At 39.4% G+C, this 288,358-nt stretch overlaps 10 protein-coding genes, 2 long non-coding RNA genes, 4 other non-coding genes and 1 pseudogene across 41 annotated transcripts; 10 read left to right on the top strand and 7 right to left on the bottom strand.

Moving 5' to 3' along the window:
• Positions 1 to 2,428: 2,428 nt before the first annotated feature.
• LOC146406921 (U6 spliceosomal RNA) lies at positions 2,429 to 2,533 on the top strand. The gene has a single exon (XR_014832354.1). It is a non-coding gene; the product is annotated as a U6 spliceosomal RNA (small nuclear RNA).
• A 3,323-nt stretch (positions 2,534 to 5,856) lies between these two features.
• On the bottom strand, positions 5,857 to 26,133 carry ARF6 (ADP ribosylation factor 6). Of its 6 annotated transcripts, none has more exons than XM_085012251.1 (3): positions 25,771 to 26,133; positions 9,987 to 11,104; positions 5,857 to 9,594 (listed from the first exon to the last, which is right to left on the bottom strand). In XM_085012251.1, the coding sequence occupies exon 3, from the start codon at positions 9,118 to 9,120 to the stop codon at positions 8,593 to 8,595; it is 528 nt and encodes a 175-aa protein (XP_084868377.1). In that variant the 5' UTR covers positions 9,121 to 9,594; positions 9,987 to 11,104; positions 25,771 to 26,133; the 3' UTR covers positions 5,857 to 8,592. The 6 variants fall into 6 exon arrangements, with proteins under 6 accessions (XP_084868377.1, XP_084868371.1, XP_084868368.1 ...); XM_085012245.1 differs by having other exon boundaries at positions 10,063 to 11,104; XM_085012242.1 differs by lacking the exon at positions 25,771 to 26,133 and adding an exon at positions 25,497 to 25,635.
• Positions 26,134 to 36,453: 10,320 nt separating this feature from the next.
• On the top strand, positions 36,454 to 36,753 carry LOC146406920 (signal recognition particle RNA). Its single transcript, XR_014832747.1, has one exon.
• Positions 36,754 to 51,045: 14,292 nt separating this feature from the next.
• On the top strand, positions 51,046 to 51,345 carry LOC146406919 (signal recognition particle RNA). Its single transcript, XR_014832741.1, has one exon.
• Positions 51,346 to 52,125: 780 nt separating this feature from the next.
• Positions 52,126 to 101,097, top strand: NEMF (nuclear export mediator factor). Of its 3 annotated transcripts, XM_084980669.1 has the most exons (34): positions 52,126 to 52,248; positions 53,109 to 53,177; positions 53,296 to 53,398; positions 54,270 to 54,367; positions 57,321 to 57,446; positions 61,813 to 61,961; positions 62,909 to 62,976; positions 64,663 to 64,749; positions 66,064 to 66,137; positions 66,919 to 66,989; positions 67,069 to 67,144; positions 67,528 to 67,590; positions 69,549 to 69,626; positions 69,714 to 69,922; positions 70,161 to 70,352; positions 70,629 to 70,692; positions 72,821 to 72,909; positions 76,785 to 76,888; positions 78,276 to 78,338; positions 82,697 to 82,809; positions 84,597 to 84,654; positions 85,103 to 85,161; positions 85,256 to 85,376; positions 86,775 to 87,051; positions 88,689 to 88,731; positions 88,885 to 88,934; positions 91,492 to 91,645; positions 94,739 to 94,816; positions 94,952 to 95,149; positions 96,607 to 96,639; positions 97,662 to 97,762; positions 97,860 to 97,903; positions 97,986 to 98,065; positions 98,457 to 101,097. In XM_084980669.1, the coding sequence occupies exons 9-34, from the start codon at positions 66,108 to 66,110 to the stop codon at positions 98,532 to 98,534; spliced, it is 2,526 nt and encodes an 841-aa protein (XP_084836795.1). In that variant the 5' UTR covers positions 52,126 to 52,248; positions 53,109 to 53,177; positions 53,296 to 53,398; positions 54,270 to 54,367; positions 57,321 to 57,446; positions 61,813 to 61,961; positions 62,909 to 62,976; positions 64,663 to 64,749; positions 66,064 to 66,107; the 3' UTR covers positions 98,535 to 101,097. The 3 variants fall into 3 exon arrangements, 2 of the variants coding, with proteins under 2 accessions (XP_084836795.1, XP_001924665.2); XR_014818199.1 differs by lacking the exon at positions 54,270 to 54,367 and having other exon boundaries at positions 96,544 to 96,639; XM_001924630.6 differs by lacking the exon at positions 54,270 to 54,367.
• On the bottom strand, positions 80,263 to 97,000 carry LOC146406918 (uncharacterized). The gene is made up of 3 exons (XR_014818221.1): positions 96,804 to 97,000; positions 91,116 to 91,235; positions 80,263 to 80,727 (listed from the first exon to the last, which is right to left on the bottom strand). It is a non-coding gene; the product is annotated as an uncharacterized LOC146406918 (long non-coding RNA).
• Positions 100,024 to 112,040, bottom strand: KLHDC2 (kelch domain containing 2). 2 transcript variants are annotated; one of them, XM_001925208.8, is made up of 13 exons: positions 111,549 to 112,040; positions 108,695 to 108,774; positions 107,137 to 107,254; positions 104,852 to 104,967; positions 104,211 to 104,292; positions 103,951 to 104,034; positions 103,173 to 103,253; positions 103,044 to 103,102; positions 102,540 to 102,649; positions 102,071 to 102,143; positions 100,721 to 100,808; positions 100,575 to 100,627; positions 100,024 to 100,331 (listed from the first exon to the last, which is right to left on the bottom strand). In XM_001925208.8, exons 1-13 carry the CDS (start codon positions 111,699 to 111,701, stop codon positions 100,208 to 100,210), a joined length of 1,221 nt encoding a protein of 406 aa, XP_001925243.4. In that variant the 5' UTR covers positions 111,702 to 112,040; the 3' UTR covers positions 100,024 to 100,207. The 2 variants fall into 2 exon arrangements, with proteins under 2 accessions (XP_001925243.4, XP_084836806.1); XM_084980680.1 differs by lacking the exons at positions 104,852 to 104,967; positions 107,137 to 107,254.
• Positions 112,041 to 117,599: 5,559 nt separating this feature from the next.
• KLHDC1 (kelch domain containing 1) lies at positions 117,600 to 182,578 on the bottom strand. Of its 10 annotated transcripts, none has more exons than XM_084980672.1 (15): positions 182,416 to 182,578; positions 181,697 to 181,803; positions 156,893 to 156,963; positions 156,321 to 156,438; positions 155,764 to 155,882; positions 146,100 to 146,178; positions 145,722 to 145,769; positions 144,009 to 144,092; positions 140,852 to 140,935; positions 140,355 to 140,413; positions 137,437 to 137,549; positions 135,385 to 135,457; positions 129,857 to 129,941; positions 127,236 to 127,288; positions 117,600 to 119,126 (listed from the first exon to the last, which is right to left on the bottom strand). In XM_084980672.1, the coding sequence occupies exons 2-15, from the start codon at positions 181,754 to 181,756 to the stop codon at positions 118,940 to 118,942; spliced, it is 1,233 nt and encodes a 410-aa protein (XP_084836798.1). In that variant the 5' UTR covers positions 181,757 to 181,803; positions 182,416 to 182,578; the 3' UTR covers positions 117,600 to 118,939. The 10 variants fall into 10 exon arrangements, 8 of the variants coding, with proteins under 8 accessions (XP_084836798.1, XP_084836801.1, XP_020957037.1 ...); XR_014818212.1 differs by lacking the exon at positions 181,697 to 181,803 and adding an exon at positions 127,441 to 127,511 and having other exon boundaries at positions 118,975 to 119,126; XR_014818214.1 differs by lacking the exons at positions 145,722 to 145,769; positions 181,697 to 181,803 and adding an exon at positions 127,441 to 127,511.
• Positions 173,236 to 177,303, top strand: LOC146406917 (uncharacterized). Of its 2 annotated transcripts, none has more exons than XR_014818224.1 (3): positions 173,236 to 173,304; positions 173,663 to 176,027; positions 176,886 to 177,303. It is a non-coding gene; the product is annotated as an uncharacterized LOC146406917 (long non-coding RNA). The 2 variants fall into 2 exon arrangements; XR_014818222.1 differs by lacking the exon at positions 176,886 to 177,303 and adding an exon at positions 176,488 to 176,876 and having other exon boundaries at positions 173,663 to 176,192.
• A 10,703-nt stretch (positions 182,579 to 193,281) lies between the features above and the next one.
• POLE2 (DNA polymerase epsilon 2, accessory subunit) lies at positions 193,282 to 227,554 on the top strand. Of its 3 annotated transcripts, none has more exons than XM_003480468.5 (19): positions 193,282 to 193,360; positions 197,035 to 197,135; positions 199,952 to 200,027; positions 202,993 to 203,070; positions 203,206 to 203,299; positions 207,750 to 207,824; positions 210,216 to 210,299; positions 211,414 to 211,470; positions 211,903 to 211,951; positions 212,561 to 212,633; positions 216,401 to 216,573; positions 218,740 to 218,829; positions 218,992 to 219,046; positions 219,627 to 219,686; positions 219,774 to 219,851; positions 222,311 to 222,419; positions 223,229 to 223,405; positions 225,973 to 226,040; positions 227,431 to 227,554. In XM_003480468.5, the coding sequence occupies exons 1-19, from the start codon at positions 193,293 to 193,295 to the stop codon at positions 227,447 to 227,449; spliced, it is 1,584 nt and encodes a 527-aa protein (XP_003480516.1). In that variant the 5' UTR covers positions 193,282 to 193,292; the 3' UTR covers positions 227,450 to 227,554. The 3 variants fall into 3 exon arrangements, with proteins under 3 accessions (XP_003480516.1, XP_020957032.1, XP_084836736.1); XM_021101373.2 differs by lacking the exon at positions 227,431 to 227,554 and adding an exon at positions 226,340 to 226,358; XM_084980610.1 differs by lacking the exon at positions 219,774 to 219,851.
• A 51-nt stretch (positions 227,555 to 227,605) lies between these two features.
• Positions 227,606 to 240,619, top strand: DNAAF2 (dynein axonemal assembly factor 2). Its single transcript, XM_003121803.6, has 3 exons — positions 227,606 to 233,653; positions 237,792 to 237,935; positions 239,552 to 240,619. The coding sequence occupies exons 1-3, from the start codon at positions 231,818 to 231,820 to the stop codon at positions 239,987 to 239,989; spliced, it is 2,418 nt and encodes an 805-aa protein (XP_003121851.1). The 5' UTR covers positions 227,606 to 231,817; the 3' UTR covers positions 239,990 to 240,619.
• A 2,400-nt stretch (positions 240,620 to 243,019) lies between these two features.
• On the bottom strand, positions 243,020 to 244,360 carry MGAT2 (alpha-1,6-mannosyl-glycoprotein 2-beta-N-acetylglucosaminyltransferase). The gene has a single exon (NM_001128482.1). It carries the CDS (start codon positions 244,358 to 244,360, stop codon positions 243,020 to 243,022), a length of 1,341 nt encoding a protein of 446 aa, NP_001121954.1.
• Positions 244,361 to 245,003: 643 nt separating this feature from the next.
• Positions 245,004 to 246,186, top strand: RPL36AL (ribosomal protein L36a like). Its single transcript, NM_213917.1, is given in 2 exon segments — positions 245,004 to 245,034; positions 245,738 to 246,186. A coding segment is annotated over 1 exon segment (321 nt). The 5' UTR covers positions 245,004 to 245,034; positions 245,738 to 245,768; the 3' UTR covers positions 246,090 to 246,186.
• Positions 246,187 to 247,488: 1,302 nt separating this feature from the next.
• LRR1 (leucine rich repeat protein 1) lies at positions 247,489 to 260,632 on the bottom strand. 6 transcript variants are annotated; one of them, XM_084980614.1, is made up of 5 exons: positions 260,364 to 260,632; positions 256,439 to 256,537; positions 253,095 to 253,816; positions 249,270 to 249,965; positions 247,489 to 248,242 (listed from the first exon to the last, which is right to left on the bottom strand). In XM_084980614.1, the coding sequence occupies exons 1-4, from the start codon at positions 260,574 to 260,576 to the stop codon at positions 249,725 to 249,727; spliced, it is 1,275 nt and encodes a 424-aa protein (XP_084836740.1). In that variant the 5' UTR covers positions 260,577 to 260,632; the 3' UTR covers positions 247,489 to 248,242; positions 249,270 to 249,724. The 6 variants fall into 6 exon arrangements, with proteins under 6 accessions (XP_084836740.1, XP_084836747.1, XP_084836756.1 ...); XM_084980621.1 differs by having other exon boundaries at positions 249,298 to 249,965; XM_084980630.1 differs by lacking the exon at positions 247,489 to 248,242 and having other exon boundaries at positions 249,522 to 251,933; positions 252,456 to 253,816.
• Positions 260,633 to 265,538: 4,906 nt separating this feature from the next.
• On the bottom strand, positions 265,539 to 265,820 carry LOC102723301 (RNA, 7SL, cytoplasmic 1). The gene has a single exon (NR_110378.1).
• A 192-nt stretch (positions 265,821 to 266,012) lies between these two features.
• RPS29 (ribosomal protein S29) lies at positions 266,013 to 267,897 on the top strand. Its single transcript, NM_001001633.2, is given in 3 exon segments — positions 266,013 to 266,133; positions 266,364 to 266,463; positions 267,800 to 267,897. Coding segments are annotated over 3 exon segments (171 nt in total). The 5' UTR covers positions 266,013 to 266,071; the 3' UTR covers positions 267,809 to 267,897.
• Positions 267,898 to 271,240: 3,343 nt separating this feature from the next.
• On the top strand, positions 271,241 to 271,867 carry LOC146406916 (small ribosomal subunit protein uS8 pseudogene; annotated as a pseudogene).
• Positions 271,868 to 288,358: the final 16,491 nt, after the last annotated feature.

Raw genomic sequence — 288,358 nt, 5'->3', positions numbered from 1 at the left:
ACAGTAATGTTATGTCCACTAGTTTATCTTACTTGTTCCTCTCTTTTTTTGTGTAATTTTTTTTCATTTTTTTATTTCTGTCTTTATGCTATACTTGGTCTTAGTTTAATCAATTAAATTATTAACAATCTCTTGACAGGACTTCTTTATTTCAGCCTCTACTCATGACCCTAATATATGATTCTATACAAAGCTAGTAGATTAATATTCCTAAACATTGCGACTCCCTCCTGCTATACAAATATTTTTAAGATTCAGTGGTTTCCATGACACAAAATTATATACAAGCCACTTGGTCTAGCTCTTAAGGCATTCTAAAATCCTCATTTTCAATTTCCATTTTGAATCTTATCTCCTCTTCTACCACCCCAGTCAGATACAGGATTGTAGATAAGTATGGGTCACCCAGTTAAACTGGAATTTTAAATAAACAATTTTTAGTATACAATTTTAGTATATCTGGGATATACTTGTACTGAAAATTAATGTTTTTGCGAAAGTGAAATTTAACTGGGTGCCCTGTATTTTTATTTGCTAAATCTGGCAACCCTAGTCAGACAAGTCTAGTCTCTCTTTCCCAAATACTATACATAGATTACCACCCTTGCTCACACATCTTAAATGAGATAATACATGCCCTTAGAAAAGTGCCTAGCACACAATGAGCATGCAATAAGTAATAATGCTATTATTCCTCTGATTTTGTTGGTCCATCCAACTCAATTCCCACTGGCCTTCTCTAGCCCACTCCAGTCCATAATATTACATCTCTCTCCTTAGTATTTGATAGACTACTTGATTACTTACTTTGAACATTTCATATGTATGTCTTACCTAGCCTTAAATTTCTACCTCACATAGAAATTACTGGGAAATAAAATAGGATTGTTATTTAAGGAATTTTGTATTTTATCAAAATTATCAAATTTTACTCTTAAGTCCTAGCTTAAATTCTTAAGCACATGATTAAATTAGAGTTCCCATTGTGGCTCAGTGGGTTAAGGACCCAATGTTGTCTCCATGAGAATATAGTTCCATCCCTGGCCTCACTCAGTCAATTAAGGATCCAGCGTTGCCACAAGCTACCATGTAGGTCTGCAGATGCAGCTCAGATCCAGTGTTGCCATGGGTATGGCGCAGGCTCCAGCTGCATCTTTGATTCAACCCCTGGCCCAGGAGCGCTCATATGCCACAGGTGCAGCCATAAAAAGAAAAAATTAAGAAATTTAAAAATAAAGTACAGGAGCTCCCTTTGTGGCACAGTAGAAACAAATCTGACTAGTATCCACAGGGACGCAGGTTTGATCCCTGACCTCACTTAGTGGGTTGGGACTCTGGCATTGCCGTGAGCTGTGATATAGGTTGCAGACGCAGCTCAGATCCTGTGTTGCTGTGGCTGTGGTATAGCTAGCAGCTGCAGCTTAAATTCAACCCTTAGCCCAGGAACTTTCATATGCCATGGGTTCAGCCCTAAAAGGCAAAAATAAAAATAAAGTACATGAATACAACACCTTAGCTGAGCCTTGACTCTAGGCTCTTGTTCTCAGGAGGACTTAGTATTCAGTAAACCTCACTTTCAAAAAGTGAGCTGTAACAAGATCTAAAGTGCAAAAAATTCACTCCAACAATAACTTAAATGTCTACAGTTATGAATTTATCAGGCAAAGACAATATAAATTGTGCTCTCTGAATTTAAAACTTTCTTAAATCAAAAGGAGCCTATATTTGAGTTCCCATTGTGGCTCAATGGAAATGAACCTGACTAGTTAGTATTCATGAGGATGTGGGTTTGATCCCTGGGCCCACTCAGTGGGCTAAGGATCCGGCGCTGCCCTGAGCTGTGGTGTAGGTCAAAGACACAGCTCAGATCTGGCATTGCTGTGGCTGTGGTGCAGGCTGGCAGCTGTAGGTCTGATTCAACCCCTAGTGTGGGACTTCCATATGCTGCACCTGAGGCCCTTAAAAAAAAGGAGGGGGGAGCCTATATATAAATAATCATGCAAATAATCAGTTCAATGAAAACTTTAACTTTCCCTATTCTTTACAATGATCTGTAAAATTCACAATCTATGAAGTAGTCACATGTGATTTTTACAGAAAAAAACTTCTCAAGCAGTCTAATACAATACCATGTTCTCTGTTATACAGAAGACTCAAATTATACAGGGACTCAAAAATCTGTTGATGATTAAATAAGAAAATTATGGGATACTACTCAGAGAAAGCTTTTTATAAACAGACACGCACGCAATTTTAAGTACATTGTTAACCAATGGTTCACCTTAGTCACATTTCCAGTATGGTAAAGACTACCTGAGTCCAAAGTCTGGCTCTGCTACTTATTAACATATAAGCCTCAGTTTTCTCAGCTATAAAATGAGAGCCCTTTCTCCCAACGTTGTTGGGAGGATTAAGAGAATATGCATGAGTGCCTGCTCCAGCAGCACATATACTAAAATTGGAACAATTCAGAGATTAGCATGGCCCCTGCACAAAAGATGACATGCAAATTTGTGAAGCATTCCATATTTTGAGAAAGAGAGAAAATGTGCATGAAATGCTTAGAACAATGCCTGGCACATGTCAAACATTCAAAAAATGTAATTCTTATTGCTCTTAGAGTGTTTCCCAATTTGATTTCCTCAGGCCTAGTTCCAACCTATGACTTATTCACAAAACTAACTTTTCAGAAAAAAAAGATATGGAGAGAAAGCACTTTGGTTTTCCATATTAAAATAAACTTCAAAGGTCCAGATTCCTGCTCCTATAACTCCTTAAACAAATTTGAGTTTTGCCTATTTTTTCATGCTGTGACCTTCTCAGGCTAGTCTATTTGGTTTATCCAAGGAAACAACTTTCAAAGTCATGAATAACTAGTTTCACATTGGTCTTTCTATGAACAAGTGTTTCTACTTTTTAAAGCCCACTTGTAAATGTCCTCCATAAAACTTATTTCCATAACTCCTAAATTTTTTTTTAGGTTCTTTAAGATAGTCATGGATTTCCACATCCTACTATGTAAGTAGTATAGAACAACTGTCTAGGCATGAAATAATTCATGTTTGAAGTAAATTATTTTTTCTAGTTTATATTAGAGGAATAATACAAGAAGAAACCAAAATCATGCATCATATTAATTTTCAAGTCAATAAAACACTTCCTCTTACAAAGTTTCATAGTAAAAAGTACTGGATTCAGGACTTGATTACAGTAATACCAACTGTATAAAAGCCACAGTTCAATGATGTTACCTGAAACTATTCCAAACTAATCTAGGTTGTGTGAGGGAAAGGGCACTTTGAACAGAAATGCATGTTTAACTTATATCCAAAGACCAGGAAAACTACCATAAAAATAAAGGAAATATTTTAATAAAATGATTCATAAAAACTTTAAGAATGTTAAAATTGTTACTGAAAAACTATTGACCGCACACATTTAAACTTATTTAGGAGAAAAAAAAAAAATCCAGATTAGACTGCTCAATAACAAGTCTCAAAGATCACTAAATGTTCAAATGTGGTAAATTATGTGTGCTACTGTTTCCTCGTTTTCATCAGACTTAGTTAACAATGATCTTTTGTTGGATTCTTATATATTTGGTAATGTTATAAAAATTGGGCTTTAGATCTGGGGTCAACAAACATTTTTCATCAAGATCCAGATAGTAAATGTTCCAGGCTTTTCAGGATAGTGTCTCTGTTACATATTCACATTTGTTTTTTCAAGTTCTTTTAAAATCTCTTAAAAATATAAAGAACTGTTCTTAACTCAGTCCCTTAAAAAACAGGTTTCACCAGACTTGCCCTTGTCCAGTTTCCCCACCCTTGCTTTATACTATACATATTGTCTTTTTCTTACTATGTCAATTCCACTGTTATTAATTTTTCCTCCTTCAAATATTTGCTCAAATGTCACCTTCTCTGAATACATGCCTGCCTCCCTATATATATCACCTAACATATTTTTATTTATCACCTCCACCCCAAACACCAATATAAGTTCCATGAAGAAAGATTTTCTTTTTCATATATCTCCTATCCCTAGAACAGCACCAGGCACATCAGTAGACTCTCAATAAACCCACCATCATCCTTATGAAACAAATACCATGAAGTAAATGTACAGTTGACCTTCAAACAACTTGGAGGTAAGGGGCGCTGACCTTCTGTGCAATGGAAAATCCAAATCCTTGCCTTTGTAGTTACACAGCATTCACTGATTGAACCAACCCCAGATTGTGTCATACTGCAGTATTTACTATTGAAAAAGATTCATGTATAAATGAGACCACTTATACCCACACAGTTCAAACCCGTGTTCTTCAAGGGTCAACTGAAGACAGCTGAAAAGCGATGCAAGAACCAGATTGATAACTTTTCAAAAACTGTTTCAAGTAGCCATAAAATATTTTAAATAAAGGGAAAAAAAGTTCAAAATTATTTCTTACTGTCCCACAAAGTAAGGTTATTTATAGGCTCATTCTCCAGTTTATCATTACCTTTGGCTTATTTAATAACAAATTTCAATTGTTATTTCTAAACCCCTCTACAGTCCTGTTCCACCTCTGACCTTGTCTTTATGTGTTTCCTGCCCATTCAACTCACTAATATAGTCCCCCAACTTTCAAGTTTAGCAAAGCAGGGAGAAAGTTACTTTGTCTCTTCTATCGCTCCATCTCCCAAATTCCTTTTTTTTGTTTGTTTGTTTGTTTGTCTTTTTTGCCATTTCTTGGGCTGCTTCTGTGGCATATGGAGGTTCCCAGGCTAGGGGTCTAATCGGAGCTGTAGCTGCCAGCCTAACCCACTGAGCAAGGCCAGGGATCGAACCCGCAACCTCATGGTTCCTAGGCGGATTCGTTAACCACTGCGCCATGACAGGAACTCCCCAAATTCCCTTTTTATAAAAACAAAAGGCTAGATTCTATTGAATATTATACTCCAAACACACTATGCTCAGTGATTATAAGTTATTTAACTGCTATTCATGGTTTTGTAATTTTTACCTATAAGGAAAGATCTGCCTTACCATAACCCATATATATACTTGGTAAGGTATCGAGGAAATAACTTGGAGAATTTAGTAAGCTATGCTACCATTCAGATTATGGCTACTGTATTTCTAAACATATCAAAACATAAAAACCCACTAAAGTATAAAATACCTTCTGTCTCTGATAAATCGATATTTGATAGCAATTAAAACAAAGAACTAAATATATTAATAACATTGACATGGGGGTTAATACATACTAGAGCTCATACTAAGACATTCCAAAATCAAACTACAAAAATTGCTAATACAAGGAGTGTCTATAAGAAAGGAAATTTATTTTAAAAGCCCCTTATCCAACAAGTTATTCTTCATCTATTTTCTATATGGCTACAATTCTGCCATTCTTATCAGCAACCTTGGTTTTCAAAAGACAAACTTTAAAATCCAAAAGTCAATTGTCAAGGGTTAAGACTACTCTGTAGGCCAATTCTTTATAGAGACCTAATTCTGTTCTAAAAACACTAAGATTGTGATTTTTGAGAAGACAGTTATATTGAAAAAAATGTTCACAGTAACATTAGAAAACTGCTATAAAACCTTAATTTTTTTCAAGTTTTCAACTGTTTCTGTGTCATGAGTTATCATAAAATCAAATTAAATTTGGTGGAACTAAGTCAGGGCAAAATCTTCTTATATAGCCAGGACTACAAGAACCAAAATGATTCTTTTTTGCTCTTATTAAAAACTAGCTGACTCCCAAATTAAGTCACTTTATACCATATATCCCTGGAGAGTAACATGGCCCAACACACCACACATCCCACTTAATCTAGTTCAAACGAGTAACATAAAGGGAGAAACTGCACTGTGTAATTCCTTTATTTTCTGCATATTAGTGCTTTACCAACACTACAACCATGAAGAACACAATTCCAAGTACTGTACTTTTTAGTTTGGGGAGATCACAGTCTACAGACTCATTTACTTATATTAGACAAGATCAACCTCATTCAAAACTTACTGCAGTTTATAAATTCACAGAAAATACAGAAATTGATGCAATTAAACAAAAACTTCAGGATCTTATTTCTTAAATTCTTAAGATTATAACTTTTTCTGCAGGCTATAATTACCTGCTCCATGATCACCAATGGTTATGGTTCAATTTATCAATTATCAACCTTTTATATCCTTAAAGAAAATATAAGTGAAAATTACAGTTTCTTACCCAAATGTTTAGGGTTTTCCAAATTTCAAATATTTGCTCCCCCCTCCCCCAACCTTCAGTTAGACATTTCAAATAAACTAAAAATAACATCTCACCTGCTACATTCCATAGCAATCACTTGATGTATAAAATTTTAACTATGCCCCCAGTTTTTTTTAAGACACAAAAAAATGGCTGCCTACCAATTTGTCTGTCACAAGTTAGAATACTACATTTAAGAATTACATGAGGGTTTCAAGTTTCCTCCAGTTTAGGCATTAATACCTTTGTGCTTGTCTTGTTTCAGGATGTTACTATAACATTGATATTTGTATAATCCATGTTTATGTACCTTAATAAGTAATCATTTAAAACACTAAATTTATGATGAAACTGGGAATTTTAAAAGCAGCTAAAATGTTTAGATATATCAGCTTCATTTCTAGAGATGCTTCTACTAAAGTGAAACTGAACTTTATACTTTAGTTGCATTTTGAATTCAAAAATCCCTCTGCACCATCAGGAGCCTACAACATAGCACCTTTTCTCCTCTACTTTAAGTAAAATGTTTGTCAAAAGTTTGAAGTTACTTTTTTATAGCCTTATGTTGCTCAAACATCTTTGGTAAAAGCTCCGTTATACAATATGGCCAAAACATGAAGGACCAATACTGTCCAATCATATACCATGACATCCCGCTCAATTTTAGTTTTCAGATACCCTCATAAACAAAACCCACTCGGCCTTTTCCTGTATGCTGCCATTGCAGTCTACATTTGTGAAATACCCTAATTCCTTGAGGATCTCTAAAATTAATCCTTAAGGCTATATAAGAACCAGATGCTGTTACACACAATTCTGTATCAAGCATTAACATTTGGTTCAAAGTATTACCATAGTGGTCTCAATAATCTTGTTACTGGTCCTAACCAGCTAAGCAAGTCATCTTGTTAAGATCTGGATATCACCAGTGAGCACACTGCTTACCCTTGAATAAGTTTACATTCATTGTCATCTGTAGGTTCTTTCTCTACATCCTACTTCCCCTTTGTCATTCTTCAAGTCTACACATCATTCATTCATCTCACATTTCCTTCCTTAAAGGAGATGGTGTATCATTGAACCAACAGGATATCTGACTATTTGCATGAGTTAATCCTACAATCAAAAAGAATACCTTTCTTATAAAACATCTTTTCCAGTGTTCTAATTAATGGAGATAAGAATCACTCGTCTATTAAAAAAAGATATCTTCAGCTTATTCAGTTGCTGTAATGTGGAAACAGGAATGTTTTTCTTTCCAACTAGGTAAAAGGTGCATATAACTTGAATTGTTAAATGCTTTATTAATGAACAAAGTAAACATTCTGGTAATTTTAATATGATTGGTCTTAGACATTTGAAACATAGTAAAAGATATATTCCAGTTTTGCCCAAAAGTCACTTAAAATATCTACAAATATTTCTTTTGTATATGGCATACAACATTATTGCTCCATTTTCTGGAAGAGTCTGTTTTTAAAGTTAAAAAAGAGGGAAAACACAGCAAAGTTGCTAACTTTGCAGTGAAAAAAAAAATCTGTGTCCTTGACTGGTTACATTTTCATATTTTTATGCACTGTAAGTTAGCTCTGTAAAGGGGAACTTGAGTTTTATCCTTACTCATGCATGATGTATGTTTCAGAACTTAAAAGCTGACATTTCAAAGAACTTACATTACCTGTTTTAACATACTGATGTGCAACTGGAACATATTACAATGATATTACTCATTATTTGCCCCTGTGGGCTAAGTTTACTATACTGGTCTTAGATATAAAAGGTCACATTTGAATTTACTAAGTTGGAATTCATAAGGGAGGGGGAAAAGGCCTTAAATATAAAAGACAAACGGCAGTTTGATTAAGCAATAATTTTCAGTTTACTAGATGAAACAGACTTGCAACATAGTCTGCATGAATGCAAAATAAGCCATCTACAGCAAGTGATAAGGAAACTGGGCAAAAAGGAAAAAAGCATACATTGGAAAAGAAGATTCTCTCGAAATAAAAAAATCAAACCATTATTATAAAGGAATTTATCAAGAACTGCTGTATTTCCCCCATCCCATTTGCTGGAAGTCAACGAGAGTATCTAAGTACTTTGTGTTCGTGTCAAAAGTCAGCTCAGAGCATCCTAACGCAAAGCCAAAAAAAAAAAAAAGAAAGAAAGAAAAAGAAAAGAAACAAAAAAGAAACCCCCTAACCCCCTCCCCCAAACCGTAGAACTGTAACTCCAAAGTTCAAATTCAAAAGAAGAGAAAGTGGCAATTCAAAGAGGTGATGGTGGCGATAATCCTATGAATGGGTTTTTGATTTCTCTCCTTCTGGGGGATGGGTGGAGAATGCTCATTAGGATTTGTAGTTAGAGGTTAACCATGTGAGCCCCTCATAGAGTCCGTCCCCCGAGGTGGCACAGGAGGGCTGCACATACCAGTTCCTGTCCCGAATCCGGGTCAGGCCCAGTTTCTCCTGGATCTCGTGGGGTTTCATGGCATCAGGCAGGTCCTGCTTGTTGGCGAAGATGAGGATTATGGCGTCCCTCATCTCCCGGTCATTGATAATGCGGTGTAGCTCCTGGCGGGCCTCGTCTATGCGGTCGCGGTCGGCGCAGTCCACTACGAAGATCAGACCCTGGGTCCCGGTGTAGTAATGCCGCCAGAGCGGCCGGATCTTGTCCTGGCCGCCCACATCCCATACGTTGAACTTGACGTTTTTGTAAGTCACCGTCTCCACGTTGAAACCCACGGTGGGGATGGTGGTCACCGACTGGCCCAGCTTCAACTTGTACAGGATGGTTGTCTTGCCGGCCGCGTCCAGGCCCAACATGAGGATTCGCATTTCCTTGTTCCCGAAGATCTTAGATAGCACCTTCCCCATCGCTTCGGAGGAACCGGGGCCGGGGGCATTCAGGTGTCCCGGGTCCCCTCCAACAACGCCGCCGCCGCCGCGAAACCGAAACGGAGCTTCCCAGTCGCGAGGGGGCCCGTGCGGCCTGCGTGGGAGTTGCCTCCTCAGGGCAGAGGCCCGGGCCCGTAGCTCACTCGGGCATCACCGACCACACAACTTGATTCCTCCCGTCGCCGCGGCCTGAGTCTGCGTTGGGAGAGCCGCCGCCCTGCTGAGGCGCGGCCCGGCCCGGAACTGCCCTTCCCCCCGCAGGCGCCGTACAAGCGCCGCCGCCGGCTCCTGCTCGGCCGCCTTCACCTCACTCCGCCGCGGGAGACTGCGGCCCTTCGGCCCGGCCTCCGGTCCGCGGAGCACCGCGCTCACCACTGACCCAGGCCACACGAGAGCAGAGCGGCTCCGGCGCCCCGTCGGGTCATTGATCCTCGCGGGAACTCGGTGCGCTGCCTGCAGAAACACAGAGAGGAAAAAGGGAGTTACTGCGGGAGCCCCAGAAGAGAGCGGAGGCCGAAGGAGCCCGCCTTTCCAGCTCAGCCCAGGAGGTTACCTCCAGCCGCCGCCCAGAGCGCGGGCTCCCTCCGGCCTCCACCGCCTCCTCCCAGTTCTACCGCCGCCGCCGCCGGAAAAGGCGCCGAGGAAACCGCCTCACTTCCCCTCCCGACGACGCAGGCGCAGCAGAGGCCGACCGTTCGGGACAAGAGCGACCTCTGTAAGGAGAGCGGCCTGCGCGCCAAGCGTCAGGGGCGCCACGCGCGGAGGGGCGGGGCTACGGCGGCTCGGAGGCTCCCAGGTGGGGCCAGCCCTGCTCCCGCGCAGCCCGGGCTCTGACCCGCGCCCACCTGTAGCTATTCTAGCGTCTTCTCCCCTCTCTGCTTTTCTCTTCCGCGCGCTCTCCTCCTCCGCCCCCATTGGAACCTGAGAAGCAGATCCACTGGGTGGGGCCCGTTGGCCGCCCGCTCTCCAGATGAAAGCCTCCCCCTGCTTTGCTTCCAGGCCTCTTCTCCGTCCTCGGCGCCTGCCAGATGCTCTGCGAGTTCTCTCTTGCCCACCCCAGGCTTCGTGTGCCCTCCATCTCCCTGTGAATCCCTATCTGCTGTTTTAAACCTTTCACCCAACTCCCTTTGGCTTTCTTTTTCCTTCGTTTTGTGCATTTCCTGAGAGACACGTGGGAGGCCAGTGGTTCCCGTGGGATTTGCCGTTCAGTGCGGCGCGTTTACCGGGTTTGGGTTTCCTCTAAAGCCCGTCTTTTGAGTGTTTGAGCCGTCAGGAGCAATCCACGTTTCTTAAAAATTACAGTATTTTCAAGACTTCCCATGCTTTTCCTTTTTAAATATCTTTTACTGTGATTAGTAGTAGTTTCTCATTCTTAATTTTCAGCAGCCTCGTCTATATAATCTTAGCGTTGGATTTAGAATAGGAAAAACTACTTCTGACGCCTGGATTCGGACATTTGACCTTATCGAGTTGATCTCATGCGTAAACTGAGTGTAATTCTGACCCCACTGTCTAGAAGCCCACTTGAGGGCTTTTATTATTATACGTATAATGTTTGTAGAAAGGGAACCCTCTTTGTATCAAATGATTAGTGATAAAGTTCAAATATGAAGAAAGCTTGAAATAAACCAAAAGGAGGAAAAACAGGAAAATAGCGTGTTTGTTTTTTTTTTTTTAAAGAATATGATGTGATAGCATAAAGTAACATACTTTTTGTTTCACAGTTTAAAAAAAATTTGATAATGGTAGATTGGTTAAGTGATAACCTTTAAGCTTCAGCCTGAAGTAAATTTACTGAAGTTACTAATATTTTGGCAATGATTTAATTTACTTTCTTCCTTAATATGTACTGTCTTAAAACTGAAAGGATGTGCAGTCAGAAGACTGGGGTTTCAAATGTCACCCTCCATTTTATAGCTGTGAATCCTTTTCTCTCAGCCTTTGCAAACTTCATTTTCTTTACCTGTTGAACCAAATGAAGAATGATACCATGAATGAAAATAGTCATTATTTATTGATTGTTATAAACACTGTACTAAATACTTCAAATATTTTAATATGCATTGCAACCATGTGAGTTAGCTTTGAGGTTCATTAATTAGTATTAATTAGGAGGAAACCGAGAGTTAGAGATGTTGAGTAATTTTTCAGAGGTCACAAAGCTGATATGGTGAATTTATTCATTCTCTCTTAACCCCAAAATTAGGCTTTTTCACCCCCTGTAAGTACTTCAGGAAATCTGATTACAGTATAGTTGACCCTTGAATAACACAGGTTTGAACTGCACAGATCCACTGTACTTGTCTTTTTTTAGATAAATATGTACTCTTGTCACTACACAATCTGGGTTGGTTGAATCCACGGATGCAGGACCTGGGATGTGAGGGCCATCTAAGAAGTTATCCTCAGAATTTAGACTGTGTTGGGGTCAGCCCTACTACCCTACCTTACCCCCATCCCCAGCCCTGTACCACTATTCAAGGGTCAGCTGTATTTCTTAAAATGCTTTATAACTATAAAGAAAGTGTCATAGTAATTACTACTACATTTGAGGAAGGAATTTTTTATATGTGGTAGTGAGTACTATATTTTGCCTCATTCCAACATAATAGTTTTCTCAGAGCAGATACCAATTTTTCCATCCAGATGGAAGATTGAGCTGCTGGGCTTAGATTTATTTTTCAGTGTACTGTGTGATATTATTAAAAATAGAAGCAACTTGGAGTTCCTGCTGTGGCACAACAGGATTAGCAGCATTTGGGAACACTGGGTCACAGGTCCAATCCAGGTTCAAACCCCAGCCAGCACAGTGGTTAAGGATCCTGCATTGCCACAGTTGTGGCATAGGTCGCAATTGCAGCTCAGTACTGATCCCTGGTCCGGGAACTCCATATGCCCAAGGTGTGGCCAAAAAAGATAGAAGCAGCTTGAAGCACTAGCATCTACCTGGCACTGGCACTGTGCTAGGCCTAAAAAAGTTTATTTTTGAAAGCCAATTTCCATTTATCTTCTACCAGAATAAATGGAGGCAGAGAGTTTGCCTTGTCAACCTGATATCCTTAGTGATGGAGTGTAGGGTATCAGGAGTTCAGTCATTGTTTGAATGAATGAATGCCTTTTATACCACAGATGAAATAAAAAGGAAAGGCACATACTATTTTTATCTGGGGTTTGAAATAATCAGTTAATAATCTTAATACAGTGGAGTATCTTATCTTATCTCATCATACAGTAAGTTATACAGTACATTTTAAGTAATAATCATAAAGCAGATAATGGCCAGAATATAATTACAGACAGTGAAAATTTTTAACTCTGTATATATACAAAAGTATTTTAAGTAAATGAATTTCTATAAAACCAAATTACTGCAAAAAGTAACAGTTCGGGTGACTACTAAATCATACCACTGATGAAATTTTGTTTTCCTGAAACAGTGAACAGTTTAAAAAGGGTAAATTTCAATTTTAAAAACATTGTTCAGTGAAGTATTTTACAAATAAAATTTACATTTTTGGAACAAAATGGTTAGATTTCTATTTGCATTCTGTTTCACTGCTTTAAGTTTTAGACACAAATGAAAGTTTCAAAGACTATTATAGAAAAATGGATCTCTGCCTTTTTTTTTTTTTCTTTTCATGGCCGAACTCATGGCATATGGAAGTTCTCAGGCTAGGTGTCAAATCGGAGCCACAGCTGCTGGCCTGTGCCACAGCCACGCTCCATCTGAGCTGAACTGCAACCTATGCCACAGCTCTCGGCAATGTCAGATTCTTAACCCACTGAGTGAGGCCAGGGATCAAACCTTCATCCTTATGGATACTAGTCAGGTTCTTAACCCTCTGAGCCACAACAGGAACTCCAGATCTCTGCTTTTTAACTCAAAGCCTGCAAATGAAGAGATTTCTCCAGTTTGCTTTCAAACCAGCCTTCCCTTTTAGAAAACACATAATTTCTAATCTCTTCAACAGCCTCATACAATACGTTTATCATATCCCTGACTAAAACACAATCTTATAAGAAAAAATACTTTCAGAAAATGACTTAGCTTTCCACTTTTAAAATGAAGTAAGTGTCTTCTTTAACAGGGGCACCCTGTGTTATTTAGCCCTGTATCTGAATTCCTATAGCTCTTGAAAATCACTCGAGTGTATGACTGTCATATATTTCTTTCTATCCTATGTAAGGCCAGGGAAATTCTGACCACTCAGTGAAGGTGATCTCACCTCATACCTATTCGCCTTGCTCATGGTTTCATTTTGAGCCCTTAGTCCAGGTTCACCTAGAATTGAGCTACTTTAAAGAAGCCATTGAGCCCCCAGGAAACCTATTCGCAGCAGAAATAAAGAGTGAATAAAAAGCAAAGTATATATTTAGAAAAATTTCTAATCCTTCCCAACTGAAACTAATTGAGACCAGATAATTAGCCACCCCCCCACATACCTTGGTATTATACCTATGTGTTTACAAGCTTTCTAAGATTTCATGTTCTTTTCATTTTTGAATCCTTAATACCCAGCAAGATTCCTGGTAAGTAGTGTAAAAAAAAAAAAGTTTCAAACATTTCTGATGGTAACACAGTAAAGATTGAGACTTTCAAAAATAAAACCGAAAAGCCCAGTGAAGGGAGTTCCCTGGTGACCTAGTTGGTTAAGGATCCAACATTGTCACTGCTGTAGCTCAAGTTCAGTCCTTGGTCTGGGAACTTCCATGTGCTGCAGGATTGGAAAACAAAACAAAACAAAAAAACATACAGTGAAAACAAATCATTTTCATTTATAAGTATTCTTGGTCACATTAATGGATGCAAATTTTTAAAATATCTAAAGGGACATTGTGGAACCAGAATGGTAGTTTACTCCCTCTTCTCCGTGTGTCAACTGAGGAAACACTTGCTAGTTCCTCCTCTTTAGCCATAAATAAATGGTATTCTCATTAAAACCTTGATAATTATTTTAGCTATGCCTGAGTATGAAGACTTCATCTCATTTTCAGCAATGCGAAAAGTGGGGGAGTTCCTGTTGTGGTTCAGTGGGTTGAGAATCCGACTAGTATCCATGAGGATGCAGGTTCGATCCCTGGCCTCACCCAGTGGGTTAAGGATCGAGCTTTACTGCAGGCTTTGGCATAAAGTGAAGATGTGGTTCGTACCTGGTGTTGCTGTGGCTATGGAGTAGGCTGGCAGCCGAAGCTCTGATTCAACCCCTAGCCTGGGAACTTCCATATACCCTGGGTGTGACCCTAAAAAGGAAAGGAAAAAAAAAATTGAAAAATGTGGGAAAGATAAAACTAAAAACAAAAGTTTGAATTACAGTTGATGTTATAGCAAATTGCTTAAGAGTTATGACTCCAGACCATAAATATAAACACTGGGGCAACATGGTCTGGTGGCAGAAGGGAATAGAAAAAGCTAAATTACATCTTTAACTTAATCCCAACACTTCTTAACAGGTTTAATTTAGATAATTTGTTCATCGTCACTGATCATCGGTTGCTCTGTTCCTGCAATAGAGAAATCTCTCTTAATGATTAGGGCAGTATGTTATTTCCCTTTTTGGTTGAAGGAGCCAAGTCACTGAGAGGGTAAGCAACTTTCTTAAGATCAATAAATAGTACAGAGGAGATTCAAATTAAGTTTTTGTTGTTCTTATCCAAGTCTGGTGTTCTTTTCTCTATTGTGTGAACTTAGGAAGCCCTCACTGCTCATGAAAATCAGCTGGGGCATTTTTAAACTGCATAAATGCTTGAACACCCACCCCAGATCAATGAAATCAAAATATCTGTGGCCAATGAAGTTCTAACCACCACAATTTTTTTAAAGGCCCCCTGAGTGATTCAAATGTGTAGCTAAATTTGAGAACCACTGAGCTAATTGCTAACTTCCCTCCATGTCAAAAATTCTATAAATTCTGCCCATTAGGTGATCATTTGAAAAAAGAATCAGACAAGCAAAAGTGTAGACTAATCATCATTTCTAACATTTAAATTATGTTCCTTCTCATGGAAGTTTATTGAATGTATTGTTTTCAGATCAACTACTTGAATCACTAAAATTATTGAGATACATTTCATATCCTGGAGTATCTATAATATCTCCTGTTAAGAAGAAGCATATAATCTCAGGAATGTAATTTTCAATATGAAAAGAGTATTTTTAAGGTAAAGCAAAATTATTACTTTGGCCTAAACTGACAGTTTGCAATATTGATTGCTCTGAAAAGGAGTTATGCTTGGAACAGAGAGGCTAAGGCATTCAGACTTCTTAATTGACTGAATACTCCAAACCTTATAATTAAGTAATAAAACAACAGTGTGAGGGGTGTTTGCAGTAACAGTTGTTGGGCCCTATGCTATCAGTTTCACGGATGTGTTATCATACAGTAACGTACTAGCAGAGCTTCCTTGCCTGCCTGCTTACTTCTCTCACAAACATCTTAATAAATCTATTTTTTGCCTATTAAAAATATTACAATAACGTACTATATAGTAGTGTGTTGGTGCATAGCATGCTCTTCAGGAAGACAGTCAAGGGACACCAAAGATCTGAGAGCTGAAGTACTTGTCCTATCTTTTGGTGGTTCCAGTTTTAAATTTCCTAACTTAACAAGTTTTGTCTTTTGCTTTGTCTTATTTTGTTTCTGTGTTCTTTTTCCCTTATTTTTAGAGATAGATGAAAAAAATGGCATATAAGCAAACCACTGACCTCTAATTGGTGAACAAATCTCAATGGTACTAAACAAGTAGATTTACTAATTAAGACATCATGCAATATCTATCTCTATATTACTTTTTACCTCTAGCATAGTATTTTGCATTTGATCTGCCTTACTTTCTGACCTGCTGGCTAGAGATTCAGCTTCTCTGGGCTATCCTTCTAATGGCTAGGCTGGTCATAAAAGTGAAGAACTTTCCATATTATAGAACCTAGAGAAAAGAATTAATCTTTCAAATCTCAAGAAACAGTTGGTAAGCCAGTAAATTTACAACTGTTTATAGATTGGAAACTAAATAAATATGATTTTAAATGCCACACAGGGCTGCTTTAAAGAGAGAGAATAAATGAATGAATTAAAAAGTCAGTAGGGGAGTTCCCATTGTGTCTCAGCAAGTTAAGAACCTGTCGTCATGTCTGTGAGGATGCAGGTTCCCTGGCATCACCCAATGGGTTAAGGATCTGGCATTGCTACAAGCTGCAGCATGCATCGTAGACTTGGCTTGGATCTGGTGTCACTGTGGCTGTAGGCCGGCAACTGCAGCTCTGATTCAACCCCTAGCCTGGGGACATCCATGTGCCACAGGTGCATCAGTAAAAAGAAAAAAGTGAGTAGAGAAGAAGAAAGGAAGGAAGAGAGGTAGGAAGGAAAAAAGAAAAGGCTTGTATTGAAAAGTAGAGCTTGACAGTGTGGTAAACCTGACCTAATCCAAAACCCAGCTTTGGGTTGAAAGGAAGAATTCCCTAGAAAAGCATAAACCAGTTAGATTTGTATGAGATTTCCTCCTCCACAGACTTTTTTAAAAATACTGCTTTATGGGTACCAAGAACAGTTCTTGCTGTTCAGTACCTTTGAACCATCAGTGTATAATTGTCTATAGTTGCTTCTACTCTAATGTAAAGTTCTGAGCACAGTGACCAAGATTTATAAGTGTGGAAATGGTCATAAAATCCTAGCTAAATGTTATATATAACCAATTTAACAAAGGCTTAGCTGGACAAAATTTATGAGTTTGTTTCCACTTCAAGTAAGAAAGATTTATATTCCAAAAGGCTTAGAAAGACACCTACTGGATTATATGCCCACAAATAATAGTCAGATAACATAAGCCTGCTGAGCTTACACTGGCTTCAGGGGTAACATTACAGTTTCATAAAACAGGGTCGATAGTGGTATGTTTCTCTGGTGAACCAGGGCAAGAGTCCTGAACCAGGCAACAGTCCCTTCATCATGGGAAGGCCTGATACCCTGTGCACTGACTTCCCAAGTTAACTAGATTAATGCTGGAAAAGGAAAGTTCTAGAACCTCTGAAACAGTTGCTAATGTACAACTTCATTTCTGAATGTTTCTGAAAAGGGTCTTTCTGCTGCTTATTATGTCTTTTTAACATTACGAGAAACATAAGTCATGAATTCAACTTGCTTACACAGTAATAACGGTTACCAACTGTAAGAAGGTTAACCTGGGACTTTATGACAACTTCAATATGGACACATCATTAATGGTATATCAAAGATTCTAGGAGTAGAACAAGATACTAGTATATTGGACCCTTTTAGGCTGTCTCTGGAAATGGCCACCCATCCCCCCATCCATAGGAATACAGGAGTAGGCTCCTGTCAGTCCTGGTTTTTCCATGAGACGCCTCCACACATACATGTCTGGCCATACCACCTGGGCCACAAGTAGACCACTAATCCTGATTTGCTAATCAGATTCTTATTTCCGAGAATTTAAAATCAGATCTGAAGGAAAACCATATCAGTCTGTCTCTTCCCAGTGAGTCCATATCCTGCTAACTAGGGACTATGTCACAGTCATGTTCCGCCTGTGTGGCAGACAGAGTCTTTGGGGAGAAAGGAAAAGAAAATGTACAGAGAAGAATGGGGATAAAACAGATGACTCCTCAGGCTCCATTGCACAGTTAGTTTCAGGATCTTCCTGGAGTCTATCTTCAAACCAACCCTTGAACTTCATGACACATCTGTAACTTTATATACAGTTACCTTTCCTTTTGCTAAAGCAAGCTCCACTAGGCCTTTGTTACTTACAAGGAAAAGTTATAGCTTTATGAAAAGTATCAATGTACTGTGCAAGCATAACAAAATTTTAATAACCAAATAAAATAAATATCAAAGTCTCAGGCATTAACGCTTCATGGATAATTATAATATGTATGATTTAAGAATACCTAATATAAAATAACTATACACTACCATTACTCTTACATAATAAAACCACCATTAGGTAGGAGGAGACTACTGAAAAATCTAATTCAACTTATAAAAAGCTCTAAACTTGTCCATGACCTGGTCTTTTGACCTATCCCTGAATTGCTTTTTAGAGCTCTTACAATAATTTAATGCACTCCCTTATGCTATAACAATAGTTCTCTTAACGTTAGAGGAAAGGAGACATCACAAAATTGCTGGAGGACTTTTTCAATCAATATCATTTTCCCTGAATAGAAGGTAATCATAAAAGTTAATACAGTTTGCTTCCAGGAAGATGGGGAAGACAAACTTTTTCCAGTTCTTCCCTCGGAGTACAACTAACAACCCCGGACATTACATAAAAGACAGGCATAAGAAGACTTTGAAAGATGGAAAGAAGAAGGCAGACTGACTAGAAACCCAAGGAATGACATGGCAGTGAGTTCCCTGGGTTTTCTTTTTGCCTTATCTGTCCCAGAATTGGAGCTTAAGAAGCTGGCAACTTGGAAATGCCCAAAAGCCTCAAGAAAAACACGCTCTCTTTAGTCAAAGGATAAGGAAAGGGGCAACCTGGCAAGTCAGAAAACTTTTAGAAAATAACCACTTTACTTCAGCCAAAACCCAAAGGAAAACCATACCCGCAACTTCACCCAGTTTAGCCAGGGCTAGGTGAGCAGCCTAGACTTCTACCCCTGCCAGACTCTTAATAACATGCCCCAATCTCTTCCCTCCCCACCAGGCATAGTAGGGAATGGGGACTTTTATCCCTATTAGGTGGTGATGAGCCCTACCCAAGCCTTTGGGCCCCTGGAGACCACAGAGAGCCAGGACTTCCACCTCCACTTGGTAGTAAGGAAGTATGCTTTCTGCTTTCTGCTGGGGTGATATCAGAGGAAACCTACTGCAGAGTCCAGACTTTCACCATATGGAGGCCAGCACCCCCTTCTCCCACCATTATCCTCCTCATCCTTACCAGTGCTCACCCCTCTTGGTGTGGTGTCAGTGAAAACATGTGGAGAGAGTAACTAGGCACTTCTACCTCTTGCAGATACTGAAGACTTAGTGGGGAGCCAGTACTCCTACTCCCACCCAGGAGGAACAAAGAGCCACCCACCTACTGAGGAACCTGGACTTCTGCTCCCGCACCCACCCCCCACCCCGCCCCAGCAGTAGTGAGGTGGTGCACCACTTTCCCTGCTAGAGAGGTATTAGAGAAAGCCAGCTAAAATAGAAGGTTAAATAAGATCAGAGTTTTATCATACCCACAATATTGAGATCTTAACCAAAAATCACACATTATTCTCAAAAAATCGAATTCTCAAACAAAGATCTCAGGCTGAATTTTAAAAGGCAGTCAAGGAGTTCTTATTGTGGCTCAGTGGTAACAAACCAACTAGTATCCCTGAGGACTCTGGTTCAATCCCTGGCCTTGCCCAGTGGGTTAAGGATCCAGCATTGCTGTGAGCTGTGGTGTAGGTAGCAGATGCGCTGGGATCCTGTATTGCTGTGGCTGTGGCATAGGCCAGCAGCTACAGCTCCAATTCAACTTCTGGCCTGGAAGCTTCCATATGCCACCTGTGCAGCTCTAAAAATAACAAACAAACAAACAAAAAAGGCAGTAAATAATGCCGATGTCATGAAGACAAAGAGGTTAGAATTATCTCACAAAGATTTTACAGCAGCCGTCATAAAAATGCTTCAAAGAACAATTGTGAACGCACTTAATTGACAAAAATAGAAAGTCTCAGCTAAGACATAGAAGATATAAGGAAGAACTAAGTGAAAATTTCAGAAGTAAAAAAATATAACTGAAATAAAAAGCTCAGTGGCTGGGCTCAAAACAGAATGAAAAAACAGAGGAAAGAATCAGTGAATTGGAAGATATAGTAATAGAAATTTCCTGACCTCAATAACAGAGAGCAAGTAGAAATTTTTTTTTTAATGAGAAGAGCCTCAGAGATCTGTGTGACTGTAACAAAACTTCTAATATTCTTATCATTGGACTCATAGAAGGAAAGAAGAAATCAGGTGGGCTGAGAAAGTTCCAGAAGAAATAATGGCTTAAAACTCTCCAAATTTGGCAAAAGACATAAACCTACAGATTCAAGAAGCTGAGCAAACCTCATAAAAGGATAAATATGAGGAGACCCACATCAAGATACATTATAGTCAGACTTCTGAAAACTAAAGACAAAGAAAATATATTGAACAAAAGCAAAGAACACAGTACCTTAACTACAAGAGAAAAAAACAGTTTAAATGACTATGGATTTCTTTTCTTTTTTTTTTTTTTTTTTTTTTTTGTCTTTTTGCTATTTCTTGGGCCGCTCCCACGGCATATGGAGGTTCCCAGGCGAGGGGTCGAATCGGAGCTGTAGCCACCGGCCTACGCCAGAGCCACAGCACCGCGGGATCCGAGCCACGTCTGCAGCCTACACCACAGCTCACAGCAACGCCGGATCGTTAACCCACTGAGCAAGGCCAGGGACCGAACCCGCAACCTCATGGTTCCTAGTCGGATTCGTTAACCACTGCGCCACGACGGGAACTCCCACTGTGGATTTCTTATCTGTAAAAACCATAGAGGCCAGGAGGAAGTGGCATAACATTTTTTTAAGTGCTAAAAGAAAAGAACTATTGACCCCAAATCCTATAACCAGTGAAAATATCTTTGGGGGATGAATGGAAAAATCAAGACACTCTCAGGTAAAGGAAACTAAGAGAATTTCACTGGCAGACCTATCCTAACTTACAGCCAAAAGAAGTTGATCAGAAATAAAAGACTATTTTTGAAAAGAATCTTGGAAAATCAAGAAAGAAAAAAGAACATGGTAAGCAAAAATACAGGTAAATACAATAGATTTACCTTCTCTTTTTGAGTTTTATAAATTATGTTTGATGATTCCAGCAGAAATTTATAATAGCAGGGTGGTTCTACATGTATGTAGAGGAAATAGTAAATGCAACTATAAACAATAGCAAAGGAACACAAACATGTGAATCAAAAACTGATAAAACTGAAAGAAGAAATAGATAAACCCACAGAGTTGGAGACTTCAATACCTCTCTTTTTTTTTTGTCTTTTTTTTTTTTTTTGTCTTTTTTTTGTCTTTTGTCTTTTGTTGTTGTTGTTGCTATTTCTTGGGCCGCTCCCGTGGCATATGGAGGTTCCCAGGCCAGGGGTTGAATCGGAGCTGTAGCCACCAGCCTACACCAGAGCCACAGCAACGCGGGATCCGAGCCACGTCTGCAACCTACACCACAGCTCACGGCAACGCCAGATCGTTAACCCACTGAGCAAGGGCAGGGACCGAACCCGCAACCTCATGGTTCCTAGTCGGATTCGTTAACCACTGCGCCACGACGGGAACTCCCAATACCTCTCTTTCAATAATTGATAGACCAAACTAGAGAGAATCAACAAGATTATAGAAAAACTCAACAATGGCATCAACCAACAGGATAATCAGCACTTACAGGGAGTTCCACTGTGGCTCAGTGGTAATGAACCCAACTAGCATCCATGGAATACGTGGGTTTGATCCCTGGCCTCACTCAGTGGGTTAAGGATTTGGCACTGCCATGAACTGTGGCTTAGTTCACAGACTTGGACCGGATCCCGTGTGGCTATGGCATAGGTGGGTGGCTACAGCTCTGACTGACCCCTAGCCTGGGAATTTCCATGTGCCATAGGTGTGACCCTAAAAAGACAAGATGACAACAACAACCAAAAAAAAAAACCACTTATAGCACATTTCACCTAACACCACAGAACACACATTCTTAACAAATGCCAGTGGAACATATATTAATATAGAACATATCCTGGGCTACAAAACAAATCTCAACAAATTTTAAAGAACTGTAAATCATACAGAGTTCTCCATCCACGATGAAATCAAACTAGAAAATAATAGCAGAAAACAGGAAAATATCAAAACACTTGGAGAGTAAACAATGCACTTCTGAAATACCCACCAGTCAAAGAGTAAGTCTTAAGGAAAAGAAAAATACATTGAAATGAATGAAAATGAAAATGCAACATGTAAAAATTTGAGGGACACAGCTAAAGCAGTGCTGAGAGGGAAATGTATACCACTATTTCCAAAAGTTTTTCATCATCCCAAACAGAAACCTTACTTCCATTAAGCAATAACCCCCCATTTTCTGTTCCCCTTAGCCTCTTTCAACTTTCTGTCCCTATGTATTTGCCTTTTCTACCTATTTCATATAAATGGGATCATACAATATTTGTCCTTTTGTGTCTGGCATAGTTAATTTAGTATAATGTTTTCAAGGTTCATTTATGTTATAGCAATGTATCTGAACTTCCTTCCTTTTATGGGTGAACAATATTCCATACTCCATTTAGTTCACCCAGTCTTCTATTGGGACACTTGAGTCATTTCCACCTTTTGGCTGTTGTGAATAATGCTGCAGCAAACATTTGTATTTAAGTAACTGACTCCTGATTTTCAATTCTTTTGGGTATATACTTAGGAGTGGAATCACTGGACCTTATAGCAATTGTATGTTTAACATAGCAGCTGCATCCTTTTTCATTCCCACCAAAAATGTACATTTGTTATACATTTGTTATACATATTTGTTATACATTTGTTATACATATTTGTTATACATTTGTTACATAATTGTTATACATATAACTTGTTATTATCCAGTTTTGTTTTTTAAATTATAGTGATCCTGGAGTTCCCACTGTGGCTCAGTGGAAACAAATCTGACTAGTATCCTTGAGGATGGGGCTCAATTCCTGGCCTTGATCAGTGGGTTAAGGATCCAGCATTGCCGTGAGCTATGGTGAGGACTGCAGACGCCTCTTGGGAACCTGCATGACTATGGTGTAGGTCAGCAGCTGTAGCTCTGATTGGACCCCTAGCCTGCAAACTTCCATATCTGTGGTATAGCCCTAAAAAGGCAAATATATATAGTGATCCTAGTAGGTGTAAGTGGTATCTCATTGTGGTTTTGTTTACATTTCCTTAATGACTGATGGTGTAAAATTAAGGGGTAGACTGAATGAATGAATGCATAAAGAAATTTACTATTTTAATAAATTTTTTTAATCACAGAGGATAAATCGCTCTTCCAGTTTATATTATTATTATATTACCATGAAAGAGCATTAACATTGGTTTTGATAATGATAAATCATAGTGGCATATGTATATATTTATTTTGATTATACAAACACATTTTTTGCAGTATATAATATTGGTTATCTATACCTCATGATGACTATAGATTGTCTACTTTTATAGAATATTGCAACTATTATGTGATGGTTTTGTCTTTGTTTCTTGCCACATGCCAAGCCATTGCATTTTGAGAAATGAGCTGGACCACAAAATGAATGAGATATCTGCCAATGTACAGTGAGAGGGCTCACTTGGACAGGCACAAGAAATCTGTGCCTTCACTACTCTCTGTATAAACAGTTCACATTAGCCTTAAAAGCAGGAAACTGCGAATCACTTTGATTATAAATCATGGTACACAGAACACATAGTGTAACATAATATATTTGAATTACTAACCATGTAAATTGTGGTAACATAATGTGTTTATAAAGCATCCCCTAGCAAACACCGTGGTTCTATATATTCAACCATCCCATCATACAGTCTCAACGAGTAATATTAAGGAGTTGTCTAAACCACACTGGAAAAGTTTTAAATTTCCCCCTCCAAAATAAAAGTGAAAGTAGGTTGCCATTTGAACCCCAGAAGGCCCCCTATGATCTCCCACCGATTCATAGTAAGAGAAAGAGTTCTACAGGAAGATATTACCCTCCTTCCCATCTCTACATAGGGAAAGCCCTAGGATTTTTATATTAGTCATGCCTGGGGGCCTGCAGTCATGTGAGATTAGAACTTTCCTAATCAATCCTCTTTTAGAAATTATGCCCAGGGGTTCCCATCCTGGCTCAGGAGTAACAAACCTCCACTAGTATCCATGAGGTCTCGTTGGATGGCTCAGAGGGTTAAGGATTCTGCGTTGCAGTGACGGGTGGTGTAGGTCACAGACTCCCCTCAGATCCCGTGTTGCTGTGGTTGTGGCTACAGCTCCAATTTGACCCATAGCCTGGGAACTTCCATATGCCACAGGTGTGGGTTTGACCCTAAAATAAAACAAAATGAAACAAAAAGACAAAAAAAAAAAAAAAAGAAAGAAAGAAAGAAAAAAGAAATTATGCCCTTTCCTCCCAGTCCAAGTTGAATAGACATAAACCTATTTTATAGACTATTTGTACCATGTGAAGCAAATTCCTTAACTGATTCTCTGATAACACTTTTATTCTCAAAACTAACCTTTATCCCCAATGTTAACTAACAGTCAACACTTCAGAGCACCTAACATATAGCAGGTGCTCAAGAGTTATTTGTTGTATGTGTGAATGAATGATTTAAACAAAGAATGTTATCTTGATCCTCTCTCACCTTAGTAAAAAAATCTGCATGCTGTTTAAAGTATTTATTTTTCTACCCAAAGCCAGGCTGTTCAAATATATTGACCTCGATTAAATAATTAACCTTGATAATAGAAATTTACAAAAAAAAAAATCAATCTGACAATTCTTCTAGCCGGGTATGACATTAGCCTAAGACTAGGGAGTCCCCAAACAAAGGAAGCACTCTTTAAAAAGTTATCTGATGAAAGTGAAACATTCTAATACATTCTAATACCTTCAAAACAAATAAATTAAATACAGCAGAAAGCTTTTGCCACACTGGTGTGAAGAGACAGAATCAATAGCTGCAATAAAGTTTGTTAAATATTGAGATTTTAATATATGAAGTTTTGGTTTGGGGACATAATTTATTCCCTGTCAGATCAGAATCAATGTAACAAATAGTCGTGCTATAATGGAGTTCTACTAAGTACTAAAACTTTCAAACATTTCGGCAAAACTGTCAGATGAAAGTCAAAATATATTCAAATTGAAGAAAATAGTCCTGCAAGTTTAGCTTATATTTACAGGCCTAGTAGCGTGACTGTATAAGTAACTGTGTCCACTCTTAGGATTTATTCTGATATTTGAAAACCTGCCACAAGAAATGAGTTTCTGGGTCGATGATGGATATTGTGAGATACTGTGTATTAACCACATTAAAGGCTTTTCCTCTGTGCAGTGCATTCAAGAAGTAAATGTTTATTATGTTAAAGTGTTAATTCTCATTCGTTTATTAAATGTAATAGAATCAGGATCAGCCCACAGGGGCATGTCTCTGAAATGCGAATAACTCATCGTAATGAAAATCCTGCCAGCTGTAACAAACGCCCCCACATCGGTGAGCGGCGGCAAGCAAATCTACCAAAATGTGGGGCCCAGGAACAGGAATGGACCCGGGCGGGGGGTGGGGGAGAGCGGGGCGGTGCCGAGGTGTCTGTGGGTACTTTACTCACCTCGCCCCCTGGCGGCTCCCTCCTCTTCCTTGCGGGTCCTGCCTTTCCGCCTCTAGAAGCCCCACCTCTCCTTCCCCTAGGTGGCCCCGCCTTTCGTCCCCTTCCTTCTCCACCTCTTCTTTCTCCCTCCTTCCCAATCCCCAACCCCCGCCCACCACCCCCTTGTCCCTACTCGCCCCAGGCCCCTCCTCCCCTTCCTGTCACTCCTCCCCAGGGGGCCCCGCCTCTCCGCCCCCTGGTGGCCCCACCTTCCCTTGAGGCCTCACGGACTCACCCGGCTTCGTCTGCTCTACCCCGTCCAAGATCCACTCTTATTTTTCCGCAGCGGGAAGGGCTGGCTGGCTGTCCTGGCAGGCGACAGTCACATTGGCTGTCCTTTCTCTCTTTGGTTTGTGATCTTTCCGCCTTCTTCAGCCGGCATCCTCCTCCGGCATTCTCTGCGGACCCAGCTGTTGACGTTTGTGCGACCCTGGGTGCAGCCTCAGCCTCAGCCTCAGCCTCCACCGCTGCTCCTGCCAGATTGTTACTGAGGCTGCAAGCCAGACCCCTCTTGCCCACAAGCCTTCTCCCCAACCAGGGCAGAAAGCCTCTGGGTCTGATCCCATGCTCTTCCTTGTTGAATATTCCCCCAAAGACTAATTTATAAATATCTTCAGCTGCATGAGTGGGGTTCTGTAGACGAAGACATCCCATTTGGGATGAGAGGAGTATCTAGTCTAATGCTTAGTGCCTAAAAATTAACTGTCATCCAGGTTGTGTTTTGAAGGATCAAAACCCCAGCCAGCCAGACCATGATCTTGTTTTTTGCAAAGTAAAAACAAAACAAAACAAAAAAACCTTAGATAAAAGCTGCCAAAGATGTGGAGAAAAGGGAAACCTTGTACACTATTGTGGGAATGTAAATTGGTTCAGCCACTATGGAAAACAGTATGAAGGTTCCTGAAGAAAGTCAAAATAGAAATACTGCATGATCCAGCAATCTGACTTCTGAGTGTATATCCAAAGGGAAAAAAATTTTATTATAGTTGATTTACAATACTGTGCCAATTTATGCTGCACAGCAAAATGACCCAGACATACATGTATATATATACACATATATGCTTGCATATATACATAGTCTTACAAATATATATATATGTATATGTATGTATATACATTCTTTTTTTAAAATGTTTTTTTCCAGCATGGTCTGTCCCGGTAGATTGGATATAGTTCGCCGTGCTGTACAGTAGGACCTCTTTTTCTAGCCATTCTAAATGTAGTAGTTTGCATCTACTAACCCCAAACTCCCAGTCCATCCCACTCCTTCCATCCCCATGGCAACCACAAGTCTGTTCTCTATGTCTGTAAGTCTGTTTCTGTTCCATAGATAGGTTCGTTTATGCCATATTTTAGATTCCACGTATAAGTTATATGGTATTTGTCTTTCTCTCTCTCTGACTTACTTCATTTAGTATGAGAATTTCTAGTTGCATCCATGTTGCTGCAAAAGGCATTATTTCATTCTTTTTATGGCTGAGTAGTATTCCAGTGTGTATATGTACCACATCTTCTTAATCCATTCATCTGTCAATAGACATTTAGGTTGTTTCCATGTTTTGGTTATTGTGAATAGTGCTGCAATGAACATTTGGTGCATGTAGCTTTTTGAGTTGTAGTTTTGTCCAGATATACACCCATGAGTGAGATTGCTGGATCATATGGTAGGTCTATATTCCTTTTTCTGAGGAAATTCCATATTGTTCTCCATAGTAGTTGTACCAATTTACATGCCCACCAACAGTATAGGAGACAAAGGAAATAAATCTTCATCTGGAAGAGACAGCTGTACTCCCATGTTCATTGCATCATTACTCACAATAGCCAAGGGATGGAAATAATTGAAGTGTCCACCAACAGATGAATGGATCAAGAATACACACACACACACACACACACACACATACTAGATTTTTTTTTTCTTTTTAGGGCCACACCTGTGCCATATGGAAGTTGCCAGGCTAGGGGCTGAACTGGAGCTACAGCTGCCAGCCTATGCCACAGCCACAGCATCGCAGGACCCAAGGTGAGTCTGTGACCTACACCACAGCTCACAGCAATGCCAGATCCTTAATCCACTGAGCGAGGCCAGGGATTGAACCCACATCCTGATGAATACTAGTCAGGTTTATAACCACTGAGCCACAATGGGAACTCACACACACTGGAGTATTATTCAGCCTATAAAAAGAAGGAAATTCTGTCATTTGTGACAAGGATGAACCTGAAGATCACTATGCTAAGTGAAATAAGCCAAAGAAATACAAATACTGCATGGTCTCATTAATACATGGAGTTAAAAAAAAAAGTTGAACTTGTAGAAACAAAGAACAGAGAAGTGGTTGCTAGGAGCAGGTGAGTGGCAGAAATAGGGAAAGGTTGGTAAAAGGGTACAGACATTTAGTTATACAATGAATAAGTTCTGAGGATCTAATGTATAAAATGTTGTTTATAGTTGATAATAGCACATATTATAATTGAAATTTTCTAAGAAAATATAAGTTAAATGTTCACACACACAGGTAAATATGTGAGGTGACAGATGTGTTACTTAACTTGACAGCAGGAATCCTTTTACAATGTATACAATTCATCACCTTGTAAAATACCTTACAATTTGAAGTTCCCTTGTGGCACAACAGGTTAAGGATCTGGCATTGTCACTGCAGTGACTGCCGTGGTACAGGTTTGATCCCTAGCCTGGGAACTTCCACAGGCCGTGGGCATGGCCCAAAAAAATCTTATGATTTTTTTGAAAATTATGCCTCTTCCAACAAACAAAAGTCCAGGACCAAAATGGCTTCACAGGCGAATTCTATCAAACATTTAGAGAAGAGCTAACACCTCTCCTTCTGAAACTATTTCAAAAAATTGTAGAAAGGATACTCCCAAACTCACTCTATGAGGCCACCGTCACCCTGGTACCAAAACCAGATGAAGATACCACAAAAAAAGAAAACTACAGGCCAATTTCACTGATGAACATAGATGCAAAAATCCTCAACAAAATACTAGCAAACCACATCCAACAATACATTACAAGGATTGTACATCATGATCAAGTGGGATTTATCCCAGGGATGCAGGGGTTCTTCAATATCCGCAAATCCATCAGTGTGATACACCACATTAACAAACTGAAGAATAAAAACCATATGATCCTCTCAATAGAAGTGGAAAAAACCTTTGACAAAATCCAACACCCATTTCTGATAAAAACCCTTCAGAAAGTGGGCACAGCAGGAACCTACCTCAACATGATAAAGGCCATATAGGACAAACCCACAGCGAACATCATTCTCAATGGTGAAAAGCTGAAAGAATTCCCGCTGAGATCAGGAACAAGACAAGGATGTCCGCTCTCACCACTACTCTTCAACATAGCTCTGGAAGTCCTAGCCACAGCAATCAGAGAAGTAAAAGAAATAAAAGGAATCCAAATTGGAAAGGAAGAAGTAAAACTATCGCTATTTGCAGATGACATGATACTATACCTAGAGAATCCTAAAGATGCTGCCAGAAAACTTTTAGAGCTCATCCACGAATTTGGCAAAGTTGCAGGATACAAAATCAATACACAGAAATTGATAGCGTTTCTATATACTAACAATGAAAAAGCAGAAAAGGAAATTAGGGAAGCAATCCCGTTCACCATCGCATCCAAAAGAATAAAATACCTAGGAGTAAACCTACCTAAAGAGACAAAAGACCTGTACTCTGAAAACTACAAGCCACTGATGAAAGAAATCAAAGATGACACAAATAGATGGAAAGATACACCATGCTCGTGGATTGGAAGAGTTAATATTATCAAAATGACTATACTACCTAAGGCAATATACAGATTCAATGCAATCCCTATCAAATTACCAAGGACATTTTTCACAGAACCCAAACAAAATATTTTAAAGTTTGTTTGGAAGCACAAAAGACCCAGAATGGCCAAAGACATCCTGAAAAAGAAAAATGGAGCTGGAGGAATCAGGCTCCCAGACTATACTACAAAGCAACAGTCGTCAAAACTGCATGGTACTGGCACAAAGACAGACATATGGATCAGCGGAACATGATAGAAAGCCCAGAATGAAACCCATGCACTTACAGCCAACTAATCTATGACAAAGGAGGCAAGACTATACAATGGAGAAAGGACAGTTTGTTCAATAAGTGGTGCTGGGAAAACTGGACAGCCACATGGAAAAGAATGAAATTAGAACACTCCCTAATACCATACACAAACATAAACTCCAAATGGATTAAAGACCTAGATATAAGACCAGACACTATCAAACTCCTAGAGGAAAACATAGGCCAAACACTCTCTGACATAAATGACAGCAACATCTTCTCAGATCCACCTCTCAGAGTATTGACAATAAAAAGAAAAATAAACAAATGGGACCTACTCAAACTTCAAAGTTTCTGCACAGCAAAGGAAACCCTAAACAACACAAAAAGACAACCCACAGAATGGGAGAAAATCTTTGCAAATGAATCGACTGACAAGGGATTAATCTCCAAAATTTATAAACAACTTCTGCAGCTCCATACCAAAAAAACAAACAACCCCATCCAAAAATGGGCAGAAAATCTAAACAGACAATTCTCCAAAGAAGACATACAGATGGCCGAGAAACACATGAAAAGATGTTCAGCATCACTCATTATTAGAGAAATGCAAATCAAAACCATGATGAGGTACCACTTTACACCAGCCAGAATGGCCATCATCCAAAAGTCTACAAACAATAAGTGCTGGAGAGGGTATGGAGAAAAAGGAACCCTAGTACACTGTTGGTGGGATTGTCAATTGGTGCAACCACTGTGGAAAACTAAAAATAGAACTACCATTTGGTCCAGCAATCCCACTCCTGGGCATCTATCCAGAGAAAACCACGACTCGCAAAGACACATGTACTCCAATGTTCATTGCAGCACTATTTACAATAGCCAAGACATGGAAACAACCTAAATGTCCATCAACAGAGGAGTGGATCCAGAAGATGTGGTACATATACACAATGGAATATTATTCAGCCATCAAAAAGAACAAAATACCAGCATTTTTTGCAACATGGATGGACCTAGAAACTATCATGCTAAGTGAAGTCAGCCATACAATGAGACACCAACATCCAATGCTTTCACTGACGTGTGGAATCTGAAAAAAGGACAGACAGAACTTCTTTGCAGAACAGATACTGACTCACAGACACTGAAAAACTTATGGTCTCCGGAGGAGACAGTTTGGGGGGTGGGGGGATGTGCTTGGGCTGTGGGATGGAAATCCTGTGAAATCAGATTATTATGATCATTATACAACTACAGATGTGATAAATTCATTTGAGCAATAAAAAAAAAAGAGAAAATTATGCCTCAATAAATTTGTGGGGAAAAGTGACAGAACCTAAAAAAAAATCAAACACTGGGAGTTCCCGTTGTGGCTCAGCAGGTTAAGAACTCAACTAGTACCTGTGAGGATGCAGTTTCAATCCCAGGCCTCGCTCAGTGGGTTAAGGATCTATTGCTGCTGTGAGCTGTGGTGTAAGTTGCAGATATGGCTCAGATCCCAAGTTGCTGTGGCTGTGGCTGTGGCAAAGGCTGGCAGCTGCAGCTCCAATTTGACCTCTAGCCTGGGAACTTCCATATGCTGCAGGTTTGGCCCTAAGAAGACAAAAGAAAAAAAGTATAGATTGATGAAGTGGTGGTTAGTGTAATTGACAGTAGTCCAATTTAAATCATAAATTATACATAAACTGAGAGACTTATACTGCCACTAGAAGTATAGTGACAAATTTGAAAAGCAGACTGTAAAAGTTTTATTTATAACATAATTATAATAAAAATGGATACGCATATAAAAGAAGATTGTATGAGGGTTTAGGACTCAAAAGATACCTGAACTCAAAAGATACATAGAGATACCTAGAGCTCTTTCAATTCCTGCCCTTTTCTGAGTTTTGATTAGCCAGAGTTTTCTCTGTGACCTTGCCTAAATTAGAGTACAGGGTATGCTGGGATAATAGCGACCCCAAATATAGTGATTTAAATGAAATAGCAATGTTATCAAACCAAACTTGGTCCAGTCCACTGAGTGAAGTAAAACCAATCTACTGACACTGGGTTGTGGTGAAGGAAAGTGCATCATGACTGCAGGCACCAAGCAAGAATTCCAGACAGCTAGTGCTCAAAAGGCCTGAACTCCCCAATGGCTTTCAGGGAGGGGTTTTTAAAGACAGGGTGAGCAAGAAGGTTGTATGGTGTGTGATCAGCCCATGGACATTCTGATTGGTTAGTGGTGAGGTAATCAGGAGTCAACATCATCAACTTTCTGGTTCCAGCCAGTCTGGGGTCTACCTGCTTGTGGGCAGCTTACAGTTAACTTCTTCCACCTAGTGGGGAGTTCAGTATTTGCAGAACAGTTCAAAGGATAATGGCTCAGACTATTATCTATAGCCCTTAAGGAAGAACTAAAGGCTAAACTATTAATTAATGGCTGAACTATTATTATTTTGTTTTGCTTGACTGTTTCCCTTTGTTTCTGCATTTGCTCACTTCTCTGATTAAATGTATTCCTTGGGATTCTGAGAAGGCCTAGGGAGCTAAAGTTTTTCTACAAACAAGAAGCAGACAGAAGACATGGGGTTGGGGTAAGGGTGGAGTCTCTCCCAGGAAGGCATTATAGGGCCGTATTTGGTTTCAGGATCTTATTTCTCATATAAATGACTGGAGGTAGACGTGGTCCAAGCTGGCAGGGTGGTTCAGCTCCATTAAGTTATCCATGGACCCTGGCTTCTTTCTCTTGATGCCCCACCAAATCTTAGGATAGTTTCTTCGTTTGCTTGATTAAAGCTGGAGTACTGACAGGGGTGCACATTGGCGCCATCTAGCGATGGGAAAGGGCAAAAGAGCAGAACTGGAGGACAACTGATTTATTTTTAAGCGAGTGAGGAAGAAGTGGCACCCATCACTTTCATTCATATTCTGTTGGTGAGTACTTTGCCACTCTTGGTTGTAAAAGGAACTGGGAAATATGGTCTCTACCTGAGGCGTCATGTGCCCAACTAAAAATGTTATTAGTTTAGTAAAAGGGAAGAACAAATTGGGGGGACAACTATCATTCTGACACATTTCTATTTCCTTCTAATTTATTCCTTTTTTTTTTTGCTTTTTAGGGTTGTACTCACGGCATATGGAGGTTCCCAGGCTAGAGGTCGAATCAGAACTGTAACTGCTGGCCTACACCACAGCCACATCAATGCAGGATCAAGCCACGTCTGCGAGCTAGACCACAGCTCATGGCAACACCAGATCCTTAACCCAATGAGCAAGGCCAGAGATCGAACCCGCCACCTCATGGTTACTAGTCGGATTCATTTCCACTCTGCCACAATGGGAACTTCCTAATTTATTCCTTCTTAAGAGAAGTTTTCTTACTTCAGTTTACAGACGGTCCTTACTGCTTGCAAATAAAATACCCTGACACTCCATTCCTCAGGCCCCAATTTAAATGACCCTTCCTCAAGGAGACTTACCTATTATCCAAAAATGGGTTTGCCATGTGAAGTAAAATGTGTATTTTATGGCAAGACAAGAAAAATTTAAACATAAAAATTCTTCTTTGCCCTTTGGCCTCCCCTTACTCCATATTATGCAGTGTGTATACACATTATGCATCAGCCAAACCTCCCATGTCAGCAGGAATACCCACTCAACCATAAATAGCAACATTCTCCCAGAGTCAATAAGACAACTCCTTAAAAGATAACATTCCTTTTTGATCTTATAAAGGGTTATATGACCCACACTACCATGATGCTTAGATCTGGATTATGTAACTGTCAATAATATATCATTTGATGTATAGCCCTCTGTCTCAAAAATTTTTATAACTGTGACTTGATTTCTAACCTGTGGAACAGGTCTCAGAGCTTTCTGAGATGCTTTTCCTGGGTTATAATTCTCAAATTTGGCTCGCATAAAATTTTCTAATTCTTTCTTAGATTGACAGATTACATTTTCATCCACAGCCTCTTGGTAGGTGTGTAAACAAAAGGCAAAACCAAGAATGGAAGAAGGAAAGATTTATTACTTGCAGCAAGTAAGAAGAACACCAGGGATCCTTCCCAAAGCAGTGCCCCCCACACCCCCAAAATTGGGGAAGTTTTAAGCTAAAGATAAATGCATAATATTGAAGGGGCTTGGGCAAAGAATTCAGCTTGGAATTGGGGCAAAGTTCGACAGAGTCCAAGCTTTAGTTGACTGAAATCACCACGGTAAAAAAAGATCAACATCTTTATCCCTCAGGTTCCAGTTGATCTGGTGGTTGAGTACTTGGGGCTAATCTTTACCACTGAAACAGAACTGGGAGTTTACAAGTGATATATTATCTCTGCTATTGTTACTCCTCTTGCATGATAACACTCATTTGTTCCTGCATTCTTTTGGTCACATAAGACCATTCATTACTGAGACGTATTTGAGGACAAGCATGCGGCCAGGCTTAGACCACAAAATGGCTTAGGCCTAAAATGCCTTCTCTTGTATCAAGAAAGCCATGACTTGTTCTCTTTCTCCAGGGACCTCCTACTCTATCTGTTTACATGACTACTTTCTCTAAAGTAGATCCCCTCCCCTTTTCCTGTCATTATTTTAATCTCAGCACTTTGTTTCATTTAAGGTACTTAACACAACTTGTAATGGCTTCTTTTTTCTGTGTTGTTATCTGTCTCCCCACTATGTCCCTTTTCTTCACCACTATACACCTAGAGACATCACCTAACATATTGCCTGGTCATTGGAGAGACAAGAAATAAATATCTGGTTTTAAATGAATCAAACAGTGGTCAAAAATGACTAAGAAAGTCTGAAGTGACCAACTAAGTGTATTGGTAGAAAGTGAGAATACAAGTTAGACACCTTTTTGGAGGAAGGGTGATCAGAAGGTAATTGGTTTTCTTTGCAGCTGTCAAATTTGACATTTTGAATGATTTCAGTGTGACACCTAGTTGGCAGCTTGAAATATAAATCTAGAGCTCTGGAAAGAGCATCACAGTGGAGATATTGATTTGAGAGTCCTGAGAATTGATGAGCTCACAAAGAGCACAGCAGGGCTAAAAGAGAAGGCTTGGGAGGGAACTACAAGGAACAACAGTTCCGTACAAGAGATCAGCAAAGCCTTGGCGGACCTAGCAGAGGCTGACAAGAACAAAGGAGAAGTAACCTTTTGGGAGGAGGCAGCGGTCGCTGGTGGGGAGTGTGTAGATTATGTCACAGAAGTCTGAAAGAGACCTTTAGGACTACCAATTAGAAGGCTTAGATATGGGAGCCTTAAAATAATGTCAGTGGGTTGCTGGGCTGTGGACTGAAAATGTTAGGAAGGGAATATAGCCATTGTAGAACATGCTTTCACGAAGTACAGCCATGAAAACAGCATACCTTTTTTTTTTCCCTTGATCACAAACGTTTAGCAGATTTCATTCAGATTTAGCAGATTTATTACTCCAAAAGCTGGAAATAACCAAGATGTCCTTTAGTGGATATTTACAAACCATCAACAAACTATGGTACAATCCTGTAATGAAATACTATTCAGCATGGAAGAGGGTACATGCAACAAACTGGATGAATCTTAAAGACACTGAGCTATGCAGAAGAAGACAGTCTCAAAAGGTTACCTATTATACTATGCCATCTAGGCTACACTCTTGAAAAGGCAAAACAATTGGAACAGAGTATAGGTTAATAGTTGTTTGGGAGTAGTGAGAGGGTTTGCCTCTAAAGAAGTAGCATATGGGAATTTGGGGGGATATCTTATTTGGAAAGAGAGGGAGAGTCGAAAGAAAGCTCCAAATCTCTTTATATAAGTGTGTATGGGGGAGAATATGGATGTGGAAATGATTGACGGGGGAATTTTGACCTACTGGGTTTGAGATAGGAAGAGACAAAAAGAATTGCCCTTCCTTGAAGATGTAAAGAAATTTTAGAGCGGGACGCAGTAAAAAGCAGTTTAGTTTTTTTCTGATGGAGTTTAATTTACCTGTGAAGGAGGGAGCAGAGTTATCTGCTACAAGGAAGGAAGTGGAGGGGGAAGTTTGGATTAATTTCTAAGAAAAAGGAGAAGGAAGATTGACAATAGGGGACAGCAAAGGGCAGCTGGCTGCAGATCTACTAAGACTGGAAATTCTTTTTTCCTTCTTCCCCTGTATGCCTTCCGAACCGATTCTTGTTCCAAAAAAACCTCAGGCTGCCAAATCCTAAATCTTGCACCAGGCTACCCACATTCTCAATTTTTTTTCCCCAACAATAACGGGCAATAATAACACACGCGGTCAAAAGCCGATTGTTAGCCCACGCTGCCTTCGCTCCAACAGTGAAAAGTGAGCTGACCGCCAGCACTTTTGTGGACACTCAACCTCCGCTACTAAGGGTTATACTCCTTCGCACAGCGAAGGCCCCTCCTAAATGCTTTCTGTGGACAGTGTAAGATTTAGGGACAGATGATTCAGTTCCCGCGTTAATAATGTCCCCCCAAACACGCAGCTGGTATTTAAGGCCTGCTGAAGAAAGGCAATGCTGAAGGAGTAGGGTATTGCGTTTCCTTTTGTGCTCGCTGCGTGCCCGGATAAAACACCGTACGAGCACTAAGCAGAAGCAGACCGTTTTTTCTTAATACAATGTTCCGAGCCAAATACCAGGATCTAAGGCCAGAAATGGGAAAGCAGCTTACTCCAAGCCAGCAAGACTGGCCCAACAAGGCGGGACGAAAGCCACGCCCCAATGACATCATATGGCCCCTGCCTCCGGGGCGCCTTCCGCCGGCGTGTCTTAGTCCCTGGACTGGCTCTGCCTCGTCCCACCCCCGGTGACGTCACTAAGCCTCAACTCTAGTATCTCTGCTGCAGTGATTTTCATCGCCGGGCGCGGTGGCGCGCGCCTGTAGTCCCAGCTACTCGGGAGGCTGAGGCTGGAGGATCGCTTGAGCCCAGGAGTTCTGGGCTGCAGTGCGCTATGCCGATCGGGTGTCCGCACTAAGTTCGGCATCAATATGGTGACCCTCCGGGAGCGGGGGACCACCAGGTTGCCTAAGGAGGGGTGAACCGGCCCAGGTCGGAAACGGAGCAGGTCAAAACTCCCGTGCTGATCAGTAGTGGGATCGCGCCTGTGAATAGCCACTGTACTCCAGCCTGGGCAACATAGCGAGACCCCGTCTCTTTTGGAAACTTTTGGATTTCTAAAGTCCTATATTCTCATAAACAATCTTTGTTTGCCTTTTTCCAAACATTTTACATTTTTATACGTTTTACCTATTCATCAGTTCACTAATGCGTTCAATAGACGAACTGTAACTGGTGTTCATTACTGGCTCTATCATCTCACTATTTTACGTTTCTCTCCTATTTTATGTCGCCTTTACAGTTAAAAATTCACCAGGTAACTTAGGATACTCGAGGAATTGTAGCCGCCTCATCGCTGACCCCTGCCGGAACATGGTCAAAATGCCTCTGCGGAAAGCTGTTATCACCCTCAGAGCCAGCAGGGGATGCTCGTTTTCGCACGACCTGTTGGAGAAAATGGCTGTCCGGTACCATCGCAAAAAAGGCACCTCCGAGTCCCGATTCCAAAGTTCTTCCCGCAGGGGTCCAGTTTGCGACTATTGCTACCGCAGCTTCGCTTGCCTGACTCGGCCTTCCCTGTCCACCTCCCGCCACGGGGATACCTTCATTCACCACTGTCCTGTTCTTTTTACTTTTAAATGTTGCAGGTGGAAAATCTGGCTTTCATCGTATACTTTACTCTGCCGGTTTACAGATAGGGCTGGCTCCCCTACCCCCATGCCGGGGAACCCGTATACTCCCCCCTTGTAAGGGAAAAAGCAACCTAAGAAAAGCCCGGACGTCCCTGTGATAGCTGAGGGGATCTGCAGTGTGGCCTAATCCTATCACCCTGTCTCTCCCCTTAATTCTCAGACTGCCAGAAGCTAACCTTAGAGAAGGAATTGAAAGGCCCTCGGTGGGGCTGCGTCCCAACATCTCAGTGCCATCCACTGAGCTTCGTAGAGCAAGTATTGCATCTTTGCTGTTTTTTAAAAGAAAGAAGGGAATAAGTATGAAAGAAGAGAATCTTTCCAGTTGTCAGAAGTTTTTGGTAGTCTGTGATCGTAATTTTATCTTATAAAAGAACTATCTTAGAGTGTTCCCTTTTAAATTGAGGCATTTTAGGGGCAGTGGAAATGAACTGATCAAGTTTTCACATCAGTCTTAATATAAATCCGATAATCTATAGGGAATTTAAAGACTAAACACAGATTTTTCACACCTTCTAAAATGAAGAGGAGAGGGGACAGTGTAGCAAGCTTTTCATAAAGCTAATTGTACTTAATTTTCTTTAAGTGATTCATTTCACTTGAACAAACATAACTATCAGGAAAAGCCCTTCTTGAGTTGAACAGAATTCTGCTGCCTTTTGCTTCTGGGTCTGCACTCTGCAGCTATGTGGAATAAGTCTTATTCCAATTATTCAGGACAACTTTTTAAGAATTTAAAAGTCACCTCCAAATGAATGCATTTTCATTAAATATTACTATACGGAGATGCTTTTTTGCTTTTTAAATCTTTATCCCATTTCATAAAAAAGAAATTGGAAGCAAAATACTTTTGACATGTCTCATTTGTTTTTCACTAAATAGATCCCTGAATTTGATGCAGAATGTAATTACAAGGATTCTTCTAAGAGGAAGGCAAGAGGGTCAGAGTCAGAGAAGATGTGGCCTGGAAGCAGAGATTGGCATCATTCAGAGTCACCAGCCAAGGAATGCAGACAGCCTCTGAAAGCTGGAAAAGGCAAGGAAACAGACTGGCCCCCAAAGCCTCCAGAACAAATGCAACCCTGCTGATCTACTAGGGACTTCTGACGTTCAGAGCTGCAAGGTAATACATCTGTCTGTGCTGCTTAAGGCAGTGAATTTGCAGTAATTTGTAACAGCAGCAATAGAAAACAAGTATTTAAAAAAGAAGAGTGTCAAGGTTAGTCTGTACCTGAAAAAAAATCCTGAAATCAGAAAGGAATCATGCCAGCAACTAGCTCCTTTAAAATGCTTGTACATTTTTTCCCCACTTTTCATATTAAACAAGTTTTCAGGGTCCATCTTTTTCTCGTGTGTGTGTCTTTCTTTAAAGTATAGCATTTTAGCAATTCATCCATCTATTCATCTATCCATCCATCCACTGATTTATCCATCTATCCTTTAAAAAATGTTTATGTGCCAAATATTTGCCAGATCTTATGCCAACACTAGATAATCAGAAATAATATAGACAAGGCATTGTCTTTGTAGAGCTTTGGGAGGTAAGGGGCAACAGTCATTTAAATATGGGCCATGTAAGGTAAGGGATGTCATGATCCCTGCCAAGTATATCTAATTTATTAGCCTGCCTGAATGCCTGAAATAGCCAATACCAAAAACTTTCTCCTGGGCAAAACATGGTTTTCAAAAGGCCATTGTTAGAAATGCACTTTGCTTGGCTTTTACTCGACACCACCATTACTGAATACCTGTTTTAACCATCCACTCAATATGCGGTTATACTTTACAATTCCCTACGACATCCATGAAACAACTTCAATATATCACAAAGTTGACCATACTTCTTTTTTTTTAAGAACTTTGTGTTAACAGTGAGATATTTTAGACATACAGCAACTTTAAAGTTGGGTGTTTTCAAACCTACTAAGCCTTATCCTTTACAGTGTCTCCTTTTAGTATTTTGCTTTGGAGGATCTTTCCCATCCCAGGAACATATAAATGATGACATTAATGTTTAGGACTCTTTTATCTTTAGAGTATACACATCCACCCCTGATTAAAAAATAATGCTCAGTCTTCCAACAAAAATGCATTTTTTCTTCTTAACTCTGCTTTATTATTATTATTATTATTTTGTCTTTTTGCCTTTTCTAGGGCCGCTCCTGCGGCATTTGGAGGTTCCCAGGTTAGGGGTCTATTTGGAGCTGTAGCCGCCTGTAGCTGCCGGTCTACACCAGAGCCACAACATCGCAGGATCTGAGCTACGTCTGCAAGCTACACCACAGCTCACAGCAACACTGGATCCTTAAACCACTGAGCAAGGGCAGGAATTGAACCTGCAACTTCATGGTTCCTAGTCAGATTCGTTAACCACTGTGCCACGACGGGAACTCCACTTTATTATTAATATTAGAACACTTACTTTCTTAAAACATTTTTTGCTTAAATTTGCTTATTGTTTATATTATCTATAGTGTATACTATAGGTGGAATGTTTATGCTCTCTCAAAATTCCATATGTTGAAACCAATCCCTAATGTGATAGTATTTGGAGGTTGTGTGTTTGAAGGTGATATGGTTATGGAGGTGAAGTCCTCATAAATGAGATTAAGTGCTCTTATAAAAGAAGCCCTAGAGCACTTTTTTGCCTCTTCTACCACATGAAGTCTCAGCAAGAAGACAGCTGTCTATGAACCAGGCTGCAGGCCTTCCTTCATCAGACATCAGATCTGTTAGCATCCTGATTTTGGACTTTTCAGTCTCCAGAACTGTGAAAAATAAATGTTCATTACTTAAGCCATCCAGACTATGGTATTTTTGTTATAGCAGCCTGAAGGGACTAAGAAAGTATACAACAAACTACTTCAAAACTTCATGGTTTGAAATAACTGTTTTATTATATTTCATTATTTTGAGAATCAGGAATTTTGGCAAGGCTCTGCTGGACAGTTCTTCTGCTCCAGGATATATTGATTGGGGTCACTTGGTGGTGTTCAGCTGATGGCTGGTCTAATCTGGAAGGTTCAAGATGCCTGGTGCCTTGACAGGCTTGGCTCTAAAGCTGCATTCAGTCAGGCCCATCTCCCTCTCCATGTAGTCTTAAGTCCTCTCTGCAGCATGTTGTGAGATTTCTTACATAGTGATTCAGGCTTCGAGGGACCAAGCTGGAAGCTACCAGGCCTTTTAAAGACTAGAGCCAGAAATAGCATAGCATCACTTCTGCCTACTATGCTTTGTTAGACCAGATGCAGGCCAGCCTAGATTTAAAGGTATGGAGAGAACAGAACCTACTCTTTGGGTGTTAAAGAGTCTGTGACCATTTTGAATCCTCATCACATGTATCTGCTACCTTTTAAACTTTTGTGAGATATGTCATACATATGAAAGACAAAAATGTAATGTAAAATTTAAAGTATTTATAAAGTGAACAAATATATAACTAGTCCTTAGCAATATAACTTAAAAGCATCCTAGAAGCCCATACCCAAATACCCTACCTGCTTAGACATAACCACTATTCTAACTTTGTAACCACATTATCTTATTGTTCCTTATGATGTTACCATCTATGTATGCATCCCTAAATAGCTATTCTTTCTTTGAACAATGTTGACTTCTAGGAAGTTCTTGATTGTATTAAGACTTTGTTTCCCTGAAATCTTCTCTCATTAGTATAACCATAGCCCTAACGTTTACAGATAACAAATCAAATATTTCAACCCATCAGCACCTCAGCCATTACTTGCATTGCATGGTTGCAGTCTCATTTCACCTTTCTGTTTGTCCACTTTGTGTATTTTTCTTAGAAAGTATGATCCCCAGTACAGAACATAATGTTCTATCCCTGGTTATCATCTAAGCATAGGATTGCTGGAATATGTTATCTCTCACTCTAGATCCCAAACTTCTATTGGTAAAGCCAAATAACACTGATGCCAAATAAAACTGATGCTGAGTTTATAAGTGACTAAAACACTAATATGAAATTATGACTGAGGCTCAATTTAATGGCTATTGAATAAAAAATAAATTAGTAAAAAAAAACTTGTAAAAATCTGGCACATGGTAGATTGGAATATGGTGGAGGAGGGAACTCTGAGGCTCTGTTCATCCCTCTCAGAAGTGATGAATAAGCTGGTGAAAACTGTCAGAATCAACTTTTTCAGAACTCTCAAATCTAATTATAAAAACTTTAAACAACAAGAGAAATGCTCAATAAAGAAAAAACTGAAGAACCAGAGCTCTAGGGAATTTTAATTTGCTCTGTTACAATTCCCTCAGGTTACTGCCAAGCTGAGACATCAGTTCACATTCCTGGTGCAAGGGGCTGGTAGCAGAAGGAGCAGCACAGACATAATTCCCAATGAATTGCAGTTGTCCGATGGCTCCCTAAGGAACTGACTTAAGTTTGTCCTTGTTATTTTTTTAATTGAAGTATAGTTGAGTTACAATGTTGTGTTAGTTTCTGATGTACAGCAAAGTGATTCAGTTACATATGTATGAAATATATGTGTATGTATGTGTACACACATATACATTCATGTACAGATATATATTCTTTTTCATATTCCTTTCCATTATGGTTTATTGAAAGATATTGACTATAATTCCCTGTGCTATACAGTAGGATTTTGTTGTTATCTGTCTTATATACAGTAGTTTGTATCTGCTAATCCCAAACTCCTAATTTATTCTTCTCCTACCCCTTTTCCCCTTTGGTAGCTATAAGTTTGTTTTCTTCATCTGTGAGTCTGTTTCTGTTTCATTAAGTTCATTTGTGTCATATTTTAGATTCTATATATAAGTAATATCATATGGTATGTGTCTTTCCCTTTCTGACTTAACTTCACTTGGTGTGAAAATCTCTAGGTCTGTCCATGTTGTTGCAAATGGCATTATTTCATTCTTTTTCATGGCTGAATAATATCTCATTATATGTATATGTACTACATCTTCTTTATCCATTCATCTGTCAGTGGACATTTAGGTCATTTCCATGTCTTGACTATTGTGAATAATGCTGCCATGAACATCGGGGTGAATATATCTTTTTGAATTATGGTTTCCTCTGGATATATGCCTAGGAGTGGGATTGCTGAATCATCTGAGTTTGCCTTTGTTTTGATGGCACAGGAGTTTCTCCATGGCTGGAAAGGCTTCATGTGGGTGGCATTTGTTGAAAGCATGTAAAGGCAAATCTATTAGCTGCTGCTGCCTGGGGCAAGAGCAGTTGGGGCAAGAAATAGATCAAAAAGAATGGGAAGAAAGAAGCTGGGGAAGGAGTTATTTGGGGGAATAAAGGCTATGAAAAGCTCTGTCATATTCCAGGTATTCTAGACACTCATGCACATGCCAGGGCAGGATACAAGCTCAGAAAAGACCTGAAAAGACCCAAAGTTCTCACCTCAGACTGACCTTCAGGATCCCAGCAAGAAGGAAGTGAAGGGTAAGACAGTTGTAAATTGTCATGCTACGTGTGGAAGTGTGCCCCAGTGTAGCCCAATATGCAAAGTCTGGGAGAATTGTTTTGTTTGGTTGGTTGGTGGATTCTAGCCTTTCAGGAAATCTCTCTCAAACCATTAGTGGGTCATGTTAATCCAATGAAACAGAGATTTCGGTGGCCACAAACAACAGTGAATAAAGACTTAAAATGAGTTCAAGAGGGAGAGGATTCTGGCACATTGGTAGAATAGAGAGCATCAGGAAACTGTCTCCCCATCTGGACAACAATTGCATTGGCAGGATCTATCTGCTGTAACTATTTTGGAACTCTGGAGTCCACTGAAGGCTTACAACTTCCACTGAGAGGACAGTAAAACGCAGTTAATTTCTGTCCATTTCAGCTCTTATCATAATAGTAGCTACCAATCTCCCATTCCTAGCTCCATGACAGGTAGATGGAGTCCCCCAAGCTCGGAATGGGGGATCAGTAGCTACTATTATGATAAGAGCTGAAACTGCATACAGCTTTTGGAAGCCAGAGTGGGCAAAAAGGACCCTTTTTTTTTTTTAACGAATCAAAATTTTTATTGTAGGAATATTTCTGCAGTGTTCAATGGCCATAGAAAATTGAAATAGACTGTAAATAATTATATTCATCAGGAAAAAAACTCCCTGAGACAAATAAACAAAAATCAAATTCTGGAAACATAAAAGAAAATGGACCCTGTTTCTGAAATATTGAGCATCTATGCTTTGATTGCTTATTTCTGCTTCTGGTCACAGAGGTACAAAGAAGCAGGTGGCAAGTTGTTACACCTCCTACCATTGTTGGAAGCCTCTGCCCTTTCCAGCAGAAGTAACTTTCAGGGTATTAAAAGGACTAACAGGAGTTCCCTTGTGGCACAGTGGGTTAAGGATCTGGCATTGTTACTTCAGTGGCGTGGAGTCACTGCTGTGGTGCAGGTTTGATCCCCGGCCCAGGAATTTTTGGATGCTGCTCGTGCAGGCAAAAAAAAATTAAAATTTTAAAAGGAAAAGCACCCTTTTTAAATCTCCCTTAATTTTTTTCTTTTTCTTCTTTTGGGAACCAGACATTAAGACTTGGACATTCTAAAGCAACACTATATACAGAAAATTAGAAATTTCTGCTTCAAATGATTTGAGTAGACATTTCTCCAAAGAGGAAATTCAAATGGCTAAGAAGCACATGAAAGTCTGCTCAACTTTGTTCATCATTAGGAAAATGGAAATCAAAACTACATGAGAAAACTTCACTACTATTAAAAAAAAAACAGAAAATAAGTGTTGGTGAGGATGTAGAGAAACTGGAACTCTTGTGTTCTACTTTTGGAAATGTGCAATGGTACAGCTGTTGTGAAAAACAGTATGGTAGTTCCTCAAAACATTAAAAATAGAATTACTATATGATCCAGCCATTTCACTTCTGGGTATATTCCCCAAAGAATTTAAAATATATAGTTTAAATATATTATATAAGAATTTATATACATATAGCTTTTTAAGGCCACACTTGTGGCATATGGAAGTTTCTGGGCTAGGGGTTGAATTGGAGCAGCAGCTTCCAGCCAACACCACAGCCACAGGAGCATGGGATCCGAGCTATGTCTGCAACCTACACCACAGCTCACTGCAACGCCAGATCCTTAACCCACCCAAGCCAGGGATCGAACTCACATCCTCATGGATAGTAGTAGGGTTCTTAACTGCTGAGCCACAATGAGAATTCCCTGAAGAGATATTTTTATATCCATGTTCATAGCATTTTCATGATAGCTAAAATGTGGAAGCAATTCAAGTGTCCATTGATGGATGAATGGATAAGCAAAATGTGGTATATACATACCATGGAGTATAATTTAGCCTTAAAAATGAAGGAAATTCTGGCATTTGCTACAGCATGAATGACCCTTAAGAATATTATGCTAAGTGATATAAGTCTAACACAAAAAGATAAATATATGATTCCACTTATATGAGATCCTCAGAAAAGTCATAATCTTAGAGACAGACAGTAGAATGGAGGTGGCTGGGGGCTGTGGGAAGGGAAAATTAGGAGTTTTTTTTTAATGATTATAGAGTTTCAGGTCTACCAGATGAAAGGAACTATGGAGATGGGTGATAGTGATGGTTGTACAATATTATAAATGAGTTTAATACCACTAAACAGTACACTTAATAATAAATAGGGTGGCAAATGTTTTATGATGTGTAAATTACACACCAAAAAAAGTTGGAAAAAAATTAGTTTGGAAAACAAAGTGTGTTTAGTTCATTATACAGACAACAACTACATTAAAATAATGTTCGGCCAAATATCTAGACACCATGACCTAGCCAAGATGACACATAAAATTCATAATTGACCTTGTCAACTACATACCCATATGCAGCTTTTCTTAAACCATACCAAATTTCCAAATAAAGACAATAACAAGGTCATATTTTTTAAAAAATTGCTTGAGGTACAGTTGATTTACAATACTGTGCTAGTTTCAGTTATACAGTACAGCGATTCAGTTTTATATATATATTATATTATTTTTCAGAATATTTCCCATTATAGGTTATTACAAAATGTTGAGTATATCCTGGTGCTGTACAGTAGCTCCTTGTTGGTTATCTACTTTATATATGGTGGTTTGTATATGTTAATCCCATATACATATCCCCTTTTCCCTTTGGTAAAATGATGTCGTACTTGTGCCTAACATGATGCAATCATCCTGTGTAGAACCACAAATGCACTAACCCTTTTCACAGAAAAGGATGAAAAATCCTTGGGGGATGTTGGCTCTTCTCTTTGATATCCTATAACCTAATCACCATGTTGTAAAAATAACAATACTTAAATACTATGATGTAAAATCATTATATCTTATATTACATGGTGAGGAATAAGAGGTGGAAGAAAATAATGATATTTACAGGATATATACATATCAAAATAACCACACCCATACACACACAAACATATAACACAATAAGAAAGAAATACTCATGACAATTACAGCCCTTATTTCTGTAACTGATCATGTGATTGTATCTGGTATTTATTACAACCTTCTTTTACTACCCAATGCATTTCCCCTTAGCCTTCAGTAATCACCTCATTCTTTAACTAGAAGAGGTACCCAAACCTTCATTCCTGAATGGTCTGAGCCATTAGTACTTCTACCTGAATTAGGTTGTTGTAGTTTTCCATTAACTTTAATCTCAGGGCAAGGAAATACTAAGAGACGCCCTAAGGGATCCACTATATTCCTGGCACACTCTTCCTTACCTCTACTGAGGAGTAGCAGTCAAATTTCTCCAGTCATCATAGTAACTCCCTTCTTTGCTTTGATTCAGAGGCATGAGGAGCCCAGAGTGACCAGGCATCAGTCTAAACTTTCAGTTCAGTGGAATCAATATTGTTTCTCCTGGAAGAAGCATTTTGCTCTTTAGAACTGGGATCTCTAGGCCAGCAGATCACAAGACCATGAGGGATAGAAGCAAAATTTTTGCTAGTGAGTTACTAGGAATAATAGTGAGTGGTGCTGCTCCCATTAGCTATGGGAGAAATAGACCATATGTTTGACACTGAGCCAGAGCATAAACAACCACCTGGAGAACCTTGCTTCAGCCCTGCAAAGTATTGACACCTAGCCATGTTGTAACTGAATCTTTGAAAGGGCATTTCATCAGTCTATCAAACCAGCTGCTTCAGGATGATGGAAGAAATGGTAAAACTAGTGAAATCCATGAGTACAAGCCAATTGCTGCACTTCGTTTGTTGTAATGTGAGTTCCTTGATCAGAAGAAATGCTGTGTGAAGTACCATGACAGTGGAAGAGCCATTCTGTAAGTCCATGGATGGTAGTTTTGGCAGAAGCATTGTGTTCAGGGTAGAAAATCTGCATCCAAAATTTCTGTCTATTACAGTAGCAACAAAACATGGCCCCTTCCATGATAGAAGTGGTCCAGTGTAATCAATGCTACCAGGTAGCTGGCTGATCATCGTGGGGAAGGGTGCCATATCTAGGACTCAGTGTTAGTCTCTGCTGGTGGCTGACTGGGCACTTAGCACTGGGTGTAGCTGGGTCTGCCTTGATGAGTGAAAGTCCATGTTGCTGAGCCCATACATATACTCCATCCCTGCCACCTTGGCCACTTTGTTCATGAGCCCTTTGGATGATGACAGAGGTGTCTGGGGAAGGGGGCTGGCTAGTACCCACAGGATAAGTTGGTCATACTAGCCTCTTGATTGTTAAATTCCTCTGCTTAGATCACTCTTTAGTGAGCATTCATGGGGGACAATTAATACCTTCAAATTCTTCACCCATTCTGAGAAGTCTGTCCACATACTTGTCCCTTAGATTTCATCATCATCAATTTTCAAGTTATGTTCCTTCTAGGTCTCTAGCCATTCAGGTAATCCATTGGACACAGCCCATGATTCAGTATATAATTACAAGGCTAGTAATTTACCCTTCCATGCAAAATGAACAGCCAGGTACATGGCTCAAAGATCTGCCCCCTGGGAGGTTTCACTTCACCACTGTCCTCAGGGATGTCCCAGAAAAGGGCAATAGAGCTGCAGCTGTCTACTTTAGGATGATGTCTGCTTATCCTACAGAACTATCTGCACACCAGGCCCAAAGTCTTCTCTTTCTCTGTCAGCTGATAGTAGTGAACTCCTCATGAGGCCATAGGTGCAACTGGGAGAGAGAAAGTGGTATAGCAGGAGTGGGGAACAGAGGCATTTGGACCACTTCTTCATGTTTCTGTTTGTGCCATCAGGACCTGTTTGGGTCTTATCTCATATATACTACTTCCATGTGATAATGGAGTGGTACTGTGCATCCCCAACTTCATGGTGTGGAGGGTCATGTAACACCAGTTTGGTGGCCTATGGTTAAGCATAGAGTCTCTCCTAAGGCCCAGTAGCAGGCCAAAAACTGTTTCTTAAAAGGAGAGTAGTTAGCCACAGAGGATGGCAGGGCTTTGGTCCAAAATTCTACAAGCCTATACTGATTCACCTACAGGGGGATGCCAAATGCTTAAAAACTGCATTCCTACTGCCACTTCCACTGCCACTGCAGGCACCATTGGATCTTCTGGATCCCGTGCTCCAAGCAGGAGAGCAGCTGGCATATGGCAGCCTGGATCTGCTTCAGAGCCTTCTCTTCATATGGACCCCACTCAAAATTAGCAGCTTTTTAGGCCCCTTGGTAAATGGACTGGAGTAACATACCAAAATGAGGAATATGTTGTTTCCCAATATCCAAAAAGGTCCACTATGTGTTGTACCTCTTTTTTTTTTGTAAGGGTGCCAGATGCAACAACTTAAACTTCACATTAAAAGAGAACTTGACATATCCCACACCACTGGATGCCTAGAAATTTCTCCCAGGTAGTTCTCTGAATTTTTGTCAGATTTATTTCCTCCCACAGACACACAAATGTCTTACCAATAAGAATAGAGGAGTTGCTATTCCTTTTTCCCTAGGTCCAGTCAGCAAAGTGTCATCCATGTAATGGACCAGTGTGATTATCTTGTGGAAGGGAAAAATGATCGAGGTCCCTGTGAACTAAATTATGATATAGAGCTAGAGAGTTGATACTCCTTATTGCAGGACAGTGAAGGTGTTTCGCTGGCCTTACCAGCTGAAAGTAAACTGCTCCTGGTGGTCTTTCTAACAGAGAAAAAGACATTGCCAGATCAACGGCTGCATCCCAGGTACCAGGAGATATGTTAATTGGCTGAGCAGTAAAACCACTACTGGAGTAGTGACTTCTTCTGGAGTCACCACCAGGTTAAACTTAAAGCAATGCGCTGTCATCCTCTAAGATCCATCTGTCTTCTGCACAGGCCAGATCCGTGAGTTGAATGGGGGTGTGATGGGAATCAGCTCCTTAATGGTAGCACTCACCTCTGCAGTTTCTCCAGGAATTCGTATTGCTCTTGGGTGACTAGTTCCCTAGGTAGAGACAGATTTAGTGCCTTCCACCTGGCCTTTCCCTGACAGCTGCTCTCATTCCATAAGTCAGGAAACCTGTGTGTCGCTTCTGCTAGTTGTGGAGTATACGTATTGTGCCTTCCAGCACTGGTGAAATGACCTACCGGGCCCACTGTGAGACAGACCTGAGCTAAAACCCCATTGATCACCTGACTTCCATAAAGGCCTTCTCTGACTGGGCCACAGTGATGTTTTGAGTCTCATGGAATTAGTGTCAGTTCAGAGCCAGGGTCTGGTGATTCCCCTGCCCCCCCCGACCCAATGTCTCATCGTTTCTTTTTCCCCAGTGCACAGTTACCCTCATAAAAGGCCATAGGTCTCTTTGGGGAAATCTGGAAGAAGGATTAACAGTATACATTTTTGGCAATGTCCTTCCTCAAGGGGATCTAGACTCCATTTCATACAAGAGGTTGTGGGTCTGTAAACTGGCTTAATTTGGGGAGTTGACTGAAAGACTATAAATGAGTTTTTATGATTTTTGTTCACTTGAGCTACAACTCTTTTGCTTATAGGGACCAAGTAAGAATTTAGTACGTTTCCCATACATTTCATTTCTAAGACCCTCCTGATCAAATAGCCAACACCATCAGTCCCTGTGAGTCAGACTCTTCTGTTACGCTGCTCACATCCTCACGTGAAATTTGTCTTTCTTGGTCTGACTTACTTCTCTTCATATGATAATCACTAATGTGTGTAATCTAATAAAAATGATACAACAAACTTATGGTTACCAAAGAAGAAATGTGGTGGGGGGAGGGATAAATTAGGGGGTTGAGATTGACATATACACACTACTATATATAAAATATAATAGATAGGGAGTTCCCGTCGTGGCACAGTGGTTAACAAATCCGACTAGGAACCATGAGGTTGCGGGTTCGGTCCCTGCCCTTGCTCAGCGGGTTAACGATCCGGCGTTGCCGTGAGCTGTGGTGTAGGTTGCAGACGCGGCTCGGATCCCGCGTTGCTGTGGCTCTGGTGTAGGCTGGTGGCTACAGATCCGATTCAACCCCTAGCCTGGGAACCTCCATATGCCGCGGGAGCGGCCGAAGAAATAGCAACAACAACAACAACAACAACAACAAAAAGAAAAAAGACAAAAGACAAAAAAATATATATATAATAGATAGGTAACCAGGAACTACTTATAGCACAGGGAAATTTACTCAATACTGTGTAACCTATATGGGAAAAGAATCTGGAAAGGAATGGCTATATGTATAATATGTAAAATTGATTTGCTTTGCAGTATGCCTGAAATTAACACACATTTGTAAATCAGCTAAATTCCAGTAAAACTGTTTTAAAAAGAAAAAAATTACCTTTAAATTATCAGTTATGACAAATTCTGTTGGTTTCAGATAATTCACTTTTATCTTCTCTTTGAAAATGGAAGATGATTTGCCCATCTCCTGTTGCCTCTATTTTTTCAAGTCCTTAAGTGTTCCTGGTTCAGAAATTTTTCAAAGTAGAGAGAAACTATTTCAAAATCCAGAAATGATGGAATTCAGTAGTAAATTATGCAGTTGCTTTGTAATTTTTATACTTATCTTCATCTACTTTTCGTTCTTATGTATATTCTTGCATTTTTCCTTCTGATGCCCATTTTCCTTGACAGACAAACCAGAAGCAATGTATGAGTTAGTCCAGGGGCTGACCCATATATAACTTAAATTAGTATCCTGCTCCTATCCTGGGAGTTTTGCTATGAAGTCTTTCAGTTTTTGTATATAGAGAAGTATCTGAGAGAGTTCCCTGATGGTGCAGTGGGTTAAGGATCTGGCATTTGTCACTGTGGTGTGGGTTCCATCCCTGGCCCCCTGGAACTTCTGCATCTAAGTTTTGTCCCTTTCAATGTGGAGTTTACACATGTATTGCATTTTATGCAAAATATTTAGGCATTCTTTGGGGAATGCCTTTACTGTCAATATAAGAACTTTAGTATTGTTTATGTACAGTTAGACCTGTCGCTTTTACGGTTTTGGCTACAGTCTATCCTAAACCCTCCAAATAGCTTATTTCATATCTTGAGCTATTCTGCATGATTTACTGTGCCATTTGATGCAGTAGTGCTGCGCTATATGTGTTACAGCAGCCTCTTGGAGTCTGCAATTCCTGGTTTCTTTTGAAATGCTGAACGCGCCCTTTTAACTTAAGAGTCGCCGTCTACTGGTGAGAATTTTGCTGCTCACGACACTCAGTCTGTAGGCTCTAGAATCCTCCTAGGTCCAGATTTCTTGCCGGGCGCGGTGGCGCGCGCCTGTAATCCCAGCTACTCGGGAGGCTGAGGCTGGAGGATCGCTTGAGCCCAGGAGTTCTGGGCTGCAGTGCGCTATGCCGATCGGGTGTCCGCACTAAGTTCGGCATCAATATGGTGACCTCCCGGGAGTGGGGGACCACCAGGTTGCCTAAGGAGGGGTGAACCGGCCCAGGTCGGAAACGGAGCAGGTCAAAACTCCCGTGCTGATCAGTAGTGGGATCGCGCCTGTGAATAGCCACTGTACTCCAGCCTGGGCAACATAGCGAGACCCTGTCTCTTTTGAGTTCTTATCTTAAAATTGCTTTCTTCCCAAGTATTTATTACAGTGCAAAAACAAAAAACCATTCTTGCACGACCCTTGAAACCCCTTTGGCGGGGCAACCTTGTCTTATTTTTATTTTTATCTTATTTCACCATTATCTAGCGAAATATTTGAATATTTTGATTGCCGATCATTTATGGAACCCCTATTGTATACCAGGTACTACGCTGAGACCCCCTGCTGAGTCCCAAAAGGGGATTCCCAACAGTTAGATTGGATGAGAATCCCACAATAATGGCAAAATGGTCTTTGGAGAGCAAGACTCATCAAAAAAGGAACTCCTTATTGAGAGTTGGTTTGCTTTGATCATTGAGGGCGCCTGTAGGGCAAATGAAATAATCCACTTCGGTTAAATTTCAAAACAGTAAGCTGCAGGAAAAGGGGTCCTCCTGGCTTTGATACACAGAGCCTCACTACCCGCCTGGGGAAATGCTTCCAGTACTCCTCTCATAAATTGTTACGACCAGCAGGGGTCACTATGGAGGCTGGTTTGAGTCCCGAAACACAAGGGGGCAAAGTCACTAAACTAGTCCGTAAGCTTTTCAGGAAAGAATGCAGTTTCAAGAGAACAGTTTGGATCTATTTCGAGTGGTTTTGGTGCGAAAACCAGCAACGAAAAACAAATTGATGACGGCCTGACACTCAAACACTTCACTAAAGCGATGCAAACACGTTCGCTTCAAGGAATATTGGCCCTTCTGCGCGGCCGTAGATCCGCCAAGTGCGCCTGCGCATAAGAGTAGCGGCGTCGAGTCAGGCCGGCAGTGGAGGAAGCTGCAGAATCTTCTCTCGTACCTCGCCATGAAGACTCGCTTTAGCACTATTGACCTCTGCGCGGTACTAGCCGAGCTGAATGCCAGGTACTGTACGATAGGTGACCAGGCTCGTGCGGGGAGTGCAGGAGGCAGAGTCGCAGCCCCACGGTGGAGACAAGACTGGCCTGGTGTTTCCCCTCGGTCCCCCCAGTGCAGCCCTTTATGGACCTGGTTAGGCCTGAGTGGGCGAGCGCGTGACATCTTTCCCGGGCCCTCAGGATACCCGGGCGGGGGGGACCCGGGGGACCCCAGCAGCTGAGTGCCTCATGTGCTGCTAGTCTTGCCAGGTCTTAAGTCAGCTTCTGGCGGGTTCACGTCTTACTGTCCTGAGTCGCCTGGGTCTGGCAGCTACGTTTAGTGAAAACCGACACGCCAGTTGGACGCCAGGACGCCAGAGTAGTCATTTGCTCCAGAGGTTTCCAGACCCGACCCTTAGTTTGTTAGACTCTCTTCCTCATCCCAAAGACAGACCAGTATCGCCGTTTTAGCTGGAGGTAGCAGATTCGCGTGAGATTTGGCGTCTAGTCTGGTCTCTATTATTCACCTGTCATATTTGAGCTTTGTCATATTTCCCAGGGTCTTGTTTGCGTTTTTTCTTTTAAAATAAATTAAGTGGAATCGATTTACTATATTTCCTTAGAAAATGTTGGATCATTTTAAAGACTCAATGCGTTGTATGGTATTCCTAGAGCTGATAAGCCATTTTTGTTCTAAAGTAGTTAAATTCAAGTTTTGAGCTGAGTGCCTGATGGCGTTCAGATTGTGCTCCCTGTTTGAGTCCCTGTCTTTAGAGTCGAAGATCTCCTTTTTCGAAGACTCTACTTCCGCCTACAGATTTAAATTGTGTGAGGTTTTATGTTTCAAGTGGTACTATGATTTGTTATATGTTTCCTTTCTTTTTGCAGCTTGCTAGGAATGAGAGTAAACAATGTTTACGATGTGGATAATAAGACATATCTTATTCGTCTTCAAAAGTAAGAGCATTTTGTAGGCTTATTAGATGTTTTGTAATTAAATATGAGATTTTTTTTTTAAACATGAGTTAGCGCTGGCAAATGCCCTAAAGAAAATTTTGACTTTTTCCTTCTACAGACCAGACTTTAAAGCTACACTTTTACTTGAATCTGGCATACGAATTCACACGACAGAATTTGAGTGGCCTAAGAATATGATGCCATCTAGCTTTGCCATGAAGGTAAATTTTAAGTTATACTAGAAGCAAAATCTTAAGGCCCTGAGATTGGTCACTGACCATTGAAGTTTTAAACTTTAGTTTTTATTCACTGTTATGAATAAAATAGAGATAAAGGTAGAGTAGTTGATAGATACTAGATGAATAAAGGATATGTTTATTAATGTGTCCCTTTTACTCTTTACATCCCATTGTGCTCCACATCTTTCTGTCCCCACAGTTGCTGTTCTAATGAAAGCTTTTTTAACACTGGACATAAGAGTCCCTTACCTCTACTACACTTCTCACTATCAAAACAATTCTGTTTTAGACCAGCATCAATTGTTCTAGAGCATCATTTTTATTGGTTATCCCACCTTTTATGATTCTCTATACTGTATCCTAGCATCCTTGGCTTTTTGTGATCTGCCCTCCCTCCTTCCCTAGCCTTATCTTCCATAGCTTACTTTTCAGCTACCGACCTGTTTCTGTTAGAATACTCAATGACATTAGTGTGTTACCAAGCATATCTTCTTACTTTTCACTTCTCTATTTTTTTTTTATACCGTTAAAACTGAGATCTTGCATTTGTGTATGTCTTACTTATTTTCTTACTGACATAAGAGATCTAGTGAAAGTTCATGGTACAGAGGACAGGTGCTAGAGTCACATATACCTAACTTTGAATTAATGGTGTATTTTATAACCTGGAAACTTTACTTGACCTCTTGGAGCTTGCTTCTTTAAATGTAAAATGTAGATAATGCCTCCCTCATGAGATTATTGGTGAGGATTAATTGAAATTACATGTAAAGCACCTAACACAATGCCTGACACATAGTAGGGCTCCATATGTATTAATTTCCTTCTTCCTCTCCTCCTCACTTTCCTTCAGAAATTTATTTGTTTTGGCATTGTGTTATTTCATTAGAGGCTTTACAGAGAAGATGCTTATCCCCAGCAACTTAGAATGTGTTTTGGATTACAAGTTAGGTAAGTGTTTCCCAAATCACAAGGCCTATCACAAAAATATCAAATTCTTAAAAGTTTAATTTACTTAATGGTAACCAAAAATGGTTCTTTTGGGGATTGTCCTTAATAATAATGACACGTTATATTTGTATAGCACTTTTCAAAGAATAAGTTCTTTAACAACTCAGTGAATATGAAGAACAAATGTCATTTCAGTTTTGCAGATGATAGATAATAATATATATGGTACTGAGATTGTGTAAATGTCCCCAAATCAGGTTACATCAGTAGGTCAAGACACTAAAAAAAAACCCAAAAAACAAAAAAAAACTTAGAATTTTATGAGTTAGGTATACAAGTCAATCTTTGTATATAAAAATTCCCTTTAATAGAGCAGATAGTATTAAGCACTTTATAAATAAAGAGTTGCTATTGTATGTCACAGGCAGGGTCATGTTAGGTATGTGAATCACAGCGATTGTTCTTAGTTCTCACATTTAGGGGTGCTAGCTGTAGCTCTGTGGCACAGATGGAAAGTGGTTTTTACCAAGCTGCTGGTAGGGAAATAAAGAAAAAATAAGTTTTACATATGTATTATATGTTCATCTATATTCATAATAATTTTCTCTTTTTTACCATTCTATGGTTTGGACTTCTTTTCCATTCAAGGATTTTTTTTTTTTGGTCTTTTTGCTATTTCTTGGGCCACTCCCGCGGCATATGGAGGTTCCCAGGCTAGGGGTCTAATCGGAGCTGTAGCCACCAGCCTACACCAGAGCCACAGCAACGCGGGATCCGAGCCGCGTCTGCAACCTACACCACAGCTCACGGCAACGCCGGATCATTAACCCACTGAGCAAGGGCAAGGACCGAACCCGCAACCTCATGGTTCCTAGTCGGATTCGTTAACCACTGTGCCACGACGGGAACTCCTCAAGGATGGTTTTTATCTTCATTTTAACTTTATTTTTCTTGAATAATATTATTACTGGGAGACTCTGAAAGAATTGATTACGATTTTTCATGTGGGGATTTAAAGATAGCCCTAAATGTAGGTCACTGTTTAAATCAAAATTAAATATAAGCCACTTTTAAATCAGAATTTTTGACTTTAGGAAGGGGAGATTGTTTATTCTATGATTGCCAAAAAGCCTTATATCTGCCCGAATATATGTGTATATAATTCTGCCTTAGTAAATAAAATAAGAATTCCAGTCAATTTGAACTGTAGATCTGGAGAAGAACTCTTAATTATGAAAGAAGTGGTATTCTAAGAATGACCTTATGTATTTCTTCTTTTTATGGCTGCACCTGCGCCGTATGGAAGTTCCTGGGCTAGGGGTCAAATTGAAGCTACGGGTGAGGCCTACACCACAGCCACAGCAACACCAGATCTTTAACCTGCTGAGTGAGGCCAGGGATCAAACCTATATCCTCATGGAGACATTGGGTCCTTAACCCACTGAGCGCCACAATGGGAACTCCTCTTCTTTTTCTTTTCTTTCTTTTGTCTTTTTAGGGCCACACCCATGGCCTATGGAAGTTCCCAGGCTAGGAGTTGAATCAGAGCCATAGCTACCAGCCTGTGCCGTGGCCACAGCAGCACCGGATCAGAGCCACATCTGTGATCTATGCTGCACCTTGCAACAGCGCTGGATCCTTAACCCATTAAGCAAGGCCAGAGATCAGATCTGCACCTTCATGGATACTAGTTGGGGTCTTAACCTGCTGAGCCACAAGGAGAACTCCTTTTTTTTTTTTTTTTTTTTTTTTTTTGGCTTTTTAGGGCCGAACTCGCAGCATATGGAGGTTCCCAGGCTAGGGGTCAAACTGGAGCTATAGCTGCCAGCCTACACCACAGCCACAGCAGCGTAGGGTCTGAGCTGCGTCTACCACCTACACCACAGCTCATGACAATGCCGGATCCTTAACCCACCAAGCAGGGCCAGGGAGTGAACCCGCAACCTCATGGTTCCTAGTCAGATTCGTTTCTGCTGTTCCACAACGGGAACTCCAGGAACTCCTTTTTTTTTTTTTTTCAAAAGACTGTTTTAGATTATCTTCTCTGTAAAATTTATCTTGAATTTGAATCTCGAAGAAAAGAAAGCATTCTTTCTTGCTGATTTAGTCCTGAGTAAGGGGTCTTTTAAATTCAAAAATTAGAAACAATTGTATTTCTTTGCTTTTTTAGGAGTTATATAGTGGTCTTGTTAGTGGTCCGTGTCATACTGAAATATTTGTATTAAAGGAAAATACATGATCTAAAACAATAATTTATCAAGTAAATTGTATTTGAGTTTAACATGCTAATTTATTTTAATTGCTAATAAGAACAAGAACCTTATGACTATAGATAGGAGGCATGGGATTTGATAAAGGATAGGAATTATTCCCTTGGGATTTGAGCTAAGTTGTTCAAAAGCTTGGAGATAGTACCAGAAAAATTCTGTTTAGGTTTTATTAATAAAGTTTGTAGTAATAGAGGGTAATGGTTGTAAGTTGGAGGATTAATTTGTAGAATTCCAATAAGCTTATGGTTCAGAATTGGTACTTAAAGTGAAAGATGAATGGAAAAAACTAGTTAATCTTGAATATAAATACACATAAAAAAATTTGGGATACTTAAAAAAATCGGAGTAGAAAAAGGCTTAAAAAAAGATTATGGCTTTGAATGAGGTCATCAGGATAAGAACAGGGATTTATTTAGCAGTGGTATAAGTCAAAGAAGTAAATTTTGCTATAGGTCTGTTATTGTCTATTTAAATGTTGAATATAAAATACTGTTTGAGTTCACAGAGTTGTCTGAGATAAAATTTTTCCTCTAATTATTTGTATTAATTTATGACTACTGTTTTATCTGCTACTTTTAAGATGTTATTGTTGATGGAAATCAAAAAAACTTAAAAACAAATACCAAATGATTATGGATTCACTTTTACTATATAAATGCCTTTTTTCTTCTCTTTCTTGCTAGTGCCGAAAACATTTGAAGGGTCGGAGATTAGTCAGTGCAAAACAACTTGGTGTGGATAGAATTGTAGATTTTCAGTTTGGAAGTGATGAAGCTGCTTATCACTTAATTATTGAGCTCTATGATAGGGTAAGTTAAATTTGGGGGATGAGGTGAGGAGAATTTATTATATTGTTAATTATTTTGGGGGGTTTATTTTTTAAATTTCATTTTTTAATGTATTTTTTTATTCAAGTATAGTCGATTTGTAGTGTTTTACCAATTTTTGCTGTACAGTTGAAGTGACCCAGTCATATATGAAGATATATTCTTTTTCTCATACTATATTCTATCATGTTTTATCCCAAGAGATTGGCTATAATTCCCTGTGCTCTGCAGTAGGACCTCATTGCTTATCCATTCTAAATGTAATTGTTTGCATTTACCACCCCATATTTCCAGTCCATTCCACTCCATCCCTCCTTCCCCTTGGCAATCACAGGTTTGTTCACCATGTCTGTGAGTCTTTTTCTGTTCTGTAGATAGGTTCTTTGTACCACATTTTAGATTACATACATAAGTGATATCATATGGTATTTGTCTTTCTGACCTACTTCACTTAATATGAGAATCTCTAATTCCATCCCATGTTGCTGCAAACGGCATTATTTTGTTCTTTTTTATGCCTGAGTAGTGTTCCTTTGTGTATATGTACCACATCTTCTTCATTCATTCATCTGCCAGTGGACATTTAGGTTGTTTCCATGTCTTGCCTCTTGTGCATAGTGCTGCATTGAACATAGAGGTTCATGTATCTTTTTGAATTGTAATTTTGTCCTGATATATGCCCAGGAGTAGGATTATTGAATCATATGGTAGTTCTATTGCTATTTACTCTTGATTAGGCTTTTGACAACTTGGTAAGGGTAGACTTTAACTTATAGAAAGCAGTGCAGTACAAGTAATTATTGCCTGAATACAATGAAAATTAGTGTCATCCTAAAGATATTCAGATTGTTTCTGTCCAGAGAAAAGACTTTTATTGCCCTGAATTGGCAGTCTTACACAATCATTCTTTTCTCACCCACTCTAAATACTTCACTTTATTTCTTAGAACTGGTTTTCTTAGTTGGTTCTCTCATTAATTAGTTAAATAATTTTTTGACAGTTGCAAAAATAGTGTATTTTCTGATGACCGTAGTTTCTATTTAAACCAGTGTCATACTCTTGCTCCTTTGAAGGTAGTCTGTCCTTTTTATCTGGATGCTTTAAAAAATTTTTTTAATTTGTCTCGGTTTTCAGTAGTTTTGCTATCCTGTGCCTAGTTTATTTTCTTTTGTAATTACCTTCTGGGATTCGTAGTTCTTCTAGAATCAGTGAGTTTGTGTTGTTTTACATCACTTTGGGAAAATTCAGCCGTATTTTCTTTCCTTTTTTTTTTTTTGGCTGAACTACTTCCTAGGCCAGGGATCAAATCTGAGCTGTGATAATGCTGGATCCTTAATCCACTGTGCTGGGGATCTAACCTGAGCCACTGCAGAGACAGCACTGGATCCTTAACCTTCTGTGCCACAGTTGGAACCCCCGGCCATATTTTCTTTTGACCTATCTTCTAATTTATAATTTTATTGCCATCAGACAAGAATCATTTGGAATCGTTTTTAATTGTTCTATTATCTGTGTCCTCCTAGTGTCTGTTTTTGCAGTCTGTTGTTCTTTTGATTTTAATTACCTTATCTTGTCTATATGCCTAGTTATTTTATTGTGTGTCAGGCATTGAGTAGGAAAAGTAATAGATATACCATGAGACCTGGAATGATGTTATTTTCCTTTAGGGAGGATATTTGCTTTTGACAGGTAGCTAGGGGCACAGGTAATCCCAGATTACCTTACTCCAGTCAGGAATTGAATTGATTAGGAGCTGGGCCTGGGAAAGCTGGCAAGTTTACAGTTCGTCTCTTCTCCTGGGATACAGCCTTTTGGAGTCACTATTTATAACTGGACTTATCAAGAACATCCCCTTCTCCCACACACACTCTTTACTTGGTCCCTGAACTCCAATTTTTATTGTTCTTAGTTGACCTTTGAGTCTATCAAAATATATGCTTAGCTTTTCAGCCAGAATTTATGTTCTGCTTCTTAAGTGTTAGATAAATGATCTTAGGGGGAAAGTAGCCCCAAATGTGGAGCTCATCTTCCTGAGTTTTCTTGTCCTAAATTTTGATCCTATAAATGTTTAGTGCCTTGTTTGCATTTTTTGTTTCTTAAAAGACATGCTTTGTGTATCTTGTCCAATTTTTCTTATTCTCAGTAGGGCAGTAGTTAGGATTATCTAGACTATGTTTAAATTTAAAATGTTTATGCGAGTGGTACACAAATACATCTTCAATATATAGAGATGTTCATAGAATTAAAATTGAAGTTCTTACCACTCATAGCCCAACTGGTTCCTCATCCCAAAGTAACCATTGTTGTGTTTGGTGTTCTATTTATGGCCTCCCTCTCCCCTACCCCCACCCCCAATTAACAAACCAGGGTTTTTTCATTTGCAGGGGCGGGGTGGAATAGTCTCTAGATTAACTAATTGCAAGCTGCCTTAGGTTTAGGTCAATATGCTTTCATTCTTTTTTTTTTTTTTTGTCTTTTTGTCTTTTTTGTTGTTGTTGTTGTTGTTGCTATTTCTTGGGCCGTTCCCGCGGCATATGGAGGTTCCCAGGCTAGGGGTTGAATCGGAGCTGTAGCCACCGGCCTACGCCAGAGCCACAGCAACGCTGGATCCGAGCCGCGTCTGCAACCTACACCACAGCTCACGGCAACGCCGGATCGTTAACCCACTGAGCAAGGGCAAGGACCGAACCCGCGACCTCATGGTTCCTAGTTGGATTCGTTAACCACTGCGCCACGACGGGAACTCCATCAATATGCTTGCATTCTTAATTTAAGCTTATGTATCAGGCATGAGCCTTTCCTTTTTCTTTTTTTTTTTTTTCCTTTTTAAATTTAAACTTAGCACTTGATGTAAAAATTCTTTCCACAGAATAAAAAAAAATCTTTATCTTAGAATCTCAGTCATTTTTAAGTTTTGTAATAATTTTACATTTGTAGAAAAGTTACAAAGATAGCACAGAAAATTCCCATTTAGTTTCTCTTAACATTAACTTTTTTTTTTTTTTTTTTAGGGTCACACTTGTGGCATATGGAAGTTCCCAGGCTAGGGGTCAAATTGGAGTTATAGCTGCCGTCCCACACTACAGCCACAGCAACATGAGATCTGAGCCACATCTGCGCCTACATCACAGTTCAAGGCAACACCTGGATCCTTAATCCACCGAGCGAGGTCAGGGATCGAACCTGTGTCCTCATGGATCCTAGTCAGGTTCGTTAACGCTGAGCAATGACGGGAACTCCAACATCTTTTTAATCCTCACTCTTTAATAAATACTTTAATTTTTCCCTGTATTTGCCTTCCACTTCCCAGGATACAGGAATTTTTTTTTTTTTTTTTTTGTCTTTTTGCCATTCCCCCCCCCCCCCCCCCCCCCCCGCCCCTCGGCATATGGAGGTTCCTAGGCTAGGGGTCGAATCGGAGCTGTAGCTGCAGCCTACTCCAGAGCCACAGCAACGCAGGATCGGAGCTGCGTCTGCGACCCACACCACAGCTCACGGCAACGCCGGATCTTTTAACCCACTGAGCAAGGCCAGGGATTGAACCCGAAACCGCATGGTTCCTAGTTGGATTCTCTAACCACTGAGCCATGAGCCACACGGGAACTCCTATCATTCTATTTTTTTACTTAGAAACCTTTTCCTTTTTAAACTGTTTTCTTGAAGTAACGCTTTTAAATATTTTGTTGTATTGATACGATTTAACAGTTTCCCCTATTTTTACATTTAGGCTGTTCTCAGTTTTTTTCCTGCTGTGAATACCTGCATGTAGCTTTTGGTTTTATTGAGTTATTGTGTTCGGCCACATTATCAAGTGTGGAATTACTTTGTCAAAAAGTATAACCACCTTGATTAATTTTGCCACATAACTAATTGCTATTGAAAGATAAATTGTAGGTGAAAGTATAAATAGCTCTTTGACTTCTGAAATATATCTGTTCTGTTTTTCTTAATAAGCCACAGGGTTTGTAGATTTGCCTCAACCAAGCACAACCAAGTGAAGATGTTAATTGATTATTCTTCTCTTGGTGATCTCTAGAACCACCAGACAATGAGTTTAAAGTTGCTCTAGATTTTCCATTATGTTTCAAACTTGAAGTGTTTAGATTTATTTATTTTACTTCATAATCTGTGCTGGGCAGGTGCAAGGAGCACTGTTCAGATGTAACTCAAATGATTTTTGTTTGTAACTTCATTTCTGTAGTCTTGATTGGGTTTTAGGACACTATATTTTCTTTCTCAATTTTTTCATTATCAAGGACCCACAATGGGAACTCCCTCTTTGTCAATTTTTAAGAAGTTTTAAGAATGATTTGGGAAAAACATCAAGTTATGTTTTATTTTATTACAGGGGAACATTGTTCTTACAGATTATGAATACCTGATTTTAAATATCCTAAGATTTCGAACTGATGAGTCAGATGATGTTAAATTTGCTGTTCGTGAACGCTATCCAGTTGATCATGCTAGAGCTGCTGAACCTTTGCTTACCTTGGAGAGGTAAAGTGTTTTATTAATTAATTTCATATGGTATTACGTAGTAAAATAGGTCATATGTCAGAATATGAAAAAAATGTCACATAAGAAAATAATTTGTTTACTTGCATAAAATAAATTTGAGCTGCTTGAACTACGTAAATGTGCCATTAATTGTAAGCAATTAAGGCTTATTTAGGAATAGTAAATGTATGTTTTTTTTAATCTAAGTTTGGTGTTGCTTCAAATGTTTACAATTTCTTGGTAATGTTAGGGGGCTTATTAGCTATTCTGTGGGAAGGCAAATGGATATCTTGGGCAGAGTGTAAAAAGGAGGTAGGAATTCTGAGTTAGCTAAAAAACAGGAGTATGGTGGGACGAGGGTGCTAATAGGCAACAGCAGTGTTTCTTTCAGTTTAATATACATCACAGTTACCTAAAGCACTTGGTAAAATAGAGATTCCTCCTCTCCCAATTTCTGATTCAGTGGATCTGGTGCAGGGCCCGGGAACTTATATTTTTAACAAGTTTCCAGGTGATGTTGATGATGATTTGAGGACCACAGTGGCCCACAGCATCCTTTAGTTCTTACTAAATATTTACCTAAGTAAATGCATTTCAGGTATTAAGATGTATCATTCTCCACAAACAATTTGCATGAAAGTGTCTTTCATGTCATATATAGTTATACTGATGGCAAGCAATGTGACTTATTTGAAAAGGTATTGATTCTTCTTGGAAAACTTGGTTTCAAAAAGTCCGAGTTTGCTGTTCAGGAACCTACCAGCCCTAGATATATTACTTTTATGACCCATTTTTCGTAACCTATAAAGTGAATTCATTCCTCTTATATTTTAGAGTATTTTGATGAGCAGGCAAATTAATGCATATCAGAGTATTATGAATGTGAATATTGCTGTAAGGTTTATTAAATGTAAGATAGTAAAAGGCTTGTCAATTTTGTTTCACAGATTGACTGAGATAATAGCCAGTGCACCTAAGGGTGAACTACTGAAGAGAGTTCTTAACCCATTACTTCGTAAGTAATCCTACATAGAGCATATAAAAAGGATTATAAACCAGGAATGCAATGAAATGTTTGCAAGATAATATGGTTTTCAGGAATATATTTAAAACATTTAAATCTAGTTCTAGTAGAAATTTAAATCTACTTTTAGTAGAAAATTAGAATGACTTGATAAATGTAGGAAGGAGTTTAAAATGATTTTTTGGGTGAATAAGTATTTTCAAGGGAAGAGAAATTTGTTGTATCACATGAACTTTGACCTTTTCCCATTAGATTTTATTTAAAAGCAGTAGTTGTATAAACTAATTGTATGTTATCTAGCACATGAGTGCTAGTTGTAGTTTTCTAAGAAATCAGCTTTTTTTTTTCCTTCCCCAGTGTCAATTGTTTTGGTTTAATAACCACTTAACGTTTGTTGGGTTTTCTTTGTTTTTGTGTGTGTGTGTATTTTGTTTGTTTGTTTTTTGCTTTTTGAGGCTGCACCCGAGGCATATGGAGGTTCCCAGGCTAGGGATCAAATTGGGAGCTGTAGCTGCCAGCCTACACCACAGCCACAGCAACACCAGATCCATACCACATCTGTGACCTATACCACAGGTCATGGCAATGCCGGATCCCTGACCCACACTGACTGAGGCCAGGGATTGAACCTGCGTCCTCATGGATACTAGTCAAGTTCATTACTGCTAAGCCACCTTGGGAACTCCTGCCAGGTACTTTTGATAACCAGGATAAAGATAATCCAATAAACTTTTATACCTGTGAAAATCATCTCTTATACTGAAGAATCTGGGGAGGACATATTGGAAGCTGTGTGGAAGTTACTCATCTCCTATGAAACTAAGAATGCATTAAAAAGTTATCTTTAAAATTTTCCATTTGTTGGAGTTCCTGTCATAGCTCACTGGTTAACGAACCCAACTAGTATCCATGAGGACACGGGTTTGATCCCTGGGCTTGCTCAGTGGGTTAAGGATCCGGCGTTGCTGTGGCTGTGGTATAGGCTGGCAGCTGCAGCTCTGATTTGACCCCCCCGCTTGGGAACCCCCATATGCTGCAGGTGCGGCCCTAAAAAAAAAAAAAAAAAAAAAAATTAGAAAACCTTTCCATTTGCTAGCATAGAATGTATAAAATTCTTAATTGGGGTTTTTATTTATTTATTTTTGCGTTTTTTTTGGTCTCTTTTTAGGGCCACACCCGCAGCATATGAAGGTTCCCAGGCTAGGGGTCTAATCGGAGCTATTGCCGCCGGCCTATGCCAGAGCCACAGCAACACCAGATCTGAGCCATGTCTGCGACCTGCAGCTCACAACAACACCTTAACCCACTTAGCAACCTAGTCAGATTCGTTTCCACTGTGCCATGACGGGAACTCCTGGAATTTTAATTTATTCTATTAATATGGTATATTAATTAATTTTTATTAAGCCTTGCCTTCCTGGTTTATAATCCTTTTTATATGTGGCTAAATTCTAGTAAATTCCTTTAACTTTTGTACTGACTTCTACAATTTTATTGTAGTCTCAAATTTCTATAAGTACTTGAGCTTTCATTTCTAATACCATCTCAAAATAAACTAATTGTTATTTTCGCTGGCTGTTGTTAAGTAAATCATTTATATTGATATCCACTTAAATTATGTTTTGAATATGAAATTTTATAGGAGAATACTAAAAATAATATCTTCTGTTTTTGTAGCCTATGGACCAGCTCTCATTGAACACTGTCTTATAGAAAATGGATTCTCTGGCAATGTCAAAGTGGATGAAAAATTTGAAAGTAAAGGTATGTCTGCATGCTACAAGTTTTGCCCATTTTCATTTATTTCCTTTTTTTAAGCTTAGGAAAATTATTTCTGGGAAAAGTAATAAGTGAGTGGGTAATTCTAGATTTTAATAATTTGACCTATTAGTGTTACACCCATATGGTATTCCTGGCTTTCTACCCTGTGATGCTTTATCCCTAGTAACATAGAGTTTAATCTCTTGACCTAGTTTACTACCTTTTGATTTTAGAGTATTCTTTCTCTCTCCCTCTAAACTTTGCAGCAATTACTAAACTGTGGTACAAAACTTGAAGGAGTTTAATTATTCACCTTCTGACTTAGACTCTGAGGTGCTTCTGGAAATAGCATTATTTATGCATTTTAATTCTGTAAGTGCTGTGGTTTAGCTCTACAATGTACAGACTTTTGTAATTACCTCAGGGAACCTAATTTAACTTCCAGATTAGGATAATAAAAAATTAGAGGAAATACAAGGAAAATGGAAGAGTCTTTTTTTTTTTTTTTTTTAAATCTGAGGGTTCTAATGTAAAATTTTTAAAATATTCTCCCCACACACACACCTATAGTATACGGAAGTTCTCAGGCCAGGGACTGAACCTGCACCACAGCTATAACCAGAGCCACAGAAGTGGCAATCCCCTGATCTCCAACTCACTGACCCATGAGGGAACGCCAAAAAAATTATGTCCTAATAATTATATTTTGGGATTATGTATCATTTCTTAAGGTTTAGGGATAAATTTTATGCTGTAAATTTTTTTGTGCATTTAAAAATACAAATTGAATGTTTGAAATGAGTGATTTAGTTTCTGAAATATGAATTCGGTGTATTTGTATTCAAAATGCCAGCAGGTAGTATTGTTATTTTTGCTATTGCATTTCTTTTTTTGCATGTGAATATAATATTCACATGCAAAAAAAGCAAAAATCTTCAGGAAAACTGGAAGACAGTAATGGTGGAGAATATTCTTTTCATAGGTTAAAATGTATTATGTAGTAATTAAAAGTTAAGTTTTGGGAGAAGAAATACACAGTGAAAAATTCACAAACAAGCCCAAATGTATATGAGGATTTAGTATATGAACAAAGTGCCCTTCAGATCACAAGGGGAAAAGTGGATTCAGTAAAAGCTATTGGGACAACAGCCTGGCCAAAATATATTCTTATTTAATGAACTATTATAAACATAAAATAACTATATTTAATTTTCTTGAACAACTTTTATTATTTCATAAGCACTTTGTGTTTTCTACATAGATATTTAATGATACATGATAGCCAATTGATTGACATTCTTTTTTATTCCCCATTAGATATTGAAAAAGTACTTGTTTGTCTACAGAAAGCTGAAGAGTGTATGCAGACAACATCCAGCTTCAATGGAAAGGTAGCACCACATATACTTACTGTCTATTCTGATTTTATTTATTTAGATTTTTAGAATTTAAATGTTCATCGAAGGATCGATTTTTTTTTTTTTTTTTTTTTTTTGTTTTTTGCTATTTCTTTGGGCCGCTCCCGCGGCATATGGAGGTTCCCAGGCTAGGGGTCAAATCGGAGCTGTAGCTGCCAGCCTACGCCAGAGCCACAGCAACGCGGGATCCGAGCCATGTCTGCAACCTACACCACAGCTCACGGCAACGCTGGATCGTTAACCCACTGAGCAAGGGCAGGGACCGAACCCGCAACCTCATGGTTCCTAGTCGGATTCGTTAACCACTGCGCCACGACGGGAACTCCTGAAGGATCGATATGTATAAATTTTTGGTCGTAACTTGGAAATTCGACACCTGGAATAAGAGCTACAGCTACCAGACTACACAGCTCATGGCAATGCTGTATTCTTAACCCACTGAATGAGGCCAGGGATCAAACCCACATCCTCATGGTTACTCGTCAGGTTTGTTTCACCTGCACCACAACAGGAACTCCTAGTTTTCATTTTTATTCACTGTTTTTTCTTATTCATATGAATAAATCAGTATTTTCTGTTAATACTTACCAAGCCTTAAGAACATCATTTTGGGAAGTGATATTATCAGTAGACAAATGCTGCTGATTATTTATAACTAGAGTAATTTTATAGGTTAATAAAACTAATATCAGTCAAGAAGAGTAAATCTTGTTAATCATGAATAGAAATGCGTTTTAATGTTGGATTTTTGTAGGGGTATATCATTCAGAAAAGAGAAGTAAAACCAAGCCTGGAAGTAGATAAACCAACTGTAGACATACTCACGTAAGTATTAGGCATGGGTCGCTTTGCTTTGGGTGTTTATTAATGTTCTGGAATGTGATACAATAAATATGTTTTACAGGTATGAGGAATTTCATCCTTTCTTGTTTTCTCAACATTCACAATGTCCATATATAGAATTTGAATCATTTGACAAGGTGGGTTTTCAGATTCTGTTTTTTGACCTTTTGGCATGATGTGAGTTGTTCAGTTAGTATCAACTTGCTTTGATTGAGAAATTGAAAATGTTTTTGCTTTACAACCGCTATGAATCTGGACATTAAAAATCAATGCAGTCACAAATAAAACTGTTAGAAACATTTTTTACCCCTTTGTTTCAGGATGAATGACAAAAGATTTGAAATTAATTTGATTCTTGACTGTTTAGCTGTATGGTACATTTATTGGTAATCTGCTCAAGTTCTTTGAGTGGTGTTATGAAACTGACTCGAAAATTCTGTGTATGCAAGTTGAAGTAGAGACTGTGTTCTTGTTTTGATTTTTTTCAGCTGGTTGATTGTCTTTTTCTTTTTTTAATAAGGCTGTAGATGAATTTTATTCCAAGATAGAAGGTCAGAAAATAGATTTAAAAGCTTTACAACAGGTATGATGTTATTAAAACATTTAAATTAAACCAACTAGCCTTTAGTGTGGTTTGCTGGGTGGGTGATGCTCTCATATAAGAATGGACGCAAGAAGTGTGAGAATACCTTGATCTCTTGGTATATTGATAAAGGTCCAGGGGAGCTATCACTGTTTAAAAAGTATACCTTCATTTGCCCTGTCAGAGTATCAGATATTCTCCAAACCAAATCAGTGGGAAAGTGAGGCCTGTTATTTATTCCCTACTATGATTTGCTTTATTACAACAACCCAAAGCTTCTCAAACTTTGTTATAAAGGGAATAGTATTTCAAGGAGATTTTTAAATAGGCCAGATGAGAGGGAAAATTTTTTCCTATACAGATAAGTATGTATTTGTTTACCATTAAACTGTGTTCTTTTTTAAAGTGGACTTTTAAACTAGGCGTTTAGGAGTTCCCTGGTGGCCTAGCGGTTAAGAATCCCATGTCATCACTGCTGTGGTGAGGGTTCCATCCCTGGCTTGGAAACTTCCTGCATGCCTCAAGTGCAGCCAAAAAATAAATAAACTAGGCCTTTAATATGCTTTATGTGTATCATAAGTCCACAAGGAGAGCTTAATATGTATGTTTTCCTAGCACATTTGACCATGAGTTGAGAGCTTTTGCTTAAGAAGGGTTTTAGAAAATGGCTGCAGTCACTGTTTTTCTTTTCTCCCCGTTTATAACAGCTGCTTTATATGTGTGTGTGTGTGTGTGTGTGTGTGTGTGTGTGTGTGTGTGTGTGTGTGTGTGTTTTTTGGCCCTACCCATGGCATGCCGGAGTTCCTGGGCCAGAGACTGAACCTTCGTCACAGCATGTTAAGGATCTTAGCAGGATCCTTAACTCCCTGAGCCACCAGGGAAGTCCTGGCAAGTCACTCTTGATTTGAAAAAGATTTGATTTTTCAAAAATATTCATAAAATTTTAAAATATATATGCAAAAACTTGAGATTTTGTCAATCTCTGTATCCTCCCCCTCAGTTTAAAAAATCAATTAACAATAGCAGAATTTCAAAGTAGGTAGGTCAGATGAGTTACATAGGGCGATAGCCACATGGTGGCAGCACTTCAGCAAGTAAACATGTTTAAGAGCAACATTGAATTCTTTTTTTATGTGCTTCAGAATACCTATTAATTATTTTCGTAATCATTTTTCTTTTAATGTTCACCATTCTTATAAGTATTTTTAATATTACATTCATCACTTAAATATTCATTAATTGATAATACTAGTGTTAAAAAAATTTGCCCCTAAATCAATAACTTTAAAATGTAAGTTTCATATGATAAAATGCTATATACAGTCATTCCTCGGTGTCCATAGTGGATTGTTCTAGAAGCCTCTGCCAGTACCAAAATCCTAGGATTCTCAAGTCCCTTATATAATGGTATAGTGAATACAGGTTTTGCACGTTTTGCATCTGAAGATACAGAGAGCTGACTATAAAATGTCACTTAACTACCATAAACCTTTGTGTTGTTAATTTAGGAAAAAGAGTACTCTATAAAATACTAGAAGTAATACTAAGGAAATTAAAAACATCAGTAAAGTGAAAACTATTTTAGGAATTAATGCTAAGAATGCATTCTTTACTTTTCTGTCATAGGGGAAAAATTTTAAATTCTGCCTGATTGAATAAAGCAAGGGCCTTAGGGGCATATCTTTACAAAATATGTTTTGACTATGACCTGTAGTCAAAATACCTTCCTTTATAGGGAATGGGAGGTAGACGGCCAGGAGAGGTAATTTTGGAGCATGAAACAATCTGGGGTAGGATAGACCTATGGAGATGGACTGTGGGGAACTTTAGCTAGCTAGGTAACAACATTGAGGGGGCAGAAGTAGCAGTGGGATGGTGAGTTTGAGAAGGTAAGAGAGAAAAGGTACAGGAGGTAGAAGAAATCTAATTTTTTTTAAAATCTGTTTTGTCAACAAAAGGAAAAGCAAGCATTGAAGAAATTAGATAATGTCCGAAAGGATCACGAAAACAGATTAGAAGCTCTTCAGCAGGCTCAGGTATTATATTTAGCTTTTTCAGATACTTTTTAAAAAGTGATAACTTTAACTGTCATTAGAATAAATGTTTTTGGCTTATTTCTTAAGGAAATAGACAAACTTAAAGGAGAGCTTATAGAAATGAACCTACAGATTGTTGACAGAGCCATTCAGGTTGTTCGAAGTGCTTTAGCCAACCAGATAGATTGGACAGAAATTGGATTAATTGTAAAGGAAGCTCAAGCTCAAGGAGACCCTGTTGCAAATGCAATCAAAGAATTAAAACTGCAAACAAATCATGTTACAATGCTGCTAAGGTAAATTTGACTCTTAGTTAAGCATTTAGTGCCTATCTTTATTTTGTTATTTAATTTTCACTATATTCATTTAAAATTTGTTTCTTTTATTTGAAAATTTATCTTTGGAAATACAGAAAAAATTAATTTACATTAGAACAATGCAATTACTGTAAACCATTTTTAATTTCACTGAGAAAAATTGAATATAAAGTGATGTCATTGACGTTAGTGAAATACTATTGAATATTTTTAATAGAAATCCATACTTGTTATCAGAGGAGGAAGATGACGATGTTGATGGTGACATTAATACTGAGAAAAATGAAAGTGAACCACCAAAAGGAAAAAAGAAAAAGCAAAAGAATAAACAATTGCAGAAGCCTCAGAAAAATAGGCCATTGCTTGTTGATGTTGATCTCAGTTTGTCAGCATATGCCAATGCCAAAAAGTAAGTCATAAATTTAAGTATAAATTTTAGGTAAATACTACCTGCAATAAATCTGTAAGGGTATTAAGTATAAGAAAAATCATTATTTTGACTGTATATACTTTGGGGGGAAATACTTATCTTTTGTGCATTATATGTTTTTCTACAGAACATACAAAACAAAGTTGCATGATACACAGAACTTGTTCTTGGTGATTTGAAGTCTGTAAAATTAGAAATAAATAGAAAACTAAAGAATAAAGATTTTATCTAAAATTAAGAGATATATTTTCCTAGGTATTATGATCACAAGAGATATGCTGCTAAGAAAACACAGAAGACTGTTGAAGCTGCTGAGAAGGTATTTACTGTTTCTTAGAGTGAATGTTAATTGTTTTTCTTTGCTTTAAGAATTTAATAGACTATTTTTTTCTGTTTAAATGAGATTTTCAAATTCAGAAATACCTTTCAAACTTAATTTTGCTTTAAGTGTGTATTTCCAGTATTTGTTTTCTTCACTAAGCCTCTCCTCCCCAGGTTTCTCTGTCTCATTACTTTTCCCTTGGCTCAGGTTTAAAATGTTGGAGTAATTCATCCTGGGGTCTTCCCATAAACCATATCCAGTCAATCAGCAAATCCTTTTGGCTCTTTCTTTAGAGCATAACTACAATCTGGCCACTTCTCATTAGGCCCCAACATCTCTCTTCACATGGACTGTAATGTGTAATAGTAGCTTCTTACCAAATCTCTCTTTGTCTACCCTTTTTGTGCTATAATTTGTTCTTCACATAGCTGCCATGGTGATCCTTTTAAATTAAAAAAAAAAAAATGAAGTCATTTCTGTTTGTTCAAAGTCTTGCAGTTTCTTCCCATCTTGTTTAAGACGTGAAAGCCCTGCTCCTGTCCTATATGGTCCTACACAATCTGCTTCTCTCTCATCTCATCACTTACAGTTCTCTTATTACATACTCTTGCTAGCTACACTGCGACCTTAGCTGTTCCTACAACAGTGGCCTATACTGCCTTCCTAGGGCCTTCGCACTTACTGTTCTTTCTGCCAAGAATGTTCTAACCTCAAATTTTTCATGGTTTAATCCTTCTCTTCATTCACATGTCTATGTACATGAGGCTCAGAGAGGCCTTTCTTGACCACTCTAAGTAAAAATAACATTACTCTTCAATCACTCCCTTTTTTCTCTGCTTTGTTTTTCTTCTTTAAAAACATCGGCCCTAAGTTCTGCTGTGGATCAGCAGTAGCATCCATGAGGACCTGGGTTCGATCTCTGGCTCTGCTCATTGGCTTAGATCTGGCATTGCTATGGCTGTGGTTTAGGCTGACAGATGTAGCTCCAATTCGACCCCTACCCTGGGAACTTCTAGGTTGTGGGTGTGGCCCTAAAAAAAAAAAAAAAAAAAAAAAGATCTGTCTCTATGTTTACTTGTCTTCCCCTCAAATGTAGATTACCTGAAAGTAGGATCTTTAACTCTCTCTCTTTTTTTTTTTTTTAGGGCCACACCCCCTGCATATGAAAGTTCCTAGGCTAGGAGTTGAATCAGAGCCTATCGCCACCGACCTACACCACAGCCACAGCAATGTGGGATCCAAGCCACATCTGCAACCTACACCACAGCTCACGGCAATGCTGGATACTTAACCAACTGATTGAGGCTAGGGATGGAATCCACGTCCTCATGGATTCTAGTCAGGTTCGTTAACCACTGAGCCACGACGGAAACTCCTGGATCTTCACCTCTTTTGTTCATCGCTATATACCAACCCTAGAGTATCACCTAGAACATAGTCACATTAATACTTGTTAAATGAGTAGCCTTCATGACTTAGTTTCCCTTCTACCTCTCCAACCTCATTTCCTGACGCTTTACCCTGTCATCATCCTTGCTGGTCAAGCTGGCCTTTTCTTTCTGCTTATGGTGCTCTTCTTCCTATTCTTTGCCTTGATAATTCCATTAATCCTTTGGGCATTAGCCTAAATGCCATGTCCTCAGAAATGTCTTTTTTAACTATAATCACTTATAAGTTAGGTTCCCTTGTTATACTCTCATAGCATCCTTTGAAGCATTTACCATGTCTATTTGAATAATTATGTGTTGTGTATGTGTCTCTTCTCCTATACCCTAGTGGGATGGGGTAGGAACTTTGTCTTATTCATTGTTACATCTCTGGCATCTAACCCAGAACCTGTTATATGGTTGCACTCAGTATCTGGTAAACAGATGATACTCTTTTTCATTCGTAGATGCTGAGCAATTATTTATATAGAGTAAACCTTTGATATTTAAGGCAAAAATTTTTTTTATTTCGTTACTTTCATGTGTATATGGTGTATGTTTATGGATAGTGCCGTTTTGTGACATTTAAAAAACTATTTCTTAACCTATCATTTACTTGGAGTTATTTAAATACATTTTTTAAAATTATTTAAAAACCAGACAAAAAAATTATTTAAAAACTCTTTTCTTATAAATAGGCATTCAAATCAGCAGAAAAGAAAACAAAGCAAACCTTAAAAGAAGTCCAAACAGTTACCTCTATTCAAAAGGCAAGAAAAGTATATTGGTAAGTTTCTACCTTTTTAAAATACTTTTGTGGTTTAGAAGATCTAGGGAAGTTGCTACTTCTTGATCAAATTTTCAGCCATTCCACCTGTTTTTAATCCCATCTTTAACCCTATTTCTAGCAATACCTTGTGCTTTTATACAGTGTAAACTGATTGGTTTCTTGGCTTTTTGCACCATTAGCTCACGATTCAGCCTTTTGGGTCTGCTCACTTGTCCATTTATTTTCCAGCTTTGACAGTTTTGTTGTATTTTTCTTTACTGTCTCTCTAACATCTCTATTGATGAATATGATTGATGTGTAATCTTTATTTCGTAGTGTTTTTATTAGCTGTTGGTACAAGGTTATATTATTTCATAAAACAAATTGAGAAGTATTCCTTTATCATTTGTCCTTAAATGTTGGTAGAAGTCACCTGTGAAGCTGAAAAGTTCTGGAATTTTCTTTATGGGGATGTTTTTCATTACAGATTTAAATTCTTTAGTAGATCAAAGGACTGCTCAGATTTTCTAGATTTGGTTAGCAGTGTCTTTTTAAGACTTTGTGTATTGTGTCGAAAGTTTGAAATTTATTGGCAAAAAGTTTATAATATTCTACTTAACTTTTTAACATCTGTAGAACTTTTAATGACTTCTTTTTTATTCAAGAGTTACTTGTACCTTCTCTCTTTCTTGATTAGTCTGACTAGAGGATTTTCAGTCATACTAATATCATTAAAGAACCAGTTTTTGACTGTTGATCTCTATTGTATATGTACTCTCTGTTTTAATGATTATTTTCATCCTTCCACTTTTCTTTGGGATTTATTGGCATTTCTCTTTCTGATTTCTTGAGATGAAAGCTTAGTTCATTGATTTTCCCCTCTCCCCCCGAACCTCTTCTCTAATATGTTTAAGGCGATAAATTTTCCTCAGCATAGCTTTAACTACATCTAAAAAGTTTTGTTATGCAGTATTTTCATTATCTTTGTCAAGATATAGTCTAATTTCCATTGTGGTTTCTTCACCCATGCACTATTTAGAAGTATATGTATTACTTTCCAGACATATAGGGGTTTTTTAAAATTATTTTTTGTTACTTATTTTTAGGTTAATGTACTTAATAGTCAGACATGAATTATCTCAATAATTTGGTATTTATTGTTGAAACTTGCTTTATGGCCCAGTCTATTTATGGACAGCTTTATTTACACATTTCATATATAGTTGAAAAGAGAGTCTTTTCTACAGTTACTGAGTGCTTTTCTCTAAATTTATTAATCAGGAGTTCCCGTCGTGGCGCAGTGGTTAACGAATCCGACTAGGAACCATGAGGTTGCGGGTTCGGTCCCTGCGCTTGCTCAGTGGGTTAACGATCCAGCGTTGCCGTGAGCTGTGGTGTAGGTTGCAGACATGGCTCGGATCCCGCGTTGCTGTGGCTCTGGCGTAGGCCAGTGGCTACAGCTCCGATTCGACCCCTAGCCTGGGAACCTCCATATGCCGCGGGAGCAGCCCAAAGAAATAGCAAAAAGACAAAAAAAAAAAAAATTAAAAAAAATAATAAATTTATTAATCATGTTGTTCAGATATTTGGAACCGTTACTATTTCTCTTTAAAAAAATGATTGTTGGAGTTCTCTTGTGGCACAGAAGGTTAAGGATCTTGCATTGTCACTTCAGTGGCTTAGGTTGCTGCTGTGGTGCAGTTTCAACCCCTGGCTTGGGAACTTCCACATGCCATGGATGTGACTAAAAAAAAAAATTGTTTTCCTAATTACTAGAGAGGTGTGTTAAATATCACACAATTATGGATTGTCATTTCTTCTTTTACCTTAAATCATTTTTGCTATATATAAATGAGGCTATGTAATTAGGAGATACAAATGGAGAACTGTTATATTTTCCTGATGAACTGAGCTTTTTATTAAGTTTAACGAAATGTCCTTTTAACTTACATCTTTTTTTTTCATCCATGTGAGATGTTTAAATTGTATAAACTGTCTTTTGGTTAGTATTTGCATGGTATGTCTTTTTGCATCAATACATTTTAACATTTTTATATCCTTATATTTTAAAGGAATATATATATGTCATTTTTTTTCTAGTCTGATAATTTTTGCATTTTACCTGGAGAATTGATTACATTCATGTTTAACATAATTTCTGATATATTTGGGTTTAAATCTAACATTTTACTATTTGCTTTCTGTGTGTCCTATCTGTTCTGTATTCTTTTTTGTCTTATTGCTTTCTTTTGATTGGTTGGTTTTGGGGTGGGGGTGCCTTTTTGACTTTTTAGGACTGTGCCTGTGGCATCTGGAAGTTTCCCGGGCTAGAGGTTGAATTAGAGCTGTAGCTGCCAGCCTATGTCACAGCCACAGCATGCCAGATCCCAACCACTGAGCGAGGCCATGGATTGAAAACGCATCCTCATGGATCCTAGTCAGGTTAACTGCTGAGCCACAAGGGAACACCTTTTGGCTTGTTAATTAGGCATTCCTTTGCTGAGGTGATTACAGAATACATCCTTGATTCATCTTTCTCATTCTCTTTGTCCATGTGGGTTTATGTCTTTTTTACAGATCTGTTTACCACCAATAGGGAAGTGGTTAAATAAGTATAGTACATTCATTCAGCAATGAGGAAGATATATTTTTAAGTGAAAAAATGAAAAAATAGGAGCTCCCATCATGGCACAGCAGAAACAAATCTGACTAGAAACCATGAGGATGCAGGTTCTATCCCTCGCCTTGCTCAGTGGGCTAAGGATCTGGCGCTGCCATGAGCTGTAGTGTAGGTCGCAGACTCAGCTCGGATCTGGCGTTGCTGCAGCTGTGATGTAGGCCGGCAGCTGTTGCTCCAATTAGACCCCTAGCCTGGGAACCTCCATAGGCCGAAGGTGTGGTCCTAAAGGGAAAAAAAAAAAAAAAAAATGCAAGAACAATGTGTGTTGTGTCTACAAAGGAGAAAAGGTTTAGAATAGCAAATTTTTTCCCCTTCCGTGTGTATAAAGAAACTCTAGAGAGGGATATACAGGAAGCTCACAGCCCCCTGTTCAGTAGTCGTGGAAACTGAAGAGAGCTCTTACCATACCCTTCTCTGTAATTTAAAAAGTTTTTGAACCACGTATATGTATTATTCACTAAAAAATGAGATTAGAAAATAGGAGTAAAATCTTTTTGCTATTATATTTTGGGGAATATGAGATAGTTTGTTTTAATCTCTGTGATCATTCTGTCATCTTTAACCAGAAGTTTTTAAATTGTAGATTAAATCATAAAAAGACTGTCTTGCTGGTCATATGTAACGTAGGTAATATTTATGTTCATCTCATTTTCTAAATGTCATGCAAATATACACTCTTTACGGTTTGTCACAGTGGCATGTATTATTCATGAAAACTCAAGTTAACAGCAATTTTTAGTTCTTAGTATTTTTTTTAAGTATAAAGAATATCATATATGTAAATATTCAATGGATTCATTGAGGACCAAATGGGAAAACTACTTTCTTAACAGTGGTCCCAAAGCCTATCCAGTGTCCCACTGAAAGAAAGCTAAACCTAGGGACCATGAGACATCTTATGCTTTTGCTTTTTGTAATTCATTGTTATAACTTATTTTTCAGTTTAAAAAGGCTATGTATGTGGGAGGGCAACAAAGAACATGTTTTTTTAAACATAAAATTTGATGACTTTCTACTAAGACTGTCTTAAGAATAAGGGCAATTTGTATTACAAGTTTTCAATAAAATAGAGCTTGATATCTTAAGAAATTAAGGCATCAACTTGTCATAACCTACACAGGTAGGACAGCTTTCTGTTTTGTTTGTTAAAAGGTATGAATTTAGGCAACTATGAAAGGAAAGAAATGTTAACTTTTTTCTTTAAATTTGGTAGGTTTGAGAAATTTCTCTGGTTCATTAGCTCAGAGAACTATCTAATTATTGGTGGAAGAGATCAGCAACAGAATGAAATAATTGTGAAAAGATACTTGACACCAGGTAGGTAAGATTAAAATTCTAAAGAATTTTCTCTTAGGTAATTGGATCAGTTATGTCAGTATTGGTGTAGATTTTCATCTCATATGTCTTTCTTTGACAGATTTAATTTAGGAAGAGTTTGATGGTTTATGGTTTGCGGACTATGTGCTTTGATACTTAATCCTCATTTTAAGTGAATATTCCTGAAGTAATAGTAATACTGAGCTAATCTGCAGTGTTATACTTTTGATTATCTGCTACATTAACAAAAGAGCTTTTAATCCTCCAGAGTCACTGTAGATCAAATTTTTAAAAGCTTAATTTTTCCGTGCTGAAGTTTGTAACCTTTTTTCCACATTTAGAAACAGGACTTAAGCCCTGTGTTGTAAGTCCTTTCATTTGTTTTTGTTTGTTGATAACCAACACTTAACTGTGGCTGAACCCTCATTGAAAGTATCAGAAATCAGTAATCAATAGCAGAGCTAATCTGAGGTCCCCTGAGGATCCAGAACCAAGAAAGAAAGCAACAGGGATGAGATGCATGGTACCCAGGACTTGGTCCCAGGGCTTGGTCTTCTCTAGCTCTCTTCATTGTGAGCTGAGCCTTTCATGGAACTGTATGGATTTTGGTCGTCTTTGAGTTTCAAGTCCTAGAAGAACTATCCATGGCAGGCAATGGCTGCTTATTTTTCCTGTTAGGAACCTTGCATTTTATTTTTCCTTGGCTGACCATTCATTCTTACATTCATCTCTTTGCTCACTTATTCATTTGTTGCTATCACATACTTCAGAATAAAACTGAAAATCCTAGCGGTAGCTTACAAGGCTCCTGGCTTCTTCTTTAGTCTCATTTCTCCCCCTTAGACTGTCCTTCTTATTGTGTCATATTTGTTAACCCATCTGTGGTCCTCAGGACCTTTGCACTTGCTAAGATAACTCAGCACTGTGTGTCTCTTACCCATGAACAGACTAGCCTGGGCTTGCATGCAAGGTAACTCAGCAAATTTCTGAGAGAAAAAGGGATGCATATAAGGCCTCCAAAGACTTAGGCTGGGAACTGATATTTGTTCAAACCTACCACATTCCGCTGGCCAAGGCAGGTCATGAAGCAGGCCCAGATTTGAGGTTCGGGGACGTGGACTCCCCCTCTTGATGGGAGAAGTTTCAAGGTCATAAAGTAAAGAGGTGTGAATAAGAGGGAGGAAGAAGAACCGTGACTATTTTTGTAATCTGCCATATTAGCATCATTTTCCTCTAAGGAGGCCTATAAGAAATCTCCTAGGGGTGGGAGATGGACTTTTCTTCATGTCTTCTTATGTCTTTTGAATTTGGAAGCCATTAAACAGTAAACAGATAAACAATTTCAACTTAAAAGAGGACTTAATGTAATAATTTTTATGTTTTAAAGGAGACATTTATGTACATGCTGACCTTCATGGAGCGACTAGTTGTGTAATTAAGAATCCAACAGGTAATACATTTCTTTCTATTATTCAGAACTTTTCTTTTCTTTAAAATATTTTTAGTATAAGAGAAAAATCATTAATGGAGATAGGGAAGGACATTTTATAATGATAAAAGTATCAGTCCATCAATAGGATATTAAAGTCATTAATGTATATGTACCCAGCAAGAAAGCCCTAGAGTATATGAAGCAAAATCTAACAGAACTGAAGGGAGAAATAGACAGTTTAATAATAACAGTTCAAGATATCAATGCCTAACTTTCAGTCATGGATAGAATAACTAGATATAAGAACAGTAAGCAAATAGGAGACTCAAACAACATAGATCTAACACATACCTCCACCTCACAACATTGGATTATTCATTCTTCTCAAGTGCACATGGAACGTTCTTTAGGATAGACCATATGATAGTCTATAAAGTCTCAATTAATTTAAAACTAATAAAATCATACAAATTAAGTTTTCTGGCCACAATGGAGTGAAATTAGACACCACTAATAGAAGAAAGTTCACAAATGTGTGGAACTAAACAATACACTCATAAATAACCAGTGGATCAAAGAGGAAATCATCGAGGGTGTTAGGAAATACTTTGAGATGAGTAAAATGAAAGCAAAATTTGTCAAAACTTAGGATTTGCAGCTAAAGCAGTACTCAAAAATTTATAGCTGGACTACCTGTAATAAGAGGAATGGTCTCAAATCAATAACAAATCTGTACACATTAAGATTTAGCAGAAGGGAGTGTCTGTCCTGGCTCAGCAATTAATGAACCCGACTAGTATCCATGAAGACGCAGGTTCGATCCCTGGCCTTGCTCAGTAGGTTAAGGATCTGGCGTTGCCATGAGCTGTGGTGTAGATCACAGATGCAGCTTGGATCTGGCGTGGCTGGTGTAGGCCAGCAGCTGCAGCTCCTGTTCAGCTCCTAGCCTGGGAACCTCCATGTGCCATGGATGGGACCAAAAAAGAAAAAAAGATTTAGAAAAAGAAAGAGTTCCCTGGTGGCCTAGTGGTTAAGGATTCATTGGTGTTGTCACTGCTGTGGCTTAGATTTGATCCCTGGCCTAGGAACTTCCACATGCCTTGGGCGTTGCCAAAAAGAATTTACATAAATAAAAGCAAGTAATCCACAATAAGGAAAGGAAGGAAATAATAAAGATTAGAGTGGAAATAAAACAGAGTATAGAAAGAGAAAATCAATAAAACCAAAGTTAGTTCTTTGAAAAGATCAGCAAAATTGATAAAACTTTAGCTAGAGTAACCAAAAAAACATGATTCAATTTCTAAAATCTGTGAAACTTTTAAAGAAGACCGAACATCGGTATCCTTAATAAACTCTTCCAAAATAAAAGAGATAGGAGCACTTTCTAACTCATTTTAAAAGGCCAGTATTACCCTAATAACAGAACCCTACAAAGATATCACAACAAAAGAAAACTACAGGTTGGTATCATTTATGAATGAGGACAGAAAAACCCTTAACAAAATGTTAGGAAACTGAATCCACATTATACATGTGACAAAGTGGAATTTATTCCCAGGAATGTAAGATTAGGTTAACAGCTGAAAATTAATCAATGTAATACAGTATATTAGGAGAATAAAGGACAAAAGCCACATAATGTTCCCAAGTGATGCAGAAAAAGCCTTTGGCAATAATCCAGTACCCGTTTGTGGAAAAAAAAAAAAATTAACGATCTAAAAATAGATGGAAGCTTCCTCAGCTTGGTAAAGAACATCTATGAAAAATCCATAGCTAAAAATCATGCTTAATGGTGAAAGACTGAAAGCTTTCCCCCTAAGATCAGGAATAAGATAAAACACCTCTGTCCTTGTCACTTCTATTCAACATTTTATGGAGATTCTAAGTAGGCCCTTAGGCAATAAAAATAAATATCCAAATTGGTAAGGAAGAAAGGAGACTGTTTTTGCAGATGACATGGTCTTGTATATTTAAAACCTTTCAGAATCCACCAGAAATTATTAGTTAATAAACAAGTTCATCAATATCCAGGATACAAGGTCAATATACAAAAGTCAGTTATATTTTTATACATTAGCAATGAACAATATTTAAAGGAGATTAATAAAGCATCCATTCACAATGACATTACAAAAGAATAAAATACTTAGTAATACATTTACCAAAAAGAAGTGCAAGACATAGACACCAAAAAGAAACTAAAGAAGACCTAAATAAATGGGAAGATGTCCAGTGTTCTTGAATTGGAAGTCTTAATATTGTTCTGATGGCAGTACTTCCCACATTAATCTATAGGTTTGATGCAATCCCTCTCAATATTCCAGCTGCCTTTTTTTTGCAGAGGTGGGCAAAGCTGATTCGAAAAGTTAATGTGGAAATGCAGAGGGCTCGGATTAGCCAAATCATTCTTGAAAATGGAGAACAAAGTTGAGAGACTTGCACTTTTTTATTTTAAAACCTCCTCCAAAGCAAACAGTAATATAGTGTGGTATTGGTATGAGTATGGAGTAATAAATCAGTGAAGAAAATTGAGATTCCTTGTTCGTGGTCATTTGATTTTCAACAAGGGTGCCAAGGCCATTCAGTGGGGATAGAATAATCTTTTCAACAAATAGGACTGGGGCAACTAATATCGATGTGCTGAAGAATAAAGTTAGATCCCTACTTCACACCATTCATAAAAATTAACTCAAATGCATCAAAGACCTAAACTTAAGAGCTAATAAAAGAGAAAAACTGTTAGAAGAAATAAGGCATAAATCTTCATAGTCTTTGATCAAGAAGTCATTTTTTAGCTATGACACCAAAAGTATATGTGACTGAAAAAAACCCACAAACTGGACTTAAAATCAAAACCTAATTCAAACAGCTCTATCAAGAAAGTGAAAAGACAGTCCACAGAATGGGAGAAAATATTTGCAAATCATTTATCTGTTAAAGGACCAATACCCAAAGAACTCTAGAACTCTTCAGACTCAACAATAGAGCAATTTTAAAATGTCAAATAGACCTCCAAAGATACACAAACACATGGCTAACAAGCACACGATTAGATGCTCAACATTGTTAGAGAAATGTAAATCAAAAGCACAATGAGATCATTTCACACCCACAAGAATATTCAATAACAGTGTTGGTGAGGTTATGTAGCAATTTTTTTTTTTTTGTCTTCTGTCTTTTTAGGGCTGCACTTGGCAGCACATGGAGGTTCCCAGGCTAGGGGTCTAATTGGAGTTGTTGCTGCCAGCCTGCACCAGAGCCACAGCAACGCCAGATCCAAGCTGCGTCTGTGACCTACACCACAGCTCACAGCAACGCCAGATCCTTAACCCACTGAGTGAGGCCAGGGATCGAACCCACAACCTCATGGTTCCTAGTCAGATTGTTTTCTCTGTGCCATGATGGGAACTCCACAATTAAAAATTATTATAATGGACAATGATATAGCTGCTATGGGAGATAGTTTGACAGTGTATGAAAAAGTTGAGCATAGAATTTACCATGTGACTCAGTAGTTCCACTCCTAAGTATGTACCTAAGATAATTGAAAACATGTGCAAACAAAACTTGTTTGCAGATATTCATAGCAGCATTATAATAACCAAGAAATGGGAACAACCTGTATGACCATCTACTGGTTAATAGGTAAAATGTAGTGTACCCATATAGTAGAATGTTATTCAGACTTAAAAAGAAATGAAGTACTGTTATATGCTCTAACATGGGTGGACCTTGAGAACATTATGCTTAGTGAAAGAAGCCAGGTACATGTGATTCCATTTACATGAAATTCCTAAATAGGGCAAATCCTTAGAGATAGAAAGTAGATAGTGAATGCCAGTGGCTGGGAAAATGAAGAGTGACTATAAATAGATACAGGATTTCATTTGAGGGTGATGAAAATGTTCTGGAATTAATAGTAATGATTGCTTAACTTTATGAATATGCTAATATCCATGAATTGTACATTTTAAAACGGTGAATTTTATGGTATGACATATCTCAATTTTAAAATATTTGAATTCTTATTCTAGTGACAATATGCTCTTCATTTTAACAGTTTAGGCAATATATAATAATTCTGAAATTCTTCAAACTTTTAAATTTTTCAGAATTATTCTTTGTGGAATAAAGTTAGAATTATTGATATAAGTGAAAGGCTATTTCTTCTCTGATTCATTTTATTAAAACCATTTATTAAAACATTTTAAACCATTTAAAATTCTGCTATGTAAGTATATTTTTAATAAAAATATAATTTTTGTAATATTGAAATTTAAACATGGTAGGATTGAAGCTGTCATGCTCTGGTTTTCATATCTTGCTTTAGAAAGTCTGTGCTTTGGTACTGAAGTGTTGAGGTATTGTTATTACAGGAGAACCGATTCCCCCTCGGACCTTGACTGAAGCTGGCACAATGGCACTTTGCTACAGTGCTGCTTGGGATGCACGAGTTATCACTAGTGCTTGGTGGGTGTACCATCATCAGGTAATAAGGGCTGTGGTCCTTTTTCTTAATTTAAGAGAGACTGTATTCCAGATTTTGAGGATATAGAATTGAACAAGGCAGACAAAGCACTTTGATGGAGTTGACAGTTTGGTGGTGAAGAAAAATACATACATAATGGCTGGTAACAAGTGCTATAAAGTTTTTTTTAAGCAGAGTAAGGGGATAGAGGAGTGAATAGGGGCTACCATTTGAATATAGTGTCAAGAAAGACCTTCCTGAGAAGGTAAGATTTGAGCAGAGACCTAAATGGAGAGAGTGATCCATGCAGTTATATGGGATAAACTGTTCCAGTTACAACTGTCATACTGACCTAAAAGGTCTTTCTCCTGTTCCTCTCTGTTAGAATTTTCTGAATTCTCGTTGGCCCTTCCTATAAAGTAGGTATATCCAGTGGGCTTTTCTATATACTTTGTTTTAGTAATTGTCCATTAATCTTTTTTTGATGATATTTCATTCCATATGTGACTTCACATTGCTATTCATTTCACATTTTCAAGAATTATAATTGATAATATACTTTTAAAAGGTCTTAAAAGCTATACAGCAAGATAAAAAGAATTCGATACCATTATCCTCTCTTAGATTGTTTTGTTTTATATGTGTTTATTATTTTCTGTTTTGCTGTGATATTTTGTTCTTAGGAAATAAATACCACTTCTGGGATTATATTTTCTGCCCCAGTACTATTATAAAAGTGGCTTTAATTCTTCTATGAATAAGTTTTTTTAGTGTACTTTTTTTTTTTGGTCTTTTTTAGAGCTGAACCTGTGGCATATGGAAGTACCCAGACTAGGGGTTGAACTGGAGCTGCAGTTGCTGGCCTACACCACAGCCACAGCAACACAGGATCTGAGCTGCATCTTCACCCTCCCCCACAGCTCAGAGCAATGCTGGATCTTTAACCCACTGAACAGGGTCAGCGATCGAACCCGAGTGAGTCCTCATGGATACCAGTCGGGTTCGTTACCACTGAGCCACAATGGAAACTCCTTTAGTGTACTTTTAATCCATCATATAACTATTACTGGTAAGGATATTCTCAGATTTGGGTGTTTCACAGATGTATAACATTTTTTTAATTTGTGGAACTACATTGCTCACTTCCTATATTGCCAAATTAAAAGGATTTTAATAAATATAGTAAATATAGGGGTTTTTTTGTTTTTTTTTTTTGGTTTTTTTTTTTTTGGTTTTATCTTTTTGCCATTTCTTGGGCCACTCCCGCAGCATATGGAGGTTCCCAGGCTAGGGATCAAATCGGAGCTGTAGCTGCCAGCCTACGCCAGAGCCACAGCAACGCAGGATCTGAGCTGCGTCTGCGACCTACACCACAGCTCATGGCAACGCCGGATCGATAACCCACTGAGCAAGGGCAGGGATTGAACCTGCAACCTCATGGTTCCTAGTCGGATTCGTTAACTACTGCGCCACGACGGGAACTCTGTAAATATAGTTTTATATCTTAATGTTAAACTTCCTAAACTATCCTTATTTTTCTTATTATGTCTTTCACTAAACGAAATGTGGATCAGTTGTGGCTGTAGTCCATGGCATTTGAAAATGATTGACTAGTGTATCCTTCTTTTCTTTGTTACTTCCAAAGATATCTGCCATTGAGGAGAGATCTATCCCTTCAGTGTCAATAATTTTTGCTAAATTATAAACCTTTCAGGACATAGTGCTCTTTACTTCAGTATGACTTTACTTTCTTAAATGAAAATTTAAAAACTGTATTTAAGAGTATAATGTATTATTGTGTTCCTCAGGTGTCTAAAACAGCACCTACTGGAGAATATTTGACAACAGGAAGCTTCATGATAAGAGGTAATGACTGGCCACTAGATTATGGAGACAGGTGTGAGGATCATCTCAGAAGAGAAACTGATTATTTTGATTTCATATGTGAAATGTGTTATTAAATATGGAACATTTTGTCTTGGTGTGGCAGATTTAGCATTTGACATGTCATCTCCCCATATATTTTTATTAATGACAGTGTGTTTTCACATAGTTTAAATTTATAGGTAAGAAAGTATAGCATGATCTTTTTTTCTAAAACAGGTTATTTAGGGTCTGACTAACCTAGAAGATGAGAGCAAGCATTCATATTTCTTCTTAATTCCTATTCTTATACATAATGCCAACTTCTGTATATGGGAAATGTTCTTTCATGACAGAGAAAAGAGAATAAATGTCACATTGTACCAGATATTTTACAAGCATAATGGAAAAAATAGATTTTTAAAACATTTATGTATGTTCTCTTTTGTAGGAAAAAAGAATTTCCTTCCTCCTTCATATCTAATGATGGGGTTTAGCTTCCTTTTTAAGGTACTCTTCCGTTTCTTTGTTTTTTGTTTTTTTTTTTTCTGATTTTCATTAGTCTTACCTAAAGTTCCACCAATGAAAATACCTATTTTCATAGGTAGATGAGTCTTGTGTTTGGAGACATCGGGGTGAACGAAAAGTCAGAGTGCAGGATGAAGACATGGACACCTTGCTGGGTTGCACAAGTGAACTCATATCTGAAGAAATGGAACAACTAGGTAGCTTACAGATTTTAATGAAGTAACTTATAGTGTTTTCTTTTGTCTAGTTTTGCTTCTAAATTTATCTCTTTTGGGGTAATTAAATTTTTAAAAAATCAACTTGCCATCAGCTTTATTGAATTTTTGATTTAGAAATGTTATCCTAGTGAATTATAAAGTGTCAATTGGATCTGTAACTAATACTTGAATACATGCTGATATTGTGAAACTTCAGTATTAAATGGATAATACATTAATGTGTTTAACAGAGATACCCAGAGACTTGGGAATGTGTGAATGAGCACATTTTGGTTTAGGATCCATAAGTGTTACAAAGATGAGTCTATAACAAGTACAATTTCTCACGAAAATTTAGCTTGATTCAATAGTATATTTGCTTCAAGTAGAGACCATCTATGGTTGCTAGAATAAATTAATCTACCTCCCTAAAGGAACTAGGGAATGCATGCCCTCTAAAAATTGTTTTTACATCTCCTAGGGTCATTCCTTTTTAGGGATAATATTTCATTTTTTTCACTTACAGCTACTATTGTACATGCTTTTTTTTTTCTAATTTTCACCATGTTCCTAACATATATACATGTGTATATACATGTATGTGTGTGTGTGTGTGTGTGTGTGTGTGTGTGTATTTATTTATTTATTTATTTTTGCCTTTTAGGGCCACACCTGTGGCACATGTAAGTTCCTAGTCTAAGGGTCGAATTGGAGCTGTAGCTGCCGGCTTATGCAACAGCAGTGTGGGACCTGAGCCATGTCTAACCTACACCGTAGCAGATGGCCACACTGGATCCTTAACCCCCTGAACAAGGCCAGGGATAGAACCTGCATCCTCATGCTTATGAGTTGGATTTGCTTCTGCTGTACCACAATGGGAACTCCCTATTTATGTTACTTTTTATTGAATTCTCACAACCATCCTTGTCAGATGGTTGGTGGCATCTTATTATATAGATGAGGTAACTAGACCGTATTATCACTCCTAGATAATGTTCCTTTTGTAAAAGTGTGAACCATTGCTTTACTTGCTTTATCTCATTTCAGTTCTCATGTGCAAATTATAATAAAAACTGCAGAAGTTATATAACTACTCTTATTTTCCTCCTTTTTGGAAATACCTAACAAAGACAAGCTATAGTTTTCATTGTAGAAGTGGTTGAAATGACTGAGAAATTTATTGTGATAAAGGATCTTGAAGATCATTCATTCCACCAATTTCTGATAGAGTATTCTTTTGTCTAAGTCAAAGTGACCTTTGGGGATGATGAGGCATATTTCTGATGATCTTTTGGAGAAACAGGGAGTGAAGAGAAAGTTTTTTATGAAATTTTCAAGGAAATCATCTAACTTTGTTGCAGTGGTAGCACTCTGACTTTGCCTATGCTAATCCTACAGATGGGGGTGAGAGTAGCAGTGAAGAAGATAAAGAGGAATTTCATGAAACTCCTGTGGAAGTGGAACTTGTGACTCAGGTTGACCAAGAGGATATTACTATTCAGACTGGTGGCCATGAGCTAAATGAATTAATTCAGGAAGAAAGCTCTGAAGATGAAGGAGAATCTGAGGAGGTGGTAAAAGATCAGGAACCTGTTGGTGAAATGAAGGATGAAGGGGAAGAGACATTAAATTATCCTGATACTACCATTGACTTGTCCCACCTTCAGTCCCAAAGGTAATTTAAGAAACCATAATTTTAACTTTTACTTTGTAAGGTGGGAATAATGAAGAGTTAATCTTTATTAAAATAATACCAAGATTGACCTAAGTGCTTTTACCCTGCATTGTCCTACAATGTTACTGTCTTTTCACTGTTTTTTTAGGATTTTTATTTTTTCCATTATAGTTGGTTTACAGTGTTCTATCAATTTTCTGCTGTACAGCAAAGTGACCCAGCCACACATCACATATATACATTTTTTCTCTCTTCACTGTTTGATAGGGGGGTAGATCTTGCTGAAGAAATTCCCAGGATCCAGGGTAGAAAAATTAGTAAATATATAAAAGTGGCCATACTAGGCCAAAGTAGAAATAAATGGTTATAAAGGCTGATAACAAAAGGCAAATTTTTTTTTTGGTCTTTTTTGTCTTTTTAGGGCCCCATCCGTGGCATATGGAGGTTCCCAGGCTAGGGGGTCCAATCAGAACTACAGCTGCTGGCCTACACCACAGCCACAGCAATGCTAAATCCAAGCCACAACTGCAACCTACATCACAGCTCACAGCAACATCGGATCTTTAACTCACCGAGCAAGGCCAGGGATGGAACCCGAAACCTTATGGTTCTTAGTCGGATTTGTTTCTGCTGCACCAAGGCAGGAACTCCTCCAGTGATTCCATTTTTAAAAGAAATGTTTTATTTTTTAATGCCTTACTGATCACCAGGTAAATAATACCATAGTTATAAAAGCTTTATTATTGGACTAGCGATGAGTGGCTTAGGAGTCAGACTTAGGGTGTATTGAGTCTTAGGGTGTGTCCTTAGGCAAATGACTATATGTCTGAGCTTCAGTTTTCTTCATGGTGAAAATAGAATGGTACCCACTTCATAGGGTTTTGGTGAAGAGTGTGTGTGTTTAAGTTATCTAGCAGTGCCTGGCGCATAGTAAGTGTTTGGTACATGTCAGCTATTTAAGAATATATTTAAGGGCGTTCCTATCATGGCTTAGTGGTTAATGAACCCAACTAGTATCCATTGAGGATTTGGGTTCAGTCCCTGGCCTCACTCAGTTTAAGGATCCAGCGTTGCCATGAGCTGTAGTATAGGTCTCGGATGTGGCTTGGATCCTGCCTGCATTCCTGTGGCTGTGGCGTAGGCTGGCAGCTGTAGCTCCAATTAGACCTCTAGCCTTGGAACTTCCGTATGCCATGAGTGGGACCCTAAAACAACAACAACAACAAAAAAAAAGAATATATTTAAAAGTGAGAAGGTGGGCAATTTGATTATATCTTTTCTAACTTTACCAAATTTGAGAACTTGTGGGATTGCCAGGAGTGTGTGTTGGGGGTAGGGCATAAATGAGGAGGTTGGGATTAACAAATATATACACTTGTGTATATATAAAATGGATTACTGACTAAAATGGATAACTGGCATTATAGCACAGGGAGCTATACTCATTATTTTGTAATAACCTATAAAGGAAAAGAATCCGAAAAATAAATAGATATGTATGTATAACTGAATCACTCTGCTGTATACCTGAAACTAATACAAAATTGTAAATGAACTATAATTCAGTTAGAAAAAAAAAGTATGGGAATGTTTGGGGACTTTTACAGGCTAGTAGACTCCTCTTTTTATTTTCATAGGTCCCTCCAGAAATTGGCTTCAAAAGAGGAACCTTCTAATATGGTAAATTTTTTTTTTTTTTTCAAAATTTTATGAAGAACATCATGTCCTTTTCAATTAATAGAATAATTTCCTACTTTTAATTTTACTTTTTAAAAAGTTAATAATAGTGATGTTTTTGTTTGTATTTGCTTGTTTTTGTTTTAATTTTAATAGAGTGACAGTAAATTGCAGAGCCGGAGACATCTGTCAGCCAAGGAAAGAAGGTAAATATATTTGCGTTATTTAGCTGAACTTTTTTTTTTTTTTTTTTAACAGTTTCTTTATTGGGAGACTGTGCCCATGGAATACGAAAATTCCCAGGCCAGGGATCAAACCCACAACACACCTGCAACCAGAGCCACAGCAGTAACAATGCCGACCCTTAACCTGTTTGGGGCACCAGAGAACTCCACTTTTTAACAATTTTTACAGTAACAACTCTGTTATGACAGACCACTTGGCTGTTCTAAAGATCCAAGTTTTAACATAAATTTTTGTTTATATGGTTTTTAATATTCAGCTCTAATAGGTTTTTCTCTTTTAGGGCCCTAGTCTATCGCTATAATCAGTAAGATAGGTCAGGTGTCATGAAACAGACCTTTTATTACATGAATACGTACAATAATAATTGTGGCGTGTTAGCTGATTCTAGAATAATATTGACAGAAATAAACAGGAATACAAGCATACTTCATTTTACTGTGTTGTGCATGTATATACATATATATGGTTTTTGTTTTTTGGGTTTTTTTTTACAAATTGAAGGTTTGTGGCAACCCTGCATTGAGCATGTCTATCAGCACCATTTTTCCAACAGCATTTGCTCACTTCATGTCACTGGGTCATATTTTGGTAATTCTTGAAATATTCCAGACTTTTTCATTAGTGTATTTGTTATGGTGATCTTTGATCAGTGATCTCTGATATTACTATTTTAAAAGATTATGACTTGCTAAAGTCTCAGATGATGTTTAGCATTTTTTAGCTAAAGTATTTTTAAATTAAGTCATACATTGCTTTTAGCTACATTGCTTTGCACACTTGATAGACTATAGTATAGTGTAAACATATGTATGCACTGCAAAACCAAAAAATTCATGAGTTGCTTTATTGTAATATTTACTTTATTGCAATGGTCTGGAATAGAACCTGCAATATCTGTGAGGCATACCTGTACTGAAATTAGGAAGTGTTCATACAAGAGGAAAACTTAGGTTTTTTTTTTTTTTTTTTTTCCTCTTTAATGTAGTAGGTCCCTGAAGGCAAATAGAAAAAGGTAGAGGTGGGAGCTCCTGTTGTGGCTCAGTGGTAATGAACCTGACTAGTATCCATGAGGATGTTAGTTTGATCCCTGGACCCACTCAGTGGGTTAAGGATCTGGCATTTCTGTGAGCTGCAGTCTAGGATCTCAAGTTGCTGTGGCTATGGCGTAGGCCAGTAGCTGCAGCTCTGATTCGACCCCTAGCCTGGGAATTTTCTGCATGCTGTGGGTGTGGTCTTAAAAAAGGGGAAACGGAAGAGGTAAAGGCAGAAGGAAAGGGATAGCTGAGACAACTACTGTTGCATAAAAAAGACTCTATCTAGCAAAGCATTCCAGAAAGAGGTCATAGATTGAAGTGGATCATAAATGAATAATAAACTCTTTTGTTTGAGAAAAATAATCATTAAACAATTAAAACTCTCTGAGTGCATGGTACTATGCTAGAAACTGAGTTTACAGAGAGCGGAAATAAAGTTTATGTCTTCAAGAAGCTTTTGAGTTCTGGATTCAGGAAATAGCCGTAAGTCTATAAATAGTGTTATATGAAAGCAATAGAGTAGTTCAGGGCTAAGAAATTACTGTGAATTCAGGTGTTTGGGGAAATACCATTAGAAGTTTATAACTTGAAGATACAGTAGGACTTTAGGTAAACGAAGTTAAGAAGGTCAGACATTCCAAGGACAATTAGTATAACCAAAAGGGAGAAGGTGGCCGGTATGTGAAAGTAATATTCATAGTGCTTTGGGGAAATGATAAATAGGCAGAGGTGAGAGGAAGACAAAGTTCATGTTTGTGAACTAGTAGATGGTAACGATTGACAAAGTGAAACGACCAAAAGTGGAGAACCTAGAATAAACTGAGTGTTTTGGACTTATACTGAAAATGATGTGAGGAGGACTTTTGGAAGATTTTGAATGGGAATGTGATAGGTAAGTGATCAAGATTAATGTAGAACAGATTATGGGGGAATATGGAGGAGGTCTGGGTGGTCAGCAACAAGGACCTGGACTAGGCAGTGGCATTGGGAATAGAGGAGATCACACATGAAAAATATCACAGTAATAGAATTCCCCTTCCCTCTTTAACTGCTTGTTTTTTAATCCTCTTATTTTGCTAAGCAGTCCACAAATGTTTTATTACCTACCTAATAGCTGCCAAGGCCATGTTGATAGAAAGACTGCAAATCCCAGGGCTTGGCTATCCAGGTGTTGAGAGGCTGAATGTGGCTACTCAATCAGGGTAGTCAAGGATGACTGTGTTGAGTCTGGATGACAGAAGGAATGAGAAATCCAAGAGAGAAAAATTTTCAGCTTTTTTCTTGTGTGGTGACTTGTGCTTCTTTGTGTACAAGCCTGGTGATACCAAGTTAAGCAGAAGCCATACAAGCCTGGTGATATTAAGTTAAGCAGAAGCCATGATCTTTTATATATTGTACATGTTCCCCTCCCCATGCAACTCTTTTAGGTTACTAAGAATTTGAAATTCTAAGAATTAGATGTTTTTCTGTCGTTTACATTTAGGGAAATGAAGAAAAAAAAGCTTCCAAGTGATTTGGGGGAGTTAGAAATGATAGAAGGAAAGGACAAAGAGAAAGAAAATGCTCTACACATTGAAGCTCATCCGAACACAAGCAAAAATGTTCCAGCTGTGCAGCCAATGAAACGAGGACAAAAGGTATTAACAACTTTCCTCCATCCATAGCAATTAGAAATTGTTTTTTTTTCTCCCCAGTGAACTTCAAATAAGTGAAAGGATATGTTATACATATGGAGGGGAAGAAATCAGTTCTACCTATATTAATATGTAAATTCAACATGAAATCATTCAAGAAAGAATTGAAATTTTAATTAAGTTGGTAAAGTAATTTTAAAATTTATTTGAATAAGTAAAATACTGGAGGATAGTTGAGGAAATCTTTTTTTTTTATTTTTTATTGGTCTTTTGAGGGCCACACCTGTGGCATATGAAGGTTCCCGGGTTAGGGGTCTAATTGGAGCTGTAGCTGCCGGCCTATGCCACAGCCACAGCAACGCCAGATCCGAGCCTTGTCTGCAACCTGTACCACAGCTCATGGCAATACAGGATCCTTAACCCACTGAGCAAGGCCAGGGATCTAATCCACAACCTCATGGTTCCTAGTTGGATTCATTTCCACTGTGCCATGACGGGAACTCCAGGAAATCTTGAAAAAGAAAGTCAAGGAAGGATTTCCCTATTGGTAGTAAAATATTTATTGTTAGAATTTTTTTTTAAGTATAGTGTTAACATAAGAATAGCCAGATAGAAAAGTGAAACAATAAAAGTCTACACACAGGACCATTAATTGTATATTTTAAAATTTTAGTATGTGATAAAATATTCTTACAAACTGGGAGGTTAAGAAACATTCAAAACTAATGGCTAGTCATGTTAAAAAAAAATACTGGAATTCCCATTCTGGCTCAGCAGTAACAAACCCAACTAGTATCCCTGAAGAAGCAGGTTTGATCCCTGGCCTTGCTCAATGGGTTAAAGGATTCAGCATTGCCATAAGCTGTGGTGTAGGTGGCAGATATGGCTCGGATCTGGCATTGCTGTGGCTGTGGTGTATGCTTGAGGCTACAGCTCCGATTTGACCCCAACCCAGGAACTTCCATATGCCGTGGATGTGGCCCTAAAAAGACAAAAAAAAAAAGAAATACTGACATAAATACCAGGTGGAAAAAAGAACCATCAATAAAATTGAAAGACAAATGGCAAATCTGAAGAAAAAGTGATCAGAGAAGTGCTTATGTAAACAAGGGGAATTTTTTCATCCATCAAATTGATAGTGTGTGTTCAGTTGTTCAGGAAGAGTTTGCATACCATAGGAATTCCCATCAGGAGTCCTAACAGTGCATTTACTCTCTTGACCTAACAATTCTACTTTTAGGAACTTAACCTGAATCATATGTATGCAATAAGGATATTCATCAAATTGATATTTATAATAGCAAAAAAATCCAAAAATAATCTTTGTTAAACATTAAAGGGACTATTTCTAAGATTTTTATCATTGTAGGATATCTCGTGGGATGTTGGTAGATATCCTTACAAAGGGCTAGTTTAATAATGAGTTAAATTTTATTAAATCCTTTCCCTGCATCTATTATTTTTCTCCCTTAATGAGTTAGGGTGGTAAATTACTTAAGAAAATTTATTAAACTGGCCCTTTTATAAGTCATTCGTGTGTATATATCAAAATTTTAATTCAGCTTTACTTGCATGACCCTGATGACTTAACGATATTGAGCACTTTTTTGTTTGTTAGGCCTTTGAATATCCTTTTTGAAGTATCCATTTAAAATGTTGGGTTGTCCAGCTTTCTCGTTGATTATAGGAATTCTCTGAAATCCTGACTATAGGTTTTTTCTTTTTTTTTTTTTTTTTTTCTTTTTTGGCTTTTTGCTATTTCTTGGGCCGCTCCCGCGGCATATGGAGGTTCCCAGGCTAGGGGCGAATCGGAGCTGCAGCCACTGGCCTACACCAGAGCCACAGCAACGCGGGATCCGAGCCGCGTCTGCAACCTACAACCACAGCTCACGGCAACGCCGGATCATTAACCCACTGAGCAAGGGCAGGGACCGAACCCGCAACCTCATGGTTCCTAGTCGGATTCGTTAACCACTGTGCCACGATGGGAACTCCTCTTTTCTTGATTATATGTATTACAAATACTTCTCATGTTTTGAGGCTTGGTTTTTCACTTTTGCAATAGTGTTTTTTGATGAGCTGCCTTTTGTTAATTTTAATGAAGTCTGTTAATCTTTTATAGTGGTTTTCTTATGTGTCTTAAATTTTAAAGATTTCTTTAAATTTGTTATCTGGGCCCTAGGTAAGTGTAGTGAAGACAAAAGTCTTTGGAGATGAAGCCTAGAAGTCCATAGTTTAAATCACTGCTAGGGTGATTTGGATGTGTATCCAGAGTATAGAAATCAATAGTTTGAACTTTTTTGTCAATTAAAATACTAAGAGCCTCTACAATGAAAGCCCAGCTAAGTTTTGCTGCCTTATTTCCTATTCTTCCTCATGCCAACCAAGATAGTGACTTGCTGTTACTACTCTGTTCTGTCTTTACCTTCAGCTTTTAATTTTGCTTTTTCTGTTATTCCCAGATACTAAAATCTGTTTTGCTTTATTTTTTCCCCACAGCCCTTGCTCAAGCTTTTGAAAGAAATGTCTCCTTTCTCTAAATTATCTGAGAAATACATTTGTTTGCATTTAGAATATTTTGCATTAGGAGTTCCCATTGTGGCTCAGCAGTTAGTGAACCCGACTAGCATCCATGAGGACGTGGGTTCAATCCCTGGTCTCGCTTAGTGGGTTAAGGATCTGGTGTTGCCGTGAGCTGTGGTGTAGGTCACAGACATGGCTTGGATCTGGCATTGCCGTGGCTCTGGCGTAGGCCGGTGGCTACATCTCCAATTAGACCCCTAGCCTGGGAACCTCCATATGCCATGGGTGCAGCCCTAAAAAGACAAAAATACAAAAAAAAAAAAAAAAAAAAAAGAGAGATACTATTTTGCATTAATTTATCCTTACTTTTATGTGTATCTTCTTTTTCCACCAGATGGTAAAGGCTGTAAGGCTGAGGACTATGGTTTATCCATCTTTATACCTCTGTATTGTTTGTTAAAATGGTGCCTTACTCAGAAATCATTTTGACAATTAAAGAAACACCTTTTCTTTACAAATGTGTTGAGATTCTTTTACTGCTGAATTTTTCCACCTAAAATTTTTATTTTATAGAGTAAAATGAAAAAAATGAAGGAAAAATACAAAGACCAAGATGAAGAAGAACGTGAACTCATCATGAAATTGCTGGGTGTAAGTAACATTTAAAAACATTTTCTTCTTTTGTTTTTCATGGAGCATCCAGACCACTCTCTGTCACATGTTGTGCACTTAATACTTTGACAAAACTTAAAATACTGACATTAACTTTCCCTATATGAATTAAAGTCTGCAGGTTCAAATAAAGAAGAAAAGGGGAAGAAGGGGAAGAAAGGTAAAATGAAGGATGAACCAGTGAAGAAACAGCCCCAGAAACCTAGAGGTGGACCAAGGGTTTCAGACAGCATAAAGAAAGAAACTCCATCCCTTGAAGTTACAACTCATGAGTTACAAGACTTGGCAGTAGATGATTCACATGATGACAAGGTAAGGCTACCAGACATGTAAGCTTCTGTTTCTTAATTAGGGTGACCAACCATCCCAGGGTTCCTAGGACATGGGACTTACGGTGCTAAAACCAGGATGAGTGGTAACTACTCTATTCTTAATGGAAAGTCACCTTAGAAATATGACCTAAAAGACTAAAATTGCAGTGTATAAGCATAAAAATAGTGTTCATGAAAGCTAATAAAAGTTTATCATAAGCCTTTAGAAAATAATTTTATGGAGAGGCTAAATTCTGATGGGAACTGGCTTGATTAAAAAAACATAATTAGGATTATCTTCATGATGAGTGGGAAATAAATCTGTACTTTTCCAGCTTTTCCTATAGGAATATATGATGTATTATCTTACATGATGTTGAAAGTGGCTACAGTGTGAGACGTGAACATTTTTCTAGTTAAGACAGTTGCCTAATTGTTCTATCAACTGAATGCAACAAGACCAGCCTTAAGTATATCTTCTTGCATGAATATATACATCTTTTTGAAATTCTAACCAAAGGATTTATTGTTTTGTAAATCTGTTTTAAAAAATGTGTTTCAGTTTGTGTTTTTATTTATGGCAATTAAAACTTTGGTTGTAATTGTGTTCTCTGTTCAGTGCAGGCAGTGCTTACAGGGATCCTAAATGTATTAGTGTTTTCTTCTCCTGAATAGTATTAGTAATATTAAAAATTCATTTGGTCCTCAAATTTTTATATTATTTATTCTGTAACTCCTAGATTCAGATACTCAGAGGTCTTAAGTATGAATTGACTGATAGGCTCTTTACTGATAGATTAGATAGACTTGAGATCTCCAGATAGATTTTTTAAATGTGAATAAGCAAATAAAATTAAGCTTAATATGTGAAAATTTTATACTAAAATTTTAAGACTAGCAAATGAAAGTTCTGTCCACCAGAATTTTCCGTTTTCTTTTCCCTGGCAAATGTTTCAAAGCTTATTTGTCACTTTAAATTTGTCCTAATTGGAGTTCCTGTGGTGGCACCTGGTAATGAACCTGACTAGTATCCATGAGGATTGGGCTTCAATCCCTGGCCTTGATCAGTGGGTTGAGGATCCAGTATTGCCATGAGCTGTGGTAGGTCACAAACACAGCTTGGATCTGATGTTACTGTGGCATAAGCCAGTGGCTACGGCTCCATTTCGACCCCTAACCTGGGAACTTCAATATAATATAGGTGCGGCCCTAAAGACAAAAAAAAAAAGAAATTTGTTCTAATAGCATCCACTGTTTTAGCGTAATTTCTGTGGAAGTCTTTTTTAACTTCAGGGAACAATCCTTTTTCTCTTTGCATGACATAGATATCATTTCTGATATATATATATTACATACACTAATTTACTGACAGTCTTATCACTTTTTTTCCCTTAGTTTTTAATGATGTGGGATTTCAGTTTAAGTTATAGCTGACTTTTAAAACTTTGTTTGGAACAGGAAGAGCAAGATCTGGACCAACAGGGAAATGAGGTATGATTTTGGGTTGGGGTCCCTACTATAACACTGACTGCAATCCAGTTCCCAAAATATTCAACACACAACTTCTAATTAACACTTAAAAGGCCAAGACAAGACGACAAGCTCTAGAGTCAAAACATTCTGAGAGTTCCTGTTGTGGCTCAGCAGTAACGAACCTGACAACTAGGATCCATGAGGATGTGTGTTCCATCGCTGGCCTCACTCAGTAGGTTAAGGATCTGGTGTTGCCATGAGCTGCAGTGTAGGTTGCAGATGAGGCTCTGATCTGGTGCTGCTGGGACTGTGGTCTATGCCTGCAGCTGTAGCTCTGAATCGACCCTAGCCTGGGAACTTCCATATGCTGTTATCTACCCTAAAAAGGAAAAAAAAAAAATTCTGGGTTTGAATCCCAACTTTACTACATGTAACTATAACCTTGGAAATATTATTCTTTGCACCTCAGTTTCCTCATCTAAAAAATGGGGATAGTAATTGCTCTTACCAACAAGAGTTGTTTTGAGAAAGAATATTCACAAAGCACTTAGAGAAGTTCATGGCATATACTAAGCATTAACTGTACTAAGTTTTGTCCTACATCTAAATTTGTTCATGTTAAATAAATATGGGCAATCTTGTAGGCAGCCTACAAAATGGGAACTATAAGAAGCCCAAGGATTTCTCTTTAAGAAGAGGTAGGAGAGAAGGCTATTCTAGCCCAGGGTTTCCCAACTGGGCATTATTGACATTTTGTGACAGTTCTTTGTAGATGTCGGGAGGACTCTGTATTTTCCCTCCAACCCTCCCTCGTTTGTGACAAAAATGTCTCCAACATGTTTTTTCCTGCCTTTCTCTTAAATATGTCTGTAGGTACCATTTTGAAAGTCATTGCTCTTACAACTCTGCTTTATAGCTCTAAAAGGTATAAGACTGTGTATCTATCAGAATATAAAATATATTAATTGGACATTGTTTTAGTAGAGTTTTCCTTTTAAAGAACTGGTATAGATTTATAATTGTTTTTGTTTCCTCTTTAGGAAAATCTGTTTGACTCTTTGACAGGGCAGCCACATCCTGAAGATGTACTACTATTTGCCATTCCAATCTGTGCCCCTTATACCACCATGACAAACTACAAGTAAGTCACCATTAGTTTACTCAAACAGCTGTCACAATACTGCTTACGAATTGTTTTGTAACCTCTATGTAGTAACACTTGCAATTCCTTTCTAAAGATACAAAGTGAAACTTACTCCTGGAGTTCAGAAAAAGGGAAAAGGTATTTAACATCTTTTTTTGAATTATGGTTTTAAACATTTCTTGACTGAGCAGAAGTAGATTCTTTTATTTTCTATTTACAGCTGCAAAAACAGCCTTGAATAGTTTCATGCATTCCAAAGAAGCAACAGCAAGAGAAAAAGACTTATTCCGAAGTGTAAAGGTAAAGTATTTCTTTATCATAAAGTGTCTGGATACTGGTGGTACAATTACAAATGTGAGCAGAGGAGTTCTCTTGTGGCTTAGTGGGTTAAGGATGCAGTGCAGTCGCTGCTGTGGTGTGCATTTGATCCCCAGCCAAAGGAACTTCCATAGGCTGTGGGTGCGGCCAAAAAGAATTACCAGTTATAATTTTGTATTTTGGTTCTTGTCCTGTTACCAAATGGAAGCTGCAGCTATTGTTTTGGTAGAAGATGCTGTCTTACTAGTAGCAATGTAAAATAAGTCATTTCAGGTGAAAATTTTAGAAATGCCATTCTTGACAGCAGAGGACATAAAATCTGTCATAAGAGAAAACATGATTGTGAAGATATTCAGCAATTCTCTTTTTTTAGGACACGGATTTATCAAGAAACATTCCTGGCAAAGTTAAAGTATCCGCACCCAACCTTCTGAATGTTAAAAGAAAATAGCTGAAGTTCTAAAATATTTGAGAAGAGTCAATTTTATAGCCTTTTGGAAGTTCAGAGATGAAAACATGATGTAACAAGACTTCCGCATTTAAAAATGAACTAAACATTGCCTTGCTATATTCGCCAAAAGGACTTATTGTTTTTCCCCCCAGTTTTATAGAGAGGAAACACTGTCTATGATAGGATTTCCTAAAATATTTGTGAACAGCTAAATGCTAATTGTATACATCTGTAGTTCTACATTTTCTTGAAATTTGGGTGGTTATGTATTCATTTCATGTTGTAAAGAAATCAAACTGTGAAGTGGCTCAACTGCTTAGACTATTGACTTGGTAGTCTACTGTATATAACATCTAATATATCTATTACTCACAGGCCAATCACAAGGTCCCCCCGCCCCAAACCCCTCCTGGTAGGGGTGGGGTTTGGGGGTGGTTAAACATTTAGGATTAAGTCATGAAAACCCGAAGTACTGGCTTCCTTCTGCCTTTACTTATATCAGACCAGATTTTAAATACAAATAATTCCCATGATTCGGCTAAAGAAATAACACCTAAAAGAAACTGGTGTTGATCAATTTATACTTTTCATCTTAATTCCTTCCTTATAATCTCATTCAGCTCTGTACCTTTTTATTCCACCTCTAGTAACTACTAGCAGCATGTTACAGAGTATCTTAACCTTTAATATCGTTAAGTGCACTTTTAGACTTACCACTGAAAACCCCTAACCCAGCTTTCCTCTGTCTCCTGATAGATGGAGAATAAAACCATACATTATTGCCCTTCTTTTATGAACTACAAAACCGTAACTTTTTAAATAATTAGACAACACCTGCCTGTAGTCAACACTAGCACTTGCCCCAGTCCTTTCACCAAAGCATTAAGGTCAAAGTACTAAAAAGCTGTTGACCCTTCCAAGGTTTCTTTCACCAGTTTACTCCTATTGAGAACATTTTTCCATTTGAAACTACTGTTTAAAAAAAACCTTTATGTAGCCCGGTATTGTAAATACAACATAATAGACTACTCTTGCCATTAAAAAAAAAAAAAGTAAAATATCAGTGTCTTAAAAAAATAACTTGATGGAGTTCCCGTCATGGCGCAGTGGTTAATGAATCCGACTAGGAACCATGAGGTTGCGGGTTCGATCCCTGCCCTTGCTCAGTGGGTTAACGATCCGGTATTGCCGTGAGCTGTGGTGTAGGTTGCAGATGCGGCTCGGATCCTGTGTTGCTGTGGCTCTGGCGTAGGCCAGCGTCTACAGCTCCAATTAGACCCCTAGTCTGGGAACCTCCATATGCTGTGAAAAATGGCAAAAAGACAAAAAAAAAATAAAATAACTTGACCATTTTGTTTAGTGGTAAAAAAATTAGTATGTTTCTACAGATATATATCCTGATATTACCAAATAGAAACTATAATAACCATTCCTCGGAGTAAAAAAACCCAAATATTAATTTTATTTTGCTTTAATAGAAGACAGTTACTGGTGTTAAATACATTTATTGTAAACTTTAGACACAAAAATAGGTTCTCTAGGCCATTCACATGCACGTTAAGACCAAAAAGCTGCAAACTACAACAATGCATATAATTATATAAACAATGTCACTCGGGATGTTTACAGAATTGCTGTCCATGCAAGTGATCAGAGACATTATCTACGAAGCCTTAAGATCCAGAAGTGTTGTTACTACCAAACCTCTGATTAACACTGTGAAGTAAGTGTTTTGGAAGGCAGTTCCATGAGTTGGCTAACATCTCTTTAAAGCAAATGACTGCTTCTAAACTCAGCCTGAAAGTGGACAAAGAAAGAGAAATATAATTTCACTTTACTCTTTAGAAGTACATTCATTTGAAGAACTACCAAAAAATAAAAAATTTAAAAAAAGCACTTTATAGGAACTGGATAGTTTTATTAATGAAGGCTTATTATTGCTCTTAAATTACCCATAAACCTGTTTTTTCAAGAGCACCAATTCAAAGTGTTTTAAGAAACACAATTTAAAATGAGTACCAAGTAAAATAAATTACTTACCTTACAAGAGATTTTGGTTGAACTGAAAATATAAGTATTTCATTACTGTGTGCCTGAAACAGATATGAAGAGCACATTAAAAGTACTTCACAAGAAAGTTTCAGCAATATTATGAAGTGTCCTTTAATAAAAGGTAGTGTACTTACAGCTCTGTGATGGACAAGAAGGTTATTGGCGCACCCACCAAAAACAATGACTTCCCCTTCATCACTGGCACAAGCTGTATGCCATAACCTACATTTAAAACAAGAGCTTGAGTCTGAAGTCACCCCAAACACCAAATTGATAATTTAATCATCTGTAATCTGTAGCATAAATTAAGTATAGACCAGAACATAATGGTGAGAAACAATTATCTCAAGGAAAAGCAGCAAAAGCTAGAAAAATGAATGTCTGTTGTATCTGGATGCTGTCATTTTCTCTCTTTGGTCCATTCCTAATTTATGTGATGAGGGGTTTGAACTGAATGATCTGTTCTCTAGGTCTTTGTTAGCAATAAAAGTCTTATGGGAGATGAGTAGTACATGCCTTCTCCTTCCTCTTTTCATAGACAGGGCCAAATGTCCATATACAGAACATCTGAGGGATGTTGACTCTGCCTGATAATTCTAGGCAGAGAGTATTTGTGCTAAATGAAGTCTGAGTGGCATGACTATATGTAGAGTTAGATGCTTGGAGAAAAATACAGGCTGACCTTACTCAAGTATGTTTTGAATCCTAGTTTGACTACATCATTTCTTTTAGTAGTCTTTGTAACAATTCTTTTTGAGATTAACAAGAAAAATTACTATCAGTGTTTTAATAGGTTTTTTTCAGATCATTTTTGACTTCTTAATCTCTGTTATGCAGTGTAACTTCAATCTGATTGAAAGTTCTTGTTTTTTTCCCCCCATAAACATTCTTTAGGGTTTTCAAATTCTCTCCTTTCCAATTCCTTTTTCTTTAACAGTAAACCTAGATGCAGTTCAGTTCACATTGGTGAAGAGCTTGAGTATAAATTGTAATGTCGTCAATAATTTTATGATGAAGCAAAAATCAAAATCCAGCCCTATTTTTCTTCTCTTTTTTGGCTTTTTTTAGGGCTGCACCTGCCTGCAGTGTGTGAAGTTCCAAAACTAGGGGTCCAATCAGAGCTGTAGCTGCTGGCCCACGCCACAGCCACACTGGATCTGAGCCTCGTCTGCGACCTACATCACAGCTCATGGCAACACCAGATCCTTAACCCACTGAGCGAGGCCCAGGATCGAACCTGAGTCCTCATGAATACTACTTGGGTTTGTTACTGTTGAGCCACTAAGGGAACTCCAGCCCATTTATCTTTCATGAAAGATAATGGAAAAGAAAGCAATGATACGAGGATAACACTGATTTTCTTTCCTTTCAAAAGCTACCTTAGTGACTGAATGCAGCCACAATTTCCTCAATCACTATCAGTCTTGTACATCTCTACAGACCTCATTCACTCAGTATAAGAATTACCTTTTAAATGTTCATACCTCGGTTTTTCAGTGTAGGGATGATTAAATTGTATCCATTCATTTTTACTGATGCAGTAAGTCCAGGCATCACCTGATTAAAGCAAAAAACAACAAAAAAGATCTATAAAGTATGTTATCAGTGTGACAATAACATTTAAAGGGGGCACAACTTGGCAAGAATAGTAACAAACCAGATTTTGAGCAGATACAGAAGTCTATTTCTTTTTTCTCTGCAATTAACCAGGTGAGCCCTTTGCATGCTACAGCCCTTTAGCAAGGCAAAGTGCTCCAGGACATTTCTTTACTGGAACCATGGATGTATGTCGTAAGGAAATAATTATAGGTACATTACAAGATCAAAATGAATAGCACACCTTCTAACCCTATGGCCCTCTGATACATCTAAAATACTGATTTTTTTCCAGCTATTTATATATTACATATGAATGATACACAATAATTTTGTTGTATTTTTAAAAGGACTTACTTAGTGGCTGTTTATCAGTGGTAAATCCTCCAAAGAGAAAGAGGTGATCTGAAGAAACTGGTGTTAGTGAGTGCCACGATCGACCAACTGGGCATATGCCTTGTGGAATTCTGAAAGCAGTTAATGTTTAAAAGCAGCTACTGTATTTAAAGCAGAGAAATACTGAAGTTTTAAGTTTAGATGGAATTTTGAAAAGTGATTTTTAAAAGGCTTCTTGGTATTAACTATGTGGTTTAGAATGAACTATTTTCTTTGAAGGTACACTCAACTTTAGACCTTTTCTTTTCAGCAAACACTGGGCACATGCTATGTGCCAGGCATACAGTTATGGGAACTGAAAAATAAAATTCCTTCTTTAAGGATTTAATCATGTTACTTAAATTCATAGTTATAGAAAATGTAATAAGCAAATACATATTATATACTAATAATAGAGAATAAGGGAAAAATCCATTGAAATTTTTTGAAAAATGTTTCTAAATAATTATCTAAACTGATACCTACAATTCATTCCACTCCCATGTATCCAGATTGAGATAGTGAAGATCATTCATTCTAGCATCCTAAAAAAGGATAAAGTAATTATTTTGAGTAACTGAAAAGCAAATAACCAGAACTGTTTTATATACTCACTCGATATCTGCCTCCAAACACAAAGCCCTTGTTCCCAACAGTTGCACAGGCATGGGCAGCACGAGGTGAAGGTGCTTTACCCTAGTAAAGTCAAAAAAGCAATTTAATAAATACCTGAACATTTCATGAATACCAGAGTCTCTTCTGGATGTGGGATAAGAATGTGCCAGACGTAAAAGCTTTTAAGCTGAAGTACAGACTTCTAGTAAACAGTAGTTCTGAAACATGATGACCAAAACTGGGAATTTTAATTTTCTGAGATGTATCAATGAATGGGCTAGTTAATATAATAGAATGCTTACATGCTTTAATCTTCTAAAATAAAAGCTAGCACATTAGGAGTTCCTACTGTGGCTCAGCAGGTTAAGAACCTGACACTGTCTCTGTGAGGATGCAAGTTCAATCCCTGGCCTCACTCACTGGAGGATCTGACTTTACCTCAAGCGTAGGCTTCACCTGAGCTCCGAGCTGACCCCCTGGCCTGGAAACTTTCATATGCTCCAGGTGCGGCCATAAAAAGGAAAAAAAAACTAGCACATCATATGACATCTGTGTCACAGGAAAAAATCTAATATTTGAGTGACTTAAATTCTAATCTAGCACTGTCATTTATTTCATTACAAACAATTCCATGTAACAGCTTTTAGATAATAGATGCTGGGCTAGTCTATACATTTATTAAACTATTTTTAGTTTGAGTTTTCTAGACTGTCAACTTTATACCTCAAATCCCCTTCTACAAGCAGCTTTAATAATTCATTATTCTTCAGTAACTCACAGTAGTTATAGGCTGGCTCCAAATAAATGTTTCAGTGTCTAAAATATGTACATGATCATTCCATCCTCTTGGATGACTTGAATTCTATAGAAAACAGTAAGAATTTGAGTTATTTGACAATGTTTGTAAAATCACATAGGCTTTTGTCTGGTTTACTATATAACAAGGCAAAAAGAACAAAGCTAATAGCAAACATAAAATGTTTTATTTCAATAGATTAAGTAGGGTAAAGCCATATGCAAATATGAAGCTTCACTTACCCAAAAAGATGTTTCATCAAATTCAAAAGTTCCCAATACTTTATCTTCAGGTAAATATCCATACCCTCCAAAAAATATTAACCTGTTTGATAAAAAAATCAAGACACTAAAAATCCAAACAGGATACATGAGATTTTTTTTATTGTCATATTCCATGAGTTGAGAAGACACACTTGAGTATATAAAAAAAAGTTGCTTAAATAGTAATGGCTGGGGGAGTTCCCGTATGATCCAACTAGCAACCATGAGGTTGCAGGTTTGATCCCTTGCCTTGATCAGTGGGTTAAGGATCCAGCATTGCCATGAGCTGTGGTGTAGGTCACAGATGTGGCTTGGAACCCACATTGCTGTGGCTGTGGTGCAGGCTGGTGGCTATAGCTCCACTTGAACACCTAGCCTGGGAACCTCCGTATACCACGGGTATGGCCCTAAAAAGCAAAAAAAAATAATAAAATAAAGACTCATATGGCTAACCGTTGTCTTAGTCAATTAATGCTTTGCCATTAATTCACTTAATCCTCATATGGGCCCTTGAAGGCACGTTCTTTGGTTACAATGGGTAGTGGCCAAGAATACTTAGCAAATACAATGGCAAACCACCTTCCACATAAAAACCCAAACATACTGTGCTGCTAACTCACTTGTTTTTATACACCCAGACACCAAGTTTGTCCTTTGATGATGGAGGAATTCCTTGGCAGTCAATTCTTTCCCAATGTAATACTCTGTCTGTAGACCTTGAATCCAGCATGTAGAACTGTCAGAGGCAATGATTTTAGTTAAGATTTAATTATGCGAAAAAAATTCAACCTTGGCATTTGACTTTATTGTGATTTATGATAAGAATGTCATCTAAATCATTGCTATTAAAAGTATAACTGCAAACTGGCTGCCAGTCTGCAAACTTAACTGGTCTAACTTCTGCCAGAATGTAAGTTACCTAAGGAACTTTGCACCCTGTTTAATTAGCTCAGCTCACTTTTTCCCCATGCCACACAGTTTTAATAAAGGAATACAAAGTGTACTAGTTTTACATTATTTGCCTTACATAAGCCCTGTGAGTTGTACTGATCTAATTCATGGCTATTAGGATGGAGAGATCAAAAAAAACGGACTTTGCAATTTCATATTCAAATTCAATTTATCAAACATGTCTTAAGTGCCTATTTAACTCAGGAGCTAGGATACATCTTAAAGTATTTGTCCATCTTTCAAAGGATTCATAGCCAGCTACGGAAGTAAATCTGACCTTTTTTTACTTAAGACTCCTAAAGCTTCCTTGAGGTCAGATTTTAAATACTCAACCCTAGTCATTTAACTAACTACCATCATTTCTCTGACCATCCCTCTTAAAGCCATAGCTTTCTTTTTCCCAAGCTTCCTCATGTTGTGTCCATGTTATTTTTTCTCCCCCTTGGCCTTGAAAAATACATGGCTCAATTACAGCCTATAGCAGTGCCACACAAAACCTTTTCTTTCTTCAAACAATATGCAATATGTATATATTTTGTGTTTTTACAGCTGAACCCGTGGCAAATGGAAGTACTCAGGCTAGAGGTTGAATCTGAGCTGTTGCTGTCGGCCTACACCACAGCTCATGGCAACGCCGGATCCTTAACCTGCTGAGCAAGGCCAGGGATTGAACCCGAGACCTCATGGATCATTACCTCAGCTTCATTAGTGCTGAGCCATGATGGGAACCCCTCGAACAATGTTTTAAGCAAAAGCCTAAATATAAAAATAAAAATGGAGGTCTCCTGTGGCACAGGGGGTTAAGGATCTGGTGGTGTCACTATAGCAGCCTAGGTCGCTGCTGTGGCACAGGTTCAATTCCCCAGTCTGGGAGTTTCCACATGCTGCGGGCACAGCCAAAATAAAAAGTAAAAGTAGAGCCATACTTGCTAAGATGGAGGAGGAAGGGGCAGTCTGAAGGCTGCCCAGCACCATTATGTCCCTTTCACAGGTGTCCCAAGGCATCTCAGAGAAATCACTAGAGTTCCTAGGAGCACAGTCTGAAGTCTGAAATCATTTCAGTGCTCCATCTATACCAAACCACTCGGCATTTCCATGAACAAGACATAATTGCTTTTATCTCTGCATCTGGGTACCTATTCCTTGGCTACCCTTTCCAAATGTATGACTCAATTCAAGCATCACCTCTTGGGTGAAGACTTGTTTTTCTGCAGATTCAACAGTTTCTACTGAGCTATTACTGTGAGCCAGACTCTGTGTTATCTTTTTAACATATACTCCTGAAATCATTTACTTAAGTGTCCCTTCTAGAATGTGAACTCTAAGAGGCGGGGACTGTATCATCATCTGTCTCCACTGTCTAACCAAGTGCTCAGCATTAAGGTGCTTATTACTCAATTGCCAAATAAATGAATTTTTATGCATCTACCTATGTCACATGCACCTTTCCAATGTCATCAGTCTCTTACTGGCCTGAGAGAAAAACTGATACCTTTTTCCTATTTGGGAAAAACAGACAAAGCCTAACAGCAGTATCCTGGTGCCATGTTATAGGAATGTTAGTATATAAAATTTTGTCAGTGTTAATTTATCCTTAAGACTTTTTGAGTGGCGACCTGTTAATTTTTACCCTGCCCTCCCCAATATGTGCACCTTGGTTTCATTTAGTTTACTAAACCTCATCCAGTACTCCAGGGTACTAAGAGAACAAACAGCTGCATAAAGAAAAACAACCTAGGAAGATACCGCACATACCTTACCAACCAAAGCTGATTTTACAGAAGGCCTAAGAAAATACAGATTGGTGGACAAAATACTAAAATGCACATTCATACCATAATTAAGTACATATTTTTTAACTGCAACAGGAATAAGTATAAACTAGCCTTAAAAATCTGGTATTGTATGAAAAAGACCAAAACTGCCTTGAACCATAATCCTCAGAAACACTAACCTTATTCGTGTTGCCTCTGGAATGGTGTCCTCCGAACAAGTACAGCACCCTGTCTACACACACAGCACAGCTTCCTGACATAGAGGGAGGAACATCACCTTCAGTGTTAATTTTCTTCCTGGGAGGGAAAAATTTATTTAAATTTCCCAAAAAGGAAGAAGTGCAAAAATCTTTTCTTCTGCTTCTGTTCCCACAATGAAGGGGAAAAATAAAATGAGTGGGCTGAGTAGGTATGTCAGGAGTCTCTTCTAGCTCTAAAATCCAAAGAACGAACTCGTCCTCTTCACCTATGCCCAGGCTGTGCCAGCAGGTCCGTCCGCCACACCGGCAGCACGGGAGGTTCTAAAAGCCTATGGGTCATATTTCATTATTCCAGGAGCAAACCATCTGATGTTTCTCAAACTAATTGTCTGCTTTTTAATTTACTTGACCATAAATGATGGTTTTGTTTTTGTTTCTGAGTGGGCCAAGAATCCCAAAGGAAGAAACTTCAATATCCCATTTCTGACAGATTAATAGGTGTTTTTAAAGAAATCTCACTTAAGTATACTTGATTTTCTGTGTTAATAATAGGTGTTTTTAATTCAGTCATTTTTTAGCTGTTGAGATGAATCTGATTTGGACCTTACATAGTACTACAGACATTTAGGTCATGTTTCCCTATAGGCCAGTCCCTCCTCTGAGGGCTCTTTACATGTCTTAGTCTGAATCAAAAAACTAAGAATTCTAAAATTTAGAATATTAATATGATACTCAAGGTTAATTTTGCTCACAGTATCACTTTATGCTAAGTTCTAAGTTTTGATAGGCTTCTTTTTTATAATTTCTTATAGGGCTGAATTGCTAAAAAAATGTAGAATTCTCCTATTAAAGGAATACTATTATACATTTCCAATTCTCTAGAAAAAGATCATCTGATAAATGTGTACAGGGTCCTTTTGCAATGAAGCTTGTTATGACTTGATGCAATTGTTTAACAATTGGGGCTTTTACGTCTCACCATATTGTGAGACGTAATGTGGGCTTTTTCTTTTTCTTTTTTTTTTTTTTTGTCTTTTTGTCTTTGTTGTTGTTGTTATTGTTGCTATTTCTTGGGCCGCTCCCGCGGCATATGGAGGTTCCCAGGCTAGGGGTTGAATCAGAGCTGTAGCCACCGGCCTACACCAGAGCCACAGCAACGCGGGATCCGAGCCGCGTCTGCAACCTACACCACAGCTCACGGCAACGCCGGATCGTTAACCCACTGAGCAAGGGCAGGGACCGAACCCGCAACCTCATGGTTCCTAGTCGGATTCGTTAACCACTGCGCCACGACGGGAACTCCGAATGTGGGCTTTTTCAAGTGTGAAAGTACAAGTCTTAACCATGGTGTAACTTACAGTTTTCTTAAAAAAATAAAAAAGTGAACCTAGAAAAAGATCAAGCAGCTAGATTAACACTGAATGGCTTAGCATCTTTAATTAAAATGTTTTCATTCATTAGAATGGGTTCTAGGGAGTATGTTTTTTTTTTGCAACCTTATTTGGATTTTTTAGTCCCCCTCATAATATCTAGTTACCATCTTCCAGTCTCCATGTTGTAGATCCATAGTTCTTCTCTAGGCAGATAAAAGTCATATAATCCTCTGACTTGATTACTCTAAGGAAAAAAAAAATACAAATATAAAAAATGGTATTCTAAAGAGGCACTATTGTATATTTTTTCATATCTGTTTGTTTTTAGGGCCACACCCCCCAGCATATGGAGGTTTCCAGGCTAGGGGTCCAATCGGAGCTACAGCCGCTGGCCTTACGCCATAGCCACAGCAGATCCGAGACGCATCTGCGACTACCCCCCGCCCCCCGCCAAGCTCATGACAACTCCAGATCCTTAATCCACTGAGCGAGGGCCAGGGATTGAACCCGGGTCCTCATGGAGGCTAGTCGGGTTTATTAAACACTGAGCCACAGCAAGAACTCCCTTTCTTCATATCTTATTTGAATTACTAAGAATTATGAATTAAATGGACAATCCTCCTTGCCACATACTCAAGGTAATGCTTAATACAGACAGCTCTCCGTTCAAATTTTTGATAGGGCTGTTGGTGCAGGAAGCTAAGAGAGCTCCAGGTAATCTCCAAAGCCACTCTATCCTGAACAATCCATGCACCACATTTCAGCTATGTGACTTTGAGGGTGATTACCTGTGCCATGGTAGGCAGACTAAAGGAAGGTCCACCTTGAGAGAATCTGACCCACACTAACATGTCATTTTCTAGCCATTCTTTCCTTTCAGCCATTCATTTTCTACCAAGAAGCAGAGAGGGCCGAACTGCAAATATTAAGTCCTTGTGCGAAATTTGAAGTTCCTTGTTCTGCTCTATTTGCCTTTTAATAACAGACTAAGCTGACCCTATGCCAGAACTTAGCCAAGTGCTGTCCATGGACTGCTTTATTTGATCCTCTCACAACAACCCTAAGAAATTAATTGGTATAGGTTTTTTAGAGAGAGAAATAATTTGCCTAGGGTTACTTAGCAAGTTTTGGTGGAACGAGGACTCGGCCTCCTTTCACTCTATTTGTGACTTCAACCCCTGCCTGGCCTTTCCAGCCTTTGAACTGCCCTTTCTGAACAATGTTGACATACAGTCAACAATTGCAGTTCACTGAGAATGGGTGCCAGGGTCTTATAAGCTTGAGTATCACACAAAATAGTAGAACAGCTGGGCATGTCAGCACTTCTTTCTCCACTCCACCACTTAGGAAAGGAAAGGCTGGAAGCAAGACAGCAGGCTGACCCTGAGCAGATCAGCCTGGCAGAAAGAAAACTGACTTCTGCCCAGGAAGCTAAGCTTTACTGCCATCAAAATAATCTCCAAGGGCTTCCAGATTGTGCCTGCTCTTAGGGTTCCTGCCAAAATGTGGAGGGCAGCCTGTTTGGAACCACCAACTTCACTGATGATGCTTCTTCACCCTGCCTCAGCCATAGGCATCCAGGCCCTCTGCAGCTTACCTCCAGAAATCTTCCACCCTGACAACCTTCCTTCTCCCCACCTTCCTTCTTTGTGAAAAGTCTCATTCCCTCAATATTGCTGACTTTTACACACAGAATTACAAATACAGTAGTCGAGGCTGAAGACTAACAGGTTTATTTTTCTCCAAGGGAATTATTTACATTTTAACAAAGGTCTACACACCAACCACATTCCTCTTAACACACACCCCATTCTGGACACCTATTCACTGGAGGCTGGGGAAAGCATTCCAGATTAATTGGGACTGGCAAAAAAAACCGCAAATGAAGTAATCAGGATAGTTTTATCGCATCTATTTTCTGAGAATCATCTCAAAAATGGCCAACTATGGTCACATCAACTAAACCAGAAGCTTAAAATCTATTACCAGAATCACCTAGCAAATCATGGAAGGCACAGGTGTAGTGGATTACATTTAATGTGAATGGGGGAGAAATCATTTTTAAAACCTAAAGTTACTAAAAAAATTTTTTTGGTAGGAATGCCTAAGAACTACCCCAGCAAATGAAAGAAGACGATTCTATACAGTGGAGTGTTATTAGGAAGCTCTAAAAGCCAAAGGGCAGGAGAATTAGCAAGTTTAAATAGGAGACACTTGGGTAGGATTTCCAGAGAGGAAAAGGGGAATGCAACCAAATGCTCTTTTTTTTGGCCACTGATCAAATTGCTCATGATTACAGAGCTGCTCTGGTGGTTAAAATTGTTGGGTTTTTTCGGTCAGTGGTGAAGCTTTTCAATTAATTTTCCTAGTAAGGGTTTCTTGTGAAAAACCTTAACCCTTTCTCAGCTGAAACCAAAAAGAAACTGGCCCTGAAACGTTCAACCACCACTAGGCGGGCAGGTGCACAGGTGTAGCTGGGACTCAAAAAGCGGGAAGGTTGCAGAAGGCTGTGCCTGCGGCCTTTAGGAGGTCCCAGCTATTTCCCCACACTTCCATCTCCCCACAAGCCGGCCACAGCATCGGTGGGCCACAGGACGCTGGCTCCAGAGGGCTAAGTGCTCCTAGATGAGCCTGATAAAGGGTTAAGAGTGACATCACACACCGTTACCTCTTACACACCCCGACCCTTTCAAATAAAACCCTAGTCCTGCATCGCCCTTCCCCCCACCCCATCAAGTAACTAACTCTCGGATGTCAGAGCGCGCGGGGCGGCCACGAGCTGTGCGAGGCGGGGGCGCGGGCTTTGTAAGCAGAAGGCTGGCGTGACAACAGTCCAGGAGCCTAGGTACGGATTGGGACATCCGTGGGAAGATTCCCACACTCACAAAAAAAAGGAACCAACGCGCGGAGTCGCAACGTTGGGAGTGCCGGAGGCGCCCGGGGCGGCCGCTCTGGCGCTCCCACCCCCGATCTGGTAACAGCCGGGCAACGCCCGCCGCGGCCGGGCCACCCACTGACCTTGTAGCCTCCCCAGACGAACATGTGACGACCGTCGCCGACGGCTACGTGTCCACTACGCTCCGCGGGGCAGGCGAGCTCCGCGGACTCGTAGCCCTCGTAGGCCGGCCCCGGGAGCTCGTCCTCCCGCAGGTCCTCGTAGCCATCGGCCATCTTGAGGCAGCGCTTCGCTTTTCCAGCAATCCCCGCACCCGCCGAGGGGGAAAAGACAAAGGAAAAGGAAGAAGACGCACGGCGGCGCGAGGAGAGGCGACGGCGGCCAAAGGCACGGTGTGAGGGCCGCTCCGTGGCCGCCTGCGCGCGCGTCCTCCAGACCACTCTCGGCGGAGATGGCCTCTCGCCGCCCGGGCGCGGGTCGCGGGCAGGAGGCGCGGAGGCACCCGGCCCGGAGCAGGGCGTGCAGAGGTCCGGCTGGGGCTGGGGCCGGTGCCAGCTTCCAGCCCGACGGCCCCGCCTCCAGCTCGCTTCTCGCCGCCGCTGGCCCTTGTTTACGCCGCAGCCGGAACCGCCCGTTCCGCTAGCACCGCCCACCGGGCTCCGGAAGCGCGGCCGGCGCTCAGCGCCCCCAGCGCCAGGTCCTCCTGCCACCACCAAACCGACGGCCAGACTTCGTGGCGTCTCGCCCTCAGCCGAAGTCCGGACAAAGAAGCCAGAGGAAGTTGTAAGGACATTCGGAGCCTCCTTTCAGCGCAGGGATATGCTGAATTACCCAGATTCTCCCCCCAGAAAGTTTCTTTCCGAGAAGATCTTGTTTGATTAAGGAATGTTCTCAGGTTCACCGCCTGGACTATAGCAAATTGCTCAAATAGTAAGTTTCAGTGTCTCAGGGTCGGGTCTTCCCGAGGATACAGGGGCGGGTGGTGCCTCTCGCCTCCCAGGCGGTCCCAGCTCCGATTGCTGGGCCGAGGCGCCCGGCCCTGCTCATTGCTGCTGCGCACTGCGTGCCACCCGGACTTGTGTCCACAGAGAGCGGGTCATGGCATCTCCTCTCGACAAGTTCTTCTTGCCCATCAGGAATCTTAAATGTAGTGCTGCATCCTCCACCCAGTTTGGAAAATTGTGCTCAAGAACTGTTTCAGAAACTGTCCCCATCCAGGCCATCTAGGAGGAAAGTGAATCTTACGCAGGACACTTTTCGCTTACATTACCTGAACCTTTTCAGTTAAGTCAAGAATTATTGTAATCTGAATTTGATTCCTCACCTGCAAAATGTAGTTAGGCTAGACTACATCTTAAATCTCTGATCTAATGGTGCATCTGTACGTGGATGTGTTTGGTGAGAGGAGTGTGCTTTATTTTCCTCTCCCTTGCTCATCATAACGCTGGGACTGCTATGTAGAAGGAACACTTGGTACAACAAATGGCCTTCCTCGCTAAAATTTTCTAAGCCTGAAATTTCTTCCTTAGCACTGCCTGTGTCTTTACAACTTATCAAAATTTGTAGGGTGGGTAAAAGCAGTACTTAGAAATTTATAGCATTGCGTGCCTATGTTAGAAAAAAAAGAAAGATCTAAAATCAACCATCTAAGTTTCCATCTTAGGAAATAAGAAAAAGAGGAGCGAATTAAATCCAAAATAAGCGGAAGGAAAAAAATAATGAGATGATGAAAAGAAAGAAACCAATGAAACTGAAAGCAGGAAATCAACAGAGAAAAACTGATAAAACCAAAAGCTGGTTCTTCAAATAGTGAAATCAATAAACCTCTAGCCAGGCTAAGAAGAAAAGACACAAATTACTGATATCAGAAATGAAACAGAACATCACTACATATATCATGGACATTAAAAGTATTATAAATATTATGAAGAACTCTGTGCCTGCATATTTGATAAACTAGATGCAATGGTCTGATTCCCTCAAAGACACAATCTGCCAAAATTCCTAAGAAAAAAATAGATAACCTGAATAAGCCCATATCTATTAAAGAAATTGAATCAATAATAACCTTCTAAAACAAAGCAGGAAGCCCAGATGAGTCCACTGGTAAAATTCTAACAAACATTTAAGGAAGAAACCATACCAGTTTTCTACAATCTCTTTTAGAAGACACAAGCAAAGAGAATACTTCTTACTCATTCTGAGGCCAATATTACTCTAATCCCCAAACCAGACAGATATATCACAAGAAAACAACAGACCAATATTTCTTATGAACATAGATGCAAAATCTTCAAAGTATTATCAAATCAAAAAAATTAAAAAAGAAACACTATAACCAAATGGGACTCATTCCAGGTATGCAAGGCTGATTTAGTGTTCAAAAATCAACCAGTGTAATCCATCATATCAACAAGCTAAAGAAGAAAAATCACATGATCATATTAACAGATGCAGAAAAAGCATCTATTAATGCTTTTAAGAGTTCCTGATGTGGCTCAGCAGTAATGAACCTGACTAGTATCCATGAAGACATGGGTTTCCTCCCTGGCCCTGCTCAGTGAGTTAAGGATCTGGCATTGCCATGAGCTACGGTATAGGTCACAGATGTGGCTCAGATCCTGCACTGCTGTGGTTGTGGCAGTAGACCAGCAGCTGCAGCTTTGATTCAACCCCTGGCCTGGGAACTTCCATATGCCACAGGTGCAGCCCTTAAAAAAAAAGACAAAGAAAGAAAAAGCATTTAATAACATCCAACACCTATTCATGATTAAAAAACAAACCTCTTGGCAAACTAGGAATATAGAGGAACTTCCTTAACTTCGTAAGGAACATCTACAAAAAATGTACAATTACTACTATTCTTAATGATGAGAAACTAGAGGAATAAGGAAAGGACATCCCCTCCCACCACTACCTTTCAACAGCCTACTGGATGTCTTCGCTTATGCAGTAAGACAAAAAGGGGGAAAAGGTTGGGAAGGAAGAAATCAAGTGCCTTTGTTCATAGATGGCATGATTATGTAGAAAATTATAAAAAATTACTGTAGTACATTCAGACAATAGAATATTATTCAGTGCTGAAAAGAAATAAGGCATCTTTTGAAGCCATGAAAAGACATGTAGGGAACTTAAATGCATATTACCAGTGAAATAAGCCAATCTGAAAAGGGCACATATGATATAATTCTAATTATATAACATGGAAAAGGCAAACTATGAAGACAGTAAAATATCCATGGTTGCCAAGGGTGAGGTCAGAGGGAGAAAGGACCAGGCAGAGCAAAGCAGGATTTTGAGGGCAGTGAAAATATTACGTATGATGCTATAAAGGTGGATACATATCACTATACAATTGTCTAAACCCATTAAATGTACACCACCAAGAGTGAGCCTTAATGTAAACTATGGACTTCAGGCGTGTCTAAGCTCAGGAAGCTATAATGAAATACCATGGACCTGGTGGCTTAAACAACAGACATTTCACAGTTCTGGAGGCTGGGAAGTCCGAGATCAAGGTGCTGACAGCTTTGGTTCTTAGTGAGGGCCCTCTTCTGGCTTTGCAGGTGGCTGCCTTCTCACTGCATCTCCATAGGGTGGGAAGAGAGAGCATGTGCAAGCTCTGGTCTCTTCCCTTCCTCGGAGGACACTAATCCCATCATGGGATCTTCACCCTCAAGACCTCATCTAAACCTAATTACCTTTTCAAATATCCCACCTCCAGAAAATTTCACATTGGGGGTCTTTTTGGGTTTCAACATATGAATTTTGTGGGGATACAAATATTCAGTCCATTGCATGGGTAGAAGAAATGTTCTTGCTATACCCACATGGTGGACCATACAGTAACTTCATCAAACAGGAAATTCCAACAGACTCACATTAATACAATGGAAAAAAAGGTGGGAAGGGGTATTATTTGCTTCTAAAACCGATTCTTTTCCTTTGAAATATTCTAAAGTCAAAATTTTAATTTTTTTTTTCTTTTTAGGGCCACACCCGTGGCCTATGGACGTTCCCAAGCTAGGGGTCGAATCAGAACTGAAGCTGCCGGCCACAGCCACAGCCATGGCCACGCCAGATCTGAGTCATGTCTGCGACCTAAACCATAGCTCACCACAACACAGATCCTTAACCCACTGAGCAAGGCCAGGAACGAACCTGCGTCCTCATGGATACTAGTCAGATTTATTTCCACTGAGCCACAACAGGAACTCCAAAATTTTAATTTTTCAGACAGTATGTACTACCTTGAAAATTATTCTAGCCTGCTGAGTTTATTTTATATTATTTCTCTTTCACACATACATACATATAAATAATGTACAAAGTGGTGAAAACATCACTTTGTTCCTAGGCTGACAGCATGAAGTTCTAAAGAACTTAAGCTTCTACCAAAAGGCTAATAATTTTTTAAAAAGTGTTTATGCAAAGATACTATTTGGAAAAAAAGTACATTAACTTTGGTATGCTATTACTTTTTTTTTTTTTTTTTTTTTTTTTGTCTTTTTGTCTTTTCTAGGGCTGCACCTGTGGCACATGGAGGTTCCCATGGTAGGGGTCTAATTAAAGCTGTAGTCGCCGGCCCACGCCAGAGTCACAGCAATGCAAGATCCGAGCCATGTCTGCGACCTACACCACAGTTCACGGCAACGCTGGATCCTCAACCCACTGAGCGAGGCCAGGGATGGAACCCGCAACCTCATGGTTCCTAGTCGGATTTGTTAACCACTGAGCCACGATGGGAACTCCAGGTATGCTATTACTGTATCACTCTAAACATGGTAGTAATACCTCAAAAGAATCCTTTCTGACAACTGGAAGAATATCCTGATAGACATTATAAAGATGGCTAGAAATTCTTTTTCCTTGAGAACCAGTCTGGAAACTAATTTTGTAAACCACCTGAAAAATAAAACATCAATCCTCTAGAGTTACATTTCAGAGAACCCATAAAGGAGAGTTCAGAGAGAAAGGAGACTGTGGTTGCATGGACTCCTTCCCACTGCACAGGTCAACACAAAGTAAAGCATCAGTGGTAACACGTGAGGAGTGAACACCCTTGACTAGGGATCTTGAAAACCGGCTGTGCTGGCTCTCAGATTTCTACTGCTCCTAACATCAGGGAAGCCCTGGTTTAAGCCAAGTTTTGGAAACTGAAGATCAGGCCAGAATTCCCTGTCACTCCTACTATGGGGCTACCTCAGAACATAGAAATTTTTGAAGCAGCAACAATATATTAAGTCAAATAAAAACAGCACCAGTTTCATGAGCCACGGATTATACATAGATTTTCATTCTCTTGAAGCCTAAGTGAGTGTGTGTGTTTTGAGGGGGCTAACTTTTAATATTTAGATAAACCATTTAAAAACTGAAGTGCTGGAGTTCCCGTCGTGGCGCAGTGGTTAACGAATCCGACTAGGAACCATGAGGTTGCAGGTTCGGTCCTTGCCCTTGCTCAGTGGGTTAACGATCCGGTGTTGCCATGAGCTGTGGTGTAGGTTGCAGACATGGCTCAGATCCCGCGTTGCTGTGGCTCTGGCGTAGGCTGGCGGCTACAGCTCCTATTAGACCCCTAGCTTGGGAACCTCCATATGCCGAGGGAGCGGCCCAAGAAATAGCAAAAAAGACAAAAAAAAAAAAAAAAAAAAAAAAAACGAAGTGCTGTTCTAAGAGGCTAGAGAAGGTATTCACATAATCCAGAAGCCATTTTAAAAAATGTTCATTCCAGAGTTTCTGCTGTCGTGCAACAGAAATGAACCCGACTAGTATCCATGAGGATTCAGGTTCAATCCCTGGCCTCGATCAGTGAGTTGGGGATGAGTCATTGCCATGAGCTGTGGTGTAGTTTGCAGACTTCTCAGATCTGGCGTTCCTGTGGCTATGGTATCGGCCAGCCACCTGCCTAGCTCTGATTCAACCCCTAGCCTGGGAACTTCCATATGCTGTGGGTGCAGCCCTTAAAAAAAAGAAAAAAGTGTTCCACTCACTGGCATCTGTTACTATCTATTAGATTTTGATATTTTGATTTTCTTTTCTGTAGAAAATGCTGATGCTGAGGTTCACAGTAATAAAATAATTACTTCTCAGATGCATATTACCTGTGAGATTCACTTTCTAAATCTGTTATTCAGCATAAAAACAGTAAGAAAAAATGAAAACTTACACTGAAATATGGTTTGCACAATCAATTCTAATGACTGGTTCATACTAACAATACTAGGAAAATAGTAATTCTATATAGTTGGTATAATAAATAAGATGTAAACACAAAATATTTCAATACATAAATAGAAGCTTTACACATCCAAAATACAGTACATATATATAAAATATATCTCTAAAATTTAGGAGCTCTATAAACTACTATAATTTTCATTGTAAATTATACATATATTTCAATATAGAAATATATTTACTCTAACATTTTAAGTTTCAGAGACACCCCGTGTGGTGGTATGCTAGAGGGTAATTTTATATACCGAGATTTTTAGTAATTCATTGTTATTAGTAATTCAATGGATGAGTATGACTGTGATAAGGAACAATCTCTTCATTATGACAAAAGTACTATTTAAGGAATATAAAGATAAATATTCATTTTCCATTTCTTTATAGGCAGTTAATACTGAAAACAAATGGGAAAATAACATGTTTTGAATATCTGGGTCTTGAGCACCAACTCTGCAGAATGGTATGGGCCAAACTGAGGAATTTCTAGAAAGGCAAATTAGTAACTTATCCCACTTCACAATTTGTTGACAATTATTTTAGAAGTACTCCTCCAAGGCAAAATGTATTTTAAGGTGTCTCAATATTTCAAAGCCTGTATGATAAATAAATCTCCATTTGAGATACTTTCAAACATGGTCTTTATATACATACAAAATTGGACGCACTAATAACTTAATGGTCACAGAAAGACAGTTGAAGACATTTAGTCCCCTACTCAAATAAAGGTAAGGACGAATACTTTACTAGGTAAGTGATAAAAGGTAGGTAGGAGTTCAATATTTAATACCACACTGGTGTTTGCCTGTTTTATCATTTTGGCCAGCTATATTCGGTATTTAAACACTTGAGTTATTTAATGGAAAGCTTTATGTAATTTTAAAGTGACTTGAGAAAAATCTATTCTTTCTGAAAGTTGATAGGAGATGTTTTTATATATCTATGTTGGGGGATTCATAAAGTCCTTGGGGGTAATTTCCTATTCTCCTCAAATTTCTATCACCTTTCCAGTAAAGAGGACACAGTGAGTTAAAGTCTCTTACAATTGTACTTACTTTCAGAAAGTATATTTTTTCTGCAGCTTATTAGGAAATTGATTTACAAATATAAATTAATCTGCCATTAACATCTTCCTACATATCTCATGCCATAAAATCACTTTAACATAGAATTTTTGTTTCAAACTTTATCCTCTAAATAAAGCCTCCAATTTGAGAGGGAGGTAAATATACAGTCTGATTACAATGTTTGAACATATTAAATGTATAGAATATATAACAACTTAATTGCCACTGATCCACTGATACTTATTTTCGGTTTCTTCTTTTTGGGCCCTTTGTTCTTCTCGGTGATTAGCTGCAGTCCAAAATGTTATTTTTTTGAGTACTTGTTGGAGAAGTTTCGGAGGTAATAAAGATATCTGACTTTCTAAAATGATAGCATTTTTACCAATGCAGTCAAGGCATAACCTGTAAACAAAACATAACAGAATTATTAGTGTTTGAACCCGAACTTATAAAATATTTGTAGGTAAGTACTATAAAAAATAAGACCATTATCTTTGGAGTTCCCATCGTGGCGCAGAGGAAACGAATCCAACTAGGAACCATGGGGTTGTGGGTTCGATCCCTAGCCTGGCTCGGTTAAGGATCCAATGTTGCTGTGAGCTGTGGTGTGGGTCACAGACGAAGCTCAGATCCTGAGTTGCTGTGGCGTAAGCTGACAGCTGTAGCTCCGATTAGACCCCTAGCCTGGGAACCTCCATATGCCACAGGTGCGGCCCTAAAAAGCCAAAAAAAAATTATAAAAATTTTACATGATTACATACTCCCTTTGTATTGTTTATTACATGACAGGAAATATATTCTTTCCAGAGCACCACAGTAATTGTATATTTTTATAGTCTAGGATTATATGGGACCAAAATTAGGTTACAACTTACCATGCACAATGTTCTTTAAGTAAAAAAAACTCACGCCTGATTTCAAAGCTGGTTTGTCAGGCAGACCCCTTTTCATGTATCCTTCCTGCCCAACAGCCATTTACTCCTCACTGCCAACTGTCTTTCTCTTCCACCACCCCAAGATGCAGCATCCGTCCATTTTAGACCATGTGACCCCGCCCTCCCGGTAGCCCCTGTAGAAAGGACTGCACTGGGCTGCATAATGGACTTCAGCTGACCCAGAGAGATTGGGTCTGGAGAGAAGCACAGAGCAGCGACACAGGACAAGCCAGTGAGAATCCACCTGTGGTTCTTCCCTTCTGGAGGCCTGGGTGTTCATTTTTTCCCCTTTGAGTCCATTAAAGAACAGTGTCCTTCCAAATACAATTCCTTTTTTATCCTAAGCTACTTTGAAAAGGGTTCTACACTTTAAAACCAAAAGAAAGCTGATTAAGATAAAAGCTATCAAAAGAGTATCTATTTCAGCTGAGAACTTCAAAAAAGTAAGCAGTTTTCCTGTCGCACAGCAGGTTAAGGACCCCACATTGTCACTGCAGCAGCTTGGGTCACTGCTGTGGCCCAGGTTCAGTCTGGCCCAGGAACTTATGCATGCCATGGCAAAAAAAAAAAAAAAAAAAAAAAGTACATCTTTTTAAAAAGTTCTAAAAATACAATCATTTAATTCTGCAGTGGTCAACCTCAGTTGCCATTTTTACCAGGATTTATACTCCAGAGATTTACATCCCTTTTTTTTTTTTTTTTTCCTTTTTAGGGCTGCACCTGCAGCCTATGGACGTTTCCAGGCTATGGGTCAAATTGGAAGTGTAGCTGTCAGCCTAAGCCACAGCCACAGCCACCCAGGATCCAAGCGAAAATCTTCAACATACACCACAGCTCATGGCAACACCGGATCCTTAACCCACTGAGCGGGGCCAGGGATCGAACCTGAACCCGTGTCCTATGGATACTAGTCAGATTCGTTACCACTGAGCCACAGTGGGAACTCCTAGAGATTTATATCTTCTTCCATATTTTCTGAAGCCTTTTCTATTCTGTGAAAACTCTAAAAAAGAAGATGGAAAATATTCCACACAGATACAGAAATAGTACAAAAAAATGAAATGAATCTTATACCTGGTGTAAACTTAACTCAGCTGCTATGGTGACTCAATAGTTCCTATGGCCCTTCTACAATGGGGGAGGGGAGAATCAGATGAGGAGATGGACTCTGTCATTACCATTCATTAACAGATGCCACAAGTATTTATTAGTGTGTACTACCTACTAGGTACTGTCTTAAAAGTAGGAAACCTGACATTGAGAAAAACTCTAATTCAACATTCAAGGAGATTACAATTTGGTGAAGAGGCTCAACAGCTAGCAATAAGGTGCTATAAATGTTGTGACTGGGATAAAATGAAATTCCCATGATGGGTATAGGGTTCTACAGGAATCAGACAGGAAGAATAACTAAAACAACTTCAGCAAGCCAGAGTACCTTCCAGATGGGAGGTCCAGGCTGAGATCTTGGGAGTCTCAGCAAATTAAATAATCTAAAATAATCCAGATAGAAGAAACATACTGGCGAAACCCTAGAGATGAGAAATCAGATTTATTACAATTACTGCAATTTAGTGGTTCACACACAGCTGAAGGGCAGAGTGTGAGGGTCTGGTCAGGGTAAAAAGTGAAATGGAGAGAAGGGGGGCCCTGAACACCATGGTGAGGAAGCTGTAGTTTCTCCAAGGGCAGTGGGAGCCACTGAAGAGTCATCATCAAACAAAATGTGCTTTGATCTATCAATATTCCTTCTAGGAATGTCTGCTGAGGTGATATACAAGTTTTCCATAGGAATATATGAGAGTATTACATACATAACTTTTATAATCACCAAAAATTTTAGATATCCTAAATATGCACCAACAGACTAGCAAATAAATTGCACTTACATGAAACAGAACACTTGTACAACTGTTACAAACAGAAATACAGATTACACTGAATGATTATATATTTACATTAAAGATATCCATAATGAGGTGGATTTTTTTTTTTTTTTTTTGTCTTTTGTCTTTTGTCTTTTTAGAGCCACACCCCACGGCATATGGAGGTTTTCAGGCTAGGGGTCAAATCAGAGCTGTGGCCCACGCTGCAGCCACAGCGACATGGGATCCGAGCTGCATTTTCAACCTACACTACAGCTCATGGCAATGCCAGATCTTTAACCCACTGAGCAAGGCCAGGGATCAAATCTGCGTCCTCATGGATAATAGTCAGGTTTGTTAACCACTGAGCCACGACAGGAACTGTATGTACATAATATGAATTTTAAAAGCATTTTATAAAACGTGCATAATTTGCCCCTTAATACACACACACACACACACACACACACACACACACACACACACTCTGCTCTCACAAAGACCACTCATCTCTCAGCATGTTTAGGTCCATGTTTTTCATTTTAAAGTTTAGAAAGATACACTCCAAACTCTCTACAATGCCAAATTCACACAACAATCATTGTGGGTAATAGCTTCTAAGTAATTTTTTTAATCATATACTTTTCATAATATATGAATTTTATTAGTAAGTATACCTGATTTTTATCAGAATAAATTATATATATATATATAACTTAGTGAAGACATATATAAATATATGTAAGTAGGTATATATATGTATAGTTCCATCCTAAGGTATGATAAGCATGATTCCACAAGGATATTAGATAATATCCTCTTTTGGGAAGAGGAGCCATGTACTATTTATCTTTGTTTTTTCCCTGTGTCTCAACACAGTAAGTGCTAAATGCCTTCTGATTTCAAATTTAAAGCAGAATGATCATGCTGGCTGCCCTGTGGACAACTGGTTATGGAGAACCTGCCTCATGCAACAGTAAATACCATTAAATTCCTTCTATATTCAAGTTTTATTGTATCCAAACATGCTCAGCATCAAAAGGGCATGTACTATGTGCCATGGGGGAATAGCAAGACGCTTGCCTCATGGCCACCCTGAGTCCCTGTCTGTCCTTGGCTTCCCTCCTTCTGTTGGGTTCATCTTCCCCATTACTGCTTCCCTTCCCTTCCAAACCACTCCTTTGTATTTTCTGGAACACCAGCCATGTCTATAAACACCCTGGCTTCCTCGGACTTACTGTCCTTGCTTTAAGTGAATCTAAGAAAATTGCTTTGTGTACAGCCTTCTTGAGAGAAAAGAGGACAAATCTCCCCCATTCCCGTTTTCAGTCAAGGAGCCAACATTAGTGTGTGTTCTCCTCCCTCCTCACATCTGCTCCCAGGGTGCTATCCGTTCACCCTCCCTGTGGTCATCCATTAACCCCTGCTCATTCCCCGCCCCTCCCCCACATTGAGGACTCTGGCCCTGGACTAGCACAGTCTTGTCTCCTGACTGATCTTCGCAACTGTGTAGAAAACCCTTTTTACTCTTAGGAGCTCACTCAGGGCAGTTCCACCTCTGAAATCTTAAACTTCCATATCCTCCTCTGGGCCCATAAGCTTGTAGCCTTTTAATTCTCACGCCCCTTTACTCCTTTGACTCTTCCCATTCTCCAAATAATAAGACCCCTCTGGTTTTAACTTTCTTTCCTATCCAGACTGTCCATACACACTCATTCTCTTGCCAGTAACTTTAACCTCCACTGTCCCTCTGTGGTACCATCCTGCCTCAACTCCAACACGGGGAAACCCAGCCAACCATCTCCTTACTGCACTTGCAACCTGGCGGCTCAGTGCTGCTGGAGGAAACCACATTTCTGTAGGCATATTGATTCTGCTCCATTGCAGCTGAACCCTCCTGACAGCTCAGCACTACGCTATTACACCTCCCTAGTCAGCATCTGCTCATAGTCATTTCAACAGTTCTGTCACATCTTCACCATCTTTTTTTTTTTTCTTTCTTTTTAGGGCCACATCCTTGGCATATGGAAATTCCCAGGATAGGGGTCAAATCTGAGCTGCAGCACACAGCAACGGCCTAGCTGCAGCTTGCAGCAATACCAGATCCTAAACCACTGAGCAAGGCCAGGAGTCAAACTTGCTTCCTCAAGGATACAAGGTGGGTTGCATCCTACATGGATACCATGTAACTCGCTGAGCCACAACAGGAACTCCATCACTACCCTTCTTAAGTTCATGTCCTCACCTCTCTTCTTTCTTATCAGAGAACCTATCAAGCCAAGTTCCCTGCCCCCAACCAACAAATGCATCTGTTTCTATATCTATACTTCCTTCACTCCCCATTATTTTTTTTGCTTCATTCATGGCATACAGAAATTCCAGAGCCAGAGATCAAACCCACATCACAGCAGTGACCTGATCCATGGTAGTGACAACGCTGGATCCTTAACCCATTGAGCCACCAGGGAACTCCTTTCCCACTATTTTAAAAGAAAATTATTCTTCCTCCAATCAAAGGATATTACCTGTTTGCTAAAATCCACCTCCTCAAGACCCTGCTCCATTAATTTCCCCTTAACTTACTGTGTTTCTAAAAATGTACTCTGCAGTGGCTTCTTCTCTGAGCACAGAAACAAATATGCTCCTTTCTTCCCAGGTATGGGTGCTCAGCCCCCGAAATCACCCTGGCCTCCACCTTTACTTTACCAACAAGAGCTTAGTACTGCCCCCCACCCTGGTACTTTCCAATCCACATGTTCTGTGATCTCCTTAAGAGATCAGTCGTCCTATCTCTAGTTCCTGCCTCTCTCAGGTCTCGTGCTCCCATTAGTTCCTGCTCCTCCTTAAATTCTAGTCACTCTCTCTGCCTCCTCAAATGTCATATTTTTTAAGCTTTTATTTTTTAATTTTTTTATCATTATTAAAGTTTTTAATGCTCAGTTGCTGGTTTCACCCTCACTCTCAAAATCCACCCTGGGCAGAACTAACCCACACCCATTCATACTCCAGTGGGTCTTAAATCTTTACATCCAGCCTGGACCTCGCTCCACGCTCCACACACTTAACTATTTAATGGGAAGCTCCTCTAGAGATCTCATGAGCCCTTCAAGCTTAATATACCCCAAGTCAAGTTCATTACTTCTACCCCATCCCACCTGCAAACACAATGCCTTCTCCATATCCTGTCACTAATTCTTCCCTCTTTTTTTCCCTTAGCATCCATTCAACTACCAAGTCCACTCAGCCTGCTAAATATCTCTGTCTCCATCCACTTTCTACACCAGGCTATTTCTTTGTACCTAACCAATGCAACTTTCCTAATCCAGACACATATCCCTCCAACTTCTCATCTACAGTGTTACCAAAGGATTTTCTTTTTTTTTTAATGGCCACGCCTGTGGCAAATGGAAGCCCCCAAGCTCGCAGTCAAATTGGAGATGATGTTGCTGGCCTATACCACAGCCATGGCTACACCAGATCCAAGCCACATCTGCAACCTACACTGCAACTTGCAGCAACACCAGATCCTTTACCCACTGAGCAAGGACAGGGATGGAATCCGCATCCTCACAGAGACATCATTGGGTCCTTAACCCACAGAGCCATGGCGGGAACTCCACTAAAGGAATTTTGTAACTTGTAATATGATCTCATTCCTCTGCTCCAATTTTTTCAATGCTTTCTGACTTCTAAAAGATAATGTAAACTCTTCTTTCTGTGTGAGAGACACAGGTGCTAGATGCCATGTAGTTCTGATTTCTTTTTTCTTTTTCCTCTTTCTTTTTTTCCTGTGGCATATGGAAGGTCAAATTGGAGCTGTAGCTGCCAGCTATAGCCACAGCCACAGCAATGCAGGATCTGAGCCCCATCTGTGACCTAGAACACAGTTCACCACAGCAACCCCAGATCCTCAGCCCACTGAGTGAGGCCAGGGATTGAACCCACATCTTCATGGATACTAGTCAGGTTCGTTACCATTGAGCCACAATGGGAACTCCCAGTTCTGATTTCTTGTCCAACTTCATTTCTGACAACTCCTCACCTCATACTTATGTACCAGGACTATTCAAGAAGTCAGTTTTCATGCATACATATCATATATATGATATGTATGTATATCTTGCACTAACACCTTTACACTTCTTGTCCACAGCAAATTCTTGTCTCAAATCCTTCCTCCTTGGCAAAGACTTCCCTAACTTTTGCCATCTTAACCAAGGGCCTTCTTCTCTAGTATTCCTATGAACTTTGTATGTGTTCCTCTCAAAGCAATTTTATTTTTATATTATGGTTGTTTGAAAAACTCGCCTTCTATATTACCAGCAATTTAAGGGAAAGGTCACGACTTTCATTTTATAACACAGTGCCTTCCCATAGTAGACACTGAAATATTGTATTTCTTGATTCCTGTGTATAAAGAACTTATAATCTACTAAGGGAAAGTAGTTATGTTCACAACAAAAGTTAAGTAGCAATACAAGACAGGATAAGCCATTATAGCAGTTATTTCTAAACTCTATTTGCACAAAGAAATTACCTTCTGTACTTTAAAAAATCCCAAAGTCCAGACCATACCCTAGACCAATCAAATCACAATCTGTGGAGATGGAACACAGCCATCAATATTTTTGAAGCTCTCCAGGAGATTTTGATGTGCAGACAAGTTTGGGAATCACCACACATCAGAATTTCTTGGAGAACTTCAAAAGGAGTATCTAACAGAAGGAGTGTCTAAGAGGGACTTTAGGAATGTCCAGTTTGACCTAATACAGTGGTTTTCAAGTGATGTAAACTGTGGAACATCTGGAAGATACAGTTCATTCTTTGACACAGAGCATGTAAACTTCTTTCTCTCTCTCTTCCACTCCCCTATCCCCCATGCCTTCACCATGGTATCCTGCTGCATAAAATACCCATGCTTATTCACTGGGCACCTTCTTCTTCACTTACATTCTTCCTCCACTCTCACTGGCAAAGATAAGGGCTTTTTCCACAATCTGCCCACTAAACTTTGTATATATTCCTTTTGTAAGAATGCATGGGATAAAACATTATAAGACACACTACCAATTTAATAACAATGCTGGGGTTAAAAAAAGAAATTCTACTAAATTAAATGCACATATATGTGGTGTCTATTATCAGACATGCTCTAATTTCAGAAAAGTTAAAATATGAAAAAAGTCAGGCCTGGAATCAAGGAAATACAGTATGCTTTTCATTCCTATATGGACTAAACTCAATTTTAGAAACAAAATAAAAATGTGACTATATTGTATATGTTTTTTGTCTTTTTAGGGCCACACCCACAGCATATGGAGCTTCCCGGGCTAGGGATCCAATTGGAGCTGTAGCCATCGGCCTACACCACAGCCACAGCAACACAGGATCCAAGCTGCCTATGCGACAAACAACATAGCTCACGGCAACGCCAGATCCTTAACCCACTGAGCAAGGCCAGGGATCAAACCCGCATCTTCATGGATGTGAGTTGGGTTTGTTAACCATTGAGCCACAACGGGAACTCCCTGTGTATTTTAATTTTAAAAGTCACACCAGTGTATGGCTCATTACAAATTTGATTATACTCTTAAGTAAGACATAAGCTTAAATTAAATTCATAAACACCAGAAAAATATTATGTTTCCCAAAAAGGAATAAATTACCATATATTAATAGCATATACATTTTAAAGTAATGAATTTTCTTACCTGAGTAGTGAATAAGGCTGTGTTTGAAAGATCAGTAAATCATTACAATGACCCTAATCAACATAAAAAAGGAGTTATCAAGACTTTTGATAAAAATAATATATTAATAATTGAATATTTTTATTTTATAAATGTAAAATTATGTAAAGCAGCAAATAAATCTCTAGCTACTCACACACACACACATACACAAATATACACATACCTGCTAGCTACACAAACTTTGGATACATCATTACCATTTTTTCAATGACCAAACTTTTGCCTAGCCACAGCCTGAAAATTTTAAAATCAGAAACATGATTTCTTTTAGAACAGTGGTTTCAAAATGAGAAGAGTAGTGGTTTTCAAGATTTTCGTTTTTCAAGTATAATTTTGTTTCCAAATAACTCATTTAAAAATCTCCTCTTGGGGAGTTTCTGTTGTGGCTCAGTGGTTAACAAACCCGACTAGTATCCAGATGGATGAAGGTTCCATCCCTGGCCTTGCTCAGTGGGTTAAGGATCCAGCAGCTACAGCTCCGATTTGACCCCTAGCCTGGGAACCTCCATATGCCATGGGTGGGGCCCTAAAAAGACAAAAGACAAAAAAAAAAAAAAATCTCCTCTTGGAGTTCCTATTGTAGCTCTGCAGGTTAGTATCCCAACTAGCATCCATGAGGATGCAGGTTCAGTCCCTGGCCTCACTCAGTGGCTTAAGGATCTGGCATTGCCACAAGCTGTGGTGCAGGTCACAGATGTGGCTCAGATCTGGAGTTGCTGGGTTGGCTGTGGCATAGGCTAGCAGCTACAGCTCAGATTTGACCCCTAGCCTGGGAACTTCCATTTGCTATAGGTGTGGCCCTAAAAAGAAAAAAAAAAATTTCCTCTTTATCCAATCTCTCTTTTTTTCCAGGTAATGGATTCCCTGGGAGTTCCTAACTTAAGAATCATAGATCCAAAAGATTTTTTTGAATAATGACCCTTATCTAAAAGTTAGTGTGGGAAACTCCCAGTGTGGCTTAGCGGTAACGAGCTTGACTAGTATCCATGAAGATGCGGGTTAAATCCCCGGCCTCATTCAGTGGGTTAAGGATCTGGCATTGCTGTGAGCTGTGGTGTAGGTCAAAAACTCAGACTGGATCCTGAGTTGCTGTTGCTGTGGCTGTGGAGTAGGCTGACTCGACCTCTAGCCTGGGAACTACCATATGCTGCAGGTACAGCCCTAAAAAGAAAAAAAAAGTTAAAGTGGAGGAATCAGCAGAAAATTTTTCTAATCCTTTCTTATAGGTCTTTAGAATTTCATAATTTATAATCATGATTTTTAATCAGAACTCATATTTTCATGATAAATTTTATATCCTAAATAAAGATTTCTAGTGACCAAGAAAGAGAAGACAAACCACAATATTTGCATTTTTTTTTGAGTGGGTTTTTTTTTAATTACAGGTAAAACTGTGGTTTTGTGGTTTTTTGGTGGTTTTTTTTTTGTTTTTTTTTTTTGCTTTTTAGAGCTGCCCCTGTGGCATATGGAAGTTTCCAAACTAGGGGTCGAAACAGCTGCAGCTGCTGGTCTACATCACAGGCATAGCAAAGCCAAATCCCAGCTGCATCTATGACCCACCACAGCTCACAGCAACACTAGATCCTCAACCCACTGAGTGAGGCCAGGGATTAAACCCACATCCTCATGGATACTAGCTGGGTTTGTTACCCCTGCACCATAACAGGAACTGTGTGTGGTATTCATCTTTTATTGAAGCACTGAATTCTTAGCCAAAGGAAGTTCTAAAACTTTCATTATATATAACATTTAAGTGGAGGGCTCAGAACCTTAACATAAACCAAATTCTCTGGATAGAAGACATCTTATTTCAGGGCTCTCCACTCCTTAGGGACAACTTTGGATATAACTACGCCTGAAGAGGTGAAAGGGCACTGGGCCCTCTTGGGTGGGCTCTGGCCATTGTAGCCCATCTCTGATGGCTCAGAGGCCAGCTATTCCCAAGTGTCCTATGCAAACCAGAGCAACCAATCCTGAGCTGCTGCCCCATCATGTACAGAGCATGAGAGTGGCCATCTCTCTGAATTCCCCAAGGTGCTAGGAGTGAAAGAATGATACTTCCCAAATGCTACTCATTTATCCCTTTGACTTTAGTTTCATCACATTTTTAAATTTGAATGTTTAAACTCAAATGTAAAACAAGGGTGAAGCAGTGGCAAAAGGCGCATAAAATAAAAATACACTTTAAATATTTCAAAATAGTTTTTCTCTTGAGGGGAAAAGCTAGAGTTGAGAATGTTCTTGCTATTAAGTTAGGCAGCAAATTTCATGAGTATGTATGATTATACTTAGAAGTTTCCATCTGCACTACATAGCTTTTATGTATCAGATATTATTTATAAATATTTTAATTCAATAAAACTAGAAAAAAGAGAAAAGGAAAGGAAGAGTTGTCCTTTCTTTGACTAATGAAGTTAATAGACCTGTTTTGATTTATAAACCTTTAATATCCTGAAATGCTTCACAAAAGCCACTCATGCTCCTCCATATTTTTCAATGTGGGAATATCAACTATCTTTTTGAACAGCTATTTAGTATGAGAAACACAATTACTCAGAGGAAATAGGAAATTTTCTTACTGTATCCAAGGACAGTAAATCATCTTTGCTCCCACCAAATACCATTATTTCATTTTCTTTTCCCAAGCAGGCTGTGTGCCATAACCTGTGATTGAAAATTTATATAACAATGAAATACTATCAAGGAAGAAAGTTTACATTACATATAAATCAATTTTAAATTGCACACTCTAAAATTTAATCTATTTCAAGAGGTGTGATTGAACTTGAGCCTTTGGCATATTCTCAAAGAGGTTAGATTTACAGATTCTCCTAGAATCATTTGCGAATTAGATTCTAGGGTTCTTCAAATCACATTGTTTCAAATGCTAGAGATGACTCTCAATAACTCCTTATTATATCCTCCAACATTTTCCTAACTTCTTTATTTTGTACATATTGTCACGAAATATAACAATTTTAAAAAGAACTAATCAACCTATTGCAGAAGCAGACATCTTTCCCAGTTTTCTCATTGCTCTCTGCCATGGTGCTATTCTCACCATTTTGACCTCCTTCCCTGTTCTCTGGTCCCAGCACTGGACAAATCCATCTGGTCTTTCTCTTTACATGGACATGGTCACAAAACTCGTCACCCTGGGTACAGAATACCATACATGCTACTCATTTTTTTTGTCTCTACTCTCTTCCAGCTACGTGTAGCTGATAAACACTATTTCTCAAATATTGGTTGTTTTACAGGGGAGTTTTTTGGCCATGCTCGCAGCATGTGGAAGTTCCCAGGCCAGGGATTAAACCCATGCCATAGCAGTGACCTGAGCCACAGCAGTGACAATGTCAGATCCTTAACTGCTAGGCCACCAGGGGACTCCTCAAATATTGTTTTTAATCATGGTCATTCCTGATCAGGAAGCATCTATGCCATTTTTCTCAGCCCAAAATTTATGATCAACAGCTATTCCTTTTTCAGATTAACTCTTGCCTTTCCACAAATGAAACTTTTACTTCAGCCACGTCCATTTGTTCCCTAAAAGAAAAGCTTATATATTTTTCTAGGGTTTTGTTCACCCTGTTTTTTGGTTTAAAATGAGAAGTCATTCTCTCAAGGCCTTAAAAACAGGCTCAAAATTCCCAGGAAGTGTTCCAATACCACCCAAGTTGTCTCTGTTACTCTCTCTATTCACTACCTTTCAACATTTATGGGCTTATTCTATAATCCCCTAACTCATACTTGCAGACAAACTTCAATTATATACTACTTCAATTGTCTGATGTAATTTGTCTTGTAACTCCCTACAAAGACCATAAGGTCCTTAAGGTCTTTGTACTACTACTTCAATTGTCTGATGTAATTTGTCTTGTAACTCCCTACAAAGACCATAAGGTCCTTAAGGTCAGAAATGGCTGCAATGGTGTGCTGGAACCAGGCCACCAGCTGGCTAAAGCCGACCATGCCTATCTCCTTCCACTTTCATGTTCAAAAATATCATGTTGGGAGTTCCCATAATGGCCCAGTGGTAATGAACCCAACTAGTATCCATGAGGATATGGGTTTGATCCCTGGCCTCAGTCAGTGAATTAAGGATCCGGCATTGCCGTGAGCTGTGGTATAGGTCACAGATGTGGCTGGGATCTCGCATTGCTGTGGCTGTGGCTATGGCTATGGCTGCGGCAGGTAGCTGCAGCTGGATGCAACCTCTAGCCTGGGAACTTTCATATGCCGCAGGTGTTGCCCTAAAAAAAAGATTAAAAAAAAAAAAACCCCAAAAACAAGAACCATGTTGGCTACAGTGGAAATCAGCAAATGCTAAAAATGAAGGCTTTTTATTTTCCTAGAGAGCAGTTGTTAACTGTTTACCAGTATACCACCAGAATTTGGGTAATTTACGTTCTCCTTAAAAAATGCTTAATATGGTGTTCTGCATCCAGTAAGTACTCAAAAACTTCTGAGTAACAAAAGCAAACACAAAAATACCAGCATAATATATTTAGTGATTAAATAAACAAATTATTTCATAAAGGAGTAGAGCAACTAATGTGGTTTTAGAAATGGTCTGATAGCTCAAATCCATCTCCAATTTCATATTACTTATCAAAAAATAATGTTATGGTTTTATAAAGACAATGTTTCTGGGGGCTCTAGCTCTCAGAAAAAAGTAGACATAAATTTTCTCAAATTTAGACACTAAAAGTTTTACAAAGTCATTGCTTTGATTCTAAGAGTCCTTGATCACTTTTCTTAATAGACCAAATCGCTGAAGCAACAGATGCCCCAAACAATTACATATTATCACCTCTTTTATCACCATGTAATTTATTTTTAGTACATTAATCCTTTTTAATTTCCCCAAGTGCAAGCAGTGGGATTATGCATAACTTGTTAAAATAGTTTCCTCAAACAACCATGATACATTCAATGACAAATGCACTTGGGACCCAGGATAGAACAGAGTCATTAGAAATTAGGTTTGGGAAATTCTCTGCCCAATTCTCCAACTTGTATGTTAGATCTTGAGCAACACCCAGATTATGTTGTGGCGTTGGGGATGGGGCTTGGAGGAGGGACTGAGCAAAGGAGATAAAAAAACACATGCCCCTGTAGGAAGGAATAGCTTAATTTCCTGGAGAAAGCCATGTGTGTGTAACCTTGGCAATACTTACGGGATCCAACAGGGCCTAAGCTTCTATACAGCAACACCTTATAGGACATCTTTTCCAGACACACAAAAAGGGACCTTGCTGACAGCTGCCTACATAGGTGATCAGATATGGCTATATGCACCCAAGCATAGTCTTAACCTAAGGTGAGATCTGCAGAAGAGAGTGTTACACGGCAGGACATTGGTTCTCAGCCAGGGATGATATTGCCCCCTAGGGCACAATATCTGGAGATTTTTTTTTTCTTTTTGCTATTTTAGGGTCGCACCCATGGTATATGGAGGTTCCTAGCCTAGGGGTTGAATAGGAGCTATAGCCCCTGGCCTATGCCACAGCTACAGCAACGCCAGATCTGAGCCATATCTGCGACCTACACCACAGCTTATGGAAATGCTGGATCCTTAAACCGCTGAGCCAAGCCAGGGATCTAACCTGCATCCTCATGGATCCTAGTCAGGTTCATTAACGACTAAGCCATGAAAGGAACTCCAATTTTTATTTTTATTTTTGGAGATATTTTTGATTGTCACAATTCCAGGTATGTGTGGTGAGGGCAGTGGGCACAGTACTACTGGCATCTTGTGGGTAAAGGCCAGAGATGCTTCTAAACACTCTAAAATTCACATGACACACCTAACAACAAAGAATAATTTGGTTCAAAGTGTCGTAGTACCAAAGTTGAGAAAACTTTCCACAGAATTACAAGAGGAGAATTGGGCAGCTTACATTTCAAATTACAACTTGGAAAAGTTTGAACAAAATACATTTAGATGTTAAGTCAGTTATTACTTTCATTTAAAAAATTAGTATATATACACATATATATGTTCTCCTTACACTAAACTGTATCCCACCTGTTCTCCTCCTCACCTCATACCTGAAGATAGATCTGCCTCTGTCTTATCTGCCTTAGGGAAACTCTGGCCTGGACTTCATCACGAGGAACACTGGAAAGCCTTTCCTGCCTTGATTTTGGTGGCATCTAGCTTGCAACCTGATGTTTTTTCTACAGACTGACAGTTTATGTTCTCTCACAGCTGCTCTAAACTTATCACCTAAACATGCTAATAAAGCATATGATTTACATGACACATCAGCTGAATGCAAAGAAATCTCTTTACATACCTCATTTCTAACTAGTATATTACTGACAATAGTTGCATTGCTCTAATTACTCATTAAGGTTTGACAGATAAAAAAGGGAGCGGTTGAAAAATTAAACACAGTCTTTCCACCACTTTGGTCTATAATTAACACATGCACACAGTCAAACAACTAGAAGAGAACTAAGAGTTGATCTAGTCCAACTCCCTCATTGCACAGATGAAGAAATTGATGCTCAGTTTCTTTCAATGACTTTCCCAAAGCCAAAATGCTAAGTGGCAAGGACTAGAACATTAGGTCCTATATCTTAATACAAAACTCTTTAGGAGTTCCCGTAGTGGCTTGGTGGAAACAAATCCAATTAGGAACCATGAGGTTTCCAGTGCGATCCCTGGCCTCACTCAGTGGGTTGAGGATCCAGCGTTGCCGTGAGCTGTGGTGTAGGTCACAGATGCGACTCAGATCTGGTATTGCTATGGCTGTTGTGTAGGATGGTGGCTACAGCTCCGATTGGACCCCTAGCCTGGAAGCCTCCATATGCTGGGGGTGCGGCCCTCAAAAGACAAAAGACAAAAAACAAAAACAAAAACAAAAAAAAACCTCTTTAAATTGAACAATATTTTTCAATAGGTCCAGATTGCTAAAATAACATATTCTGAGTTTTTATACATGAAGCTATAAGAATCAACATGTAATTATGATAAGCTCTAAATGTACTGTGCATATTAATATACATATGCACAATGATATGCATCTATAAATATTTTCAGGCCTTTTTCTCAAGTTAATTGTTATTTATTAAATTTCTAAAATGGATATCATTAAGTTGACTTCACATTACTATAAATAATCTATAGTTTAAAAATTCTGAAACACATGGCATAAAAAAGAATAAAATTTTACTAGCTATAATGAGTATAATATGCTGAATTTGAATTTTCTATGATTATATTTTTATTAAACTATTCAATGAAATTAGAAAAAATAAGAATTACAGTATGAATGTGGTTCCTTTGTAGTCTAATAATAGTATATTTTCTATAATTTTTTACTCTATAATATACCACAAATAACTAACATGTTTTCTTTTTTAGAAAATTATTGGAGTTCCCGTAGTGGCGCAGTGGTTAACGAATCCAACTAGGAACCATGACGTTGCGGGTTCGGTCCCTGCCCTTGCTCAGTGGGTTAACGATCCGGCGTTGCCGTGAGCTGTGATGTAGGCTGCAGACGCGGCTCAGATCCTGTGTTGCTGTGGCTCTGGCGTAAGTCGGTGGCTTTAGCTCTGATTTGTCCCCTAGCCTGGGAACCTCCATATGCCGCAGGAGCGGCCCAAGAAATAGCAAAAAGACAAAAAAAAAAAAAAAGGAAATTAATGAATACATCATACAGTTAAAAAAATAATACTCTTGTCATCTACTTGATCAACATGAAAGCAATGTTCTCATTAAATTGCTATAAACCTCTTCCAAACCCAAATAACTACCACTAAAGCCAACCCCATTCTTGTCTACTTATTAAAAATATTAATGTTAAATGAAACATTCAATTTCTTAGTTTTTTCATATTTATCAAGCAAGATTATGCATTTACTAAAAGAATAATATTTTCAAATATACAAATATGGATATAAACTGAATAGATCTTTTCTAACAATGAGATATAATTAAAATTACAATTAAATGTTTTAGATAACACCAAACTTATTTGAAAGATATCCTTCCTGATGATTTCTGGTTTTAGTGGCAAACACTACAAATTCTGTGCTATATTTTAATACTTTAAAATTCTTAGCTATTTTACTATTTGTCAATTTCTAAACTTACCTGGGTTTTGTTTTAGGTAAATGTGTTAGTTGTTTCCAACAATTTGTTATGACATTATGAATCCAACCATCACCTGCAATATTATGACAGTTCAGAAACTAAGTTTAGGTCTTTGAGATAACATTTTGATTTTTTTCTCCAAATTTATTATGCTACATTTATGTGACTATCTTTTGTATGTGTGCATATTTTATCATAAAGATTCTCAAACATACAAGAAAGTAGAGAATACGCCAACAAACTGTCACATATCCCAGAATCAACAACTATTAAGCTTTTACCATAGGTGCTCCATGTATCTTTTTGTTATTTTTGCTGCTAACTTATTGTAAAGCAATTCCTAGCTCTCTTATCATTTTTCCCATACATATTTCAGTAAGCATAGCTTTTAAAAAAAAGGATTTTTTTTACATACACAATGTCATTATCGCATAACCACAATGCCATTGCCACAGCCAATAAAACTAAAAGTAATTTCTTGGCATCATCTAATACCCTTATGACCACATCTTAAGCCAAGTCTCTGAGGAAGCAAACTGGACTAAGAGTTAGGACATTTAATTCTCCATAGTTCAATGATAAAAACCAGCAAATAGGAATTTGAAACAGTAGACCTCATGAAGAAATGATATTAAACAACCCCCAGTGAAACAGGTAGATGTTAGTGGTTTTTTTCCTCCAGTTTTATTTAGATATAACAGATATACAATACTCTATAAGTTTAAGGTATAAAGATGTTAGTTTTTAAATTATATTCCAAATCTTTTTTAATTAAAAAAACCCCACAAATTAGAGAAGCGTAATTATCTACAATAACTAACATCCCCTACTAGGAACTCCTGTTCCTTCAACTGGCCTCTGGAGTTTGTTGCTTGGCCGGCAGACTGCCAGATGCGCAGTTAATGTTCAATAATTTGTGTGTGTGTGTGTGTGTGTGTGTGTGTGTGTGTGTGTCTTTTTAGGGCTGAACCCAAGGCATATGGAAGTTTCCCAGGCTAGGGACAGAATCAGAGCTGTAGCCACTGGTCTACGCCACTGTCACACCAGATCCAAGCCAAGTCTGCGACCTATACCACAGCTCACCACAACTCTGGATCCTTAACCCACTGAGCAAGGCCAGGGATTGAACCCAAGTCCTCATGGATACTAGTCAGGTTCGTTACTGCTGAGCCACAACGGGAACTCCAATAATAAATTTTTGTTGAAAAACAAAGAGTTGTTCTCAGGTCCTATATACAATTATATAAATGGTTTTAATAGCATATAAGGTTTCTTAAGGAAAATATCTCTAGCCATAGAAAACTTTCAATTAGAAGACATTTAGCATGTCAGACTAAGTGGATATTCTTGGTCATTTGCCTATCCACAATTTAACTGCTGGAAGAAACCTACATTACAAAACTCAGAGCCATTGGGATCTGCAGTGACAGGAGTTTAAAAACTCCAGTTCAGCACTTTCCTTTATTGTTTGGAACAAAAAGAGAAGCAACTGGCCTTCCCACGTTGTACTTTTGAGCCTTCGGAAAGGCTGCTCTTCTAATCCCCATTCTAGCCTATAGTAAAAGCATCTGGATCAAAAATCAGGAGGACACAAAATCACACAATACTCTAGTTGCTTTAATTCATCTAACTTCAACCATTCTTCCTTATACCTAGAAACAGGACTTAGAGGGGCAAGGGTGAAAAAGCAAAGGGGCCTTCTACTTCTTTTTTTTTCTTTTTTGGCTGTTCTGTAGTATATGGAGTTCCCAGGCCAGGGATGAGATCCAAGCCACACTTGTGGTGGGTGGTGTGGATCCTTTAACCCAATGTGTGATGCTGGAGATCGAACCTGCACCTCTGCAGCAACCCAAGCCTCTGTCATCAGATTCTTAACCTATTACTCCTCAGCAGGAACTCTGAGGCCTCCTACTTCTAATTCTTGATGTAAGCACATAGTTGGGGGATAAAGTGAAACCAGACAATCAGAAAAAGAAAGATACCCTGAGTATCAAATACAATGAAGTAAAAAGAATAAGGTATTAATTGTGGGCATAATTTTAATTGACTTACTTAGTGGAACATTGTCTGCACTTAGTCCACCAAATAGGAAAAGCGTATCATCTGCTATTGGTGTTAAGGTATGCCATGACCGATGTTTGGGGTTTTCTCCATTAACGGGAATCCTGTGGCAAGGGAAAAAAATATAAAAATCTCGGCACTGGTTTAGTCAAGATGAAAGTTTTTTGACCATCTCAGATCTTAAAAGAAAAAAAACTGCCCTCCCTACTTTAAAATTTTTTGATTCTACTAATCCTACCTACAAGAATTTTTTTTTTTTTTTTGGTCTTTTTAGGGCCAATACGGAAGTTCCCAGAGTAGGGGTCAAATTAGAGTTGCTGCTGCTGGCATACACCACAGCCGCAGCAATGTGTGGGATCCAAGCCGTATCTGCAACCTACACCATGCTCAAGGCAACACCAGATCTTAACCCACTGAGAGAGGCCAGGGATCGTGCCCACATCCTCTTGGATGCTAGTTGGGTTCGTTACCACTGAGCCACAATGGGAACTCCAAGGATATTTTTTTTTAACACTCTTAAATTCTTAGATGAATTTACACAATTTCCTTCCATTTAATGTCTACTGCACTTGGCCACAAACCACAGACTGAAAATTAAAAAAAAAAAATCAATTCCCAGTTATCCACAATGCATACTGAGTGGTCATTCCTATTTGTTAATCAGTAAAACTTCCTCAGTTTTTCAGAATTATGAACATAATTATTTTTACATGAATAATTTTTTTTATTGTTGCTTCATGTTCAATTTTGTATTTTTAGCTGACTTCCTTAATGATATTATGGGATTTTGTTGTTGTTGTTTTCTACTTTGGTCTATTTATTGTAGAGTTTCCCAAAGCATTATCTTCACCTGAAAATACTTGCTACTCTAACTTTAAAAAAAAAAAAAACACAAAAATATTTTTTAAAGGAGAATTCTATAATCTTGTTCTCCAGCAATACGAAATAATAATTTGGTATACACCTTTCCTGACTTTAATGCACATATACACATATTTATTAAAAATATATAAATGGGATCATATACTCTGTCCTGTAAATTTTTTCCATTCAACTAATATGTTGCAGAATATTTTCATGGAGTGTGGCAGCTCACTGGGCACATATACCATGATTTAAACAACCCCCAATTATTGTTATGAAGGTTTTATAAATAATGTTTTGATTTTATAAATAATGTTGCAATAAACATCTTTGTTGTGTATGCACATACATACACACACCTCCACACACATATAAACACTTGTACAATTTTTATCCTAGGAGCAATTTGGGATCAAATTAGAAATTCATTTTATATTTTAAATATATTACCAGACTTTCTAGAAAAATTGTACCAATTTATACTCCCACTAATTGTTATTATACCTAGTACACATTGGTCATTTGTAATTATTTTTATCTAATAAGTAAAAACTATTACTATTATTTTAATTTCTTTAATAATTTATGATGTTGAACATCTTTTAAAAATAATGTTTGCATATTTGCATTTCTTCAATGAATTTTTTGTTTTGTGGAGGGTTTTTCTTGTTTTTGTTTTTTTTTTTTTTTGCTTTTTAGGGCTGCTCCTGCAGCATATGGAGGTTTCCATGCTAGGAGTTGAATCAGAGCAGCAGCTGCTGGCCTACACCACAGCCACAAGGCAGGATCTGAGCCACATCTGTAACCTATACCCCAGCTCACGGCAATGCCGAATTGCCAACCTACTGAGTGAGGCCAGGAATGGAACCCACATCCTCATGGATACTAGTTGGATTCATTTCCACTGCACCACAATGGGAACTACCTTCAGTGAGTTCTTTGAATCATGTTCTTTCTTTATTTTTACTGCATTATTTATCTTTTTCTTACTGATTTTCTAAGTTCTTGATCTTAGCTCTTTCTGTTAGAGATATTGTAAATATTCTAGTTTGATTTTTCTTTGTATTTTTGTTTACCTTTTGACTTTTTGTGGTATGTACTTCTATACAGAAATATTAATTCTTAAATGGTCTTATCAGTCTTTTCATTTACGAATTTTGGGTTTATATCATCTTTAGAAAAGCTTTCTCCATGCCAAGATTTTATAGATAATTTCCTATATTTTCTTCTAGAAATTTTATGGTTTTATTTTTAATAGTATTTATACCTTGGCATTATACAGAGCTCTGACTGAATCTCATTACATGATTGATAGTTAAATATGTTTATTCTATGGCTAAATATATATTATGAACAATAAAATCTGACTTTTACCCATTTAATTGTCTATTCACCTGTGATGACCCCAATTAAACTATTCCTTCATTTTTGCTACTGACCAATCCTCAAGGTTATATAGTATAAAACCAGAACTTTCACATAATCAATTTTCAACTGCCAGTATTCTCATGTTTTATATAGTTTGGTTAAAGAACAAAGTCTAGGAGTTCCCACTGTGGCTCAGCATGTTAAGAACCCAAATAGTATCCATGAGGATGTGGGTTCAATCCCTGGCCTCACTCAGTGGCTTAAAGATCTGGTGTTACAGCATAGGTCGAAGATGCAGCCTGGATCTGGCATTGCTGTGATAGTAGCATAGTCCAGCGGCTGCAGCTTCAATTTGACCCCTAGCCTGGGAAACTCCAAATGCCACAGGTGCTGCCCTAAAGAGACAAAAAATAAAATAAAATAAAATAAAATTTTATTAAAACTATAAATTTTATTTAAACCATATTTAAATCTATACATTCCTTGCTTAAGCATACAATCTGAAGGAGAAAAAAATACCAGTTCAGTTTCAGACACCCAAATTTGGACAGCATGTATGTGCACACTCGTCCATTCAGACAGACAGACAGACACACACACACACACACACACACACACACACACATACACACACACAAAAGCCTATAGATTAAAACATACTTAAATTTTGAACTTACCTTCCAGACCAGGTCCAGGTATCTAAGTTTAGATAATGCAAATCATTCATCCTAGTTTGCTAAAATAAAAGTGTATTAAATTGGTCAGTGTTACATCTTTGGTGAGCTAAAATTTTGGTTTTAAAATAAATTCATATTAAAAATAGATTAACTTTTATTTAACCTCAGAAATTCATATATTGGGAAACAATGCTAAGAATTAAATTAACACAGCTAATTTAATGTAGAGCTAAATAAATGTGTCATGGGGGAAAGGAAGGAATGAGTTTAAACAAAATTTAGATAAAGAAATTAAACTTTTCTGATAATTCACTGCAGTAAAGGATCCTCCCCATTAAAATATGATTTATAATCATCTGTGATTCATGAATGTCTGTTAAAGAACAGACATTTAATGTCTAGATTATTTGAATATTCAGTTATTCCACAAAACCAAAAAAACAATTTTTAGAAGAAGCATTACACATAAAAGGCCATTTTCATAAAAAAACACTAACCAAAACACGACCGCCAAAGATATAGCCCTTATTTCCAAGAACTGCACACGTGTGTGCGGCTCGTGGTTGAGGTGGAACTCCACCCTGTAAGTAGAGAACAGAAAACAGAGAGCAAAGGCTTGAACCGTCCATAACAAAGTCAGTCCCATGCTCAGTACCCAAAATACTTGACTGCTAAGTCACCATTATCTATGTAACTTAATTAAAAACCCTAATGCAAAAGTTCATTTTAATTAGTAATAATTACAGACAAATACTACTTTTAAGAAATTAAATGTATTCAACTTGATCTTTACTTTTTTTTGTTTTTTGTTTTTTTTTGCTGTGCCTGTGGCATGCAGAAGTTCCGGGGCCAGGGCCAGGGAGCAAACCCACGCCATAGCAGTAAACAATGCCAGATCCTTAACGCACTGTGCCACCAGGGGACTCCAACTTGATTTTTACTTTTTAAAGTGCATTTCTTAAATGCCTGCCACTATTTGGCAAGATAAGATTTCACATAAATTTTAGCTTAAAGTATTAAGATTTAAAAATTAAATTTAAAAACATTCCCTTTCTCTCTCCCCCCCACCCACTTTCCCTCTCTTTTCCTCTCTCTTCTCTATCCTCTCTTTTCCTCTCTCTTCTCTATCTCTCTCACATGCACACACACACACACACAAACATTAATGCTATGATAATACCATTAATACTCATTAATACTATGAATGAGCAATACACCATTAGATGATCTCAGAGACTCTAAAAAAAAATTAAATCTGGCCCCCAAAACTCTTAGTGTTTTAAATTCCACAATAAGAACTTCACTATTGGCTTAAGCCAAACACTGTTTTGTCTCTTACTAAAATTCTTCACATTAACTGATTATACTTTATGTTCAATAAACATAGCAGATTGTTTTTTCAGAGAAGTTCTGAGTTGGTGAGGAAAAAAGAATATAATGAGTAGATGAATGAATAAGATTTGAAGAAAGAATTTTCTGCATGAAGTCAACATGGTAAGAAATAATTCAGATATAACCTCTAAAATGCTTAAATATATGAGAGAGAATCATTTACGTTGTAATTCTCAATGCTTCCAGCAAAACAAGTTTTATTATCTCACCCCAGATTTGAAATTTTGGAAAAATTCTTCTAATATATACACATTCATTACAAAATATCAACTTTCTCCTTTTTATTTATTTATTTATTTATTTATTTTTATGTATACATTTAATAGCCAATCAAAGCTTCTGAATAAACTGAGTTTATACCAGTTCAAACAAAAACAAAGTAATGGCATTTGCATTAGCTTGTGTGGCTAACCAAGAAAAAAAAGTACACAGTGTCCATGCTTATTAGGTTGTTTGAAATCCTGAAAATAACTCAAAAGTCCCCTATTACCACTAAACTGTTCTCATAGGGTTAATATTCCCATGTAGGGAGACACTTTCAACTTTCCATTTTATGGATGATATAATATATGGTTTGTCTATAAGTATATAGCTCTTTCATGACACAACTGAAACACAAATCTAGCTTCTTTAATTTCAACACTGAGAACTGTTACACTCTACTATGCTACCTTGCCTTTTGATGCAGATATCTAGGAACAATGAATTAATTTAAGAATGTTTCAGAGTTGCCACAGTGACACAGTAGGTTAAGAATCTGACTGCAGTGGCCCAGGTCACTGTGTAGGTATGGGTTCTATCCTTGATCTAGTGAGGTAAGTTAAAGGATCTGGCCTTTCCACAGCTGCTGCATAGGACACAGCTGAGGCTCTGATTCAATCCCCTGGCCTGGGAAATTTCAGATATAATATAAACAATGTAAGAACTTATTTGAAGAAATAATCAGAGAAATCACAGTGAAAATATTGTTATGTACTAATGAAAATAGTGTCATATGCATGTTAGGCTGTAGGTGCAGAAGGAGTGGAAGGATACAGATTAAGGTAAGTAGAGAGAGAAGGAGTCACAGAAAGACTTGAAGTCCAAAGAACAAATTAAAAGCTACCTCAGCTCACTCCAAGGAGCACATTCTAAAGATATGCCTGCAGTAGCTCTAGACTCTTGCTTACTCTCTAAGGAAGCAAAGAGTTACAAGGCCTCAAAGAGATCTAGGAAGAGTTTCAACAGATCCAGTCTCAATAACATTTCCCTGAGCCACACCTGTGACCTACACTACAGCTTGTAGCAACACTGGATCTTTAATCCACTGAGCCACAACAAGAACTCCTAAAAGAGGCTTCACGGGAGTCCCCATCATGGCTCAGCAGTCACAAATCCAATTAGTATCCGTGAGGATGAGGGTTCGGTCCCTGGCCCCACTCAGTGGTTTAAGGACCCTGTGTTGCCATGAATTGTGGTGTAGTTCACAGATATAGCTTGGATCTGGTGTTGCTGTGGCTGTGGTATAGGCCAGCAGCTACAGCTCCCATTTGACCCCTAACTGGGAACCCCCATATGCCATGGGTTTGGCCCTAAAAAGCAAAACAAACAAACAAAAAAACACAGTACTTGGGAGTTCCCATTAGGGCGCAATGGAAACGAATCCGACTAATATCCATTAGGCTTTGGGTTCCATCCCCAGCCTTGCTCAGTGGGTAAAGGATCTGGAGTTGCTGTGAGCTGTGGTTTCAGTCACAGATGCTCGAATCCTGCCTGTTGCTATGGCTGTGGTGTAGGCAAGCATCTGCAGCTCTGATTCGACCCCTAGCTCGCAATTTCTATATGCTGTAGGTGCAGCCCTAAAAAGTAAAAAAAAGAAAAAGAAAATAAAAATAGTACTTGGGGTTTCTGTTGTGGCTCAGCAGAAAAGAAGCTGACTAGTATCCATGAGGATGTGGGTTTGATTCCCAGCCCCTCAGTGGATTAGGATCTGGTGTTGCCATGAGCTGTAGTATAGGTCATAGACACAGCCTGGTTCTGGCATTGCTATGGCTGTGGTATAGGCTGGCAGCTATTGCTCCAATTCAAACCCTAGCCTAGGAGCTTCCATATGCTGCGGGTGAGGCCCTAAAAAAAAAATAGTACTAGTGACAGTACTTAAGAGAACTCCTTTGGATGTGATTACAAACTCAATTACTAAAATCCAATAACTTAGTAAAAAAAATAGATACTGAAAGTATTAACGAGTATACAAATATAAAATTAGCTTTTTAAAATACTTACTTTAATTTCTGGTTGTAGCCAACTCTGTGTCTTTGTATCAAATATGTGAACATCATTATGCCATCCCCAGAATATCTGCTCTTCCTAAAAGAGAATTTTTTTAAATATGAAAAAGTTTTTATAATAGTTTCATTTCATGTTTACTGGTGAAATAATAGATACACTTACAGAAAGAGAATTGTGTTACTGAACTCACAAAGCTACTGCATATACCAGTGGCTCACAAAGTATGGGCCCCAGACTCTAGCAGTATCACCTGTCAACTTTTCTTCTCATATTATTGCCTCCATTAGTCATAATTTTATTTGTTGAAATCTTCCAATTCTCTCAAAGGGCTGTATTTTAAAATAGCAGAGAACCAGGGAATTTCCATTGTGGCACAGCGGAAATGAATCTGACTAGTACCCAGGAGGATTCGGGTTCAATCCCTGGCCTCACTCAGGGATCTGGTGTTGCCATGAGCTGTGGTGTAGGTCACAGACCCGGCTCAGATCCTGCATTGCTGTGGCTGTGTGTAGCCCTGCAGCTGCAGCTCCAATTCAACCCCTAGCCTGGGAACCTCCACATGCTGTGGGTGTGGCCCTAAAAATCAAAATCAAAACAAAACAAAACAAACAAAAAAAACCCTGCTTATCAGACACAACTTAGAATAGACTTACAAGGAGATCCTGCTGAATAGCATTGAGAATTTTGTCTAGATACTCATGTTGCAACAGAAGAAAGGGTGGGGGAAAAAATGTAATTGTAGTGTATACATGTAAGGATAACCTGACCCCTTGCTGTACAGTGGGAAAATAAAAAAATATATTAAAAAAAAACCCTGCAGAGAACCAAATGATGTTTGCATTGGGAAATCTCTTCCTAAAGTATATGTTCAGAATTCCTAATTTTTGCTATTAGAAACTTTAGGGACTAATGGTTCCTTTTTTCAAGAAGTTCCAATCACCTCTACTTAACTAAGCAGCTTGTTCTTATGCTCACTCTCATCTTTGTCTTCTAAGAAGACAGAACTGTTGGTCAGGCAAAGGTTTAACAGTTAGACTGTATTTACCATCTTCTGCATTGTTGAAATCCTCAACCGCTACTCTATCTCTATCTTACCTTTGTACACTTTCATGTGCTATGTCAGGAATACATCATTTTCGTCAGGACTTGTCAAACAAGTCAAATAAACTAAATAATTTACTTAGCTGAGAATCCATAAACTTCAGGACATGATCATTAGCCTAACTGTACTATATGAGAAAAAAAAATGAAAGCTATCACTGATGAGTAAAAATAATTAAACATAATTAGTGGGAAGTTATATTACTAAAAATTATCAATAATACTGTAAGTAGCAAAACTTTAAAGTATTTCATTTTAAAAACTCACAAACCATGTAAAAGCCATCCAATTTTATTAATTAACATACAATTAATTTTACACATAGTCTAAATAAAGCCTATGGAAAAAATTTAAATACCCAAATACAAAGAGATTTATATAAAATGTATGTATACTTTTACATTAATAAGGAACAATAATAACATACCCTAGTAGAAGGTTAAATTGAAGAGTTACTGTGTATCTTTGTGGTGAGATCAATGGTTTTTAAAGTTATCTTTTAAAAGATTTTACGTTTATAAGTCATGACTTCTTTCATTAATAATAATTCATTCTCTAGCCAGTAAGAATAAGTAGAAAAAGTAATATCACTACCAACTTACTCACTCTCATACAGAAGCCAGTCTGAGCTATGAATAGTTCTGGTAGACGTACCTAAAAGGAGGTGTATGTCAGCAATAGCCACTGTGGTTATACCTATAACAAAGTTTTTCCAAGTTGTGCTAAAGCCACTACTTGTCTAACTGAAGCAGCTATAAGTGATTAATGACATCAGAAAAGAACTTACTCTGCCAATAGCCATGAAGGCTGATACCATTAAGTGAGGGAACCTCTTACAACTGAACCCAAATCCAAAGAGAGAAAACATTTTTGTCATAGTATCAATTATAGCAAATTAAAATAAAAAATATTGGGCTCATTATTTCTAAAGACTTAAGGTGATGGTAAATTAGAGGAAAATGTAAACAGTGATTACTCTCTTACCCAAGATGCATCATGAACATCAAAACAGTCTTGGAGTTCATTGTGTCTCCTACACCCATAGCCACCAAAATATATTAATCTGAAAAACAAAACAAAGGACACATATTAGAAGGTCTACTACTTTCAGTTTGTTCATAGTAAGCTGAAAGACATCATTTCTCTCACATCTTAAACAAGCCATATAAACTTCAAAACCACATTTAGAAAAAAAAAAATCAAAGAGCTCCAGGAACAAAGAGAATGAAATTAACTAATTCCAGAAAGTAATGAGATCTCAGTAGGAGAGAAGAGGCCCACAGCTGCTTTTATCACTGGTATAAGAGCAGGAGGAGGGAGAATCCCACACAGTTAGGGTTTATAAAAAAAAGCCACCTAAAATTTTAACAGTCATACGTAGGCTGGCATGCCAAATTAGAATCTTAAGAAACTCTGCCATAGAGGGAGTGTGAACCTACTCAACAACTTTTCTTCAGGGAGCACCCGTGGTCAGTCACCAACAGCTGGAAGAAGAGGAGTGCTGAACAAATCTCCTTGAGGAAATCTGACTATGAACTCTAAAGCTTGGGATCAGGGAAGGAGATCTGAAAGAAACACCTGAGAGGCATGCCAAGCCATTACAGCATACAGTGTGGCTGCCCTCAAAAGGCCAGGGGAGGAGGTGCAATTCTGAAAGAGATCTCCCAAGGTACAAAGCATAAAGTGGGACTGAAAAGCAAAGAGAACTCCCTGGCAACCCAGAGACCTTCCAATTAGGCTGTAAAACAGGGAGGGATCTCCCACAGTCCTGAGAGGTAGCAGGTGTTTAGCATAGCTCAAAATCTCTAAACAATCTCTAGTGCCCAAACATGGGGGCCTACCAACAGAAAGTCTTGATCCTGTCTCAGAACATTTGAAGCCAATGGTAAAACTGAATCAAACTAAAGCTGCAACAAAGCCCAAACACAGATCAACTACAGATTAGACTGACTTAACTCCTACTCTCTCAGCCCCAAAAGGGAGAAAAGGGCATGTCCTTTCCTGGAGATAAATATTATTTATTCCAATCTCCACTATTCTCTCATACAGAATGTCTGTCATATGAAAAAATTATAAGATATAGGAAAAGGAAAAAAAACGTGACCCATGATCAAGAGAGGAAAGAATCAAAATAAGCTGACTCCAAGGTGGCTCAGATATTGAATTAACAGACACAGCCTTTAAAATAACTATGATAGAGGAGTTCCCATTGTAGCACAGCAGAAACAAATCCAACTAGGAACCACGAGGTAGCAGGTTTGATCCCTGGCCTCACTCAGTGGGTTAAGGATCCCACATTGCTGTGGTTGTGGTGTGGGCTGACAGCTACAGCTCCGATTCGACCCCTAGCCTAGGAAACTCCATATGCCACAGGTGTCGCCCTAAAAAGCAAAAAATAAAAAATAAAAATAAAATAATAAATAAATAAATAAATAACTATGATAGAAATGCTAAGAGACCAATTTGTAAATGGTGGACAAATGCAGGACGGACTGGGTAATTTCAGCAGAGACATAAAATCATGAAAAAGAACTAAATGAAAATGCCAAAAATGGAAAATAAGACATCAGAAATAAAGACATTCACTAGTCATAGCAGGAAACTAGAATAGCAATGGGAAAGATCAGTGAACTTGAAGATGGGTAAACAGGTCAATAGAAAGTATCCAATTAAGGAGTTCCCTGGTGGTCTAGTGGTTAAGGATTTGGGATTGTCACTGATGTGACTTGGCTATGATCCCTGGTCCCAAAACTTCCAAATGCAACAAGCACGGCCCCCCAAAAGTATCCAAATTAAAACAAAGAGAAGAGAGCAGGGAGAAAAACAGGGAGCCCAAGCTCTATGAAATAATATCATACAGTCTAATGTGCATGTAATAGGAGTCCCAGAAGCAAAAAGAGACAAATAAATAAATGGGTAGAAGAAATATCTGTTAATTACTAAGAACTTCCTAAAACAGCTGAAAGATATACACCCACCAACCCCAAAAGCTCAGCAAGTTCCAAAATGGATAAATATAAAGGAAACAACATGTAGGGACATTTTAATCTAATCAATGATGAGCAAAAATAAAGAACACATAAAGAAAATCTGGAAGAAAAAGCTATATTATATATAGAGGAACACAAACAAAACTGAAAATGAATTTCTCACCAGGATAATGGAGCCCAAAAATCAATGAAATAACATCTTTGAAGTAATGAAAGAAAGAAAGAAAAATTTATCAACTCAATGAGTGAAAAAGATCAAAAAGGAAATTAGAAATTACTTTGAAACGAATGAAAATGCAAACACAACAAAAACAAAACTTAAGGAATACAGTGAAGGTGGTGCTCAGAGGGAATTTTATAGCTATAAATGACTATAAATTTAAAAAGAAATAATATAGCTGTACATATCAAAGAACTAGAAAGAGAAGGGCTAACTAAACATACATAAGAGAAGGAAATAATAAAAATTAAATAAGCAACATGGTAACTAGAAAAACAATACAGAAAAACATCAAAACTAAAGGTTGAGTCTTTTAAAATTTCAGCAAAATTGAGAAATCTTTAGCAAGACTGACTAAGAAAAAAAATACAGAAAACTAAAATTACTAAAATTAGGAGTGACAGAGAGAACATTGCTAATAACATTACAGAAATAAAAAGTAATATAAAAGGATACTACAAAAAATGTATGCCAACAGATTGGATGAATTACATGAAACAAAAAAATTTCTGGAAAGACACACTGCCAAAAGTGGCTCGTGAAGAAATAGAAAATATAAATAAACCTATAACAAATAAGGAAAATGCATAAGTAATCCAAAAACCTTCCCACAAAGAAAATCCCAGGGTGAGATAGCTTCAGCGGTGAATTCTAACAAACATCGAAAGAAGAACAAATACCAATCCTTCTCAAACTTTTCAAAAAATTGAGGAGAAGGGAATACTTCCTAACTCATTCTATGAGGCCAGCATTATCCTGATACTGCAACCAGATAAAAACATGACAAGAAAACTGCATATATCTGATAAGGGTTTAATATCCAGAATATATTTTTAAAATTCCTACAACACAATAACAAAAAGACAAAACAATCCAATTTTTTTTTTTTTTTTTTTTTTTTTTTTTGTCTTTTGTTGTTGTTGCTATTTCTTGGGCCGCTCCCGCGGCATATGGAGGTTCCCAGGCTAGGGGTTGAATCAGAGCTGTAGCCACCGGCCTATGCCAGAGCCACAGCAACGCGGGATCTGAGCCACGTCTGCAACCTACACCACAGCTCACGGCAACGCCGGATCGTTAACCCACTGAGCAAGGGCAGGGACCGAACCCGCAACCTCATGGTTCCTAGTCAGATTCGTTAACCACTGCGCCACGACGGGAACTCCCCAATTTTGTTTTAACTGAGCAAAGGACTAGAATAGACATTTCTCCAAAGAAGATATACAAATGGCCAATATGTACATGAAAAGATGGTCAATATTTTTAGTCACTAGGGAAATACAAATCAAAATCACAGTGGATACCACTTCAGGATAATAGGATGGCTATTATTGTAGAAGAAAACTGTAAAAGAAAATAGCAAGTGCTGACAAAGATGTGGAAAAACTGGAAACTTTATACACTGTGAGTGGGAATATACAACATAGTTACTGTAGAAAACAGTTTGGTTCTCTTCAAAAAGTTAAACATAGAATTACCATATGACCCAGAAATTGTTAGGTATATATCCCAAAGAATTGAAAACAGAAACTCAAGCAAGACTTGTAAGCCAATATTCATAGCATTATTATTCCCAATAGCTGAAAGGTGGTTACAGCCACAAGGGTATATCAACCGCTGCATGGATAGACAAAGTGCAGTGTACACACACAGTGGAATGTTGTGCAGCTGTTAAAAGGAATGAAGTTCTGATGAATACTGCAACACAGTAAATCTTGAGAACATTTTGTTAAATGAAATAAGCCAGACACTAAATAACAAATATTGTATGTTTCCATTTATATGAAATATATATAATAGCAAATTCATGAGGAAAAAAGTAGATTAAACCATACCATGGGGAGTTCCCACTGTGGCGCAGTGGATTAAGAATCTGATGGCAGGAGCTTGGGTTGCTGCAGAGGCTAGGGTTCAATCCCCAGCCCAGCACAGTGGGTTAAAAGATCCAGCATTGCTGTAGCTGCACTGTAGGTCACAGTTGTGGCTCAGATTCAGTCCCTACTCCAGGAACTTCCATATGCCACAGCTATAGCCATTAAAAAGGTGGGGGGGATATCATGGGACAGGGGAGAAGGGGGAATGGGTAGGTATTACTTAATGGGCATATAGTTTCTGTTTGGAATGATGAAAAAGTTTTGGAACTAGATAATAGTGATGATTATGCAACACTGGGAATGTAGTTAGAGCCACTAAATGGTATACTTAAATATGGTTGAAGTGGCAAATTTTGTTGTTCTACATTTTTACCACACACAGCAACATACACATTCTTTTCAAATGCACGTGGAACATTCACCAGAGAAGACCATCTGGTAGGCCACAAAACAAGTCTTAATAAAATTTAGGAACACTGAAATCATATCATGCATTTTTTAAAAAAATAGGCCAATGAAGAAATAAAAAAAATTAAAAATAACTTTAGACTAATTCAAATAGAAATAAAGCTTTCCAAAATCTATGAAACAGAGCAAAATCAGGTGTAAAGGGGAAGTTTATAGTGATATAGGCCTTCCTTGGAGATCCCATTGTGGCTCAGTGGTAATGAATCCACTAATATCCATGAGGCCTTGCACAGTGGGTTAAGGATTCAGCATTGAGCTTTGGTATAGGTTGCAGATATGGCTGCTGTAGTTGTGGTATAGGCTGGCAGCTGCAGCTCCTATTTGACCCCTAGCCTGGGAACTATCATATGCTGCATGTGCAGCCCTAAAAAGCAAAAAGAGAGGGGGTGGGGATAAAGAAAGAAAGGAAGGAAGAAGGAAGACAGGGAGGGAGGAAGGGAGAAAGAAAGAAAGAAGGAAGACAGGGAGGGAGGGAGGAAGGGAGAAAGAAAGAAAGAAAGAAAGAGAGAGAGAGAGAGAGAGAAAGAAAGAAAGAAAGAAAGAAAGAAAGAAAGAAAGAAAGGAAGGAAAGAGAGAAATGAAGGAAGGAAGAAAAAGAAGGAAAGAGGGAGGAGGGAAGAAAGAGATATAGGCCTTTCCTCAATAAACAAGAAAAATCACAAATAAACAACCTAACTTACCACCTAAAAGGATTAGAAAAAGAAGAATAAAGCCCAAAGTCAGTAGAATGAAGGAAATAACAAAAATTAGAGCAGAAATAAATAAGATAGTGATTTTAAAAACCAATAGAAAAGATCAATGAAAATAAGAGCTGGTTCTTTGAAAAGATAAGCAAAATTGCTAATTTCTTTTTTTTTTTTTTTTTGGTCTTTTGTCTTTTTAGGGCTGCACCCATGGCATGTGGAGGTTCCCAGGCTAGGGGTCTAATTGGAGCTACAGCTGCCGGCCTACACCAAAGCCACAGCAACACCAGATCCAAGCTGCATCTTTGACCTACACCGCAGCTCATGGCAATGCCAGATCCTTAACCCACTGAGCAAGGCCAGGGATCGAACCCACAACCTCATGGTTCCTAGTCAGATACATCACTGCTGTGCCATGATGGGAACACCAAAATTGATAAATTTTAGTCAGCCTCATCAAGAAGAAAAAGAGAAGACTCATATCAATAAAATCAGAAATGAAAGAGAAGTTACAACTAGCACCACAGAATACAAAGGATTGTAAGAGAGATAACTATGAACAATTATACTGCAGTAAAAAGACAACCTTGAAGAAACGGATAAACTCTTAGAAGCATACAATCTCCCAAGACTGAAAAAGGAAGAAATAGAAAATATAAACAGACCAGTTACTAGTAATGAAATTGAATGAGTAATGAAAAAACTCCCAACAAACAAGAGTCCAGGACCAGATGGCTTCACAAATGAATTGCACCAAACCTTCAAAAAAAGATTTAGTAAATCAACTGTACTTCAATAAAACTTTTAAAAATGAAAAAAAGTTAATACCTATCTTTCTCAAACCACTCCAAAAAACTAAAGAGGAGAAAAACTGAAACTGAAAACTATAAGGCACTGATGAAAGAAATTGAAGATGAGACAAATAATTGGAAAGATATTTCATGCTCATGGACTGGAAGAATTAAGGTTGTTAAAATGTCCATACTATACAAAGAATCTAAAGACTCAATGAAAGCCTTATCAAAATACTCAGGGCATTTTTTTCCCAAACTAGAAAAAATAATTCTAAAAATCTGCATTTTACATGGAACTACAAAATAATCCAAATAGCTGGGAGTTCTCTTGTAGAACAGCAGGTTAACAATCTGACATTGTTATAGCAGTGCTTGGTCATTGCTGTGGCACAGGTTCAATCCCTGTCCTGGGAATTTCAATATACCATGGGCACAGTCTCCCCCACCAAAAGACTTCAAACAGCCTAATCAGTCTTGAGAAAGAAAAACAAAACTAGAACTATCACAGTCCCTGGTTTCAAACTATACTACGAAGCTATAATAATAAAACCAGGAGTTCCCGTCATGGCTCAGTGGTCAACGAATCCAACTAGGAACCATGAGGTTGTGTGTTCAATCCCTGGCCTTGCTCAGTAGGTTAAGGATCTGGTGTTGCCGTGAGCTGTGGTGTAGGTTGCAGACGCGGCTCGGATCCCTCGTTGCTGTGGCTCTGGTGTAGGCCAGCAGCTACAGCTCCGATTCGACCCTGGCCTCGGAACCTCCACATGTCACAGGAGCAGCCCTAGAAAAGACAAAAAAAGACCAAAAAAATAAATAAAAATAAAAATAATAAAACCAGTGTGGTTTTGGCACAAAAATCAACACATAGATCAATGAAACAGAATATAGAGTCAAGAGAGAAACCCATGCACAAATATTCAATTAATCTACAATAAGACTATACAGTGGAGGAGTTCCTGTTTTGGCTCAGTGGAAAACCAACCTGGCTAGTATCCATGAGGACATGGGTTTGATCCCTAGCCTCCCTCAGTGGGTTAAAGGATTTGGTGTTGCTGCGGCTGTACTGTAGGCTGGCAGCTACAGCTTGATTTGACCCCTAGCTTGGCAACTTCTTTATGCCCTGGGGATGGCCCTAAAAGACAAAGAATATACTATGGAGGGGAGTTCCCGTCGTGCTGCAGTGGTTAAAGAATCCGAGTAGGAACCATGAAGTTGCGGGTTCGATCCCTGCCCTTGCTCAGTGGGTTAACGATCCGGCGTTGCTGTGAGCTGTGGTGTAGGTCGAAGACGCGGCTCAGATCCCACGTTGCTGTGGCTCTGGTGTAGACTGGCAGCTACAGCTCCAATTCGACCCCTAGCCTGGGAACCTCCATATGCCGCAGGAGCGACTCAAGAAACGGCAAAAAAGACAAAAAAAAAAAAAAAAAAAAAAAAAAGAATATACAATGGAGGAGTTTGCTTTAGTCACAGCAAATTAGGAATCCCGTCTTGTCACTGCAGCAGCTCAGGTAACTGCTGTGGCTCAGGTTTGATCCCAGGCTCAGGAATTCCCAAATTCAGCGGATGCAGCCAAAAAAAAAAATGTCACTAAATGTATGAAAAATTAAAATACAACTGAGACATCATGTCTTATTTATCAATGTTAAGGAAAAAAACCCTAAGTTTGTAAGCAAACTCTTGGCAAGGCTGTGAAGAAAGAGGCACTCCATTGTTGACAATGCAAAACAGCACATCTTTTTTTACAGGAGTTGGAAAAATGTAATGCCATGGATTGAACTGTGTCCCCTTCCATTCACATGTTGAAGTCTTAATCCCCTGTTTCTTAGAATGTAACCTTATTTAGAGACAGGTTTATAGAGACAATCAAGTTAAAAGGAAGGCATTAGAGTTGGCCCTTATCTAATATGACTGGTGCTCTTACAAAAAGGAAAATTTGGAAACTGACAAGCACACACAGAGAGAATACTATGCGACCATGAAGACAGAAATCAGAGTGATGCTTCTACACACCAAAGATTGCCAACAAATTACTGGAAGCTAGGGGAGAGGTGTAAGATAGGTTTTTCTCCAAAACCCAGAGAATGAACCAACCCTGTTGACACACTGATCTCAGACTTGTAGCCTCCAGAATTATGAGATAATACATTTATATTAAGTCACTCAGTTTATAGAATTTTATTACAGCAGCCCTAGCAAAATAAACATTTATCACAATTATAAATGTATTACCCTTTGACTCAGAAATGAAATCCTGGAATAGATCTGTGATCATATGTATATCAAAAGATACATAAGACACAAAGATATTCATGAAAGTATAGTTTGCAATAGCAAAGGAATTAAAATAATCCAGTGTTGTTTCATTTTTAGGAGAAAGAATAAAAAAACTTTGGTATGTCTATAAAGAAGAATACTATGCACCTGTTAAAAAACAAAAAACCAAAAAAAAAAGCAAATCTAACTAGAAATACAAAATGATAAAAGTTCTGCATTTATTGTTGTTGACTAAAAGAAGCAGCAGGGTACAGAATATTGTACAGAGTGCACTGAGATTCATGTAAAGAAGCAGCAGAAAAAAAGCACTACATGCATACATACAAACATATATACTTGCTTGTATTTAGATAATGTATCACAACAGTTGTTCCCAAACTTGTCTGCATTGTGGACGCTGAGGAGCTTAAAAAAATCATATCCCAAGTGATTGTAATTTAATTACTCTGGTTTATCACCTGGGCTTCAGAGGTTTTTTAAAAGTTTCCCAGATAATTCCTATGGCATACAAGTTTAAGAACCACTGCCATCAGAACAATAGATATTAATAAAACCAGCAATTTTTTGTGCATTGGGGGGTGTAGATGGGGACAGGAGTAGGAGCCAGAATTTTCTCTTTTTTTTTTTTTTTTTTTTTTTTTTTTGTCTTTTCTAGGGCTGCTCCCACAGCACATGGAGGTTCCCAGGCTAGGGGTCAAATCAGTGCTGTAGCCACCGGCCTTCACCACAGCCACAGCAATGTGGGATCTGAGCCGAATCTGCAACCTACACCACAGCTCATGGCAATGCCAGATCCTTAACCCACTGAGTAAGGCCAGGGATCGAACATGCAACCTCGTGGTTTCTAGTCGGATTCGTTAACCACTGCACCACGATGGGAACTCCAGGAGCCAGAATTTTCATTACATACTTTTTAATATGGTTTTGACTTTTGAACCATGTGACTTTATTAACTATTCAGAAAATTAAACAATAAAGTAATTAATTTTTAAAAATCCAAATGGTTGCTTCCACCATGTTTATTTTATGACCTGGCTCTTATCCAGGGTTCAAAACTGCCCTTACCATCAGCATCAAAACAAGTGTGTAACTGTATCTCAGAAAAAAAATCAGATTGTCCAGTTTTCTCTATTTTTTCTCTCTTTCTTTCTTTTTGGCCACACCCACAGCATGGGAAGTACCCAGACCAAGGATGGAACCCAAGCCCCAGCTGCACCTAAGCCACAGCAGTGACAATGCTGAATCCTTAACCTGCTGAGGCACCAGAAAATACCAAGTTTTCTCTATTTTAGTCACAAGCTATAATCCTTACTTGAATGCAGATAATGAAATGATTTTGCTGCATTACCTGTCCTTATATACCCAGCAGGAAAGTTTATCACGTGGTGTGGGTGGCTGACCTTCAAAGTTGGTGATTTTTTCCCAAATGTAGGTTCCATCTCTTGTTCTCAAATTAACAAAATAAAGCTTTTAAAAGAGGAGAACACCATTAGCAGACAGAGCAGTGGAGAATTAAATATATCTCAAAGGGGTATGTAATTTAAAAATTAATAATACTTTTTTTCTTTTTAAAAGGTAAAAATTTCAACTGCAGAGTTAAAAAAAAAAGTGGGACTATGTTTTAGAAGGAAAAATGACACATGAAACATAATGAAATGGATCTTTTCCCAACATGCTCATGCCCTATGGATACCAACTAAGTACACAGTTAATCCTGAAACATAAAGACAGGCAGAAGAGAGGCACATGACGGCTGCATTTTCACTCCATCTTTAAAACCTTATCATCATAAACTCAAGCTTTTCTACCTGTCTTCTTTTTAAAACACTTGTAGACTTGTGAGATGAAGTGACACATTAAATGTTACATTTTTCTGCACTCTTGAATTGAAAAAAAAAATATTACTCGGTTGCTGTATCCTTTGTCATCATATCCTCCAAAAACATACAGCTTTCCATTAATACAAGCACCGCAACTTCCTGACATGGAGGTTGGGAGTTCTCCTTCCATGAGGTGCATTGTCCTGCAGCAAGAATAACATAGAATTCCATAACTTTCCAGAAAGGCAAATTAAAATTCCCTTTGAACTCCATGAGCATGTTTTTCAATGAAAATTCTCATGGACAATTACAATGAAAATGTAATGGTAGTCAATACTGTAAAAACTGTAAGAAGATCCACGGTAAAGATTTCTCAACATACTGGAAAGAAAAAGTTACAAAATCTTCACATCACCAGAACTGTACACCAGTACAACAAAGCAAAGTCTTCAGAGACAGGCCTAGTCTTGAGAGAAACGGTAATGGGCAAAGAATGGAGAGGGGAAGAGAGTTGGGAAAAGAGCCAGAGAGAATAAAGCAGTGAAAGAAAATGAAAGGGAGACAATATAATGCTGTGGTATGTTCTAAGTATGGCCTCAAATTCTCTATAGTCTATAGCAACATTTACAACACATTCTGCAATTTAAAATTACTTACCACAACCCACTATCAATATCATAGGTCCAAATCTCATCATTAGGCAAATATACTTCATTGTCTTCAATAGACTAAAAACATAGAATACATAAAATTATGTTTATTAATTAACATGTAACAACAAATAGTTCCTCAGGATGGGAAAACTGCAACGGAAACAGTATAAGACACAAAACCATAAACAGCCTCAAAGATTTTTTTTCAACAGAAATTAAGACACATCAAAAGAGAAAGGGAAGAAAAACATTTTGTAAGAGAAAATGGGTAAACAATAAGGGTTTATAATTCAAAATAGCAAGTACGCGGGTCTCAAGAAAAGACTCGGAGCAGTTAAAACTTACAAAGGGATTTCAAGTAAGTGTAAAATAGCAAAACAATAACATTACAACAGAATATTGAAGACTATGAAGCCAGGAAGAAAAGGAGTATCAAAAAAGGGCAATACATTTTGGGTGAAGGGGAGGAATTAAGAAAGGAAATTTTTATGAAATGTAATTAAGACTACTGTGTCATATATATGTATGTATGACTGGGTCACTTTGCTGTTCAGCAGAAATTGACAGAACAATATAAATCAACTATAATGGAAAAAAAAAAACCTAAATATGAAAAAAAATACCATGTCATATACCTTGATTCACTGAATATATTTTTTGAGTGCCTACTATGTGCAAGTCATAGTGTTAGATGTTCATTAAATATAGACTCTAAAGATCAAGATAAATTTAGCTAATCAAAATGACAACTCAGAATCTGAATAATCTCTAAAGAAGCAAATAATGTACATAGAATTCTAATATGTATGATGAAAGGAGAAGTATAGCCTAGAATAATAATTGCTTTTATGTGAAGTTTAAAAACTTAGGGATTATACAAGTCCTTACATAAATTTGTCATGATTACTTAGAATCTATAAAATAAAAAATAGCTAGATGTAAAAGATGTCAATTTAAAGATTTCTAAGACTATCATGCATAAATTATTAACATGCTAAGTAGATGTGGCTAATTTTCTCAATGCTATACTAAATTTTAAAAAGCTTTTAAATACAAGGTCTATCTCTGTCTTTCTCTTCTCTCTCTCTTTCACACACACACACACACACACACACACACACACAAAGGAGAAAACCATTTTACTAATTCCAAGGGAATTCCCTTCAATTCTTCCCTATTGCTCTCAGGATAGTCTAAAATCCTTATGGTTCTGTGCTATATAGTACCTGCTAACCCTCCAAAGTTCTCGCCTTTTCATTACACTCCAGTCTTCTTTCAGTTTCTAAACCCATGCAAGTTCCCTTCTGCAATAGGACTGTGTTCTATGATCTTCTCACTTCCTGGAATGCTCTCCCATAACTTGCCTAATTAATTACTCATTCTTTGAGAATCACCTTAAATTCTTCTCTAAGTTTGCAGAATAAGGTTAAATGATTAAGGTCACTGTTCGTTTGTTTTATTTTTTTAATTTTTTAAAATGGCTGCACTCTCAGCATATGGACATTCCCAGGCCAGGGACTGAATCCAAGCTACAGCTGTGACCTACGCTGCAGCCACAGTAGCGCCACATCTTTTAACTCACTACACCAGGGATCAAACCTGTACCTCCACAGAGACCAAAGCCACTAGAGTTGGATTCTTAACCCACTGTGCCACAGCAGGAACTCCCCAATGTCACTGTTAAATGATCTTTTAAGTCCTGTACTTCCCCTTCCAAGTCCATTGTCTGTATCATACCTACCTACCACCACCACATGGCACAAGCTTCATAATACACAGATCATGTTTATTTTGTAGTAATTCTGTTCCCAAAATCTAGCACGGTGACTTGCACATAAAAAACTAACAGAATATTTGTGAATGAATGGGTACATGAATGTGAGTGAATGGGTACATGAATAATACCTGTTAAACTGAATGCATGCTCACTTCATGATTAAAAGGAAAAGCCTGTTTCACTAATCCTTAAAGGTGGTATTAAAAAAACACAAATAAAGCACAGTACTAACAATCGGGATGTAGTTGCTTCTTACTTTCTCACCGATTTCTCTCCTAAATTCTCCTTTCTTTTCTACATCATGTTTTCCAACTCTAGATCATTTCTGTTGATATTTAACATGCCTTAATATTACTCATCTTATAGAAAAACCAACAACTCTTTCATAACTCTTCTTTTTTCTTTGCTCCCTTTACAACAAAACTTCCATACTGAGTTAACTATAGAAGTCTCCATTGCTTCACCTCTCATCACCTCACCAATCCACACAAATCAGTCTAGACTCATTCCACTGAAATTGTTCTTGTTAACGTCAGCCTAAAAAAGAAAATTAGTGAACTGATTCATCCAGAAATACAGAGATACAGACTATATTAAAAAAGTTGAGACATCAAGGAAAAGAGAGAAGAACTAGATCTAATTAGAATTACATTAGGATAAAATAGAATGAGAAAGAGGCAATATTTGAAGAGAAAAGCCTGAGAGTTTTGCAAATTTGTTGACAATCATCAATCCTGAGATCTAGGAAGTCCTAACAAGTTCCAAGCAGGATAAATAAACAGAAATCCATACCTAGATACATCACAGTTCAACTGTGTATCAAAGAAAAAGACACATTCTTATAAACTGCCAAATATAGATCACCTTCAAATGAACAGCAACTAACAACTGACTCCTTATGAGCAAGACTAAATAATATTAGCCAATGTGTTTAAAGAAAGTAACTGTCAACCTAGAATTCTATACCCAGGAAAAATACCTTTTAAAAATCAAAGTAAAGTAAAGAAATTTTCTAACAAAAATTTAGACAGCTGGCAACAACAAGACAATCACTTTAAGAAATTGTAATAGATGTAGTACTTCAGGCAAAAGAAAAATGATCAAAATTAAACATCTGAAATGCAACAAGCAATAGTATGACAAGATATTGGTAAGTGTGTGGGTAAATTTAAACATAAAAAAAGTCTAAGCTTGGAGTTGTCTTGTGGCACAGTGGGATAAGGATCTGGCGTCATCACTGAAGTGGCTTCGTTTGCTGCCATGATACAGGTTCGATCCCTGGGCCAGGAACTTCCATGGGCCATGGAGCAGCCCCCCACCCCAAAAAAAAGGAAAAAGAAAAGAAAAAGAAATCTACACTTAGAGAGTTTTTGATTACAGTAATTGATAGAACAGGAAATAAAATAATAAAAAAGGAAACAGGAGATGTGAACAATACAATTAGGAAGACTGATAAAATGGAAACATACAAAATACTCCCATGATATTATATATAACATATAATTAGATTATACACTCTTTATGAGAACAAAGTGTATAGTTTTGAAAATTGATCACATGCTAGTCTTTAAAGCAAGCCTCAACATAACCCAAAGCACAGTTATCATATAGATACAGACCACATTCTCCCTGGTGTAACACAATTCAATTAGAAATCAATAACAGAAAGCTAACTATAAAAATAGCATATTGTTAGAAATTTAACATATTTTCCTAAACAATGTATGGGTCAAATAATAAATAATGGAAAGTATAAAATAACAGAACTGTAAATGACAAAATACTTCTTATCAAAACTTGAGGAATACAGCTAAAAAGGTACTTAGAAGAAAAATGTATAGCCTTACATACAATAAAGAATTAAAAAGTCTCAAAAAGAATAACTTGGGCATCCAACTTCAAAAATTCAAGAATTAACAACACAATAAAAAGGAGCAGATAATGAAAAATTTTAAAATAGAACAGAAAGAATCAAGTAAAATGTAAGTCAAAAGTTGGTGTTTCTGAAGGCTGATAAACCTGACAAGACTATTCAAGGTGGCAGAGGGGTAAGGAAAGGAAGGCATCATTTGACAATTTTAGGAATGGAAAGAGGGCCATATGTGTAGCTACTTAACAATATTATGAACAACCTGAGTTTATGCCAATTTTTTTTTTTTTTTTGGCCTTTTAGGACTGCCCCTGCAGCATATGGAAGTTCCCAGGCTAGGGGTTGAATTGGAGCTACAGCTGTTGGCCACAGCCACAGCCACACGGATCCGAGCCCCATCTGTGATCTACACCACCAGAGCTCACAGCAACACCAGATCCCCAACCCACTGAGCGAAGATATGGATTAAACCCACATCCTCATGGATACTAGTCGAATTTGCTACTGCTGCGCCACAACAGGAACTCCCTATGCCAATAAATTTTAAAACCTAAATGAAATGGATAGAGGGGCTGGAGGTAGGAGGAAAACTGACTCTAGAAAAGATGGAAAATATGAAAAATCCCCTATCTTTAAACAGACCAAATCAGAGGTTTAACCTCTGCCTCCCCCACAAAGTACCAGGCCCATATGGCTTTAACGATGAGTTCTTCCAAACATTCAAAGAACAAACAATTCAATCTTCAAAAAAAAAAAAATATTGCAGAATATAGATGAAGGAATACTGCCCAGTTCACTTAGGAACAGAGACGTAAAATTCCTTAGAAAGTAATTAACCAACAGGATCCAGTGATGTATTTTTAAAGAGGTAATATACTAACTTGTGCTTAATCCAATAAATAAAAAATTGGCTTAACATAAAATTAGGTTTCTTCTTTTTTTCTTTTTTTGGCCACCCCATGGCATATGGAATTCCTGGGCCAGGAATCAGATCTGAGTCCACAGGTGCAGCTGTGGCCAGATTTTTTAACCCACTGTGCCAGGCCAGGGATCAAACCTGTGTCCTGGTGCTGCAAAGATGTCGCTAATTCTGTAGCACCACAGTGGGAACTCCCAAAATTATTTGAGTAAATCATCACATTAAGAGATTAAAGGGGAACAAATAGATTATTTTAGTGTATAATACAAAAACATCACCCTCTAATATTCAACATTCATTCACTGAATATCAAATAGAAGTGAATGTCCTTGGAGTTCCCATTGTGGCTTGGAGGTAACAAACCCAACATGAAGACTCCAGTTGGATCTCTGGCCTCACTCAGTGTGCTAAGTATCCAGCATTGCTGTGAGCTGTGGCACAGGTCACAGACACAGATCGGATCCTGTGTTGCTGTGGCTGTGGTGTAGGTCAGCAGTTGCAGCTCCCATTCGACCCCTAGCCTGAGAACTTCCATATGCTGCAGATGCAGCCCTAAAAAGACAAAGAAAAAAAGAAGGGAACTTCCTTAATTTGCAAAAGGTCATATACAAACAAACAAACAAAACTTTAGAGCAAACATCAAACTTAATGGTTAACAGTTGAAAATAATCCCTCTGATATTAGGAGCAAGAAAAAAAGTCTTCAAATTAACACTGGACTTCAGGTCCACTAGTGTAGCAAAGAAAATGAAATAAAAAAGAATAAAGATTTGGATGGAAGAAACAAAACTGTCATCATCTATAGATTATATGATTCTACATAGAAAATAAAAATATAATTAACAGATGAATTATGAGAATTAGTGCTCCAATTTGACCCCTAGTTCAGGAACTTCCACATGCTGCAGGTGCAGTCCTAAAAAGTAAAAGAAAAAGAAAGAAAGAAAAAGAAAGAAAGAAGAAAGAAAGAAAGGAAGGAAGGAAGGAAGGAAGGAAGGAAGGAAGGAAGTTTAGTTTTTAAAAAGTTAACAGTAAAAATACAAAGAAGCTAAGAATAAATACAACAAAAGATGTATAAGATTGCCTATGAAGATACTTATAAAACTTTACTGAAAGACATCAGGAGTTCCCGTCGTGGCTCAGTGGTTAGCGAATCCGACTAGGAACCATGAGGTTGCAGGTTCTATCCCTGGCCTTGCTCAGTGGGTTAAGGATCCAGAGTTGCCGTGAGCTGTGGTGTAGGTCGCAGATGAGGCTTGGATCCTGCGTTGCTGTGGCTCTGGTGTAGGCCGGTGGCTACAGCTCCGATTCGACCCCTAGCCTGGGAAATTCCATATGCTGTGGGAGTGACCCAAGAAATGGCAAAAAGATTAAAAAAAAAAAAAAAACTTTATTGAAAGACATCAAAAAGCCCCAAATACAGAGATATATTATACATTTGGATTAGAAGTCTCAACTTTATAACATGTCTATCACCTTCAAATAATCAAAAGATTGAGTACAGTAACATAAAATCCTAATAGGGAACTTTACTTGACAGTCTAATTCTAATTATAAAGTTTATGTAAATAAGGAAGCACTGTGGGAAAAGATTTAGCAGTTCCTCTAAAATTTAAATGTAAAATAACCCTATGACCCAGCAATTCCACTCCTAGGTACTGAAAAAAATTGAAAATACAGGGTCAGATACTTGGATGCCAAGATTCATATCAGCATTATTCACAATACACAAAAGGTGGCAATAACTCAGGTGTCCCAGTGTAATCTTAGCTATCATAAAAAGAAATGAAGTTCTGATACATATTGCAACATAGCTAAACCCTGAAAGCATTATGCTAAGTAAAATAAGCCAGACCCAAAAGGACAAATACCATATGATTCCATTTATATGAAATAGCTAGAAAAAAGCAAATTCATAAAGACAGAAATATTTGACATTACCAGGGAATGGGGGAAGGAGGGCGGGAGAGTTACTGCATGATGATGGGACTAATAAAGAGTTTTGGAATTAGATAGTGGTGCCATTGTACAACACTGTGGATATAATCAATGCCACTGAATTGTACACTAACCTCGTTGAAATGGCAGGTTAAACATTTTACATATTTTACTATAATTAAAGAAAATTTTATATAAAAGAACGAAAGGCCCTTAATAACCAAAATATTCCTGAAGAACAAGAACAAGGTAGAGTGGGGATGGGGCTTTTACCACTCAACCTGTAGACTTGTAATAAAGCTGCTGTAATTTAGATAATGTGTTTCTGTCACAAGAATCAACAGACAGACTAATGGGACAGAATAAAGAAATTAGAAACAGATCACACATAAATGAAGACGATGTGTGACAGATTGAGTTTGCATGTTAGTAACAAAAGGGAGACTATTTCACATGACACAAGAACTATTGTTTATTCACAGTGAAATATAATGAAATTGAATCGCTACCTTAAACCAACCTAACTAAAAAATTCAGATTAAAAAAAAATTAAACATGGAAGACAAAGTTGAAAACCGTTTAAAAGATGATAAAGGAGACTTTAAGACCTCTTCACTGGGAAAGATTTCTTAAGATGCAGGAAGCACAAAGCATTAAGGAAAAGATAGAAATTACATTAAAAATAAGATCTTCTGTTGAACAAAAGACAATCATTAAGAAATTACAAAGATAAGATATAAACTCAAAACATGTATTCAACACATACAACTATAATAATTAAAGAATTTCTATAAATCAGTAACAAAAAGAAACTCAAAAGACCAATGGGAGTTCCTGTTGTGGCTTAGCTGTAATGAACCTCACCAATATCTATGAGGATGCCAGTTCGATCCCTGGCCTCACTCAGTGGGTTAAAGGACCTGGTGTTACTGTGAGCTGCAGTGTAGGTTGCAGACTCGCCTCAGATCTGCGTTGTTGTGACTATGGCATTGGCCAGCAGCTGCAACTCTGACTTGAACCCTAGCCTGGAAACTTCATATGCCTTGGGTGCGGTCCCAAAAAGACAAAAAAAAAAAAAAAAAAAGGACCAATGAGCAAAAGACATGAACCAGCATTTCTACAGAAGAGGAAAAACATAGTTCATAAAGCTATAAAAAGAAACAACTTTAGTAATCAGGGAACGCAAACAAAAACCACAATAACAAAATATTATGTCACACTCACTGGATTGGCAAAAAATTTAATGCCAGATGGTATCAAATGTAGTCAAGGACGTGAAGCAAGAAAGAGGCTGGTGGGAGTGTAAACTGATACAAATATTTTGGCAATATTGACATTTCCAAGTAAATCTGGCTATGTATGTACCAAGCCACCCAGCATTCTATTCCTTGGTATATGCCCTAGAGACTGTGTGTGCCCTCATGCATGTATAATAGGAGACATGTTATAAGAATGCTCAATGTAGTATTGCTCACAATTCCAAAAAAAACCCAAAAAACTAAAACATTCAAATAGTGATCAACAGTGGAATAGATAAGAAAACTGTAGTAAATTCACACAATAAAATATTATACAGGGCATACACCAACTGAATGAATACAAGGATTATTTTAAAATATTTAGTAACCACATAGCACCAAAAGTGACCAAAGAGAATAAACACCAAGTAAACAAAGGTGCAGCTATGCAAGTGCACATCAGCTGCATACAAGCAACATATGAATCTAACAAACATAATGTTAACTAAAAGAAATGTCATGAAAGAAAATACATGTCAGGATTCAACCCAAATAACATGATTCATGATAAAACTATAAAGAATATAATGATGGATGGCATTAAGATAGTGGAAAAGAAGGACTGGAGCTCAACTTCTCTCGTAAAAACAACAAAATTTACAACAAAATGGTGAGCAATCTTCAACCAAATGGACTGTAAACTTTCAAAAAGATAATCTACTCCAGAAGACAAAGAGGCCACATCAAGAGATAGGAGGCAAAAAAAAAAAAAAAAAAAGAAAAAAAAAAGACATGGAGTTCCCGTCGTGGTGCAGTGGTTAACAAATCCAACTAGGAAACATGAGGTTGCAGGTTCGATCCCTGCCCTTGCTCAGTGGGTTAATGATCTGGCGTTGCCGTGAGCTGTGGTGTAGGTTGCAGATGAGGCTTGGATCCTGCGTTGCTGTGGCTCTGGCGTAGGCTGGTGGCTACAGCTCCGATTAGACCCCTAGCCTGGAAACCACCCATACGCTGTGGGAGTGGCCCAAGAAATGGCAAAAAAAAAAAAAAAAAAAAAAAAAGAGGTAGGAGGGGCAATTACACCATATAAGCAACCCCATACCTCTGGGGTGGGAAGCTACACAGACTGGAAAGTAACTGTTTCACAGAGACTCACATACAGGAGTGAGAGTTCTGAGCCCCACATCAAACTCCCACGTGTGGGTATCTGGCAATGGGAGAAAGAGCCCCCAGAGCATCTGGCATTGAAGGCCAGTGGGGCTTTGTGCACAGGAGCTCCACAGGACTGGGGGAAACAGAGACCCCATTCTTAAAACCTTCACGTGCACTGGGTCCCAGGGTAAAGCAAAGTCTCCATAGGAATCTGGGTCAGACCTGACTGCAGTAATTGGAGGACCTCCTGGGAATACAGGGGGTGAATGTGGCTTGTTGTGAGGGAAGGGCATTGGAAGCAAAGCTCTTGGGAATATTCAGCAGTGTGCCTTTCTCTGGAGGTGGCCACATTGGGAAAATCTGGCCCCACCCATCAGTGCTGAGAAGCCTCAGGCCAAACAAAAATCCAGGTAGGATCACAGCTGCACCCATCAACAAACAGGCTGCCTAAAGACACCCCAGGCACATACCTACCTTTAATCTCACCCAGAGACAAAGCCCCATCCACCAGAGGTATAGGAATCGGCTCCACCTACCAGTGGGCATGCATCAGTCCCTCCCATCAGGAAGCCTACAGCAAGCCCCTATACCAACTTCAGCCACAAGGGGGGCAGACACCAGAAGCAAGAGAGGCTACAACTCTATTATCTGTAAAAAGGACACCACAGTGGAGTTCTCATCATGGCACAATGGTTAATGAATCTGACTAGGAACCATGAGGTTGCATGTTCGACCCCTGGCCTTGTTCAGTGGGTTAAGGATCCAGCGTTGCTACGAGCTGTCATGTAGACTGCAGACGCGGCTCGGATCCTGCGTTGCTGTGACCCTGGCATAGGCCGGCGGCTGCAGCTCCAATTCAACCCCTAGCCTGGGAACCTCCATATGCCACAGGAGCAGCCCCAGAAAAGACAAAAAGACAAAAAAAAAAAGTAACCACACCAAAAACCTATAAAAATGAAAAGACAGAGAACTATAACTCAGATAAGGGAGAAAGAAAAAAACCCAGAAAAACAGCTAAGTGATCGGAAGATTCTCAGCCTCCAGGAAAAAGACTTTAGACTGTTGAAGCAGAAGATGATACAAGACATTGGAAATAAACCGGAGGCAAAGATGGATAACTCACAGGAAACACTGAGCAAAGACATACAAGATGTAAAACTTAAACAAGAAGAGATACAAAATACAGTAACTGAAATAAAAATTCATTAGGGGAGTTCCCTTCCTGGCTCAACAGTTAATGAACCCAACTCGGATCCACAAGGACATGGATTTGATCCCTGGCCTCGCTCAGTGGGTTAAGGATTTGGATGGTGTAGGTGGGAGACGAGGCTCAGATCCCTCGTGGCTGTGGCTGTGGCTGTGGCTCCAATTTGACCCTGAGTGGAAAAAAAAAAAGTTCATTAGAAGCAGCCAACAGCAGAATATAGGAGGCAGAAGAAACAAATAAGAGAGGTAAAGGACAGATTAGTAGAAATTATGGATGCAGAACAGAAAAGAGAAAAAAGATTGAAATCTAATGAAGAGAGTCTCAGAGAACTCTGGGACACCAACATCTGTATTATAGGGGTGCCAGAAAGAGAAGAGAGAGAGAGAAAGGGACAGAAAAAATATTCGAAGAGATAATAACTGAAAACTCCCCTAACATGGGAAAGGAACCACTCACTCAAATCTGGGAAGAGCAACGAGTACCATATAAAATAAACCCAAGGTGAAATATGCCAACACATATTAATCAAACTGACCAGAATTAAAGACAAAGAGAAAATAATGAAAGCAGCTAGGGAAAAGAAACAAATAAGATACAAGGGAACCCTGATAAGGTTATCGGCAGATTTTTCAGCAGAAACTGTTCAGGCCAGAAGGGAGTGGCATGAAACACTTGATGTGATGAAAGAAAAAAAACTCCAACCAAGATTACTTTACCCAGCAAGGCTCTCATTCAGATTTGAAGGAGAAATCAAAAGCTTTATAGTTAAGCAAAAGCTAAGAGAATTCAGGAACACTAAATCAGCTTTACAACAAATACTAAAGGAACTTCTCCAGACAGAAAAGAAAAGGCCACAGCCAGAAACAAAAATTCCACAAATGACAAGGCTCACCAGTTAAAGGTATATATACAGTAAAGGTATGAAATCATCCACACATAATCATGCCACCAAAATCAGAAATCATGAGAAGAGGAGGGTGCAAATGCAGGACACTGGAAATGAACTTGCAATTAAGAGACCAACAACTTAATCCTGTATATATACAGACGCTTATATCAAAACTTCAGAATAACTACAAACCAAAAACCTACAATTGATACACAAAAAAATAAGAAAAATCAACTCAAATACAACACTAAAGAGAGTCATCAAACCATGAGAGAACAAGAGAAGAAGGGAAGAAAAAAGAGCAACAAAAACAAATCCAAAGCAATTAATAAAATGGCAATAAGAACATACATACATACATATCAATAATTACCTCAAATGTTAATGGACTAAACGCCCCAACCAAAAGACATATACTAGTTGAATGGATACAACAACAAGACCCATATAAATGCTGTCTTCAAGAGACCCACTTCACGTCTATGAACACATACAAATTGAAAGTGAGAGGATGGAAGAATATAGTCCATGCAAACAGAAATCTAAAGAAAGCTGGAGTAGCAATACTCATATCAGACAAAACAGACTTTAAAATGAAGAATATTTTAGGAGACAAGGAAGGACACTACATAATGATCAAAGGATCAATCCAAGAAAATTGATATAACAATTTTAAATAACTACGCACCCAACATAGGTTCACCACAATATATAAGGAAACTGCTAACAACCTTAAAAGGACAAATCGACAAGAACACAAGCATAGTGGGGGATGTTAACACTCCACTTTCAGCAATGGACAGATCATCCAGACAGAAAATCAGCAAGGAAATACAGGCCCTGAATGAAGCTTTAGACCAGATGGACTTAATAGATATTTATAGGACATCCCATCCAAAAGCAACAGAATACACATTCTTCTCAAATGCACATGGAATATTTTCTAAGATTGATCACATCCTGGGCAACAAATCAAACCTTGGTAACTTTAAGAAAACTGAAATCATATCAAGCATCTTTTCTGACCACAACACTATATGACTGGAAATCAACAAGAAAAAAACTGCATAAAACACAAAGATGTGGAGACTAAACAACATGCTGCTAAACAACCAATGGATCACTGAAATCAAAGAGGAAATTTAAAAATACCTAGAAGCAAATGACAACAAAGATACGACACTCCAAAACCTATGGGATGCAGCAAAAGCTGTTCTAAGAAGAAAGTTTATGGCAATACAAGCCTATCTCAGGAAACAAGTAAAAGCTCAAATAAACAAGCTCACTTTACATCTAAAGCAGGTCGCGAGAGAAGAACAGACAAGACCTAAAGTTAGTAGAAGGAAAGAAATCATAAAGATCAGAGCAGAAATCAATCAAAAAGAAATGAAGAAAACCATAGAAAAGATCAATGAAATACAAAGCTGGTTCTTTGAAAAGATCAACAAAATTGATAAACCCTTAGCCAGGCTTATCAAGAAGAAAAAGGAGAAGACTCAAATCATGTTAACCATTTTTTTTTTTTTTGTCTCTGCCATTTTCTTGGGCCGCTCCCACAGCATATGGAGGTTCCCAGGCTAGGGGTCTAATCAGAGCTGTAGCTGCCAGCCTACACCACAGCCACAGCAACACAGGATCCTTAACCCACTTGAGCAAGGCCAGGGATCGAACCCGCAACCTCATCGTTCCTAGTCAGATTTGTTAACCACTGAGCCATGATGGGAACTCCACAAATCAATAAAATTAGAAATGAAGGAGTTCCCGTCGTGGCGCAGTGGTTAACGAATTCGACTAGGAACCATGAGGTTGCGGGTTCGGTCCCTGCCCTTGCTCAGTGGGTTAACGATCCGGCGTTGCCATGAGCTGTGGTGTAGGTTGCAGACGCGGCTCGGATCCCCCGTTGCTGTGGCTCTGGCGTAGGCCAGTGGCTACAGCTCCGATTCAACCCCTAGCCTGGGAATCTCCATATGCCGCGGGAGCGGCCCAAGAAATAGCAACAACAACAACAACAAGAGACAAAAGACAAAAAAGAGACAAAAAAATATATTAGAATTTAACTGAAATTGAATACCTCTACAGCATGGTGATAGAAAATTATAAAAATAAATCATTCCCTTAAAAAAAAAAAAAGAAATGAAAAAGGAGAAGTAACAATAGACATCACAGAAATACAAAAGATCATAAGAAACTACTAGATGCAACTATATGCCAATAAAATGGAAAACCTAGAAGAAATGGACAAATTCTTAGAAAAGTACACTCTTCCAAGACTAAACCAAGATGAAATAGAAAAGATGAATGGACCAATCACAAGTACTGAAATTGAAACTGTGATTTAAAAACTTCGAACAAACAAAAGTCCAGGACCAGATGGCTTTGGAGGTGAATTCTATTGAACAATTAGAGAAGAGCTAACACCTCTCTTTCTGAAACTATTTTTAAAAATTGCAGAGGAAGGGATACTCCCAAACTCATTCTATGAGTCCACCATCACCCTGATACCAAAACCAGATGAAGATACCACAAAAAAAGAAATCTACAAGCCAACTTCACTGATGAACATCGATGCAAAAATCCTCAACAAAATACTAGCAAACTGCATCCAACAATACATTAAAAGGATTGTACATCATGATCAAGTGGGATTTATCCCAGGGATGCAAGTGTTCTTCAATATCCACAAATCCATCAGTGTGATACACCACATTAATAAATGGAAGAATAAAAACCATATGATCCTCTCAGTATATGCAGAAACAAAAAGCCTTTGACAAAATCCAACACCCATTCCTGATAAAAACCCTTCAGAAAGTGGGCATAGCAGGAACCTACCTCAACATAATACAGGCCATATATGACAAACCCACAGCAAACATCATTCTCAAGGGTGAAAAGCTGAAAGAATTTCCGCTGAGATCAGGAACAAGAGAAGGATGTCTGCTCTCGCCACCACTCTTCAACGCAGTTTTGGAAGTCCTAGCCAAGGAAATCAGAAAAGAAAAACAAAAGGAATCCAAATTGGAAAGGAATAAGTAAAACTATCTCTATTTGTAGATGACATGATACTATAGCTAGAGAATCTTAAAGACACTACCAGAAAACTGTTAGAGCTCATCCATGAATTTGGCAAAGTCGCAGGATACAAAATTAATACACTGAAATTGATGGCATTTCTATACACTAACAATGAAAGATCAGAAAGAGAAATTAGGGAAGCAATCCCATTTACCCTTGCATCCAAAAGGATAAAATACCTAGGAGTAAACCTACCTAAAGAGACAAAAGACCTGTACTCTGAAAACTATAAGACACTGATGAAAGAAATCAAAGAGGACACAAATAGATGGAAAGACATACCATGCTCTTGGATTGAAAGAATCAATATTATCAAAATGACTATACTACCCAAGGCAATCTTCAATGATTCAATGCAATCCCTATCAAAGTACCAAGGACATTTTTCACAGAACTCAAACAAAATGTTTTAAAGTTTGTTTGGAAGCACAAAAGACCCAGAATGGCCAAAGACATCCTGAAAAAGAAAAATGGAGCTGGAGGAATCAGGCTCCCGGACTTCAGACTATACTACAAAGCAACAATCATCAAAACTGTATGGTACTGGCACAAAGACAGAAGTATAGATCAGTGGAACAGGATAGAAAGCCCAGAATGAAACCCAAGCACATACAGTTAACTAATCTATGACAAAGGAGGCAAGACTATGCAATGGAGAAAAGACAGCCCCTTTAATAAGTGGTGCTGGGAAAACTGGACAGCCACATGGAAAAGAATGGAATTAGAACACTCCCTAACACCATACACAAAAATAAACTCCAAATGGATTAAAGACCTAGATCTAAGACCAGATACTATAAAACTCTTAAGAGGAAAACATAGGCCAAACACTCTCTGACATATAAGACAGCAACATCTTCTCAGATCTATCTCTTAAGAGTACTGACAATAAAAACAAAAATAAACAAATGGGACTTAATTAAACTTAAGTTTCTGCACAAGAAAGGAAACCCTAAACAAAATGAAAAGACAGCCCACAGAATGGGAGAAAATCTTTGCAAATGAATCAACTGACAAGGGATTAATCTCCAAAATTTATAAACACCTCCTACCACTCAATACCAAAAAAACCCCAAACGACCCCATCAAAAAATGGGCAGAAGATCTAAACAGACAATTCTCCAAAGAAGACATATGGATGTCCAAAAAACACATGAAAAGATGTTCAACATCACTCATTATTAGAGAAATGCACATCAAAACCACTATGAGGTACCACCTTACACTGGTTATAATGGCCATCACCAAAATGTCTACAAATGATAAGTGCTGGAGAGGGTGTAGAGAAAAAGGAACCCTATTACATTGTTAGTGGGAATGTAAATTGGTGCAACCGTGGAAAACAGTCTGGAGATTCCTCAAAAAACTAAACATAGAACTACCATTTGATCCAGCAATCCCACTCCTGGGCATCTATCCAGAGAACACCATGACTCGCAAAGACACAGGTACTCCAATGTTCATTGCAGCACCATTTTCAACAGCCAAGACATGGAAACAACCTAAATATCCATAGACAGAGGACTGGATCAAGAAGATGTGGTACAGATACACAATGGAATATTACTCAGCCATTAAAAGGAATGAAATACTGGCATTTTTAGCAACATGGATGGACCTAGAAACTATCATGCTAAGTGAAGTCAGTCAGACAATGAGACACCAACATCAAATGCTATCACTGACATGTGGAATATGAAAAAAGGACACAATGAACTTCTTTGTACAACAGATACTGACTCACAGACTTTGAAAAACTTAGTTTCCAAAGGAGACAGTTTTGGGGGCAGGGGGGATGCGCTGGGGCTGTGAGATGGAAATCCTATAAAATTGGATTGTGATGATCATTGTACAAGTATAAATGTAATAAATTCACTGAGTAATAATAAAGAAAGAATGTAATTATTAACAAGAAATTAAAATAGAGGTACCCTGTGGGGGTGGGAGGAACAATGTAATCAGTGAAAGATAAACAGGAAGTTTCTAAAGTACTGATTCTAGGTGATTTCTTAATCAGAAAGCTAAACACAATACTTACTTTACTTACACTTTTGTATAAACACCTCAAATTTTAAAGTTAAAAAAATTTTAAGAAATGAATATTAGATTGCTCAAAGAATCATTAGAGATAGAGAACCAGCCTCTGATCTATGTAAAGAGAAGCCAGGTCTAAAACCTTCCCAGAAATCAAGTCTGGTGCCTAACTGCTGTAGTCACTGGTGAATATCACACTGCAGCTTGCAGCACTGCCTTTTATGGAGGGATCTTACCTTCCTCCAAATTCTTTTTTTTTTTTTTTTTTTTTTTTTTTGTCTTTTGTCCTTTTTTGGGCTGCACCAGGGGCATATGGAGGTTCCCAGGCTAGGGGCCTAATCAGAGCTGCAGCTGCTGGCCTACGCCACAGCCACAGCAACACCAAATCTGAGTGAGCTGTGTCTGCAATCTACACCACAGCTCATGGCAACGCCAGATCCTTAACCCACTGAGTGGGGCCAGGGATCAAACCCGCAACCTCATGGTTCCTAGTCAGATTCATTTCCACTGTGCCATGATGGGAGCTCCCTCCTCTAAGGTTAAGGATGCAGCATTGCTGTGAGCTGTGGTGTAGGTCACAGGCATGGCTCGGATCTGGCACTGCTTTGGCTCTGGCATAGGCCAGCGGCTACAGCTCTGATTGGACCCCTAGCCTGGGAACCTCCATATGCTGCAGGTGCGTCTGTAAAATACAAAAAATATAAAAATTAAAAAATTAAAAAAAGGCAATCATCCAACCAAAAAAAGAAAGGAACAAAGGAAAAACTTAGAATCAACTGGAAAACAAGGTTTAAAATTGTAATAATTACATATATATCAATAATTACCTTAAATGTCAATGGACTGAATGCTCCAATCAAAAGAACTAGAGTGGCAGAGTGGATAAAAAAAAAAAAACAAGAGCCTACAATATGCTGCCTACAAGAGACTCACCTTAGGGCAAAGGACACATATACACTGAAAGTGAGGGGACAGAAAAAGATATTTCATGTGAAAGGAAATGACAGGAAAGCAGAAGTTGCAACACTCATATCAGACAAAATAGACTTTAAAATGAAGGCCATAAAGAGACAAAGAAGGACACTATTTAATAATAAAAGGATCAATTCAAGAAGAGGATATTACACTTGCCAATACATATGCCCCTAATATAGGAGAACTCAGATACATAAAACAAATACTAGCAGACATAAAAGGAGAAAATGATGGGAATACAAAATAGTAGATTTGAATACCCCACTGACATCAATAGACATATCCTCTAAAGAGAAAATCAATATGTCAACAGGTATCCTAAGTGACAAATAGAACAGTTAGACTTAATTGATATTTTCAGGACATTACATCCAAAAAAACCCCAGAATATACATCCTTTTCAAGTGCACATGGAACATTCTCTAGGACTGACACCACATACTGGGTCACAAAACTAACCTCAACTAATTTAAGAGAACAGAAATTATTTCAAGCATTTTCTCTAACTACAATGTCATGAAACTAGAAATCAACCACAGGAAAAGAAATGAGAAAAAACTGTCGACATGGAAACTAAACAACATGCTACTTTTAAAAATCAATGGATCAATGAGGAAATCAAAAAGGAAATTAAAAGATACATTGAAACAAATGACAATGAAAACACAACCACTCAAAATCTATGGGATGCAGCAAAAGCAATGCTCAGAGGGAAATTCATTGCAATACAGGCTTTCCTCAAAAAAGAAGAAAAATTTCAAGTTGACATCTTAACCCACCTCCTAAAAGAATTAGAAAAAGAAGAAACAAAACCTAAAGTCATCAGAAGGAAGGAAATCATAAAGATCAGAGAGGAAATCAATAAAACAGAGATTCAAAAAACAATAGAAAAAATCAATAATACCAAGAGCTGGTTCTTTGAAAGGGTAAACAAAATTGACAAACTCTGTCCAGACTCACCAAGAGAAGAGAGAACCCAAATAAACAAAATAAGAAATGAAATAGGAAAAATCTCAACAGATACATCAGAAGTACAAAAAAAAAAAAATGAGACTACTATGAACAATTATATGCCAATAAATTTGACAGCCTAGAAGTAGACAACTTTCTAGAGACACACAGCCCACAAAAACTGAATCAAGGAGAATCAGATCATCTGAACAGACCAATCACTAGAAACGAAATTGAATATGTCATAAAAACACTCCCTACAAACAAAAGTCCAGGATCAGATGGCTTCACAAGTGAATTATACCAAACATAAATAGAAGAGCTTATATCCATCCTTCTTAAACTTTTCCAAAAGATTGAATAAGGAACACTTCCAAAGATATTCTATGAAGCCACCAGCAGCCTAATACCAAAACAAAAGATACTACCAAAGAAGAAAACTACAGGCCAATATCCTTGATGAATACAGACACAAAAATTCTCAACAAAATTTTAGCCAACCAAATACAACAGCACATAAAAAAAGATCATATACCACAACCAAGTGGAATTCATCCCAAGTTCACAAGGATGGTTCAACATATGCTAATCCATCAACATCATACACCACATTAATAAAAGTCCAAAAACCACATGACCATCTCAATAGATGCTGAAAAAGCCTCTGACAAAATCCAACATCCAATCATGATTAAAACTCTTACCAAAGTGGGTACACGAGGAATATATCTTAACATAACAAAAGACATTTATGACAAACCCACATCCAATATAATACTCAATGGAGAAAAGCTGAAAGCCTTCTCACTAAAATCTGGAACAAGACAAGGATGCCCACTCTTACTGCTTTTATTTAACATATTATTGGAAGTCTTAGCCACAGCAATCAGGAAACAAAAGAAATAAAATGTATCCGAAATGGAAGAGAAGAGGTAAATTTTTCACTATATACTATATATAGAAAACTCTAAGGACTCCATACAAAAACTAATGAACTTATCAATGAATTCAGCAAAGCAGCAGGATACAAGATTAACATTCAGAAATCAGTTGCATTTCTGTACACTAACAATGAAATACTAGAAAAGGAATATAGGAGTTCCCGTCATGGCTCAGTGGTTAACGAATCTGACTAGGAACCATGAGATTGTGAGTTCGATCCCTGGCCTTGATCAGTGGGTTAAAGATCTGGCGTTGCTGTGAGCTGTGGTGTAGGTCGCAGACATGGCTTGGATCCCACATTGCTGTGGCTCTGGCGTAGGCTGGTGGTTACAGTTCTGGTTAGACCCCTAGCCTGGGAACCTCCATATGCCATGGGTGTGGCTCTAGAAAAGACAAAAAGATTTAAAAAATAAAAGTAATATAAAAAACAATACCTTTTAAAATCTCACCCAAAACAATTAAATACCTAGGAATAAATCTGACCGAAGAGATGAAAGGCTTATATGCTGAGAACTATAAAACATTAATCAAGGAAACTGAAGAGGATTCAAAGAAATTGAAAGATATTCCATGCTCCTGGACTGGAAGAGTTAATATTGTCCAAATGACCATACTACCCAAAGCAGCCTACAGATTTAAGGTGATCCCTATCAAATTAACCCATGACATTTTTTCACAGAACTAGAATAAACAATCCAAAAATTTATATGGAACCATAAATGACCCAGAATTGTCAAAGCAATTTCAAGGGGGGGAAAAAAAGCTGGAGACATAACTCTCCCAGACTTCAGACAATATTACAAATAAAAATAATCAAGATAGTGTGGTACTGGTAACACAAATAGACATATGGACCAAGGGAACAGAACAGAGAGCCCAGAAATAAACCCAGACACATATGGCTAATTAATCTTCAATGAAGAAGGTGAGAATATAAAATGGGAAAAAGACATTCTCATCAGCAAACAGTGCTGGGAAAACTGGCAACTGCATGAAAATCAATGAAACTAGGAGTTCCCATCGTGGTGCAGTGGTTAACGAATCCGACTAGGAACCATGAGGTTGCGGGTTTGATCCCTGGCCTTGCTCAGTGGGTTAAGGATCCGGCATTGCTGTGTGCTGTGGTGTAGGTCACAGACATGGCTCAGATCCCACATTGCTGTGGCTGTGGCGTAGGCCGGTGGCTACAGCTCTGATTAGACCCCTAGCCTGGGAACCTCCATATGCTGTGGGAGTGGCCCTAGAAAAGGCAAAAAGACCAAAAAAAAAAAAAGAAAAAAAGAAAAGAAAATCAATGAAACTAGAACATACACATCTTGCACAAAAATAAACTCTAAGTGGCTTGAAGACTTAAATAAAAGACATAAGTCCATCAAACTCCTAGAAGAGAACATAGGCAAAACATTCTCTGACACCAACCCTACAAATGTTTTCTTAGGTCATTCTCCCAAGGCAATAAAGGCAAAAATAAACCAATAGGACCTAATCAAATTTACAACCTTTGGCACGGCAAAGGAAACCTTAAAAAAAAAAAAACAGACAGACAATCTATAGAATGGGAGAAAATAATTGCAAAGGATGCAACCAACAAGGGCTGAATCTCCAACAAACAACTCATATAACTCAACAGCAAAAAACCAAACAACCTAACTGAAAAATGGGCAGAAGACCTCAATGACATTTCTCCAAAGAAGACATACAGATTGTCAACAGGCACATGAAAAAAATGCTCAACATCACTAACTATTAGAGAAATGCAAATCAAAACTTTAATGAGGTACCACCTCACACAGGTCAGAATAGCTATCATTAATAAGTCTACAAATAACAACTGCTGGAGAGGTTGTGGAGAAAAGGGAACCCTTCTACAATATTGGTAGGAATTCATTTCCATACTGGAAAAAAGTATGGAGGTACCTCAGAAAACTAAATATAGAACTACCATATGATCCAGCCAACCCATTGCTGGGCATATATCCAGACAAAAATTTCATTCAAAAAGATAATGCACCCATATGTTCATTGCAGCACTATTCAAAATAGCCAAGACAAGCAAACAACCTAAATATCCATCAGCAGATGAATGGATTAAGAACATGTGGTACAAATACACAGTACAATACAACTTGGCCATAAAGAAGAACAAAATGATGCCATTTGCAGCAACATGGATGGAACTAGAGATTCTCACTAAGTGAAGTAAGTCAGAAAGAGAAAGACAAATACTATATAAAATAACTTATACGTGGAATCTAAAATGTGGTACAGATGACCCTGTCTAGAGAAAAGAAACCAACTCACAGGCATGGAGTGCAGACCTGTGGTTTCCAAGGGGCAGGGGAGGGAGTGGGATGGATGGGAGTCTGGGGTTAGTAGATGAAAACTATTACATTTAGAATGGATAAGCAATGAGGTCCTGCTGTGTAGCACAGGGAACTATATCCAATCACTTGTTGCAGAATATGATGGAAGATAACATGAGAAAAAAAGAGAATGTGTATGTATATATATATGACTGGGTATATATATACATATATATAAGTGTGTGTGTATATATATGAGTATATATATGTATACATATGAATGACTGGGTCACTTTGCTCTATGGCAAAAATTGACAGAACACTGTAAACCACCTGTAATAAATTTAAGAATAAGAAAAAAAGAAATACACATTTGGGGTGTTTACTACACATTCCTAAATTTCTCTTAAAGAAGGGTTACAAGGAATTCCTGTTGTGGTGCAGTGGAAATGAATCCGACGAGTATCCATGAGGATGCGGTTTTGATCCCTGACCTCGCTCAGTAGGTTAAGGATCCAGCTTGTGGTGAGCTGTAGTGCAGGTCACAGATGCAGCTCAGATCTGGTGTGTCTTTGGCACAGGCTGGCAGCTGAAGCTCAATTTGACCCCTGGCCTGGGAACCTCCATATGCCGCGGGTGCGGACCTAAAAAGCAAAAAAATAAAAATAAAAATAAAATTTAAAAGGTTACACAAATTTGTACCACCATTACCAATGCATGAGTGATTCATTTCCCCATGCTTCCCTCAAAAATTCTTTTTAATATATGCAAATTGGAGAAAAAATTTCGTTATTTTAAGCTGGGTTTCTTTGATTCATACTATATTTCTATTTCCTTCTTCATAAATTGCTGTGCATATCCACTGTTCATATTTCAAGGGAAATATTGATGTTTATTTCATAGGGCCTTTGTCTACCATATATGTTGCAAATACTTTTTCCAGTTTTTCATTCACCTTCTCACTTTATGGTATTTAAAAAGCACATATTTTAATTTTTTTTAAACTCTGGTCTACTAATCTTTTTCCCTTATAGTTTTTTTTCCCAATTCCGTTTTTTTTTTTTTTCGCCAACTCACAATTTTACAAATCGCATATTTTCTTCTGATATCATATACTTTTTTTTTTTTTTTTTTTTTGTCTTTCTGTCTTTTCTAGGGCCACATTGGCGGCATATGGAGGTTCCCAGGCTAGGGGTCTAATCAGAGCTGTGGCTGCCAGCCTATGCCAGGGCCACAGCAACGCTGGATCTGAGCTGTGTCTGCAACCCACACCACAGCTCACAGCAACTCCAGACACTTTAACCCACTGAGCAAGGCCAGGGATCAAACCCACAACCTCATAGTTCCTAGTCGGATTCATTAACCACTGAGCCATGACGGGAACTCCTGATATCATACACCTTAATTTCTCTACATTTAATATATCAGTTCAAAGACTTCATTATCATTTTCCTCCAGCTGTCCCAGAACCATTAAGCAATTGTTTTTTCCAGAACTGAAATGCTATCTTTTATATACAAAATAGTCTTCTATGCTTGGCTGCTTCTGTAATTTCTTTTTATTTTAGGGCCATACCCACAACATATGGAGGTTCCCAGGCTAAAGGTCGAATTGGAGCTATAGCCGCCAGCCTACCCCACAGCCACAGCAACACAGAATCCTAGCCCTGTCTGCAACCTACACAACAGCTCATGGAAACGCCATATCCTTAACCCACTGAGTGAGGCCAGGGATCAAATCTGCATCCTCAGGGATGCAAGTCAGATTCATTTCCACTGAGCTATGATGGGAACTCCCTGTAATTTCTTTTCCATCTCATCATGCTATCTCAGCTTGCATAAGGACCACTGATACAATTATTATAGTATCATAATATGTTTTAATATTGGTGCTGTAAGAGTCTAACCTTCATTGTTTTCAAACGTTTCCTAAATTGATTCTTCTTCCCTTTAAGTCCTCATCCAAAACAGAAATATATAATTAAGCAGACTCATGCAGCTCTTTTATAAAAGAAAAAGCTCAGGGCAAAATATATTAGCATCCATTATATTATGGAAATAAAACTGTTCATATGATTAAGCCTTAAGAGGAAAGCAAACTGCAAACATGCTAAAACAGTGTTTCTCCTCAAAAATTTGGAAAAACTGCTCACTAGTTGAAACACTAAAGCTTGTATGAATTTCAGTAATGTGGAAAGGATATGGGAGAATTAGGAGCAAAAGAATATTCTGGCACCCAGTTTACTACCTTTTTTTTTTTTTTTTTTTAAACCACTTACTTTTTCAGCATTACCTCTAGAGCATTACCTCTACAGGCAGGGCTATTTTCAGATACAAGGTCCATTAGAGTATGTTCAACAATAGAATAGCTTAGTAATTTAGACATATACATGGGCAGTTCAAGTTTTACCATACACATCAATTTTAACACACAATGTTTCTGTTAATGAGGAGGAAAGTTTTGCTTAGAACATACAACCTGGAATCATCTAACCATTATTCTTTACTGAGTACTGGATTAACCGAGATTCTAGGGCCTTTTAGCTGTTCAGAAGCTTTTGAATAAAACAACTGTTGGAAGGATTCTACTTTTTCTCATGATTATGTCCTGTCTTTTCTGTCTCCCACTCTCCCTTTCCTTCTGCTTAAGTCTTAGGCATATTTAAGTACTGACAATCCCTAGAATTTAAAAAGTGGTAGACTTGATCTAAATCTGTGTGGTACTTTTCAGGGTGATTCTTAGAACATTTACTCATGAGATTAATCAGTAATAAGAAAATAAATATTTCTATTCACTGACTGCCACTAGAAGACCTCAAATCTTATCAATTACACAATTTTCAAGAATAAAATGAGATTTTAAAAATTTAGACATTCCAGTTTATGGACCCAATAATAATCTACACTATCTCCACATGAGATATGACAGGTTACTATTTGAGTTTTTTTCATTTAAATTTTACAATATTAAGAATTACTATAGCAGATGAAGTTTTACACCTGTACATCAAGTGGCAGGGCTCAAGAAACAATTAAAATATTTCTTCTGCATAAACCATCATTACATCTACTTTTTCATTAAGAACAAGTGGTGGAAATATTAGACCTTAAGCAAGCATAATAACGTAACCTAATTTACGTTAGTTTATCATAGGAAAAAGCCAACTTTGGAAATCCAATACACCTAGGTTGGAATCTGTTGCCCTTTAGGTCAAACGGTCATTCAAATTATTTTACTCTTACTGACTCTTTAAAATGGGGATATTACTTACCTTACAAAATATGGTAAAGATTATACAAGATTAGGGATATGAAATTTCCTAGCACATGCCACGTATAGTCGGCACTCAAATTTGAGTTCTAATTTTCCCATCCTGATACTAAATCAAATTAAAAATAAACACACAAACAAAACAACAAAAACCAACTTAGATCTGAGAATCATTTAACATATACAGTATGTGCTTTATTTCAGTAAGCGATTCAGACATGTTACATCTGTCACATAATAGTATCGAGTCTGAAAAACGTAGGTTATACCTCCAGTAGAACTCCAGACGGCTCGCTTTTTTTCAATCTGTAAACTACAGGTGTTGGCATATATTCCTGAACTGTTTTCCATCTTTAGAATCTTTGCTTCTATAATCCTTTGATTACAGAAACAAAAATACGCATATTCAAGCCTCCACTGTAATGAGAATTTTAAAGCATAATACTCTTAAGCATACTGTTTCTAACATGAGTCTGTTTTGAGACTTGAAAAAAAATTCGTCATTACCCACTGGTAAAAGAATGCCACTGTTTGCTTATAAATACTTAAATGCTTCAGTGATTTTGGTATTTCGGATCGCGCCGCGGGGAGTAAGGAAATATTTACAAAATAACAAAGCATGGCATCCTTGGGCTTTTGAGCCTGCGCATGCATTTGAAACTGACCCTCAATCGCGCAATAACTGACTAAGTGCTGGGCAAGCCGCGGTCGTGGGGCAACAGTGAGGACCTGGGGAACTGAGTGGGAGGAGCCCGGAAGCCGGGGGTTGAAGGCTTTCCTAGTGGGAAAAGGCGGCGCGGCGTCAAGCCCCGGCAAGGCGGGGAGAGCGGTCGACTGCGGAGGGGCGGGGCCCCGGGGGGTGCCGAGCGCGCCCCGCCGGGATCACGGACCGGCCCCCGCCTCGGGGCCGTGTGTAGGCGGCCGCTCGGGCCGAGAAGCCGGGCGGGCTCCCGGCGCGAGTCCGCCCCGTCCCGCCTCTTCCCCTTACCACGTAGCCCCCCCACACGTAGAGGAAGTTTCCGTCCACCACCGCGCAGTGGCCGCTGCGCTCCTCGGCCACACAGAACAGCTGTGAGTCCGCCATCCGCACCGTCGCTGGGGCCGGCCGGTCGGCGCGCCGCAGCCCCTTGCCCACGGAGCGGCCTCTCCTCCCGCCCGGCTCCTCCACGCACGAACGGAACGCGTCGAGGGTCGAGATTGGTGGGAAGGCGGCGGCAGTGCGGCTGCGCCGTCCCGAAGCCCGCCCGGGAAGCCGAGCCCTGGGCGGCGGTGCCAGTTAGGGATGCTTGAGGTCTGAGTAGGAAGGGAGGTTCCTGGGCTTCTCCGGATCCCGATTTCACTTGGGAGTATGTTGTGTGGGCAGTACCGCCTAACTCTGTATTTTATCCACTAGCCTAATGGATTTCTGGTCTATGGGCTTAATGCTCCTGTGACTTAAATCAATATATCAATATATTAATATATTAATGCTTTTTGAGGGTTTGCCTTTTCCATTCAGCCTCCATCTGAGATAGCCACAGAGGGAGGGAGAGAGAGAGAATGTGAGAGAATAAGAATTTTAAATATATACATATGTACTTTTTTTTTTAATTAGGTATTTTCTAGAGTTCTCTTCTAGTGCAGCGGGTTAAGGATCTGGCATTGTCACCTCAGCAACTTGGGTGGCTGCTGTGGTGCAGGTTTGATCCCTGGCCTGGGAAGTTCCACAGGCCAGGGGCTCAGCCCCCCCAAAACCCCTCAAAATAGCAAGCAGACACATTAGGAATTTCCTAAAACATATGCCAGCCAGCTATGGCCTGCAGGACAAATCTTTCCACTGCCTATTTCTGTAGCACCCACAAAGTAAAAATAGTTTCACGTTTTTTAATGGCTGAAAAAATTGAAAGAATATTACTCATGAAAATCATATACATCCAAATTTCGGCATCTCTGCATAAAGTTTTATTGGCACACAACCACCTTAATTTAAGTATTGTCTTTGGCAGCTCATGTAAGCCATGGAGTTGAATAGACAGAGCTGAGTAGCTGCAACAAAGACCAGAAAACTCCCATTGCAGGAAAATATTTACTTCCAGCCACTTCCAGAAAAAGCTGGCTTACCTTTGCTTTAAATTGTTACTTAAGTAAAACTAGAACCAAGAGGGAAGAAAATAATTATACCAGTGTCTATATATGTACTTGTTCAGAATTTCCCTTTGAAGAAAATTGGCTGCCCACCACCCAGAAGTTAATTTATTAATTTATTCAGTATATATTAAGTGCCTGCCAGCTGTAGATAGTTCATACTGAGGCTCTGTTAGAAACTCTCTGAAAAAATCTATTATTATTATTATTATTATTATTATTATTATTATTATTGTCTTTTTGTCTCTTTTAGGACCGCACCCTTGGCATATGGAGGTTCCCAGGATAGGGGTCCAATTGGAGCTATAGCTGCCGGCCTATGCCAGAGCCACAGCAACGCAGGATCCAAGCCACATCTTCCACCTACACCACAGCTTTTGGCAATGCTGGATCCTCAATCCACTAGGCGAGGCCAGGGATTGAACCCACATCCTCACAGATGCTAGTTGGGTTCATTAACTGCCAAGCCATGACAGGAACTCCAAGAATCAAGTATTAGTATTATTATTATTATTATTATTATTATTATACTTTTTAGGGCCACATATGTGGCATATGGAAGTTCCCAAGCCAGGGGTGGAATCAGAGCTGCAGGTGCTGGCCTACCCCATAGCCACAGCAACGCCAGATCTGAGCCGCATCTGGGACCTACACCACAGTTCACTGCATCTCCAGATCCTTGACCCACTAAATGAAGCCAGGGATGGAACCCACATCCTCATGGATGTAATCAGATTTGTTTCTGCTGCACCACAATGGGACCTCTAAGAATCAAGTATTATTGACACCCCAGAGCCTCAGAGTAGTAGATACTAAATGAATACTAAATATGTAGATAATAAATATCTGTTGACTAAATGAATAGACAAACTGAATTTTAAGATAAATTAGTCACAGTTCTACCACAGGGCACAGGGCTTCAATGTCTAGTCAGAGGGAAAGATATGTACAGAAATACATACAGTGTGGGATGAAAAGTGGCCTAGTAGGAATGTGGACAACATACAGCAGAAAAATGGAAAGGAAATATGTGATCTATTGGGCAAGGGGGTGCACAAAGGCAGACACTTGATTTTTTCTTACAAGTCGTATAACTAGTTCCATATGTCTCTAGAATGCTTGTAGGGAGCAGCCAAGGATAAATCTGAAATAGTCAGTCTTACAGCCCTGTTTGTCATCTTGTCTGAACTTTAACTGTAAGGCCAAAGGGTCTTAAGAAGGGGAGTAAATAATGTAACTTGGTTATTAGAATATTTGCTTTGAACTGACGGTGGTGGGTAGAGGTGCTCCAGACTGAAGGCAGAAAGGTAAGTGGCACATAGGACAGCTCTGGGGTGAAGTGAGTACTCATAAAAGGTAGTAGCAGTTGTAGTAGTAGTCGTCATTGCTGTTATTAACATAGGGAACCTGGTGGTCCTTTGTCCCAGAAACTCCCTTTCCACCTGCAGTGGAATGCCAAAGCCCTCTCTAAGATTTCTGTGAATTCTTAGAAGACTCATAATCTTATACTCATCTCTGGCTTTCAACTCCTACTGCTACTGGAATAATTCCATTCACAGATTTACGTATCTTCTCCCCACGGAGCATGCTATTTTGCTTCTCTGATGCATCACCCCAGACATGAAATTCAGAAGCACACTGTATTTTTTTCTAAGACCCACTCTTAGGGAGTTACCTGGTAGCCTAGTGGTTAAGGATTTGATATTGCCACCGATGTGGCTCAGGTTACTGCTGTGGTTCGGATTCTGTCCCTGGCCTGGAAACTTTTGTCTGCCTCGGATGCAGCCTAAGTAAATAAATATAGGAATTCTTATTGTGGCTTAGTGGGTTATGAACCCAATGAAGTGTTTGTGAGGATGCAATTTCAATCCCTGGCCTCGCTGAGTGGGTTAAACATTCTGGCATTGCTGCAAGCTGCGGTGTAGGTTGCAGATTTGGTTGGATCCAGCTTTGCTGTGGCCTTGTCATAGGCTGGCAGCTGTTGCTCTAATTCGACCCCTAGCCTGGGAACGTCAACATGCCACAGATGCAGCCACGAAAAGAAAAAAAATAAATAAATAATTTAAAAAACCCTGCTGTTAAAGGTCATTTATGTTTCTAATTAATTTTACTGAATATTTAGGTAAAAATAAAAAGATGACAGAGAAGGGATTTGTATCATAAAAAGAAAATAATTTCAAATAGAACATTATATACTCCATTAACCACCCCACCACCGTGGCCTTTGCCAGAGCTAAACAAAGTTGGACACTAATTAAAGACACAAGGATAGATTTTTGTTCAGTGATAAAATTATTGCAATGGGGAAGAGGGTCCAGGGTGAACTGAACTTCATGGAAAACGAAGGCAAGAGGCTTTTTAGGAGTTCCCGTTGTGGTTCGGCAGTAATGACTCCGACTAGTATCCATGAGGACTCTGGTTCGATCTCTGGCCTCACTCAGTGGGTTAAGGATCCGGCATTTCTGTGAGCTGTGGTGTAGGTGGCAGACGCGGTTTGGATCCATCGTTGGTGTGGCTGCAGCTCTGATTGGATCCCTAGCTGTGAACTTCCATTTGGCATGGGTGTATGTCCTTACAAAGACCAAAAAAAAAAAAAAAAAAAAAAAAAAAAAAAAAAAGAGAGAGAGAGCGAGAGAGACTTTTTAAAGGTTTGGCTGTGCTAAGGGAAGGTGCTAAGGAGGTTTGACTTGTGTGACTAGGCCATCTGGGCTTGTTAATTGGACCACACCCAGAGAGGAAACAAACTTCTCTTTTTTTAAAAAAAGTTTTACTTAAGTATAGTTACTTTACAAGGTTGTGAGAATTTCTGCTATTCAACGAAGTGACCCAGTCATACATATACACATATCCATTCCCTCTCAGATTCTTTTCCTACATAGATTATCACAGAACAAACTTTTATCTTTGTGACTGGAGGCAGTGGTGCAAGTTAAAGCAAGACACCCTTCAAAGTTAGACCTTTATCTTCCTATGGGGACTGGACAGGAGAGTGAGAATTATCTTCCTGTATGTTTGCATTTCTAAGAGAGAGCTCTCAGGCCTCTTGGAGAAACAGTTTTGTGTGGTACATTTACATCTCAAAGGCAAAGAAAGGATTTATAATTGAAAGCTCCTTTTTCTCTTTAAGGGCTGAAATGAAAGTTCCCAGGCCAGGGATCTATGCCACAGCCACAGCAACACCACACCGAGCTATGCCTTTGGCCTACACCATAACTCACAGCAACACCGGATCCTTAACCTACTGAGTGAGGCCAGGGATCGAACTCACATCCCATGGATACTAGCTGGGTTTGTTACTACTGTGCCACCAAGGGAACTCCCTGAAAGCTTTCTAAAATAACTGCTATGGGGGGAGGAGAGGGAGGTTCAGGGGCCTACATGCCTATCACTAGATTTGGGGCCAGAACAAACAGTAAATTTTTTTGGCAGCCTTGAGCTTTTTCAGGCAGGCACTGTGAGGGAAATAGGAGTTATTCTAAGGTGTGGCCTTGAGCTGTTAGAAATGATGCTACTATTTGTTCATGTCTTTTAGTACAGGTGAGTTTAGCCCTGCATGAAATCATTTGTGCCAAGAGTCTGCAGTTTTTCCAAGCCAAGACTGAGGGCTAGTTGAGAACAGGGCTTGGAGGAACTTGACTAGAGTTTTGTCAAGAAGAGAGTCTTGGGATTTCCAGTTGCGGCTCAGTGGTAATGAATCTGACTAGTATACTTTAGGACACCGGTTCTATCCCTGGCCTCACTCAGTGGGTTAAGGATCTGGAATTGCTGTGAGCTGTGCTGTAGGTCGAAGATGAGGCTTGGATCTGGCATTGCTGTGGCTGTGGCCTAGGCCAGTGGTTACGGCTCCAATTCGACCTCTAGCCTGGGAACTTCCCTATGCCAAGGGTGTGGCCCTAAAAAGACAAAAAATAAAATAAAATGAAATAATTAAAAGACAGAAACAAACAAACAAAAACTTAAAAGCTATTGCACAGCAAAGAAACCATTAAAAAGAAGAAGAAGAAGAAGAAGAGAATCTTGGTCCCTGGCCTTCTCCTCTTAGATCCCAGTCTCAGGACATTCTGTTGTCTCCGCTCTGCTTTCTCCTCTCCAACACTGTCCTACAGGAATAGCATTCCTTTTAACTTATACAAAAATCACCTCAAAATCGATTAAATTCTTAAATATAAGACCTGAAACCCTAAAGAAAATGTAAAGGAAAAGCTCCTTGACATTGGTCTGGCAGTGATTTTTTTTTTTTTAATTGGAAATGACATCAAAAGCATAAGTAACAGGAGTTCCCATCATGGTTCAGTGGTTAACAAACCCCATTAGTATTCAAGAGGACGTGGATTTGAGCCTTGGCCTCGCTAGGTGGGTTAAGGATCTGGCGTTGCCATGAGCTGTGGTGTAGATTGCAGACCTGGCTGGGATCCTGTGTTGCTGTGGCTGTGGCATAAGCTGGAAGCTACAGCTCCAATTTGACCCCTAGCCTGGAAACCTCCATATGTTGCTGGTGTAGCCCTAAAAAGCAAAGAAAAAAAAAAAAAAGAAAGAAGTTTTCAACATCACTAATCTAATCATCAGGGAAATACATATCAAAACCACAATGAGATATTGTGTCACACCTGATGGGATGGTAATTGCCAAAAAGTTAAAAGACAGAAAGAGCTGGCAAGGATGTGGATAAAAGGGAACACTTGTACAGTCTTGGAATGTAAATTCATGCAGCCACCACAGAAAACAGTATGGATATTTTAAAAATTAAAAATAGAACTACCATATGATTCAGCAATCCCACTCCTGGGTATATATCCGAAGGAAAGAAAATCACTGTCTCCATGTCACAGCAGTACTATTCACAATTGTTAAGACATAGAAACAACCCAAGTGTTTGTCAATAGATGAATGGATAAAGAAAGTGTGGTATACATATACAATGGAATATTATTCAGCCTTAAAAAAGAGGGAATTCCTACCATTTGCATTAATATGGACAAACCTGGGGAACATTTTGTTAATTGAAATAAACCAGATACAGATAGACAAATATTGCATGATCTCACTTAGATGTGGAACCTAAAAATGTTGAATTCATAGAAATAGAGAGTGAAATGATGATTATCAGTATTTGAGGGATGGGGGAAATGTGGAGATGTTGGTCAAGGGTACAAACTTTCAGTTATAAGATAAGTTCTGGAGACCTAATGTATAAGTAACTATAGTTTATAAAAATATATGGCATACTTGAAATTTGCTAAGAGAAATTTGCTTAAGTGTTTTCACTAAACACACACAAAAAGGTAACTGTTAGGTGACAGATATGATAATTTGCTTAACCGAAGTAATCGTTTCAAAGTGTATACAGATATAAAAACATCACATGTGCACTTTAAATATATACAATTTTTATTTATCAACATGCCTCATAAAGTTGCAAAAAAAAGAAATTAGACACAAAGAATATCTGCTATATGATTCAACTGGCATGAAATCCAAGATATACAAAATTAATTTATGGTGATAGAAAGCAAAAGAATAGTTGTTTTTGGGTAGGGAGAGGGGATTTATGGAAAGAAGTATGAGGGGATATTCTGTAATAATGGAAATGTTCTCTTTTTTTTCATTTTTGCTTTTTTAGGGCTGCACGTGGTGCATATGGAATTTCCCAGGCTCGGTGTCAAATTGGAGCTGCAGCTGCTGGCCTATGTCACAGCTCATGGCAATGCCAGATCTTTAATCCACTGAGTAAAACCAGGGATCGACCTGCATCCTCACAGACACTGTTAGGTTCTTAATCCGCTGAGCCACAAAGAGAACTCTGTGGAAATGTTTTAAATAGGGAAGTGACATAATAAGAATTATGATTTAGAAAGCTTATTCTGATAGCAAGGAACAGAGAACTGTTGGCAGGTCAGTCACTATTCCTAGAGAAGCTAATGCCCTAGTAAAGTTCCCTAGTCATTAGAGATGGAAGTGGTCAAGTTTGAGAGACACTTAAAAAGTAGAACCAGGAGTTCCCATCGTGGCTCAGTGGAAATGAATCTCACTATTATGCACGAAGACGCAGGTTCCATCCCTGGCCTTGCTCAGTGGGCTAAACACCCGGCTTTGCCATGAGCTGTGGTGTAGGTCACAGATGTGGCTAGGACTTGGTGATGCTGGGGCTGTGGCATAGGCCAGCTGTAGCTCTGATTTGACCCCTAGCCTGGGAACCTCCATATGGCTTAGGTGCGGCCCTAAATAAATAAATAAATAAATAAATAAGTAAAAAGAAAGGTAGGCTCTGGACTTCCCGTTGTGGCTGAGTGGTTAATGACCCTGACTAACATCCATGAGGCCGCGGATTTGATCCCTGGCCTTGCTCAGTGGGTTAAGGATTCGGTGTTTCTGTGAGCTGTGGTGTAGGTGGCAGGCTCAGCTTGGATCCCGAGTTGCTGTGGCTGTGGCAGTGGTGTAGGCCAGCAGCTACAGCTCTGATTTGACCCTTAGCCTGGGAACCTCCACATGCCATGGGTGTGGCCCTAAAAAGACAAAAGACAAAAAAATAAAAATAAAAGGTAGAACTGGTTTATGGAGGATGAAGAGGAGGATGCTGCCTAGTTTACCTGCATAGTCGCTGAGTGGAAGGGATGGAGCCCTTCACCAGGACAATAAAATTGGGAGGAGGAACAGATTTGGGAGGGATGATGGTAAATTCATTTGGGAATGTATCGAATTGAATTGGAAGCTTGAGAATATATGGATTTTGGAGTTAGCATTTAGTTGTTCATTGAAGTATTAGGACTTTATGGCCAGGTAAAGGAGTCAAAGGAAAGAATTTGAAAATTTATGGGATAAAGGGGAATCATTGTCAGATTGTGAGAGGAAGCTAGAAATTGGGTTAAATTCTTTTGTCTCCAATTTCTTTTGTCTTTCTTTTTTTTTTCTTCTTTTAATGGCCACACCAGTGACATATGGAAGTTTCCAGGCTAGGGACTAAATCCAAGCCACAGCTTTGACCCATGCCACAGCTGCAGCAATGCTGGATCCTTTAACACAATGTGCTGGGCCAGGGATTGAACCCATACCTCTGCAGCCACCTAAGCTGCTACAGTCAGATTCTTTACCTACTGCGCCGCAGAGGGAATTCCTGTCTCCAATTGGTCATTAAGAAAAACTGAAAAAATAGTTCAAGGAATACCTGTGTACTCTCCACTTAAGTTTAATAATTGTTAACATTGCCATAATATCTTTATATTTGTTCATATGTGTGTCTACATTTTTTCATTTTGCTGAATTATTTGAAAGTTACAGTTCAGCATGCATTTCCTAAAAGAGGCACATTTATGTTCACTTCAGCATGCCTAATGTTATGTCTCTGCAAATTTCCTAAAAATAGGGACATTCATATGCATAACCACAATATCATTATCACACCTAAGTAATAATTAACAATTGTTACTCAATGTTATTTAATATCTAATCCGTATTCAAGATTCCCCAAATTGCATTGGGAATAAATAAATAAATAAAATTTTTATTATTTCACACAGTTCCCATAGGTAGGGAATTTAGAAACAGCCCAGCTGGATGGTTCAGAGTGGTCTCTCATGAGTTTGAAGTCAAAATATTGGACAGAATTGTGATTCTCCAAAGACTTCACCAGGCCTGGAAGATCTGTTTCTTTTCTTTCTCTCTCCCTCTTTCTTTCTTTCCTTTTTTCTTTCGTTTTCTTGGTGTGTTTTTTTTTTTTTTTTTTTTTTTGGTGTTTTTAGGGCCTCACCTATGGCGTATGGAGGTTCCTAAGCTGGGGATTGAATCAGAACTGTATCTGCTGACCTAGGCCACAGCCACAGCAGTGTGAGATCTAAGCCTCGTCTGCGACCTACACCAAGCTCATGGCAATGTGAGATCCTTAACTCACTGAGCGAAGGGATCAAACTTGCATTCTCATGGATACTAGGCAGATTCATTTTGCTGAGCCATGCAGGGAACTCCCTGGGAGATCTGTTTTGGAAATTGCTCACAAACACTGACATGTGGATGGAAAGCTGGTGCTGGATATTGGCAGGAGGCCTCCATTTCTTAACACATGGACCTTTCTAAGAATTGCTTGAGGGCAGCTGGCTTCCCCAAGAGAATATTTGGTGATTTTGCTGTTTAAGGTGGATGCCAAGCATAGTGCTGAAATACTTTCTAGTTTTCAAAGCATTAGCAGGCTGTAAGAAAACACGTGTGCTAGATAAACTTCCATCAGGCAGGAATTGTAGTGCTGCTGGCTCTGAGTTCAGTGTTAACGAATCAACAATATATAATTAAAGATGTCTTTCAACAGAAACACACATAAAACAAGAGTATTATTAATCAGTCAATGAAAAGTTTGTGGCCAGAGGCTCAGAGGAAACTTACCCTGTATTTCTCGTAGGAGCAATGATTGAGTATTTGCTAATTCAGTATTAGTAAATACTAATACTGCCTTGAATATAATCGCCTTGAATAATGAAAATCAGCTGTATATTTATCTATTTTTATTTCCTTTCTTACATTAAAGTTCAAATTTTTTTTGCAGGTTTTTAAAATTTTTGGAATGTATTTCACCGTGAATATACAGAGAACTATGTTCAGAAGTCACTTTTCTCTGTTATGTTGCATTACCAATACAGGTATATTGGTTTTGGTCTGCTTGCAGTTTTGTTTGCTCTTTTTCTTTTCTCTTTTTTGAAACTGTAAAACATAAACATGGCTTGACAGTCAATATTCTGACTACAAAGAAAGGTCTCTCTTCCTCCTTATCTCCTTCAGCCTTTAATGGTTAACCTTTTTTGTGTGTGTCCAGTGTAATCTTTCAGAGGTTTTTTAAAAATACAAAGTCAAATAAATATGTATATATATTCTTATTTCCTCTCCTTTACCATACTTTACTCTTTGTTATTGATTTTATCCAGACACCCTGGAGGTCATGGCATATCATTTCTTAGAAAGCATCCTCACGGTTTTTTAAGACTGTGTGTTCACGTAGAAGCACTGCATGGTTTTATTCAAATCTTCGGAGCAAGAGTTTTGAAGAGTGGCAGATTAACAGTCCACTTGCTGGAATCAGAATCAGTTAAAATCCTGGCTCTACCACTTACTTACTAAATCTTTCATCTTGAACGAGCCATCCACCATCTTTGAGTCTCACATTCCCCACTGTAAAATGAGGATGTTGAAAAAATAGCACACAACTCATTCGGCTTTATGAACATGACATTAATTCATTTAAAGCGCTTATTGTAGTGCATGACGCATAGAAAGTCTGCAACTGCAATTAAAAGCGGGATGGGTGAAAATGATGGTGATGCGTAGCAACTTCGAGTGAATGTCGGGGAAAGCCCTGTGGTGACACAGAGTATTTCCAGGGCCTGTGTGAAGCAGAGAACGTAAGTGCACAAGAGCCCTGGGTCCGGGATGAGCCTGATCCGAGTCAAGGAAGGTGGAGGGCAGCGATGATAGAGCACTGATTAGCTCAATGAAGCATTTAATATAGGGGAAGTCCATTCCCAACCAGACACTAGGGAAGGAAGCTCTCGCTCGTCAGTTTCGAGCAACAAAGCACCGCAGGGACTTCTTCTCCTGCAGCCCAGACCCTGCGAAGCTTCAGCCAGCCTGCACGCGAAGCTGCCAAAATCTTCGCACTAAGGTCGGAGCAGCAGCTGTCGGGACCTGTGCGTCCGGGGCGGGGCCAGGGCGGAGCGCGCCCGGGAAGGGGCGGGGTTGCGGCCGTGGCGCCAAAACGCGAACATGGCGCCGGATCGGTTGCGGAGCCGGGCTCTCTCTGCCTTTAAGCTCCGCGGCTTGCTGCTCCGGGGGTAAGTCGGCAGGGCAGCTGGCGAGGCGAGAGGGGAGAGCCTGAGCCAGGAAGCCCGGCCAGGCGGCGTGGCAGCGGGATGCACCGCGCGCGGAGAGGGGGTTTGGCCTTAAAATGATAGAGACCCTTCAAGGGTTCTAAGAAGGGAAGAGGATCTGGCGATGCCTTAGGTTTCCCCAACGTTCATACGGAGTGAAAAGTTTCTCCCGAAAGAAATGAGGCTTTCCTGCACGTGTCAAGCAGCCGGAGAAGCAGTGATCGGTGCCGCAGCAGCGGTGCACCAGCAGGGTGCTTGGGCACCTCTCAGCCCCCTTTAGGGCTCCGCCAAATAGGAATCCTTAACCGTGCTGCTTCACCTAGTTACTGAGACAGCGAATGAGAGACCTGGGAAAGCCCATTGCATTTCGGTAGCTGTCAGGTTATACTGTAGCAATTGTGGGCTCTGCCAGCCTTCCTAATTTTGGATCGGGTATTATTCTTGAGAGAGAATTCCTGGAGAGTTAAGAAACGGGTAGGTTTGAAGCGTGTTTCTAGGTATCCTTGGCCTTTTTAAAAAAATTCTTTTAGAATTTCTCTGATAGGTTTCCTGACCATATCTGTGTTTTCTATTAGTTATAGAATGAACCCTCCCAAGGTATCAGGTTTTGATTGCTCTTGTGTGTGTAGCGGTTTTTTGGGTTGCTTTTGTAATGATGAGTTTTATGGGACTTTTAACCTTGCTTTTGGGTTAGTGGTGAACAAGGGTAAGAATCGATATGCTCTAGGAGAGAATAATGAATTTTGTTTAGTTGATCCCTGACATTTTGAAAATGTGAGCACTTGCTCAGTTAATTTTTCTTTCTTTTCACTTAGAATTTGACCTGATATTGAACTGTCATTCATTAGTTCAGTCAGAAAGAGACTGAAATCTATTAGCTGCGAAGTACTATTGGGGCAAGGGAGTAGGAATAAGACACAGCAGACCTTGGGGGCAGATAGTATGTTAATTGTCTATTGCTGCATAACTAATTACCCCCAAATTTAGAACTTTAAAATGTCATGAGTGACAGAACATTGTAAATCAACTATAATAAATTAATATAATAAAATAATTTAAAAATAAAATCTCGTGCGCTTATAGTCCTTCATTTTCCATGGGTCAGGAATTCAGGTGGGCTTAGCTAGGTCCTCAGCTTCAGAGTCTCATGTAAGGCTGCACGGTCAAGATGGGATCATCTCAGATGTCCGTTGGGCAGTTTGCTTCCAAGCTCATTCAGTGATTGGCAGGATTCAGTTCATCCAGGATTGTTGGACTGAGGGCTTCAGTCTTTGTGAGCTACTGGGCCTCCCCAGCATGGCATCTTACTTCATCAAAGCCAGCAAGAGAGTCAGCTATAAGTGGAAGTCAAATCTTTTGTAACCTAAGCAAGAAGGTGACATCTTGTCGCTTTAAATTTTTATTTTTAGAACTACAATACAGTAAACTATTCTATCATGTTTGCTATATTCTATTGTTAGAAGCAAGTCACTAGGTCCAGCCCACACTCATGGAAAGGTGATTGCACAAGGATATGAGTACTAGGTGGTATGGATTATTAAGGATCTTCTTAGAAGTCTATCTACTATAGATATCAAATAATTCATAATTACTTACTTTCAATCGTGAAAGGATCCGAGGAAGGGAAAGCTATGATAGTATATAGCCAGGTGTGTAAATAGTTCTAGAGTCAAGGAATACTTCATTAAAGAATGGTTTGAGCCAAGTGTTAAAGGATAAGCAGGACTTGTTGACTAGGTGAAGAATGGGGAGGGGGCGGTGGTGGTGAGGAATGACTGTATAAAGACCCTGAGGTAGGAGAGCACCGAGGCCAGAGACACTGGACAGGCCTAATGAGATTCTGTAGGGCCCAGATCCTATATTACTTTGGTCTGTCCTAAAAACTCTCCTAAGATTCACTCAATATGTGTGTGATTTTAGGGACTCAGGCATCAAATATTTATGGGCCACTTTCAGTGTGCTTAGCGCTCTGCCAAAGGATGACACAGTTCCATTTCTCAAGGAGCATCATCTATAATAAATTGGAGGGATGTGACACCCACATATGAAACAAGAAGCAACCCAAGATATAGGACAGTAAGATAATGTGAAGTGTAAAATTGTGTTCCGCAAATACACAATGGCGTGGATTTAGGTAATTGTTTAAGAAGACAGTGTTTGGGGTTCCCCTTGTGGTACAGCAGAAACAAATCCAACCAGTATCCATGAGGATGCACGTTTGATCCCTGGCCTCCTTCAATGGCTCAGGGATCTGACGTTGCCGTGAGCTGTGCTGTAGGTTGCAGACGAGGCTTAGATCCCTCGTTGCTGTGGCTATGGTGTAGGCTGGCAGCTGTAGCTCTGATTTGACCCCTAGTCCAGGAACTTCCGTGTGCCACAGTTGCAGCCCTAAAAAGACCAAAAAAAAAAAAAAAAAAAAAAAAGGCAGTGTTCAATCTGAGTATTATTGGAATTAAAATTAGAAGTTCATTTGATTTTTAAAAAGCTGGAGTTCCCGTCGTGGCACAGTGGTTAACGAATCCGACTAGGAACCATGAGGTTGCGGGTTCGGTCCCTGCCCTTGCTCAGTGGGTTGACGATCTGGCGTTGCCGTGAGCTGTGGTGTAGGTCACAGACGTGGCTCGGATCCCGCGTTGCTGTGGCTCTGGCATAGGCCGGCGGCTACAGCTCCGATTCAACCCCTAGCCTGGGAACTTCCATATGCCGCAGGAGCGGCCCCAGAAATAGCAAAAAGACAAAAAAAAAAAAAAAAAAGTTGCAGCTTTATTTACTTTGTGAGTGGGAGATGGGAGGGATTCATGTGATTTTGATGGGTATTATTACTTCTATGACTATATTCAAAGGTCAGAGTTTTTTCTAGCATCATTTTTTTTCTGATTTTACAATTGAAAACAAAAGTGAAATTACTAGAATTTAAGTAAATTCATTATCAAATTAATAAATATATATTTAAGTGCCTGTTATGTTCAGTACATTGAAGCCAAATGAGTTCTGCCTTAAATGTAATGTAAATGGTACAAGGCTAATGTGATGTAGCAGATCGAAGGTACCTATAAGTGAGATTTTTAGTGATTTCAGAAGGAAAGGGAGATTGCAATAGATAAGGCTGGTCGAGGGAGGCTTCTTAGAAGAAGCATGTGATGTGGGGTTTTAAGAACGGTTATATGGGCAGGGTATAGGAGGAAAATTTCATTCAGAAAGCACAAGCAGGAGTTCCCGTCGTGGCGCAGTGGTTAACGAATCCGACTAGGAACCATGGGGTTGCGGGTTCGGTCCTTGCCCTTGCTCAGTGGGTTAACGATCCGGCGTTGCCGTGAGCTGTGGTGTAGGTGGCAGATGTGGCTCGGATCCTGCGTTGCTGTGGCTCTGGCGTAGGCCGGTGGCTACAGCTCCGATTGGACCTGGGAACCTCCATATGCCGTGGGAGCGGCCCAAGAAATAGCAACAACAACAAAAAAGACAAAAGACAAAAAAAAAAAAAAAAGAAAGCACAGGCAAGGAGAGTACTACTTATAGGGAGGAGTGAGTGGACCTTAGTTTCAATCCCAGATTGATGAGTGTTTGCCAGATTTGGGCATAAAACCTTTAGCCTTAATTCCCAAAGATTTGCCTCACCTTTTCTTTCCCTCTCTTCTCAGTGAAGCTATTAAGTACCTCACAGGAGCTCTTCAATCTATCAATGAAGTAGAGCTTGAAGATGCACTGGAAAAGATCATTGATGCAGTTGAAAAGCAACCCTGTGAGTAACATTAAAATTTTTTTTAATGAAAGTATAGTTGATTTACAATGTTCTGCCATCTTCTGCTGTACAGCAAAGCAACCCAGCCATACATACACATACATTCTCTTTCTCGTATTGTCCTCCATCATGCTGCATCACAAGTGATTGGATATAGTTCCCTGTGAACATTTTCTGACAGCTCTTCAATTGATCATATAGTTCTGCATCCTCAGATTTATAGATTTAAGTAAAAGTTGAAGATTCAGTGTTTTAAGATGTCCCTGTGGTATAAGACATACCTCTGGTAGCCTTTGTTGCCAAGGGGTCACCTGCAGTTCTTTTGGAACCCAGAGACTTTTTTACAGTTCTTTCCTTTTGTGGATTCCCCTCTGATTCCTTTATGGTCATTTTTTTTTCCCTCTGCATGCCTATACTTTGTCTTACTTATGTTAGGTACTCTTCAGTGTGTGCAGGGGTGGGGGGTGGAAGAATGAGTGAGCAGGACTAACTTTCCCTTCTTGTTTCAGCCTTTCTTCAGGGATCGGTTTTTTTTGTTTTGTTTTGTTTTTTAATTACTCAAATGAATTTATCACATCTGTAGTTGTATAATGATCATAACAATCTGATTTCACAGGATTTCCATCCCACAGCCCAAGCACATCCCCCCACCCCCAAACTGTCTCCTCTGGAGACCATAAGTTTTTCAATGTCTGTGAGTCAGCATCTGTTCTGCAAAGAAGTTCAGTCTGTCCTTTTTTCAGATTCCACATGTCAGTGAAAGCATTTGATGTTGGTGTCCCATTGCATGGCTGACGTCACTTAGCATGATAGTTTCTAGGTCCATCCATGTTGCAAAAAATGCTGGTATTTCGTTCTTTTTAATGGTTGAGTAATATTCCATTGTGTATATGTACCACATCTTCTGGATCCACTCCTCTGTCAATGGACATTTAGGTTGTTTCCATGATTTGACTATTGCAAATAGTGCTGCAATGAACATCAGAGTACACGTGTCTTTGCGAGTCGTGGTTTTCTCTGGGTAGATACCCAGGAGTGGGATTGCTGGATTAAATGGTAGTTCTGTGTTTAGTTTTTTGAGGAATCTCCATACTGTTTTGCACAGTGGTTGCACCAATTTACAATAGGGATCGTTTTGTTAAATACTTAACCTTTTCCCAGAAGCATGGGCCCACAAAGGTGAATACTCTGAAGGAGAGAAGCGAGTGTGGCTTGCTCTTTTATGTTGTAAAGATGCACTTTCTTCAGTCAAACAGGAGGAAACATGTTTCACGATACAGGAGAAATTGCTCTTATATCTCATTTTCACTTCTCAAGGCAGAATTTTAAATATACCTTTGCTTTTAAAAGTTTGTTATAGTTGAAGATTTAGAAAATTCTTAAATTGGAGTTCCCATTGTTGTGCAGCAGAAACGAATTGGACTAGGAACCATGAGGTTGTGGGTTCAATCCCTGGCCTTGCTCAGTGGGTTAAGGATCTGGTGTTGCTGTGAGCTGTGGTGTAGGTCGCAGACACGGTTCAGATCTGGCATTGCTGTGGCTGTAGCCGGCAGCTGTAGCCTGGATTTGATTCCTAGCCTGGGAACCTCCATATGCTGCGAGTGCGGCCCTAAAAAAAAAAAAAGAAAAAGAAAAAAAAAGATTAAATTTAGAAAATTAGTATACATTAATAAGATGGTACATGGTATTCTCCCTGAGAACATACAAGTTGTTATGGGAACCCCATCTAGAATTGGGCTAGGTTTGTGTGGCTCTCTGCCCCTCCCAGCTATGTTCCTGAGTGGGTTATTCCACCTCTTGAAGTTGTACTTTCCCCATCTGTAAGACATGGGCGTATAAAATAATTTTTATTTTATTTTATTTTCCCACTGTACAGCAAGGGGATCAAGTTATCCTTACATGTATACATTACAATTACATTTTTTCCCCACCCTTTTTTATGTTGCAACATGAGTATCTAGACAAAGTTCTCAATGCTACTCAGCAGGATCTTGTAAATCTATTCTAAGTTGTGTCTGATAAGCCCAAGCTCCCATCCCTCCCACTCCCTCCCTGAAATGCAAATCAAAACTACCATGAGATACCACCTCACACCAGTCAGAATGGCCATCATTAATAAATCCACAAATAGCAAACGCTGGAGGGGCTGTGGAGAAAAGGGAACCTTCCTGCACTGTTGGTGGGAATGTAAACTGGTACAGCCACTATGGAGAACAGTTTGGAGATACCTTAGAAATCTATACGTAGAACTTCCATATGACCCCACAATCCCACTCTTGGGCCTATATCTGGACAAAACTCTACTTAAAAGAGACACATGCACCCTCATGTTCATTGCAGCACTATTCACAATAGCCAGGACATGAACGTAAGTCTTATAGGACATCTATCTAATAATGCTTGTAAAGAAATGAGCATAGTGCCAAGTGTTTACTAAGGGCTTAAAAAGTGGTGGCTGTTACTGGTATTATTCTTACTCTCATGCCTATTGACACATAGCAATTGCAATAAAAAGTTATACTAATGTAACCTTATGAAGCCTAGGAGCTTACAGAAGTGTTTATATACCTATATGGATATTATTAAACAATATTTAGAAAAGTAGGGCATTTAACTATGTATTAAGATATTATAAGCGTACTTGAGTGTGGAAATTTAAGGTAGTTACTGTACTAACCTAATATTTTTTCCTCCTAAAGCATGTATAATGAGAATCTTGGGGTTGGTGTTTGCAAATTACTTTTAGGAAAAAAGCTTTGTGTAGAAAAAACTTTTATGCCTGTTTTTAAAATTTGACTTTGAACTTCTCTTTTCAGTGTCATCAAACATGATCGAAAAATCTGTAGTGGAAGCAGCAGTCCAGGAATGCAGTCAGTCAGTAGATGAAACTATGTATGTCAAAATAATTAACTTTTTCCCTATGTTGGAAGGGTTACTGAGTGGTTATTTTAAGTTATTTTCTGAGGAAATAATCAGTGGTTATCATTACTGCAGTGGTTATTTCTTAGGGTTTCTTTTTTCTTTTTCTTTTTGTCTTTTTAGGACTGCACTCACGGCATATGGAAGTTCCCAGCCTAGGGGTCAAATCCAAGCTGCAGCTGCCCACCTACACCACAGCTACAGCAACTCAGGATCCAAGCCGCATCTGTGAACCACCCCACAGCTCACAGCAACTCGGGATGCCCAACCCACTGAGCGAGGCCAGGCATTGAACCCACATCCTCATGGATACTAGTCGGGTTCATTTTCACTGAGCCATAACAGGAACTCCCTATTTCTTAGTGATTCTTAAGTGATAGTTTGCATTACAAACCACATTATTAAATGACTCAGCTTTACTGTTTTTTTCCCAGGATTTGACATCTTGGTATGTTTGTACCATTAACAACTTTTGCCACTTACCCAGATAATCTGACATTTATATTCTACATGCTGTAGAAGAATTGAATTGATTATTCAGAAGTATAATTTATTTTTTTCCTTAGGGAAGTGCTAAGTCTGGAAAGTTTGGGAATTTATCGTGGGTCACATGGTCAGTGGCAAAGAAGAGTAGAAACTTCCTTTATGACTCTTTACTCTGTGTCATGCTCTTAGGACTTTGGAATTTATAGTTTTTCTGGGTTTTATTTCCCTGAGTGTACCTCTTTCCTTTCTTCCTTTGAATATGATATTTCTTTCCAAATTCACAGGGTTTAACTGAAAGGAAACATATGGGAAAATGGAGAGAGAATTTTTTGTTTTGTTTTGTTTTGTCTTTTTTTAGGGCCGCACCTGAGTCATACGGAAGTTGCAAGGCTAGGGGTTGAATCAGAGCTACAGCTGCTGGTCTACACCACAGCTGCAGCAACACCACATCTGAGCTGTGTCTTTGACCTACATCACAGCTCAGGGCAACGCCAAATCTTTAACCCATTGAGTGAGGCCAGGGATCGAACCCAAATCCTCATGGATACTAGTCAGATTCATTGCCACTGAGCCATGATGGGAATTCTGAGAGAGACAGTTTTAACTTGAACTGTTTTTCCCCTATTTGGGGCAGAGGAGTTAATTGAAAGGAGTTATTACTTATTTTGGTCAGTAGTTTTTAATCTTTTCCTGTCAGAACTTATTAGAGCTGCAGAAAAATACAGAAATTGAAGAATTTTCATTTTATCTTTGCCAGCTCATATTTTTAAGATACTAGAGTACAGGAGTTCCCTGGTGACTCAGCAGGTTAGGGATCTGGCATTGTTCCTGCCGTGGCATGGATTTGATGCCTGGCCTGGGAACATCCACATGCCTCGAGAGAGCCAAAAAAAAAAAAAAAAAAAAGATACTAGAGTACAGTGACATGCCCCTAAAGCTATGGATGGAAATTCAAAATAATTGTATTGAAGCCTGAGGATTATAATCCTAAAATAGGCATTAAAGTTACCTGCTGTTTCTGTCAACCTGTTGATATGCTAGAGTCAGCCAGTATAGAGGATAGATGGGGACTGACTGGTAAATGGTCTTTGTAACTCTAGTTGTCAGAAAGTCATTATATTATAGCACAAGGGAGAGGCTCTCATTTTTATCGATGGAGAAGTGTCAGGCTAAGTTAAATAACTTGCCAAAATTGATCCACTAGAAAATCATGGGGCTGTGCCGAGAATCAAGGCTTGCTTCAAGTCTGCTGGGTCTCTGCTACTCTATGCTAGGTGCTACCACCAGGCTAGCATGACATTTTTGGGACCATCTTCATTTTGGGAGATAAATAGATATAATGTTAGGGAAGGTTTTTTAGGTCGGAATATTTATGCAGTAGTGCTGTGAAATTTTTTTGTCCTTGTTGCTTTTGAGGGCCACACATGCAGCATATGGATGTTCCTAGGCTAGGGGTCAAATCAGAGCTGCAACTGCTGGCATACGCCACAGCCACGACAATGCTAGATCTGAGCCTCATCTTCGACCTACACCACAGCTCACAGCAACGCTGGATTGTTAACCCACTGAACAAGGCCAGGGATCGAACCCTCGTCCTCATGGATACTAGTTGGATTCATTACCACTGAGCTACACTGGGAACTCCTGTTGTGAATTTTTTTTAAAACCTCTTTCAAACATGGTTATGTTATTGACAGTGTCTAAGGATATTTTGTTGATTTTCCTTCTCCAACACTCTAAATGTTAAGGATATGGCCAGAATTCTAGGGGTTCTTTTTCTATTTTACATCATTTCCTGAGTCATCTATGTATAATATTTTGGATTAAAAGATGGTTGGAAATGAATCATATCCTTTAATAATATTGTAGCTCATAAAAGTAGTACATATTGTGAGAGATTTCTTTAATATGTGACTGTTTTGTACATAAATGTTCTTTTTCAACAGATGATATTCTTAATTAGAAATTAACTTAATTAGGAGTTCCCTTTGTGGCTCAGTGGTAACAAACCTAATACCCATGAGGATGTGGGTTTGATCCCTAGACTTGCTTAGTGGGTTAAGGATCTGGCCTTGCAGTGAGCTGTGATGTAGGTCACAGACATGGCTCGGATCCCACATTGCTGTGGCTGTGGCGTAGGCCGGCAGCTGCTGCTCTGATTCGACCCCTAGCCTGGGAACTTGCATATGCCGCAGGTGCGCCCTTAAAAATAAAGCAAAGAAAAAAAGAAGAAGTTAACTTGATTAATTTTTGTGTTTGCCTGAGTGTACTGGCAATGCATTCTTGTCTCTGAGAGGAAAATGCACAAGCTTAAAATTTTACCCCATGTTATTTTGACCCTATGTGAAATGTGTACATGACCTCCAAAAGGTATGTATGATATGAGATTATAATGCAAGTTTTCATATTATGTTTCAGTAAATCAGATCTGCTTCTGTGGGTTGTTTTTCAGAGAACATATTTTCAATATCATAGGAGCATTTGATATTCCACGCTTTGTGTACAATTCAGAAAGAAAAAAATTTCTTCCGTAAGTATGCCATCTGTTGATGTTAAGCCAATTGCAAATGTATTTTTTGGGGGAAGGTATATAGTTTCCTGTGTCATTTTTCACCTTTCCTTATGTATAATGATAACCATAAATAGGCATTCTTTTTTGTTCTAGGTTATTAATGACCAGCCATCCTGCACCAAATTTATTTGGGACAGCAAGAGATAAAGCAGAGCTGTTTCGTGAACGATACACCATTTTGCACCAGGTAAGTCAGAGGGGTAGAAAGATATGGTTTTGGCTTAGATAAGACTTAGAGATAATTAAAGGATGGAATTTTGTACTCTAAAGTTTCTCATTTAATAGACTGTTATTGGGTTCTCTCTGTTTGAGACCATATAGGGGTACAGAAATTTTAAAAATACTTTCTCTAACAATCATGATGATGACTAAAGTAGTAGCTAACATTTTTCTAACATGCTTTTGATATACCAGGCACTCTTTATCACTTTATAAACATTATTTACCTCATTTGATGCTATTATTCCCATTTAATAGATGAGGAAACTGAGACCTAGAGAAGTTTAGTCACTTGCCCAGAGATTACGTCTAGTAAGTAGAGACAGGATTTGAGGCCAGTCATTCTGACTCTGGAGCCCAGCCATTGCCTCTTACACTATACCACTTTTAAGCAACTTATGAAATTAAAGGAATGATGGAGTTCCCATTGTGGCTCAGTGGTAATGAACCCAGCTAGTATCCATGAGGACACAAGTTCAATCCCTGGCCCTGCTCAGTGGGTTAAGGATCCAGTGTTGCTATAAAGCTGTGGTGTAGGCCAGTAGCCACAGCTCCAATTCAACCGCTAGCCTGGGAACTTCTGTATGCCACAGGTGTGGCTCTAAAAAGACAAAAAAAAAGAAAAAAGAAAAAAAGAAAGAAATTAAAGACATTTGCACAAATAAAATATGAAGTAAAATTTTACATGTACTGTAGGAGAAATACAAACAGAATGCACTCGATAGAAAAATCAGAGAAGGCTTCATGGAAACAGTGGTATTTGACATGGGCCTTGATTTCTTTGATCTTGTGGAAATGGGGAAAATGTGAATGGTGTGAACAAAGACAGAACAAAAGGAAAAAGTAGAATCTGCACAGGATTTATGAGCAGTCAGTCCCTTGTGTGTGGAAGAGAAGGCTCGTGAAGAGGAGTAGGCAGGATAAGTTTGGAAAATCAGGTGGCAGCTAAAATGTGGGCTTGCCTTGGGTGCCACTCTTGGGAGTTGGGACTTTGTTCCCTTGATACAGGGAGCCTTAAGATACTAGAGCGATGCAGTCATATGGGTTTCTTGAGCACTTCCTTTCTCTGCAGATTGTGGGATGAAGTCAAGTATGTGAGAAGAGAAGACTTAGCAGGAGTCTGTGGTATTAGTCCTGGAGTAAATGAGAGCCCAAATGAAGGAAGGCAAGAGGAGTAGGCAGAGGGGACAGCCCTCAAGCAGTGGAAGCCATGATTCATGGTGACTGATTGGACATAAAAAAGAAGGCGGAGAGTGAAGACTCAAAGATAATTAAGGTTTTAAGCCTGAAAGAGTGGATGTGGAATAAAGGTCATATGTTAACAACCAGGAAAAAGAGAATGAGGAAGATGATGGCAGGTTCTGTTTCAAACATTTGAGTTCAGGTTGCCAGTAGGAGAGCAGGTGAAATGTACATCTGGGGCTACAGAAAGAGATCTGGGTAGAGAGAAGTTTAGGGGACGTCTGCCTGGAGTAACAGATGGGACTGCAGAAGTGAGACCCTGGAGTTCCCGTCGTGGTGCAGTGGAAACGAACCCAACTAGGAACCATGAGGTTGCGGGTTTGATCCCTGGCCTCGCTCAGTGGGTTAGGATCCAGCGTTGCTGTGATCTGTGGCGTAAGCTGGCAGCTGTAGCTCTGATTAGACCCCCTAGCCTGGGAACCTCCATATGTTCTGGGTATGGCCCTAAAAAGACAAAAGATAACAAAAAAAAAAAAGAAGAAGAAGTGAGACCCTGAGAGATGATAGAAAAGGGCAGAGGACAGGGCTTGGGGGCTAGGCCAGGGAGGTGTTACATGGTGGAGGCACAAGGTTTCTAGGAGAGGATGGTCATTAGGAATAAGACTGAAGGTTGGAGAAAAGGAGCACTGAAGAGGGCTATTCTCTCCTGCCTCCATTGCCTCCATAATGTTGCCAGATTAATCTTCCCGAAGTTTAGCTCTGATCATGTCCTGATTTTGCTCAGAGGTTTTTCAAAGATGTTTAGTGCCTATTGGATTACATAAACTGTTCTTAATATCTGAGATCTTCTGTCACACATTTTTGATCTAGTCTCTAAGCCAAAACTGAGACATGGAGTTATTGTTTCTGTTTCTTCCACATCTTCTGTAACTTTGTTTATTCTCTTCACCTTTTGGACTGCTCTTCCCTCTTATCCCCAACTGTGAAAACCCTCCTAATTCTGGAAGGCCTTCTCAGATTCCTCTTGTTTTCCAGAGCCCTTCCTTATCTCCATTTAGACTAGATCTCTTCCTGCTTTCAACCCAGGGACTACTCAGTGTGTGCCTATGTCCCTTACAGCGTTTGCCCTGCTTGGCATTCAGGGTGCTCATCCCTGTTGTCAGACTGCCCTCCTCTTGTTTATTTCCTCTGCCACATTCAGTGCAGTGATTTCCACAGAGAAGATGCTCAGTAAACACACCACATGTCTTTTTCCTTTCTTTTTTAAAATTATGTTAGGAATTCCCGTCGTGGCTAACAATCCCAACTTGTATCCATGAGGATGAGGGTTCAATCCCTGGCCTTGCTCAGTGGGTTAAGGTATAGGTCACAGATGCAGCTTGGGTCCTGTGTTGCTTTGGCTGTGGTGTAGGCCGGCATCTACAGCTCCGATTAGACCCCTAGCCTGGGAACCTCCATATACCGCAAGTACAGCCCTAAATAGACAAATGACCAAAAAAATAAAACAAAATAAAATTATGTTAAAGCCTATGACATTATGTTGGGTTTGTCATTTAACCCTCCAAGCCTCATTAGAAGGGTTGAATTTTAGTCCATTCATATTTTTATTGCAGTTATCTTCCTGAAAGCAAATCTGATTTTATCATTATCCTGTTTTAAATTCATTATTTTTCATTGTCTAGAAGATAAACTTCTGGGCTTCGCAAATAAAGCCTATATTGTTGGGGCTCTTTTGAGTTTTACAAAAACTCAAACTGGCTGAAAGAGTAAAAGGAACTTCTTGACTTGTGGAGAAGTCTAGAGGTCCATCTGTGTCACACATGGCTGGATCCAGGTGCTCACACAGTGTCATGAGGTGTCTACCTCTTTCCATCTCACAGCAATTGAAAAAAATTTACTTTACTTTCAAGAAAGTTCTCTCTATGAAGTGACAAAAATGGCCACAAGTAGCCTTAGTAACTGTTAGAAGAAGAGTTCTTCTTGTCCAGTAGTTACAGCAGCTATCTCGTACTGGCCCAGCATCAGGCACTTGCTCAACTCTGAGCCAACCACTGGCCAAGGGAATGGAGAACTTTGATTGGCTAGGCCCTGGTGGTCTCTCTGTGGAAGGGGAGAGGCACTTGTACTACCTAAACTGGGTGGACCACAGTCAGAGAGGGATGGTTTCCTACTTAGAGGCTCTAGCCAATGACTTGCATGGTCTGATGTTCTGCCCTGTGTACCTCATGGTACAACTGTACTAAACCTCATATCACTTCCTAAATACTCCTTTACTTTTATAACTCTTTCTTGTCACATATTCCTTCCTCTTCCTGAAATGTCTTGTCTCAGCCTCTCAGCTTCCTTTTGTGTATGTGTGTGTGTGTGTGTGTGTGTTTTAGGGCCTCAGGTGTGGCATATGGAGCTTCCCAGGCTAGGGGTCGGATTGGACCTATAGCTCATCCCAACGGGGGAATCCTTAACCCACTGAGTGAGGCCAGGGATCAAACCCGCACCCTCATGGATCTTAGTTGCATTTGGTAACCCACTGAGCCACAATGGGAATTCTTCTCAGCCTCCATTTGTCTCTTACCAGCAAAGTCTGTTTTTAGGATCTCCTTAAATGGTCCCTTCTGCTCAGGGTCCTTTGTGGTATTGTGACCTGTTGACTCGCCTCTCTCACTGACCCCTGTGCTCTGAGGATGAAAACTTGATTTTTTTTTTTTTTTCTCTTTTTGCCTTTTCTAAGGCCGCTCCCACAGCATATGGAGGTTCCCAGGCTAGGGGTCTATCAGAGCCATAGTCGCCGGCCTACACCAGAGCCACAACAATGGGGGATCTGAGCCACATCTGCAGCCTACACCACAGCTCACGGCAATGCCAGATCCTTAACCCACTGAGCAAGGCCAGGGATCCAACCCGCAACCTCATGGTTCCTAGTCGGATTCGTTAACCACTGAGCCACGACGGGAACTCCAATGATAGCTTGATTTGTTGCCATCATAGCCTCAGCCCAGAGCATATTACTGCTAGGTACACAATAGACCTTTTTTTTAAGTCTTAAAATAATTGTTTTTATTTTTAAAGTTATATATCTATGTATTTATACATTTAAATTATGTGGGTTTTCAAATTTATTGAGAGTTGGTAATAGTAACATTACTTTAAGGACAGTGCTTTGTCAGGGTACTTTTTAAATGAATCTTAGTTTTAAATATTTGTCTCAGTAATTCATGTGTATCTTTCTTTTTTTCTAGAGGACCCACAGACATGAATTATTTACTCCTCCAGTGATAGGTTCTCACCCTGATGAAAGTGGAAGCAAATTTCAGGTTAGGTCATTATCCTAATTATTTAGGGGGTGTAAGTATACAAGTTAATATTTATTGCTTAATCCTAATTTGTTGAATTTTAAATGAAAATGAACCACTCATAACTGTTTAACTAGCTAACTGACCTATGCATGCCCACTGCTGGTAAAGTCCATGCCTTTTCTCCTGGGTCCTGCAAATCTCTGGTAGAAGCAACTACCGCCTTCTTTGAGGCAGGTTCTGAGACTCTGGTAGCACCAGAAAGTCTCTGGCCACCAAGACAGCTCCCTAGTCCTCCTGGTCTATTTGCTGGATAATACACAGGCTTTCTGACCAACCCTCAACATTACTCTTCCTGCCCTCACTCACACTCTAAAATCCTGGTCCGTGCCCTGCCCAGCCCTCTAGTGACCACCACACACTTGTTCAGCTAAGATATGGTATATCAGCTGGAATGAAAATTTTACTGAAAGTACACACGAAATATGTGTGGAATGCATGAGAGCTCACAGACAGGCCACAGGCTCGTCTGGGGAGAGGGAGCATGTTTTCTGCTATGTATGCTCCTTCCACTGCTCTACTTCAGAAAGCAAACAGCACTGTCAGTTTTGTTCCTACAGCACACCTAGGCACCGTCACCTAGTCACCGTCAGTCCATCTGTGGCTTTGTTCCCCCCAGCACATAGCCCCCTGCCGGGGGATAACCTTTAGCTCCTTCTGGCTAGCCCCACCATTTCTGTGAGGTTCCAAATAGCTTCTGAAGAGCATCAGTTCATTCACTTCTCAACCATGTCAGATCAGAATTCACAATAAAAAGTCTGGTAGATACTAAAACAATAATAATTTCATGCTTAAATTAATGTTTGATGGCAGAACCATAAGGAGAAAATGTTTATAGATTTGATTATTTCTGCTTTTAACTTTTTTTTCCTTTAGCCACACCCCTGGCATATGGAAGTTTCTGGGCCAGAGGTTGAATCTGAGCTGCAGCTTTGACCTTTGACATATGCCACAGCTGTGTGGCAACTCTGGATCCTTAATGCACTGTGCTGCAGCAGGGACTCCTCTGCTTTTAACTTTTGTTGGAGAAAAAACTGTATTAAGTTTGGAAATTGATGTTATTTATATTTCTTTACCAAAGATGGTCTATGTGTTTTCTTATTTGTATTAGGTTTCCTATGGCAACTCAGATATCCCCAGCCTAGAATTATTATTTCACTTCTCCTTTTTGCCACAGTAACTTTAAGGTTTAGCTTAATTATTTATTGTTGTTGTTACCTTTCTAGGCTGTTTAATTGGTTTTTGGGGTTTTTTTTTTTTTTTTTGGTTTTTAGGGCCACACTTGGGGCATATGGAAGTTCTCAGGCTAGGGGTCGAATTGGAGCTGTAGCTGCCAGCCTATACCTCAGCCACAGCAATATAGGATCCAAGCCTCATCTGTGACCTACACCAGATCCTTATCCCACTGAGCAAGGCCAGGGATTAAACCCGAGTCTTCATGGATGCTAGTTGGGTTCATTACTGCTAAGCCACGATGGGAACTCCTATATTCTTTTTTTATATTTTAAAGATAAATAAACTTATCATTATTCAAAATAATATGGTATGAAACATCAGTCATTGGTAAGGGCCTATGTTTATACGGTGTGTTTTTTGTTTTTGTTTTTTTGCTTTTTTTTTTTTTTTCTTTTGTCTTTTTTTTTTTGCTATTTCTTTGGGCCGTTCCCACGGCATATGGAGGTTCCCGGGCTAGGGGCTGAATCGGAGCTGTAGTCAGCAGCTGATGCCAGAGACACAGCAACGCGGGATCGAGCCGCGTCTGCAACCTACACCACATCTCATGGCAACGCCGGATCGTTAACCCACTGAGCAAGGGCAGGGACCAAACCTGAAACCTCATGGTTCCTAGTCGGATTCGTTAACCACTGCGCCACGACTGGAACTCCTGTTTTTTTGCTTTTTATGGCTGCATCCAAGGCACATGGAGGTTCCCAGGTTAGGGGCTGAATCAGAGCTGCAGCTGCTGGCATATACCATAGCCACAAACACCAGATCTGAGCCTTGTCTGTGATCTGCACCATAGCTCATGGCAACGCTGGATCCTTAACCCATTGAGCAAGGCCAGGGATCAAATCTGCGTCCTCATGGATACAAGTCAGATTCCTTTCCACTGAGCCACAATGGAAACTCCTATATGGTATTTCTTGAGGCATAATTTTACCAAGCATTATCAGTTGGTATTTTAACTTTTTGTAGGATAAAATTACATTTTCTAAGTTTTGTTTGATTTTCTACTGTAAAACAGGTGTAAATTTTGAAAGGTATACTCAAAATTTACTTATTTATAAAAAGATTAGTTTCTTAATAGAATATATTTTCAGTTTTTAAGAATTTATTTCATTTTATTTTTAGCTTAAAACAGTAGAAACTCTACTGGGCAGTACCAGCAAAATTGGAGATGTGATTGTTCTTGGAATGATAACCCAGTTAAAAGAGGTATGTGAACCTGATAAACATCCAAATTTTATTTTCTGCCTTCAGACTGATGAAATGTCAGTTACATATAGCATTTCTACGGAGGGCACAGGAATGTATTCTTCACTGAAAGCACCTACTCCAGTCACCAAGTAACCTTTTAATTTGTGTTCGGTTTCCTGAGTAGACATCAGGAAGGAGTGTCTTGTACAAGCCACCAGTTTGCATCACCTGAAATTAGTCCCCCACTGACCTCTGGTTGAACTGACTGTACTGAACAAACAGCTGCAGACCACATCCTGGTCCCTGGGAGATGCTGTTGGCTCTCTTAGGTGAAGGCACCTGGTGAGGCCCTTCTTATGGCAGCAAGCGTCTCTCCTGCCATCTCTTGATGGGCAGTGGTCATTGTTCAGGTACCTGTGAGGAGTCTGAATCTCAATTAAGTGATGACTTTGTGATCACCAGACTAGTAAATGGAAAAGCCTCGACTAGAATTACTGTTTTGTTTTTGATTTTTTTAATTTAATTGGTGTATAGTTGACTTATAGTGCTGTGTTAGTTTCAGGTGTACAGCAAAGTGAATCAGTTATATATACACATATACATGTATCCATTCTTTTTCAGATTCTTTCCCCATATAGACTATTACAGAATATTGAGTAGAGCTCCCTGTGCTAGACAGTCAGTCCTTGTTAGTCATCTATTTTATATATAGTAGTATGTGTATGTTAATCCCAACCTCCTCATTTTTCCCTTCCCCTACATTTCCCCTTTGGTAACCATAAGTTTGATGTTGAAAGCTTTGAGTCCGTTTCTATTTTGTAAATAAGTTCTTTTCTTTCATATCATTTAAAAAATTAGAATGTACATATAAGTGATATCATGTGGTATCTGTCTTTCTCTGTCTGACTTCAGTTCACTTAGTGTGAGAATTTCTAAGTCCACTCATGTTACTGCATGTGGCATTATTTCATTCTTCTTTATGGCTGTGTAATATAGGAATTACTGGTTTTTTAAAAAATCCACTATACTCTCTTATTATATTTCTGTTGTCAAAATTATCAGTGTTTTAACTATTTTGTCATAGTATTCATTTTTACATAAATGTGGACATATTTCTTTTACTTTTCTTTAGGGAAAATTTTTCCTGGAAGATCCTACAGGAACAGTACCACTGGATCTTAGTAAAGCCATATCCTTCACTTTTACTTTTTAAAATCTATGTTGGCGAAATTGATTATGCATCATTGTCAAATTTACCTATTTGGATTCTCAGTGGAACTTTGATATGGTGGTGTAGGAATTGAGAGATATAATTCTAAACAGATAGCAAAAAAAAAAACCCCAACCCTTTAATTTCCCCTTATTTGGAGAATCCAGAGAAATCACTGAGAAAGTTTATAACACACTAAGAATGATCTATACTCTCAGTACCAGGCTGCATCTTAGAATCAGTCATGGGGACATTTAAACCTAAAATTCTTCAAGCTATGATCTATTCACAGTTTTAGATATGCAGTCTTCGAGTTTATTATTTGGAAGTTCTACTGAGCCCAAAATGTGTATTGACTTTCTCACCACCTCAGGTGTAGAAATGAGATTATTTTCCTTAATTGTTGTGTACCAGTTCCATAGTGGTTTATACACAGAGTCATGTTTTGTCTTAGCAGAGGGTAAGTCAGGATACTTTTTTCCTTGTCCTCCTCATTCTATAGTAAAATCCTTTCTACATTGGTTGAAGTATGTTAATATGATGTAATTTGGGCAAACACTGATTATGAGAGCTTACTTGACAATATTAATTAACTCTCAGACGGGGTTTCTTTTCGGGGTAATAAAAATATTCTGAAATTAGTGGTAATGGTTGTACAATTTGTGAGAACCACTGAAATATACACTTTTAAAGGCTTGTATGATACATGAATTATATCTCACTGAAGTTGGGGAAGAAAGATTTTACATAGGGTCATACAGTGAAAATTTCCTAATCTGTGTACTTTGTCTCTCTGTACTCTTAGTGTGTCTTGTGAAATAAAAAAGGGAAGAGTTTTACTTCTTAACCTATTACTATTTCATGAAAAACATTTTTTTTTTTTAATAGAACTGACACTGTCTTTGAATCTGAAGTTGTTATGTAGCGCAATAGGATTGGCAAATTCTGTAGTTTGCTGACAGGGGATGGGATGATGGCCTAGCATTACTGCTTTGTGTTCCTTAGTTTTGTCCTTTCCAATGAGGAGAATTAGATAAATGAAAGTGATTTGTTACTTATCTTTTTTCAGGTTGGTTTGAGGATCAGATATTTCACGTCAATGCCTTTGGATTTCCACCTACTGAACCCTCAAGTACTACTAGGTATAAAAATGTTTGACCTGAACTCTAGAAATTTTGTAGTACTGGCAATAATGAGTGTATGATAGTATATCATAATCTCAGTTATTACAAAGCCTCAGGCTTTGTGTCAGAAGGGGAAAAGCAATGGAAAATGAGAAAAGACTGAGCTTTATATGTAACTGAAAACTAGCAGGTTGACTCCAGATTTCCTGCAGTAGAATCTCTGTACTTTGGCTTTAACTGGGAAAGGTTTCCAATCTATTGGTCTTATTAATCTATAGGGTTGATGAGAAGTTCAGCTGAGATAAGATATAGGAAAACACTTCGAAGATTATAATTCCCATGTTAATATGAAGTTGTCATTTTTATATTTTACTGAGTGAGAGTTATAAGAGGCAGATTATATACCTCTTTTAATGTAAGTGAAATCATTATAATATTAGAGCTGTTCCAAAAGGGCCTTCTTTGAGAGGAATGAGTTCCCTGTCACATTCAAGGTATTTGAGCAGAGGCCAAGTTTGGTGTAGAAGTTGTAGCTGGTGGCCTGTGCATTGAAGGTAGTCTACAGACCTTTTTCTTTTCCCCTGTGAGCTGTTAGAACACATTTTGAATTAGTTTCTAATAGTTAAAAATTAGGATATTTCTCATAAAAGTCTAGATTTCTGTGTTTTCTTGAACAGTCAGAGCTGGTAATACCTCACATCTGAATTCTCCCCTCGAACAACTATACTGGAGTAATTGCCCACTTTGGGCAAGGTATGTGTGTGCACCCTCGCTCACACATAGTCAGCTTCAGCTAGCTTCTGTTCTCATCTTTGGAATTCCCTTCCTTGATATCTGGGGGAATTAAAGTAGTTGCCTTCTGATCTTGAGATTCCATGATGATTGGTGGTGATTTCAAGAAGTATAACGATTAAGATTTTAGTCCCAGTGTGCTTGTAGCAGTTCAGGTGCCAAGGCCACGTCTGCTGGCTGGGAGTCATTAGCAGGCAACCTTTGCCATGCACTTTCTTCCTATTGAAGGAATCCAGGGGGAAGTGCTGGTCATGCCACAGAGAATACAAGCCTTATCAAGCTAGGTCACTTTTTTTTTTTTTTTTTTTTACTCTGCACCCATAGCATATCGAAGTTTCTGGACCAGGGATCAAATCTGAGTCACAGCTGCAACTCATACCCAAGTTGTGGCAATGCCAGGTCCTTAACCTGCTATGCCACAGTGGGAGCTCCAAGCCAGCTCACTTTAAGTGAATGCTTTTTAGTGCTAGTTTGTGGCTAGGTTTATAACATGGTAGGGTTTTTTGTTTGTTTGTTTTGACTATATTTAAAGCATAATTGCTGTTGTCTTGGTGTTTTAGTTTCCTACAAGTCTCAAAATTACTACATTGGAAAATGAGAGTTTTTTTTTTTTAATATTTTATTTTATTTTATTTATTTATTTTTTGTCTTTTTGCTGTTTCTTGGGCCGCTCCCGTGGCATATGGAGGTTTCCAGGCTAGGGGTCCAATCGGAGCCGTAGCCACTGGCCTACACCAGAGCCACAGCAACGCGGGATCCGAGCCACATCTGCAACCTACACCACAGCTCACGGCAACGCTGGATCGTTAACCCACTGAGCAAGGACAGGGACCGAACCCGCAACCTCATGGTTCCTAGTCGGATTCGTTAACCACTGCGCCACGACGAGAACTCCGAAAATGAGAGGTTTAATTGAGGAAGCTGGTCACGTGTATTACCATTCGTTTCAATTTAGCCAAGAGACCATCTTTGTAATGTCTCAATCTTGCATTTTAAATCGTCCCATCTTCTCTAAATTAAACTGTATTTTGTGTGTTTAGTATACTCGTGGACTGGTATGAGGTGTCATAAAGTACACTGTAGTAAAATAATTATTTTATTCCTGTTAGGATTATAAATTACTTTTCTCTTAAAGTACCTCCAAAGTAAAATTCAGAGGCCTGTATTCTGGTGGCAGTCAGTGGATTCAACAATAGATATTTTGGGAGTTCCCATTGTAGCTCAGTGGAAACGAATCCAACTAGTATCCATGAAGTTGTGGATTCAATCCCCGGCCTCCTTCAGGAGGCTAAGGATCTGGCATTGCCGTGAGCTGTGGTGTAGGTTGCAGATGCGACTTGGAGCTGGCATTGCTGTGGCTGTGGCCTAGGGGGCCGACTCGACCCCTAGCCTGGGAGCTTCCATATGCCGAAGGTGCAGTCCTAAAGAGCAAAAAACAAAACAAAACAAAACAAAAATAGATGTTTCATTGAGTTCTTTTTATGTATAAAATGCTGTTTTAGGGATAAATGAATATAGATAGATCTACCGCATGGCCCCATCCCAAAAGGATTTACACTGACCTAATACCGTCCCGCCACTGCCTAGTCTACCACAGAATTTTTTTAGGATACAGATTTCATTGCCATGTTGCTGTCTTTTTCTGGTACAGGGCATGTGACTTGTATTTTCTGAGCCCAGTGTGTTGTTCGAGTTCCCAGAATTCCTTAAAGTATTTCATGGGAAAATAGATACTGTCAGGCCTTCCTCTTGCTCCTGTCTTTGCACATTATATTCCACAAACCAAGGATGGAAGATGTTAGTGAGGCTTTTTTGAATTTAATTTCTTAAGAGTCAGTTCACTACATATTTCTTTCTTTGACATAGTTTATGTTTGGGTATCATCTTATTTCATTCCTCTGATACCTATAGGATTGTAATCTTATACTGATACCTGTTATGGGCATGGCCTCAGGCAAATGACTTATTACTTCTGAACCTGAACCTTGTTTTGTCTTTTGTAAAATAGAGAAAATATAATTTACTAAGATGGAGGTTATTTTTTTTTAAGGATTTAAAACTATAATCTATCTGATATATGTACACATTCTCCCTAAGAGCAAGGATTCAGTACTCCCTAATGCAGTATTTGCAGTGACTATAGACTATAATTACAGTGAATAACAAGAATCAACTCTAACAAAATACACATATATATATAGAGAAAGGTTTTTATGCATGAACACATAGGTCTATATCTATTCCCTTTTTAAGGGCACCAAAAAATGGGCACATACTGTACAGTGGTTTGTAACCTGCTTCTTCAGTTAATAATATGCAGTCAAACATTTTCTTTTACCATGAAATATTTTTATTACGTGATTTGTGACATTCAGCAAATATATTTTGAGCACATACTACAGGGAACTGTAGGATGGCCGCCGAGGAAGGGTGGGTGGCCAGAGCAATAGAGGCTGTGTGTACAAAATATTACCCCAATTTCCTCCTGATACCTTTCTTGGGAAGCGTTAGGGTTCCTTCCAGATTTTCACAATTCTGGGATGTAGATTAGTCTTATAGTCTTAATTTCTTAGAACAGATTTCTCAAAGTAGAATTGCTTGGCCAAATGGCTAGCACTTTTTTTTTTTTTTTTTTTGAGGCTTTTACTAGTTATTCAATTCCAATTAATTACCTATTTTTCCTACTTTCAACTAAATAGAAATAGAATTTATTCTAATATTTGCTTTAGGTAAGTTTTAAAAGGTATAGATATAGTTTGCTTATCTTAAACACTTTATTTACTGCTTCAGTATTGCTTCATTTCTCATTTCAGTTAATTTAAATGATAAACTTCTTTTTTAAGTGCTACAAATAATACAGTTTCTTGGTACAGTTTTCACTGATTGGAAAATAACCTCATTAGATAGAAAGAAGCTAAATTTGTAGAATTATCAGAAAAATATCTCCTACAGAATATAGGATAGAAGATAATTATTGTGTTGTAATTACCTAGGGCATACTATGGAAATATTAATTTTTTTGGAGGGCCTTCTAATACATCTGTGAAGACTTCTGCAAAACTAAAACAACTAGAGGATGAAAATAAAGATGCCATGTTTGTGTTTATATCGGACGTTTGGTTGGACCAAGTAGAAGTATTAGAAAAACTTCATACAATGTTTTCTGGTAGGTGTCATTTTTTTCTATTCTCTTTGAACTCTTATGAGACTTCATGTCTTAAAACTAAATTCTTTTTTAAAAAATGTCTTTTTGACTAGTCTATTTACTTATTTATTTTTTTTTATTTTTATTTTTTTTTGTCTTTTTGCCTTTTCTAGGGCCACTCCCATGCATATGGAGGTTCCCAGGCCAGGGATCTGATCTGAGCTATAGCCACCGGCCTACGCCAGAGTCACAGCAACTTGGGATCTGAGCCGAGTCTGCGACCTACACCACAGCTCAGGGCAACACCGGATCCTTAACCCACTGAGCAAGGCCAGGGATTGAACCCACAACGTCATGGTTCCTAGTCGGATTTGTTAACCACTGCGCCATGACAGGAACTCCCTTATTTATTTATTTATGTCATTTTAGGGCTGCACCTGTGGCATATGGAGGTTCCCAGGGTAGGGTTCTAATCGGAGCTGTAGCTGCTAGCCTACACACAGCCACAGCCACAGCAAGACCAGATCCAAGTTGTGTCTGCAACCTACACCACAGTTCATGGCAATGCTGGATCCTTAACCCACTGAGCAAGGCCAGGGATCTAACCTACGTCCTCATGGATGCTAATCAGATTCGTTTCTGCTGAGCTACGACGGGAGCTCCCAGTAGTCTGTTTTTTAAAAAAACATTAATTCAGCAGTAAATATTTTAAATGAATTCATCTTAAAGAATTATATTTTTACATTTGAAAAATAGCTATGTATGTGTCTTTATGTGTGTATGTATTCATTATAAATAAGAATTAGTCCTGGATTCCTGTTGTGGCTCAGTGGGTTAAGGACCTGATGTTGTCCCTGTAAGGATGTGAGTTTGATCCCTGACCTCACTCAGTGGGTTAAGGATCTGGTGTGGCGTAGATTGCAGATGTGGCTTGGATCTGGTATTGCTGTGGCTGTGGTGTAGGCCACAGCTGCAGCTCCAATTTGACTCCTGACCCAGGAACCTCCACATGCCACAGGTGCAACCTTAAAAAAAAAGAAAAGAAAGGATTAGTCCCAAGAACAGTATAAGAGTGGATGACAGAGGAATTCCCGTCGTGGCTCAATGGTTAACGAATCTGACTAGGAACCATGAGGTTGCCGGTTCAATCCCTGGCCTTGCTCAGTGGGTTAAGGATCTGGCGTTGCCCTGAGCTGTGGTGGAAGTCACAGATGTGGCGCAGATCCTGTCTGTGGCTGTGGCATAGGCCGGTGGCTACAGCTCTGATTAGACCCCTAGCCTGGGAACCTCCATATGCCACAGGAGCGGCCCAAGAAAATGGCAAAAAGACCAAAAAAAAAAAAAAAAAAAAAAAAAGAGAGTGGATAATAGCTTAGGCTTTGGAGTCTGACAGAACTGGGCCTAAGCTGTAGCCTAATAGCTTGGTCAAGTGGCTTAATCTCTCCCTCTCAGTTTCTAGGGATGTTGTGAGGATTAATCAAGCCATTGAAGGGCCTGGCACAAAATGAGTGCTCAATAAAGACACTAATATTACTGTTATTTTTATAAAAGTAAAGTATTATTGGGAGTTCCCTTCATGGTTCAGCAGAAACAAATGTGACTAGTATCCATGACGCAATTTCAATCCCCGGCCTTACTCAGTGAGTTAAGAAGCCGGTGTTGCCATGAGCTGTGGTGTAGTTCGCAGACTCTGCTCAGATCCTGCATTGCTGTGGATATGGTGTAGGCCAGCGGCTACAGCTCCAGTTTGGCTCCTAGCCTGGGAACCTTCATATGCTACAGGTGTTGCCCAAAAAAGACCAAAATAATAATAATAATAAGGTATTGTTTTTAAAATAGTAAGTTTGTGGATTTTTAAAATCTTTTTAGGGTCGCACCCATGGCATATGGAGGTTCCCAGGCTAGGGATCGAATTGGAGCTGTAGCTGCTGGCCTACATCACAATCATAGTAAATGTAGGATCCGAGCTGCGTCTGCAACCTACACCACAGCTCATAGCAATGCTGGATCCTCAACCCACTGAGGGAGGCCAGGGATCAAACCTGTTTCCCCACGGATGCTAGTCAGACTAGTTTCCACTGAGCCACGACGGCAACTCCTAAAATATTAAGTTTTATTGTAAAAAATCTCATGGTTAAAAGATTTCTAGACTACAAAAGTGATGTTCATTTATTCTTTTATTTTTAGGTTATTCACCAGCACCTCCAACCTGCTTTATTCTGTGTGGTAATTTTTCATCTACACCATATGGAAAAAATCAAGTTCAAGCCTTGAAAGGTATTGAAGGCCTATTTAATGTGTTTCTACATTTATATAAGCTACATTGATAAATAATCTATAATATTATAATTTCATTCAAAAGATGTAGAGTTGTATCTAATCAAATAAAATTTGATTTATGTACATTATATGCAAATTAATGTCCCTTTAAAATTTTAGATTCCCTAAAAACTTTGGCGGATATAATATGTGAATACCCAAATATTCACCAAAGGTAATGATTTCTATTGTGGTATTTTTAATTTAAGGTTTTGTTTAAAAAACACAAAAGATGAATCTTGGGTTTTATTAGTGATTATTAAGAAGTGAATGGAAGAAAAGGTTGAGAAAATTAGTACAGCTAAGAGATAAAAATTATTCTTCTATCACAATAAAGTATGTTACGCTCTAGTAAGATTTATAATGAAGAGTATTAAAAGGGAACAGTGATAATTTCAACCATATTCCAGATTTCTTGGTGACATTACTCTAGAGGTCTAAAGTGTATACTTCAATATGATAGTCTCTGGCCACATGTGTCTCTTTAAAGTTAAATAAAATTTAAAATTCAGTCACATTAGCCACAGTTCCAGCACTCAGTAACTGTACAGTACAGCTATAGAACATTTTTATCATTGTAAAAAAGATCTATTGGACGGTATTGGTCTGGTGACTTTTAGTAGTTCATTTATTAAAATGCATGAAATTTAATTTTTAAAAATTCACTGTTTAATTAAAGGCAATAACTTGGTTTTAGACCCCTGGAAAGTGATGCAATAATATTTTAGAATGAATTATGTTGAATTTTGCTACAGTAGTCGTTTTGTGTTTGTACCTGGTCCAGAGGATCCTGGATTTGGTTCCATCTTACCAAGGTAAGTTTTATTCAGATATTTGCAACAGGAAAGAAAACTTTGTAAACTCTAAAAATATATACTGTATCACAAAAATTGTTTTTATAGGCCCCCATTTGCTGAAAGCATCACTAATGAATTCAGACAAAGAGTACCATATTCAGTTTTTACTACTAATCCTTGCAGGTAAATATTAGTATTGGGGGCAGTTTTTTTCCTTTCATTTAAAAATTTAACTTGTTTCTTAAAATTTGTCTCTGAATTTTGATTGTTAGAGGAGTTCCCTTCTTGGCTCAGCACTTAACAAATCTGACTAGGATCCACGAAGACGTGGGTTCGACCCTGGCCTCGCTCAGTGGGTTAAGGATCTGGCATTGCCATGAACTGTGGTGTAGGTTTCAGATACAGGATGGATCTGGTATTGCTGTGGCTGTGGTATAGGCTGGCAGTTGCAGCTCTGATTTGACCCATGGCCTGGGAACTTCCATATGCTGCAGGTGTGGCCCTAAAAAGCAAAAAAAAAAAAAAGAAGATTTTTAGGGGATAGAAGAAAAAGAAAATTTCTCTGAATTGTAGGTTTCTCAAAACTTGAAAAATATATTAACTATATTTAAATAATTCACTTATACTGAATTTAGAAGCTTTAATAGTGGGTAGAGATTTTAAAATAGATGTTCCAATTACACATCCTTTAAGAAAAGTTTGAGGAGTTCCCGTTGTGGCTTAGTGGATTAAGAATCTGACTAGTATCCATGAAAATGTGGGTTCGATCTCTGGCTTCGCTCAGTGAGTTAAGAATCTGGTGTTTCAGTGAGCTGTGGCGTATGTTGCTGACATGGCTCGGATCTGGCTTTGCTGTGCCTATGGTGTAGGCCAGCAGCTGCAGCTCCAGTTTGACCCCTAGCTTAGGAACTTCCATATGTGGCAGGTGTGGCCCTAAAGGACAACAAGAACAACAAAAAAGTTCAAATGGAAGAATGAAAGGATTTCATGTTTACCACTCACAGAGACCATAGTCTCTTACTGAGGAAATACGCTCAGGTCTTTTGTTCTCTCTTTCTTACCTCCATTCACTCCTGCCATGACCTTATCCAAGGGCTTTAAATACCCTCTATGTACTGACAACCCCACTGCATATTTCCAGTTCAAACCTTCTCCTAGACTCCAGATTTACATATCTGGTGGTCCACTCATCATCTTTCCTCGGATCTCCATCTTCAAGCTGAACTTCTTCTGAACTTCTGAATTCCCCCACCAGCCCCTACCCTGTCCTGTAGCTTTCCTTTCATAGTTCATAGCAGCTTTATCCTTCCAGTTGCTTAGGCCAAACTTTAGGGTTACCCCTTACCTTCAGCCTTTCAGAAAGCCCTTCAAAAATTTGAAGGAGGGAGTTCCTGCTGTGGCCTAGTAGGTTAAGAATCTGGAGTTGTCACCTGGCCTGAAATCTTCCACATGCCACGAGAGTAGCCAAAAAAAGAAAAACCCATACCAAAATGTACCCAGAATCTGGCTATCTCTACATCCACCTCCACAATCCTCTACCATCTTCTCTAGACTTGATTACCATAATAGCTTCCTCATTGGTCTCTAGCATCTACCTCTGTAGTCTATCCTGACGTCAGAGTGATCCTTTACAGTGTAAGGCATATCACACCCCCCTTTCTGATTCAAAAAGAGGGGTCCCTCACGTTACTCAATAACAGCCCATGTCCTTTGCAATGGTAGTTAGGGCCTTGCACAATCTGCCCCGCCAGCTTCCTCTGTTATTTCCTCTCCTGCTTCCTCTCCTCTTTCTTTTTCTTTCTTTCTTTTTTTTTGTTTTTTTTTTATCTTTTTAGGGCCACACCCTGGGCATATGGAGGTTCCTAGGCTAAGGGTCGAATCAGAGCTGTAGCCACCAGCCTATGCCATAGCCACAAGGGACTGAAGCCATGTCTGCGACCTGCACCACAGCTCACAGCAATGATGGATCCTCGACCCACTGAGCAAGGCCAGGGATAGAAACCTAGTACTCATGGATACTAATTGGATTTGTTACTGCTGAGCCACAACAGGAACTCCCTCCTTCTCCTCATTTATTCCAGTTACTCCAGCCTCCTTTTGTTCTTCAGATGTGCCAGGTGTAGTTCACCTTAGCACCCCTGCTCTGCCTGTTCCCTCTGCCTGCCATGCAATTCCTCTGCAGGTCTGCTTGACTCTCTCTTCTCCTAGGCAGTGTTCAGATCAACTTAATTATGAGCCCTGCTGGTTCCAATCCTCCTCTTTAACATTCCAGCCTTTTAGGCCTTCCTTCCCCACAAGATTGATCCCTGTTTGCCTTTTTCTTTCTGCCATACATTTAATCTTCTTCCAACATACCATAAAATTATGGCGTCTTGTTTATTTTCTCTGACCGCCCTCCCCCAATAGAAGGTAAACTGCATGAGGGCTGGGATCTTCTTGCTTTTGTTCACTTATCCCTAGAATAGTGCCAGACATATATTAAGAGCTCAGTAAATTACTGCTGAATGAATGGATATAGATTCTGGTTGGATTTTTGCTGTGATGAAAAGTGGGAATGGCTCTGTTTTATAAAACATCTTGCCTTTAAAATTACCTCATGTTTTGTCTGAGGAAGTTACATTCAACTACTCTTTTCATTTCAGGATTCAGTATTGTACCCAAGAAATTATTGTCTTTCGTGAAGACTTAGTGAATAAAATGTGCAGAAACTGTGTCCGTTTCCCTGGTAGCAATTTAGATATTCCTAATCATGTAAGTTAAGCATCTTCTTTATTAAGGTATCTTACATGTTGCATTTGAACATACTTATGTCAGTAGGGTAATTTTTGTTACTGTTTCTCAGCTTTCTTACTGAGATATTCCCTCATGGGCAGAAGAAAGCCCAGAATGATCAGGAAATTATTTCTTTGGTGCTTCCCGTTTTGCCTTAATAACTCATGAATCTTACATTGTACTTCAGTATGTATATATATATATTTTTTTTGTTTGTTTAATTAAAATGTTTATCATGTTTATTAAATATTTCTTATGATATACTCATATCAGGAAGATGTGAAGTTTATCTGGTAGCTTCAAGATTCCCTGACACAAAGTTGTCAAGCACTGGTTACATGTATCCCTATTTGGAAGTATGGAAGTAGAGCATACAGAGCATATTGAGTATTTATTTTATAATAGTTAAAGTATATGTCGGCTAAGTGTATATTTTTGGCATTACTCTAGCTGTGGGATTATTTTTAGATCAACAGAATTAGTAGATGAGTTTATTATATAGCTATGAAAACAACTGCTCCAAAATGACTATTTGGAGGAGTAGCTTTTATGGTTCTAAATGAAAACTCACAAATTTCCCCTAATTTGTAATTTCTCACAAATTACAGGGTAATTTCATTGTATACCAATGTTCCCAGAGTTCTGTGATTCACTTTTCCCAATTGTTTCTCAAATTTTCTAAGTCTCTTTGGTAATTGGTAATTAGCATTTAATTTGGAATCATTTGTTGCTGTTTTAGCTTTTATAGATGCACTGAAGTTGTTTTGTTTTGTATCATTCTTTTGTAGTTTGTAAAGACAATCTTATCCCAAGGACACCTGACGCCCCTACCTCTTTATGTCTGCCCAGTGTATTGGGCATATGACTATGCTTTGAGAGTGTACCCTGTGCCTGACCTACTTGTCATCGCAGACAAATATGACCCTTTTACTTTGACCAATACTGAATGCCTCTGCCTAAACCCTGTAAGTATGTAGTTAACATTATGTAGTCACAATCTGTCAAGATGAGAGTGTTACTTCTTTGAATTTAAAATATGTTTGGAGGAGTTCCTGTTGTGGCTCAGCAGAAATGAATCTGACTAGCATCCATGAGGACACAGGTTCGATCCCTGGCCTTGCTCAGTGGGTTGAGGATCTTGCGTTGCCTTGAGCTATAGTGTAGGTCACAGGTGTGGCTTGGATCTGGCGTTGCTGTGGCTGTGGCATAGGCCAGCGGCTACAACTCTGATTCGACCGCTAGCCTGGGAATTTCTATATGCCACAGGTTGGCCCTAAAAAGACAAAACAAAATTATATATATATATATATATATATATATATGTATGTGTGTATATATATATATATATATATATATATATATATATATATATGTATGTATGTTTGTTTGGGACTTCCTGGTGGCTCAGTGGGTTAAGGATCTGGCACTATCACTCTGTGGCTCTGGTTTGATCCCTGGCCTGGGAACTTCTGCATGCCATGGGCATGCCCCTCCACCCCCAAAAATATATGTTTAATCAATTACTGCCAGAGTAAAAGTATACTATAAATAAAATACTGAATTAATTTGGTATAAATGGAAAGTTCTTAAACTTTCAATGGAGCAGGTGAGGGAATTTCTGGTGGTGCAGCAGGTTAAGGGCCTGACATTGTCATTGCTCTGGTGAGGGTTTGATCTTGGCCTGGAACTTCCGTATACCTCAAGTGCAGGGAAAAAAACAAACAAAAGAGCAGGTGGCTATGACTTTTTCTTAAAAAAATAAAAGGTACCAATGTTTATAAATCCAGATGGGTATTTTCCCCTTCAAAGTACTTTACTTTGGGATTCCTTTTTGGAAATTACTTCAGAGCATGTATCCCATTCTCTTTAAACATATTAATGTCAACTTGTCCTCTGAGGATGATTTGGGGTGGAGAGATGAGAATTGCCCAACTCCTAAAAATTTTAAGCCTGATGAATATGGAAATTCTTATTGGGACAGGGTTTAATATTTCATTTTTATGCAGAACCTTGAAATTGCTTCAGAATCCTAAAGTTGCTTCTGAATTTCTACAGAAGTATGACTGACTTTTTGAACTTTGGGACTAAATGCTGCATAAACATTGCTGTTTATGTCACATATCTTTACTAGTGATTTTTAATCTGTATGCTTCCTTGTTCCTGGTGAACTTTAAACTTTAATGCTTTTTAATTTCATCTAGGTCATTTCTAGAAACATCATCCCTATTGGTTACTGCTTTTATCTTGTCCAGCTTCCTCAAACATAGGACTAGTGACATTTTGTACCAGTTAACTCCTTGCTGTGGGGTACTGAGCCATGCATTGCAGGGTGTTTGACAGCATCCCTGACCTCTGCCCACCTGATGCCAGTAGCATCCCCAGTTGTAACAACTGAAAATGTCTCCAGATATTCGCCAGATGTCTCCTACGGGACAGAACTATCCCTGGTGGGTAACTACTGGTCTAAGGATGAGCACAGGCAACTGATTTGGTTTCATTATTTGAAATTTGTGGCCTCATTTTGGTAGAATCTTTATTCATGTTACAGTATTTTTGTATTTTGAGGCTATTTCTGTATTTAAACTGACTTCTGTGGGCATTCTCATAGTTAATGCTCTATTTGAAACCTCTTTTTTTCTGAATTTTTCCACTTTTTCCTCTTGTAGGTGAGTAAACAAGCACCATCATTGTATCTTTTTTACCTTATTCATACCTTTTGGGCAAGCCCTAAACTTGCTTTTGACATTGCTTCCTCCCTTCTTGATACTTACTCCCGTGAAGGAAGGCTTGCAGTGGGCCAGGCACTGAGCTAATGCCAAGGGCACAAAGACTGAAAAGACAGAATCTGCTCAGTAACTTCGGAGTTTAGTGATGGACAGTTGTATGTGTGACTGCCGCTCAGTTGCTTCAGGGCACGATGGAGGGGCATCAAACCCACACTGTAACTGCGGAAGGGCAGGAAATATTCTTGAACATGATGTTTGAGTGTCTTACATGCTTATTTAGTGTCAACCAGTACTGTTTATTTCTTTTACTAAATGGAACCACTTCTAAGCATTTTGTCACATTTGTTAGCATAAGACTAGTCAACTTGAAAGACTTTTTGCTTTAAGAGATTTTTTTTGTTTTCTGCATCTATATAAAGATGATGCAGAAATCTGTCTTACTACCTTTTTTTTTTTCTTTTTAGGGCTGCACCCGCAGTATACAGAGGTTCCCAGGCTAGGGGTCCAATCGGAGCTACAGCTGCTGGCCTACACCATGGCCACAGTAACACCAGATCTGAGCCACGTCTGCGACCTACACCACAGCTCATGGCAACGCTGGCTCCTTAACTCACTGAGCGAGGCCAGGGATTGAACCCACAACCTCATGGTTCCTAGTTGGATTCTTTTTTACCGCGCCATGACAGGAACTCCTGTCTCATGACTTTATAGTCACATCTTATAACTTTATAAGTCCTGAGCAAGGAATTTAAAATAAGGATTCTTTTGAGTTGAATATTCACTTATGGGCATTTTTCTCTCCAAAGGGCTCTTTTCCAAGAAGTGGATTTTCATTCAAAGTTTATTATCCTTCCAGTAAGACAGTAGAAGATAGGTAAGTGTGCTCTCAGAAACAGCTGTCTCTTGGTATAATATTGCTAAAAATCAGATGTTCTGTAGGTGTGCTGAAATTTTTAAAAATGTCTCTGGTAGCCCATTGGAAATGTTCTAGGCTGTGACACAGAATATACTTGATGGCATGTCTCTATGAGATAGACCAACACTGTTTTCTGAGGGGACGCTTAGACTGGCCGTGGAGGTGGGCTGGTTCTTTTATAGGCTGATTCCTGATGATGATGATATTCTTCCAAGAGGCCAGCCTGCCCTCCACATGGTTTGTTTCTCAAAACCTAGGTAATCTGCCTTAAATTGGCAGCAAAGAATTGTGGGGGAGCTGGCTTGAGTGTGGTGATGGTGAAAAGTTGAAGCTGGAGGTAGGTCTTGGGGAAAAAAGAAAGAATAATCACTGGCTGGGTAGTGGTTTTTCAGAGGGTGTTCTATAGACCACCTGCATCAGAGTCCTCTGGGGACTTGTTAAAAATGTTTAAGTTCCAGGATCCCACCCTAGACTTATCAGATGTCTCTAGTTGTAGGGCCCAGAAATATGTACTTCAAACACTTTGTTTACCTTAGATTCAGGCAGCCTAACACAAGATTTCTCAGTTAACTGTATTTTGAAAAAGTTCCCACCTGCATTTAAGAACAATAACCAAATGCCTTCAAGTTCTTATTAGAGAATATAATCTTACACTTAACCCAACTGTCTTTTTTTGTAATTAACATTTATTCAATTAAAAATGCAAGTACATGATAAGAATTTCAAACAATGCTTTAAAAGTGGAAAGGAAAAACTTTGGAATATTCTAAATTTTCTTCTAACCCACATTGAATGCTTAAAATTTTTTTTTTTTTAATTTGGGATGCCTTTCAGTAAGGGCAAACGCTCTTATCCCGTCTCACCACTGTGGCATAGCAGGTTAAGGATCAGGTGTTGCTGTGGCTGTGGCATAGGTCACAGCTGTAGCTTGGATTCAACCCATGGCCCAGGAATTTTCATGTGCTGTGGGTGCAGCCAAAAACAAAATTTCAAAGCCATAAAGGAAGAGATTAGTTTAAAATTATAGATCAATATATTTATTAATAATTGAAAAAAGGTGTAGAATAGTATTCACTGTATTCTACCACCTGTGTATGTGTTTTTAAGTCATTTACCCCCCACACACTTTATATATGATTAGACAAAATTTATATGGCTATACAGTTGCTTCTAGAAAGCAGAAATAGTGTGAGACTGACTGAATTTTCATTGTGTCCCTTTTTGAATTTGGAATAATGTGCATGTATTGACTGTTTTTAAGATTAATTAACTAAAAGTATATACTAAGAAATATACGATGACTTGCATTTCCAAAATGTTTATCTTCATGAATATTTTCTATTTTCAGCAAACTTCAAGGTTTTTGAGATTCTTAAGACCATCTGAAGAAATAGAATTCATCGATTTTCTACTTAATTTTATATTTTATGTAATTTTGACACAATGTTATAATAAAATTATGGTCAAGTTTAGAATATTCTCCATTTTCTATTTGATGACATTTTGATTTTAAAATAAACATGATGGCATACTTTGCAAAGTTTTATAGGAAAAAATATTTTCTGCATAATCTTTTAAGAAAAATATGAAAAATGTGTAAGTACACACTTGTGTTTAAAAATTTAAGTTTCATTACTTCTGTACACTAATATTAGCTGTAAGAGCCCTAATAGAATATTCAATAATTTCAAATTTTAAGTCACAGAATTTATTCCAATGACGGTAAAATACTTTGTTTCAGAATATTACTAGATATTAATTAATTACCTTTTGGCACTGAAAATTTAAAAACACATAGTCTCCAAAGTTGTTACATTTAGAAGGCATAATGTTTACTTTGAAGCAGCACCTTATAAGAAGAGTTTCAAATGAAGGAGTAATCTTAACATTACAGAGATCCTAGAATGGAAGCCATTTCTTTCAGGAAAATTAGCTTCTAGGGGAACAGATACTTATAAAAAAATTAAAATGACTGTGGCCCAGGTTTAATCTCTGTCTGGGAACTGAGATTCCACATCAAGCCACTGCTAGCTGCAGCCAAAAAAAGAGGCGGTGGGGAGGGGAAAAGTGATTATGAACCACTGCTCTAATTTCTTAATGCATGCAGGGAACAAGTTTACTGTATTGGGCACTGTCCTAAGTGCTTAGTATTCACAGTACAATTCAATACCCATTAGGTACACCATTACATTTAATTTACACGTGAAAAAACAGGCACAGGGAATATATATATATATATATATAATATTTCAGTAAAAAATAAAAAGAGTAATGAGATACCACTTCACACCTGTTGGAGAAAAACCTAGAATACTGACAACACTACATGGTGATGAGGATGCAGAGCAACAGGAATTCTCATTCACTGCCGCTGGGGATGCAAAATGGTATGGCCATTTTGAGACAGTTTGGTAGTGTCTTACAAAACTAAACAGACCCTTACCGTACAGTCCAGCAATCACATTCCTTGGTATTTACCCAAAAGAGTTGAAAACTTATTCCACACAAAAACCTGTACATGGGAGTTCCTGTCGTGGCACAGTGGAAACGAATCTGCCTAGGAACCATGAGGTTGCAGGTTCGATCCATGGCCTCACTCAGTGGGTTAAGGACCTGGTGTTGCCATGAGCTGTGGTGTAGGTTGCAGACGTGGCTCAGATCTGATGTTGCTGTGCTGTGGTATAGGCTGGCAGCTGTAGCTCCGATTGGACCCCTAGCCTGGGTACCTCTATATGCCATGAGTGCAGCCCTAAAAAGCAAAAACAAAACAAAACAAAACACCTGCACATGGATGTTTTATAACAGTTCTACTTACAATTGCCAAAAATTGGAAGTAACCAAGATGTTCCTCAATTGATGAATGGATAGATATACTTGGTACATCCAGACAAGGGAATATTATTCAGTGCTAAAGTGAAATAAACTATCAAGATGTGGAGGAACCTCAAATGCCTATTACCAAATGAAAGAAGCCAATATGTGAAGGTACATACTATATGATTCCAACTATATGACTTTCCGGAAAAGGCAAAACTATGGAGATAATAGAAAGATCAGAGTTTGCTGGTGGGAGTGGTGGGGGCGATGAATTGAAGGAACACAAAGGATTTTTAGTGCAGTGAAAATACTCTATGATACTACAGTGATGGACAGATGTTATTCCACATTTGTCCACACCCACAGACTGTATAATACCAAGAGTGGATCCTAAGGTTTACTGTGGACTTTGGATGATAGCATGTATCAATATGGGTTTATCCTTGGTAACAAATGTACTTCTCTAGAATGGGATGTTGCTAACAGGGGAGTCTGTGCATGTGTGGAGGCAGGGGGGATATGGGAAAGCTCTGTACCTTTCCTCTCAGTTGTACTGCAAACCCAAAACTGCTCTAAAGCCAAACAAAAAAAAGTCTTTTAAAAAAACTGACAGACAAGGGACCCCAAACTATGGACCCTGGTTCCAGCACAAGCTGGAAAAGGGACAGGTCCACCACTGCTCTGGCCATCATGAGCTCAGGTGTTGAGTGCCATGGCAACAAAGGTGAAACAGCCTGGAGGCTCAGTGAAGGTCAGGAGAGAAACAGCTTAGCCAGATGTGCTATCATATCCACTGAACCACAGAAATGGAAGGAAAGAATGCACACAGTTGGTTGTGCACAGGTATTGCCAGTCCTCTTTCCAGACAGCATAGGTCTGCACTGGAAGGTACCCAAACCACGTGACTTGCTTTGGCCAGTGAAATGTCAGCAGGTTTTAAAGAGCCTGTGCACAATTTTCTCTTTTTCCTGGGCCCCAGCAATGTCAGCATTTGGGAGGGTATGAGGCCCTGGATTGTGAGCCCCATTTGTCTGCAGGGGTGATGATGTGGAGGTCAAGGGACAAGGGACATTCAGCGGGAGCAAGAAATAAACTCTTGCTGTTTAAAGCCACTGATAATTTAGTCATTCTCGCAGCAGAGTTTCTTTGCCTGCCTTCTTGCATCTGTCACAAGCATCCTATCTTAATAAACCTATTTCTTGTCCCCCCCCCCAAATAAATAAATAATAGAATCATTCTTACAACCCAACCTAACTTCTCCTGACTCTTGTAGGAAGGGACTGCTGAAGTGGGACAGCACAAAAGGAGTGAGACAGTCACAGCAGTGGCATTTCCTCAGAAATCATAACTCAAATTTATAGGATGCATACTCTTAATGGAGAGCTGCAAGTAGCCCACAGATATGCTTTGTTTGGCCAGGATGTTATTTGTTTATAAAGGTTTAAATCTGGGAGGGTGTGCATGTGTGTGATTGACTTCCTCTTAGTTATAGTCCCCCCTACTTCCTATTACTTACAGCAGCCTCACTTGACTTAGGTACTTGCCTACATAAGCCTTAAAGGTATTTGGGTCTGCAAACCTGGCAGTCCACACAGCAAACCCACTGAGAGGACAGGTATTGCCACGTTCATCTAATAGACATAAAAACAGGGGTCCTGGGAGGTTCACAGGCTTCAACAATGACACAAGTCAATAGCAGAGTTCCAGCCTCAATCAAGATTCAGGGTGCAGGGCAGGCTGAGGATGGCCCACCTGGAGACAGCCGCCTTCTGCTACATGGCAGGTTAATCCGCTGATTGCATACTCCATTTTCTAGTTAGCCCACACACAGCCTGAGTTTATCATCAAGCAAACTCCCCTTTTGTTTTTAACAGGACAATCACACCACCTTGAGAAGCCATGAACCAAAGCACGCAGTCTCAATAAACAGCTTGCCTTTTAAATCCATAAGCTACAAACAAATCTGCATTCTTTCAGAGAAGCCTTGCAGGTCTTCTTCTCTTTAAGTCTGAACTTTCTCATGACAAAGATAGTCAAGTGGAGGAAATCAATAACTACAAAGAAATATCTCCAGGATATACTATTATAAGTGCAAAAAAACAAAGGGCAAAAGTGTATGTAGGGAATGATCCCATTTGTATAAATGGAAAAAAAAATAAATATGTTAAGAGTATGCACATACTAAAGGCTTTCCATATAGCTACTAAACTACTCTCTAGAAAGGTTTTACTAATACAATTCTACTACCCCAAGGAAATATAGTGATTGCTAAAAAAAAAAAAAAAAAGCCATTGCCATTTTCAGTAACATGTGGTATTATATTTGCATTTTTATTATCAGTAAGGGCATATCTTTACTGAGCATCGATTATTTATGAATAGCCTGCCCATATCTCTTGCCCTAAGTGAGTTGTAAACAGGACAAACTGGTAAAATAGCTAGAAGACTGAAATATTGGTTTAGCGAAGTGAAAAGCAGATAAACTTAGGTTAGAATCACAGCTTGTGAATGCACCAACTCTATGATTATGGTCAGGTAACTTCTCAGGTCCCATCTGTGAAATGCGGATCCAGTGAACAGTGGATAACGTACATAATGCTGGAAATTATAACAATTATTAGGATGGTTATTCTGCAGCAGTAACTGCACTATGGCACAGGAATCTAAAAAAATGCGGAATGTTTGTTTGGAGAAACTAAGGCTATTTCTGGCATTTCCATCACTCTATTCCTGCCCCTCCCCCACAGCATTGGTGGTGTCGCTATAGCAACGAGCACGCGCTGCCCAAGGCTCAACAGTCTAGCGGTTTACTGGCCTCCGCGGCCTCTCTCTCCGCAGAAGAGCGACAACACTGATCGTCCCACCCACTCCGTCTCGGATCGATCTCCCCTGACCACTGGGAAGGAGCGGAGGGGCAGCATGGCCAAGGCAGCCTCTTCGCCGTTGGAGGACTTGGACCTGAGCGGAGAGGAAGTCCAGCGGCTCACCTCCGCTTTCCAGGACCCCAAGTTTCGGCGAATGTTCTCTGAGTATGCGGAGGAGCTCACGGACCCCGAGAACCGGCGGCGCTACGAGGAGGAGATTACCGCGCTGGAGCGTGAGCGCGGCGTGGAGGTGCGGTTTGTGCACCCGGAGCCGGGCCACGTGCTGCGCACCAGCCTGGATGGGGCCCGGCGCTGTTTCGTGAATGTATGCAGCAATGCCCTGGTGGGCGCGCCCAGCAGCCGGCCCAGCTCTGGGAGCGCGGCGTCCGGCAGCCAGTGGTCCCTGCCCTACAGTCTGGCGCCCGGCCGCGAGTACGCGGGGGGGCGCGGCATCCGCTACACAGTCTACGACGTGGTCTTCCACCCAGACGCACTCGCGCTGGCCCGGCGCCACGAGCGCTTCCGCCAGATGCTGGACGCCACGGCTTTGGAGGCCGTGGAGAAGCAGTTCGGCGTGAAGCTGGACCGCAGGAATGCCAAGACCCTGAAAATCAAGTACAAGGGGACCCCGGAGGCTGCCGTGCTGCGCACGCCCCTACCCGGGGGCGTCCCGGCCCGGCCCGAGGGGGAACCGGAGAGCCCGCTCCCTGATTTCCCCTACCCTTACCCGGGCCCTGTGGCCGCTGGGAGTGCCGCGATCCCCCGGCCCCAGGCGCCCTCCCCTCCCGAGGCGGTCCAGCAGCCCGCCCCCACAGAGCCTCGCTACAGCGTGGTGCAGCGCCACCACGTGGACCTCCAGGATTACCGCTGCTCTCGGGACTCAGCCCCCAGCACTGTGCCCCACGAGCTGGTCGTCACCATTGAGCTGCCGCTGTTGCGGTCGGCTGAGCAGGCAGCGCTGGAAGTGACTGGAAAGCTGCTGTGCCTCGACTCACGGAAACCCGACTACCAGCTGCGGCTCTCGCTTCCATACCGGGTGGACGACAGCCGCGGCAAGGCGCAGTTCAACAAGGCCCGGCGGCAGCTGGTAGTCACGCTTCCGGTAGCGGTGACAGTCTCGCTCCCGGAGCTCGCCGCGACCCCGGAAGAGGCCGCCGACCGGCCCGGAACTGATGGCGCGGCCTGCGCTTCCGCTCGCCAAGGGGAGGCGGGCCCAGCGGGGATTCGTGCAGGGGACGGAGGCTCGGATCCCGGCCGAGCTGGAGCTGCGGGCGCCGATATCCCTGCCCCGGAGGCCGTTGGGGGGAAGCTTGTCTCAGAACCAGAGGAGCTTGATTTCGGCGGGCAAGCAATATCAACAGCTCGCATTGGGGAGGAGCCGCTTCCCAGAGCAGGGAACTCACCTGAGGACGGTGGTGGAGGCGCTCCTTGGAAATCATCCGGGGACCTTGACGGGAGGTCTCCTACAGGGAGAGGGAGAGCGCGCCCAGCTCTTGGCGTCAAAGAGCACGTGGCCGGAGGAGGCACAGGCAGGGAGCCTGTTGATCGATCCATGGTTGGTCCCGGGACAGACCGCGGGGAACCCTTGTGTCCGCCTCTGCAATGTAATCAGGATGAAGAATCTCTGACTCTGCTCATTCAAGTGCCTTGCATCCAGCCTCAGAGTCTTCAAGGGGAAGTGACCCCCCTGTGGTACAGATTGTGCTTCTCCACCCAAGACTTAGTATATTATACCTTCTTTTTGCAATTTACTCCAGAGAATAAATTGAGTACCAAAGAACCAGTGGCTAGCATTTCTTCAAACAATGCAGTGATAGAACTGGCCAAATCTCCAGAGTGCCGTGGACTTTGGAGAGAGTGGTATTATGGTTTAAACAACGATTCTTTGGAGGTAACAGTTCTTTCTAGAGTCTTACTACTTGAAATATTCTCTCCCACTTTTAAATTTACAGGCATCCTTTCATTTCATCCTAAACAGAGAATTTGCCGTTGTAACTTCTTTCAAATGATGACTTGAAAATTGATACACCTGATCAATTGATACACTTGATCAAGATGTCAGTACGCGTTAACCGCATATTGAAAAAAAAGGAAAACAAACAAAAAAACCCACCGCAAACCTTAAGACATCCGGTCTTGGTTGTGGATGGGTTTCAGATCCTCAAAGATGAAGATATATATAGATTCTCAGGGATCCGTAGAACTCTAAAATTGTATACAAAAAGTTGAGGGTGCTTTCTTCCGGAGAGAAGGGCTGTAACTTTATAGTCAGAAACACAAATCTGAGTCATTCTATTGTGGCCATAGTTTTAGTTGGTAAATAGATTTTTCCAGCAATGAAAAATAAATAACAGTTCATTTCCGCAGAGCAAAAGTAACCCAGCCTGTGCCACACAGTTGTTTTATAGGAAAACGAACTCAGACCCGGGGTGAATCTAAATCCCTTCCCCTCTTGGCCATACGGTGATGCTTAATTTTGGTCACTGGTGTCGATGGGGTTGTCCTGTGGTGGGACTTAACCTTACACTGAAAGGACCTCTTTTTGCATCTGTTTTCATCGTTATTTCCCTACTAGTATTTGGCACAATGGCTGGCATTTAACAAAGTGTAATATAAACATTTTTGGGAACCAACATCAGCTCCATCTCTTTTGGGTGAAAATTGGGACTGTGCATTATCAAGTTTACCTAGGATATAATTTTGATGAATAATTCAATTTTTTGCTACTACACTTTTTAGATTACTGAAGATCTTGAATTTTAGATTCAGTACTCCAGTACTATTGGCAAATAAATATTGAAAAAAAAAACCTGCTTAAAATTTTAAGTTCTATAGGACTTTTTAAACTCATAAGTGAACAATTAATTGGTGATTTTGAGTGAGGCTTGGATCAATGTTACTTTTTTCTTTTTTCTTTTTTAGCTCTTTTAACCTATTCAAGGGTTAAATTCCCTAATTCCCAACACTAGTTGCACAGATTATATATTAAAAATTAAGTTTTGGGCCCTGGGCTTTAGCCTGCCATGAAGTTTCACTTCCTGTGTTTTTCTAGAAATATGCTAATAAGTTTAATATTTATTTTATGAGATGTATCTTCTGTGAGGTTAATTTGAAACCCTCCAAAAATGGTAAAATAAATAGCCAGGACTAGGTAAGATACTTTGTGAGAATATAAAATATAAAATTGACTGTTTATGTCATCAGAAGGGGGAAATTTAAGAAAGGACAGTTGTTTTCCTATAATTATTTTAATAAATGTGAAAATAACTCACAACATGGCAAAAGGCTTTTTGGAAAAACACTTGAGAGAACACTAGGGAATATATTTTAATTTGATTTTCTAGTATGTGAACATTCTTTTAGTAAAGAAACTAGACCCAAACAAGATTAGGGCAATTATGTATTATATCTTTGAAGCCTGCAGTAGAGTTATAATTACTTCATTAATCATCACATTTGCTGAGGCTGATGATGGAACCATAATGTTCAATTTTTTTTTACATTTTACTAGACCAACTTTTAAGTACTAAAGTAAATTTTTTTTTTTTTTTTTTTTTTTGCCTTTTTAGGGCTGCACCCACGGTACATGGAGGTTCCCAGATTAGGGGTCCAGTGAGAGCTACAGCTGCTGGCCTGTGCCACAGCTACAGCAACGCAGGATCTGAGCGGCATCTGTGACCTACACCACAGCTAATAGCAACACTGGATCCTTAACCCACTGAGTGAGGTCAGAGATCGAATCTGTGTCCTCAAGTTTCCCCGAATCACGACGGGAACTCCTAAAGTAAAAAAAAAATTTTAAGTGTATTTTTTAATTTATTTTTATTTATTTATTTATTTAGGTCTTTTTAGGGCCACACCCGTGGCATATGTTAGGTAGGTCCCCAGGCTAGGGGTCGAATCAGAGCTACAGCTGCCGGCCTATGCCACAGCCACAGCAACATGGGACCCAAGCCGCTTCTGCGACCTACACCACAGGTCACAGCAACACTGGATCCTTAGCCCACTGAGCAAGGCCAGGGATCGAACCCATAACCTCATGGTTCCTAGTCGGGTTCGTTTCCACTCCTCCACGACAGGAACTCCGAAAGTAAATTTTTTAAAAATCACAACGGTAGACATAATATATGATTATATTATTATATGTATTATATATCAAAATAATTATAAAGAGACTGATTTGTGGCTTTCAAGTTCTGAATTATAACTTTACACATAAACAAGTACAAAATATATCTCTATAAGCCTTAAATAGTCACTGGGAATTTTCCTAGAGCTTTAGAACTGCTAAATTCTTACCTTTTATTGTAAAATCAGTATCTTTTATAGTAAAATCAATCATTAGGCAAGAAGGCAAGTATATGTAACTCCTTTGTGTTTTAATCATAACCACTTCCATTATAAATACTCTTCTCTGAATTAACTAAAGACTAAAATATTGGTGTATTTTTGGCAGTTAATGTGTAAGTCTTTTCCAGAGACCAGAAGACTTTTGATGGGAGGGCTTCTGCAATACAGTGTTACTCTAGATCTTCAACTAAATAGCAAGACAAATTACTTCAGATGTAAAATTTTTCTGTCACCAGGGTTCATGTTTGCTTGGTTAGGTGTTCACAAGTTTAAACAGTATTTAATAGAAGGGAACTTGAAACTAATCTCTTTGGTTTTCCTCCCCCTAATTTGGACCAAATGAATTGTATTTATTTGTAATTGATTTGTTTGTATTAAAGTACAGAGGAAAACACTTTTATTTGGAGTAAAAGTGAACTGATTTATGAATTTTAAATATGGTTAGGAGTTCCCGTCGTGGCTCAGCAGAAATGAATCCTCCTACGAGGAACCATAAGGTTGCAGGTTCAATCCCTGGCCTTGCTTGGTGAGATAAGGATCTGGCATTGCCGTGAGCTCTGGTGTAGATCGCAGACTTGGCTTGGATCCCATTGTTGTGGCTGTGGTGTAGGCCGGCAGCTGTAGCTCCGATTCAACCCCTAGCCTGGGAACCTCCATATGCTGGGGGTATGGCCCTAAAAAGCAAAAAAAAAAAAAAAGGTTATTCCTTAAAGCCTAAACTGTATACCTATATTCATTTGACATATTTGAATGTGAACAAATTGCTATGTGTTTAGGATTCTGGTAAAAGTGATTTTTTGCATATCCTAGTAGTAGTTCGGAAATATACCTCATTCTTATAAATAGCTTGTGCTAGTGTTGCAGTGAATTATCTCAATGCTTAAAAATGGAATATACTTCTCTTAAATAAAATGTTTTAAGTGGTTCTTACCTGGCCAAGAACTGAAAGGCAAATTTATCACACAAAATTTGAATAGATTCTGTCTTATGTATCATTAGCTGACTCACTAGGAAGTGTTCTAAAATTGAATTACATTTTACAGCTTGGACTGCATTTATAACTAGAAGTGATGTTATTCTTACAAAACATTGAGAGAAAAAAAAGGAAGATATGATGTGTGAGTAAGATTATCTAGGAGGGAAATATACCTTGGATTTAACAGAGACTTTGAAAAGGAGCTAAGACTTTTTCTTTTAGGGTCTTTTTCTCCATATGTATGTACTCTTGCAATTTTTAAAAAAATTTTTTTGTCTTTTTCTAGGGCTGCACCCGCACGCAGCACATGGAGGTTCCCAGGCTAGGAATCTAATCTGAGCTATAGCCACCCGCCTATGCCAGAGCCACAGCAACGCTGATCTGAGCCTCGTCTGTGACCTACATGGCAACGCTGGATCCTGAACCCACTAAGCAAAGCCAGGGATCGATCGAACCCAAAACCTCATGGTTCCTAGTCAGATTCATTAACCACTGAGCCACGACAGGAACTCCTACTCTTGCTATTCTTATTCTGTATCTGTTCAATACTCAGTTTTCTTTTGCCAAAATAGCATAGGAATAACATTAAAGTAAACATTTAAAAAGTGTGATCCTGAACTATGTGATCACTTCTATGAGCTGTTTTTAGATACAACTCTGTCAAGTATGAGCGATAAGAATTTTTTTTCTCTTTTTATTTTAGGAAAGGTTATTTATCAATGAAGAAAATGTTAATGAGTTTCTTGAAGAGGTTCTAAGCTCTCCATTCAAACAGACAATGCCCCTAAGCTCACCATTAATAGAAGTTCTTCAGGTTACTGATAGTAAGATTGAAATACATGCAAAGGTAAGGATTTTCGTGGGCTCTATAGCATAGTGATTTGGGACAAGATTGAAACCTAACAAATAACTTAATTCTTGATTCCTTTTTCTTTCTTTCTTTCTTTCTTTTTTTTTTTGGCTTTTTGTCTTTTTGCCTTTTCTAGGGCTGCACGTCTGGCATATGGAGGTTCCTAGGCTAGGGGTTTAATCCGAGCTGTAGCCGCCGGCCTACGCCAGAGCCACAGCAATGTGGAATCCGAGCCGTGTCTGTGACCTACACCACAGCTCAAGGCAATGCTGGATCCTTAACCCACTGAGCAAGGCCAGGGATCGAACCTGCAACCTCATGGTTCCTAGTCGGATTCGTTAACCACTGAGCCATGTTGGGAACTCCTGATTCTTGATTTCTTGATGTAACTTTAAACTAAATGTACATAATGGCTGGGAAGGGTTATGTTAAGAGGAATAGACATATGTATTTTTAAAAATTAATTTATTTTGTCTTTTGTCCTTTTTAGGGCTGCACCTGTGACGTATGGAGATTCCTAGGCTAGGGGTCTAATCTGAGTGGTAGCCACAGGCCAGAGCCACAGCAATGCCAGATCGAGTCGTGTCTGCGATCTATACCACAGCTCACGGCAACGCTGGATCCTGAACTCACTGAGCAAGGCCAGGGATTGAACCCGCAACCTCATGGTTCCTAGTCGGATTCATTTCTGCTGCGCCACAACGGGAACTCCTATATATTTTACTATGTGCTACACATCTGCAATTCATTTACACTTATCTAATTTAATCCCCAAATAACTGTCCAGTGAGGAATAGAGAGAAACTAGCATTCAGGAATTATACTAGTCCAAGGAAAAACAAGCCTTTTTGACTCTCAAACCATGGGAACTGTGTCATACAGTTTGTTCATTCTTTCTGGTTGAATCTTAAATTTGGTTATTTTTATACTCCTTGATAATTTTTATACTCCTTGATAATAATTTAGTAACTAATACAGCTGACTTATATGTGAACTGGGGGAAGAGGAGCTGAAAAATTAACAGAAATGCAAGAAAACTCAAGTTCAAAATGCCCTTATAAGAATGACTTTTAGGAGTTCCCGTCATGGGTCATTTAGCCTGACTAGTTTCCATAAGGATGCAGTTTGATCTCTGGCCTCGCTCAGTGGGTTAAGGATCTGGTGTTGCTGTGAGCTGTGGTATATGTTGCAGATGCGGCTAGGATCACACGTTGCTGTGGCTGTGGCATAGGCTGGTGGCTACAGCTCTGATTAGACCCCTAGCCTGGGAAACTTCATATTCCATGGGTGTGGCCCTAAAAATAAAAAAAGCAAAAAAAACCCCCACGATGACTGCTAATGGGCTTTATAGGCCATATTAAAGTGTTTGTAGGCCAGGATTATTTATCTTGAAGAGGAGTCAATGAAAGTATTTAATCAGGAAATTAATGCCAGATTTGCACTGTTTAGAAATGACTGGTAGCATTTGGTGGATGACTTTGAGGGGGAAGCCTGAAAGCCTATCTGCAAGTCTCCTGCGTTTTTCCTTCCCAATTTGAAAAAAGTTTCCAGAGGGAACAATTTAATTTTGTTTGTTTCAAAGAATTATTAACTTGCTGTTTCTCTTGACATAGTTGCAAGAATGTGATAACTCTGAGCAGCTTCATGAAAACAAAGAAGGAGCCAATGAAGAAAGTCATCTAACTGAAAAAGAAAATCTAGAACATCCTACCTCCTCAACAACCAATTCTGATTCATCTGTAGCAGTCAAAGTACTAGAAGCCAACAGTTGTGGTCTGGTTGCATGCTTGCAACAAGGGGCTTTTGATGTTTCTCAGAAGCCATTTGCAGAGTCAAAAGATAATTTAAAAGGACCAGTGAAAATTGAAGAGAAAGAATTAGGTGGAGATCACCCACCTTCATCACTGAACAAAACCACAGGTCACGATACACCTGGTTTTGACAACTTAAGGGAAACCAATATGCAGGATGGTAGTGTGCAGATTATTAAAGATCATGTCACTCATTGCCCATTTAGTTTTCAGAATTCTTTGCTTTATGACTTGGATTAGTTATATATAATTTTAAAGATTGAGTAAAAATTTTTAGACTTAAAATATTCTCTTTCAGTTTACTATCTTAAAACCAAAGGCACTCAGGAGTTCCCATCGTGGTGCAGTGGTTAACGAATCCGACTAGGAACCATGAGGTTGCGGGTTCGGTCCCTGCCCTTGCTCAGTGGGTTAACAATCCGGCGTTGCCGTGAGCTGTGGTGTAGGTCGCAGACGTGGCTTGGATCCAGCGTTGCTGTGGCTCTGGCGTAGGCCGGTGGCTACAGCTCGATTTGACCCCTAGCCCGGGAACCTCCATGTGCCGTGGGAGTGGCCCAAGAAATAGCAAAAAGACAAGGAAAAAAAAAAAAAAAAACCCAAAAACCAAAGGCATTCAATAAAGTATAAAATGAAAATTTGCAATTTTTATTGTCATGGGGAAACTGTAGATAATTATTTTTCTGCATGTAGAGAGTTTATACAAAGCTTCTTTAATTATGGAGATAAGTTTTGTGATTCCTCTGATGTTTATTTTTTCTAACGGAGAGATATACATCTAGTTTTAATACAGCCTGTTTATATTTATTTCTGTGTTGTTTTTGGCTTCTTTTACTTGCCATTACTTTAATAAAGTTCAAAATAAAGATTTCATTAAGTTGTGTCCTTCACAAAAAGTAATTCTCAAAAATGCAGTTAACTAGAAGCACACTAGAGCACATGTTGGGGGAGAAGAATCTCAAAACCATGCGTTTATTAAGTCTCACTAAACAGGATGCATTTATGCTTGTCATAGAGTCTGAGAGAAAAGAACTTTACTAACCAATATTAAATGATCCAAACAATACAGATACACTGAATGAACTTCAGTATTTTTGCTTCAGTTGTGTATTTCATTCATAGGTAAGTCACCATATGTTATAGTAGGTTATTTATTAATGACTTTTAAAACTAAATTTTAAAAGAACTTTTTGGAAGTTATTATTACAGTATGAAAACATCCCTTGGGTTTTTTTGTTTTTTTTGTTTTTGTCTTTTTAGGAGGCTGGGGTCCAATCAGCTATAGCTGCTGGCCTACACCACATCCACAGCAACACCAGATCTGAGCCGAGTTCTACAACCTTACACCTCAGCTCATGGCAACACCAGATCTTTAACTCACTGAGCGAGAACAGGGATCGAACCTGTGTCCTCATGGGTACTAGTGAGATTAGTTTCCGTTGACCATGACAGGAAAACATCCCTTGGTTTTATAGAATTATATTTACAAATTTTAGAACAGGACACTTAAAAAAATCTGAGCATTTGCTCCAGTAGGAAAACTGTCTTAATTGTACTATTACATGAAAACAACAAAAAAAGCTAGTATTTTTGAGGCCAGAAGAAAATTCCAATGGATATTTTTCTCACAAAAATTTTTAGAACATTTAAGAAAATATAGAAAGGTTTGCAGTGCTCACCCCAATAAAAGCAATTCCAGGAGTTCCCACTGTGGTTCAGTGAGAATCCCACATAGTATCCATGAGGATGCAGGTTCGATCCCTGGCCTTGCTCAGTGAGTTAAGGATCCAGAGTTGCTATGGCTGCGGTATAGGCCAGCAGGTGCAGCTCCGATTTGACCCCTAGCTGGGGAACTTGCATATGCCTCAGGTACAGCCCTTTTTTCAATCACAATATGAATCTTACTTCATTTGATGCAACAATTTTGAGATTGTCCCTTAGGTACACAATTTTCTGAGACTGAAATGACAATCTTGCAATATCTACACAGAAATTAGTCTATATTTCCAGTTGAATACAATTAGATACTGCTAAGGGAAACATGTTCAATTTGGAGTAAATTTTAAGCCTGTTTCCTATTGTTTACTGTGTCTGTTCTTTTAAAAGGGAATTCCCTTGTGGTGCAGCAGGTTAAAGATCCTGCTGTTGCTGTTGTATTGCCACTGCAGCTGCCTGGGTTGATCCCTGGCCAGGGAACTTCCACATACTGCAGGCATGGCCAAGAAAAAACACCAAAAAAAAGTATGAGTTCTGTTAAAGCTGGCACTAGAACATGTTTCACCTTGTCAGGACTGAACTTTGTATCATTTCTGGCTGTATTTTACTTACACAGCAGCTTTTTATTGCTCATTATCTATGCCTGGCTGATTTGAAAGCCAGTTTCTTCCAAAGGGAATGCACTATCAAGAGCTGGTATTTCAAACTCTGTTATACAATGTACAGATAAGATGTAATGCTAACTTTAAAACTTTTAGAATGTCTTTACTGGACTTTGGTTTGTAGGTTTATTCTGCAAAATGATTAGGAACCTTTTTATGCAAAAATGAGTATTTTATTTTGGCAGCACTAAAAAAAAAAAAAAAACAAAACCACTGTATTTCTACATTGAGGTGAAAACAGTGTTTAAACTTTCTTATCAATCAAATACATTCCAAAAGAAAGTGTGTCCTATGAATGTTCCAAAGCACAGGCAAATCTTAACACAACAATACAAGAATCTGTAATACTGAAAAGTGACTCTGCTCTGACAGGGTGTTTAACAAACATAACTTTCGAATTATAAAGCCAGTGAAGCAATCCTTTCCTAGTAACTGTTATCAAGAATGAAGCTGGGCTTGTTAATACTCTTAGCAATTTCATGGTAATACTTTTAACTGGTATGACAATTTTAAATAAACTTTGCTGTATGTAATATAAGTTTTGAAAGTGGAAAAGTGTACAAAGTTCCAGATAAAAAGATTAATAGATGCAATTTAAATAAAATTTCCCCTTTTACTGGTTAACAATGATTTCCTTCAGCAGACACACAAGAAACTTTAAAACCCAACTCACAAAGTGAAAACTTGTGTTTTAAATCTTAATCAGACAAGAGGAAAAGATTACTATATTTGGACAACTTTTATAAGAATTTTGTTGTTGTATTAAAGCAGAAACCAGTTCCTAAACTCTTTTATTCAATTGTATATCCTGTTTGGACAAATATCAAAAATAGAAGACTGTCACCTTTTGCGATTGCGTTTTTTTTTTTTTTGTTTTTTTTTTTTTTTTTTTTTTTTACTGCAGTCTTCTATAACTCTTACAGAGTTCATGGTCCCTAATGTCTCCCCACCCTCCATTTTTCCTAGGTGGGGAAAGGGCTGCTGTCAATTTTTCACTGATAGTTAAAGTTTCTGGAAACATGTACTGTTTGTTACTATTTAAGAGTGACTCAATTTGGGCACTCTGTGTGGATGGTCTACAGGTTTTTTTGTGATGCATACCACAGTCTCCAGCATGAAAAATCCTAGGAACTTGAGGAACCAGCACTTTCCAAAATTTTGGAAGACAAGATACAGTCAAATATTGAAGTGTCCAGTCCCAGTTATAATCATCATAAGTACAGAAAGTGTCTGTGCACTCGATCAGCTTCTGATAGGCATCCCGGGTCAAGGCCAGACCCATATTGTGCTCCGTGGATTTCCACGTTTTCACATCTACCTTGTCAGCAACGTCACGGAAACTGCGAACGGTAGTATAGGTCCCCAGGGAGAGAACGTCACACTCAGGACACTCTTGCTGCTTTAAATTCCACATCTTTTTGAAGACATGGTAAAAGTCTGGGGCTACGTAGTGATCCTCCTCTAGGAAAAGTATGAGGCCAGCATAGTCTCGAAGGACTTTGACCCTCTCCCACACGAAATGCAGCTTCCACCACCAGTGGTGTTTGGTTTGGGAGAACTTGGCCTCTCTGTAATGGCCGAAGGAGTCGGGATATTCAGCATTAATGCATCCCATTTTCAAAGCTGCATTCTTCTCCAGGTCTCTAGGGCAATCTCTGGGGTCAGTACCCGGAAACTCGTTAGGGTACAACTGAATGCTGAAAGGAAAGAACACCTGCAGAACCGGACAGAAATCCACCCCAGCGATCAGCTGATTAATCTCAGTCGACCAGAAGTCATGGCTAAAGATGACGAGGACGTTGTCGATTCCCTGGGCTTTCCGAAGTGAGTCCAGGAGCAGTTTGAGGTATTCGGCCCGGTTGTGCACCTGGACCACCAGCACAAGCTCGCGGGGGACCCAGGAGCTGACCTTATCCACATTCCTCAACGTCTGGTCAAAGTTCAGTTGGTACACTAGGGACCGGTACCGCAGCGTCAGGTTGTCCACCTCGGGCTGCGGGGCTGCCGCGACCAGCGGAGCCGCCGAATCGTTGGAGCCCCGGCGGATGCCCACGGATATGGCAGGATGGTCCCCGGCCCGGGCGCCCGCACCCCGCACGGGCTCGGCGTCCAGCAGCGGCGGGGCGAGGGCCTCATTCTTCCTTTGTCGCCCATTGCTGCTCCAGAGGACGAAGCCGCAGGCGGCCACCACGAACGTCAAGATCAGCACCTTCCGCTTGTAGATGCGGAACCTCATGGTCTCCGGGGCCGGGAGCGCGGGCAGGCGCGTAAAGGAGCTAGCGGATCCCGCACGGAAAGGGCGGGCGGGCGGCGGCCGTGGCCTGCAGCGATTGGAATGGGCCTCCGCGGCTGCCCTCGCTAACTCATCCCTGGCCCCGGGGGTCCTGGGGCCCGAAGGCGCTCAGCTCCCCTGTGCCGCCCGGGCTCCACACATCCTCGCCTGGCAGCTGCAGCTCAGGCTGTCCCGCCGCTAGGAGCCGCGACTCAGCGTCGCCTCGGTCCTCTCCATCCGGCACGGGTCCGAGAAGCCCGCCGCGGCCCCACCGCACCCCGGCTCCGTTACCTGCGCTTCCAGCGGCCCTGCGTCCTCTGGGCTTTCATCCTTACGCAGGCACCGGACGTCCCGGACCGAGGGACGCAACCTCGTCCCACTCCCGCGGAGACTGTCCTGACAACCAGCAACTGGCTCGCGGAGCTCCGCGGCCCCCGGGCCCACACCCCTCCGGCCCGCCCCTCGGGCCGTCGGTTGGCGCTTCCCCGACGCGTCGGGAGACGACCGGGCGTCGCTGCCCGCCTCTTATTGGGCCGCGGCGCTGTCGCTCAGGCTCAGTTCCTGCTTCCGTCCCGATCCTCCTTTTCCGGTGAGGCTAGAGCAGAGCGAGACCCGGAACGTGGACATCGGTTTTACTGGTAAGCTACACGCGGAGTGGTAGCGGTCTCGACTGGAGCCCCCGAAGCTCAGGATCCCGGGGTGGCCGGGCGAGCCCTGGTAGGAGAGGGAGGGCGAGGCCCGCCGCCTTGGGGGATTTCAAGAACGGGCTTCTCCCTTCCGGGAAGGGGCTCCCGCATGGCGGCTGCCGGGCCGGGAGGCACTTGTTAAGGACACGTCAGCCTTCGGGGCCGCTGAAGGGAGACCGTGTTTCGGAGGGAGAAGTCAAACCACGTTGCTGCGGTCCTCAGAGAAGGGCCGGGCTCGGCCTTGGCACCAGCTACACCGCACCCGGAGCCAGACTGGCTCTCGCGCTCACTCTCCCACTCTTCCGAAGGAGAGTAGATTATCACACGACCACGCTTTAGTTGTTGGGTAACCACGGTAAATTAAGGACCAAAGGAACCCACTTTGGAACTTAGAGTCAGTAGGGGGACCTGACTGTATAGGGCATCCTTATGCTGCTGCTCTGGCCCTTATTTTAGTGAGCCTCATTTTATCACTGCTCCGATGATTAGCCTTCTAAAGAGTTGTGCACATATATATATTTATTCGTGTGGAAAATGCGTATTTGGTGCATTTATACGTTAATGATTTCTGTAATGTTACTATTTCCATATTTACAAAACTTAAAATTTCAAAATGTTTAACGTCTGTTGCTGTATTTTAAATATTTTACCACAGTATTCATCGTGAAAACACCCCTGTTGCAAAGATGGTCAACGTACCTAAAACCCGAAGGACTTTCTGTAAGAAGTGTGGAAAACATCAGCCTCACAAAGTGACCCAGTATAAGAAGGGCAAGGATTCCCTCTATGCCCAGGGAAAGAGGCGCTATGATCGGAAACAGAGTGGCTATGGCGGGCAAACAAAGCCAATTTTCCGGAAGAAGGCTAAAACCACAAAGAAGATTGTGCTGAGGCTTGAATGTGTTGAGCCCAACTGCAGATCCAAGAGGATGCTGGCAATTAAGAGATGCAAGCATTTTGAACTTGGAGGAGATAAGAAGAGAAAGGGCCAAGTGATCCAGTTCTAAGCCTTGAGAATTTTTTTTATTCTATATTTGAGAGGAAGGTGTTGAAGCCATAGGGGGAAAAAAAATGCCTGTATGAGAATAAATACAGTGATACCTTACTGAAATCTTTTGTATTTTTAAAATATAAATAGGATCTTGTGCTTATTTTGGTTCTAAATTAAGGAAGTTACAGAATTAAGGTTCATTTCAAATTCTCATTTAAATTTAGTTCCATAAGACTTGGAATGTTGATTTATATATAAAGATAGGAGTCCCACCTCAAATTTTATAACTAGGTTATGGAGATAAATCATAAGGCAGGGAAAAAACTGATACTTTTCACATCAATTTCATATCTGTTGGGTGAGTAAATGATTATGATTGAGCTGCTGGGGAAAGTCTCAATCAGATTTTGAAAAAAAAGTACATGGAAAAGATAAGGTAGGCCTGTGTATAGCAGACTGGGTGGAGTAGAGGATCCAAGCTGAAGGGGTAAAAAGAGCTGACTTTTTGCAAGGGTATGGTCCAGTAGGGCATACTAGCCACATATAGCTATTTACATTAAAAATGCAGTTTCTCAGTTATACTAGCTACATGTGGTTAGTGACCACCCCATTGGACAGCAGAGACGTACAATGTTTCCATAGGTTTTTCTAGACAACCTTTTCTTAGACCTTGGTCTTTTTTTTTTTTTTTTTTTTTTTGTCTTTTTAGCCCTCACCCCACCCCAAAGCATATGGAGGTTCCCAGGTGAGGGGTCCAACGGGAGCTGTGGCTGCTAGCCTACATCACAGTCACTCGGGATCCTGTATTCCCAGGGGAAAAGGCGCTATGATCAGAAACAGAGTGGCTATGTCTGTAACCTACACCACAGCTCTGAGCAATTCTGGATCCTTAACCCACAGATGGAGGCCAGGGATCAAACCTGCGTCCTCCTGGATACTAGTAGGGTTCATTACCACTGAGCCACCACAGGAACTCCCATAGACCTTGGTCTTCAATGTAAAGCAGGAGTTGAAAATTGACTTGTAATTACAAAAAGTTCTGAAGCAAGTGAAAAAAATGGAGTCCATAACAACATGAATTCCATCCTTTGAACTTTTCAGAACATACCCTGGGAGGTACTCAAATGTTATACCCTGACTGTTGGGAGTGTTGAGGTAAGAAGTTAACTGAAAACAGAATGGAAGGTTAAACTCAAGTGAGCCTAGTAATCACCTATGGAAGGCAAGAAAGAAAAATAAGTTGAGTATTAAATGAAAAACTGAGAAAGGGAAATGAGCTATGAGAAGAGGACAAGTTCTCTTATTTCTGTATATGAATTTTAAGTTGGCTAAGGAACTTGGGGATGGCTTCTAGATGAGCAAGAATTCAAAGGGCTAGGGTATAGGAATAACTTGATTAACACTCATTCCCAAAGTAGGCTATTAACATCTGCCTTTATTGATGAAGAAATAGTCTTTCTACAGGAACATATGAAAATCAAGTGTGTACTAATTTACTCTTAAATATACCATAAAACCATTTTGAAAAGAACCACATTTTAATATGGGCATTTTATAATATTTATGGGCAATATCTCATCAGTTTATGCGTTTAGAAAATCTTAGGAAGTTCCCGCCCTGGCACACTGGGTTAAGAATCTGACTGCAGCGGCTCTGGCAGCTGCAGAGGCAAGGGTTCAATCAACAGCCTGCCCAACGCAGTGGGTTAAAGGATCCAGCATTACCAGAACTGCAGCGTAGGTCCCAGCCCAGCTTTGGCTAGCATTCAGCCCCTGGCCCAGGAAACTTGTATATGCTGCAGGTGCTGCCATAAAAATAAAGAAAAAAACTTTAAGATACTTTACTCATTTACAGAATTGCTGATTTTCAAAGCCAGAAGTGAGTCAACTAGAAGGCAGTATAAGGCCTGGGCTTAAAATCTCTGATCTGGGTTAATGGAGAGGATTTTCTCCAATTACTTTTAATCTTTCCTTTGTTGCCCGAAACCAGTTTTGACACTACTGCAATTATCTAGGAGGGAGGCTGATTTGAAGAACAGTGATAATAAGAATGGAACAGTTCTGCTTTCATTTTTCAAGATTCTTTCAAGTTGGTTCCTTTTATTTTTATTTTTTGTCTTTTTTTTTGCCTTTTCTAGGGCCGCTCCCTCGGCATATGGAGGTTCCCAGGCTAGGGGTCTAATCGGAGCTGTAGCCACTGGCCTACGCCAGAGCCACAGCAACTTGGGATCCGAGCTGTGTCTGTGACCTACACCACAGCTCAAGGCAATGCTGGATCCTTAACCCACTGAGCAAGGTCAGGGATCAAACCTGCAACCTCATGGTTCCTAGTCAGATTCGTTAGCCACTGTACCACGACAGGAACTCCTCCCAATTTTTTTTTAGGTTTTTATTTTTTCTATTAGAGTTGATTTACATTATTCTGTAGGTTCCTTTTATATACTTCTTCTGCCCTAGTTCAAATTCTCATCATCCTTTAGCTGGTACACTGCCATTAATTTTTTCATTGAAATTTAATATTACGCGACTAAAATAATAAAAAAAGAGCCCTTTACAGAATACAGAACATAGTTAAAAGTAGCAACTTCCTGCTACTCCCACACAAACCCCAAACCTTGTTCCAACCCTAAAAATTAAAAAACTTAGAAATTACAACAAAGATTACATGATTAATATAAAACCTGTAGAAACAAGTCTGTCCAAAGCAATTCCTAACCTATGTTTGGTGAATATACTATTCCATATAAGCAATAATATATCTGAAAAACACAGAAGTGCTTAAAAACTTAAATGTAGTTGCGTATCAAATTTTCACTATAGACTATGATAATCCAAGTTTTATTTTCTGCATACAGAAACTCAATTTCTTTAATCAAAATGCAAGAAGAAAGTTGATAAGAAAATTCTCTGACCAGAGTAGTTGGGATCAATATCTGTTTAACATTAAAAGATAACTCCACAACTCATTGGCGTTCCTGTCGTGGCTCAGTGGTTAGCGAATCTGACTAGGAACCATGAGGTGGTAGGTTTGATCCATGGCTTTGCTCAGTGAGTTAAGGCTCCAGCGTTGCTGTGAGCTGTGGTGCAGGTCGCAGACGAGACTCAGATCCCAAGTTGCTGTGGCTCTGGCGTAGGCCAGTGGCTACAGCTCCGATTAGACCCCTAGCCTGGGAACCTCCATATGCCTTGGGTGTGGCCCTAGAAAAAGACAAAAGATACTCCCACAACTCATTCTGGAAACACCAGGCTGAAATCAACACAAGTGCAATAAACTGATAAAAGTCAAATTACAGGAGTTTCCTAGGGGTACATCAGGTTAAGGGAGCTGGGTTTGTCATTGTATTGGCTCAGGTTGCTGCTGTAGCGTGGGTTCGATTCCTGGCCTGGGAACTTCCACATGCCACAGGCTTTGCCAAAACAACCCCCCCCCCCAAATTAATGCCATAATAAAGTTAAATAGGTTTTAATGAAATTAAGATTTTACAGTCAAATGATCACAAATAGACTAATACACATTCTTCCCCTCAAGCAAGTATATAAAAAGAAAAAAAAAACAACCTCACAAAAAGTATCTTTTCTCCAATTTGACATTTAAACCATAAATGAGTCCCAAACTGGTCTGTAAACTGAGTTTCTTTTATGGTATCACTTATTACTTTAACATATCACAGGAGTTTACATAACAGGCTAGAGAACAGAAGTATGAGATAACAGGTGCTTCAGTGCCACCCATATTATCCACTAAGACCACCGTGTGAGCAACAGAGTGTAGATTCATGGTAGTAGTTCCTTGAATAAAACAGCTTAGACAGAATTTTCCACAGACACAGGTTTTTGCAGTATCCAAATCTTGGCAAAGATGGAAAGGGATGATATGAGAGCCATATGGAATCCTATTGGAAAAAAATATTTTAAAACTATTTTTTAATATGTTACCAGATTCAGAACTTAATGTGTAAAGTCATGAATTATTGTACACTAAATTATAATTATGGAAAAATAAAATTACTAATTAACTCAGTTTATTTTTTTCCAAACTGGTATGAATGGGAAAAAATACACTACATAATAGCATATAACATAATGCAAATCTAAGAGGACCTCTACTATTCCATAAAATATCTTTTAGCACTAACACTTAATAGCATAACCCACAGAATACAATGAAAGAGTCATCTATCCTTTATAGTGATATTGTATGACCACTGTAACATAATTTAAACGTATGGCTCCATCATACAATTCTTATAATGCTAATGAGAGAATTACTTAGTTCTAAAGGTGAAGAAATATTTATTTAAATGAATCCATTTACTCTCCTAGGTATCAAGTGTTCAAAAGGGAATTTCAAACTGTGTGAAACAAATTTAAAATATATGTTGTTTGGGTCATTGGTTTTACTTTACAAGCCAAGTGCCAAGAAAGCCTCGTAACCTTGCTTAAATCATTCACTCTCTCGCTTGAAACTTCCGTGGCACCCAATGCAATTAAAATCAAATCAAATTACTTTTTGCCCTCATCTACAAGATGCTGAGAGACAGTCTCTAGATTGCCTGCCTACTGTCCAGCTTGCTCCTCCACCCTCAACACAACCATACCCCAGTCACATTGTATTACCCCCACCACTCTTTTCTTTTTTGTTTCTCTAGTACCTAGGCTGACACATAATAGATATTCAGATCTTTTTCAAACAAATAAATAAAACCTACTATTTTAACTTAAACTGGAGTTTAAAACCCTGTTAGAAAGGACTGAAAAGATACACATCAAATCAAAAATAGTGCCTTACTTTTCACAAGGGATTTGGGCTTAGACTTGTTTGCAACTTTTTTTTCACATGTACTAATTTGTTGCTTATATAAGTAACAAAGTTAAAAAAAAAAAACTGTACCAGGAAGTGTCTACCATATGTTTACATTTCAGGCTATTAGTTACAGTCTAAGGATACAGGAAACAATTAAACACTGAACTTTCCTAGCTAAGATAATTTTAAATTCCACATATTTTTCTTTTTTTTTTTTTTTTTTTTTTTTGTCTTTTTGCTATTTCTTGGGCCGCTCCCGCGGCATATGGAGTTTCCCAGGCTAGGGGTCTAATCGGAGCTGTAGCTGCCAGCCTATGCCAGAGCCACAGCAACTCGGGATCCGAGCCGCGTCTGCAACCTACACCACAGCTCACGGCAACGCCGGATCGTTAACCCACTGAGCAAGGGCAGGGATCGAACCCGCAACCTCATGGTTCCTAGTCGGATTCGTTAACCACTGCGCCACGACGGGAACTCCAAATTCCACATATTTTTCTAACAGGCTGTAACTGTTTGCAACTAGTAGATAAGGACAAATTATCAAAAACTAGGTTAATAGGTGCTGTTTTCATCACTTTGGATCTATATTCTTTTTAAAACTAGGGAGCTGAAAACATGCAACACTATACTTTCGTTAAGATTAGAGTTAGGAGTTCCCACTGTGGCTCAGTGGTAAGGAACCTGACTAGTATCCATGAGGGTGTGGGTTCGATCGCTAGCCTCACTCAGTGGGAGGATCTGGCATTGCCATGAGCTGTGGTATAGGTCAGAGACATGTCTCAGATCCTGCTGCGGCTGTGGCATAGGCTGGCAGCTATAGCTATGATTTGATCCCTAGCCCAGGAATTTCCATATGTCACAAGGTACGGCCCTAAAAAGACTTAAAAAAAAAAAAAAGAAAAGAAAAAAAAACCTCACGTCTCTAACAAGTCCCTAGGTGATGCTGATGCTGGTCAGGGGAATAGAGTCTGAGAAACAATGTCATTCATTCATTCATATGAGTTTTTTTTTTCTTTTCTTTTTAGGGCTGCACTCATGGCATATGGGAGTTCCCAGGCTAGGGGTCAAATCGGAGCTACAGCTGCTTGCCTACACTGCAGCCACAGCAATGTGGGATCTGAATCGCATCTGCGACTTACACCACAGCTCACAGCAATGCTGGATCCTCAACCCACTGATCGAGGCCAGGGATTGAACCTGTGTCCCCATGGATACCAGCTGGGTTCGTTAACTGCTGAGCCACAATGGGTACTCCCACTCATGTGTTTGTTAAATGACTAACATACTGCAGTAATGGGGGATAGACACCACATTTTGGACCCTAGTGAAATAGTGGAGAAAAAAGACCAAGTCCAGGAGTTCCTGCTGTGGCTCAGTGGGTTAAGAACCTGATATTGTCTCTGTGAGGATGTGCGTTCAATCCCTGGCCTCCCTCGGTGTGTTAGTTAAGGATGTGGGATTGCCAAAAGCTGTGAATTTTTTTGCAGATGCAGCTTAGATCTGGTGTTGCAGTGGCTATGGCAGAGGCCTCAGCTGTAGCTCTGATTCGACTCCTGGCCTGGGAACTTCCATATGCCACAGATACAGCTATAAAAAGAAAAAAAAAAAAAAAAAGACCAAGTCCATGCCTTCATGGATCTTATATTCTAGAAAATTTGATAGAAAAGAAACAAATGTTAAAAAAAATATCATTCCAGGGAGTTCCCATCATGGCTCAGTGGAAATGAATCTATCATCCATGAGGATGCAGGTTCAATCCCTGGCCTTGCTCAGAGGGCTAAGGATTTGGTGTTGCTGTGAGCGCGGTGTAGGTCGAAGATGTGGTTCGGATCTGGCATTAGGCCAGAGGCTGCAGATCTGATTCGAGCCCTATCCTCAGAACCTTCATATGCTCCAGGTGCACCCTAATGTGTGTGTGTGTGTATATATATATATATATATACAGTCCAGGTTAAAACCTATGACAAAAAAAAAAAAAAAAAAAGTCAAGTCATATAAGGGGGTCAGGGATAAAACTCTAGATAGGGTAGTGAGGAAAGCCAGGTGCCACTTTGGGCAGAGAACTGAATTAAGAAAAGTGAGCTTAGGAGGAAAAGTATTGCAAGCAGAGGTAAGGAAAAGCAAGAAGGCCAATGCAGCAAATTATCAGATTGTGCTCTGTTAAAGACTTTGTTACTCTGAGGATGATGAGAATACCAGGATGCTATCAAAGTCTTACCTATTATATAAAATCGTTCGTGCGGAAGATTCCAATAAAGTTAATGGCACTTGCAGCTTTATAACTGGAAGGACTTTTGGTGGTTCAAAAGTATTTCCAAAAAGATCCAAGTACTCAAGAGATAAATTTTTAAATTCACTAGGCAAAAATGGAAGCTTATTTCGAGCTGCAGACAAAAAACGCAGGTTTCTCAGTTGTCCCATCTTGAAAGGAAGTCGAATCAATTCATTATCATCAAGTTTTAAATCTGTAAGTTCTTGGAATTGGCAAAACTGCACGGGGAGTGCCTTAATTTTGTTCTTGCTGAGATCCAAACTCCGAAGTGACTTCTGCAGTGTAGACTGACACAAGGCGACACTAAACGTCTCCAAGTGATTGTCATTCAGGTTAAGATCTTGAAGGTGTATGAGGTCTCCAATTGTAGCTGGAAGCTTTTTTATATGGTTATGACTCAAGTCTAATTTTTTAAGGTTTTTTAAGCAAAGCATACGCATATCAACTCGGACAAGCCCACAATAAGAAGTCTGAAGGTGTTCCAAAGAATATGGGAAATTCTTGCTTAGAGGATAGTCCTTTTTGGATGTGATAACCATTTTAGTTTTAAATTTTTCAAATTCTGAAGTCTTCACTGGTGTGAGAGTTGAAAGCGGCACTGCAACATCACAGCCTCTATGAGCCAGTCTCACAGCTGACAGGAAACCCTTTAAGCTGCTGGAATTGGCCTGAATACATAAAAACAAGTTGCACAATTATAAATTCCACTTTATGTTATGTATCTATTTATTGGCCGAGCCCTCAGCATATGTAACCCACTGCGCCACAGGGGAACTCCTAAAATCCATTTTAGATAACACATGCATGCTAATTCATCCTAAATAAAATCTGTAAAGTTAAACATACAAGCGATGCAATCATTTACTGAAAATAGCTGCAAACTTTTTTTTTTTAGTATTCTGTTTTCACTACATTTCAATATAGATACCAAAAACTTTAACTTTCTGAAAAAAATTATGTTGCAAGACATAGTCTAAATAAAACTGTTGAAAGGGGAATCATAAGAGTATAAAATTAAATGGGAAAGCACGAAAAGATTCCAGTTAAGATTTGGGTTTAAGATGAACCAACTCAAATCTCCAGTGTCTCTGAGATAGGCTGAGGTAGAGCTGTGCACTGCAAAACCCTCAAGGGGGCCATTCACAAAGACTAGAGTCTGAGAAAAAGCAATGACCCTGTTAAACGTACGGCCAAATAACACTCACTGCCAAAGTACTAGAAAATATCAAAAGCAAGAGACTGCTTCCAGGTTGACAGAAAAATCACTAATAAAGCGGTGAGTGAATTATGCCATCAATAAAATAACTAATACTTGGAGTTTCCTTTGTGGCTCAGGGGGTTAAGGATCTAGCATTGCTGCAAGCTGCAGTGTAGGTGACAGATGAGGCTCAGATCCTGTGTTGCTGTTGCCGTGGCACAGGCTTGCAGCTGCAGCTCTGATTCCACCCTTAGCCTGGGAACTTCCATATCCTGCAATTGTGGCCATAAAAAGGAAAAGAAATAACTAAAGCTTATAAGATATTTTAGAAGTTCATCTATGTGTGAAGGACTAGTGAACTTTCAGCAAGTTTGGGAAATGAAGTATGTGATCCTATTTGGTAGCAATGTGGAGCTTTGCAGAAGAGTAAAGCAATAGAAATATAGTATGGAGACAGACTACAGATGAGCTTGATGCCAAGGTAAGGAGGACAGAATGACCAGGATATGGGAAATCAATGAAGAATTTTGAGATGAAAATTATGTGACAAGAGCTAAATATTATTTTGACAGTAGTACATACACACACAAAAGAGGAGTGAGGAAAGTCTGGTTACCTGGGTGAAACAGGTCCAGCAGAGGGTATAGGTTTGCAGACTTGGGAGTTACACATATTAAATGCTGATGAACTATGGGAACGGAGAGCTGGTATAGAAGAGAAAAGGCAGAGTGGGGGTGGTGGTGGGGGGTGGAAGCCTTCATTTTGAGGATAGACAAAAGGATGCCAGAGACAAAGGAAAGGCTGAGAAAATGGAAGGTAAGCCAGTAGAGTGCTATATCCCAGATGGCAAGAAAGGAAAGTTTTTGGGAGTTTCTGCTGCAGCAGGTCCAGCATTGCTACAGCTATGGCATAGGTTGCAGCTACAGCTTGGATTTGATCCCTGGCCCAGGAACTTTGATATGCTGTGCATGAGGAAAAAATAAAAAAATAAGGTTTTATTATTATGAAGACAGTGGTCACCAGTGTCAAATTCTACAGAGCTCAAAAAGGATAAGAAATGTCAATGTGACTGGCAAACAGGAAGATCACTGAGTTTTGAGGCTTTTCAATACATCAGTGAAAGTTGAGGTCAAAAGAGACAGTAATAAAGTGGAGGCAGGAGATTTAGACTTGACTTTCCAGAAATCCGCCTATTCTATGTTTTTCATTGGTAAGACCTCTCAGTTTGTTTTTATTTTTTATTTTTAGGGCCACAATCTTGGCATATGGAAGTTCCCCGGCTAGGTGTTGAATCGGAGCTGCAGTTGTCAGGCTACACCAAAGCTCACAGCAACACCGGAGCCTTTAACCCACTGATGGAGGCCAGGGATCAAAACTGTATCCTCATGGATACTAGTCAGGTTCGTTAGTGCTGAGCCACAACAAGAACTCCTCTGTTTTTAGATAGAAGGAGTTAGTGGAAGCATAGGCTGGATACCAAGAGAAAATGAAAAAAACATTAACAGGAGAATATATGACAAGACAACTCCATTCAATACAAACATCTTAAAAAGTTATTAAATTTCTAATGTTTGCAAAGTGCTTGGCTTGGGGTTAGGGATAATCCACGTTGAACAAGACACTGTTCCTACCCTCTGGGAAAGGGGAGAGAAAAAAGTGAGATCAGGCAAAGAAGAAAGCAGTTTTTTATTCTAATGGTTTATGCATTTAAATAAAATATCCCCAAAGTGGTTCTAATTGCATTTAATTCTTTTTTTTTTTTTATACCGAATCACTGTAACCTGTGATTTAGATGGCAGATGTAGACCTATGCCACCTGCCTTATAGAGTTCTGTGTAAGAACAGCCTGAGGCTCCATCTTGGGCACAGAAGAAAACCTAGTTTTCCTTCCTGTCCTAGTCAACTTTTCTGAGACCGACTCTACAATTTTGGAGCCATTTAAGTCTGCCTGGGAAGCTGCCAGTCACTTCTTCAAACATACCTGCAAGTGTCCATCCCTATTCAGCTATGTGGGATATCAGGATCCTAAAAGCCTCTTCTTTAAAGAAAATACAGCCAATCAACTTAACCATTAATGTTATTAATACCATACCTTGCTTAGACAGATATCCACAGGAGGCTCCTTTAACCGAACAGTGGCCTTCCCCTCATCCACAAATTTGGTGAAGAATTGCTCAATATTCTCCTTTAGCTGCTTACAATCAATGGGAAAAAAGGACAAAACCAGGTACTGTTATTTAATATTTATTACAACTAGAATGTGCTAGTCACTTTGCCAGGCTTTGGTTTGGCTTTTAGTCCTTAAGCCTGAGTATTTTAAGATTTAAATTGTTTTTTGTTTGTTTGTTTTTGGCATTTCTACTCTTTATTTAGCTTCTGGTAAGACATTATTGTTCTATCTGTCCAGTACTTTTTTATTCTTATGAGAACAGAATCCTGTGTTTGAATGTTTCTTTTCTCCTATTCTAACCATGTGACTATAGTAAGAGTTGCCAATAGTAGCTACTTTCCTCCTTAACTTTAGTCCATCAGTCTAAGGTGGTCATGCCACCCACAAAATTATAAACTTCATGAAAGCAGGAATCTTGTTTCCTGTGTTCATTATTATATCCCAGGAGCCAGAACAGTAACCGACATGTAATAGTTACTCAAAAATTTTTAAGGACTGGTGTTGCTTGCTTTCTTTTTTTTTTTTCTTTTTTGGATGCCCTGTGGCACGTGGAGTTCCCAGGCCAGAGATCAGATCCAAGCTACAGCTGTGACCTATGTCATAGCCACAACACTGCCAGATCCCTTAACCCACTGTTCTGGGCCAGGGAACAAACCTGTGTCCTCGTGCTGCAGAGATGCCATTGATCCTATTGCACCACTCCTTGCTTCTGCTTTAGATTTCAATTCAACAACTATTTATTGAGACACCACTATGTACCAGGATCTGCGACAGGGAGCTTGGGACAATAATAGTAAATAAGACCAGCATGATAATTACACTACTTAAGTTGCCAATCTAATGAGAAGTAGTAATTAAACAAGTAATTATAAGCATAACAAATATGAAGATAGGGGAAGTGCAGGCTGCTAAAAGACCTTATATAGCAAAGGAATCTGGTCTAGTATGAAAGTGACCTTAAAGGTTAGAAGTGAAGGACTAGGAGATATTAGGCAAGTGAAGATACTGAGAGAAGAGAGAGGGGATAGCATACCAATAAGATGGAATGATGTGTGCAAAGTGCTGAAAGTAAAAGAGTCTGGCAACTGTGAGGAGCTAAAAGACTTTCTGCATGCCTGAAAGATGCAGTGAAAAGAGGCAAGCAACCCTGGAGGGGTAAACAGATTAGATGGTGACAGATTCCATAAAACATGTTAAGAATTTTGGATTTTAGGGAGTTCCCATTGTGGCTCAGCTGTAACAAACCCTACTAGTATCCATGAGGATTCAGGTTCGATCCCTGGCCTTGCCCAGTGAGTTAGGGATCCAGCATTGCTGTGAACTGTGGTGTAGGTCACAGACGCAGCTTGGATCTGGTGCTGCTGTGGCTGTGGTGTAGGCCGGCGGCTACAGCTTTGATTAGACCCCTAGCCTGGAAATCTCCATATGCCACGGGAGCAGCCCTAGAAAAGGCAAAAAGACAAAAAAAAAAAAAAAAGAAAGAAAGAATCCAACTGCAGTGGCTCCAGTTGCTGAGGAGGTAGGAGTTTGACCCTGGCCCCATGCACTGGGTTAAAAGATCAGGCATTAAAAAAAAAAAAGATCAGGCATTGCTGGGGCTGTGGCTCAGATTCAATCACTGGCCCAGGAACTTCCATATGTTGTGGGTGTGGCCATAGAATAAATGTGTTTTAAAAATTTTTAAATTTAAAAAAAAATTTGGATTTTATCCTAAGAACATGATATTCACTGAATGACTTTAAGCTAGGAATATGGTAGATCTATATTTTGAAAAGTTCCCTTTAACTACCGTTTAAGAATGAACTTTGGGAGAGGGGAGAATGAGATGGAAAAAAGACAGTGGTAGAGGTAGAGAGATCCTTTAAGAAACTAGCCAGACAAGGGGCCAGGGTGATTTAGATTACAGCTGGGATGGAAGGAGGTATATGAAAATATGAAATCCACCTAGGAATAGAATTGAAAGAATTCAATAATATATTGAATGTAGGGTGGAAAAGGCTGTAAGTTTCCTGAGTGGAGCAATATACTACTTAAAGAGTTTCTGAACACTGTCAGAAAAGCAGGTTTAGGGGTGGCAAGGAAATTTAATTTGGGGATATTTTGAGTTTGAAATACTGAAACGCATCCAAGTGAAGAGTAGGTAGATGGCTCAAGTTGGAAGTTAAGGGAGAAGACTAGCTAAAGATACAGATTTGGAAATCACATTCAGATGGATGACAGCTGAAGTTATGGGACAGAAAAGCAGTCAGTTTAAGGGCCCCAAGGCACTTCCACATTCAGCACTAATACCTACTTACTTCAGGGTCGAGGACCAAATCGCCCTAATTCAATCAAGAGATGTTGACTTGATCCTACTATGTCCCAAGTCCTGTGGCACCGTCTCTTCCATAAAAGTATCTCAAGGCCTTTAATCACAATTCATCTCATTTCTGATATTATACCACTCTGCTACTACATTTACTGCAGCACTTATAGCCCACCATTGTAAGCGATAATTTATTTCTCCCTTCTTAGTCTTGGAAAAACACTGACTAAATCAGGTTTATTTCCCACAGTATCTAGAACTGCACCCTACACATAGCAAGTCTTCAGGTAGCAATTTACAATAAAATTTTGATTAAAATTTCCACCTACTGACATAGTTTTAAGAGCGGGACCATTACAGACTCTTAAAATAGGCAGTACCTGAGCTGGGCATGAAAAGATAGATTTTAAAGTAGACAACAGGGAGAAAAGGGAGATTCAATTCTGGTTATGAATCTACTTCTGTTACCTAAGAGATTTCTAATTTATAATACATTGAGTGACATGTGGAGCTCCTCTGTGGCTCAACAGGTTAAGAATTCAGTATTGTTACTGCTGTAGCTCAGGTCCGATCCCTGGCCCAGAAATTTCCACATGCCATGGGCACAGACAACAACAACAAAAAATGCTGGATGATTTCTAAAGTCCTTGCAAATGAGAAAAATTATATGAATTGATTCCATGAATGGGGGGAATTATTTAGACTTTCACCTACTTACATCAAACATTACGGTAGTTCTAAATGAAAGATCCCCGTTCCTCCACTAAGTATTCACTGTGAAATGCAACACTTTAAGGGAAATAATCCCAGAAACAGTATAAAATCCAGTCAAGTGTCACATGCAAGGGTGAGTGATAAAATGTCCCCTCAATTTCATTACAGTATGCAGAAGTGTATTCTAGCCGTTTTCACAAGATAACGAGCCTGGGAATCAAGGTAAAAGAATTCTATAAAACTTGTGCTTTAGAAAGTCTATTTCAACTTCCAACTTCTTCTAAAGAGTTTACTACTGCTATGTACATACGAAAAACCCCGGATGCAAGATGCAACCTAGGCATTACTGCTTTATTACTGTGCTAATTTGGTCTAGAACTTAGATACATCATCCCACAAAGAGCTCAAACAAACAAACCAAACTAGAGAAAAGACTGGGAGAAAAAGAATCTACTGAACCAAAGTGCAGCCATTTTACTAATCCTCCAAACTGGACTGATACTTCATCACGTATAGCTTCGTTTCACGTAGGCCGAAATTTCAAAGGCTTTAAAGGGGCAGCGTTGTCATCTACTACTAAGCGGCAAGGCTGTCAATCGAAGTCGCAGAAACGAGCAAGAAAAATAATGAGAACATGCACTTTCAAAATCTTCCCTCCTTCAGGTCCTTAGGGAGCTCAGGACCCGGGGTCCGGGCGGTGGTGGTGCGAGCTCAGGGACAGGGCGCTAAGGAACCCCCAAGACGAAGCCCAACCTAGGGAACGGTGGGGTGCTCAGGACAAGAGCGCCCGGGTGCCTACCCTGGCACAGCCTGCCCGCCCCCACGCACCTCATAGCGGGTCCCGCGCTTGTCCTTCAGGGTGGAAATGAACAGGCAGGCGGGGTGCGGGCCGCCTCGCTCGCCCCCCGCCCGGGGCCGCGGCTGAGTCCTGGGCGCCTGCTGACAGAGGCTCAACACGGCCCGAACTCCCTTGCCACGGTTCCTCAGCCCCAAGGCCGGCAAGTGCCGACTGATCACCTCTACTTCGCAATACAGCTTCATTTAGCCCAAGCTCCCGCCACCAACTCCCCTTTCTCTGCTTTGAAACTTCCCCCTTCCCGCCGGGCCGCGCCGCCGCCGGGGTCCTCGAGCGCGCGGCTGTCCGGCAATCTGCCTTCTTAATCGTAGTGCCAAGGTCTCGGGTTTTCTTCGTGCGGCGTCTTTCGCGAGTCCTGCGAGGGGCAGATGGCGTCCCCTCTCCCTTGCATGCGCTGTGGCTGCGGCTCGCGGAGCCCGGAAAGGGATCGCCTGAGGGTTCAGGCCTCCTGAAACCGGCGATCGGCGGGGGCACCGCGTCCTTTCTCGGGAGCGCGCTCGCTGACGGCCGCAAGTGTTATTGTCTGGGCGGAGTCCTAGTTTCTGCTGTTGACACTTAACATGCTTCCGCTGCACGTGGGACTCGAGTTTCCGAGAAAAGTCAGCTGTGGGTCTTTTGGGGGGTGGGGGAATCTTTTTTTATCTATGCAGCATCCACGCTTGGAATGCGGCGAGATGCCCAATGCTAGGCAAGGCGTGGCACTCCCCGGCGCTGAAGGGCTGATGTTTTGGGGGGATTTTGGTTTTTTTGTTTGTTCGTTTTTGGTGCTCCGGAGGGACACCTGCCACGTCAGAAGGGGTATGACAGTATTTGACTTGGCTTCTGTTGAACAAATTTTCTCTTTGCAACTCCTAGTGGGTTGGATGGAGTGACTGGCTTAACTGCATCTGAGACTTGGAAAGACCATCCAGACCCCATACACACACTCTTCGGACTCCTTATTCCATTTGCTAAGAAGGGCCAGGCTCTGGGTGGGGCGAGGGAGGCCATCACTCTTAGGGTCGTAGTAGTCTTGCGCCCCGCCCCCTTAAGTTTTGCATGCTCACCTCACCCTAGACCAGGGCAGGGATCAAACCAATATATCATTTTTAAAAATCCCACATGTATCACAACACTGTAAATCAACTATACTCAGTAAAACTTTGAAAAATGAAAAAAAAAATTCCACATGTAAATGATAACATAGAATGTTTGTCTCTGACTTCACTTTGTATGATAATTTCTAGGTCCATCTATGTTGCTGCAAATGGCATTACTTCTCTTTTTTTGTGGCTAATATTCCATTGTATGTATGTGCTACATCTTATGTACCCAATTCTTTGTTAATGGATAGTTAGGTTGTTTCCATGCCTTAGCTATTGTAAATAGTGCTGTGATAAACATTGGGGCGTATTATCTTTTAAAATTACAGTTTTGTCCAGGTAAATGCCTAGGAGTAGGATTGCTAGAACACATGGTAGTTCTATTTTTAGTTTTTTGAGGAACCTCCATACTGTTTTCCACAGCAGTTGTACCAATTTACAGTCCCACCAATAATGTAGGAGGGTTCCCTTTTCTCCACACCCTCTACACCATTTATTATTTGTAGACTTTTGATAATGGCAGTTCTGACTGGTGTGAGGTGATACCTCACTGTAGTTTTGATTTGCATTTCTCTAATAATTAGCAATGTTTATGTGCTTCTTGGCCATCTGTAAGAAATACACAGGGAATTTTAAATTGGGCTACAGTTTTTTGTTTTTTGTTTTTTTTGACAAAAAGAACCGCCCCCAGAAAAAAAGCCAACCTTGAGATTTGTTTTCCTTTTGTAAAGTTAGTTTCTCTCCTTCCTGTCCTACATACCATACTCATTCCCTTTTCTGTGTTTTGTTTATACTAATTAACCTTATTAATTTTTCATAACCCCAGTTCAGTTTCCACCAAGCTTTCTTTAATATCGCGATTTAATTTTGGGAGAGGTTGAAAATCCAATTGCACTTAAAATTACCTTCCATTACTTTTATTTCCCCAGGTTTCTGTGCATGCCAAGCATTCAACAAGTAATTGAGTATCTCTGGCTTCCCTAATTTGTGCTCACAGTACACTTTACTCATTTAGGTTTGTAGCTCGTGTGGGCTCAATCCAGTAAATCACAGTGATGTCATATTCTTAAAGAGAGAAATCACAGTCTATGGATAGTGTAGATCAGTCTGCCCTAGTACATTGGGACCAGATCTTGGAGTTGTGTTTTTTTTTTTAATGGTAAACTTCATCTACACTAAATAACGCTAAATTCTTATCCAGTATACACCTAAGCATTAGGCTTTTATAATGCTGTCTTGACCCTGTTGACACTCATTGGTCATGTTTTGTGTTTTCACTAGATTTCCTAATACCCACCTTTTCATTCTTAGTATTGCCATATCAGTTCAGAACTGCATTACTTCCCTCCAAAATTTTTTCTGAACTTAGAAAGTCTTCTTATTTCAACACATTTCTTCAATATTTATGGTGTTCCCTATGTATGCCAGCACCATGCTAGATGATTAAAAGGCAAAGATGAGTGAGTTCCCTGTTGGCTCAGCAGGTTAAAGACCCAGCATTGTCACTGAAGTGGCTCTGGCCCAGGAACTTCTGCATGCCGTGGTGTGGCAAAAAAAAAAAAAAAAAAAAAAAAAAAGAGTTTACTTTGTTTAGGAGAGGTGAGTAAACAAATAATTATTCAAAATGGAATAAATGTTAAATTCGAACATTAGAAGAGTATAAAGCAGCCAGATGATGAAAGCATTTTTTTTTTCTAAATCAGATCCTTTTAATATTAAAGTTCTGGAATACCATTGAAAATTTTCAAGCAGGAGATAAAATTTAGGTCAGTTTAAGAAAGGCTACTGTGGTCAGTGAAGAGATTAATTTGGAGGCAGAACAAGCCTATAGGTAGCACTATCAGTTATGAGGCTAGTACAACAATCCACTATCCACCCTGCTGCCAAATTAAATTTCCAAAGATGTCTCTTCACCACAGAATCCTAAAATATAAATATGTTGAAATGGATATATATATATTTATTTATACATATATAAAGGTTCTAACATTGAAGCTAGCTCAAGAGAGATGTAGATCTTTAAATGGAAAAATTCCGGATGTAGAATCACAATGATTTTGAGACTAATTTAAGGAACAAAATAGGTGATATCTTGAATAATGGTGTCTTAACATGCAGATCATTCAGATGTGCTTAAATTTAAAAAATAATGTATATACTCTGTGCTGTTAGACTGTTTCAATCTTGTAAGTATTTTTTTCCAAAAGGAAATATTAATAGGGCTTATGTGGACTAGAATATCATGGTACATTTTTTCTTCTTTGTACTTCATTGTATTAAAGAAAAAGGAAGGAAGGAAAGAAGGAAAGACTCAGTATGTATTATAATTGGGGAAAATGTTCTAAAATAAGTATTTAAAAGCCAAATACAAAAGAGTAATAAGAACCTGTAAGAAGAGTATAGGATTAAGCTGAAAGCTCTTTGTAAACACTGGGTTAAAATGGACTTTTAAAGCTATATTTTCAGCTTTCTTATTGAAAAAGAAATCGATAATTCCATCAGTGGAGAGGGATGGTGCTATGTTATTTTAACTGTGACTGGAATAAAAATTATGAGCAACTTGAATATCAAGATAGTTTAAGAGATTGTTATTATTCAAGTGTAACTAATTGATTTTTGTTTGTGGGTGTTTTTTCCCCCACTTTTGAATGAGTTCACTTCTTTAGGCTCAAAGGATTATATATTAAAGAGTATTGAAAATATTTATGAGATTGATCTCAGAATCATTGTAATATTTTAAAAATTACAGAGACCACCAAGCAGGAAAGATCCGAGAAGGCAAATGTGAGATTAGCTTTTGAAAGACACATGGGTTTTGGAAACTACCCATCAATGAAAGATTCCAGGTAAACTGTAGAAGCTTGACAATTAGACCCTCTACAGCTGGGCTTTAAGTTAAAATCCCCTTTCAATCTTATCACTAAGCCTTTTGGACTCCTCTCTAGTTAACTCAAAGTTGTTCACCCTCCCCAAGCTTTTTCCAACTCCATTCTTGACCTCAAATTCTTCCTCTCACTATTTCTTCCCTCCATCATGTGTAAACCCCACTCTTCACATATAGTGTATTTCAAAGACCCCTCAAGTGAAGCTCGTGCTGGAATTAATCTCTTTCTTTCTCCTCTTGTAGTCTATTAGTACATCTGTCATTTAATATAAAATGTCCTAAGAAACAAAAAAACAAAACGAAAAATCCAGAACGAATTGCTTATTTAGTTGTATACGTGTCACTGAGTGGCAGAAGTTGAATCTGGAAGAAAGGGCTCTTAAAAAAAAAGAGAGAGAGAGAGAGAGACAAAATGAAAGGAAGGGTTCAGGTAATAATACTATTTTCCTCACTACATTTGTTTTGAGAGCAGGATCAAGCCATATCTGGTTTTTCAGTCTCTGACTTGATTCCTTCATTATGTAAAAAAGTTCCCAATTTGGATGGGGAATTTCATAATCCTGAAATAACGTACCTTTAAGAGGTGTAGTGTTTCAGTTCTAATGTAAGAATTCATGCATAAAAGTTTCCTATATTTTGCACCCTGTGGTACATTTTATATTTCTAGTTAAAGCTCTTATTTTAGATTCATACTTAATTTTTCGTTTATTTACAGACATTATAAATGACCACGTGGATTTTAGAGACTTTTTCGGCAGATTATTAGATGGCGTGTGATTCTTGCTAGTTATTTTGTTACCAGATCATTTGGTCAAAGCAACATACATTGGATATTTACTTGTTTCTTAACTTTAAACTTAACTAACTACACTGAAATATTAAACATCCTAAGTCTCATGTCATTTTTCTGGAATGGTGTGTGTCAATTAAAAATAAGTTTGAAAACGTATTCTGTTTAAAAACAGGAACTCCTACCGTTGACTCCTAGTTATTACAGTTGATTTTAAGTTTTTTTGCTATTTTATCCCAGTAGGGGTCAGTGTAGAGTTGAGGCAAACGTCCTTTTTCCTTTACGAGTTTAAGACTTTAATTTAAAAAAATGTGAAGGATTCTGAAGAGGAAAATAGCAGAATACTGAGATCAATTATTTGAGGGTTCAAAAGAAAAATTTATTCCAAAAGAGACGGGGTCTCGCTATGTTGCCCAGGCTGGAGTACAGTGGCTATTCACAGGCGCGATCCCACTACTGATCAGCACGGGAGTTTTGACCTGCTCCGTTTCCGACCTGGGCCGGTTCACCCCTCCTTAGGCAACCTGGTGGTCCCCCGCTCCCGGAGGGTCACCATATTGATGCCGAACTTAGTGCGGACACCCGATCGGCATAGCGCACTGCAGCCCAGAACTCCTGGGCTCAAGCGATCCTCCAGCCTCAGCCTCCCGAGTAGCTGGGACTACAGGCGCGCGCCACCGCGCCCGGCGGTGGCAGAAGGCGCAAGACAAAACTAGAGGCTGCGGTGTGGTGACGTCATCAGCAGGGCCCGCCCAGACTATTTCCATGCTTCCTCTTCACTCCCACCCCCGAGGAACAGCGTGGCCACACTGCGCACGCGTCACTGGTCCGCACTGCCTTCTGGGTAAACTGTGTCCAAAATTTTGAAGAGCGCATGCGTGCGCTAAGTCTGTCCTTTTGCGTCGTTGCAGCCGAGAGAGCAAGATGGGTCACCAGCAGCTCTACTGGAGCCATCCAAGAAAATTCGGTCAGGGTTCTCGCTCTTGGTGAGAAACAGAATGTCGCTTCAGGGAAGGGTTCCTCTGGGGCGCGACGCTGCTTGAAATAGAATGGCGGAGCCCCGCAGGTTTGCGCGTGGGGGGAGACGGAATCGGAGCTTGATTGCCGCCATTACAGGCCTCTCATGGGTCTTTGGTGACCAGCAGTGTGGGTGGTGGCTCTCTGAGTGCCGAATTGTTTACTTTCTGCGACTTGCGTTAATTTTTTCTATTTGCAGCCGAGTCTGCTCAAACCGGCACGGTCTGATCCGGAAATACGGCCTCAATATGTGCCGCCAGTGCTTCCGCCAGTACGCGAAGGATATTGGCTTCATCAAGGTATGCGTCCGCGGGCCGCATGCTGCTATTTCTGGGAGAGGCCAACAAGGGGTAGTTCCTTGGTGTGGGCTTTCGGCCAATGACGTTTTCTGCCTTTAGTTAGCAGCGCTGTTCTTGGTAGAGGATGACACTGTTCAGGGTTTGTGGCAGCCATGTGAATAGAATGGCGGGGATGCAGTGAAGGCCTTAAAAGAAGTCTTTGTAATCCCATTTTACCATTTTCGCCAGTTCGAGGTGCCGTGTAAAGTGTGTATAAAACTATTTACTTTTATGAAACCATGCTAAAATTCAACATTAGATCTCTAATCCTATCTAGCTATTTTTAAGCAAAGTACATGAGTTGACCACTGTCTTGAAATGTTGAGTTACGAGTTAGCGTCATGTAGGGGAATGAGCTTGAGGTTTGGGGCCATGTATGTTTTTTGAGGATTCAGGCAGGTAGTCATAATGACTTGGGTCACGTGTCTTGAAGCAAAGGTTTTACCTGTGGAAGCTAAATGGCAGTATTGTTGCAAAAATTAATGTATATATGAAGCTCAGAGGTGAAAACATTTCTTATTGGGTCTTTGAGCTGCATCTCTGGCCTTTTGATTCATAGTTAGGCCTCAGTAATTAAGTAGAACCTGCTTCTCTATATGTGCTTGGGAGTTGCCTGGTGGCTCAGTTGCTTAAAGATATCTGGTGGTGTCACTGCTGTGACATAAGTTTGATCCCTGGTTAGAAACTTCACATGCCGAGAGTGCAGCCAAAAAAGTGTTCTTATTTTGGTGAATTACTGTGGGTAATAATTGTTCATGTGACACTTATGTGACAGAGGCAAAATATCTTGAGCTTAAACTTTTGGCTTGGACGAAATGCTTAACAAGTACATGTTTTGTGTTACAGTGTGGAAGTTTAAATAACTTGTCAGTAGCATAACACAGATGAGAGAGTGGCTTCAAGTCCACTAAGTTTGTGACCCATTTCTCAGATGTTAGGATTAAATGAGTTATGAATGGCTCCTAGAATAGTGTCTGGCACACATTGAGTACCAAGATATTACCCATGTGATTAGTTACTTAATGACCATCTTATGTAGCAGTGTTTTTCTAGTGGGTAATTTCTTTGAGCATAGAAGGGGGAATATCAATAATGAAATTCACTGACTAAAATATAACAGATGTGTGGAGCAACTTGAAGTAGGTGTTTAGTAAATCTTTAGATGTTGATATTTTGGGTGGGTCAGATTTTCAGGTTAAACTCATTCTATAGTGAGCCATTTTTCTGAGAATAAAACGTTTAAAAGCATTTTGAATTAATTCATTTTTCTGTCTGCCTTTTTTTTTTTTTTTTCCAGTTGGACTAAGCTTCCTTGAATGGGTCATCCAGGACATCCACCTTATGCAGAAACAATGTTAGTGCTTTGTATATAAAATAAACATTTAAAAATACTAATTATGAGTGTTTTAGTGTGAATGGAATATCAGTATCAAGATCGATTGCTACAGTGTCATCCAACAGGAGGGAAAGTGCCAATGGAAGCTGAAGTGGAAAAAAGCGTCTTAACTGATGGTGGTTAAATTAGCTGTGAAATTTTAAACAGTTAAACACATTGCTAGTGTACCTCTTAAAGCCTTAAAAGGAGCTCATGGAGGTTAGGGACACTGAAGTTTAGGTTTTTAAGAACATCATGGTAAATCCACCTCTACTAACTCTGAGTCTCAGTAGTATGACCATGAAATTTTTTTTAATAAAATAATAGTGTTGCTGGGGAAGTGTATTTAGGGTGAACAGAATGAGGTGGATAGAATATTGGGAAAAAAGGTTGAGGTAGGAAAAAATTTCTGTGATGTTGCAGATTGAGTGGGTGAGAAACTGCCAGCTGAGCAGAGGTAAGTTTCTTAGGTGAAGATGGGGGAGGCATATACATAATTGATTTACACAGGTGTCTTTGTGCCGTGTGTTTAATTTGGTTATGAGAATTTGGGGGAAGAGATGGACATTGCTCTATTGGGATAGTCCTAGGTGATTGCTCCTTTAAAACCTGTATTCTTTGTTGAGGGGATGTCTGAAGGGGAACATTGCCTATCCAATCCTGACCCTGTGGTGGGGAGGAAGGTTGGTATGGTCAAGTGGTTTTCTGTATCTTTTATATTAGGGATTGGATAATTATATTTTAAAATGTATGTGCCAGACATGCTAAATGCCTTTTTTTTTTTTCAAGTCTTAGAATTTTGAGGAAATTGAAATTTAGAGATTAAGCAGTTTCTGCAAAGTCTTCCCAAGTAAGAAAGGGATTAAAACTGGACTGAAACTCAAATCTGACTTCAATGTTAATATTCTTAATAAAACACTTAGGGTTAGAGGCTGTACGTCTTGTTCTCAAAGATAATCATATGATTGCAAGCACTACTATTTTTATTTTTGATTTAATATTTTTACTTTAAAAAATTCTGCATGTTTGAGGAGTGGGAAGGGAGTGCAGAGGCAAGGGATGGATGGGTGGGGTGGGATAGGAACATTTACCACAGCAAGTAGCATGATACCTTACATAATAATAGTAGGTCCTCTATTTATTTATTTTGGAGGTTCCCCGCCTCTACAGCCACAGCAATGCCAGGTCTGAGCCCTGTCTGTAACCGACATCACAGCTCACAGCAATGCCTGATCTTTAACCCCTGAGCAAAGTTAGGAGTCCTGTGTCCTCGTGGATACTAGTCAGATTCTTTCCCCTGAGCCATGACAGAAACTCTGGTCCTCAACTGTCGAGTAAAATTAAATTCCCAGTGAAATCTCAGTAATGGCTGATAGCAAAATAGGATAGATCATGTAGAACATTTAAAACAACCTTGGAGCACGGAGATTATAATACTAGGTTTGGGTCACCTGAGTTAGGGCTAAATGGGGTTTGTTAAGGGTTTTTTGTTTTTGATTTTTTTGGGGGGCTTTTATTATTAAGGACTTTATTTAACTCATTGGTAAAGCCAGTAAGATTTGTCTACCAGTTTAAAGGAGAATTCAAAGCATCATGCTTAATAGGTGAATCAATGATTTTGAGATTAATTTATAAATAAGTGTAAAACTGGCCTTTTCAGTGAGGGGAGGGAGATGAGTTATCCAAACAATTTGCATGTCTGTGGACAAGTATCACGTACGCACAATATGCAGAGTTATAAAATAGTTCAAACACAAAGGTTTAGGGTTCTTCACCCCAAGATTGTGCTAGACAAAGCTCTTAAGTTCTGTGAAAAACACCCAGTAATTTTTGTGGTCCATTTTGAAGTGTTTCACAGTTTTTTTCCATAGACTTCTTTTAAAAAAAGGCACAGCACTTTCTGCTTTCTTTAATCAGAAAAATAAGAAAGAACCATGAGAGCAATGGTTTCTGGGAGGGAGACCAGGTATCTGGAGACTCAACTCTGGGTATCAGGCTATAGAGCAGACCCCATCCCTGGCCAGTCAGGACCCCTGGAGGGCCAGGGTCCTTGTGAACAAGCACAGAGGAAGACTTGGGCCTGGATATGGGTGTGTGTGGGGTTGGGAGGGGAGGATACGGGGTGTGGGCCAGGCACCTCTGTGGCCTCCATGAACCAGGGTGGTACCAGGGTGGCACACAGCCAAGTGAGATGGCGCACAGAGCACTGGGAAGAGCCTGACCAGGGCATCCCAGGTGGCCGATGCTGTTCTCCACCTTGTGCCCGGGGCTCCAGAAGCACCAGTGTGGGGTGGTTCTGAGTCCAAGTTCTGGGGCAGGGGGCGGGGGGGTGACCCTAAAGAACAGGTGTGAGACAGGTGGGGGTCTCCACAGACTTAGGCTTTTGTGAAGTTTTGAGTGCTTTCTATATGCCAGGCACTGCTTACAGTGCTTTATTTATAGCTCCTTTACGGCCACAACTCTATGAGGTATAACCCCCCCTTTACAAATGAGACAACTGAGGCACAAAGAAGTTTTTCAAGATAGCACAGTGAGATTCAAACTACCAGGTAGCATGTCTTGAGAACTCTTGCTCTTAACATTAAACTTGTAAATTTCCAACAATTAGAGAAAACTGGTAAATCTTGGTAGTCTAGAAAATAGCCCAGAGAAATAACTTTCAGTAAAAAGTGGAAATTTTTATATATGGTACAATTTTACTGTTAAAAAATGCACAGAAAAAAAGCAGAAAGAAACATAGTATGTTATCAGTGATTGCCTTTGGGTAATATAATTATAGGTGATTTGCTTTGAGGGTGGTCAGATTAAGATTTGTTTAGGGATGGGGTATCTAGTGACAGAGCGTATAGTGTCCCAAGTACCAATATTGCTAATTAGGCTTCTGCTCCTCTCCACGTAGAACACCGCATTCTATTTTTAGATTGCTCTCATGGTTCTTTCTTGCTAGAATTTCCTTCCACTGCTTTCCACCCATTCATGCTAATTCTATGTGGTCCTATACAAAACAAATCTAATTTTTTTTTCTGCAAGAATCAAAAAGGTTACTTTAAGCATGAGGACTCTTGTGTTCTTCCACAATCTTCCTATTTCACACTATCCTTGATTATTTCAGTTGTTCCTTGTAGGGCATAATTTAAGAGCCATCTTTGGTGTTCTTGGAATTCCACTCCATCTATATCCTGACAGTGCCTGACACAGCATGTATCATAGGGTAGGCAGGCAGTAAAAATATAATGAATGAATGAGCAGATTTGGTAATGACTATAATTTGGTTGGGCATTAGTGCTTCTTCTCTTGTTATGGGCCCTCTTTTACCATTGCAGAAAGACTCTGGCCTCCAACTGCTATCTACATGGCGAATGCCTCTGAGAATTTGAAATCAGACTGCTTTGCATACCCTATGCCTGGAACATAGCTCTTACTGAAAACTGTCTTTAATAATTGGTGCCTTAATTCTCTTTCTGCCAACTTTCTGTGCCACCGTAATGGTGCACATGAATGTCCTGGCTGATGCTGCAAAGAGAGGCAAACACGAAGTTCTTCATAGGCCGTGCTCCAAAGTCATTGTCTGGTTTCTGACTGTGATGATGAAACATGCTTACACTGGCAATTTGAAATCATTGATGATCACAGAGCTGGGAAAATTGGTGTGGCCCTCACAGGAAGGCTAAATTAGTGTAGGCTGTACTGATCAGCCCCAAATTTGATATGCAACTCAAAGATCTAGAACAATAACCTGGTCTTGTCCAGTCAGTTTGGTTTCATTGTACTGACAACCTCAGTTGGCATCATGGACCATGAAGAAGCAAGACGAAAACATACGGGAGGGAAAATCTTTGGATTTTCTTTCTAGGGATGTTAATAATACATGCAAATAAAGTGCCTCACTGGGGGATGAAAATGGTAATTGATGCCTTAGAGAATTGGGTTTTTGTGTAGGCAAAGTTCATCTAGCTGTATGACCAAGATGGGTAAAACAGGGTGTTTGAGTTTTCTTAATGTCCACAAAAATTGAAAAAGGGGAACAAAAAGAAGACTCAGCTACTAAGGTGTTCGTCAAGGGTTAGTCTAGAAAATTAAAGACTCAGTTTGTTATCACTGAGTATATATGTGTGTAGGAATCTAAGCCATATAGGGGCCAAAGATTAAATTATTGGCTGTGCTAGTTCCAGTGTCCTCTGTCTATCAGAGCTTTAAAGAGTTGAGGTTGGAAGTGACAAGCATAATCAAGATGGGCTAATTATCTTTGTATAATGTCTCAATTTAAAGTCATTTGGTTAATGAGAAGATAATTCAAAGAAGGGGGACTGGCTTTGTTCACTGAAGATCCTTTTGTTAAATTCAACCTGTTATGTTTGTCGGTGGTGACCACTTCCTTGAACTGATTCCAGACTTGACCTTTTGAGTCTTATAAACAAATTCTGAATATCCTGACAGATAATTTGAAGGCCTATAGAGCCCAGTGCCCCCTTTCCCCTTCATACCAACCCTCCATATGAATAGTTACAGAACCACTGATCTTGGGGCAGGGCTAAAACATCTCTGGCTCTGGAAGTGGCTGGTGTGGTTCTTGACTGGACCCCATCCCAAGAGTCAAAGGATACATTTCAGGAAGCTGTGGTAAAAATGACCAACATTCCCTTCACCTTGAGATGTATGCCAGTGATTACTTTGCTGGACTCATTTCATAAGCAGATAGGGTAAGGGGGTTCCCAGAGAAAGAACCAGGCATGGCTTTCTTGACGTAAGAGAAGCCATTTTTGGCCTAAGCCACTTTGTGATCTAAGCCTGGCCACAATGCTTGTCCTTGAACAGGTCTCAGCAATAATGATCTTAAGGAGAATAAAAGCACAGGAGAAGTAACAATAGCAAAGATTAGTTGTAAAAACTCCCAGTTCTAGAGCTCCCTGGTGGCTCAGCCAGTTAAGGATCTGGGTTGTCATAGCTGTGGCTCAGGTTGTTCAATCCCTGGCCTGGGAACTTCTGCATGCCTCGGGGGTGGCCAAAAACAAAAACAAAAGACTCCCAGTTCTATTTCTGGTGGTAAAGACTAGCCTAAAGCACTCTCTTGAGATGTTTTACAGGATTTAAATCCCCCTTCAGGCACTAAACCATCAGAGTCAACTGGAATCTAAGGGATGCTGCTGCTGACCTTTTCTGATCCTTGTGACTTCAACTAAAGCTTTGATTCTGCCTACCATCCAAGCCCCTTTATGAATATGCATGTACCCATAGCTTAAGACTTAGCCAGTTTTGCTGTTTGGGGAGACACTGGTTTGGAAAAAATCCTCGTGTTCTCCTTACTCACTGAATAATCCTTCCTTCTCTTGCACTTTGGCTCAGTCGTTCGTGTCTTTTGGCTTGACGCCCACCAAGAGGCGAATCCAGTTTGGGGGTAACCCTTTTTTCGGGCCCTCCCATTGCCCTGGGGGTGACTCCTCCTGACCAGTGCTTTGATGTCCTTGGTCAATTCACCTCATTGCTCAGCTGTATTATTGTAAAACCTTTACTAATTCAGATAACCTTAAGACATAACAGCCTTCACGAAAAGAAAGAGTGAATTTCTATTGACAAGGACTGGGACCAGAGTTGCTGAGACCCAAATGAAAGGGTTAAAAAAGTACCTAGGAAGGAATGGGAAAAGGAGGCTAGTGTTAAGAGCAGTCCTGTCTTCTTTCTGCTTATATATGAGTGGTTCCAGGGCCGGTAATGCAGCATGTAGTTAGTCTCTCTTTGAACACATTTTAGGATAGGTCCATATTCAGGGTATCTTCTTACTGGATATAATCCAGGTTTTAGAACAGGTTCACTGTAGGTATGTTTGTCATTTTAGATGTTGTGGCAGTGAAAAGAAAGAACTGCTTTGCTTAATAAAGTTATAAGAGTGTAAGTACCAGTAGCCTCATGCACATTATACAACCCAATAATAATTATGCTGATCGTGTAAACAGCTCCCCTGTGTAGACTAGCTGAGCCTCCACTGCCAAATATCAAGAATTAACAGCAGGAGCTAGGAAAATCAATAAGCTTTTACCCAGGGAACCAAAGATATGTAGGTTACTAAAATTGTTAGCAGTTGCCCATAAAGAATAATATCCCATTATGTTAATGCTAAAGGAGGTTTTGTTTTATTTCCTAAATAATAAAAAGATTACATAATAAAGGACTAGCTGAGAGTGATAAACATTCATGGCAGCACAGGCAAATCAATAAAAACATAAAATAAGAAATGGAACCTGTTTCTTGGCAATCTAGTTAGTTGAATTTCATAGACTGAGTCTGGTTTACCTTGTGCTTTCTCCCTTTTTTTGGGAGTGGGGTGGGCCATGCCAGGAGCATGTAGAAGCTCTGGGGCTAGGAACTGAGCCCAGGCCATGGAAATAACGTGAGCCATGGCAGTAACAACGTGGGATCCTTAACCCACTGAGCCACCAGGGAACGCCAACCTTGTGCTCTCTTCATATACCCACAAATCCCATTTTATGATGACACTTGTGCATCTTTTTTTTTTTTTTTTTTTTTTTAAAGCAGCACTTGCAGCATATGGAAGTTCCCAGGCTAGGGGTCAAATCTGAGCTGCAGCTGCCAGCCTCTGCCATAGCCACAACAGCACCAGATCCCAGCAGCGTCTGTGACCTAGAACTCAGCTTATGGTAACACCCAATCCTTAACTCTCTGAGCGAGGCTAGGGATTGAACCTGCATCCTCATGGAACCTATGTCTGGTTCTTAACCCTCTGAGCCACAATGTGAACTCCTATTTTTCCTTTGATGCTAATTAACTCCTGTTACCATTCATGAAGATTTAGTGTGGACATCTAGCGTAGATGATGTATTCAGTTAGTCACAAAAGGAAAGGGCTCGTGAAAACAAATTCATATTTGGAACATCTGGGGTAGGTAATCTCCTTAAACACAATTTGCTTTAAAGTCTTCTCCATGGTCAGGAGTCTTCATTATCTGATTCCCAAGTATCCTAGCTCCTTTATTACCGAAGGAGCAAATCATGATGATGACTGCTTCTCATTTGGGTCCTTCATTAAAGGTTTTCTAAATAAGCTTATCCCTTGTTAATGACTTTAATTTGTTCCTGAAAACACTGCCATTAGGTTAAAAGCTGTTATATGAAAAAAAATTTTTGTTAGTTTTATTAGAAAAAAAATTATGGTGTGTTCCATTGCCCCACAAGATACTCAAGTAATTTTCACAAATGCAAAAATATACCAATTAAGCAGTGAAAAAAGAGCTTATAAAAGTAATAAATAATAACTGGAAAGTATTCTGATACCAACTAGTGTACTGAAATTTAATTCTGGCAATAACTACTGGAGTTGGCACAGACCCCACAAGTTAAATTAGGGCATGGCCATAATTAGGCCGCCTTCACTTCAGATGCTTAGCCATACCTGGGGAGTTCCCAGGCCAACTGCAGGATTCTGTTTATTTCCTACCTCTCTCTCTCAGTGCAATGCTGGTGTGGAAAAATGAAAGAATGTCTATAAAACTTCTTGAGAGAAGCTGACCCTTAGGTGTATAGCTTCTGCCTTGTTATAATTGCACAGGGTGCCAGGTTTTGAGGCTTAGTTGGGACATGTGGCATGTGGATGCCTGAGCCAGGAAGAATCCTTAGGCCTGCCTGGAATTATCAGGTCATATAATCACTCTGCCTTTGGGTATGACTGAAGGTAACCCCTTGCAGGAGGTGAGGGAAAAAGAGGCAGAAATGGAGAGAGATGGAGATAGAGGAGTAGGGAGGCACAATTTTTGAGGCTCCTTCCTGCCTTCCTTCCATCCTTTCCCAGGCCAGGGATGGAACCCAAACCACAGCAATAACCAGAGCCACAGCAGTGACAACACTGGATACTTAACCCACTGAGCCACCAGGAACTCCCAAACTCTTACCTTTAAACACGTACATTGGATATCTGTTTTCGTAAATAAAATGCCAATGAAATGTGAATCACTCTAGAAGACAATAAACTTCTGTATAAAATAAGCATAATAATTATATTTACCTTACTGAAGCATTGCAAATATCCAATTAATTAATGTGTAGAAGTGCACAAATAGTTGACTTGAGATGGTTTTGGATGGTGCAGGGCCTTGAAGACTAGGCCCTGTCCCCAAGAGTCTTTCTTTTTTTCTTTTTTTTCTTTTCTTTTCATGGATGCATCTGCGGCATATGGAAGTTCCCAGGCTAGGGGTCGATTCGGAGCTATAGCTGCCAGCCTACATCATAGCCACAGCAATGCAGGATCCAAACCGCTTCTGTGACCTACACCACAGCTCACAGCAATGCCAGATCGTTAACCCACTGAGCAAGGGCAGGGATCGAACCCGCAACCTCATGGTTCCTAGTTGGATTCGTTAACCACTGTGCCATGACAGGAACTCCTGCATTGTATTTTCTTAATGAATTAATTGCTTTATCATTATATAATGACCTTTGTATTTCTCTTTTTAATTAGAAGATGAATTTATTTATGTATAAGGCCAGAGAGTCTGAAGCTACAGAGAAGAAAATGTCTTACATCACTGTGGAGTGGGGAACTTCCATAGTGAAAATAGCCCTGCCACCACTGGTACTCAGAACTAGATGCCATGAATTCCACTGCTGCCATTCCCAAAGAACCTGGTGATGGTAGGTAGGGTGGAGGATGGAGGTGAAGATGCAGTGAGGATGCTTGTTAGGGTTAGAAAATCCTGACTTCAAACCTAGTCAATCCAGTGAGGTGAAGATGTGCTCACTCATTTGTTCAATCATTTCACAAATATTTATGAACTCTCTCCCTTGTGCCAGTAACTGTGCTAAGTGCTAGAGATAAAGTGATGTAAACAAAGACATTCAGTTCTTGCTGTCATGATGCTTAGAGTCTACTGGTTAAGACAGACCTAAAACAAGTAAACCCATGGGGGAGAAAGACAGAGTCAAGGTTCTGCTGAGGAGGGTAGGGTTGAGAAGAGAGTGGTGGAGCCTGAATCATTTCAGAAAGCAGCCATAGCCTAGCCCTATGTGGGACTTTCTTGGACTAAAGCATCTCACTGAAGCACAGGTTTCCAGGCTCTCCCAGGTCCAGGCCCTTGGTCCTGAGTTTTTTTCCACTACAGATCCTGGAACACTTCTCTAGGAGGTGGTTTTCCTTCACTCTGTAGCTGCCATACATGTTCAAATATCGCAGAGCCTAAAGCTGGTGTTGAGCATGTGCCTTGTTCTCAGGGACTTATAGGTCACAGGAGGGAGATTCTAGGCAGGAGGCAGGTAGGGGGCTTGGGAAAGGATGCTGGCTTCACCCCACTGGCTGCTGACCACCAGGGTGCCCACAAGGCCAGGAAGAGCTGCATCAAGAGAGCTGGTTTATCCTCGGGCCTGGAGAAAGAGCTCCTGTGGGAAACTGGGGGCTGACAGAGCTCCCCCATAATCCAAACCTTTGTTACTGTTTTTGGCTTAAAGTCAGTTTTGTATAATGTGAGTATAGCTATCCCTATTCTATTTTGGTATCCACTTGCATGGAATATCTTTTACTATTCCTTCATTTTGAGCTTATGTGTTTTTTTTTTTTTTTTCTGTCTTTTTGTCTCTTAAGGGCCGCATCCTCGGCATATGGAGGTTCCCAGGCTAGGGGTCTAATTGGAGCTGTAGCCCCCTGGCCTATGCCACAGGCACAGCAACACCCGATCTGAGCTGCGTCTTTGACCTACATCACAGCTCATCACGATGCTGGATCCCTAACCCACTGAGTGAGGCCAGGTATAGAACCCAAGTCAATGAACATCAGAGTACATGTGTCTGTGAGTCATGGTTTTTTCTGGATAGATGCCCAGGAGTGGGATTGCTGGATCAAATGGTAATTGTATTTTTAGTTTTCTGAGGAATCTCCAGACTGCTTTCCACAGTGGTTGCACCAATTTACAATCCCACCAACAGTGTAATAGGGTTCCCTTTTCTCCACACCCTCTCTAGCACTTATTGTTTGTAGACTTTTTGATGATGGCCATTCTGGCTGGTGTAAGGTGGTACCTCATAGTGGTTTTGATGTGCATTTCTCTAATAATGAGTGATGTTGAACATCTTTTCATGTGTTTTTTGGCCATCTGTATGTCTTCTTTGGAGAATTGTCTGTTTAGATTTTCCGCCCATTTTTTGATGGGGTTGTTTGTTTTTTTGGTATTGAGTGGTAGGAGGTGTTTATATAATTTGGAGATTAATTGCTTGTCAGTTGATTCATTTGCAAAGATTTTCTCCCATTCTGTGCATTGTCTTTTTTTTTTTTTTTTTTTGTCTTTTTGCTATTTCTTGGGCCGCCCCTGCGGCATATGGAGGTTTCCAGGCTAGGGGTCGAATCAGAGCTGTAGCCACCGGCCTATACCAGAGCCACAGCAACTCGGGATCCGAGCCGTGTCTGCAACCTACACCACAGCCCACGGCAATGCCGGATCGTTAACCCACTGAGCAAGGGCAGGGACTGAACCCGCAACCTCATGGTTCCTAGTCGGATTCGCTAACCACTGCGCCACGACAGGAACTCCTGCATTGTCTTTTTGTTTCATTTAGGGTTTCCTTTGCTGTGCAGAAACTTTTAAATTAAATTAATTCCCATTTATTTATTTTTGTCTTTACTGTCATTACTCTAAGAGGTGGATCTGAGAAGATGTTGCTGTCGTTTATGTTGCAGAGTGTTTGGCCTATGTTTTCCTCTAAGAGTTTTATAGTGTCTGGTCTTAGATCTAGGTCTTTAATCCACTTGGAGTTTATTTTTGTGTATGGTGTTAGGGAGTGATCTAATTCCATTCTTTTCCATGTTGCTGTCCAGTTTTCCCAGCACCACTTATTGAACAGGCTGTCTTTTCTCCATTGTATATTCTTGCCTCCTTTGTCATAGATTAGTTGACTGTAAGTGCGTGGGTTTCATTCTGGGCTTTCTATCCTGTTCCACTCATCTATGCTTCTGTCTTTGTGCCAGTACCATATGGTTTTGACGACTGTTGCTTTGTAGTATAGTCTGAAATCCGGAGGCTGATTCCTCCAGCTCCATTTTTCTTTTTCAGGATGTCTTTGGCCATTCTGGGTCTTTTGTGCTTCCAAACAAACTTTAAAATATTTTGTTTGAGTTCTGTGAAAAATGTCCTTGGTACTTTGATAGGGATTGCATTGAATCATTGAAGATTGCCTTGGGTAGTATAGTCATTTTGACAATATTGATTCTTTCAACCAAAGAGCATGGTATATCTTTCCATCTATTTGTGTCCTCTTTGATTTCTTTCATCAGTGTCTTATACTTTTCAGAGTACAGGTCTTTTGTCTCTTTAGGTAGGTTTACTCCTAGGTATTTTATCCTTTTGGATGCAAGGGTAAATGGGATTGCTTCCCTAATTTCTCTTTCTGACCTTTCGTTGTTAGTATATAGAAATGCCATCAATTTCAGTGTATTAATTTTGTATCCTGCGACTTTGCCAAATTCATGGATGAGCTCTAACAGTTTTCTGGTAGAGTCTTTAATTGCAGCACTATTTTCAATAGCCAAGACATGGAAACAATCTAAATGTCCATCAACAGAAGAATGGATCAAGAAGATGTGGTACATATACATAATGGAATATTACTCAGCCATTAAAAGGAATGAAATACCAGCACTTTTAGCAACATGGATGGACCTTGCTAAGTGAGGTGAGCCATACAATGAGACACCAACATCAAATGCTTTCACTGACATGTGGAATCTGAAAAAAGGACACAATGAACTTTGCAGATCAGATACTGTCTCACAGACTTTGAAAAACTTCTGTTTTCCAAAGGAGAGAGTTTGGGGGGTGGGGAGATGCACTGGGGTTGTGGGATGGAAATCCTATAAAATTGGATTGTGGTGATCATTGTACAACCATAAATGTAATAAATTCATTGAGTGAAAAAAAAAAGGACCTGCATCTTCATGGATGCTAGTCGGGTTCGTTAACCACTAAGCCACGATGGGAACTCTACTTATGTGTATTCTTAAAGCAGAAGTGAGTTTCTTGTAGGCAACATTTGGGTGGGTGTTGTTTTATTTGGCCCATCCAGACACCCAACTTTTTGATAGGAGAATTTAACTCATTTACATTTTTTATTGATGGATAAGAACTTCAAATGCTATTGTTTTCTGTTTGTTTTGTGGCTCTCTTGTTTCTTTCATCCTTCCTTTGTGAATTGATGACTGTCCATAGTGGAGTGGTTTTTTTTTTTAGGGCCAAACCCATATGGAAGTTCCCAGGCTATGGGTCAAATTGGAGCTACAGCTGCTGGCCTGAGCTACAGCTGCTAGCCTGCACCACAACCATAGCAGCTGGGATCTGAGCTGTGCCTGTGACCTACACCACAGCTCATGGCAACACCAGATCCTTAACCCACTGAGCAAGGCCAAAGATGGAACCCACATCCTCATGGATACTAGTCGGATTCATTTCTGCTGTGCCACAACAGGAACTCCATGTAGTGGTATGCTTTTGTTCCCTTCTCTTTATCTTTCATGAATCTTTTATAGGTTTCTACTTTGTGGTTACTGTGAAGATTACCTAAAATATCATATAGATGTTATAGTCTATTTTAAGCTGATAACAACTACAGTACCATATAAAAACTCTACCCTTTTACTCCCCTACTTTCATGTTTTTTATTTCACAATTTACCTCATTTTGTATTGGGTATTCATTAACAACTTATTGTAGCTACAGTTATTTTTGATATTCTTGTCATTTAACCTTTATACTAGGGTTAAGTGGTTAACACACCACTATATTATAATTTGGTGTAGTGTATATGTGTATAAAGATCCACCAATACTGTTGAGACTCCACCAATTTTTCTTAGCTCCTCACCTATGTGCGACTTCTGTGCCACCTGATTCTAATTCTGAGGATACCTGTATCCTGGTCTCTAGGTTTCCACAGAGATGAGTGGTGAAATTTCCAAAGGCAATGGGGAGGGAGAAATAAGAGTAGAACTCAAACAGGACCAGAATATACCACCCAGAATATGCTTCTTTGGCAAAAGTAGTATTTTGAGCTGATTATCTTTTTTTTTTTTTTCCTTTCTTTTTTATGGCTGCACTCGAGGCATGTGGAAGATCCCAGGCTAGGGGTCGAATTGGAGCTGTAGCTGCCAGGCAATGCCACAGCCACAGCAATGCCAGATCTGAGCTGCGTCTGTGACCTACATGATACTTATGGCAACACCCAATCTTTTAATCCACTGAGTGGGGCCAGGGGTCAAACCCACATCATCATGGATACTAATCAGGTTCATTACCGCCGAGCTCCAACTGGAAATCCAAGAGCTGATGTCTTGAGACAAAGGAGAAACTTAAAAAGAGAGCATAAGTTTCCCTTTTGTAAGGAAAATTTACACTTAGAGAAGAAATTTCTATTTGTAAAAGTGTCTCCCTTTCTCATACTAGGAAGGAGGAGAAATATTCCTAACAACTTTTATCAAAGGCAAAGACATTGAAATCTTCATGACAAACCTTACTAACCACCTCTCCCTTTTTTTTTCTCTTTTTCCAATATGGTTTATTAAAGGATATTGAATACAGCTCCCTGTACTGTATAATACAAAGAACTTTGCTTTGTATCCATTTTATATGTAATACTTTGCATCTACTAGCCCCAAACTCCCAATCCAATCCTCCCCTGCCCTGCTCCCCCTTGGCAACCACAAGTCTGTTCTCTGTCTGCAAGTCTGCTTCTGCTGCATACTCAAGTTCATTTGTGTCTCATTTTAGATTACACATGTAAGTGATGTCATTTGGTATTTATCTTTTTCTAACTTTGCTTAGTTTGATAATTTCTAGGTCTATCTATGTTGCTGCAAATGGCATTATTTCATTCTTTTTATGGCTAAGTAGCATTCCATTGTATACATATTTATGCCACATCTTTTTTTTTCATTTTTTTGTTTTATTTAAGCATAGTTGATTTACAATGTTTTGATAATTTCTGCTCTATAACAAAGTGATTCAGTTATACCTGTATACACATCCACTCTCAGATTCTTTTCCAACAGAGATTCTCACCGAATATTGGGTAGAGTTCTCTGTGCTAAACAGCAAGTCCCCATTGGCCAATCATTCCATATACCTCCATGTGTATATGCCAATCCCAAATCCCCAATCCATTCCAGCCCCCTTCTGCCTGTCCCCTTTGGTAACCATAAGTTTTCCAAAGTCTGTGACTCTGTTTCTGTACTGCAAATAAGTTCATTTGTATCATTTTTTTGTAGCTTTTACATGTAAGTGGTATATTTGTCTTTCACTGGCTGACTAACTTCACTTAATATGATAATGTCTAGGTCCATCCATGTTGCTGGAAATGGCATTGTTTCATTCTTTTTTATGGCTAATATTCTATTATATATATATGTACCACATCTTCTTAATCTGTTCCTCTGTCAGTGGACATTCAGGTTGTTTTCATGTCTTGGCTATTGTGAAAAGTGTTGCTATGAATTTAGGGATGCATGTATCTTTTCAAATTACAGTGTTGTTCAGATACGTGCCAAGGAGTAGAATGCTGGATCATATGGCAACTCTATTTTTAGTTTTCTGAGGAAACTCCATACTGTTTTCCATAGTGGTTATACCAATTTACACTCCCACCAATAGTGTAGGAGGGGTTCCCTTTTCTCCACGCCCTCTTTAGCATTTGCTATTCATGGTCTTTTAAATTTTTTTAATTTTAATTTTTTGTCTTTTTAGACAAAAATACCCATGGCATATGGAAGTTCCCAGGCTAGGGGTCTCATTGAAGCTATAGCTGCCAACCTATACCACAGCTGCAGCAACATGGGATCTGAGCCAAATCTGCAACCCACACTGCAGCTCACAGCAATGATGAATCCTTAACCCCAGGGATCGAACCTGTGTCCTCAAGGATACTAGTCAGGTTTGTTTCCCCTGAGCCATGATGGGAAATCCCTATGGTCTTTTTAATGATGGCCATTCTGAGCATTGTAGTTTTGATTTGCATTTTTCTAATAATTAGTGACATTGAGCATCTTTTCATGTTTGCCTGTTGGCCATCTGAATGTCTTCTTTTGAGAAATGTCTATTTAGATCTTCTGCCCATTTCTTGATTGGTTTGTTTGTTTCTTTGTTATTGAGTTGTATGAGTTGTTTGCATATTTTGGAAATTATCCCTTGTTGGTCACATTATTTGCAAATACTTTCTCCCAGTCTGTAGGTTGTGTTTTTGTTTCGTTTATAGCCTCCTTTGCTGTGCAAAAACTTAAAAGTTTGATTAGCTCCCTTTGTTTATTTTTGCTTTTATTTCTTTTGCCTTGGTAGACTGACTCAAGAAAACATTGGCATGATTTATGTCAGAGAATGTTTTGCCTGTGTTCTCTTCTAGGAGTTTTATGGTGTCATGTCTTATGTTTAAGCCTTTAAGCCATTTTGAATTTATTCTTGTGTAAGGTGAGAGGCACTGTTCTAACTTCATTGATTTATAAGCAACTGTCCAGCTCCTCCCACATCACTTGCTGAAGAGACTATCTTTTTTGTTTGTTTGCTTGTTTTTTGTTTTGTCTTTTGTCTTTTTGAGGGCCGAACCCATGGCATATGGAGTGGAGGTTCCCAGGCTAGGGGTTTAATCAGAGCTGTAGCCGCTGGCCTATGCCACAGCCACAGCAACACCAGATCTGAGACATGTCTGCAACCTACACTACAGCTCATGGCAACGCCAGATCCTTAACCCACTGAGTGAGGCCAGGGATTGAACCTGCAACCTCATAGTTCCTAGTCAGATTTGTTTCTTCTATGCCACAATGGGAACTCCTTTTTTTTTTTTTTTTCCTGTTTTTTTAGGGCTGCACCCATGGCATATGGAGGTTCAGGTTCCCAGGCTAGGGGTCGAATCGGAGCTGTACCCAACAGCCCACACCACGGCTCATGGCAATGTTGGACCCTTAATCCACTAAACAAGGCCAGGGATCTAACCCGTGTCCTCATGGATGCTTTTTGGGTTTGTTAACGGGTGAGCCATGATGGGAACTCCCTGAAGAGACTATCTTTTCTCCATTGTATATTCTTGCCTCCCTTGTTGAATATTAATTGACTGTAGGTGTGTGGGAGTTTATTTCTGGGCTCTCTATTCTTTCTTCTTCTTCTTTTTTTTTTTTTTTAGCTGTTCACATGACATGCAGGGATTGAACAGCACCACAGCAGCCACACAAGACACTGCATTGATAACGCCAGATCCTTAACCTGCTGAGACACACAGGAGCTCCTGGGCTCTGTATTCTGTTCCATTGATCCATATTATTTGTTTTTGTGCCAATACCATGCTGTTTTGATTACTGTAACTTTGTAGTATTGTCTTTAGTCTTGAAGGGTTAAATCTCCTGCTTTGTCCTTTTTCCTTAGAATTGTTCAGGCAATTCTGGGTCTTTTAGAATTCCATATAAATTTTTGGATTATTTATTCTAGTTCTGGGATCACATTAAATCTGTAAATAGCTTTGGGTAGTGTGGCCATTTTAACAATATCAATTCTTCCAACTAAAATTATGAAAAAAACATTTATTCATTATATATTTCCTGGTCACCATCCATAATTTACCCCCAATTTTCCTCCAAGTCAGAAAAATACATTTTCTTTTGTCTAGCTGAAGGTAATACATAAATTCCCCCCCACTTTTTTTTTTTAGGGTTTCACCCATGACATATGGAGATTCCCAGTCTAGTGGTCCAATCAGAGCTGTAGCTTCCCGCCTACACCAGAGCTACAGCAATGTGGGATCCGAGCTGTGTCTGCAACCTACACCACAGCTCATGGCAACGCTGGATCCTTAGCCCACTGAGTGAGGCCAGGGATCAGACACACATCCTCATGGATACTAGTTGGCTTCATTAGTAGCTGAGCCACGATGGGAATGCCAAACTTCCCAATTTTAATCACCTCCTTGAGTCATATTTTTCTTTGTGACCTCCCTGTGTATGTATGTATGTAATCTTTTCTTTTTCTTCTTCTGAATACATCTTTTATTATCAATTTGATTTGAAGACCCCCATCATTGAACCAATGAGAGTGAGAGTTCTTTTTCCCTTCTTCTACAAACTCTAACAGCTCTTTTTCTAATTATTCTTCCTGCAACTAAATGGGACTGCTTCCTCCCTTTGGATAAGCTGTTTCCACCTATCTCCCCAACCCCATTCAAAGGCATCTCCCCAAGGGGTTCTCAAAATATTATCTGAATTAAAAATTATTTTCTGTATTTTGATGTTTTCCCTTTATATTTCCTTCAGAGTTGATCTGGGAGCTGGTAGTCTTTGTGATTTTAGTCCCTTGGTGAGAAATGGAGCTGGATTTATTTTGTTCTTTCTATGGTGACAGTAGGTTGAAATGCTCTTGGGAACAGCAACAAGAAAAAAAGTAATGGTTAGCCCTTGGAAGGGACCTTAGGAATGAGGGAAGTGTGGGTCCCAAATGTAAGAATAGTTGGTTTTTTTTTTTTGTACCTTTGATCATGAAGTCTTCAGGCTCAATTCTTACTCTATTTATTATTGTAAGATATATGTTTTATTTAAAAGAAATGCAGAAAATAATAACAATATCATTTGTTGAATATTTACTATTCATTTGTTTCTGCCAAAAACCTTTAACTCCTTACAAAAGCTCTGAAAAGGAATAGTTTATTATTTCTTTCTTTCTCTTTCTTTCTTTTTTTTTTTTTTATGGCTGCACCTGCAAAATATGGATGTTCCTGAGCCAGGGATTGAATCCAAAATGCAGTTGAGACCTATGCCACATCTGCAGTAACACCAGATCCTTTAACCCACTGCACTGGGTCAGGGATTAAACCCTCACCACTGCAGAGACAATGCAGGATCCTTAACCTTCTGCTCCATAGCGGGAACTCCTATTTTACTTTATTTTTTTGGGGGGGGCCACCTGGCAGCATATGGAGTTCCTGGGCCAGGGATCAGGTCTGAGCCACAGTTGTCATCTAAACTACAGCTGTGGCAATGCCAGATCTTTTAACCCTCTGTGCTGGGCTGGGGATTGGACCTGCATCCCAGTGCTACAGAGATGCTGCCAATCCCCTTTGTGCCACAGTGAAAACTCTTTATTTTTTGTTGACACATCTCTCTCAAATATAACATACCAATCAAGCCTTGGTAGTATAGCCAATATTTCCAATTATATTCTGTTATAAGAAGAATAGACTCTGATTTTATTTATCTTGATCTTTTGTTAGCACTTTTATGAAACCATCAGATTTTCCATTAGAATTCTGTAATATCTTACACCGTTCAGTAGTATAATCTAAAAGTTACCAGAAGCCTCTATTTGTCAAAAAGATATGAATCTTCTTGAAGATGAAACATTTTTGCAGAAGCATCAGAATAAAACAACAGAGTATAAATGACAAAGACTTAAAATGGCATGGTTAAAGATATGAATAGAATGTAACTGACAAAGAAATTTCATTATTTCTGGAACATACAACATTTTAAGATAATAACTACAGTTATTACATGACATTATACCAGGATATATCCAAATTCAGAAATTTCATAGACTATCTAGAACATTTTAATAATAATATTTACCCACCCAACATAATCTGAGAGGGTTTATCATCACTCAATTGATGATGTTTTCCAAGTATTTTAACATACTGAATGTCATAGGCCACTATGAAATAATACTTATTCTCTTAACCAAAGTGACAGTAAGATTTCAAAGGCAAATACAAGAAATTAAAACAGACTTAAAAGGTAAAGGAACTTTATGGAGTTCCTGTTGTGGCTCAGTGGTTAACAAATCCAACTAGGAACCATGAGGTTGCAGGTTTGATCCCTGGCCTTGCTCAGTGGGTTAAGGATCTGGCATTGCCGTGAGCTGTGGTGTAGGTCGCAGACACGGCTTGGATCCTGCCTTGCTGTGGCTCTGGTGTAGGCCGGTGGCTACAGTTCCGATTAGACCCCTAGCCTGGGAACCTCCATATACCACAGGAGCAGCCCAAGAAATGGCAAAAAGACAGAAAAAAAAAAAAAAAAGGTAAAGGAACTTTATAATCTGGAGTTCCCTGGTGGCCTAGTGGTTAAGAATTTGGTGTTGTCAGTGCTACGGTTCAGGTTCAGTCCTTGGCCCAGGGACTTCTATATGTTGTGGGTGTGACCAAACGAAACAAAACCCTTTACAATCTGTTATCAAAAGGAGCTCAATATTCCAAGAAAACTTTGTTCTCTTAAAAAATTCTAATTTTGCACTAGCTTACTTTTAATATTAGGATCCATCCAACCAATTAAATTCATTCTAATATTAGACAGTCCTGACTACACACAAAAGTTCTCAGGGTTCTTTTTCCCACAAACCTCTGTAACTTCCCTTTTTACATTCAGATTTTGTCCTGTGCATGCTTTCTCTCTCCCTTCCCCTATGTCACCAACCTTTCTTTAGGACAAAATCACTGTCTTTTCCCTTAACAAAATGCATTTCCATTCCTTGTAACTTAAAAAAAAAAAAATTATCATGGTCTGTGTGTGGGGGTTGGAAAAAGAATATTCCAGCACAGCAAGGTGAAGAGAAAGAAAAGTTTACTGAGATAGGAGATACTGTGCAGCAGGACAACTTCCTGGTGACCAGGGAGAGCCAACTCTGGGCCCAACTTCCTGATAATCAGGGAGACTTCTGATAATCAGGATAATCAGGGAGAGCTGACCCCAAAGAGAAAGAAGAGTTTTAGATGAGAGAGGCTGCTGACATAGAGGGATGACTTCCTGATGATCAGGGAGAGCTGACCATGGTGTCTATTTTTATAACCTAGGGAGAAAAGAGAGGTCTTGGGATAAACCTCCTGACCTGCTGATTGGTTGGGAAAGAAGGGTTTTATGATACAGCTGGTTGGTTTGTTGGGGAAATAAGGCCCCAATAGGGGCATTTGAGGAGTGGGCCACATACTGTTCCTAGTAGGGGTTAGGAAGGAGTAGGCCAGGTTGCTAAGGGTGGGGGAGGGAGCATTACAATGAGATGGGTGAGACAATGATAAGGGTCTGGTAATTCTTGCCCTGGCCAGAGATTTTGAGTTCATTCTCCTTGAAGGGGCCTCAAAGTCCAACACTCATAGCATAATTATTTTCAGTGTAGCATATGACATGTATTGAAAAAATCTAAACAAAACTTTAGTTTCTATCTAACAAGAAGTCAAAAGTAGATAAACTCAGACTTGTTTAGCAATTAATGATTCTTTTTTTTTTTTGGTCTTTTTAGGGCCACACCTGTGGCATATGGATGTTTCCAGGCTAGGGGTCAAATCAGAGCTGCAGCTGCCAGCCTACACAACAGCCACAGCAATGCAAGATCCAAGCCACATCTTCAACCTACACCACATCTCACTGCAATGCTGGATCCTTAACCCACTGAGCGAGGCCAGGGATTGAACCCATGTCTTCATGGATGCTAGTTGGGTTCATTAACCACTGAGCCATGATGGGAACTCCCAATTTTCTTTAA

The sequence above is a fragment of the Sus scrofa genome, chromosome 1 (assembly GCF_054392235.1).
Source record: "Sus scrofa isolate SSC_HxYL_T2T_F1_AM1 chromosome 1, Sscrofa_HxYL_maternal_Yorkshire_Landrace_v2.0, whole genome shotgun sequence".
In the NCBI taxonomy this organism is placed as follows: Eukaryota; Metazoa; Chordata; class Mammalia; order Artiodactyla; family Suidae; genus Sus; species Sus scrofa.
The sequence above is the reverse complement of the archived record's forward strand: the minus strand, read 5'-3'. Positions and strand labels throughout refer to the sequence as shown.

Coding starts and splice junctions, on each gene's coding strand:
- KLHDC2 (XM_001925208.8), bottom strand. CDS start 111,701: ATGGCCGATGGCTACGAGGACCTGCGGGAGGACGAGCTCCCGGGGCCG. Junction 107,255..108,694: donor AACATGGAGACTGGAAGATG/GTAACTAGATAT, acceptor TTTCCCTCCCAG/GAAGAAAATTAACACTGAAG. Junction 103,254..103,950: donor GGAGCCAGCCTATAACTACT/GTGAGTTACTGA, acceptor TGACTTTACTAG/GGTAAAGCACCTTCACCTCG.
- POLE2 (XM_003480468.5), top strand. CDS start 193,293: ATGGCGCCGGATCGGTTGCGGAGCCGGGCTCTCTCTGCCTTTAAGCTC. Junction 200,028..202,992: donor CAGTCAGTAGATGAAACTAT/GTATGTCAAAAT, acceptor GTTGTTTTTCAG/AGAACATATTTTCAATATCA. Junction 218,830..218,991: donor TCAAGTTCAAGCCTTGAAAG/GTATTGAAGGCC, acceptor TTAAAATTTTAG/ATTCCCTAAAAACTTTGGCG.
- DNAAF2 (XM_003121803.6), top strand. CDS start 231,818: ATGGCCAAGGCAGCCTCTTCGCCGTTGGAGGACTTGGACCTGAGCGGA. Junction 233,654..237,791: donor TAAACAACGATTCTTTGGAG/GTAACAGTTCTT, acceptor TTTTTATTTTAG/GAAAGGTTATTTATCAATGA. Junction 237,936..239,551: donor AGATTGAAATACATGCAAAG/GTAAGGATTTTC, acceptor CTCTTGACATAG/TTGCAAGAATGTGATAACTC.
- NEMF (XM_001924630.6), top strand. CDS start 52,190: ATGAAGACTCGCTTTAGCACTATTGACCTCTGCGCGGTACTAGCCGAG. Junction 91,646..94,738: donor CAATGAAACGAGGACAAAAG/GTATTAACAACT, acceptor TTTATTTTATAG/AGTAAAATGAAAAAAATGAA. Junction 95,150..96,606: donor ATGATTCACATGATGACAAG/GTAAGGCTACCA, acceptor TGTTTGGAACAG/GAAGAGCAAGATCTGGACCA.
- KLHDC1 (XM_021101378.2), bottom strand. CDS start 182,511: ATGGCGGACTCACAGCTGTTCTGTGTGGCCGAGGAGCGCAGCGGCCAC. Junction 137,550..140,354: donor ACCTGGACCTGGTCTGGAAG/GTAAGTTCAAAA, acceptor CCCTTGCCACAG/GATTCCCGTTAATGGAGAAA. Junction 129,942..135,384: donor TTACCTAAAACAAAACCCAG/GTAAGTTTAGAA, acceptor TTTCAATCACAG/GTTATGGCACACAGCCTGCT.
- MGAT2 (NM_001128482.1), bottom strand. CDS start 244,360: ATGAGGTTCCGCATCTACAAGCGGAAGGTGCTGATCTTGACGTTCGTG.
- ARF6 (XM_085012251.1), bottom strand. CDS start 9,120: ATGGGGAAGGTGCTATCTAAGATCTTCGGGAACAAGGAAATGCGAATC.
- LRR1 (XM_084980614.1), bottom strand. CDS start 260,576: ATGAAGCTGTATTGCGAAGTAGAGGTGATCAGTCGGCACTTGCCGGCC. Junction 256,538..260,363: donor AGCGCGGGACCCGCTATGAG/GTGCGTGGGGGC, acceptor GATTGTAAGCAG/CTAAAGGAGAATATTGAGCA. Junction 249,966..253,094: donor CGAACGATTTTATATAATAG/GTAAGACTTTGA, acceptor TTTTTCCAATAG/GATTCCATATGGCTCTCATA.